Raw genomic sequence first — 257,663 nt, 5'->3', positions numbered from 1 at the left:
TTCTTCGAGACCGCTTTGCATCTTGGGGGCACTTCCCACTGGCATCTCATCTCATCCAATGACACGCTGCTATCGGGAACAGATGGACTGAAGAGTGGATTCTCCGGGAGGGACAAGACATGATACGTACCGCTTCCCCATTCCCAGCACTTTGCGGCCTGCGGCCTGCGACTGACTGACTGACTGAATCTTTTCTCTCCAGACAGACCTGCAGTTCACCTCGACCTCACCTTATTCCGAGACCATCTTGGGACGCATCCTGTTCTACTCCGTACCTTAATCGGCTTACACCAAAGTAGGTACAGATACTCTGCACTAGATATGCTCAAGACAGCACACAGATGGTACACTCGGTCTCTGAGCCAGCAGTGCTGACAACGTCCCAAAACTTGCCATGTATTCGAACCTCCAGGCGCACCATCTACATGAGGTGGCTCCCTACCTCACCTCGGAAGCCCCTGGACCAAAAGAGAAAGAGTCCGGTGTGGATACAAGTCGAAGAAGCGGAAACACGGAAACAAGGAAATGGAAGAAGACGAAGAAGAAGAAGAAGAAGAGAGCCACGCCTCACACGGCAGAAGCGCTGTCAGGTGGATAAGCCCTGTCTGCCTCGACGGGCATGTTCCATCGCCACGGACCATTCGTACGCATACAGGCCATCAGCACACTACTGGCGGCCCCCCATGGACCTACGAATTCAATTCTACAGCTAGAGTTGCTCCACCACGAGACTGCGTCGTCCAAATCGTGACGCTTCCACTGCCAGGAACCGAGGGGCGCCGAGACGCGAGAGGGCCTCTCAGAGGGGCGGAAACACTCAAAAACTTCCATCGCTAAAAGAGAAACACATTAGCCCTCTTCTCGCCATGCTGGCCCTGGCACACCCTCTTCAACCCCTGCTATGCCCCTGCAGCAGCCCCGGTCCAGCTGCGAGCTCTGGTCTTTTCCTCCGTCCACTACCCACATCTCCCCTGTCTGTCATTCCCGTCAACCATCTCAACTTCTCTAGGGACACTTACTTGTACGCAACCAATGCCGCAATCCTAGGGAGGAATATCCCTGTCGCCTACTGACTATTATTGTGCAGACCGCAAGAGCCTCGACTGCTTTCAGATGACGCTGGCGCCGTTTTGACTCTATCGCCGTTTGCAGACATCCTCACTGGCCTGAATTCCATCCGCCCGAAGCCGTGTCTCTGACTATCCTCTAGCGCATCTTCCGCCCTCCGCTCCTTTGATGTCCTCGTCGGCTTTCGTTGTCAACTCATACGCTATCCATACTTTCCCATCAGATCGAATCGACTTGAGATGGCATCGCATTTCGTCCTATCAGCCACCGCTTCTCCACTTCAACTGCTTAGCCGACTTTGCGGCGTCACCGGTCGAGCCGTTTCTTTCCCCCAAAGTCCAACCCCGAGACCAAAAGGAACCGGCAATCGTCCCGGCTCCGGTTGCTGGCGGTAGTCAGTGTTGTACAGTTTCAGGCCGGCTCCCCAAAAGGCAGAGCATAGACAGTGAGACATCAATGGAGAACGCCATCTCGGGAGCCGGATCGTAGCCCGTGTCATACATGGCTGTGTGTGGCATGTCATTGCAACTTCACATTACCCACCTCCATCTTGGTCTTGGACGCCTAACCCAGAGTTCATCAATCACCGCCGCACTGGTACCGAGCGAGTTCCTGCACAACTCCGGAAACACCTCGTACACGGTGCCACGGGCTGGTTTTCTTCCCAACGACACGCCAGCCACTATTATACCCTTTACATGCGTGCCATTCCACATAACGTCCTATGTTGGTTCGCAAATCGCATCACATCAGCTAGACAACGGCCACCGTCGTTCCTGACTCTTGCGACTCTGCACTAGTCCTGCTCATGTGCCGTTCCGAGCCTCCAATGCGACACAACACCGCTTGCTGGCCTTGCTCTGCGGCTGCTCCTGCTGACAACGACAGGGGAGACGAGAGAGGCAAACAAAATTGGCCGCCGGAGACTTTTCGTCACTTGACGCAGACGTTCGGAAACAGATGCCTGTAACTGCAGTCTCCAGCTTTGAGCCGTTGTCAGAGAGACTGTTTTCAAGCATATCGTTCGACGAGAATCTCCATACCGCTTCCCCCACCGCTACTTCAAAAGACATCAGCATCAGACCATGTCTGCCAGACCAAGCATTGTCTCCTCTCTTGTCACCTTTCGAACCGCCGCAGCATCCGTGGTGCTTAGGTACTTGTACGTTGCGCACTTTGTCTCCCACCTGAGAAGCCATCAAGCGAGCGGATCTCAGGGACCGAATCGTCCTCCTCACTCCCCACTCGCTCTTATCCGCACAGGTGTCCAAGCTCTTTCATCACCGCCTCAGTGTACTCCGTATGCAGCGTCCAAGTCTGGTCCGGTCTAATTAGTCCAGCGACATATCAGATCTAATTGTCTTGAACCTGCAGTTGGGCGGGCGGGCGCACTCAAATATGCAGCACATGCAGGCCTCGCTCGCATGGCATGGCATCGCGTTGCATCGCATCAACCATCAACGCTAATAAAGGGACCCAAGCTAAAGTCCATGTGGCCTCTCCAACTCGAGGCCCATCGAGGCCGCACCATCTCGCATCGCACGCCCGACTGGCTAGTCGCCGTCATAGATTAGTCCTGGGCCACTCCAAGCCCTCCAAGCCCTCCTGTCTCCGCCAACTCGCCAACTCGCCAACCTCTCCGCCATGATGCTGCACCGTTGCGGAGATCTTAATGCATGCAGCACACCACGGCCTCCGAGGGATCCATCAACCCATTTACTGTGCCTTGCCTTTCAATGCGCGCCTCCTGGACTAGACGGTTTAGTCTACACAGTAGACCGGCCTGCGCCGCTCGTCCCTGGCAAAAACTGGCCTGTCGGGCAAATACTAGCTGGTCATGTGCGGGAAATGGGCCAGGGCTCTCGATACTCAGCCGTCCAAGATGGTGTCGACTTGCTTGCTTTGCTGCAGAAGTTCCGGCAATCAGCTGCGGGCGATGTCCTACTTTGGACAGATTAGTGTAGCCGACATCCTCCTTCAGCTTATTGCTCCAGAATTACGCAGTCCTATCTACCTTTTTGAGCATCAGCACGCCGTTGCCCTCTTCCACTTTCACAACGCCCCTGGCCGTCGGCAGTAGAACCGATTCCGATTAAGGTGTCTCCGTGCGAGCCCGGTATCTTGGACATTTGGAATGCACCGACCATCTGGTTAATCTGCCGCTTGGTTTTTTCGGCTTACATCTTTGCCAGAGAAGGTCGTGCCTGCCGCCGCACCTAACGACATCCAAGTTTGTACGGATACGCTTCATTCCCTACGGATATACGTCCCCCGCGTTCAGAAATGAAGGCAATGGCAGCCTACCTCTCGGAGACGTAACGCTTATGACAGATCAAACGTACGCAATATCTCTGAACCACGTAACGTATGCGCCCCTGGCACAACGTCGCCAATCTTGCAGGGCACGCAGGAGCGATAGCGGCTAGGATCAGGGTTGACCACACAGTAACGGATTTAAGGAGCGGACAAAGCACCCCAATCCGGGGCCGAACAATGGGTCTGTTATCGATGGCCTCTCATCTGTCATCTCGCTGACGCTCAAACATCAGAGCATTCAGTCCAGCCTCCATCAGAGCCTGCATCGTCACCAGCGATCGTCCCATTACGCCGCAAGCGCTGCTATCAGCTCCCAAACCCAGATTGAACCACTTGCCCGAGGTGTGTGCCCGCCACTGGGACTCCGCCCGGCCGATCAAGTCAACCGCTTTTTGTCTCGGGTGGGGTCTTTGCGCAGCTTGTTCAGCTTACCAAATACGGCCGGCCCGGGATAACGTCCGTCGCCGAACCCCGGCGACATCGCCGTAGTATTCCGCCCCGAGTGCCCAATTCAAAATCATCATTTCTCACACTCTGCACGGATACTCCGTAGGGATTCAGATATCCGTACGGATTCAGGACTCATGCCTTCCATTGTCAGGCTGGGTATCAGCCACAGATCACCTGTCGACCGACTTTACCTGGATCTCGTGCGAGTGCCGAGGCTCTAGCTGATGGACGCCCCGAAACAGTCTAGTTGGTTGACATCACGCAGGTGGCTTGCGTTTGAAGGGCGGTTGGCGCAGAGCAAAGACGGTGCCCCTGGTCCACCTTTGAGGAGCCTCTCCACATACTTTAACCCTCTTCGCTTGCTTTTTCCTCTTAGACCTAAGCAGACTCGATCATCTTGGCCAGTTGTCAATCGCGTGGCACTGATGCGGGTTTAACGCCAGAAATGCCATCTTGGACATGACGGTCACGGTCAGTCTTACTGTCTAATGTACCAGAAGGTCCCAGACATATCCACTCATACCCCGCCAAGGTCCAGACCAACATTGAGATTCTCGTGTGGCTTGCGATATGCGCCAATAGCTTCGGTCAGTTGGGTACGCGAGTGCCTTGGACTCCCAGTGTGCCAGTCCATCAGATGTATTCCTACAGCTGCCATCACAACATACGTGCGCAGTGAGATTTGTGGACAACGAGCCAGCGCTGGCACATTCTCACACTCTCTCCTCGGCGGCAGATACAAGTCGTGTCTTGCATCAGAGAGATGACTTCGTCTTCATATTTCGGATACAGCACCCGTCAGACCGTAGACGGGATCGCTGAGTATTGTCCCACGGCCACAGTGTCTCACAAACCCTACGAAAGCAATCTGTAATACACTGCGGACTGCACCCTTGCCAATGAGCACAAGCCGCCTCAGCACTAGCCACTTTACAGTAGCATTGGGGGCATCGTATTCTTTCGAATCGTGGAGAGACGGGGATATTGACTCGTACCTTGCGCTGAGGATCATGAAGAACCCCGGGGACTTTCGCCTTTTGCTCATCACTTGAGCGGTCCGTTCCTGTGTGCACGCCCATGACGCCCTCCGAGGCAGGTCGACTGGCTTCCAGATCGCGGAAACCCCCATTATGGGATTCTCGCCCTGGGTGATCCCACAGCAGCTCGTCGCACTAGATGACATGTCTGAGACATGAGCTAGGTTCGTTACACATCATCAAGCGGTGATGAGAAGCTATCCCAACCATCTGGTTTGTGTCCCTCAAAAGACACAGGAAACAAGTCGTTGACCAGAGTTCTAACTGAAGAATGTATCAGTCCGTAGGCCACGGCGATAAGTAGGATCGACAGGGTTGCGTCTCGAAAAAGCCCGCCCCTCGTTCCGACGTGTTAATTGATGATCCTCGTGCGGAGGGGCAACGTGGTGTTGCGGGTCGACAAGCTATATCCACCTCGAAGCGAGGACGATCGCGAGGTCTTGAGGTTGCAGTCTCCTCCGACCAGTTAATTACGCACCCTCTCCACAGACCATAGCGACCACTGAGCTTCAGGCGCACCCTGCACGTAAGCTTACTCTCGTCACTACTCAGAACCCAGAAACCCGGAGTTGGCACTTTGTTGGGGGGGGTTTGGCAAAAACCTGCTGCCTGAGTCGCAGTGTAAATGAGCGCCATGCAACACCGGCCCGATGGCGAGTCAGGATGGAGTTGGGATTTCGGGGAACGTTGCACGCGGAATGTCTCGCTCGAGCGCTGGCGCTGGGCAGTCGGCCGACCCGTACCAAGATCGAGAAAAAAAAAGCCTTTACGGATACGGCGCCTTTTTCGAGGTTTTAGGAAATCGACGTTGCACGAGGCTTGGCCCGACCGGTAGCATCTTTGCGAGGCGGCGGCTCCTGGAGTGCCGGATGCTAACAACGACGAGAGGGGCCTGACGGGAGCCCTGGGTTCGGACATTACTTCTTTGTTTGATGTCTTGCCTATGTAGTGGCTGGAAGCCTACGACAACGTTTTCAAGGAGTCGGCAAGGTGAAGGAATGCTTCCAGAAACATGTGAAGCCTTTCGATGCGAATGGCTGAAAGGGTGCAAGAAGTAGGAAAGACGCGCAAGCGTGCGGCAGAACGTCTGGTGACATTCGTCTCATGTAAGTGGTTCTCGATCCGGCATATACGGCTGCCTTCCTCCACGATGACACTAGAGTCCTGTAACTGGTAACAGTCTTGTTGTGAGAAATGTCGTATTGCCTGCCAAGATGTGACGATGAAGAGCTGACGCTATCGTTCTTTGTGTGCAAGGAGCTGACGGTTTTGAATCCATCTCTCGGAGCTGAGGCGTCGCTTCCTGGTTGCATTTGAGCGGATACATCGACGTACTCACGAGGATGATCGCTCTTCGTCGATTCCGATAACACAGCTTAGTAGAGCTTTACTAGCAGCGGTTGAGAGAGGGGGGCATGCTATTGAGAAGCCATGCTGCCAGAGGCTGGTCTCAGCAGCGGGCCTCCATGAATCCATGGGTTTATCTATAAGATATGGGAGAAGGCGAAAGCTGAGTGCTGTACCACGTAGGCTATCAACAGAACCATAGGTATAATGTGCCTCAGTCTTGTAGTCCCGGCGGCTTAGCGAAGGAATCGACGACATTTCTATCTTGTACCGTAGTGGATTGTCTGTCAGCATAGCCGACTTATTCCACGTAGGCAGACACACGATCCTATCATTCAATCTCGGCGAAGTTTGAATGGGAAGTAATACTTTGCATAAAGTTGGCGTGCTTGTCGCTTATCCGTATTGATAGGCATCTACTCTGGGCGAATCACAGACTCGATTGTAAACCGCAGAGCCATGAGGGTTGTTGCTCTGAGAATCGGACGTATCAATCTCGAGGAACTCGCTCGAAGTTGACAGCTCGGTTGGTGTAATTGTGTCCTCCATCCAAAGCCGAGCGTTTCTCTAGGGGGAGGAGCTTATCTCGGCTCAAATCACTCTTTCAGTATCCCGTCCTTCCCGGTTGGTTATTCTTGATGGGATACGCCGATGCTAGCAGAGGTTGATAAACAAGGGGAAGCGGCTGATGTTGAGCAATCTTGTTTTCTGATGAAGCCTGAGAATTTCCTCTTCGGCCTGGCAACTTGGCTCGAAGACTTGGCGTCACTTCTCACTGCGCTTATTGTACAAGGAGGACAAGACGTGAAGGAGTGGGCGGATTTCATGGCTACCGTTAAGTAAAGGAGAGAATGGCCACGTACTCCGGCCTTATATACCAATTACTAGTTGAGTTTGGTGGGCAGAGGTAGCCGGCTGCTCTACAAACAGCCCAGTATTCCTAAAGTATGGTGATGGAGAGTGGCATCAAATCAAGACATCCCCTGCGCTTTGCTCTTGTACATCATGAACATCTCACGGGGATCGGAATGAGGACTCCGGCATTTGGCAAAGTATCTGAATGGCCCACGCTTCGAATGTGACGAGTTGGTCTTGTAGGTGCCGGGTTATGATGAGAAAGCAATATTATGTTGACTTTGCGGTCCGGATTCGCGGTTCTGGGAACGGGAAGAGCGGTTGAGCAGAGTGGATGATGAGACCTTCCATCTTTTAGCGCGGGAATTGACTTTGATACTACGAGTCTAATTTTTGACTTTTCTAAGCAGAAAGCTATACTTTGCGTAGTAGCCCATGTCTTGGGAATTCGACGACACGACATCGCTGCCATAATCGATTTGCTCAACTTTCCTCATAGGAGGTCAGAACCGACTTGATGTACACCATCCGCCGGTGTCAGGTCTACGTGCTCACCTCTAGAGTCTAAGCTGGGAATCCGGGGGTCTAGAAATTTGATGGCTTAAACGGTGTTCTTTCTCATGCCATTCTCAAGCTTGAACTCGACCTTTGGGGACAGTATCAACGCCAGACTCGAAGTTCGCCGAGACCATCTCCTGCGCTCATGGAGTCGGCATAGGCTTGCTCTACCTGTACGATGTTACCTCCCCGTCGATAACTCAGTCTTTGCCAAAGTGAGTTGCGCTGAATTGCAATTCTGTCACCAGGCCCCTACGGTTCAACGATGGATCCTCTTTACCATCCGCGCCAAATAGCTAGCGTCGTTGGTCTTGTCCGTGTCTGCTCGCCGGTCAAGTCTCTGTTTTCGAACCGCGGAGATGGTAGTTTCCTGTATGTTAAACGTGTACCAAATCTCACTTTTGAACTCGATGCCAGACTTCTTCAAGCTACGCTTAGTGGATGTATTTAGCGGCAAGAAAACACGTTTGCCCAACTCAGGGTCCAACCTTGCTTTGGTCAACGCACGTTTCCCCTCCCAGCACAGCACGATTCCTTTCCTGCTCTATGCTCCCTCTTTTTTTCTCCTAGCGGCTTCTTTCCTCCCCTCATTCGCTGGGGGTGGGGGGATTCCCTTACTGAATTTCCTCTCAATTGGACAGGTTTACGCATAGGTATCATTGCATTATTCATGGGCATGCATCAGCGTCGTCGCGATTAGCGGTGGTCCGATGCACGGGACGCACCGGATCGGCGTGCTTCCGGGGCGCGGTTTCGAGTCGGTGGGCTTTACCTGTTTGGCGGGTATGGCGGCGAAGAGAGAAGGGAATAGGTAAGGTCAATCATGACATTGAAGGCACCGAGGAGAGATTTGTGGCGGGATTCTGATGTTGGGAGTTTCTTCAGTTTTCAATGTTTGATGGGACTTTTTTTGTTTTGTTTGATGGTAAGGCACATGTGTGTACTTTGGTTATTGCGGCATCCCACTCGCGGCTTTCAGGTTGCATTACAGCCTTTTTGAGACGTTTTGATTTGAGGTTGGGTTGTTGTTGCTCACTCAGCTCATACTCGGCTGTTCTGTCTAGTGTTGAAAAGGTCGGGAGACGCTTTCAAACGCGTGTACAGTACATACACACACTCTGTCCGGCAACCAATACGACTCCCTGAGGAACGCTCGCTCGCGAGATAGGGAGACATAGATACGCATCCCAATGGCAGCTCTCCTGTCAACGTCGGCTTTGAGGCGCAGGCTGAGGACGGCCATCGACAGCGACCCCCCTGGAAGGCGGCTGTGGAGTTGGAGCGGGCCGAGTCACGAGGCGGAAGAGAAGTTTGAAAGAGCGGCTGCTCTTCTTTCATGGGAGGAGTTACGTGAGTATCACACACGAATGTTCTTATTAGATATTGAATCGGAAGTTGACGCTTATTCTGCAGCTGAGTGGCAGCAGTGAGTTGTTCCTTGTGATGTGAGGACCACCTCAATGGGCACAACTAATTCGAATAAGATGCGGAAGTGATCACATCAAGACTGGGTATCGGTTAGTATTCCTGAGTAATGATATTGCATGTTACGTCTTGTTCTGATGGGTTCTGAGATAGACGAGCTTGTAACTCAGTACCGGGATGCCTCGCCAGTTGGACCTATATGCATAATGAGTCGGGTGAGTTGAAAGTATAGGCCCAGTCTGGCAAGATGTCACAATCTGATACCAAGAACAGTCAACATCTACTCCCACGTAATAGGCGCCGTAATCTTCATTCTGCTACCATTCTACGTCTTCAGCGATGGAATTTCAGCCAGATGGAGCATTGCCTCAACCGCAGACGTGGTCGTCTGCACCGCCTATGCCATTGGTGTAACCATCTGCTTCGTCCTTTCCACGGCGTAAGTTCACCTTGAACACAAAATCCCCTGGCTCGATCTTCGTATTTCCCCCCTTGATGACCAGAAATGGTGCAATGCTAATACGAACGCTGTCAAGCTTCCACACCCTCATGTCCCACAGCGAATCCATCTACCTCTCCGGCATCAAAGCCGACTTCCACGGCGTTCTCGCCCTAATGTGTTCCTCCGTCTTCCCTCTAGCACACTACGTGTTCCCTTGCTCCCCGGCAACGCGGGATGCCTACATCGCGCTGACGGGCGTACTGGCCGCTCTCTGCGCCGCGGCGACGGCGAGGCCCGATCTGGGGGCCGTGGACTTGGGACATCACCGCGCCGCGTTGTTTGCTATGTTTGGGCTCGCAGCCTTTGTGGTGCCCATCGGGCACGGGGTGGTGGTGACGGATGGTGGACGGGAGGTGTGGGATCGGGTTGGCGGGTGGTGGGTTTTGTGGACGGCTGCGTGGAATTGTGTTGCTGTTTTTGTGTACTGGGCCAAGGTGAGTTTCTCTCTCGCTTGAAATTTGTGACTTTTGCTTTGTTTCCCATGTCTTCAGCGGAGCGTGGTCAGCGAGATTGATGCTTTGGGCTTGAGAGACTTTGCTAACTGTTCTCGGGGGTCAGTTCCCGGAAAGATGGTTCCCAAGAACGTTTGACTTGCTTGGGGCCAGTCATCAGTTGATGCATATATTTGTAAGTTGGGGTCTTCTCTTGCGAGGCTGCCTTGGAGAAGACGGTAGGGAGACGTACTGATAGTCTCAGGTTCTGGCTGCTGCTCTTTCGTATGCGAAAGCTGTTATTGTGGCTTTTGACTATAGACATGCGCGGGAGCTTGTGTGCTGAGTTTCCGACCTCCGACAAAAAGATATGCGACAGGTAGGCTGGGGAGACATGTATTCGAGGGTGAGCTGTCATCAAAGGGAGTTGGTCTTGACAGAGGGGAATAGTGGGAAAGACGTTTTAAACCGTAGGCCGGCATGATATCTTGACGGTCTATTCGGTCTCTAGGAAGGGTTTGACAGAGAACGAACTCTAATTAAGGATCTATATACACAAGTAACCGATAGACCCAATACTTCAAACAACTGTACATCTATCTTTGCTGTTGAAACACGGCTGCACTCTCCATGAGCAGAGTTACTGTCCACCGACGTTGACAACAACCTTCCCCCGTGCCCTACCACTACCAACAACCTCATACCCATCCACAGCCTCCTCAAATCGAAGCTCTCTCTCCACGACCGCCTTCACTCTCCCATCCGCCAGCATAGCAATAACCTCCTCCATCAACGCCTTCCCAGGATCCATCATCGCCGTCGCAGCCCACCGCCTCCCCGTGCCGCCTAACCAAGTCGAACGAGGCCACAGCGCATTCATCTGCATCTGCCAGCCCGCCTTCACAAGAGCCCCAACGGACTGATCAGCCGGCTTAATACCCACAGCCGAATATACCCCCTCAGGCTTGAGATACTCTGCGCAGTGCACATAAACATCCTGCACACCAACACAATCAACAACAGCATCGAACCGCTTCCCCTCGCCCCCGAACTTCTGTCCCAGCACCCTCGACACAGGCAACGGACGACCCGCAGTATAATCCACCACCTCGTCGGCTCCCAGACCCAGCACCATCTCCGCGTTCCGTCCCGAGCAAACGCCGACGACGTACCCTTCCCGTCCGACGATCGCGCGCGCCATTTGCACGGCCAGAGACCCGATACCGCCGCTGGCGCCGTTGACGAGAACCCTGTCGCCCGGTTTTAGGCTCGTTGCGCGGATGGTCACAGCGGCGGTGCAGCCTGCTGTCATTACGCAGCTTGCGTCGCGGAGGGAGACGTGGGATGGGACGGGGACGGCGTAGCGTGCGGGCAGGACGATGTGTTCTGCTAGGGCGCCGGTACCGGTTGGCCAGGCGTAGGATATGGGGAGGAAAGCTGCGACGCGGTCGCCTTTGGAGAAGCGGACGGTGCTTTTGACTGTTGCTGCGGCTGTTGTGCTGGGTCCGGCGTTGGTGGGCGTCGAAGAACCCACATGAGAACCGGACCCGGACCCGGACCCGGACCCGGATTCGGGGCCCCACTCGTCCGTTACGGTTCCGCTTAGGTCCCAATCCGGCACCGCCGTCTTTGCGCGCACGGCGCCCGGTAGCTTAGTGATGTAGAGGTGTCCGCCCGGATTCAGCGCCGCGTGTGCGACTTTAACGAGGAGCCATTGGTTGCCGTCGGCGGCGCCGGGGACGGATTTGGCTTTTGCGAGGAGAGGGGGCGCTGGTGGGAGGGATGGGGTCGGTCTCGAGACGAGGGAGAGGACGGAGCGGGGGCTGCCGCGGTTTGTGAATGTCCAGGCGCGGGATGAGGCCATTTTACCGCAAGTTAAAGAAAGGTGAGGTTGAGGAACTGGCTGTTTGGATGAGGGCTTGGTGAATGCAAGGTGTAGGATTTGGGGGAATGGGGGTTTAAGAGAAGCCACAGGGGGAATGTTTAGAGAGAATGGAGCGCAAGGAAGATGATGCTCTGTTATGAATGCCACAGGTTTTTCAGGCATTCCCACTGTCGCATTTCAATCAGTTCTTATACAGATGCCATAACTGGTCTTGATCAAGAAGCGTCGTCAGGATCGGCAGAAGTCGGCGCTGCCTAACGGTTAAACATAACGGTAGCTTTGTACGGATATGTGTTCCGCGGTGATCTGGCCGGCCCTGATTGGCCTGGTGGCTACTAGGTATCGATAGGCCCAAGGGGATCCTTTGGAAGATGAAAGAAATTACCTTAGGATCAAGTCATTACCGCATCCCCAGCCTTGAAGAACATGCCGCAGCGATGCCCTATAGCGAGAGCTTTCTCACTGCAGCCAAAGTTTGCATCTTGAGGGTCACAGGTTCTGCCGGGCTAGGATCGTTGTTTCGGGAAATTTCAAAGGCTAGTTGGGAACGTCAAAAGTGGTCGTCCGAAGAAAGTTCCTCAGGTAGCATCGGTATCAGGACACTGCATCAACGTAACCACAGCCCCAGCTGAGATTCAGGTTCGGGGAGATGTACGAGATGCAATGTCGCAAATCCAATAGGAAGTGCTAGGTGTGGCAAATGAAGGCCAAAACATTGGACAATTTCATCGGCACATATACGGCAAGTCTGCCCAGGCCATTGGAACATAGCTCCATACGTAGGTAGGTTCAAGAAAAGGAAAAGAAGAAAGATTTATCCGAACATGCGACCAGAAGAAAGAACCGAACGTGCAGCTGACTGACACTTTTCCTTGAGCTGAATGAGTCGCCAGTTGCCAGGTTCATCGCATTGAATTGGGTGGCACGGGCGACGTCTCACTGGCAAGTCAGCAAAAGTCTCCAGGTGGAGTGGGACGATTCGACACGACACGTCCCCGCGACGGCCTGAAGTCTGGTGGTTGTGGGGCGCTGGACTTTTGAAGGAGTGGACATGTACTCCGTACACAGGACTGGACTCGCTGGGCGGGCTGTACGGAGTACCTGTAGGCTGTAGCTTGTGGCACAGCGGCACCGGCACGAAAGGGAAGGTGGAGATTGAAGACACTTGTGACTTTTGGGGCGTTGAAAGCGAATTCCCTACCCAATGACAGTCTTTCGGCAGCTTAGTGGTCCCTGGGGGAAAGAAGACCGGCGACCAGAGCTGACAGTCCAGTCAAGTCCATCTCTGTCAAGTCCCAGCCATGGACTGAGGGGATTGGGGGGTCTCCCTTGGTGGCCAAAAGGGCCAAGACTTTGGGATGCAGAATCCGGGGCCTGGAACCTTGTCGTGCCTGTCACGCTTGCCCACCGGAAAGCCAAAATAACCACACCCAACTGGCAAAGCCAAGGGCAATTCATCCCTGGTGCGTCTGCTGCCTACCCTTTTTTTGTTTTTGGCCGTCTGCCTACCCAGGTACGCATACGCATACGGCAACACACCATTCCTTTCTGTCCTTCCCATTCCCCTCACGATTGTCTCTCGTTTTTTTTTTTCTTTCTGCATCCTGCTGGCCCGTTGTTGTTTTCGTCTTTGCTGCTGTTGGAGGATTTGTTCACGCCTTGGATCTCCCACATCTCCATCTCCATCGTCGACCCGACTGTCAAGATCATCCACCAGGCATCTCCCATCCAAGGCTGCCGACATACTTCTTCCCCTCCCACGACCAAAGCATCGTTCCTTCGAAATGTCGATGCCGGGCGCCTTCTCCCCCGATCTGCTACCCTTCGAACCAGACTCCAAGAAGGACGATTCTTCCTCTGCCGCCGTCAACCCGCCGCCTCTCCGTCTCAACCAACCCTCCGACGCCTTCTCCCTCCACACAAACGACCCCTACTACGATGACATTGCCACAGCCTCGTCTTCAAATGCTGGCGACCTGCCCCCGTCCTACACTGACGAACCCTCGTCGCTCGACCCAAAACACAACATAACCACCACCGTGACCCCGCTCCTGGCAGACGAGTCCGGCCACTCCCCGCTCCTCTTCCGCAGGGACCCCGACACCGGTGCCGAAATCCACTGTTCACGCCGCCTTGATACCGACCCGGCCTTTCTCGAATCCCACATCACCTCTCTTGCCCAGTCGCCACCAAGACCCTACCTGCGTGTCCGCGGCACCCACACCGAGAGCATCCGCAAGCGGGACGATAAGACGGAGAGCAAGACCGTCGTCGACTTTGACGTCCGCGTCGAACTCACCCCTTACCTCTATCGCGACATCGCCACCCGACGCTCGTGGCGCGAGCTCCGCACCGCCGACAACTTCCAAAAGGTTCGCCGCGGTACCGTCTTTCCTACCCGTGCCCCGGGCTTCGGCGGCAGGTCGTCGGGTGCTCGAGGTGGTGCTGCGGGTGAGGAGGTGAGCAAGGAGCCGCCCACTCTGCGGGAGTGGTGCCATCGCTACTGCGCCTCGCACGCAGGGCTCAAGACCTTTTCGCTCCTACGCACCGTGCCGGGATTCGACGATGACGAGCGCCTCAAAACCCGTCTCGAGGACCTGGTCCGCGCCACCAACTACCGCGGCCGTATTGACGTCTCCTTCCCCGTCCATGATGCCAGAGTCGACATCTACAATACGTGCCGCGTCAACCGCTGGCGCTACACCACCTGGGTTTGCTGGCTCTTCTACCTGACCTTCCTCTGGGTCTTTGCGTGGCCCTACCTCTTCTTCCGTACCAAGCGCTTCGAGGTCGTCGAGGCCGAGTGGGCCTTTTCCCGACGCCGGAGAGATCCCCAGACCGGGAGAGCAGCGGGCGGCAGAGAGTATGTCAGCCTGTCAGAGACCGACCTGTACAACATGTGGGGACGGGCCATCTCCAAGGCCGTGCTGGAAAGAAGGCAGGGCGAGCTGGACCAGCGTGATCTGCGAGATGCCGAAGGGCGACAGGATACGAGCTTCGAAGACGTCCTCGCGGGGATCGACCAGGAGACGACGAGAGGGCTCGTGAGGGCTGGCGTGAGTGCGATGAATGTTGTCAATCGGCATTTTGGGTGGGGAGAGGATCGTTGATGTTGGGTGTCTCATTTCGTTTCTTCGTCCTTGATTTCGCGTTGTTGGTTTCGTTTCCTCGGCCGGGTCGCTTTGCTCATTTTCCACTGCTGTTTTTCTTCTTTCCCAAAGGCTGGAAGTGCCGGTGTTTTGTCTTTGGGTCTTTTTTTCCTGCATCGCCTCATAATGATTCCCAGACTGTGACGCATCATGATTCTCTTTCTTTTACCCTTTGGTTCGGGAATACCACTGTTTTGGCATAGGTAGCGAGGGTTAAGAGTTACTTACGACAAGCACAGCACGATATATATATATATATATACATATACATACACATACGTAAACCCCAATCGAGATGAATTGCTAGTAAATCTGATGAGCAGTTTTTGTGCTAGGGTGATGTGCTGGCTGTTTCTGTAGAGAAAAAGACTCGGGAAAAAGGTTTGCAGAAGCTAAAGAGAAATCGATCCATTTGTACTCTTTCCCAGAGGAGGGAATTATCATGTTGCACCCGAAGCTTCCGTCCCATGTCTCACAAGCGACCCCTTCGTGTAAGCAACGCTCGAGCATCGTTAGGGTCTAGCTCCGGCACGGGCGACCGAAGAATCACCAATTGGATTCTGCACCTACGGAGTACGGATAGTTAGTTAGGTAATCTGGACCCTGCGACGGAACCCCGCCGTTTTGTTCCATTGTGCCCCACCATCCCACCTCAACTCACCCACCTCAGTCAAGCTCATTGCGCTTAAACACTCAAAGAGTTCGCCGAGTTGTTCAACGATATCGAGTCTATCCGATATCACACACACTTCTTTCACCTTTACCCCAGGGAAAAGACTCGCTGCTTCGGTGTTCATACCCAACCCAAAGAAACCGGGCAAGGTACATACGGAATTATGGAAGTCAAGAACCCGCGCCGGGTACTGGCGGTCTCGCTCGCCGACTCGTCACAGCATTTGAGTAGAGTCATCAAAGGTTTGTGAAGCTATACTCACTTCTTTACCATGCTTGTTTACTTGGCCTTGACATGTGCAACTCGTTCTCGGCCCATCTCATTGTCGCTCATATATCTCACTCTCATCATGAGATGGAATGGGAAATCAAGCCCGCATCACATGAGAACCTTTGCAACGACACACCCCCAACATCTCACCGCAACCCATCAACATCAACATCACATCCTTCTCTACAGCCCTCTATTGAAACACCCTCTCACCCCGAAATGATACAAAAAGATACAATCATCACTAACGCAAGAGAGACGGCCAGACCTAACAGGCACCCACCCAGAGCCAGCATCCACAACCCTCGCAGGCACAACGCACATCCTCCCCATCAAGACGAGCTACTACACCGCCGACGTGCCCATCTGGCTAGACCTCGTCGCCTCCCCGGCCGAATGGTCCGCGTCTTTCCTCTCGCCCGAGGCCAAGGAGGTACTTACCGTGCTGGGCGGGTTGGCTGTTGTTTTTGCCCTGCCTTCTTCTTCTTCTTCTTCTTCGTCTTCTCCGGCCTCCGCGGCCCCGGCTTCAACATCGGCACCATCACCAGCGTCAGCAGATGCCACCACCGCCACGACAGCACCGAATCCGCCTTCGGTAGAAGACACCCGCGCGCTCATCGCCGAGGTCGGCAAGGTCGTTCGCGAGGGGCTTGGCGGGTGGGGATGGGACGGCGTCGGGTTGGGCATCGGGGTCGGGGAGGGGGTGGCGGACGAGTGGGAGGATCTTTGCGCGGAATGGGGGCTTGAGTTTGTGCAGGTTCGTGGGGGGAAGAAGGATGATGGTCGAAACGAGTTTGGAGGTGAGTTTTTCCCGCATCCACATTTTTCTTCTCTCCTCTTTTGTTTCTTGTCCGTCTCTTTTCTTTCTTTCTCCTATTTTGCGTTCCACTGCCTCGGCTTTCCAGGCTGCATTTCATATTCGGACCTTGCTTCCACGCTTCAAACTCGATTTGAGAAAGCAAGACGAGGCAGTAAGGGCGCTTATCTCAACTGACGCCTTTACTGCTCCCTCGCGCATACAATACACAATAAGGGTCCGTCCTGTGCTGACCTTTTTCTGCCAGAGAAAATGGGCGTAGCAAGAGCCCTCGAGGCACTCGAATCCAACGACTGGGATGCCGCAGACGACATGGACGGCCCCTCAGATCTCGACTCGGACGATGACACCGCCAGCACTCTACCCAGGAAACCCAGACCCCTAGCAGACGGCAACGGCGACGACGACGAGTTTGACCTCGACGACCCAGAGAACCTAGATTTCGGCTTCGACAGAGCGGATTTCGAAGGCTTGAAAAAGGCGATTTGGAACCTTGAGCAGGAGCCGGAAGATGAGGAAGCTGGAGCGGAACCGGGGAAAGCAGCGAGCGGAAGCAATGGCGCTGCTGCTACCGCCGAGGACCCGAACGCGAAGAAGAAGAATAATACAAAGGGCGACGAAGAAAAGGAGGATCTGGACGCCGAGGACGTGGAGAAGATTGAGCAGATGATGCGCAAGCTGCAGGCTGTCAGGGATCTTAGTGCGGGTCTGCCTGAAGACCAGAGGCGGAGGATGGCGAAGAAGGCTGTCGGGGAGGTGATGAAGGAGCTTTGAGGGGGTGATGCGCAGGTGTTCCGCTGGTCTTCTTTGCGTTTTGGTCTAAAGCAGGGGACATCAGCAGCTGAGGAAGACAACTGTGTAGGGAGACATTTGTGTGTTTTTCTAGACGACGCGCATGAGAACCTCACAGAAAGCGGATGAAGTGCTGAGGAGACTTCGACAAACGCTCGGCTTAAGCTGAAGTGCCTTTCGGACGTAGAGGCCCCGGAGTTGATGAAAGTGACTAGAATATATCTCCCTCCAACCACAGTCAAATGTGCCCGCTGTTCATTCGAGTGGAGGAAGTTGGACGTGATAAGCCTACTGTACCCAGAGAGACGTCAAGCCTGAAATAGCCAAGAGAAACACAGCAGATTCGTCTCCATTTGAGAGCACAAAACATCCATCTTTGGCGAAAACCCCTCCCCCTAGTAATGCTATCTATACCCCAACAAGTTTATGTGAGCCTAGTTTATTTCGCCCAAACTACGTTGGGTTCGTAGGACTTTGACAGTCTCTTCGTACGATGGTCACGACAACCCCCATATGATCTAGCGGGAATACACACCTTTATGGGGAAACCCACGAAAGAATGTAAGCTCCGTAGCTGGACACTTCAAGCAAATATGCAGCTGGAGTAGAGTCGATCTCGCACCGCTTCGAAAACGAGAGCTGAGCAACCAAAGGTCAAGAAAATCGTTCGACATTCTTAGTCTGACGAGAGTTGTTTGCATACAAACATACATGAACCAGGTGGTATGCATACGATATTTGACTGCTCAGAGTCCTAAACAGGCTTTGAGAGTGAGTCCAAAGGCCAGAAGAACCCCTCTCAGCATGAATTCAGCCAAGGGTTGCACATAGCCTGAGATGGCTGGGTCTGAAGCCGACTTTTCATGTCCTTCCCGCGCTTCCCTACTGTGTCCAACTATACCTAACCTTCTCAACGTCACTCAGGGCTGCAACATCCACCCTTGGCCAACTAGCAAGAACTCTAGAAGCATTTCGTCGCCGCCTTGAGCTGTAGCCCATCAAGTTGCTATTAGCCCTGCTGGACACAAAATGGAGCAACAACCGTTGTTGACCATTGTCCCCCTAAAGTGGCACCGCATAGGAGTAAATTCTCCAAAAACGTGGCTTCCTGCTGATCTCCCGTCGACAGGAAGGTGTAGCCTATTCAAAGGCTGTAGATCCCGGATATTCTACATACCAGCAAAATACTGCCCCGGGTGTATTTGCCCAAGTCGGGAGATATCGAGAGCCAGGAACCTCCCTTTTCCCTTCTACTCTTCGACATGCCGCGTGGCATGCATAGAGTGTTGCCTCTTGGTGAAGAAACAGGGTCCAGCCCCATCTCTATATCTCCCGCAAGCTCACCCATTTCGGGCCAGGAAAAACCGAGGGCATGGTTAGCCAGACATGTAGGGATGCGTTAGACGGCTTGGGAATATAAAGTGAGCACACTCGAATCGAGGAGTTCGGACGGCGGGCGAACGAAGCAGGGGATCCGATAGCATCATGCAGCAAGACTAGGTAGTAAGTCCATATTGCTCAAGAACGTTCGTCCCTAGAGTTATGCTTCGGGGAGGCTCCGCGCTTGATCATGCCGAGTCATGTCATGAAGAGATGCCCTCTGTAGGTCAGGTCAATCGCCCAGAAGTTGGGTCAACCCGGGAGAATAGATTGATCCGAACAATTCGGCGGTCAAGTCCCGTCTCGGGTCAAGCAGCTGTCAGCGGGAGGCCGGCCAGGAGACCCGTCTCGGTGAGGGCCGGCAAGAACATCAGACGAACGCTAGCGCCGATCCTCTTGCAAGCCCTTGTGCGATCTCGTACAGATGCACGACGTCGACGTCGCAGACAGACAACGAGCAGGGACAAATCCGGCACAGCCTCTCCATATGGCCCACAGCTTGGTTCATGCCGACGTGGTTCCCCTCCTGTCCCCTTTAGAGGCCCGAGCACGGAGGTCTTTGCAGCAATAGAATGTTCTGCCGCGCATCGCAAAACAATGCGGCGGAGCACCGCGTTGTAGACCGGCGTCGCATGACTGGTGGTCTTTTTCCTTTACCTCACGAATCCTCCCTCCGTTGCCGGCGGGGAAGCTAGGCTCAATCGGAAATTTCTCAGCGATGCCTGTAATGCTTGTCGAGGAAGCGATAACCTGCTAAGTTTCAGCAAACTCGATTGGGAATGCTTGGCCCGGTATCACGGTAGTTTTGGGTACCCTGCTGCGCTGTTCGGGGCTCGCTAGACGCTGCTTTCGTGATCGTTGGCGATCGGTTGTCGTTGATCTCCCAGCATTCAGGGCATTTCATACGGGTAGGCTGTAGCCAAGCCGATTGAGGAGAATAAGTAATCGTCCGAGCTCATTGGCGCCATCCTGTGAGATGTCAAGTTTTGCCTCACTGTCGTTAGTGTCGATCAGTCTCGCTGCCTGGTATCTTTCATGTAAGGGGAAGTAAACAATCGTAACATGCACGATGAGGATCTAGGATATGACGAGCATGCGCCATCTTGCCATCGAAGCTTCAAAACAAATGTACTCGGAGTAAGCAATGGCAACGCGTCAAGGCGCGTTTCTCAATGTGTTGTCCCAGTGTCGCGATGATCATTCATGCTTCGGCGGAGCCCTAGCTTTAGCACCCTGCCTATTGGTCAGTGATCTCGGAGTGATTATGCTCTGTCAGTGGTGAACCCGGAGCTGAAAGCATTTGCAGGCGGCGTAAAAGCTCTGGACCTCCAGACCTGACTACGAAAGCAGGACCAGACCTTTGGGTCCGTATCGATGGCAACTGACAGTCTGACAGCCATGAGCCTTTCGCAGCGTGGAGACAAAGGAAACGACAAAGTCTGTGAAGCACGCCATTGTCAAGCCAAGCCAATTTAGCCAGCTATCGACGACACGGACTTGATGGAGACTGTAGCCTCTTCGGTAGCTGCGGATGGTCAGCTGACAGGACTCCAGGAGCGCAGCAGATCTGGTAGATGGTCCCAGTACTCCGTACTCCGTACCCGTAAAGCACTACACGCTCTCGTGTTGCCTGGCTGTCAGTAGCCGACTTCCATGCCACCGTTTGATTCTGTGGGTTGGTGCCACAGACGCCGCGGCGGAAAGGTCAGCGATACATCTCGCCTATTCCTCGCCTTGTCTACCTCTTGCGGCAATCTTGCGTGTTATCCATAAAGGGTCCAGTGACAACAGCCGGTCTCTCAAGGGCTCTCAGCAAGCGAGAATTAACTCTACAGGGCTCGAGATAGGGGGAGGGGCAAGCCAAGGGAGTCGGCCAGGGTTTTCGGGGCGCGCAATGTTCGACGGTTCTTCTGGAACAAAATCACCAGGCTGTGAGATTGGGGTCCCCGTCCGGCGTCCGGTGATGCTAGCAGCGATGAACCCCAGAAGGGCAGATTCTTTGAAGCAATGGGCAGCCCATACCGGCGACCGCGAAATCCGGCCACTGGCGGCGGGTTCACCAGTCAAGAAGGCGGTGGATGCAACAACGAAAAGTTGGCCCGCCGTAATTGCTGATGACCGTCGTCGGCTTCGGTGGCTGAGTCAGTAACAGAAGTGTTTAGATTGTTTGAATCCGAGGCCAACGGCGAGTGGGCTCTCAAAACGACGATCTCCCACCAACAACGCACGGAATTATGCGATGGTCGGTCGTCAATGGTCACGACTAGACTTCCTGCTCCGTTCTCCTTTATGCGGCGAAAGAAGATAACCATCTGTGATCCGTACGGATACTCCCCCAGGGTTCTTGGTTGATGTTTTGCGGAGGAGGCACGCTGCAAAACGGCCGCGGTCTGACAGGGCTCTTGTCTGACAGTTGTTGTTGAACGGGGCCGGAGGCGGACCAGGGGACTGAGACTGGAGACGCGAGCCAGAAGCGGGAAGAGAAAAGATCAGACGAAAGAAGCACGACGTATCCGCAAAGTGAGGGCCATGGGGCCAGAGAGGCGTGGAAGGCAGGGGGAACCTCAACGAAGGCTCTCTCAGACTCTCACCCCTCCCTTTCCCTTCCTCCAGGCTCCATGTCTGATGATTCTGCCCTGGTTCCACGAGAGAGCCTTAAGCCCTGAGCCATGAGATGCTGCGGTAGTGGCTCTCTTCCTAACCCGACAAGGAAATCCATCGACGATCTTTCGCCAGACCGAATTCGGCCAAGTTCCAAGCATAATGTCCAATGAGAGCGATTTGACTTTGACAGATCCCTGCTCTTCTTCTCGAGGCTGGTTGGCCGAGCCGCAGCGTCCCTGAGAAGTTGCAAGGTATTAACACCAACACTCAGGGGTAAAAGCGGATCCTGCTGAAGACAACCTGGAGCCCTGACACCGACTAGTTCCCAGGGACAGTCCGCATTCCTCAATAGGTACTGTGCTGACTTTCTCGCACTTCCTGCACCCCTTCAACAAGTCCAATTCGGGAAAACGGAGCCGAACCGTCATGCATCACCGACTCAATGCCGTCTCTCCCCTTTGCTCCACGACTTTGCTTCAATGTCCCTACTGCATTACGGTTTCGCTGAAGTGGCGCTGACGGCGGATTCATCTCGTTCGAGCAAAGAAACTTGTGGACTTGGAGAGCTGTTTCTCTCGTTTTCATGCAGGATAACGTCAAACTTATGCCTTGTCGTTCGGAACACTGGTCGCGTCCTTGAAACGGAGTCACTTGGTTGGTTAGAGAACAGCAGCATATCCAATGAGACCCTCGTCAACCTTCGGGGGGCTTTGTCTTTTGTGAACCACCTAGCCGGGATGAGGCCCGCCAATGCCATGAAAGCAAGTGCAAGTGCAAAGGTAAACGCAGACAAAAGGTGTTATTTAACCTTGAACTTTGGATGGACGAAGGATCCCATTGCTATTTCGGGCACCCTGGTGGTGTATGGCAGATTTGTAGCCGCCTTCGCGGAGTCCGCCTGTCTTAGTGATACGCCGACGCGTGCGCGAGCATGGGACATTCCGGTCGCTTGAGCACCATTCGACGGCGCCACGCCTTCGAGGAACGATGCCGGCGGCAGCAAGCGCCAACGAGCGCTTGGGCGGAACATTTCGTCTGAACTTTTTGTCATCTGACATTGGCAGCGCATGTTCATTGTCATCGGCCGTGATCAGACCGGAACGTCTGAGCATATTAAGAGTCAAAGCTCCGGCAGTCGCGCAACCGCAGCCCATTAACCAGCTATTCTGCTGCCGAACTTCGCGGATGCGCTTTTCGCGAGTGCAAAATATTTGTCCCCCGTCCCTCGCCGATGGAGCGTCTCCACCTATCTCGAATGGGTCGCCGTGGGACGGCCGGACGGCTTGGATGTAGCTGACCGACCGATCAAAGGTAGTTAGCGCTGCGTCACAGTGTCTTCGGCGCATCTGGCACTTGGGCCATGGGATGGGTGTTCTGGCTGCATAACGCTTCTGCAGGTACGAGGTAATACAACTTGCGTCTCCCAGAAACAAGGCCGAAGAGAAAGGCTCCCGGGGAGTCGATGATGGTAAGTTGGAGCCCTTGGTCGAGCAACGGAGGGAGGATGGATGCGAATTCCAAAGACCGTCTCGAGCTCGAAGGTAAGAACGGCGAAACACGACCAGTCGTGGGCGCTGTGCTGGATGGTATTGGTTCGCAAGATGCATACCGGAACGCTGCAAAGTGTGTAAAAAGACCCTCCGTCGTACGAAGCGATCTTTGTGATACCCTGGTGTCTTGTCTGAGACATCCCTTTGGTTCCCGGCACTCCCACAGGAATGGCCAGGCGATCGCCCCGACGCGTTGTTTTTTTAAAGGTACGACATTCGATGTCTGTTGCAGACGCGAGACAGGGCGTTGCGAGTTTGCCAAAGGGAGATGCCGAGCATGGAGCAAACTGATTGACCCCATACTTTTGCGCAGAGATGCGTGACGGCACCATCCCTCCGTATGACGGCCGAGGCTGGTGGTATGTAGTCGGGCGGGTTGAAGCCTCAGCTCAGCATGGGGAGGGCCCCTTTCTCGACATGTCATTCGTGGAAGTTGACGCCTGCTTATTCAGTGGTTCCAGAAGGCACCGACGTACCTTGGGTTATGGGCGGAAGCTCTCTGGAGCTGGTTTGGTCTTGATGGTCTGAGGAAGGGGACGACCTTCAGAGGCGTAAACCCCGTGCCATTGGCGTCCCCGGCGGGATGGTTTCGAAATGACAAGAATTTCCCCAAGAGCATCGACCATGTCACGAAGCCATCACTCAGTCGCTCAAATGAAGAACCGAGCGGGCGCAAAGACGACGTGGAGATGGGCGTCGAGATCTGGCCCGCGAACAAGTCGGCGAAGCAGTTTGGTGGCAAAGAGAATTGCGTAGTTCTAAGAGCCATGAACCGTCTGCCTGGGTGTGGATAGTGGGCACGCCGCTCGGAAAGCCGCTGCTGTGACCAGGGCAATGAGTAGATATCCAGCTGGCCCGAGCCTATTTTGTTCAAGCAGTCTGTTGAACGTTCGTCCCGGCCCAAGCCGTCAGCCAGACATTTCGTGATTAGGAGGTGCTAAGCCCAGCGAAGGAGGCTTCGCACTTGACTGAGTCGTCGGTTTTCTTGTGCTGAATCAGTCGAACTCAGTATGGCGGCCTTGACTAGGAAGACCTTGTCAGCCCTCGGCGATAGGCGCTAGCGCAAGGCGTATGGGTTTGAGTGAGGTTCAAAGTAGTCCAGTCTCCAGCTCGAATACGTGATGGATCCATTCCGAGCTGGAGGCTCACGAAGCCGGGACGGCGGCGCCTGAGCGGACGCTTGACCGCCAGTCGCACATTACCGGTTACAGCAGTCTGTGGATCAGCTATCGTCTGGCAGGTGTCTCTGTGCTGCGTGACTATTGCGTACAGCGGCAGGCGTCACCATACCAAGCGAGACCGACAATTTTTCGCCACGGATCGTCCTTGTTAAGAAGATGGAGAACGGAGCCTTGCAGATCCAAGCCTGAGGACGGATGATGAAGACGAACGGTGTGTGTGGGCAGAAGGACAGCCAGGCACCGCATGCTCCTGCTGCTGCATACGTGAGGTCAGGCGGCGCAACGATGCACGACAGGAGCTGCCTGAATCGATGACTGCATGTCCTGGACAATGATTGACAGCCTCGGTTCGATTCGACGAAAGCTTGTGTGCTATTTCGAGAGGTGCCTGGTTGTCATGGCGGCTTTGTATGGTTTCGTTTGGAGTCGTTTGTGTCATGGCTTGTCAGGATGCAGTCGACAAGATCTGGCGGATCATTGTGTACCTGACACAACTTGTGTGAGGAGGACGCGTCTTGGGGGCGAGGGAAGGCGTGAAAGTCGGGCGAGGAGGGCGAGGAGGGGGAGCATGGATCGCCAGGGACAGGGACAGGACCGGACGAAAGAGACGTCAGGTACGACACAGTGTGGAAGCGAAGACTCGAAGACGAGCCAGTAGCCAGCGTCAAGCGATACGACGCTGGATATGCGGTGGTGGTGGTAGTAGGCTGTCGCGGTGCATATGCGGCTTGTCCCAGTCGCGAGTGGTGCATTGTGAATGCAGTGCAGTGCAGTGCTATGATGCCACCGCGATCGACTGGCGCCAGCAAAAGACGCCCTCGACCTGCAGTATGATGCAGGTTGACAAGACGTTGTTGAAAGTTCACGCCGCAACCGCATGGGGACTTAAAGACTTGGAGAGAGAAAGAGAGAGAGAGAGAGAGAAAGCGTGTGATTGAGTGCGAATCAGACCTGAGGTTCCAATTGGGAAAAGACTGGACGAACGACGTGAGCAGGGGTCAGGGAGCGACGTTTCTAAAGTGGGACCCCTTCAACGTACCTTCCTCCGTACGGGTACCTTGCAGCTAGCCGGTGTCTTTTACTTTTGGTGCAAGTGCGACTGGCAAGTGCAACGGAAGGTGGAGCTGACGCGTACTGTGCACAAACCGTTGCGGGTCTTTCTTAGTTGAGAATTCGAGGCATCTTTGCTGGACAGTACGTATCCCTGCTACCGTCTCGCGGACGTGAGACTGACGGGATAGTTTGAGCCGACTAGGCCGGCCGTTTAGGCCGCACATGACGAGTCTGGCTCCAGGATATCTTGGCTCCAAGGCAAGGTTACCTAAGCACAAAAAGCGTGCAAGGTGTTGCAAGCCCAGAAGGGCAAACGGATGGAAAGTGCGGGAAGGGATGGAGTAGGAGGGACGCGATACATTGGCGGGATAAGGTGTCATGATAACGCATAACAAAACACATTATAGCACCCTCCCCTACCTTTATGTCGGGACGAGGTAACGGTTGGGATTCGGGGCCTTATAGACTTTGGACGATCTTGACGTCGGAGGATTGAAGGATGCCCCGTGGAAGGAAGTCTGAGTGGACTGGCTGGTCTTGATTCTCGAACGTGAGCAAATCCGTATCGCTACCTGTCAGGTCTCTGTACGGAGTAAAGTGCGGATGTCTGTGAGAGCTACGTACGGATACGCAGGTACGGAAACAAGCCCCTGTTCAAACAGCACCGATAAGACGGTCGTGGCTTTGCGGCTGCGAGTCTTTTGGCGTTGTTTTGTACCTTGAGGCTACATCTTTTGCATGACAACAGCCCCGAAGCGAGTGATTGAAAAACGAGTGACCTGCCAACTAACTTGCTTTGTAGTTGCCCGTGTTGCGTACAATGGCAAGAGTTCAAAATCCAGAGTCCACTGCTCGTTGTCCTCTGGACCCAAACGTGTTTCCATGCCTTCCATCCATCCCCTTTCTTGAGCTGCCGTCTGAGGAGTCTGCTGGTGTGCCGAGTACGTACCTTGTCGGCTACCCCTGTGCCTGAGGACCCCCGCCCACGCATCTGTGCTACCTTAGGTAGGTAGGTTCATGCTTGCTCCGTTCCAGGCCCACACAGTCTCATCAGCCACAACCACAGCCAGATGTGTACGTACCTGGGTAGACGTGGACTTTCCTATCCAAGTCATGCTTGAACCTCCCACGACCTTGGACCTTCCGTTCATCGTCCCACCGTCCGGCTCTTATGCCTCCCTTTCCCGGCAGAATGCCAGAATCGACAGGACCAAGCCTCGAGGCCGAGCCTTCCAGGGCGATCAACAACGGAGCGAGGATGCGGATGGTGGAGGAGCGACCACTGACAGCCATACTCCGTGAGGAAGATCCGCACTCGCCTCCACAGATGTTGATGCAGTGCGCATCAGACACCGCGCCGCGATTTTCTCTTACGGCCCCCAAAAAGGGTGGAGACTTTGTTGGATGTCTCCCCTCACTCGCAAGTTACCGCGCAAGGTACGGCCATTTTGGCGGAAAGCGCGACACATTCTTTGAGTATCTTGTTCTTGCTTCAGTCCCCGGCCGTGGCTAATGGCTTGCGACCCACGGCGTCTGGTTTTGGACCAGAGTCACAAGACGGTGAGGACCAAAAGGATAGGCGACACTATTTGTACCGAGTATCCATACCAAGCAGCGATCCAGAGACTACCAGTTACCTCATGCTTATATATCATCTCTCGAGCCGCAAAACACGTGGTAGTGTCTGTCTACACAGCAGACGGATACTCTATAGTTGATACTAGCCACTAGCTAGGCATCGGGCACGAGGCCGGAAAGGATGGACATCCTTTGCTGAGAGCCTGAGGATTCGTACTGCGTAAGTACGAGTATCTAGGCATAATGCTGATTGTTTATCGGCGTCCACGTCCTCGACGGATGCCGCGTGAATCGATTCAATGCGTGCATCGGGCGCGACGCCGTGAACCCAACAAGACTACAAGAGAGAGGGGGGCCCTCAGGCACTTGCCGGTCTCCCTTTTGGCCTCTCACTTGCTGGGATAGGCCTCCCTTTTGTCGTGTGTGGTCTCTCTTCGGCCGCTGCATGTTTCTGCTCCCCCACCTTTCTCTCGATGACCACTGGGCACAAGAGGAGTAGTCCAGCATCAACAGGGCAAGGAACTGCAGCAACGAGCAGGGCCATGATCCATGGCGGGATGCGATGGTGTACCTCCTATCAGCAGCCCCGATGAACCAACGGCGGCGCGCGGCGTTGCGGCGGTGTGTGGTCACTTTGGTGTGGGATAGCGGAGAGAGAACGAGACTGGTCTGGCTGGTGGTGGTTTGGCTGGTCTGGTCTGGACTTGGATTGGGGGATACGGATGCTTGAGGTGAGGCGCAGGACGCAGGAACAGGTCGACAACGCACACTCGCATGCAAAGACTCCGTTCACACGGTGCATCAGAGCCAGCCACAGACAGTCTAGTACCTTACCTTGCGTTACGCCCAGGAACAAGATGGGAGAGGATGGGACGGATGGAGGAGCAAATCAAGTGCAGCATGCAGCTACGCAGCTGAGGTATACGAGAGAGGAAGAGACCAAGTGGAAGCGAGAGAGAAGGTCAGAAAAGGCTAAACGGGGGGCACAAGCCGCTAAAGCCAGTTGGGGCAAGGTTTACCAGCTTGGGACACGTTCCGTTCATCGGCGGCAGGTACGAACGGTAAAGTGGCTTTTATCAACCAATGAAAGAAGGCACGTACCTGGCACTACCCCTGTCTATCCAGTCATTGTGGCCACTGGTCGCTGGTGGTGTCGCCCATACGTCCAGCCCCGGTCCTCGTCTTTGAAGTTCGTCCCCCGTCAACGTCCGTCGTCCACCAGTCTGGCACCTCTGGGTGTGTGTGTCAATGGCGGCTTTTCTTGCTTGCACACAATTTTTCTCGTGCCTGCCCCATCCACAGTCCACACCCATTCGCGCTGTGGACACTGAACACTGCACTTGCCGTCGAGAGGAGAGAAAGAGAGAGAGGGACGGGAAAGAGAAAGAACTGACCTAAACCCTGCTTGCCAAAAAGGGGCGGGGGAAAGAGAGAGGCTACGAGAGTACCTTCCTTACCTTACCTACGGAAGGTACGTTCATAAGGTGCGTATCCTTTGCTTGAAGCATATGTTTTTGATGTACCAGACACAACCTGGGACCTGAACATCTGTCTCCTTGCTCTGTATGGAGTTTTTGGACCGTTTCTAACTGGTGCCTTTAACATCAATCAACGGTCCCATTCATCCCCATCATGCCCATGACCATGACCATCCCGCAGACCGCACACACCACTGGCTGCTGAGCCGCCGCTGCACACCTCAAGTCCCACGTCCCACGTCCCACGTCCGGTCTTTCCTCCCCCCTGTCATCACAAGGATCCACTTTTCCACACCTCACCTCACACCCTCGTCCCTCGCCCGCCCGCAACCCACACGCCTCACTCCTCCCGGGCCCTGGGGCAGTCCATCCAGACTCCAGTTCCCAGCGAGGAGCCCTAGGGTAAGGTAGACAGCACCTCATGTATTCGTAGTGGGAGAGAAAGTACCCAAGGCGTGTCTAGAGGCGTAACAAAGTAGGTGAGCAGCAAAAAAGGAACTCCTTGAGCTAAGGCAAGTCCACGGGAAAAGGTACCTTTCCCTCCATACTCCGTACAGGCAGAGGGAAGGAGGAGACCAGGCACAGGAACAGGGTGGACTGGCGCCGGTTCGTTCGTTCGTTCGTTCGTCTGTTCCTCTCTGTTCCCTTTTTTTTTTTACTGGGGCCCGCCGCCTCGCGCCCATCCATTCCTTTTCCTTTTTCTCCTCTCTTGCCCCCATCCCTCCTTGTGTTCTTCCTCATCCCATCTCCTCATCGTCATCCTCGTCGTTCACGACAATCCCTTCCCTCCTATTCCTCTTCCCCCACTCCTTTTTTTTCCTTTTCACAGTCACTCTCTTGAAATAATTCAACCATCTCAGCTTCCGAATCCCGTCACTCCTTTCCGGGTATTCTCATTACGTTCCTTCCCGTCTTGGTTGAATTACACACATTCGTTCTTCCCGAACCAAACGACACTATTCACACAAATCTCACCTCCTGTTCCCCCTGTTGGATCAGAGACCACGCTCCTTAGCACTTTTGCCTCACAGCTCATTCTATACCTTCCCTTGGCCTCACAGCACTATACTTGTTATCACCAAAAACACCTTACACCTAGTACCGCATTCACCTGCGCGTTTCCGTGAACCAAACGATACTCTCGACATCCCGATCACCTCCTGGAAGCGACTAATACCGAGACTCCCTCACCTCGCGAACACCCGCCCTCCTGATTTGATCAACCATCGCACCACATCACCAGCGATCAACCTCATCGACTTCATTCTAACCGAACGAAGGATTTTCGAGAAGGACAGAAAAAGAAGACATGGCTACCGAGGTCGACCAACCCCTGGGTCTCGTCCAGCAAGTCTCGACACCCGGCTCATCAACCCCTCAGGATGTCTCTCCCACATCCGCCCACAAGATGGACCAAACTCCCTCCCCCTCCACCTCCACCCACAATGGCCAGCCTCCCTCTTCGCAATCAAGGCGTCCGCCGCGCAAGAGCACCCTGACCCAACAGCAAAAGAACCAGAAGAGACAGCGCGCAACTCAGGACCAGTTGACGACTTTGGAGGTGGAGTTCAACAAGAACCCAACCCCCACTGCCACCGTTCGTGAGCGGATAGCAGAAGAGATCAACATGACCGAAAGGTCTGTTCAGATCTGGTTCCAGAACAGGTACGCTCTTGCCGCCCTCTCGTCTTCCGCCTTTGCAGCTTGATGCCCCTGAACCACCACTAACACGCCACAGACGCGCCAAGATCAAGCTCTTGGCCAAGAAGAGCCTCGAGACTGGCGAAGACATCGATTCGATCCCCGAGTCTATGCGAGCCTACCTTGCTATGCAAGCGATGGAGTCAGGCAAAGGTCTCGGCGGTCCCTTCCTCGGCCGGACCGGCCTTCTTCCCTACGGCCACAACAACATGCTTCTTGGCGGTGATCAAAACGGCCAGGGCAAAGTTTGTAAGTCTAAGAAGCCCTCATCAACTCGTTAGTGAACACAGGACTAACGCTCTTAGTGATCCATCATCTCACCTGCCGCTCTCTGAGCATCGGCAAGTGGACTCGCGTGGGACAGAACACGATGGATCTCATCATCTTCTACTCCCCCGACAAGTGCACAATGACCTACTACATCAACAACGAACAGGCGGGCTACAAGATCGAGTACCCCTTCGCTTACATCAAGAACATCTTCCTTGAGAACCAGGAGGGTGACCCCAATAAGCCTGGCGGCATTGTCATCGAGCTGAACCGGGCCCCCAACTTCTTCATGGACTCTTCTCCTCAGGCCAGCGGGTTCTTCCAGTGTGGCGACTTCACCGAGGACCAGCAGGCCTCACACTGCTTGGTTCACCACCTCGGTGGCAACCCCAAGGTTCTCAGCGGCCAGTTGGCCAAGCTTGTCTCCTTGGAGGCCTTCATGAACCGCAACAACCCGCACCCCTTCATCGACCAGCAGCACGCCCTGTCCATGTCCGCTCCTGTGTCGCCCAGCCGCCCTTCATCTCAGCCCAACTTCGCACAGCCGCACGTTGGCATGTTCCAGGAGTCTTGGGGCATCAACCACATGCACCCTGGTATGCGCGGACCTGGCCACAAGAGACAGCGCAGTCGCTCCGTGCCCATGGCTGTGGACTTCTCCATGCTTCAAACGCCCATGCCCTCCTTCTACATCCAGCAGCCGGGGGAGATGGCCGCTCCTCAGACGCCTGGCCCCAACATCTACGCACCGATTCCTCAGCAGCCCGGTGGACTCGGCCCGAACTTGAGAATCGACACTCAAGCCGGATTCGGCCTGGATATGCGACAGTATCCCATGTCTGCCACCACTGCCTCTCCTTCCGAATTCCCGACGAGCCCCAACTTCTTCTCTCAGGGTCCTGAGCCGAGCCCTCTCCCGGCCGCTTCCAGCTACAACACGCCGTACGGCAGTGCCTTCCTCTCCCCGATGGCGCACCCGTCACCGAGCATGATCCCGCCCTCCGTGTCTCCCCTCTCATTCGGTAGCCACCACGGAGAGCCGTCCATCGTCGAGCAGTCGCCTCCCCTCTCCATGCTCGGTAGATCTGCTTCCGCCGATATCTACCAGCAGGGCGATAACGGATCGTGTGCTGTGTCTGATGACGGCACCGGCCTGAACGAGATGTACTCTAAGCACACTATCAACTTGCCGATGCACCCTCACTCACCTGCATATGGTGAGCATGGCCACAACGACCTCGACATGAACCAACTGGTCCAGTTTGATCACGTTGACCCCAACTCGATGTCTCCCGAGTCCATGCACCAAACACCCCACTGATTCCTGCTGTCGGCCTGCCGTGCCTAGACATGTCAGGATGAATCTTGGGTTCCATTCACTAGGACATGGCGTATATATAAACTTGGGAGGCGTGCTCTCTCAAATGGTTTATTCGGGAGAGAGGAGTTGCTTGCCTTGGTCATTCACAGCTGGCGTTTTAGGCGCTCAACATATACCAGATGGGGGTTGCGCTTGGTCTACTTTCAACACCGATGACTACGATGTGTGATTCATTTCTCGCTACAACATCATCCATCGGCCACGACGACTCTGCATGACGATACCTCTATTCGGAATCTCGATCATGCATGTCCGGCACAGGCGATCGTACCTTTGCACTTTTTTTTTTTGGATTTACTTCACCCTTCGAGTCACTTATTGTCGCGAACAAAAAAACCCGGCTTGTGGTACGAGGGTGTGGGCATCTCATCATGCACCAATCCATTACCAAACCTAGTCCTTTGGCCACGCCTACCTCGCGGAGACGACGGCGTGGCCCCTAATATCCTTCCCTTCTCTCTTGGTTGGCTTGCGTTGCACATCGCTGTCTCGTTGCTTGTTTCTTATTTCATCTGTCATTGTTCATGAATCTCAGATGTCCTGGCTGCGGGTTTTGGAGGATGAAAATGGGGAAAAGCCCAGGTGGCTTGGGATTTTCCTGGTTCGTAATCAGTCACACAACACACATTTTATTTGAGGATATACAACTCTCTCAAGACACACATTACTTGTTTACCTATATTGCTGGGTATTTTCTTGGTTTGCTGGGTCGTGGGAGCAGGGGCTTTGTGGCTTTTGTTGTTGTATGCCGGCACCGAAGGGGGGTGGTAATGGGAAGCCGCCTTTCCGGTGGCCGAGCAGCGAAGGGGCTTGGCCGGCCGCCACTCGAGAGAGAAGCGGCTGGCTTGTAAGCACTGACGATAGAGTCGAGATACAGATGGGCATTGAATCCCTGTTTTCCCACTTTCAATACTTGCTTCCATGATTGTGATGTGACTTGAATGATTTGTGACTACACGTAAGTAATCCTCTTGCAGCAATAAGTCTTGGCCAACGAGTGTGCCCTGTGAAACGGCAACGAGGGATACCTTCGTGGTAATTTTCCAATAGCGATTCTTGAGCAAGGCTGACTGATGGCCCACACATGCAATGAATTGGAGTACCATCTTCGCCTAGACAAACCTTTTGTTACGACCGATCGGTCGTGTGAATGTGGTACTTCATAGATGCTATGTCCATCCTAGACGTCTCTCTCGTCAAGTGGTGCGGGTAAGGCTGAGCTGAGGAGGATCTGATCTGCCTATGAGAGCCCGGGGGTGGGGGGGCTTTTTTCGCAGCCGCGTGCTCTGTTACGCAGCAGGGCAGGGCAGGCTGGTATCAGTATACGGAGTACTACGTGTGGTCGTCTGTCGCAGAGTCTAATGCAATACCTATGCTCTGCCTCAAGAGTAGAGGTACAGCGTATTACTGTATGCGGTGTCTATGAGAGTGTCAGTGGAAGAGGATCAACGTGTAAGACCAAAGGTAGTGCGAGGTCTCGACTGGTCGGCTGATGTTTGGTTGCCCAACTGCCTAGCTTGTATGCTTGTCCATCATTTTTACCCTTAGATAATGCCCAGCTTGCCAGAGGACGTTGGCGTGCGAGCCCGGCTGGTCTTGGAGAAGTGGGGATGGATGGGTGGGTTGATGCTTGGGGTGCATGTGGCGAGTGAGGCGGCGGCCCGCTAACACGAGGTCTAAGGGGGTCACTGAGGGATGCTTCTGTATTCCCTAACGTAAGGTAAGCCGGGCGAGAGTTGTCTTTCCATTGACTATCCTGTTTTGTTCAATCGTAGCAATAGAGACGCAGTGCCTCTCTTCTTCTTCCCCTCGAAGTCTTGAGATGTGTGGCTCCGAGAGCGCGGATCCGACGGGAACGATTCAAAGGCATTGTGGACTCGAATGCTTGCGCTTTGGGGCTGGTGTGAAGGGGGTTGACGGAAATTTCCGGCGGTATGGGATATTGCCCGACCTTTTTTTTTCTTTTCTTTCCCTCCTAAGAAGGCTCGGGAGCCAGGTTCCATGCTGCACTGCTGCAGGCATCAACGGATGGAAATGAGATGAGACGGCGTTACTTTCCTGGATGCCGGAGCGGAGGGGGGTCTGTGGCACCTTGCGGGTGGGAAATGTAGCCGGATACGGGGAACTCTAATGTTTTTGGTGTATCCGTATGTATCGTAGAGATCGAGTCGGGTGTCTCTTCTTCCCTGCAATAGACGCCCATAGTACCTGCGGATAGTGGTACGCAGTAGGTCTTTTCAGGATCCAGGGAGTTCCCTGTAGAGTTTGTAGGCTACGGTGGCTACCAGCCCTCGGCCACGTTCGTCTGAAGGACGACGATGGTCTTGCACTTGTGTTCGGTATGCTAATTGAACTCACGTGAGATGATGTGAGTTGAGGCAGTGTCAGTACACAGTAGTGTAGTGTATTTATGAAGTAGGTGTGTGTGGATGCTGTCAGCGACTTTGCTGCTTTCTGTCAATCGCGTGGTTGTTGAATAATCTACAAAGTAATTACCTAGTTGGACTTGGATCTGCCACTTGGAGGATGGTCTTCTTTCGTCCACACACACACACACACACACACACACACACACACACACACACACAGGACCTTGGTGCCAAGTCATGGAGGACGGGCATTGTTGGTGTTGCTTTCGCACTCGCAATGTTTCGAAGCGTACGGAAACACTACCCAGAAAAGAGTGTGATGGAAGCTGCGACGGTCGCCAAGATGGCCAATGACTTGTTGAGGTTGTGGTTGATGGATGGATGAGCGAGCCCAGGGATCGGAACCTTTTCCTGAGATCACCCGCAGCTTCCGACGTCCGTTCGGATAGCAGGCAGGTTGTAGGCGGAGCGGGTCCTTCTATTTGTTGGAGATGGGCGGACAGCTCGGTACGTACTGATGTATCCGTATTCCCGTGAGGAAGGCACTACCTACTTACTTTTGTTGGCTCCTGCTTCGCTCGCACTTTGGCGATTCCAGCCTGGGAAGTATGCTTCCATCCCATCTCTTGCCCAATGACGTCCTCAATGCGGGGAGGGGGCACGGCGGAATATCGAATGAGCAGCTGCCAGTCGGAAGTCGGGACTTTCCCATATTCTCCATGCTCGCCTGTCGGCTGCCCCCCTGCTCCAGCCCGGCCTCTGCTCTTTGGCGGCTGGCCGCTGGCCACCTGAACTTTTCACTCCCGCTCCCCGGTCCTTGACGAAGAAGTCTCTATTTCGTCCTTCTTCATTCGCTTGTGTGCTGTATCCGTACGAAACCAGTTGTTCCTCGCGCCCGACCTGCCGACCGCAATGGCCCCAAGAATTCATGGATCCAGCCAACGTACCTGACCTGGCCTCCGCGAACCGCGGATGGGCGCGTGGTGCATGAGGAGCTGTCGCGCAGGCTTTTTTATTGATTCGTACGGGTACTTGGTAAGGAACATCGGGCAAGAACATGACCGTGGCAGTGCAGAAGAGGCGCCAAGCCCGCACTAGATACCTACTGTGTAGATAGGTTCTCCCACCTTGAGGCTCGCTTTGTAAAGTGCAGCCTTTCTCCGTTGATTGGGGGCTCCAGTACATATTCGTCCCTGGATATTCCCACCAAGACCCTCCGAGGTCCATAGCCAACCTGCCAACCCACCTACCTAGTCACCGATACACCAGTGTGAGCCGCGGCCTGATAATCTTGACTTTTTGCCAAGCGCCTCGTCGTCGTCCATCTTGCGTATTGAAGGCGGCGCAGCTCTGTACGCTGCAACCTTTTCGGCTCTTCTCCAGCCAGCTCACTGCGTGCTCGGGCTGTCTATCTTACGAAGTACCTACCAAGAGGAAGGCAAGAGACTGCCAAGACGCTCTTTCTACTTACCTACTTGCCCAGGTGCCCAGGTGCCCAGGTATCTAGGTAATCTGCGGCCTGCCAACGATTGACGAGTACAATTGATGGGGGAGGATCGATCTAGTTCCATTTACGGGGACCTTCCGCCGGCGCTTCCTTCGGCGTCCGCCTCTTACGGGAATACAGCACCGCCCAGCCTGCCAATTTTTTGAAGACGTCTTCTAAATTCGAGGCTCACCTTGTTTACTACTCAACACCAATGTTCATCATCAACACCATCAGCATTTTTTCGATTTGTTAATCTTCAAGACGACTGCTCTCTCTCACTGCGCATGATACCCGCCCGTGAAGTCGTCGCAATCGCAGATCCTATCAATACCTTCAGACGCTTTCAGTTCTTCCTGCAAAAGCAATAATATACGTTTCTGTACAGCTTTTAGCCACCTGCGCTGACCCGGCACTTGGAGATCCCACGATCCCAAAGGACCACGCCAGATTCAGAAAGGAACGCGCCGCCACCACCAAGACGAGCCCAATGAAGAGCTTGACGGCCGAGCCACTCTGGTGAATCCGGGCCGCTTTCTAAGGGATCCGTCTGGAACAAGTCCATTTTTGCCATCCTTCTAGTCTCGAGCTAGCCTTGATCAGCTAACCACTACCGTGGTCCTCGATCCGCGCTTCTGGGGGCTGGACTGAGACTGCCACAGTACGGAGTACACTGGTACAGTCTACAACCTAGACAGAAAGCGATCAAGCCTCGCGCGCCCCTCAAGAATGAATGGCCGAGATCTGGGCGACGCCCCTTCAGAGCAACATGAAGACGCTGACCCCGCCCCAAGTACGCTGTCGAGCTCAACCTCCTCCGATCATAATGACTCCCATCTTCATGACATATCCTCGCCATCAGTGAACCCCGCGCCGCGCGCAGCGCAACGAATACACCCGAGACGAGCCATCACCGAACCCATGGGGAGCAAAGGCGCCCTCGACGGCGGCCATGTCCGTTTCTCGGATGAGTTTCAACGCGATTCGAGGCGTAGCTTCGACCCGGCCTCATCGCATCCCAATTCAAACAGGCCAGGGCTCTATACGATTCCCTCGAGGGGTGATCTCGAGGGCCATATCCAGGACGAGCCCTCGTCCTCACGACCTCGACGGGGCAGCGACCACAGCTCCGCCCAGCCTTCAGACTCTGATCTCAAGTACCCAGTCTACCGACCAGAGCCAACGAAACGGACGAAATGGCGCGTTGCGCAGGAGTCGGTGAGCGACCAGCTGAGGAAAGCGTACAATGTGTACATTGTGCAGGGATTATTGCGACAGAAGCCGCTTCCGCCGAGCGTAGATGGAAGGCATATCGCACTCGACATGTCAAGGCCACGAAGTGATCATCTCATCGACGAGCGCACCAAGAAGTCATACGCCAGTAATTTTATCCGATCCAGTCGATACACCATATGGAGCTTCCTGCCCAAGCAGCTCCTTTTCCAGTTCAGTAAGATGGGTAACTTCTACTTCCTTGTCGTCGGTATCATTCAGGCTATCCCGGGACTCAGCACCACGGGCCAGTGGACTACCATTGCACCCCTCGCCGTGTTTGTGTCATTGTCAATGGCCAAGGAAGGATACGACGACTACCGCCGGTATCTGCTGGCAAAGACCGAAAACTTGAGTCGCGCATGGGTTTTGGGCGACCGATCCAAGAAGGCAACAGCGAGGATGAAGAGACACAAGGGCGGCGAAGTTGCTGAACACTCGACAGATGGATGGACCGAGATTGAATGGCAGGATCTCAAGGTTGGCGATGTCGTCAGACTTCAGCGAGACGACGACATTCCGGCGGATATCGTCCTTCTATATGCGTCCGGACCCAATGGCACCGCTTACATCGAGACTATGGCTTTGGACGGCGAGACGAATTTGAAGGCGAAGAGAGCCTCGTCCACCCTCGCTGAAAGGTGTCAAACTCTGGAAGGCATCGAGTCTTGCCGGGCGACCATCGTTTCCGAGGATCCAAATCTGGACCTTTACCGGTACGACGGGCGTGTTACTATCGACGGAGAGACATTGCCGCTGTCACTCGACAATGTCATTTACCGCGGTTCTACAGTGCGAAACACTACAGAGGCTATTGGCATCGTCGTGAACACGGGTGAAGAGTGCAAGATCCGAATGAACGCTCACAAGCACGTACGCACCAAAGCACCCGCCATGCAGCGCGTTCTCAACAGAATCGTCGTTTGGCTCATAGTAGTGCTACTCGGACTAAGCAGCGGTCTTACCTTGGGCCATTATCTGTGGCGAGACCACGAGTCCTCTTGGTACTTCATGGGTGAACGCATTAGTATGAGAAAGATCTTCATTGCCTTCATCCTCATGTTTAACACCCTTATTCCGCTGTCGTTGTACATCAGTTTGGAAATCATTAAGATCATACAGTTTTACATGATGGGAGATGTCGAGATGTACGACCCGGTCACTAATACGCCAATGGTTGCCAACACGACGACCATTCTCGAAGACTTGGGCCAAGTCAACTACGTCTTTTCGGACAAGACAGGCACCTTGACGGAGAACGTGATGCGCTTCAGAAAGATGAGCGTCGCCGGCACCGCGTGGCTTCACGACATGGATATTGAACGAGACGAACACGCCAAGCAAAAGCTGATTGAAATGGCCCGGAAAAAGCGCAAAGGAAAAGGCAAGGATAAGAACCGCGAAAAGACGGCCAGCGATCACGACAACTACTCTTCGTTGACACCAGCACAAGGAAGGCCATCCATCAGCACATATGGACGAGGACGCTCCACAAGCCGGGCCCCTCAAGCCGAGCCCGAACTCAAGACTGAAGATCTCCTCGACTACCTGCGGCGCAAACCGGACACTGTGTTTTCCAAGAAAGCCAAACAGTTTCTACTCTGCATCGCTCTCTGTCACACATGTCTACCCGAGACCAGGGAAGACGGCGAGATCGATTACCAAGCCGCCTCTCCCGATGAACTTGCTTTGGTTGAAGCTGCGCGAGACCTTGGCTACCTCCTCATTGACCGACCTGCGCAGTCGGTCATACTTCAAATGCCCGAAGCTGACGGAACGATCAAAAGAGAGACGTACCAGGTGCTAGACGTGATTGAGTTCAGCAGTCAGAGGAAGAGGATGTCCATCATCATGCGCATGCCAGACGGCAGAGTGTGTGTTTTCTGCAAAGGCGCTGATAACGTCATCCTGCCTCGTCTCAAGCTTAGCGGTCTTGCCACGCAAAAGGCAAACGACGTCAATCGGAGAGCCTCGATTCGTAGGAGTGTCGAGAGGGAAAAGGCACAACAACGGCTCAGCACGAGTGGAACGCCTCGCAGCAGCTTCGTGATTGGGAGGACGTCAATGTCTGATCGACGTAGTATGATGAATCAGAGGATCTCTGGTGACATGCTCAGACGATCTAGCGCCGTTACTGAAGACGCTGACGCCTGGAATTCTCGCCGAGGCTCGGCAGACATTCTCTCACCCATGAGCCCCCACGAAATCTGGTCATCGCCACGTCACAGTATGGCCATGTCCGCGAACGAGGATGAAGTGGACGACTTCATTGACGAGTCAGTGGCCCTCAATGAGGGCACTGTCCTCGAACGATGCTTCACGCACATCAATGAGTTTGCCTCAGAGGGACTGCGGACTTTACTTTACGGTTACCGATACATCAGCGAGGATGATTACAGCACGTGGAAAAAGATCTACCACGATGCCACCACCAGTTTGGATAATCGCCAAGAGAAAATTGAGGCTGCTGGCGAGCTTATTGAGGATAAGTTCGACCTTGCCGGTGCCACCGCCATCGAAGACAGACTGCAAGAGGGTGTACCGGAAACTATCGAAAAGCTTCGTCGCGCCGAGATCAAGGTTTGGATGTTGACTGGAGACAAGCGCGAGACGGCCATCAACATCGGTCACTCTGCCGGCCTGTGTAAGCCAGTTTCCGAGGTCTTCATCTTGGATGCTACAATGGGCAATCTGCAAGAGTCAATCCTGTCGACCTTGGGTGAAGTCGCCCGAGGCATGGCACCCCACGCAGTAGTAGTGGTCGATGGTCAGACCTTGGGCATCATTGAAGGGGATGAAGATCTCAGCTTCCTCTTCTTCGACCTTGTAGTGAGAGTCGACTCGGTCATTTGTTGTCGTGCCTCTCCCTCGCAGAAGGCTACTCTCGTCAAGCGTATTCGCCGACAAGTACCTCACTCCCTGACTCTGGCCATTGGTGACGGCGCCAACGACATCGGCATGATTCAAGCTTCGCACGTTGGTATCGGTATCTCGGGCCGCGAAGGTCTCCAAGCCGCCCGCATCTCCGACTACGCCATTGCGCAATTCCGCTTCTTGCAGCGTCTTCTCTTCGTCCACGGCCGCTGGAACTACCTTCGGACTGGCAGATATATTCTCGCCACCTTTTGGAAGGAAATCGTCTTTTTTCTACCACAGGCTTATTTCCAGCGCTACACGGGATATACCGGAACGTCTCTGTATGAGAATTGGAGTTTAACGGTGTTCAACACGTTCTTCACGTCACTTGCGGTTATCCTGTTGGGCGGTTTGGAAAAGGATTTGCAAGCAAAGACGCTCCTCGAATTCCCCGAGCTCTACACCTATGGCCACAAGAACAGAGCCTTCAACATCAAGCTTTATATCGGCTGGACATTCCTCGGGCTGATTGAGTCGCTCATCATCTTTTGGGTGACCTGGGCGGTCTACAACTCGCTGCCTTTCGATCAGGACACATCACTCTATGCAATGGGATCCGTCCCCTTTACGGTTGCTGTGGTGTTTATCAACATCAAGTTGCTGTGAGTTACTTCATGGGGAACTATGCATGATACTTTGCTAATGAAATTAGGGTCCTTGAAATGGAAAACAAGAATGTCATCATTCTGGCCGGATTTCTAATTTCGGTCGGCGGTTGGTTCTTGTGGAACATCATTCTGTCAGCAGCTTTCCGGCCCATTTTGCGCATCTATCAGCTCCGCCACGCCTTCCTTAAGAACTTTGGCAGAACCTTGAGTTTCTGGACTACAATTCTCCTGGCGCTTGCGACAGTCGTCTGCTTGGAGCTGATAGTCGACGCAATACGCCGGGTGTACTGGCCACGTGATGTTGATATTATGCAACGCCTTGAGAGGAAGGGCTTCAATGCGGATGACGCGGCCGAGGGAATGGAAGGTGGCCATGGTGACACATCTGGAACAATGTTGGAAGTTATCGGTAGCAAGACGAAGTCGGTCTTTGGCCATACCGAGGAGAGGCCCTCCAATGTCGATGGTGCGCCCAGACCCAGTCACTCTACTACTCGGCCCTCATTCCACCAGGCACGGCAGTCTCGAAGGTCGAGAGACGAGTCGGCCGCCAGGTCTTTCACGCCCCCGGTTGAGGAAACCAACATTGCAGACCCAGAGCTGAGTGTATCGGAGCCGACAAAGAAGCCACGCCTTTCTGTGGCAACAAGGTGGTTGGGGAGCGCAAAGAATACTCACGCGAATGGCCCCATTGAGTTGCGGCCAACCGGTCAATCGTCTATACCATAGGAAGGAGGAGGCGAAGAGAGGTTCATTGATTGTGTACATAATTGGCTGCCATGGGTTATCATCATGGTTATTTTCGCTGTCCTTTTCGGGTTCGACGTCTCTGGTTCTTGTTCTTGATACCACAAAGCAGGATGGGATTTTTGCGTTTGGCGTTTTCAGAGGTCAAACAACAGTCGGTAGTAGACAACGGGGGATTGCATACACTAGGCGTAGTCTGTGTACATACGGGTGATAAGACTACGCCAAGGAATCCAAGGACCCTCTCAATTACCTTACTTTGGTGATTTCAGTTCTGCTTTACCCGTGATTGTTGAGAATACCGAGTTGGCCATGCTTTATTATGTATTAGAATAAAATGACCTGACTAGAGTTTTATACATGGACCATGGGTGCGGTGATTAGTGGGAGCTTTTTGAGCATCAAGGTCGTTTGGGCGTTGGTGATGAGGGTTGGGGGAGGGTTTAGTTATCCTCCTTCTTGTCCTCCTTCTTCTCATCCTTGGAGTCTTCCTTCTTGTCTTCGGACTTTTCTCCCTCTTTGTCCTCGGACTTCTCCTTCTTATCCTCAGGCTTGCCTTCCTTCTTATCTTCAGATTTGTTGTCCTTCTTGTCTTCAGATTCTTCCTTCTTGTCTTCAGACTTTTCTTCCTTATCCTCGCCCTTCTTCTCGTCCTTGGACTCTTCCTTGGGCTTATCCCCGGACTTATCCTCCTTAGACTCCTCCTTGGGCTTCTCCTCGGAGTCGTCAGACTTCTTTTCCTCCTTGGGCTCCTTCTTATCCTCAGACTTGCCGTCCTCCTTCTCCTCGGGCTTTGACTCTTCCTTGTCCTCAGAATTGGAGTCCTCCTCCTCCTTCTCCTCGGGCTCATCGTGCTTCTCCTCCTCGTCATGCTTGGCATGAGCGCCGCCGTGGCCCTTGGCCGGCGCGGGAGCGCTCCACGGCTGGATTACGGCCAGGCCCGCAGCGAAGAAGACTACTGAGCCAATGGCGCTGTATTATGGAACAGTGGTCAGATGAATGTTCCTTGGCAAAGCAACTGGTGTAGTATATATCCCAAAGTCCACAGAAGAGACTCAATTGAAAGAGGCCAGTTGGTCTCAGATTGGGGATACACAAAGGCAATTGACTTACAGTGGGAGCTCGCTCTGGGGCTTCGCGCCATGTTGGCTGGCGTAGGTCCTCTGGCCAACCTGAGAACGGAACTGGGGACGGATGGTCCGGCGCGCCGAGGATCGGAGGGCGGAACGCAGGGGAGCTGCTCTGGCAAAGGACATTTTGGAATTTGTGTAGGGAGTGGTGTCCGTGAAATGCAAGGGAAATGCTCAATTCGCTGAGGTACAATGAAGGAGGAAAGCTCAATGGCACGACCAATTGGAACAGTTGCGAGTGTCCTTTGGAAAAGAAGATTACGGATAACGGGAGAGAAAGAGAGAGAGATGAAAAGGACTAAGAGAGCAGCAACACGATAAAAACCCGCTTGGGAAGCACGGGAAGGAAGCCAAAAGAAGGAAAAAAGCTGGGGTTAGCTTGGTGTGGCTTGGCCTTGATTTCTGGCCTGTTCAATGTTGGCGCTGACTTGAGTGACCTGTCTGGCCTGCCGTCCGAAGTCTAGGAGCTCGGAGCTGCGAGCTTGCGCACAGCAACCAGCAACGAGCTTCCAAGAGCAATTCGGCCAATGGTTGGGAAGAGGCTGGATAGTTCCAGATGCCGGGTGTGGCTGGTTCCCCACAGCTTTGTGGTGACGACATTTGCCGGGGGGGCCGCACGACATAATCCCAAGTCGGGGGGAGCTCGAATACTATGGAGGTTCCACTTGAATGCTTATCTAATCTTTTACCGGAATAACTCCTCGGAGGATGGGTGCTCCGTCCCGTCTCCACTGCCATAGACCGGGAGCCGATGGTTCTCCCTCCCAGGGGACTTGACGCTCCAGCGTGGTGGTCACTGCGCGGGCAGGCAGAGCCCAGTGGTGGGGGGTCCACTATCGCGGGGCAAGAACGTCCCGGAACTGGTAGCATTGAGGGGACCTCTCTCCGTCCTTTCCTTAGGTACTCCGTAGTGTATTGTCTAAGGTAATCCCACCCAACGACACTGACCGGGCCCTTTCCTGCCTGGAGCTCTGGGACCTGTAACCCCACCACCAACAACGCCTCTTTCACGAGGGTCTCTGTTGTTGTGATCCAAAGCCAACATCAAAGACACCCAACCCAATTTACCGCCGCGATACACGCCGTATCTTCCGCCATCTTTCCACTTCTCGCGGGACGGTCGATCTTCTTTCCTCTTTTTCTCTGCATGGTCAGAGCAACCGATTCCCCGCTGACACGCCACCTGCCGCGATAACCTCCTCCTCACCTCGATCTTCCTTCCACCTACCAGACCACGCCAAACGAGACGATCCGAGATGGCTTCGTCAAGCGTCCCCACGAACCCGACACCCCAGACGGTGATCCAGCTGGTGCAGAAGCTGGGAGACGCAGACCCGGATTTCCGGTTCATGTCGCTCAACGATCTGCTCCAGGTCCTGGCGAACGGCAAGCCTGACTTTCTGCACCACGACTACAATGTTGCCGCGCGTACTGTTGATAGCATCATCAAGGTGCTCGACGATCAGAATGGAGAGGTGCAGAACCTGGCGATCAAATGGTGCGAGAATTTACAACCCCTCCCGTCCAAATCCGTTCTCGATTGCCCAACGAGCAATTATGGCAAGAGCTGACCAGTTCCCCTCTGCAGTCTCGGACCGCTGGTCATGAAAGTCCCGACCCCGATTATCGCACCAATGATTGAGAAACTCTCTACAATCAAGCTGAAGAACTCGGTTGACAATGCTGTCCCCTCGCTCGCTCTCCGCGCCGTCATCATGGCCCTCCCGAAACCCACACCTGGCCTGCCGCCCACCAAGGACGTTACAGAAGCATACCAAGCCGTCAGTCGAGTTCTGATTCCAAGGCTGCTGGGACCCGGCGGCAAGACGCAGCCGCAGAACCCTTCCAACAACATTCAGTTGCCGCCCGTCCCGCAGGGTCTCCTTAAGGTGGACAAAGACCTGAGCGCGGAGTCGGTGGACATTCTGATCGAGGTTGTCAGATGCTTTGGCGTCATGCTGTCGCCCCTCGAGGTCGAGGCGATGCAGGATGCGGTTATCACCCTGCTCGAGAACGAAAAGACGTCGTCGGTCGTGAAGAAGAGGGCTGTGGTGGCTATTTCGATACTTGCTGTTCACCTATCAGACGACCTGCTTAGCCACATGGTCCAGCGCATGGGCAACGACCTGAACAAGGCCGATATCTCTGCCGTCACACGCCGCCTCTACATTTCCATCACCGGCTCTTTAGCAAGATCGATCCCCACCCGTTTCGGCTCATACTTGAAGTCTCTGGTGCCCTTTATTCTCCAAGCTTTGAGCGAGGGTGAGCTTGAGAAACACCTGGAGGAGATCAGCGACGGAGATGACATCGGCCAGGAGTTCAACGAAGTGCGAGAGTCCGCCCTTGTGGCTTTGGAGTCGTTCCTCGCCGCCTGCCCAACACAGATGCGCCCCTTTACCGACCAAGCCATCCAGGCAACTCTCAGATATCTCAAGTACGACCCCAACTACGCAATGGGCGACGACGACGAAGATATGGACGTTGATGACGAGGATGAGGATGAGGATGATGATGAGTTCGAAGACGATGCTGGCTTTGACGATGATGACGACGCAAGCTGGAAGGTCCGGCGTTGTGCCGCCAAGGCTCTCTACACTCTCATCTCTACTCGTGGAAGCGGTGATTTGTTAGAGAACGGCGTTCTGTACAGCCAGGCAGGACCCACTTTAGTGAAGAGATTCGATGAGAGAGAGGAGAACGTCCGTCTCGAGGTCATTGCATGCTTGTCTCTCCTTGTGCGCAAGACAGGCGAGGGCATGTACCCCACAGATCTCTCTCTCGACGACCAGGAGCCCGAGGCGCCTAGCTCGATTCCTATCAGCAGAAAACGCAGACGACAGAGCAGCGGCGGCGGTTCTATGAACACCCCTCATGCTGCCACGGGCCTGACGTCCCCAACTCTCGAGAGAATCCCTTCAACTGGGCCCCGCGCAGATCTGGCTCGCTTCACCCCGACAATTGTGAAGGCTTCCACCAAGCTTCTCAAGGGCAAGGTTATTCCTACCAAGCAAGCAATCATCAACCTCCTCGATGATATTATCACAGTTCAGCGAGGCGGTCTTTCCGACTACTTCAACGACGCCATTGGCCCCATCATTGAGTCTATTAAACCCACTGGAGCGTCGTCACTCTCCTCGTCTCTGGCTGCCTCTGGCGGAAATGCGTCCGCAACGCCCAGTACTCTGCGTGTTGCCGCCCTTAAACTCACCAGCGATATTGCCAAGACCCACTCGTCGAGCCTCTTGCAGCCATACCTGACCAAGATTGTGGCTGGCGTGATATCGGCAGCAAATGATCGATTCTACAAGATCTCAAGTGAAGCCATCGGGACGATCGAGGAGTTGGTGAAGGCAATCACTCCCCCTCGGTCCAAGATGACGGCACAAAAGTTCAAAGGCGAGCTCCAGAAGCTCTTCGACACAATCATGAACAGAATCACTGCCACCGATGCCGACGCCGAAGTCAAGCAACGTGGCATTCACGCATTGGGAGTATTGCTGTCTAGAACGTCCGGTGCCGATGGAAATGGTCTGATCCCTACGGAAAAGAGACTGGCTGCCTTGGCTGCACTTCTCGACCGCCTCAAGAACGAGACCACTCGTCTGGCTGCCGTCAGAGCCGTCGATAACGTTGCGGCTTTCAGTACTAGCAGTGGCCAGCTCGAGACGTCGTGGATTCGGGAGGTCGCTTTGGAGCTGGCGGGACAACTCCGCAAGGCTAACCGAGCTCTTCGCGGTTCTAGCGTGCTCGCACTCAAGCACTTGGTTGTGTCGCCGACCGCCAGAGGCCAACTGGATGCGGACACTATCCAGGGCCTGGTTTCGTCGCTGGTACCCGTTATCAGCAACAACGACACTCATCTGCTGGCACCAGCCCTGCTTATTCTCGCGACCCTCGTCGAGGAGAACGCAGACCTCGTGGTCACACAGTCAATGACCGCTACTATCTGCAGTCTGCTAAAGTCGAGCTACGCCAGCATCGTCCTGGACCAAATCCTTATTCTTGTCACGAAAGTTGGCGAGAGCGGCGCTGGCCAGCCTCTCATGCAAGGGCTTCTCAATGACGTTAGTATCGAAGGAGATCCCGTTGTCGTGGGCAAGGTTATTGGTGCACTTCTTGTGGCCAGTGGAAGCTCGGCTGGCGTCACAGTTGAGAGCTTCATTTCCGAGTTGCAAACCAGTTCCAGGAACAAGGATGACGCTCGCTTGAGCTTGGCACTAGCGGTGCTCGGTGAGGCTGGTCTCCGTCTTGGAGCCAACTCGCCATTGAAGGCGGAACTATTCCTGCAACAGTTCCACGACGAGCCCGACAAGGTCTCTATTTCGGCTGCAGTAGCCCTTGGCCGAGCTGGCTCAGGCAATGTTTCCGAGTACCTCCCAGTCATCCTGGAGACCATGCAAAAGGGTGGCAACACGCAATACCTGCTTATTCAGTCGATAAAGGAGATCTTGCAGCAAGTCAACGTTCTTTCTGCCGAGGTCTCCAAGTTTGCGGCCGACATCTGGCAGCATCTCCTTTCTGCCTCTACTATACCCGACAACCGAGTGGTGTGCGCGGAATGTGTGGGACGACTGACCATCATCGACTCTCAGACCTTTATGCCTCAGTTGCAGGTAAGTTTTGATAATTTCGTGACGGAGAGAATATAGCTAACAGCGACAAAGTCCCTTCTTAGAAATGAGAACCCCGACATCAGAGGCATGGCTGTTCAGGCAGTCCGATACACGCTTCCTGATAGCGACGAGGCTTTTGACGCCATGCTAAAGAATGTCCTTGTCGACATGCTGCTTGTTATGCTGCAGGATTCGGAGATGGACAATCGTCGCTTGGCGATGTCGACGCTCAACTCGGCTGCGCACAACAAGCCCGATCTGATTTTGCCTCACCTTGGCGAGCTGATGCCCTTTGTGTTGACCGAGTCGGTGATCAAGCCACAATTGATCAGAGAGGTCATGATGGGCCCTTTCAAACATATGGTGGATGATGGCCTTGAAGTTCGAAAGGTATGTCATGTTCAACTTTAGAAGATTTAGTCCGGCCCCTGCTAACTACAAACACAGAGCGCATACGAGACTCTGTACGCTCTCATGGAGACGGCCTTCTCGCGGATCAATAACATTGACTTTTACGACCGCGTGGTCGCTGGTCTGAAAGACGACAACGACATTCGCAGTCTCTGCAACCTGATGGTGTCCAAGCTTATTGCACTTGACCCTGATGAGACTACCCGTCGCCTTGACTCCATCGCAGAGGCATACCGCGCCATCTTGTCAACCAAGCTTAAGGACGGAGCCGTCAAGCAGGATGTGGAGAAGCAGGAGGAGGCGAACAAGAGCGTTCTCAGGGTAACGCTCTTGCTCGGAGACAAACTCAAGGGTGCCAAGGATGGTTCCGGCAAGGGGACCGCCAACGCGAGTGCTGGGGGTGCCAGCCAGGCTTGGAATGCGTACTGGGAGTGGGTTAACAAGGAGTTCCAGGCACAGCTTAGAAGCCTGCGTGAGGAGACCAAGACCCTCAACATTCTGTAGTAAAGATGCTACATAAAATGAGATGAGGGATAGTTAGAATTCTAAGAACAACAGAGGATGAACAAGATTTCAGCATTTGATTTTACGTGTAAAGGTTCCCCAGAAGAACACGAAGGCCTCACAGCCGAGGCGGACTGTGAATCCAAGTGCCTTTCTTGTTCCGTGAGGTATGCTCCAACGCTATACTGGAAAGATGGAGGCGATCTCGCTCTGAAGTCGAAAAATGAGATGCCCTCGCCATGGCCATGTGTCATGAGAAGATGGACCAGTCTTCGCGTCGCGAAAGCCTTTGGATATGTCGATGATTAGAAGAATGCGACTTCTTGAATCGGGCCCTTTGCTCTCTCGATGTGTTTACGCGTAGATCTCCGGCCACGCACTAGGTATATAAGTCAGAGAGGATGATATGCAACGGGGATTATCCCATCAGTAAAGGGTTCTGTATTCCTTCATTAGTGCTCGATAGTCGACGCGTTGAGAAAAAGGGCAGCGATTCGTAGGGTCTTTGGCTATTCGACATCCTTTATCTCTTACAGTGGCTCCTGGCTCTCATCTAGATAGCAAACGTAAGAGACAGCCATAAATGCCAGCGTAGGCCGTATGATAGAGTCTCTTTTGGGCCAGCCAGATGTACTCGAAAGTATATCCATCACTGACTGCCACACAACTACTTGGTGCTATCAGTTGCTGTGCACATTCCTCGACGTCGGAACTATCTCTAACCGAATGTACTCCTAGTAGAAATGTACTAAAGTCTTTGAGTGGACTATCATTCTTTTCTATTATATACCTCTACGAATATAAGGTGAGAAACTACTGGGTACGCGGGACGTTGTAATTGAAGGCGTGACCTGGGGAGTAGTATTGCCACACTGTGGCGTGCGACGCCACACAACTGTGGCTGCACATATAGATGGGGGCTTTCTGCCCACACCATTCATAACAATGCAAGCCTGACCTTACACACACATGAGAACCCACCTTATACGGTGACAGGTATCCGCCTTGGGCCGGGTCTTCCCCCTATCCCGCATTAACGTTCTCAAATAGAGAAGGTGGTTTGGAAAGCCGGGCCTTTCTGGCGATTTCTACAGCCCGCCCGGCCTATGGTCATTAACATTATTTCAATAGAAAGAGATGGAGAGTATTGCCTAAGATATTTATATTAATGTGGGTTAGCCTCGCATTCGCTTTTTTACTACTGCCTACCTAAGGTGGACTTTGGGAATCCTCCTTTGTAAGTACTTAAAGAGGATCACTACGGCAACTCCACGTCTGGCTCATTAATGTGGCAAGTCAATCTTATGTTGGCATTCAACCGGCTGTCTCGATGTCATTTCTATGCTTTTGATTTCCGGGCAATACTCATAGAAACACTAGAAACAGGGGTTTATTGTCAAGTAGTCTTACATAGTAGCATAAAGTTCCTGTTGATTCTCTCCTTCTGGAAGCAGGTGCGTATACTTTCAAGTATAAGTCAAAAACGCGGATAAGCCTGGGAATCTTCTTTTGAAAATCCTAGAAGAATGAGCACGGTGTGTTTAGCACACTCTGCATATAAAAAATTCTTCCGGGTCATTCACGAGAAGTACTCCTCGAAAACGATGAGATTGGCCACTGAATTAGTTATTTGAACTGAGCTAGATTAGTGCGGCTTTATAGGAAATCCAGGCATATTGCTCCAGACTAACACGGGGCTCGGGTTCTCAACACGCCATTCTGTAGACGCAGGTGCGAACTACGTCGCGCGGGCAATGTTAGCCTGATTCACTACATGCCATCAATAGACGAAATGAGGCCACAATACCAAATCTCTCTACGCACTCAACGCACAACCACACCCACTCTCTTCTTACATAGCTGAAGTCTTGGTGCTCTCTTTTCTCTCCTTCTCTGCTTCCTACGAACTCCACCTGGCGAACCTCGCAGCCCCCACCAACTCAACACTCGCAACCCTCGTCACCAACCCAACTTCCCAACTCCGCAACACCAGCATCCACTCTTGCCAACTCCACCCACTCACGTCACAACCCCCATTTCCCACAAGCCCACACCGCACGACCCAGCAAACACTTCATATTCGTCTCAGTCTCCCATTCAGTCATCAACCAAGACAACAAGCCTTGTTGGCTAAGTGGTATAGCGTCTCACTAGTACCTAGTGACATGAGAAGATCGGCGGTTCGATTCCGCCACGAGGCATACAAAGCGTAGTTCCCTCTAAGGGAGCGATGATCTCTTTTTGCGGTTTTTGTCTACTGGTAGGTAATACAGTCATAGTTTATGAATGTGTTAATGAGTAGATGGTGAAAGTTACTCGATTATATTCTGTCCTGGTTGACTGAGATGATACCATGCATATTGTCTACATCTATAATCAAACTTCAATTTTGCCAAACGTTTCCTGTCAAACGGTGATAGATAGACACATGATGCTCGTCATCAGGCATACTCAAGTAAAACGCCTTGCGACTAGGTACGTCGACGGTTGCTAGCTCGCAGTCGATGGAAACAAAGCTGGTTCGTTTCTTCATCAACTTCAAAGGCACACGGCCGAACTACATAATCGATCAACCTCTCTTCACAACACGGCAGCACGACCAGAGACCATCATATGAATGGACAAAGAAAATTTGAGTATCTACGGAATCTGACACTACCCAACCCTAATTAAAACACAGCAGACAACGCTGGCGCAAGTTGGAAGATCCAAGCCTACCCACGCTGATTGCTTAAAGCAATAGTACACGAATAAGTAGCTTTTGTGCAGTAGCCAGAGTCACTTCTCTATCTTTCGCTTTCTCTCTCCCCCCATTTATCCACCGCCTGCCTTCTTGGCTTCCTCGTCGGCCTTGGCCTTATCGTCTGCCTGCTTCTTCGCTTCCTCGTCGGCCTGCTTTTTCGTCTCTTCATCGGCGGCCTTCTTCTTAGCATCTTCCTCTGCATTCTTTTTTGACTCTTCCTCGGCCTTCTTGGCCTCCTCTTCAGCCTCTCTGGCCTTTTTCGCATCCTCCTCTGCTCTCTTTCTTGCTTCGGTCTCAGCCTCGGCCTTCTTCTTATCTTGTTCTTCGTCGTTCTTCTTCGCCTCCTCGGTGGCCTTCTGAGCCTCGCCCTCGACGAGCGTTGACTGGGTACCTTGTTCCTCGTCGTCTACATCGACCAGTCTTCCGGAATCCCACTTCTTCTTGGCGGCCTTGAGCAACGACGGCAGTTCTCCGCTCATGTCGCACATGCCACGGAAGCTGCCGTTCTCCTTGCGAATCAGCTCGTACGGGTGACCGTACTCGACGACAGCACCCTTGTCCAGAACAAGGACCTTGTCGTAGTCCACAATAGTCTGCAGGCGATGGGCAATGGTGATGATGGTGCTTGTCAGTTCGCGGATGGTCTCCTGAATCTTGGTATCGGTAGCGTAGTCGATGGAGGCTGTCGCTTCGTCCATGACCAGTACATTGGGTCGCTTCAAAAGGGCACGGGCGAGACAGAGAAGCTGGCGCTGACCCTGAGACAGGTTGGAACCGGACTCCGAGACAGTCGACGAGAGGTTGAGGAATATATTCTTGTTTGTAGGCGCAATGGAGGAGCCAGGGCTGGAGTTCGAATCTCCGCGAATGAGACCCAAGTTGGGCGTGGCGGGCAAGATCGATCCGGCAGATGGCGTAGTCGGTCTAGTCGCCGGTCTAGAAGTTGACTCGTTGGGGCCGATAAGCTGCACCTTGCGGAGCGCCTCAAAGATTTGTTCATCCGTGTACGCATCGAAGGGGTCCAAGTTGCTGCGAATAGTGCCCATGAAAAGGGTGGGATCCTGAGGGACGATAGTGATGGCCTCACGCAAATCGCGGAGCCCGATCAGGCCAACATCGATATCGTCAATGAGAATCTTGCCTTCGTCCGCCTCAAGGGCACGGAAAATAGCCAGAGCTAGCGAACTCTTGCCAGCACCTGTCCTGCCAACGATACCAACCTTTTCCTTGGGGTTAATCTTGAAACTGAGACCGCGCAAAACGGGGTCCAAGTCTGCGCGGTAGCGAGTGGAGTAGTTGATGAATTCAACGGATCCTTGGCTGGGCCAGTTCATGGGAGGACGGTTCTTCTCGTCAATCGGTTCGGCCTCCTGCTCAACGTCTAGGTATTCCTTGATACGCTCCACAGAGTTCATGTTTTGCTCGTTGATAGCGTAGAGACGGATGAGCCACAAAACATTCTCTGTGAAGCCAATGGCGTAACTGAGGGAAATACCGGCAGAACCAGCATCGACGGTACCGGTACCAAGACTGATGATGATGAAGACACCGGCGAAGAAGGAAACAGTATCACCAAGCACATCAGTTCTAAATGCGAGCCAACGGTTGGCAGCCCACAGGTAAATGAAGGGGCGAGCCTGGACGTTGATCTTGGACAAGTTCTCCCGGATGAAACGACGCTCGTCACCGTAAGCTCGGATCGTCGTCATGCCGGACAGCGTCTCTCCAAACTGCTGGAACAGCGGGCTTCTCTGGACGGACTCGAGACGCTTGAGATCTCTGGAGGCCCGGAGGTAAAACGCACCAACGAAGTAGTAGGCGGCAGTAATGAAAACACCCGCGATGAGGAAGCCGGGGGTAATGATCGTGATCAAAACGACGGTAACGAGGATTCCAAGAGCACAACCGAAAACGCCAATAGCGATCGGTGCGACTTCCTGATCCACGGCCTCGAGGTCCTTGCTGAAGCGGTTCATCAGCTGGCCGAGAGGAGTGACGTCGAAGAATTTGAACTTTGCCCGAGAGACGCGAGTAATCAAGTCGTCGTGGATCTTCTTGGACGCGGTCAGAGAACCGTAGAAGACCCAAATGTCCCTGATGAAAGCAGCAACAGAGCCAGCCAGACCAATAATGGCGAGAACGGTGAGATAGTAGGTGACGTTCACGTCCGCAACGGTGGAAGTACTAAAGTTGGAGCTAATGCGGTTACCGTAATTGGCGATCGAGGCGAAGTAGGTCGGACTCAATGACTGCTGGCTGTAGCTGTGGGATGCGGTCGAGAAACCGATGTGCGCAACCTCCTCGTCAACGTATTGATTAGCCCACTCTCGCACCCAGAAGTTGGTAGCAACACCGGACATCTGCTGGAGGCCGAAGACAGTAAGAGCAACAGCCCAGAACCACCAAGCGCCCATGGAGGAAAGGTAGAGTTGAATGACGGGCCACTTGACAGAGCCGACGGCCTTCTTCTCCTCCATGGCGTCCTTTTGCTCCTTCTTCTTGTCATTCTTCTTCGATCGGGCATCGCTGGCGCTTTCGTCACCTGGGTTGACCACAGTCTCGGAGCCATCCTCGCCAACGCTAGAGGGAACACGGGACGGAATTCGGGACACTGAGGCAGAGTTGATAGCAGCCTTTTGGACATCTTCACCCAGCTTGCCGGCAGCGATAAGCTCGGCAGACGGACCCTGGGCAGTAACTCTGCCATTTTCGAGACACACAACAAAGTGCGATGACGGAGCACAGAGTTGGAGGTTGTGGGTGACAAGAATGCAGGTTCGGCCCGCCATCAAAGGACCCTTGATGGCGTTGTTGAAGATCCATTGTGCTGTGTGGGAATCAACGGCACTCAGACAGTCGTCCAAGAAGATATGTTGAGAGTTGGAGTAGATGGCACGGGCAAGCGAAATGCGTTGCTTCTGGCCACCGGACATGGTGATACCCTTCTCGCCAACCAGAGTCTCATCGCCGTTGTCAAGGATTTCAAGATCACGCTCCAGAGCGCAGGCAACAATCACATCTCTGTATCTCTTCTCGTCGTAAGGCGCAGCAAACAAAATGTTGTCCTTGATGTTGGCGTTTACGAGCCAAGCAGCCTGAGCAACATAGGCAACCGTGTCGGCCAGACCCGTCTCAGGATCAGGTCGGACATCCTCACGGCTACGGCCACCAGGGCAGTAGACCTTACCCTCGACCAGAGTCATCTCGCCCAGCAAGGCCATGAGCATGGAAGTCTTGCCTGAGCCGGTGGGTCCAGAAATGATGTTGAGCTTGCCAATGAGGAAATCGATGTCCATGTCCATGAGGCGGAAAGCCATCGATCCGTCATCTGCAACAACGTCCTTGCCGCCCCAGATGAAGTTGGCCTTGCGGAGACCAATGACCTTGTTTCCCTCTTCATCAACATTGTCCTCACCGAGCTGTTCATACTTCTCAGTCTCCTCCTCGGTAAGGAACTCTTCGACACGATCCAGTGAGACCTTGGTCTCCTGAACATGGGCAAACATGTCTCCCATCTGATCAAGAGGCACGCGAAGGAGCATGAAGAGAGAGATGGCAGTGAAAGCAACCGATGGGTAGAGCGGCTTGTGCTCAACGAGGGTGTACATCAAGAAGGAGAAGAAGGTGATGAGAACGGGCACCGAGTTCCACACAGCAACGGCGAAGGACCAGATGACGTAACGGGATCGAAGAGCCTTCAACTCAGCGGCACGCTTCTCGTCCACGATACGACCAAACTTGGCCTCCCACGCGAAGTACTTGATGATGCGAATGTTCTGAAGAACCTCGTTGGTCACGTTGATGCGCTTATCGGTGGCACCCAGAATCTTCTTGGATGTGTTGGCGAAACCTCGCGCGAAGCTGTAGTTGATAGGCAGGAGCAGAGCCATCACAATCAATCCAGGAATGGCGCTAAGCCCCATGACATCCCAGAGCAGGATGATGGCCACAACAAGCTGGGTCGGGGCAGACGCGCAAATGAAGTGCAGGTAGGCCGTGACTTCGGCAATCTTGAAGCTGTCGACCGACATGAGGTTGATGATAGTGCCCAAGTTCGCTTGCTCGTCGTCCTTGGCCGGATCTTTCGCGGCGCCGTTAGCAGCAGCCTCAGCATCGGCCTTGTCTTTCTTGAAACCAAGTTTCGCCTTGATCTTTCCAATCAAGCTCTGCTTTCCAGCAGCGGGCGCCTTCTTGCCGAGTTCCTTGTCCTTGCCGGCCGAGGCCTTGCGTCGGAGAGCCTTGGCATAAATTTCACCGACCATGATGGCGCGAATACGGATGCAAATCTTGCGGCCAATCCACAGGGCGTAATTGTCTGCGAAAGATCTGATGATGTCGAGGACTGGCAAGAGAATCACATACAACCACAAGACGTTGATGGGAGCGCCCTCGGGTTTCTCCACGTATTCCAAGATGGCCTTGAGCAGTAACGTCGGGGCAAAAGTGAAGATGCCTGCGAAAGCAGCCAGAGCGAACTGGAGCAGGAGCTCGCCCTTGAAGTACTTGAGCAGATGCCAAGCCAGGGTTGTGGTTCTCTTCATTGCCCGGTAGTCGGCCAGGACTGCGGCTGCCTTCTCCTTGGGGACCAAGTTCCAAACGCTCTTCATCTCCAGGGTTTCCTTGTAGCCACGGGTGATGATAGGGTCGACCCAGGAAAACGTGGCCAGGGAAAAGAGAGAGGCGAGGGGCTCGCGCGAGGGCTCAATGTCGCCTTCCCATTCCAACAGCACTGTCTTGTTGCCCTTGCGAGTCGTGATTGCCAGGCCGAAGAGAAGCGAAGTCAAGACGAACTCGACAATGACGAGCGTCTGCGCAAGGCGGCTGCTTGGGTGGATAAGGACGGAGCGGAAGATGCCCACGGTGAACAGCCACTGGAACAGGTAGATGGTGGCGGTGTGGTTCCAGATGCGAGGGACGCGCCATTTCGTGTTTCCGAGGAAGAGTCGCAGAGTGGCGAGAATAGCGACGTAAACCCAGGTCACCAAACCTACAATGGTGACCAAGAAGCCATGCTGACCCGGGACAGTTCCAGTGACCAATGCAATGATGTGTATGGCGATCAGACCGGCGATTCCAAGCTCTTCGACGACAATGGTCAAATTCTGGGCGGGGGGGCTGTCGGCCTGAACAATGGATCCTTTGGTGGTAGTCTTGACCAGAGCAAGGCGACCGCCGCCGTTCATAGTCAGCGCCTCGTCATCGTCATCCTCGGTCTCCTCGGGAGGAATGTCGGTGTGGCCGTGGTGGTGCTCTTCCGGGACTTGCTCGTAGCCATGCTTGCGGTTCTTCGCGGCGCTTCGGAACGCCTGTAGGCTCAGGTGAAGGAATGAGAAGCCTATGACAATCAGAGGAAACAGGATTTTGAGATAGCTGTGGTGAGAGATGAGTGGTTAGTCAACGGGACAAGCATCATGGGCAACCGGTTCGGCTGCACCGTCAGATCGTAGTTGAGGATGGCATTGGTGGGTTGAAGGCATCACGATTTGTTGCGCCGTGATGCGACCTGGTGAGGAAGCGGGCTTGGGGACAAAAAGACTCACTCTTGCTGGAAGCACGGTGTGAGATCGTCAATGTCCCATATCGGCCAGCTGCACTGAGCAAAGCTGCCCATGTTTGCTAGTACCCCACTCCCGGGTGGCGGGGAGAAACGCCAAAAAGAAAGCGATCAATGGCTGAGCTCTGACGACGATTGGAGTTGGAGTTTGGAGTTGTTTGGGGTAGTACGGGATGGGATTTGACAACGGCGTTTCGGTTCGGTTCGCAGCGGTCGAAAGAGAACGCGGGTGTGGGAGCCGACCTCGGACCTGGGCGAGGCGAGGAGAAAGAATACAGCAGCAGCAGCAGCCAAACTGACGTTGACCGGGGCGTGGTTATCGATCGCACTGCTAGATGTTGTTGTTGTTTTTTCTTTCCTGGCTGATAGAGAGAGAGAGGGAGGGAGGGAGTCGGCAGAGCGTATGTGTCCCGAGATCGCACACGGAATCTTTAGATGCCAAAGTTGTGACGCGGGAGGGGGGGGGGGGGGAGGGGGAGGGGAGGGAAAAACAAAAAAGGAAGAGAGGAAAAGGAAAGAGATGTAGGGAGAAAGTCACAAGTTGTTGCAGAATCGAGAGTTTTTGGGTGGTGGGGAGGTCAAGGGAAAGAAAAAGCTAAGGTAAGTTCCTGAACTGGCTGGCGGCTGTAGCTCTGGCTCTTTCTCTGGCTTCGGCCCCGGGCTCAGTCTGGCCGTCAGTCAGTCCTTGGTGCGTCTTCCTCCGTGTCAGACAGTCAAGTCAGTCTGCTGTTTGTCTGGTTTGCCTGGATCTTCCGTCGCTGTGCCGGTGAATGGTTAGCACAGGGCAACGACGATTGTAATGACTGACGACGGCGAGCGACAATGGGAAAGAATGGAAGCCCTGTCCAGGCTGTCCTGGATCATGGAAGCATGTCGAGGTTCCTGGCCGGTGGACAGAACAAGTTGGGATATCCACAGTGACACTCACATTGGTCGGAGTTTGGATCCGTTTGGCCAGGAAGGTACAGGTATCCGCAAAGCGCAAGGAAGGCGAGGCCGGAGCAGCAGTGAGGCAGTCCGCGGCGAGCAATAACGGGTTAGTAGCTGGAGCGGGACCCAGCAAAGGTACCTTGAGTCTGGATCCGAGAAAGCGAGGGAAGGGGAAGCCTGAACTTCTGATGGGGGAGGAGAAAAAAGGTGTGGAGGGGGCGAGCGTCAGTGTCACTGTTTGGTAACAAAACAATCGAGTCTGGATGATGTATTTGGTCACTCCGAGTGTGTGGTTGTAAGGTAATGTAAGGTAGGTATTCCGTGTTGCGTACGAAGTACTGTGTCGGGGCTGGGACTGAGAGTCTGTGTGTAAAGACGAAGGTTCTCAACGATGCAGGGCCCGTCCTCGTCCCTCTCATCCCTCGTCCTTGGTCGTCCCGCCTTGTTGTCGTGACTCGTCTGTCGTTATCACGGTGTGGCCAGTCCTGGCGTATGGAGTACCTGGCATGCCTCGCCTTGCCCACTAGAGAGTAATAAGGCACGAATAGGGCGTCTGTTCAGCATGACGCCGCAGCCCGTAGACAGATGGCTCGTCCGGAGGAATGAAGCCAACGAGACAAGCAACAAGACGCAATGAATGCAGAGTATCCGTACAACAAAATGAAGGCATGCAGATGGCACTCCGTACTCCCACTCCGTACCCCGAGGTGCAGTGCAGTGCAGGTCGAGCCAGGGTGCGCAGGGTCATGCCTCCCCGCCCATATGCACGACGATAGCAGCGTTGAGCCCTCGACCAGTGGGAAGCTTCAATTCCTGGCAAGCATGTGCTGCTCTGCTCCTTTGTACGGGATGCCTATCCATAACCCAGAATGGCTGCAGTCCCATGTCTCGCCTTGCATCGCTCGATTGTTTGAACTCTGGATTTCCGTCCCCCCACCGCCCACCGCAGCATGTGCAGTCAGGCAGTCAGACCCGGCAGGGGACAACCAATGTTATCTGTTCACTGTCAGTCTTCGGTACGGATACGTCGTAAGGAAGAGGAAGAGTTCACTAGGTATGCCGATAACGTGCGCGCTTGTCGACAAGCTTCATATTTGGGTGAAATGAGTTCTCGAAAGACTGGGTAGACTGACTCTGTTTTCGATTCCGTGAGAATGATGTAACTTGTAAGCCATGTTCCTCCATAGACATAGGCACCACAGGTGTCCGTAAGTAATGGAGGTAGTGTACCTGCTCTTGTTCTTTCTTTTTCTTTTCTTCTACGGATACTTCTTTCCCTGTTGTCCCCTTCCATTCTCCCACCGGTCCAGAGTGCACCTTCCTGGTCCCAGGTCCCAGTTTGCGTGGTTGGTTCAGGTCTGCGGAGTACGGAGTACGTACTTCGTAGTGCCCGGTCCACTGATGACATAGAAAGCTCGGGCCCCACCATGACTCGGTACGTACCGGAGCTCGAGCTCTGGAATTCAACCCGAAGATTAAGAAATTTCATCGACAAGCCATACAATGGTACGTACCTGCTTAATGTCTTCTGAAGCTTGTCAGAAACGGCAAGGGCGAATAAACAATAGGAAAGACCGTTGCATGTAACAGAGGACAGAGCCCAGGGAAGGAAGGTAGGGAAGGAAGGAAGCTATCGTGAGTCTTGCCTTACACTACCCAGCTGCACCGTCCTTTCTCACTTGTCGATATCTTCCTCCCTTTCAAGTACACCTGCGGCTTCTCTGTCTTTATCGTCATTCTCTCATTCATCTACCAAACATTCGTCCTGCAATCACCAGCCATGCATCCCTCCCTGGGCCATAGACGTTGCTCCCGGCAGCCTGACGCCCTTGCAGGCAGATGCTTGCTTCCCACCTGTCGGCCTGGCAGCCTTTCCACGCTTCTCTGCTCCACACGCCGTGTTTATTGTTGCAGGAAACAGCGGCATAGGCAACGCCGTATCAGCAGCAGCGACACTCCCTGATACTGCTGCACATCCGGCCAACAAAGCAGAAGACGAAGAAACGCCGTTGCGGCTTTGCGACTTTGCGACTTGCCTGTGACAATCGGGCACCTACAACCTGCAACCACCGATGAGATCAGCATCATGTCTCAAGCCAAGCCAGAGCTCCAGACTTTCTACCAAGTGGTGGGCACCGATGGGGTGTCTTACATCACCTTGACCTACCTAACGCGAATGCCACGCTGGGATACCAGTATCCGCCAACAATACCTACGTCCTGACTTTGGCATGGCCATTTGCGCTCACGCCCCTCGTCCGTACTTTGCAAGAGTATGTCATGCTCAACCGTCTGTCCACCAATGTCATACCGCCAAAACTTGAGAAAAAGGTGCTTGCAAGCCAGGTTGACACTTCTACACAATGCCTTTGAACAGGAACACCCCACATCTATCCAGTCGCTTCGACGAGGACAGACTGTGAAGACTGAGTACGGTATAGCCGCCACGAGGCTCAAGGTTTCCAACCTCTCCCGGCCCAGGAACGTGCGGTGCGCCGTCTCCGCTGCCGCTCCCGCCGCCAACGTCAGAAGCCAATTTCGCCTGCACCCACTACAAATGCATTGCGTAGCTCTTTGCCCGACACTCAGTGCCCCCGATACTGCTGACTGCATCCAAAGAATGCTTCCGGGATGCAAGCTGCGAGGGCATCTGACATTGAAAGCATCCTGTCATGCTTCGCGAATTTGCAAGCTGGAGGTGGTTCGAACGGCTCGGGAGGACTCGCTTCTTTCGTGCTGACTTAATTGCACATCCCAGTCTTTGACAGAATCAACTCGGTCCGCAGCAAACAATGATCAGCCCTCAGTATCCGTAACCCCAGCACCAGTTTCCGGGATCCAGGCCAGACTCCAAAGAAACGATAGGCGAGCATTCCCTATGGCGAAACCAAAGCCTCATGACCTGCTAGCAGACTCCAATCATGTCAATTGAATTGCTTATACATTCATCACGCGGCTGCTCTCTACAATGCACTCCAAACCCCTCATTTATTTGTCTTTCAAAGCAGAGGTAGCCCGGGCGAATCACGCAACATCGCTTGGAGTCAGCATATCTGGACTCGACCCTCTAGAAATTAGAATCGAGCCCCATGAACCCGCACCTCCAGGCACCATCACTGCCAGATGGTCGACCTTCCCATTGAGGCAAGATAATGCTAGGGAACCCGATCCTTTGCTACAACCCCCATCCCAGATTCGTCTCTATCGTGGCCCCCAGGCCCGTAATCCATCTCAAAAGAGCGGCAGTCGGTCGGCCGTCATAAAGCAATTGCATATCAACGGCTTCTGACTCACCTTCACCGCCATTCGGGACCGCAGACTACAAACGCAAGTTATGTCAACTGGACCCTGTCACCATCCACCGCCATCTTTACACGGCTACAACTTGGACAAGACGCTACCACCCGATGGATGCAGCCCTCTGGAGGAAATCGCCCAATACTATTTCCTAGTCTCATCCTGTGCGTACATGCAGCTGGCTGAAGCACACAATGGCATGGTTGCGGGGGTTGGAGGCGCTACAGATCAACCATCACCGTGCCAGTAGCTCATGATTGGCCCGGCCATTGTTCGATAAGAAGCGGACCTCGCGTGTTCAACGGCTTGCAGCACGCAAGCGTGCAATGGTGGCTTCGGCGTTGCGGCGGCTCCGAGCAGTGCACGTACTCCGTACCAACTCAACTCCGACCTGTCTGTCCTACCTTCACTCCTCCTGTCCTGGCCCGGGGAACTGTTCTCTCTCTCCAAGCGCAGGCAGGGTCGTCGATGAAGCAAGCCCTGTCACTTCTCTCCTCTTTTGACGTTACAGCGCAGATGCGGTCAGGAAGACGAACTACTGTCCGGGGAACTCTAAAGTACATCATATCATCCTGGACGTCAACTACCAGCTAGCTACGGTCTACCTACCAACTCTACGCTGATCCTGAGCGAATGACACACCCATTTTTGGGCTTCATCCACTCGGATCACTTGCTCCTGCAGCCTTCTTCTCACTTTCACAGGCAAAGAGCGGTTTCTCTTTGCTCGACTGTGATGTCCCCTCGTTGACCGACAGAAAATCAGTCGTCTTGTATCTGTACATCGCACATCTTGGCAGTAATTGTCCGTGCCCACCTGGGCGATCGGCCTCTTCTTACTCGACCAGATCCTGGCCACAGGATCACATTATCAATCAGATAATCTTTCTCTCAGGGGACTGTTCCTCCAATATATGTCCCCATCGTCGCCTGATGCCAAGAGGCGTTGTGTGTGTAAGGCAACACGTGTGCTTTCAAGCCCGAACCTCTTCCCTCCGCTTGCTCGGGACTGGTCTTCAATCTCGATCAGCGTCTGAGTCAAGGAATGAGACCTAGCATTTCCTGTTTGCTGTAGAATTGAGCTAGGCATGTGTTTCTCAGGAGACGTCTGTATCCCTTGATCAAGAGACTGCTCCAGAGCAGTATCAAAATAAGGAACCCAGCGGAGCAATGGAATCTGAGACAAAAAATCTCATTTCTTGCAAGTCGCGATTCCCTTGGCCGGCACGTCAACGGTCCCCAAGACAGATGACCGCGCGTCGGTACTCGGCAAGCCCCTTGCGATTCCATAACTGCCGTTTTCTTGTGTTTTTATTTCGAGTCAGCTACGGAATTATCACCTGGCTGCCTCGAGGTTCAATTTGCGGCATCTGCCGCAGAGCATTTTGCCGGAGCTGAGGCTGGGTCTTCCAGGGCGACATACGTATATCAAAACATCGGAAAGCAGGTCTTCCAGTTCCCCCTTTGCATCTTATGTGCACATATCAGGTGAGAGAGGCGAAGCCTCGACGATGACGGCGGCTTCACTCACTTGAGAAGATATTGCAGTGATTCCTAGATACAGATCACCCAACCCTCTACAGTTTTGACCAACGACCCTTGATCAAGGTAGCACAGGACCGCCGCCGCCCCGTCAGATTCCAAACTTAGCAGAGGTCATCACAACAGACATATAGCAAGGCGTAGAGCTAAGGTAGCCCCAACATGTCACCGGTCGACGCCCCAGGAACCCATCCCAAGCGTAGACGCGCTACCTATCCCGAGGCCGGCCAAGAACAGTTTGGCCTGGCCCCCACGCCGAGACACGCCCAACTACCCTAACCCATGATTTAGTATCGATCATTGGGCAATGCCTTCTGATCCAGTCGTGCAGAGAGGCAAAGCCATTGTTAGCCCCCAGTGACCGCAAACGACTAGACCTCTATCCACCATGTTGTCTAGCTTCGGGGAGGCGGAGGGGCAAGTATGCAGGTGCGAGGCGGGAAGTCACCACGGCCCAGACTCCGTTATTTTTGTCATTATACGAGGCCGAGGAACTTTTGTGGCTTTTGCAGTCGTTGTGCTCCCCTTGTCATGTCGTTGCCCGCCGCCGTTGTATTCACGAGCCTTCCGGGGCGACAAGAGACGATAGCCGCCTTGCCAATGGCGGGTTTCGTGAATATGCTGACGTGAGTTTTGATATGTACTCTGCAGGGGAAACTTTTTTGGCTCAACCAACAACGGTTCGCCGGGGCCCCGGGGGTGGGTTGAGATATCGACCTTCTTGCTATAGAGTCCCTGCTCCCCCCATGTGGATCGTTCGTACATGAATCCCGAGGGCGGCGGCGAGGCTAGTCAGCATGGCACCGCATCGTATTGGGGGCCAAGGAAGGAGTAAATATCCTTGGAGAGAGTACGAGCCGCTTCGTCATTCTCGTATTCTCGTGGTTCCGTACGCCAAAGTTTCCGCGCTGTTGTACCCCGACGACAAACCCCCCTCCCCCCAAAGTCCCTCACCTTTCGCCCGAATCAGCTATCTTAGGATGGCGAGTAGACCTTCATGCAGCAATGGCTATATAGAGTGAGTGCTCCTTTTCACCCAAGGTAGCAGGCTCTCAGATATCTGAGAGTAAAGGGTCTGTCTGGCCACGTCTCGCACCAAATTCAACACTCCAGAGCAAAGTTTGCAAGCCAGATTTTACACAAGATAACATGAAGCTGTCAAGCGCAGTTAATGGGTTTTGGTCGCATGTCTCATCACTTCAATCGTTTCGAGTATGAGTTGAAGTACAGCATGACGAATTTACTTGGAGACGGAGATGACAGTTGTCACCAGACAACTCAAGAGAGGCTGGTTCGAACATGGTTATGAAGATATTGGCTGAACCGAAACACTTTGGCAGTAGTCTGTGAGTGATCTTCAGTAATCCTAAATAGTGAATTAGCCTAGGTATACATCTTTTCCCAACGGAAATATCTTGTGTACACTTAGCACAGGCTAGGCGACCAAGGCAGGTGGAAGCCAACTATAGAGTATGACCTGCAAGCATGTAGGTACGGAGACATACTCCCCGCGGGATTACTTTGTTATTGAAGCAAGAGTATAGCCGTTCTGGGAAGCAATATCCAGGGCAGGAGTCTACAGCGTTTGCGGATTCAGTGAAGAAACGGTTCTCTATTGAACCTACATTTTCGCTTACTCAAATATGCCGTGATGGACTTCAGATAGGGATTTTGGCCGTGACTGCCGCTTTGAAATCAGCAGATAACCTCGGGCCAGCCAAACTCTGCCTTTGGTGAGCTATTAAAGCATAACAGTACTCAGCAGTGGTCCCGGTTCTATGCAGGACCGCGCCGAGGCAGGTTGCAACGAAAGAAGCAGCAGATGGAGGAGGGGGGCAAACTCTTTGATGAGTCTACTGTTCGAGACAAGTCCCAGTACCCCGACGTTAGATAGAAGCTATGGGAAAGTCGTTCACTGCTTCGTTCGTCGTCGTGTACGTGTTCGTTTCTGTCGAATTACGGGAGGATAGCTGGGGTAGTATAGAGGAAAGTAGCTTAGAAGGCGGAGTAACGGTTAGAGCGGTAGACGGAGCGGTAGACGGAGCGGTAGACGGAGCGGTGAACGGAACAGCGGGAACCCGATAGGTAGCTTAGAGAGCGAAACGCAGATCGTTGATAAACTCTCCTTACTGTTTAAGGCAAGCCCCAGTACTCTGTTACATAACAGCTACGGGATGTATTTTATTGCCTCGTGAATCATCATACGCGTATTCGTCACATAGAACTATAGGAGAATGGCGAGGAACGGTAGGCATTAGGTAGCTTATGTATGGGAAAAGGCTCACGGGCTTTGCCTCGATGAGTAATGGCGAAGATAGTCCGACTCGACTATGAGAAAGAGGATGACGATGCATTATATATGGTGCTCTCCATGCGATGCTCTTGCTGGCTCTTATCGGAAAGCAGTCCTCTTTTATGCTTTTTTAAGACGTCCCGGATTCTCAGTACCTTAGTGATGACTGTTACAGGACACTGGATAAGGATCTGCTGAAGCTGAACTCATTATTAAGAACGACGAGGAAAGCTGCTCTTGCACTAGAGTAAAACAGTCAATGGAAACCTACAATCGAGTAATCATGTGCCCTGAGTCTTCGGACGATAACGGACTAGAGTCCGTCAGGCTAAGGCCCCCAGTCGAGCCACCAAGAGTCAAAAGTCATGATCTGTTGCACGTCCTCAAGTCATAATTCTTAGGGTGCATACATGACATTAGACATCACCAGTCACCGCTTTCGGATGCAGACATGAAAGTAGATCGTTGGGGTGTGTGGAACGGATTTGTTCGCATACATGGTCTTAGATACAATACTCTACAGTACGTAGTCTCGATAGATGGGCGCGGACGGGATGCTTCGACTCACAACATGTTCTGTCGTAGTCTGCAGTAACCTCATCGTCCTGCCATTCTTCATCGAGATGCTCCGCAAGAGCAGCGCGCCCGTTCGCCAATGCAACCTTAGCCTATCGCCGTGTGAACCCATTGCTTTTGTTCTCCAATAATTGAAGACCTCATCATGACTTTTTTTTAATAATGTATGCCGTGGTATTACACAGGAAGCCACCATTGGTATAATGGCCGCTAGAAGCCTCGCATAAACAAAGGAAGAAGCTTCGATATATCTGAAAGGGGATATGTCGGTCGCGTTGCCTGGCAACATTTAACCCATAATCATGCCCTTCATGCCGGACAGGTCACCCTCCTTGGCAGCAATCTCGAAGTAGCCGTAGATGATGCTAAAAGCATGTTAGAACGTGTTCTTGAAAAACTTGGACAAAGACATAAACTTACGTGACAGCCAGGAGAGTACCAGTGCCGGAGCCGAGGGCGCCCATGAGGTCACTGGCAACGGAGAGAGCACCGATGCAAGCACCGCCAAAGGCAGCGGCAGTAGGGATGATGCGCTTGAGCTCCTTGTACATGCTCTGGTCACGGTGACCGGCCATGACAAGACCCTGGTCCTTGAGCTGCTTGGCGACATCGCGGGGGCTGGAGCCGGAAACCTCAATCCAGGTCTTGGAGAAGATGGCGCAGGCACCCAGCATGTAGACAATGTAGACAGCGGTGTGGATGGGGTCGAGAAGGGCGTCCTTGAAGTTCAAGGGAGGGGACATGTAGTAAGCCAGACCGGAGATAGCAGAGAGCTGAGCAGAGCCGTCCTTGGCCTCCCAGACACCGAAAAGACGGACGAGGAGGTTGTCAGAGAAGCGAGAGTACAGCATCTGGCTGATGAGGAAGATGTTGGAGGACAGAGCGGACTGCAGCATGATGGGCATGTTGGAGGTGTAGAAGAGGCGGACAGGGTAAGAACCGCGGGCACCACGCTGGCGGGAGGACTTGACGGGGATCTCGACGCGGAAGCCCTGGAGGTAGATAACGGCAGCGAAGACGAGGATGGTGGCCAGAAGGTTCATGATGTTGGGGAGGTTCTGGCGGTAGAAGGCCTCCTGGAGAGCGCGCTGCTTGTTGGGCCAGGTGAGGAGAAGGTGGAAAAGGGCGATGACGGCACCCTCGAACTCGGGGCCACGACCGGTGTTAATGGTGGTGGGGGAGAAGGCCTTCCACATGATGGACTCGCAAATGTTGGTGGCGATGAAGAGAGAGATACCAGAGCCGAGGCCGTATCCCTTCTGGAGGAGCTCATCGAGGAGAATGACGATCATGCCGGCAACGAAGAGCTGGAGAACGAGGAGGAAGACGATACCCGCGCCAAGGTCGGAAGGTCGGCCGTAGAGACCGGTGAAGACGTAGACAGTGGCGGTACCGGCGGAGAGAATGAAGGCAAAGAGCTTCTGGGCGGTCTGGTACAGCTCGCGGTCGCTCTTGAGGTCGAGGTTGACGTCGATCATGTGGGTACCAGCAAGGAGTTGGAAGACCATGCCGGAGGAGATGATGGGGGTGATACCCAGCTCCATCAGGGTTCCGCGGTTACTCGCCATAACCATACGCAGCCAGTATAGGGGATCCGAGTTGTCGGAAGAGACAATGCCGTAAAGAGGCATTTGGCTCATGACCAAGAAGATGAGGAGGGTGAGGGCCGTCCACATCAGCTTCTGGTTGAAGGGAACCTTGGTCTCCGGCTGCTGAACCTCAGGGAGGAACGGCACGAACGGCTTGACCAGGTCGAGGAACCGTACTGTGATGCGGAAGCGCGTTGGTTAGCCATTGAGTTGTCCTAGTATGATGTGGTTGCTCGTTGGGCAGTGCGGCGGCATTCACTGGCGACAAATATCGCGCGCGTGTCCTTTTTGAAGCTATGCGCCCCCCAAGCACGCGATTCGCGGAGGTTGGCTGGGCTGGGTGGATGAACTTACGGGAACTCATGATGGGCTGTTACAGTGGGCAGAAATCAATAAACAAAAGGATTAATTCATCCAGGTGAAGAAGGGGAGAAGAAGAGAGAGGTAGAGAGCGACAATGGCTCCAGAGGTTGTGGCGAAGGGGGTGAGGAGAAGTGGTGATGGGGAGATGGAGAGAGGAGGTTATTAAGGAGAGGAAGGAGCAACAGGAGCGGGAGGGAAGCCCAAAAAAGAGGGTCGGCTGCGATCTGGCTTCAAAAACGCCAAATTGTCGATGTGTCCAAAATTTTGGTGGAGCTTTGTCAGAACACGTGATGCGTCCAATCACTACCTTTACAGCATTAGCAGGCACTATTACCACATTACCTAGGCGTGCTAGGGAATTGGGGGAAGCAAATTGGGGGATTCAGGGGACACAGCTTTAAGCTGTCTCCTCCACATTTTCGGCTCGAGCTTCCAGCCAGGGGTCTTTAGGGATCCTAGCGCCCACCCAATCCAGTGCCTGCCCGCCAAACTTTTTTTCTTCTGGCGTGTTCCGATGCATTCTGATGCCACCTGCCCAAACTCTCCCAGTTAGGAACAACTGTCACCATACAGAGTCATATAGCAGTCACCAAAGAGTCAAAGACTCACCAACACAGGACACGAAGCAACAGCTACAGTCGCGATGCTGTAAACCTCCCCTGTGTCCTTTCTCGGTGGTTCTCTGGGTATGATCTTTCGGTCTATAATAGGCCGAAGGTTCATACACAATGTTGTTGGCAACATGACAGCCCGAAATGCGCCCGCGGAACCCTTGGTGGTTATCTTGGGATCGACCGGAACTGGAAAATCAGAGGTGAGTCGAGGAAGCTGTAGCACTAGCATCTTTGTGCGCCTTGGCTGATAGTGATCTGTCCACAGCTCGCAGTCGAACTTGCGACTCGCTACAATGGCGAAATCATCAACGCAGACGCTATGCAGATGTACAAAGGCCTGCCCATCATCACGAACAAGATCACCACCGAAGAGCGCCGCGGTGTTCCCCACCACTTACTCGACCACATCGGCCTCGACCAGCCCACTTGGATAGTCGAAGACTTCAAGCGCGAAGCGAACAAGGTCATCCGCGAGATACGTAGCCGGGGCAACCTGCCTATCGTCGTCGGCGGCACGCACTACTACACGAACGCGTTACTCTTCGAAGATACCCTCGTCGGCGCGGAGAATGAGAGAGCGCAAGATGGCGCTGCAGACGTCAAAGACGAAGACGCATCCTCGTTTCCGATTCTAAACGAACCGACCGAGGTCATACTCGCCAAGCTGCGGGAGGTTGATCCCGTCATGGCGGACCGGTGGCATCCCAACGATCGGCGCAAAATCTCGCGCTCGCTGCACATATACCTCCAATACGGCCGTCCAGCATCGGAGATTTACGCAGAGCAGCGCCAGCGCAAGACGGCCGAGAACATGCCCGAAGGTGGTAGCAGTGCAAGCCCTTGGCAGACACTGCTCTTCTGGGTGTATTCCGAACCCGAAGTGCTCAAAGAGCGCCTCGACAAGCGCGTAGATAAGATGCTCACCGTCGGCCTCAATCACGAGACACAAACGATGTATGAATACGTCCAGGCCAAGGAGGCTGCTGGCCAGGAGGTGGACTACACCCGTGGTATCTGGCAGTCGATCGGTTTCAAGGAGTTTTCACCTTACCTCAAGGCCCTCAACACCAGCGATCCTGCCACCGATTCTGAGACTTTGGATACTCTCAGAGCCGCGGGGCTCGAAGAGATGAAGACGTCGACCCGACAGTATGCAAAGTATCAAACTCGCTGGATCCGTACCAAGATAGTACCACTCCTCCAAGAACAGCATGGTGCGCTAGATCACCTCTTTGTCATGAACAGCACCGATGTGTCGCAATGGTCGTCTAACGTCGCCGAACCGGCCGTCGATGTCGCAAAGCGCTTCCTCGAGGGCGACGCCATGCCCGCGCCCGCGGATTTATCGGTGACGGCGCGGGAGGTGCTCAGGGAGGCGACGGCGCAGACGGAGCGCATGCTGTGTCGGCGGACGTGTGAGGTCTGCAAGACGACGTGCGTTACAGAGCAGGATTGGACGAAGCACGTCAAGAGCCGGCGGCACAATGTGCTGATGAAGAAGACGAAGAGGAGGGCGCTGGTCGCTACCAAGAGGCCCTTGGCTATCGTGCCCGCCGAGGCTGACAAGGAGGAGGATGGCTCTGTGGGCGATCGAGGGTCGAGTCCCGAGGTCGATGGGCTGGGCATGTTTGATGTGCCGTCGTGAGATAGCCAAACTCGTCAGATCAACGAGACCAGAAAAAGATTCATTCGTGAGAGAACTCTGCTCATCTTCTCTTCATCCCTTGCCCGTTCGTCTGACCATGTTCGTCGTCTGCTCTTCTCGAAGTCATGCATCTTGTGAGGCTCGGCTCGTCCTGGCTCCGAATGCGACATGCCTAGATCGTTTCCCCCCCCCCTTCCACCCCTTCCATCCCTCCCACCCTCAGGTGATCACCACCCACCCTGTAGGTAGCAACGAGTAAGCAAGATCCAATGTCGTAAAGCTTGTTTTTTGGTACTCTAATAACCCCAAGACCCCTCCCGCGTATTTGTTGCACCTATATAAACATGCTGCGGCAGACTGTACGAAGTACGGAGGATACGCGGGATGGTATGTAATGGAAATCGTATTCGCTTTTACCCCACGCATCTTTAGTTTCTTTAACTTTGTATGGATAAGCATAAAATCTATCTGAATTTCTGACCAAGCTTTCCTCTCTCTTTCGCTCGTTGGATGACATGATTACCCCCTCGCTTTGTCACGGTCCGGTCGTATTCCTCGCTTTCGCTTTCTAGAGGGACCTTCAGAAAGCGAGCTAAACGAAAAGGCAAAACGGTAAAACTCCACCTTTCTTACTTGCTCCAGGGACGCTGGGGAACCTGGACCTAAATTGCTGCTGCCCAAACATCAGATCAGCGGACTCGGATCAGCAGGAGAATGTTAATTTCCTTGATTATACACAATAGTTGGAGTGTTGGCATTTTCGGAATCCGAACCCCGCTGGACAGGATGGAAATGGTATTTTCACAGGCTAGGGTTTCTGATTTTCTTGTTCTGGGTTTCCTCTGACGTCGTGGTTATACGACCGGTGCTTTCTCAACTGGTTTATGCAGCCAGCCCTATTTGGTATCCTAGAGGCTTCTCTACGGCCGAGTTCCGGCTTGGATTCCAGGCCGGCGACGCGATCGATCAGAGAGCAAGCTGTTGCGGCGCCGTGGAGTGTGAACCCGGCGCTGCACACCTTGGCCGGTCGCCGGGCACTCCAATTTTAAACTCTCTATAGAGGTCCAGGTGATTGGAGGCGCTACAGACCTTCTAATTTCAATGCGTATCTCACCGTCAACACTGCGTTTTTAACCCCAACCGAGAGGCTCTTGATCCTCACATTATGCCAGGCGAATGAGGAAGAGAGGAAACTCACTGCATTTTAAGCTGCTCCCAAGGGAATCATGGGTTTGTTAAGCGTGCGACGCTCCTGAGAGGATGCCACTTGCTGTCATTTAGTCGAGGCATCTGTAGAATACTTTAATCTCCCGAATGTATTGCTTACTTTTTTCTTGAACCCAAATCTACAAACAAGCCTCATCCGTTGTAATCCCAATAGCAGTACTCAAAACAGTGTTGTAAGTGTAGATCATCTCGATCTTCTTCTCTCCATTCTCCCCCCATCTCACCCTCAGTCAATCACCCCCTTTACTTCTGAATCTCAGCCTTAACCCAGGCCTCCAACCCACCCTTGGCAATAACCTCCTGCACATTAGGCGGCAATTCACCAACCTTGACACTCCAGCTCTCTCCACTGCCCTCGGTGACAATAACCTTGGACCGCCTCAAATCCCAGCAGAGCCTCCAGCCCGTACGGCGCGTAAGCACCTTGTCCTCGCCCTCGTTCTTGAACGTCTCGCGGAGACGCTGCACGAGCTTGGGCACCTCGACGCCCATGAGCGCGTTGTTGATGCTGTTTCTGCTGAAAATGTTGCCGAAACTGCCAGACACGACAAGCGGGATCTTCTTGGCCAGGATCGCCGTCGCGGCCTGCTCACGCGAGCTGCCCGTGCCAAAGTTGAAGCCTGAGACGAGGATGTCGCCGGCCTTGGCGATGTCGCGGAAGGAGGTGTCGTAGTTCTCCATGCACACTTCGGCCATCTTCTCGACGGAGACGTTGTCTTGGTAAGTGTACTTGCCTGTTTTTTGTTTGTTTGTTAGAAGATCGCTTTGTTGGGAATTGGGGGTTCTCTCCGTTTTCACGTACCAGGGTAGATTCCATCCGTGTTCATGTTATCCTGATCGCAGAAGATGATCTCGCCTTCCACCTTTTCAGGAAATCCGGGGAGGACCTCCGTCAAGCTGTCCTCCTCGCTCTCCGCGGCGGCGACTGGTTCTTCAGCAGCAACGGGCGCAGAGGCACCCGCAACTCCTTTCTCAGACTCGGCAATCATGCTGTCGGCTTGCGCGATGAGCTGGTCGAGGGCGTCGTCGATGCTCATGGCGATGTCGGCGGTGATGTCACCGACGCCCTCGCCGATGATGACCTTGTCCACGCCCTGAGGCTGCTGGTACCAGCCGGGGCCGGCAATCTTGCCGTTCAAAGCACTTGCGGCGACGACCTCGGGGCTGGCCAGGTAGGCCTTGGCTTCGGTGGAGCCCATACGGCCCTTAAAGTTGCGGTTACTCGCGGAGATTCCATTTTCGCCCCTGAATGTATGTTAGCCGACGTCACCAACAAAATTTCTGGAGAGATACTACGAACGGTTCAAGGAGACCGGTTCCCTATAATGAATGGATTAGTATATGGATCATGAATTGTTGATAAGGCAATCAACTTACGAGACCAATGCACGGGCCACAACCTGACGGTAATACGGAGCAGCCTGCGTCGATGAGTGTCTGCCAGTCGCCAGCCTCCTCAGCAGCCGCCTGCTCAACGGTTGATGCCGCAGCAAGGTAGAAAGAAACACCCGGCGCGATCTTGGCGGTTTCTCCGTCCTTGGCAGCCTCACGGAAAACGCGCGCCGCAGCGGCGATATCTGATGCACGCGAGTTCGTGCACGAGACGAGGTAAGCCTTGTCGATCTTGAGGTTTTGCGCCTCCAGATCCTTCAGGGGTGTCGCAACCTTGACAGAGTTGGGGCCGGCGACGAAGGGGGACAGGGTCTCGAGGTTCAGATAGAGGGACTTGGCATATGTCGCGCCAGGGTCGGCGGTGAGAGGGTTCTCGAGAAGCTCGTCGACACGCTCGTGGGTCCAGCGTCCCTTGACAGCGGCGTCTGTGTTGAGCATCGCCGCGGTAGTGGCCTTGGCGCGGAGCCATCTTTCCAGTGTCTGATCGATGGGGAACAGCGCGGACAGGGCACCCCATTCCGTGCTCATGTTCGCGACTGTTATCCGCTCGTCAACGGGGATGCTTCGCATGGTTTCCTCGGAGCCGGTGAACTCGAGGGCGTGGTTCAGGACGTCGTCCTTGTTGAACAGGCCGCAAAGTGCGACAATGATGTCCTTTCCAGTGACACCGGGGGGCTTAACTCCGGTCAAAGTGATCTGGGTAATATTAGTGACGAACCCCTGAGCGATGGCTGACAGTCGACTGTACCTTGGCAATAGGGGGGACTTGGTACCATGTGCGGCCGGTGGCCCAGATGGCGGCGGCGTCTGTTCGGACAACCGCGGTACCAAGGCATCCGATTCCACCGTAGTGGTTGGAGTGACTGTCTGAGGCGACAGCCAAAGTACCAGGCCATGCGTAACCCTCTTCCACCATAATTTGGTGACCGATTCCACGCCCGGCTGGGTAGAAAACCACACCGTGCTGCTTTCCGAGCTCTTCAATCTTTTTGTATTTCTTGAGGTTGGCCTCGCTCTTGTTTTGGACATCGTGATCGAGGGTCCAGACGAGTTGTGAGGGGTCGTGGATCTTGGTCGCTCCGATGGAAACGAACTTGTTGCTGATGGGCGCCGTGTTGTCGTGAGACATGCACTTCCCTTCCCAATTGTAAGCCATTGTGCGCTTATGGTCCTCTTAGGCGTATACATAGGAGAAGGGGGGAATTATTCACCAGGAGACAAGGTGACGTAGTCGCCTGCGCGGACCTTCTTGCCGGGCGCGAGACCCAGCGAGTGCCGCTGGACAATCTTCTCCGTCAACGTCTGGGGGTTTTCGACCTTGGGGGCGGATGTGTAGAGGAAGTCGGTCGCCGTCGCGGCGTTTTCGAGTTGTGTGTGGAAGGCATACTGGCGGGGACGGGTTGTCGTCGTGTAGAAGCTGGGGCGGATCGATCGCGAGGGAAGTTGGCGCTGCAGGAGACTGCGACGGCAGCTCCTCGCAGCGTAAAGCACCACTGTTCTTCTCTATTGGAGATAATGAGATTAGTAGAGCTTCGTTACGATGGGAGATTCATATGTGAGCGCACGTACAATGGGCAACATTGCGACTTCAATTGGTTAGGCCAATGGCCAAAAGTTCAACAATTTGGTCTCCGGCAATTCGCGTCGTCGTCAAGTCGTGACTGTTCGGTAACCGGATCCAAAAATTTGGAGCATGTGGGGAAGTGACCGATGCCGGGGTGGGTCACCCGCTGCCGTTCTCTGAAATCACCTTTGGGTGCTGTCTGATTGGTTAGCTTCGGCACCTTTTCGGCATTCTTATCGACTTTTTGACTCTGCATAATCTTATCTTATCGATACAGCGATAACAGCTTATATAAGATGAGCAAGTTGTCGAGGTTGTCCCGAAAAGCGAGAAATACGACGACGCCGCATCCGCAGGCGCAGGCGTTACCGCCGGCTGTACCCGGATCACGGAGATAAAGGCCGGCTCATTACATATAATTCCGCCGTGAGCTGCGGGGCATTTACAATAGTCGTTTAAAACTCCGCAGATCTCTCCAGTGTCTATTCCGTACTGCGTCTCCAGACGCTGTCTGCGGATGAAATTACTGGTTTAGACACTACCGGTGAGCTTTCGATGAGCAAGCAGACCCGAATAATACGAATGCCGATCTCACTCAAACTTCTGGAGGATGAAGAATAGAGTAAGGCAGGCAGAGCAGAGTTTTAACTGGGAAATTTGGTCTCCTGTTAAGGCCACTGATAATGCTGATACGGACGCTCCTGGTAAGGAATTCTCGACATGTCGATCACCAGCATGCCACCGACAGTTGATGACTGAGCTTGTTGGTAGGGATCTGGCTTGCTTGTCTCTATTGTGCAAGACAGCACATGCCAGAGTATAGGAGTCACTTGGTCAAGTTTTCGGAGTGATTAGATGCCACAAGGTTTGTGCAACTTGCATATCTCTCTTCGGTAGCTGCTACCCGTGCACAAGTCTATAAGCCGCATGCAATGGAACGACGGGATTGCCTTGTGCACAATCTGCAGCCGCCGTAAAACTCACGGATTCGGCGAGCAAAAAGCCCCTCGCACTTCGGGCATCTGGAATCCTGGATCTCGGCTTGCGTTCGATTTGTTCATGGTCGGCCCTGTATCCCTCCGATAGCTGCCCACTATGATCTCTCAAGTAAGGCACCCTGTGTCTATTACACGTGTCAATTGACAGCTGCGTAAGATGGATGGATTCTTACCTATTTATTGTTCTTTGGTCCTTGGATGCCACCCTGCTTACGGCAGTGCGCCCATGCAAACTTGTCTGGCTCCGTGCCTTGACGCAACGCTGCCCAGGGCATCATCGCCCGCTGCTCATCATGAGGCCATGAACGTAGGAGCCAACCGTTGCTTGGCTTCTCAGAGTTACTCCAAGTTACGCCAGTCTAAATGCTGGGCTCCTGCGAGTACTTACCTCATATGCGCGCGGGGAAAAGATAACCAATAGCTGATGGATGTGATGTGTTGTCCACTATTTTAGACACATGTTCAGAAGGAGGGACTTGTTCCTCACGCTACTGCGTACAGATGCCGGTATCTCTCACTTGTATCAGTAGTTTGGCACTTTGGCTACCGTCAGGTATGGCTCATAGTGGCTCATGCTCCTTCATGGCATGGATCCCGGACCTCTTGTTTCCATCTGGGCTCACCTTCCATTACCCCCTCCATCCAATGCTCGTCCGTCGTTTCTCCTCCGCAACCCACCCAGAACCTCCGCAGAAAGAGCTCCTTGATGTGGGTTGGATCTGTCAGGAACCCTCTCTCCTCAGCTGTCACCCCCGCCCCCCTGTCTTCTCATGGCTATTCGTGTCTGTCCGTCCGGATAGGTAGTAAATGTCTCTTACCATGTAATGACCACTTCCTTGGACCATGGACCTCCCACCTTAACTTGATCTCTTCCAACTGTTCCCGAACTCCTCTCGGCATCGACCATTCCCGTCCCACGTCACTTTGTTCCCCAGCACAATCTACTCAGTATCAGCTTCCATCCAGTCCTTCCCTTCCTTGCTGCCTTGCATCGGCATCCGCACACGTTGCCTCTATCCGTACCTACGGAGTACAATTCACGCACTACCCAACCTGACCTTGCAGTTGGTCGCCGTTGAGAACCCTGGAGCTGATCTTCCTTGATCCTCGAACCCCCGATCGTTCCCCCATCGGCACACCCGCTCATTTATAACCAAAAACCCAGAGCTTCCGGGCCTCGGTGGACCTGTTCACACAGCATTCACACAGGTTACCCTGGCTGTCTCAGGGTTCTCTTACCTTCCATCGGCCGCTTTGGACCTGCTGCCGCTACTACCTTACTATAGACGCATAGGTAGTATGAGTATCCGTAGACGGAGCGCACATGCACAAAGTCCACCTGGGTATCTGGCCTACATCTGTAGTGGGAGGGTATTGGCGTCATTCCTCCGCCGTTTCGTCCGTTCCCTCCGACGACCTGAACATCCATCACCCCTCCTGTCCTGTTTGACTTGCCCTTGTCTTTTCTCTTCCCCTCCGTTCTACCTACCTAAGCTTTTGCTGTCTGCCAAGTGCCTTTCCAAAAGGTGTTTGTTCTCCAATTGTCCGCAACTGCAACAAAGTCGTCCCTGTCAGAATTACGACCGAACTTGTTTCCCAACTAGACAACATTGATCACGCACGGAAAGCTCAACTTCTTCCTGAGCAACTATTATAGTCGAGTCCCAAGAACCAGCCAGACGGATTAAGAAGCAACCCCTGGTGAGACGCTGCCGACACGTACGAGTGGTCACTTTCTCCATCTTGGCTGGGTTGCGCTGCATCGGGTTTCCTGGAATCCCGACGAGTCAGGCCGAGTGACTGTGAGACCCGCGCCCGTTTCCGCTGCTGGACCACCCTACCTTTCTACCTCACCATACGGATTCATACCATACTACAGAAGTCCTTGACATCCAATTTCATACTTCTTTCTCTTGGACCGCTGTCGCCGACGCCGTCCTGCGACTACGCCTCATTGCCTTACATTACATTACCAGACTACATACCGGCAGGGTTGCCAGCACACACATCTCTGTCACACACACTCTCTCTCTCTCACACACATACTCCGTACTCTACCACCTCACACACCTCTCAACAGTCTCTTAAGCCCTTGTCGTTCCTCTCTCGCATTCCGCCGCCGCGTCCCGCACCGCCGCCCTCACCCCCAAACTCCACGCCCACTTCACTTCCTACACTCACATCTGACGCCTAGCCCTGCCACATCCATCCCACCAAACCTCGCAACTCATATCCCACCAGGAACGGGTAGGGTGAGTTAAAAGCGAACCCAGGGGTTAAAGGAACCAATATCCATATCTACCGCCAGGCATCCTCTTTTCCCGCATCACCGCTGCACACGCGTCTTTTCAAACAAGGCGCCCTGGTTTCCAACCCAACCTACCTTGTCTTGTCCCGACCCTGGGCCAGGCCTCCCGTCCGCTCGTCCCGGACCAGCCCACGATCAACCCTCCTACGTACGGCTTTGGCTTGAAAGACTCACAGACACCCTCCCCTCCTCTCCCACCTTTCTTTCGCCGCACCGCCCACCCGGGGAAGCATAACGATTCAAAGTCGTTGTCTCTAGCGCCCATCTCCGCCCTGGTTGGTCATCGACAACGCCTGGAACCACCCAAGCGACTCAGGGAAACCCGGGATTCCACTTTCTGCCAATTTCTAAGCCAAAAACTTTACCTTTGGTACTGCGGCAGATCACAGCACGCGCCCGCCTTGTGTGAACCTCTTGCCAAAGAGGGGGGCTTCCTTCATCCCACTTTAGGGTCGCGTCTAGATCCGTTTGCATTTATTACCCCTCGGGTCTCAGCTCGTCGCCACATCTCTATTTTCTCATCTCTCTACTACGGCTACACTAGAACGGATCCCCCTTGCAAGTATCTTACCGACGGACTCCGCCCTCCAGGGAATCATCCATAAGGGCCTCGCGCCCACGCGTGTCAAAAGATTTGGTTGGGTCTCGTTGCCCCCCATTCATGGACGACGCCGTCCTGTTTCAAACTCCTCCCGTGGCAACTACTGCATAACCACGAGGCTATTCAGCCTCAGCCCTACCAATGAGTACCAACTCCAGTCAACACAAGAGCCAAAGGGTTCTGGCTTGTGTTCTCTGCCAACATCGCAAGATCAAATGCGACCGGAACACCCCCTGCTCTAACTGTATAAAGGTGCGCCGCCTGCATTGTACAGATACAAAATCCCGAATACGTTCTGACTCGTATTAGGCCAACGTCACATGTACACCTTCAACGCCGGCTCCCGCACGCAAGCGCAGGAGGCCAAACCAGGACTTACAAGAAAGACTCGCCAGATGCGAGGCTTTACTAAAACAGTATGCCACGACAGGTAGCGATACGACGCCTCCTGGGACGGCGGCGACTCTTTCGCCCACGACTTTTGCCACACCTTCTTCGGCTGGGCCGTCGCCGAGTATGCCACAGCTGCCACTGCCCTCGGGGTCCGCTTCAGTATCCGAGGACACTTCTCCACCCGCGACATCCTGGAAGCCGGCCGGCAAAGTCGTAGTTGAAGATGGCAGCGTCCGCTTCATGGACAGTTATGTGTGGGCAACAGTGCATGATCAGGTGCGTAATCACGAAGCTTGTAGTCCGATGCGCTTGCTTTCGACGCATCGCGCGATCCCTGCCTGCGCCGGCTAGGTCTGACCTCCTCGTAGTTGACCGCAATGCGACAAATCATCGAAGCCGAGGAAGAGGAACAGAGTGTACTAGGGTCCGACGCCGTGACCCCCGACGACAACGTAGATCTTCTTCTGAACGATATTGCCGCGATCGACCTGGAAGATGTCACTCCATCTCCCGTTCAAATATTCAGACTTTGGCAGGTGTTTTTGGAGCGGGTTAACCCAATCACCAAACTCATTCACGTGCCCAGTCTGCAACCCCTCGTTGTGGAAGCGGCTGCGAACCACTCAAATGTCGCGAACAACGCACAGGCTCTGCTATTTGCCATTTACCTCGTCGCATCTCTCACCATGACCGAGGCAGAAGCCAGACAGATGCTGGATACGTCAAAAGAGGAGGCTCTCAAGAAGTTCACTGCTGGTGTCAAGGCGGCTTTGACCAAGGTCAACTTCCTCAAGAACCACGACTTGATGACGCTGCAAGCTTTGATATTGTATCTGGTCCGTAGTGATTTTTCCCGCCTTGGAAGTTAACTTGTATTAACCGGGAACAGGTTTCTCTTCAGGGGCGATATAACCGCCACGCGGCTTGGGTGCTCAGTGGTGTGCTGATCCGTATCGCGCAGAAGATGGGACTTCACAGGGATGGAGAATTACTCAACCTCACTCCATACGAGACGGAAATGCGACGACGACTGTGGTGGCAGATTATCATGTTGGACACGAAATATGCCATGGTCTCGGGATTCTGCGACACGCTACTGCCATGGAACTGGGACACGAATACGCCGCAGAACGTAAACGATGCCGATCTCTTCCCCGGATCGACCGAACCCGTCCAGCCTCGTGAAGGCCCGACAGAAATGGCATTCTGCCTGCTCTTGTACGAAGTCGGTCGTTTTATCGTCGAAAACCGCATCCCCGATTTCGAAGCCGTTGTTCTCGGCGCTATGGAGAATGACAGCCAAGATTCCCAACTGGCGACTCAGACTTCGCTTGCCAAGTACCGGGCATTGGTCGACAACCTCGATGCGAAACTCGTAGCCCTCGAGAAGCGATACTGCGACCCCCTTGCCGGCAATATTCACATCGTAGCGACCAAAATCCGATCCATGGTTACTGACAAGATGCGGGCTATGATGATCCCCATGCGCGAACTGCCCGAGTTCGGCACCGAGATCTTCAACGTGCAGGATAACATGTTCCGCATATCGCTTATGCACCACGAGCACAACGTCGAGTTGTACGACTTTATGGAGAACACCGGCTTTGTGTGGTTCTTTAAGCTTCACTTCCAAATCGATGTCTTCATCGTCATGGCTGGACAGCTATACAAGAGACCGACAGGCAAGCTGGCCGACCGCGCTTGGAAGGTGGTTGACAGGATATATCAGTACCACGAGGAGCTATGGGACATGTCGAAGAAGGAGAACACGCAGCTGGGCGTTTACATGCTCAAGGCCTGGAGGGCACGAGAGCGCGCTCTGGTTCAACTCGGCCTACCCTACGATACACCGGTTGCTATCCCCCGACTACAGGATACCGTGCCTCAGACGAGCTCGGAAGCGTCGTCTTGCGGACCCTCGCCAGCGCAGACAATGAAGATGGAGATTCCTCCGAGGCACGACCAACCCATGGACCAATTCCTCGGTAATTTCCTTGACACTACAAACTTTTACGATTTGGACATGTGGGCGGACCTGGGTGTCCCCAACGGCAACATGAACCAGCAGTCTTCATCAAACATGTTTGGGCAATTTGGGAATTTCGGCGTGCCACCAACGAATAGAGGATGGTGAACGTGCGGCATCATTGGGATTTCACGTCATGTTAGCTCGGTGCCTGGGTAGAAAATGGGAAAGTCAAGGGAGTGAATTGGTCAGGGGGGGTGTATAGACCCGGGCATCTACAATCAATCTCTCGTTGAATTAGAAAGAGACGGGGAATCATTACTTGGGGCATTCTTTGGATTTGGATTTGTCTTTTGGTGTTAGGATTTTACAAAGAGACAACTCTCCCACCTCTGTAACGATAGTACCATGAAATGACGAAGCTACCTAATGGTAAATAGACGGGAGTCTATGGAACGACCAAGCGCATACGCCCCCTTCTCCTGGCAGTCCGGAAGCCGTTGGCATGATGATTGACTACCTGCCCCTGTCGAGCTGAATGAACTTGTTACCTTTGGGCGTTTGGCTCCCTCCTCACGGAAAAGGGGTAAGATTGGCAGAGGAGTTGTCTTCATCGGCGACTTGCGGAGACTTATTCCGAGAAGACACGGTTTTCAGGGTTTACGGCTCTATCTGTTCAATCATACAACGTCCTTTAGTCTTATTGGTGCCTGTCTGCCTACCTGTCTGCCTACCGCTCAGGATACGAGACATGCATATGCGATCCTATGGGCTTACGACGCGGACAGGCAGATGGAACGACTCGTCAGTTTATTCCCTGGTCGCAACCCCCCCAACGAATGGCAATCAAAGTTCCCGGCTATTTGCGATTTGCGAAACAACTCTACTATTGGCCAGGGTACTCCAGAGTACAGGATCATCACTCATGGCCCATGGGAGAGAGAGAGAGAGAGGCATTGATCCCTCTGCTGCGCATATCATATCCGCCGAATGCCCGTCTTACTAGATACTTTCCTTCCAAGGAACAAGACTGCAATGTTGCCCGATGGGCAAAGGGGAGCTACCCGTAAATGGAGACATGTCCATCGGAAAGCCCTGTCCGTAGGACCTCGAACTGTACTTCCGATTCCCGAGATTTCACGAATTCCAGGCGAACATTACAGCATGCAAACGAAAAACCCCCGAGGCGGCGGGCTCCGATTCGTTCGGGTCCGGGAAAGGAGCCCGTGCGAGGGAGGAGGAAGAAGAAGCATAAGAGTCATAATTGTCTTTTTTTTTAGGTGGGTAACATCCGAAAAGTCAATAGCAACATCATCAAAAATCAAGGAACCGGAGGACGGAAAGGAGATGTGCAGGCTCAGGGCTGAGGGCTGTGTTATTTTGGACGGAGCGGAGCGGGATACTTACCCCGACCCGCCGTCCCGTTTGATGGGAAACATGAACTTGTATCCGTGGAGTTGTATGAACATCACCCCCACGAAGGTCAAATTTGACCGCTGGTCTGACGGGGCTGAGAGAACCTGACGACCGGCCAAGTTTCTCTGGTGCCACGCATAACACCAAGAACCGGAGGCTCGGGCTCGTCGGGGAACGATGGACCCGTGAGCCGACCCTTGCCTTCGGGACCGAGGTTGGTTGGGTCTTTACCACTTTTGGTGTAGAAATCCCCGAGGTTTGTGGCTCGGGTTTCTCGAATGGTTTAGTTTAAGCCAGTTTAATGCCCGCCTGGTTTTCTATTGTCTGATGAGCCACGCAAGAGTCACAACACAAGGCGGGCTAACAGACTCTCACCTGGAGCTTACCAAAGACCGCTCGGCCCCGTCTGGCCTGATGGCAGCATGGACGATGAGTCGACGACTCTTTTCATGCGTGTGTCGTCTTTTTTCCTACCTTTTCCTCTTTTCCACTTGCAGCTGCGCGTGGCGTCGACTAAGGGGACAGTTTGCTGAGTTCAAACTTGCCAACGAGGCTTCACCGCACCAGTTCAGGAATGGCAATTTGGGGAGTCGGCATTTTCAATGCCGATTGCTTACCTCCCTATGCGTCTGCCTTATATCCGTACATGGGCGGGTATGATTTTCCTCACGATCCCAATAAACTAAGACCCGAGAATGGCCGGCCTTTTGTTGCGTTGGATTGTTTTCCCTGACCTGTGGATAAGTCAGCGTGGGTACGTAAGCATGCGCCGCGAAGGAGTCCCTCATAACCAGGCCCCGTTCCAGGAGACAACTGGGAATGGAAGCATGGCTCAGAGTCGCACCGGCTTAGACTCATTCAAGTTTGGATCTTTGGGGTCTAAGGTCGCGTGGCTAGACAGAAGCGGGCGGGCGGGAGCCAAGATTGGAGGCTCTTTTAGGGCAAGACTGGTCTGGGGGGCTCTCTTTCATTGGGTGGTTGGATGCGAGGATGAAAGAAAGGAGAATAGAAATCCCCGAACGGGTGTTGGATGTGAGTCGTCCTCGTCATGCGGACATGTGTTAGGTCGTTTCCTGCGTCGTGGCCGGACGTTTCTTACGTCCTTTTTCGGGTCGTAATTCGTTTTGCTCGTTTCGAATAGGCGTGTTTTGTCTTGTTTAGGGGAAATGCGATATAATTATCTGTGATGACGGTTTCTTCTTGAATGTGATGTTTACCTCCTGGTCTCTTCATCATCGTCGACTTGTTACAGCTCCCCCACCAACCCTTCTAGTTCACATCAAAAGGGCTTTCGAGATTTGTGATATTATTAGTGAGCCACTCTGGGTAGATACTATATTGGGAGTGTCAATCACGCACGGGGAACAGACGAACAACAACTTTGGGAAACAGCAATAGAAGGACAAAAAGCTAAGAGGGTTTGGATATCCTGGACTGGACGACTACGAACGAAAGGACGAAGTAGAAATATCGCCATGTTCTTCAAAAAGCGCGACAAGGGCGCCGTCGCCTCAACGACGCCAGCGAGCGAACCGCCTGCCTCATCACGGACGAGCAAGATTCACGATGAAGAGGAACAGCAACCCGCCCAGCATGCTCTCACGCACACTTCGACAACGCGCTCGATCCAGTATCCCAAGGGCGTGAAGCTCTTTCTCATCATGCTCTCGATCTTGGTGTCCATGTTCCTCGTCGCATTGGTATTCCCCTCCCTTCGAACTCTCAACCCCCCTTTCATACCAGACTAACACCACCAACAGGATCGCCTCATCATCGCGACAGCAATCCCACAAATCACAGATGACTTCCACTCCGTCACCGACATAGGCTGGTACGGCAGCGCCTACCTCCTAACAACCTGCGCCTTCCAGCTCCTCTTCGGCAAGCTCTACGCCAATTTCCCCATCAAGCGCGTCTTCCTCTGCTCCGTCGTCCTCTTCGAAGTCGGCTCTGCCGTCTGCGGTGCGGCCCCCGACAGCGCCGCCTTCATCGTCGGCCGCGCCATCGCGGGCGTTGGCGGCGCGGGTATCTTTGCGGGCACCATCGTCGTCATGGTCCACTCCGTCCCGTTGCACCGCCGGCCCAAGTACCAGGGTGCCTTCGGAGCCGTGTTTGGGATCGCTTCCGTTATCGGCCCGCTGCTGGGCGGCGCGTTCACGACTAAGGTCACCTGGCGGTGGTGCTTTTATATTAACCTGCCGCTTGGGGGCGTCGCGCTGTTGGTGATTGCGTTTGTGATGAGGCCGCCGGAGCAGAATCTTGCTGAGTCTTCGTTATGGGATAAGTTGAAGCAGCTGGATTTCGCGGGGACGTCGGTGTTTATTCCTGGTGTTGTTTGCTTGCTTCTTGCGTTGCAATGGGGTGGTGTTGAGTATGCTGTAAGTATTACGATTTTCCCTTCCTCTCACTCTTATCTTGACCCCCTATTATCTCTCTACCTATTTCTCTCTATATGGAAACATAGGCTGATGAATCACAGTGGAGTAACGGGCGAATCATTGCCCTGCTGGTCCTCGCCATCGTCCTCCTTCTATCCTTCATCGCCATCCAGATCCTCCTCCCCAACACGGCAACCGTCCCACCGCGCATCATCCGCCAACGATCCATCGCCTTCGCAGCCTGGGCAGCATTTTCCCTCGGCGGACAGATGATGCTAATCGCGTACTACCTCCCCATCTGGCTCCAGGCGATCAAGGGCTTCACGGCTGTCGAGTCCGGAGTCCGCACACTCCCTATGGTTCTCTCCATGACAGTCTTCGCAGGTGTATCTGGCGGCATCATTACCAAGATTGGATACTATACGCCCGTGATGCTGGTCGGTATCTGCATCATGTCCGTCGGCGCAGGCATGATGACGACCCTCGAGGTGGACACGAGCACAGCCAAGTGGGCGGCGTACCAGGTTATTTACGGTATCGGACAGGGTATGACGTTCCAGGCGCCGAATCTCGCTGCGCAGACGGTGCTCAAGCTGAAGGATGTGCCCGTGGGCGCAAGTATCATGTTCTTCTCGCAGACTCTCGGCGGCGCTATATTCATCTCGGTTGGGCAGACGGTGTTGAACAACGAGCTTGTGAAGAGGATCAGGGGGCTGCCCGGGCTCGAGGGGATCAACCTGCAGACCACCGGCGCGACATCGCTGACGGATCTGCCTGATAACATTAGGGGACCAGTGCTGGAGGCGTACAACGGAGCGCTGCGGGTCGTGTTTGTGGTTGCGCTGGTGATGGTTTGCTCCGTGTTCATCGGCGCTGCCGGCATGGAGTGGAAGAGCGTGAAGAAAGAGCAGCAGGCGAAGCAGAAGGCCAAGGCGGATGCCGAGGCGGCTGAGGCTGCAGCTGCTGTTGGAGGGGTGTCTGGAGCTGTGGCAGCTACCGTTGCTGCTGAGGCACAGAGGGAGAAGGAGAAGGAACTTGACGAGGGCAGCGAACGGGATGTTGAGGATGTCGAGAAGCCGAGGGGGCGGAGTCTGAGTCGTGGTGATGATGGTGCGGTCTTAAAGCAGGAGGATGAGGTTACGGCGGTTGGATCCGAGACAGAGGGAACGAAACACATTTAGATGGATGGATGGGATACTGGATGGGTTATTGGATCTTAAAGAATGGACTTATGTATGATAGAACATATGATACCCCTCTCGATGTAAGGAAACGTAATGTAATGTAGATTCATCTGAACCCAAGAAAGGGGATCAACTCGGAAAAGTCCTTGTTCAGAAGATGCATCAGGAGCAAAGCGAATGTTTGTCAGGCTCCTCTCCATGAGCAGCTTGTTTTGCTGTCTATGTGTCCTCAGCTCAGAAGACCAGCTGTCATTTTTGTCATTTTCCTGAATAAAGAGGAAGGACACATCATGCAAGGGAAATGAGAGGTAGTCGTCAACACCACGCACCGCTTTGGCCTCAGCAGCTTCTTCGGACGGGGACAAGCGGGAACAAACGAACTCGCATTGCCGTTTTTTGTGCTGTCTTATACGGAAACACCTCGTTGCTAACTGATCGCATATTACCAAAGCCACGTTTCTCGGAGCATTGAAGCTATCGAGCTTGCCACGAGTCGCTTTCAAGGCCTGCGAATGCTGTGGTGTGTTTCCCAAGGCAAACGCCGATGTATGTCACTGCTGAATCACTACTAGGCGAATGATGGCCGGACATGCACCATCACAAATTAGAAGGAAACTTCCTGGGATCGTGGGCAGACAGGAGTGTGGAGTTGGCCTGAGCCACTACGTAAGTAGGAACTCAAGTTGCCATCTTGCGGACAAACACCTCCTGCCTCTAACGTTGTGCATCATTACTGCTTCAAACAAACCAAAGGCCTTTCCGTCATATGTCTCATGATTAAACCCCCAGGAAGCCCTTTCCTCCCAGATTATGGCAGCTGAGAAAAGCTCTGATGTTGTATATAAGCCGCACTGCATCCACCTTAACTTCCTCTATCGAACGAACCTCATTCTTCCCTAGCTACTTTCTCTTGGATCACATTGACAACTCATTGCCTAACATTAACAGGATGTCTGCACTCAGCTCTAGTACCACTCCTCCCACCAACAAGCCCATCATCGTTGGCCTCTATGGCCTTCCTGGTAGTGGCAAATCTTACCTCCTACGCCATCTCAAGACATACTTCGGTGTTGGAAATCGGTTCCAGTACTATGAGGGATCCGAGGTCATTGGGAATCTCGTCGGCGGCGGTCTGGAAGCCTTCAAGCGACTCGACAAGGACACTCAAAACCTGCAACGAAAGCGAGCCATTCAACTCATTGCCGATGAATGTATCACTATCACTACTGGACGTATTGGCATCGTCACTGGTCATTATTCATTCTGGAACGACAAGAATTCTCCCCGCGAGATCGTGTGGACTATGAGCGACATGCGCGTTTACACTCACATCCTCTACTTGGACATGTCCGCTAACAGGCTATGGTGTCAATGAAAGGACGACGAAAGTCGAAGACGCCCTGATCTACAGCCCGGTCACCTTTCCAAGTGGCGGAATGCCGAGATGGCCGGTCTATCCCGTCTCTCACGTCTAAATGGCATTCAACACATGTTGCGCAATCTTGTGACACAAGACGAAGAAAATCTCGGTCGTGTAATAAAGGAGACTGACCTATTGCTGTTTTCGAACCGAGACGGAGATCTGTTGGATACGGGGTTGGTGTTGGACGCGGATCGAACGCTGTGCGCTGTGGACACGGGCACGATGTTCTGGGAGAGACTTAAAGCAACTTCGAAGAGGCATGACCAGGATCGGATCTGGGACGTTCCAGAGATCTTTGAAGATCATTGGCTCTGTGATGACCCCGTATGTCCCCTGAAGAGGCTATTCAGCGAGAAGAACTACTCCTTTGCTTCCTTTAACCAGGCAATGTCGTTACACGAGTACGTCGACGGCGCTTTCGACGAAGTATGCAAGGAAGTCGCCTCTGCTGTCTCGCTATATCCAGAGTTCATGGCTCTTATTCACGCCCTGGAGCGTCATCGAGGCGTGGGTGCCGTCATCGTCAGTGTGGCCTTCGTCAAATCTGGAAACTGATATTGGAGAGAGAGGGCCTCGATGACAGCGTGGAGATTATTGGCGGGGGCCGTTTCGCTGATTGCTACGTCATTATCCCTGAGGCTAAGGCCGTTGTTGTCTCCCAATTCCAAGCCCAAGGTGTGTCTGTCTGGGCTTTCGGAGACAGTCCGATGGACCTTCCCATGCTCAAGATGGCCGACCAAGCTATCGTCGTCGTCGGCGAGAAGCGTCTCAGGAGCAAGACCATGGACGCTGAGTTGGTAAGGGCCATCACTGACGACAAAGACTTTCTTCCAAGACAGGCTTTGATCCAGAATCACTCCACACCCCGCCTCACTCCAGACCAGTTGCCGATTGTCGAGATTTCTGGCCAAGCTTTCATGGAATCTTTCTTCTATCGCTACGCCAACCTCCGAGTTCTACACGCCACTAAGAAGAGTGCAAGCAAACTCCTCATGACTCCGACACGCGACGCGTCTGTGGCTGGTCCCAGTCTCAGAGCGGCCCATGGACATGTTGGACGATACCTCGCCACCGAGTTTCTGACGGAGCTGCTCGGGCTAGAATACTTCCCGATACCTCATGTTCAGGGCTACAAGACCGATGGCCATCGCCTCGTCGACGAGAGTCGAACAGCCATCGTTACTCTTATGCGCGGTGACGAACCCATGGCTTTTGGCGTCAGCGAAGCATTTCCGAGTGCCATCTTCATCCACGCCAAAAATGCTACCGAGATCACGAAGAAGACCCTTGGAGGCATGAAAACGCTCCTTTTGGTTGACAGTGGTCAACAGCGGCAAATCGATCAAGGAGTTCGTTGACCACATTCGGGGGCTGGAGCTGGGTATTCGCATCGTCGTTGTTGCCTGTGTGGTTCAAGCTAAGGCTATCTCGCATGTCTTGGAGCCACTTGCCTGTGAGGGAGACCTCAGTCTCGTCGCACTTCGATTGTCGGACAATAAGTTCACTGGAAGCGGTGGGACGGACACTGGTAATCGGCTTTTCAACACTGTACATCTGGATTGATAGGATTTGAAGTGGGATTTCCCGATTGGAGCTACGAGGCTGTACGAGTGTGAGATAGATCTATGGTCTGGGGGCTCATTGAAAATATGAAGTTATTTCTTGTTGCTGCAGCTTTAGATGAATATCAAGACTGAGATGAAATTGAATCTATGGCGTTTGTGTGGCCTTCTAAATCGTGTCATCAAAGAGAACTTGATCAATGAAAAGATTCATGACTGTGCATAAGGCTCAGGAGGGAAAGCCCTGGCTACAGTGGCCTGGGTCTCTTGGGGTTTACGACACGATTTGAGTCCTCAAGACCCTCTCTAGGATAGCGACTTTATCTAACCTTGAAGATGTATTAAGGCATGAGGAGACTGCAACAGTACTTTTCTTATATTCTACCAATCGCGCCAAGGACCTACTTCTGGTGAAAATCATCACGTTGATGTTCCAACCCGGTTTTGTGCTTTGCGTGGTGTCAACCCAAAACAAGGGACTCTTAAGTAGTCAACCAACCATCCAAGTAGTATGGCATCGATGTGTAGCTTTGACGGCTTCGTCGCAGTCACTCCCCTGAAGGAAGAAGCGCGCAGAGAAGTTCTCGTTGATGCTCAAAAAGCAGACTCGGAACAAATATATGCATCTGGAATGCCTTTCAGTAGGCCATTGAAAGTAAACCCCCAGAAGAGCATTGAACTCCAGCTTCTCAAGACTCGCCGATATTTGACTTAGTGAATAAATTGCAGCCGATAAATCCGGTCAGCTCAGCCTCGCGTGGCCTGCTTGGCAGATTGTTGTGCGACAGGCTAGCGTCGTTGGGCTCTATGTACAGTAAGACATCTAGAACTGCTTTGCTCTGGTGGCATCCAATCTTTTACTTTTATTCTCCCAGTACGGGCGGAGAGTGTCTCACCAACCTTCTCGTGGTACGTATGTACTATGCCGCTCAGCAGACGGGGGAGCGTAAGTCTCAGATCTGCCTCGGGCTTCGCCGCCACAGCGAAAGATCTTTTCTCAGCTGTCATAACTCATTCATTGGTTAGCAGCCTGCTCGTTTGCTTGGAGAGTGATGATGGTGCGCTTCGAAGAGCCTGTGTCACCGGGAGCGTGGACACCTATAAGTCGAGGGCCGGTACGCCGACTTAGGTACATAGCATGACCCAACGTTTCCGCAGAAGACGAGGCTCTCGGGATCCTAACACCACACTATGTCGAATGAGTTATCAAGACTGGCTCCTTTGCTTCGGAGCAATTACCAAGAAGAAGCATATGAGCCGATTTGCAGCTCGACTACATCGCCAAGTTTACCAGACCGAGATTCGCCTCAAAATCAAGGCGGGCCAGCAGTTGATCCACAAAGTGTTTCCAGGACTGTCACGCCTGAGCTTGACGACCTGCCCTCCGAGCCTGTATAACAAATTGATGCTGTAGACGAAGCATCTGGTACGGCCGTTCATCGCAGGAACAACAAGACAGAAATATCTACAATGCTGTAATTTCGCCTTCAATAATATGTGCAATCGTCACATATATTTGGCACTTGGACGAATTCGAGATCGGAGATAGTCGTGAGGCATGGCGAAATGTCATCAACGTAGTAAGTTCCGTCTGATCATAGTTTTAGTAACAGAGCTACTCGATCCTGACTTGATGTACAGCTCGCGACTTTATTCCCGATTCTCTATGCCTCCATCGTTGGCCGTTTAATGGTGGAGTCCGCACGATGGAAGCTCGAGAAGGGCAGCAATATCGGCTTCCTTGAACAGCTAATGGGCAGTAGAACCGTGGGTTCGACTATTCATACGATTCTACAACTTCGAGCAACCAACTTCCTTACGGTCGCGCTTTTACTCACCTGGTCCTTCTCACCAGGGCCCAGGCTTTCCTACGCAAGCTGAGCACACGCTTTCGTACATCATTCCAGCCCTCTAGCATAGCGTGGTTCAACAATCTTTCTACATCGGTATTATCAAGCATGATGACATCTGGAGGCGTGAGTTATGGCAACAACAAGGTGATTCTTGCACGTACGGGCACATTTTACAAAATATTGTTTCAGCACCAAGGACAGCCAAGCTTGATCCTATGGACCTCTGGGGCAACGTCAAAATCCCTAATCTGGGTCAAAACGTAACATCAGATTGGAAAGATGTCCCGAACGACTCTGCCGCAGTGCAATACTCGTCACTGGCTGTAATACCTTTCAGTTACACCTGCGAGCGAAACACGACTTTTACACTCGAGTCTGCATACATGTACTTGAATTGTCCGAATGCCTCTCGATTCCTCGCCCCTGAGAATGGATCCTTGCCGATGAAGGCGGGACAGGTTCATGTCACCGATAAGTTCATCTGCCCTTCGTCGCTTCAAAGGCCCTTTGGCGAATTGGGCCTCGGATATCCAAACGCAACATGGCATGGATATGACTATGTCAGGAAATACTCCACCTGTGCTCGGAGCAGCTCAGCACAATGGGGCATGGCAATTGATCGCTTCGTGGACCCGTGATGGTTCAACGACTCAATTCAGGACGTGCGATTCGACTCCTCGATTGCAAACGGTCCGCTGATATTTGCAAACGCAACAAGGCTTGAGGTGGGCTCCACCAAACCTCTTCTCCGCATACTCTTGGACTCAGCCAAATACTCTCAAGAAAAGGTTGATGAGATTGAGATCACCTGCAATATATCCCAGAAATACGTGGAGTCACGCGTCTACTGCTCACATATCAATGGTCAACGCACTTGCAAAGTCGTCGCACAACGTCCTTCCCAAAAAGCCACATCCCTCGGAAGAGATTACCCAACTCTCGTTTCCTCGAGCCTTCAACTATGTCTCTAGAGAATTACCGATTGCAACAGGCAGGGTCAAGGGAGGCCGGAACGATACCAACATCCTTGACCAATTCTTATACTACCTCAGTGACCCGATGTTCGAGCACATGGAATTGGGTCCCATTATGTCTATTAATACTATAGATCTACAAAGGATTGGGCCTCGTTTCGGCCAGCTTCTCAACACATACCTAGGTATAAGCCAGCTACCGCTCAGAAATTCCGAGGCTTTCACACCCAATATCACAACCAGAGGAGTAGCAGCTACATACTCTGAAGTTTTCGTAGTCTCAAAGTTCTGGGCAGGGCTTTGTGTGATGTCTACACTGGTTCTCTTAGCATGTGGTTGTTTCAGCGTTCTATTCGTTCATCTGGCATCAGGGCCCGAGATTCTGGAGTATGTATCAACCATGGCTCGGAACTCGAAGTACATTACGCTGTCGCCGAAGACTACATGGATGGATGGGCCTGAACTTGCCAAGGAGATCAAGTCGCTGCGTATAAGACACGGGTTGGTCTACGGAGAAGTCGCAGATGAGGCCGTACTGGCCATTTACGTGGAAGAAGAAACCGAAGGTATTGGAAAGAAAGCCCCTCACTACTAGATAGCTTTCCAACAGTAGCATTGTACTGCACTCGTCATCAAATTTATTGATACAGTTTGCGTGGATACCTTACTTACGAAGAAACGCAACCCGGTCGGTTATTGTGTGCCTCCTCATTTTCATGAAGCTCGTCTCAAGTCGAAAGTCGGAAAGAAAGTCAGCATTCTAAGTGCGTGAGATGTCACATTGAATCAAACCATGAGACTATCCTGCAGGAGAAGCTCGCCGGATGCGGAAAGCCCAAGTTTCTGACTCCAAGATCATTCCTTCCTCCGTGCTCCCACTCGCCGGAAGACTATACGCTACTGATTGACAACATCAATATATGCGCTGTTGGATGAGATGTGGCCGTCGCTTTCAGAGGTCTGAAGACGAAGCTGCAGCATCACCCGTGGTTAAAGATTCTGGCACTTTACCAGTCATACCCCCCGATAATTCTAGACAGAGGAAAGAAGAAAATGCTCTCAGCCCATCTGACCGAGCCTCAGAATACTCTCCGTCCTCAAGAAGCAAACATCAAAACACAACGGCGCCTCCGTCTGCTACTCTGCTCGGACCCGGAAGCGATCCCGTCCGAAACCAAAGGTCAAGAAAAAGATACCGTCTTACCCGCCCGGCCCTCGGCAGATACCATCCCTCCGCCCTTAATCTCCCCGGCCGAATAACAGCCCCAAAAAAAAAAAAGTCAAAATATTTTCCTCCCCGGTCGGTATTTCCGCCGGCGTCGAAGTTTAGCTGGTGTACACCAAAGCCAACAAGGGCTCCTGCCGCCTACCGTCTTCCTTAGCATACATGAACTCTGGAGTCTTTAGTATGTTAGGCTCAAGCAGCCTAGTGACCGCTATACACCCTCCAAAGATTGGATACATCAAATTGTGACGTGGTTAATGTTATCCCGGAGAGACGATCCAACATCCAACGACTTGCTAGTCTGTGTGCGGATATTGTCAGCCCGCAAGAGTGAAGACGTTGTCTGACTCGCCATGATCTTCAACCTGTTCCATTACCCCATGTCCTACCATCTTCCCGTATCGCAAGGCCCAACAAAGCCCACGATAAAAACGCACAATCGTCTATCAGTAACACGAAAACAGCCCTGATAAAGAAGCAGAGTTAGAAAGAAGAACAAGAAAAGAGAGACTGAATCGTATCTGGGACGAGTTTCTGTCCAAGTCGGAGGATACCCGCGATATCGCGACATGCAGGCCGTCGCAGGGTTCACCTATCTCTGTCAAACTGACTAGGGTGTGAGGGCAGTCCTTACAGATCTGAGATAGGATACCGGTACCTATTCGCCTTCCAGGGCTAGAGACGCAGACGCAAAGACGCAAAAAAAAGACGCCATCTGAAGTTCGTCCTTCGTGATCCATGGCCCATGGGTGTAAGAGAGACAGGGACGACGGGGGGACCATATGATATCTCCCACACAAGCTCTGTTCCAGAATGCGACGCTGCAGCCGTTGCACCGCACAAGCACACGCGCGCGGCGCGAACGCGAGCGAGAGCATCCAGAACACATGTTTTGGGAGTGCGCAAGTAAAGTGAGTTGGTGAGTATCAGCCTGTTCAGCGTCTACCCCTCCAAGTTTTTCTTGACGGCAGTTGCGATATCAGACATCTACTCCGTAGCCTGGTACTCTGCGAGACACAGAGGTAATGCTCTTCAGACTTGACCAGCGTTCAAGTCAGATCTTCAAACGGGGAGAGACGACTTCGAACGGACGGCACGTGGGGGTGGGGTCATGCTTTTTCGTCATCTACCCCATCTGCCATTCCCATTCTGACTCTGGCTACTGCAGTCTGCAGCAAGTAACAAGGACAGACCTGAGCCAACCAGTCGAGCTACAACCAAAGGCTTGGAATTCCTCTCTTATCGTTGGTCGCCGTGAGAAGATCCCCCCTCCTCAAACCCCAAACAGATGTACGTGAGCGAGACAGGAATGGTCAAGAGACCAGCAGCAGAAGCAGCACAAACGCCTCTGCCGGTGAATGTCCCGCCTCTCTGATCCCAAACCGTCTGGCGGAATTTCCGACCCGGGCTAGAGCAAACCCTCACGAAGCTTGTCAAGAGGACTTGATTCCGAACCACTTCACACCCTTGACCGCCTAGGCCTCGGGACCATCCTCGATTCCTCCACGAACTCTCACCGGATCTCCCCAAACTGAACTGAACTGAACCATTGCCAGTGCCATTCGCAAATGGGACAGTGAGGGGTAAACTCCCATTCGTCCACCCCGGCCGCGCCTACAATAGTACACAAACTACTTGCTGCGCCGTTAGCTCACCCGCCTCCGGAGCTAGGCCCAGAGACGACATTGGCATACAGTGGTGTCAAGGCCGGCGCTAGACTCAGTGGGCAGTGGTATTATTTGGATTTCCCCCCGTTGGGCTTCTTCTCTAGTCTCCTTGCCCGCCCTCCCAGCACCCATGGCCAATGGATGATAGGGCCTTTCAAGCTCATCCAGAGCTGCGACCCGGGGGCTTGTCACGCTCGCACATTGATCCATCGTCTAGCACGAGGAGCTTGCATCGGTTCATTCTTGGTCTCACTTGCCTAGGAAACCAAGCATTCCCCCCTCATGATGTCAGACCGTTCACCAGCCCGCGCACGCTGCTACTTCCTGGAATTTCGCGCAGAAACAACATGCGCCCCTACGATACTTAGTCATTTTCCTTGAATCAGATGGATCATGGAAGAGCCAGGGCGGTTACTGCGATGGGGATGACACGATGGCACCCCGACATTGTGTGCATGAGTCGCCGACGTACGCTAAGCGGCACAAGGTCCCCGTTTGTGTTGAGGCCTGCTCACTTTGCCCCTCTGCTCGGTTGGACCTTGTGAAGCCAACGATGAACGATGAAATGGGTAGGAAAGAGGGAGGAACCGCTCGTGCGACGATTGTCACAGGTGGAATGTAGCCCCAGTCGTCTTACCCTGCGCTCGGCAAAATGCCATCTTGTGGCGAGTGCGGGATATATGACCGCTGCTATGTTGAGGCACAGCAGAGACTCACGATAGAACCGCAGCGTGTCTGTCAGTGTCAGTCAATATTCGCCCACTTCCCTTTACTACTCGACCGAGTCGACTCGCCTGCTGTGCATACGAGCCAGTTCGGACGAGCGAGTGAAGGAGGTGTGTAGTGGTTCGGGCAAAATAGGATTGTGGTGTGCTGGCCACGAAAGCCAAGAAGCGGAAAAGAACCCAAGAGACGCAAGCCTATCTCTTGGTCTTCCGTCCGGCATCACGACTTGGCACACCAAAAAAGGAAGGGGAGGGTGGGCAGGCGGATGAGGCGACAAGAGAGCAAATCCGCAGAGCTGCAAGAATGCCACAAGGCCGCAGGTGACAGCAGGCCGGACCATGCTCTCGGTTGGGTGTTCTCTTGTGTTGGAACTTGGGAGTCGTCGTTCTGGAAATATCAAAAGGTGTGAGCTCACTGGACTCTGGTTGGATGTGCCTTGCATTAGCGGCGAGCCTGTGGTTCTGGATTGTCGGCGACGACGAGATGTGTTCCCAGGTAGGGTGCCGAATGTCGTCGAAGTATGCTGCAAAGTGCAAACTCCCGGGGCCAGCTCTTGGGCGTCCAGACCAAGGCCCGCCTGCTGCTGGTCAGTGGCCAAGCGGGCAGATGGCGCCGCCCCCCCAGGCGACTATCAGAGGAAACTACATCCCAATTATTAGTTGCTTCTCAGGGACGAGGTTGCATCGATAGTCGCATTTAACACACTAGACCGACAGACAGCCGACACGACACCACGCGCAAAGTGGACGCGGTACGGGAAGAACCACCTCATCAATGGATCAGGTCAGTCGGAGATGGGGCCAACCGTTGGCAAGCCGCAAGACTGTGTCCGTAGACAAGCTTTACGACTTGATTGTGCCTTGGCACGGAAAGGTCCCTAGCTGCTTCTTGGCATCTTGTTGCGTTGTGCAGCGCAGAGGAAGAGGAGGAGTATTCGTAGGAAAGAACAAAACGAGATATTACAGTGGATAAGGATATTAGGCTATGATGCGAACATTTCGTACTGCTCGTCAAGTGAAAACGCGGTTCGGTCCGCCATGACGATAACGACAACGAAGGCTGAAAATGATGACTGATGTTGACGTTGATGATCCAGACAGTAGAGACCTGCGGAGAGGCTGTTCCAGCACCGCCCAGCGTCTGTAACAAGGATGAATACGCGGGTGTGTGCCGATTGTGTAGGAACGAAATGGCCTGTGGAGGTTGCGAGAGCGAGAACGAAAAGCGATATGGATCCAAGCCAGGTAATTTCAGCAAAAAAGACGATAGATGCGACATTGACAGCAGCAATGCAACGGTCGTCGGTCAACATCCAACGGCTCAGATCAGAGCCGTACTGTCTCACTCTCTCGCTCATCATCATAGCGCAATGGGTGGATGGGGAGCGATGGATGGTGTCCGTTCTGATGCAAAACTTAGAACAACAACGAACTAGATCCATACTGACGCAGGGAGAAGGAGACTCTCCGTAGCTTCTCAGCAAGCGAGACAAGCGGCCAGGATAGACTGGGGGCGGCAAAGTCAAGAATGGACCCTGTCACGCCTGTCTACCTCATGAAGAGACTCGATTGCCAGGGTCGTTTCGCCAAACATAATGAACGTCTTCAATGCGACGGAGCCTGTCAAGGTAGTTACGGGAGACAGCAACGCGTTCAACGAAAGGGGGAAAATGATAAAATGGGCGGAAAATGTGGATATGGATCCTGTAACAGGCGACAGGGGACCGTTCCCCGACGAACTCTCTCAAGACACGGCGACAGCGCAAGATGGAAACTGGGGAACGCATTGGCTGCTGTGTCGCTCAAAATTTCAATCTGGGCCGATACCTGTGCCTGTGCCGCGGGGAGAGCGATAGCAAACTCCAAAGGCCTTGGAGCTTGCATGGCAGGCGGCAGAGGCAATACAAGGTGCCTAGCATGTTTTGTTGCTGGTGCCAGCTGGTACTCTGCACGGCATGGACCCTTTCATGGGCCACGCTGGGAGGTTGCATATGTCTGCATAAAGGCGAGGGCCGGTGGCATAACACGGCCGTGGAAGATCGAAGGCCGGGTGTTTGGGTTGAGGGCCGGTAGGTCGAGAGATAAAAATGCCGCCATGGAGGGACCGATGAAGAGACGGGGGACGGCCACTCGGCCGGATGGCCCAAAAGACCCGATTGGGAACCGAGCGTGCGTCTCAACGAATGAGCAAAAGAGGTCCGGCGGCAGCAAGATGAATCAGGATGGAACTCCCAATGCGCCGGGACGGAATGTGCATTCTGAACTGACTTGCTTGCTGCGTAACTGTGGGCTGTTATAGCCTGTCACCGGTGGTCGCAGGTGTCGATGTCGTCTTTATCCAAGGAAGAGGCGAGAGGGAGCCAGGATGGTCCTCTTTTCCTGCCCAGAGGTACCCAGAGGAGAGAACTGCTGCAGTGGTGCCGCTTGATACGGCCGGGGGTGAGGGGTGTGTGTGTACGCTGTACGGCACGCGATAGGTGAGCCCATTTGACTAGCAGGGCAGGCCAGAAGCGGGAGAAGGCAGTGAAAGAGGGGTCCTCGAGCCTTGAGGATGCCTCCCTTGTTCCCTCGGGTTCAGCGTCGGAGGAGAGAGATGATGGACGATGAATACGCGGCTGTTAGTGATGGGGCCAACCTCTTTGCGGATTGAAGATTGCGGTCTGTTGCTGGGCACTCGGGAGCAACAAGGCGAAGACGAGAAAGGTGAGGTTTGCGGCCTCGTCACAGGTGGTGGCTTGGAGGCGGCTGGAGGTTTCTCCTTGTAGTGCAACGACAAAGTGAAAGTCGTTGAAATGGGAGCCAGAGCGTATCCGGCCAGCAGCTAAGACTTGCGTACGCAGTCCGTCGTGGCGTTTGTTGAAAGCCTCTTGACGGGTGCCCTTGGCAGCTGGTCTGGGTAGTTTCCGGGACAAGACGGCGTCGGCAGTGGCTGGGGATCACACCGTAGACTTCTTGAGTAGACTTTCTAGAGAAAGACGAGATGGACGGTAGATTTGTGATGGCACGACTCAACGAGTGCTGCTGAGTGGACGAGTGAACTTGAACGTCTGTGTCAGCGCCTATGATCAGCAATGCCTCTTTGGTCAACCTGAAGTTGGCTTGTGGTTACTGACTGGCTGCTAACTAGCTTGAACCGGGACGCCTGAAGTATGTAAGATGAGGGGAAACACACCGCAAACACGCGCAAAGAATGACGAGGATTCATGTGAAGAAGAGGGGCGGCAGCAGGTAGATGATGGGAGCAGGCAAAGTATGGCGAGGAAATCTGGGGCGCAAGGCCTGGTGAGAAACACGGCGAAAGATTGAAGGACAGGCAGACAGCTGCGAGATGCATGGATGGCATGAGGAAGACTGGAGAATCAGCAGCAACGGCAGCGGCAGCCAGTGGGGGAGCGACTTCCAGGTTGGCGGACCTGAGAGATGAGCACGACAAGGTGCTGAGGCATTGGAGGATGAATTGAGTGAGGGGTACGTACTTTATGCAGATATGCACTAAACCATGGACAGCACAAGTGGATACTGCCTCCCGCTTCAAGCGTCTTTGACACCAGGAGCACGGAGCCTAGATAAGCCAATCATATACACGTAAAAATCGCATGGAGATTCCCGCTAGTGGAGTGTCTTGTGTGAAAAAAAGAAGCCAGTCCCAAAAACGGCAGCGCAGATGGAACCTGAACCCCATTTTTGCCAATCAAGGGAAGCCAGGACCGGGGGCGCTTTCCATAGCGCGAACCAACCCACCGCCATCCCGCTACTGCAACCTTCTTCCCCAACTGCGAAGCAAGAGGCACTGAGGCACTGAGGCACTGAGGCACTGAGGCACACCGGGCAGGTGCCACTGGCAGGTGCAAGCCGTCTCTGGCTCCTGGTCTTCTCAACATTACCTCAGCCACTACTCCGTAGTCCGTACCAAATGGAAGCAATGTCTTTCGCGAGCAGCAAACAACTTCCAGGAAAAAGTCGATCATTGCAAAATTGACTCATCACGGGCCATCTATAAGTCAATGGCTGACCGCCATGGTCGCGTGGCTGGTCTCCTGCCATCGCTGTACGAAGTACCTACTCTGATCGTTGTCGGTTTGTCCTCTCCCGGCTGGCTGCCGCTACGATGGGCAGATGCAATTGGGTTTACCCTTCTGACAATTACTCTGGGTGGTTCAGTCACCGCCAATCAACCTTTGAAACCCAACATCTGCCGCGGACGAAGACGTCGATTGACCGTTTGTTTGCTTCCACCAATAAATTACATCTTTTTTTCGCCCCTCTGACAAGCCAACAGACTTATTGATGACAGACACAGACACAATACAACACAGGCACAGGCACAGGCCGTCGCAATAATAATAATGGAGAAGAAGACGAAGAACCTTGGAAGTAGTTCCCCCGCAAGCACACGGTTCAGAGTAACCTGTTTCGGCCCTAGCTACGGCGCATGGCGGGGGGGAAATGGCCCAGGTCGTCCAAGTTGGTTTCTTGTTCACTGGCACGACTGGTCGGCTGTCATCGTCCACCGCTCACGTTCACGCCCGCGCCCACGCCTACGATGCCACAGAGCGGCGAAGAGAGACACACACGGACGTCCCACATGTGCAATGGTCAGACCTGTCAGCCGCTGGCTCCCTTCTTTCATCCCGTCTACGGCGCATATGTTTGTGTGTGTCTCTGCTGTGCGGCTGGTCTCGTGAGCCATCTTGCAGGTCGGCAGCTCCAGTAGCCCTACCGGCCATGCCAGCTTAGGACTGAAAGAGGGCAAGACTTGATCTGGTTGCAGACCTGATGCGTGGTCTGGACTGGCCCGAGGTAACGCGATAGAGGTTGCAACAATGAAGCCAGTCTCTGAATCTACTACACTAGTTAGAGTCTGCAGACTCTACTTTGTACGCAGCAAAGGGCCAGGCACGGGGGCTGCGAATCTGTGTGTGTGACCCCGGTTCAGCTGGCTCGAAATTCCTTCCTCTTCCCCTCGTGGAGACTGGAGCCGTGGAAGTACGTATCTTGTCCGATTTACGGGCTTTGCAGCCGGTGTATTAGGTAAGAAACATCTGAGGTACCTAAATGTGTACCTGGCCTCATACGCAGTGGAACCATAGGTAAGTTCAAAGGTAAGGGAAGGCCATGGCAAGCCTCGTATAGATAGAATGAAGAATAAAAGCAGACCAAAGGCCAAAAAAAATAAAAAATGTTAAAAATTTAGAGGGCAAGAGTACACGAATGGATACTTTCCATCGCATCGCATCGCCTCACCTCGCATCGCTTCGACATTCGACGGCATCAATGCGCGATTCCGATTCTTCTCGACGAGTTCGTCGCCGCCTGTCGCCGTCCAGTGTCAGTGTCAAGGTCAGTGTGGTGTGTCTGTCCCCTAAACCCCAAGTGTCCCAAGCTCCAGCCTTGGGCCCTGCACAAGAAACAAAACCGAGTAAGAAAGGTAGAGGGAAGAATATCCCGGTATCCCAGATCCAAGGCATTTTTTTTTTCTCTCTAGAGCAAACCAGTCTGTGATCCCCGATGATGGTGCTGGTGCTGGCGTCAGAGCTAGACTGACAGTGACAGCCCTCGTTTGGCTGGTGGACCTGTCTGGCCCGGTCAATTTAGCCCCAGTAGAATGCGGCAAGGCATGATATCGTACAGTTATTCGTACAGATATTGATAGTGCAGAAGCATATCCGTACTACGTACTCCGTAGTGTACGGAGTATGTATGCGCAGGGTAGGAAAAAGGCAGAAAGAGAATAAAGGCGAGAGAAAATACGTTGCTGCAAGAGAAAATAGCAGCCGGGCCTGGGTCCCCATGGTGCCCCTGCCCGGCGCAATCTTGGCTCCATTCGACTCTTTCCACTCCCATTGACACCCCAAATGGCATACCCCGGCTTGTTCCATTGCTCTAGCCTCTTGCTCCATTTGCTCCATTTGCTCCAGGGCTCCAGTGCCTCCATTTGCCTCCTCCTTCCCCCCCCAGAGTGCAGGCAGGTCCAAGAGGGTCCTCAAAAGATAGGTACGTATCCCTCTCTCTGCAGTAGCGCGGGGTACGTACCGGCACGTATTCTGGTGTTCCCTGCGCGATGCACATCCACAATCTCGTCTAGCTCGTCCATCCCATGTCTGTCACTCACCAATTTGCCCTTTCTCACTCTCGTCCCTCGCTCTCGTGGCTCTGTGGCTCTTTCACAGTCTATCTGCTCTTTCTCTGTGTGTCTTGGGGTTGTCTCGCACACACCCGTCGGCCACTAACCATGTACTTTGTATCTGTATCTGTAGATGGCAAGGATGGAGACCTTGCACCTGCTCTTCTGTACGGAGTATTCGTACACACACCCCACTACTCCTCTTCCTTCTTCTCAAAATACACTCCCCCCAGTCTGCCTCTCTCTCTATCCCCTACTCACTGCGTCTCTGGCTGAACCAGGTCCAGAATCCACACCCAAGCACCAAACGACAAGACTCAAGAATACACACAATGCCATGCCATCCCTAATAAAACCATCGTGACACCTCCCTCCCCGTGCACGTTCGCTCTCATTCTCAGGCCTTTCTCTTCTTCTGCCGTGTGTCGTCTCTTTTGAGGGTTCAACTTTGCAACATCTGCCAAGTCAAAGGTCGTCCCAAATGCGCTGTTAAACGGGTCTTCGGTTTCTGGTTTCAACGTCCCTCTCGCGATTCGCCATCCTCGTCTCGTCTCGTCTCTTCTTGGGAGAGAATCTCTTGCCGTCTACCGTTTACCATCTGTCGTCCTCAAAATCCAAATCCAAATCCAAAACCTCCCACCCCCCGTTGGATCGAGCTTTCTCTACTTCTGCCACCTGCTCCTCCAACCTACTTCTCGGATCCCTCATCTACGCCTTATTCCCCTTCCTCCTCCCTTAACTCGCCTCCGTCGACCTCACTTCCACCCTCAATTTCAACGCCCAATCCACACTATCCCTTTCCGCACCCCGTGTCTCGCTACCTCTTCAATCTGCCAACCACCCTTCGGTTGACATCACCAGACCCTTCCACAGGGTTCGACTTCGAAACCGCCTGTTAGTGGAAAGACATTTGGCTTGGGACTTGCCCCCGACCGCCTACCCGCTCCGTTTCCTCACCTGCTGGCTGGAACCATTCGAGTGGGTTGATATCAGGCCATTGCTGCTCGTCTACAAGGCTTTCGGCTTCGCCTATCATTCTTCGTTCCTTTTACGCTAGGTCACTTCTTGAGCTGCCTCCTGATGTACGTCACCCCAGTTCTTCTAACCTACCTGGTTCCCATCGATCTCAACTCCAACCCTACTTCATCAACTTCTCCTCCAGTCTCTGCCCTGATTCACCCTTGTACCTCGTCAATGGCCGTTGACTAACCCACCTCTTGCAGCAGTCTTGGCAATTGTATCTGCTCCCCTTCGGACAGACAAGTAAGCAATTGGATACACACGAGTTCTTCGATACGACAATCCCATCACACACATCGTTAGCAAGCCAGTCTTGCCAAACCCCCTACCGTAACAATGGCCGTTCCTCAAGAAAAGGTGGCCGTCCACACCACGGTCGCCAGCATCGCTCTCCCCGAGAAGGCGGCGTACTCGAAGCTGTCCGACACCATTACCCCGACCCCGGGCACACTTACCCCCGTGGCTTCAACCCCCGAGAAGAGCTTGGAGATGCCCCGCGACAGCAATCTTTCTACCCCGCGGTCGTACCGCAACGAGAACCCCTTCGATACCGATATTGAGGCTATGATCACCACGACATCCTCCTCCGACCCATACGCCATGAAGAGCATCACAACCACGAAAGACTGTCCAACGATATGGCCGGGCAAGCAGGATTGGAAGGCCAAGGCAAAGGCCGCAAAGCGTGATAGAGGCTCCTGCGCCTGCATGGCCCGCATGAGCAAGAAGAACCGCATCATCATGAAGGTCGCCATTGGCCTCCTCGTTATTGGCGTCGGCGTCGGCGTTGGCTTTGGCGTAAGCAAGCCTTTGGGCGCACCCATCTGGGGCACTCCCGATGGAAACAAGTGAGGGCGGCAAGTCTTTTTGGCGACAAATACATTTCGACAATGGACCCCAAAACACCGCAAAACACCTATCTGGCCAGCTGGCCAACTATCATACCGAACATAGCCGCATAGACGCTCCTCTGTCACCAAGCTCGAGCCACTTGCCCTTCAGTTTGTATTATATACAACGACCCATTATTACTGTCGCCCGATGGCCACCTCGGGCAATCATTTCTCTACTGTCTCCTTTTCATATCGAGCTTTGTCATCAACAAAGGGAAGGGACCACCATAATTACGATCAGGCGTTTTTTGGAGTTCAATGCATGGGCAATCCATCAGCGAGCGAGCAGCGGCACTTTGCGATTCAGTATCCTACAGAAGGGGTTCCCGATAAACCCCACGGGCTGTGAGAAGTCCGAGGGTATCGGCACTACGAGACACGAAGCAATCCACTTTGGTGTCTACGTTTACGGAGAGACCAGGGCTTTTCCTACTTTTCGATTCTTCACATGGGGAGAACAGCACCAGCACTTTTTGTACAAGGGTATTGGAGGCACGCTTACTGCGTCAAGGAGAGACGCGTGCGGTTTCGCCATAGCTGCGGATTGTGGTATAAAAGGATTATTGGGGTGGGATTATTTTTGTCAGGCTTCTGTTAGACGGCCTCTATACGCATTAGGGTACCAGGCGAGAGCAATCAAAGAGTTCATCAGGGACCCCGCAGTCGAGAAGCGCTCTGGCTGTCGGGTATCCCGTATTTTTCTGGTTACACACATTGCCCATTCTCCCTCTCTGTGTCTCTTGTCGTTCCGAGTCTCTTTCCAACTGCTGGACATGGATCATCCCTTCTTTTTACGTGTTTTGGCCAAAGTGATTGCCATGAAACGACGCACGTTGGTTGGAGTAGACCCTTCTTTTCTTACGAAAAGACGAGCTGACAAGGACACAGGCCGACCGCCTCGGCAATCACGTTCATGCTTGGAGGACAAACCGACGGCTACAGAGTGTAAGTGTGCCGGATCCCGACACGGTTCAGCAAAGTTCAAGAGATACTCCTCGTTTATCCTGGTACCTAGGCATACAATAATCCTTACACACGCAAAATTCTCTCGCACCACACGCAGATTCAGAAAAGAAAAAGGAAAGAAAAAGTTCCGCGGTCTTTTACTCCATCTCAACTCCAGGATGTCGGCTAGGATGGGAAGGTGTAATAAGCGAAGGAGGAGGGAACTATAGCAGAGGCTCAAACGCGTTAGAAAATTTGCTATTTGTGAGAGAAAAGAGAGAGAAGGAAGGTGATGGAGGGGGGGAGGGACGGGGATATCACCTTGTCCTGGATTGTGGCTGAAGAGAGCGAAAGGCAGAAGAAGAAAGGTTCAAGAGAGTTTGAACCATCCAGTCATCATCTACTGTCGACATACCCATGGCGAACTGAAAAGGATGGACTTCCATCTTTGGCATGGTGATCGGGTCCCGGGCCAAGCGAGTACGGCGTACCAACGATAAAGGTGGGATTCTTTTCGATGAGATGGGAATGGTGGTGGGATGAATAAGATTTTGGATGCGGGAGGAAGTGTGTTCGTCGTGATGGCATCGCCTTCATCGTCGGTTGGTTCCTTGTCCATTGCGAACACCTCGGCCGCCCACTCACCCTCTCCTTCCGTTCTCTTTCTTGCTTTCCTTCCTTCTCCCCTGCCCCCCTACGCACGTCTTCCGAAAAGTCTCAGTTGTTACTGAACCCTTTCGCCTCGTTCACTTGACAGTAGACGGAATGGACAGTGTGAATTGGATCGGGGGACTTTTTAACTCACCTGGCCGCAGCCGGAGCAGACACGGGGCCACTCTGTAATCGATCTGCGATGGGCCTTGTTCTTGGTCGCCGGGCCTCGGACGTCCGGTGCCGTAGAGGTGGATTGGGTGGACTGGGATGCCTCGACGGCGGCAGAGCTGTGGGTGAGGCTCAGGTGCCGAGGGCAGGATGACGAGGACGCGGACGCGGAGGTGGATGATTCAGCGACGACGGCTGCACCGCCACTGGCGTTGGAGGGTATGGCTTTGCCTTTGCCTTTGCTTTTGCTGCAGGTGCATTTGGCTTTGGTCTTGGCGATGATGTTGTCGGTCTTGGCTCCGACGACAGTGTCGGATTTAGATCTGCACTGGCTCTTGGCCTTGCCTTTGCCTTTGCCTTTGTCCTTGTCCTTGGCTACAGCCTTGCCTTTGCCCTTGGACGTGGACTTGCTCGCGGTCATGTTCTCGTCAATTCCAGCGAGAAGAAGAGTGGTACCGGCATCAGCAGGAGAGGTCTCACTGTTCTAGGGCTTGACATTCTTGCTGTGCTTTCCCATCTTGTTGTCAGAACCACCCTCGCGGACGGATTTGCTGCCCTCGCCCTGCTCTTCCTCGTCAGAATCGAACACGAGGTGGCCACGCCATTGAGCGCTGCCCATGCGCGTTGGAGAGCCCGGCTCGGATCCGATGCTGGAGACGGTGTTTGCTGTTCGGCGGCGGGCGTCGCCGGCTGTGACGGTGACGGTGGAGGAGCGCGCGCTGGAGAGCGGGGAGACGCCGTCTGAGTTTGCGGCGGGGGATCGCGATGTTGAGGCGTGGGCTCGGCGGGAGAGGGCTGCCGCGCCGGCGGCGGCTGCTGCTGCGGTTTGGGTTGGAGTTGCCGAGATAGACGCGTTCGCGGATGGAGGAGGTTGTCCGCGTGGCTGCTGGATGTGTGTTTCCGCCGGGGAGGGAGAGGCGCCGTAGTAGGAGGGGATGTGACCTGCCCCCCAGGTACCTGTGCCTGTGCCTGTGCCGCTGCTGCTTGCGGTGGCAGTGGTGCTGCTCTTCTGAGCAGTGGCGGTAGAGGAAGAGACGTCTTTGAAGCGGCCGAAGGAGGGCATATCGGTGGGCGGGCGGATGGGCTTCTGTGTTGTGATGGAGTCTGCGTCCGAGTTGTTGCCTTCTTCGTTCTCGTCTGCTTCGTCTGATGTGTCTGTCTGGTTTTCGCGGGAACTATGGCCTGAGCTGGAGCTGGAGCTCTGGTTCTCGCGGGGGTGGTCGTCTTCGTGGCCCCAGTGGCGACGGCGGCCTGTTCTTCCGTAGATCTGGGTGCGTTGGTTAGTTTCTCGTTCTGGGCCGTGTTCGAGTTCGGGTTCGGGTTGATGGGATTCGATGATTTGAGTTGTGGCCTCTGCAAATCGGGAGCGTTTCGGGGCGGAGGTGATTTCGCCTTCACCGGATTCCGTGATAATGGGTAGACCGCCGGGGGTTCGAGGGGGAGCGGTTCTCGGGGAGGTACACAGTCTCGGGGGAGAGGCGTTCGGGCTCGGAGGGGAGGAGTAGGAGGATGAGGAGGAGGTATCGTCGGCGGGATCGGGTTTGGGGGGCTTTGTTCGACGTCGGATGAGGCCAGGCGTCAGGAGAGATGGGTACGCCATGACTTCGGACCAGAGGTGTCGTCGGCCCCAGGAGGGGGGGTTATCGTAGAGGGTTATGGGGGGGATCTGGGTTCCGTCACTTGGGTGCCACGGTGCCCATCGGCGGTTTTTGCGACGGGAGTGGTCTTCGAGGGTAATGATGCCTGGGGGTATGCTGCTGGCTGTAGCTGAAGCAGCAGCATCTCCAGGGCCAACAGGGCCATCTCGGGCACCAACGGGAAGGGATGTGATTTGGGAGGAGGACAGGTTCTTGGTGGTTTCACTTACCTCATTAGGGACCTCGTTCTTATCGAGCTCGCGCCAGGGGAACCAGTACTTGTGGAAGGTCTGCATCTCAATATCGGGATTTCTCTGCATGTTCTTGATGGTGCGGCGGCGTTCCTGGTAGCATGTGAAGATGAAGAAGACGAGGACGATAACGGGAACGCAGGGGACGGCGATGAAAGTCCAAGTGAGGTTACCGTAGACTGGATCTTTGAGCTTCGGTGCGTCGGTCGGTGCTGGGGAAGCCGAGGGGTTCTGGGTGATGTAAACGGACACGTTCATGGCAGTTCGGGGTATGAGCTTTGCGACTGCCGTGAGCAACGTTGTTGGGGTTGCTGTTGGCGGCTGTGTGAATGCTGCTAGGATAGGCTTGAAGGTTATGGTTGGCGAGGGGAGGGAGTGAAGGGCTGAGGGAGCCATCTTGGTTAGTAGAATAGGGGCTCTAGGTATGTCTGGAAGGGGTAGTGTGAGCCTTGGAGGTGCGTATGATGCTGCCCTGTTCGTTTTGGTATAGGGGTATACGATCGGTAGAAGGTATCGTGAGCTATGAGCTGTGAATATCGCAGTGTCGCGTCGAGTCAAGTCCAGTAAATGTGCCGGTATTGTATGTGTAGCTGTAGGCTGCAAAATGCTGGACAAACAACAGCAACCTAGCAGAAGTGCCAAAACGGTAGCAAAATGAGCTCCGTCTAGAAGATGGTGAGTTGTTACTATTTTTGAGATGGAGGGGAAGTGTGAGTGGGTGAGAAGGAGAAATCACCTACTGGCACGATCGCACGTGATATTTTGTAATGTTTTTGTTTGGGGGAAGAGCGATGGTAGAAAAGAATTATGAATTGGATCTCTTTCTACTGCTGACAATGAGGGCGATTTCTATTGTTGTGGTCGTCAGGTGAGAGATCGATAGGGGAATTTGAGGTGAGAAATACTTATTTGGGATGAGGTGGTTGAGGTGAAAGACGGGGTGAAGGATCGCAGTCTCCTTCTTGAGCGATGTACTTCTCCCCCGACCCTGCCTTTTTATTTTTGCGTCGTCTTGGTTTTTGTTTTGGGCGGAAAATTCGGGTGATGGAATTGACAATGTAAAGTTCACCTCTGCTCAAGGAAAAGTGTGGATGGATGTGGGAGGTCAAAGTAAACAATGGCTGTGTGTGGGAGGTGAGTGTTTGTGAAGAGGGGAGGTGCGGCAGAGCAGCCCTACGTGGTCGAGGCCAAGGTCGAGGATGAGGATGAGGCAGACAGTCTGCTGTTCACCGAAAGGGGTGTGATCAAAAGTCGCGTGGGATGTATTTTTGGTCCATCGCGAAGTGAGTGAGGGCCTTGTGATGGTGAACAGGGCCCACACCTCATTGACCGAAACACATCTGCTTGTGTCGTGCTTGCCCGAGAGAGAAAGTCTGGAAGGATCCGTTGAAGAAGCGTAAAGAATAGGAACAGTCTGGGTGAGTGGAGAATGTTGGGGGTAAACAAGAAGTCAAAGGATGAATGCGCAGGTGATTACGCTTCCTTTGTGGGTGGTGGTGTTTTCCTTGGTCTGGGGGCGACGCTGTTCTGTGGACAGGAGATGCTTTGTTGTGATGAGACAGTATATTTACAAAATATGACTTCGACTCGATGGAATACTCGGACGAGGAAATACATCAAAAGTCAGTCAGTCAGCCGAATGAATACATCACCAGAAAACACATACAAACGAACTCAGGAAGTTCGAGAGAAACCGCACCGGCGCCGGGAGTTTGACGCCAGGTAATATTGCACCTCAGACTTGCCATCTTCTACCGTATTTAATATCGTGCGCACCTCTCACTGAGTGGTAGCATTGACCATGGATCTAACTCGTCTCAGCTTGAAAAATACATTTTCAACGAATATACAACCAGACTTCACACAACTACGAGAATCTCAAGAAAGGCTGCGCTGGCGCCGGCGAGACTTTGACGCAAAGTGAGGATTATATCCCAGGCTTGTCATTACCCGCAGTAGTTACTATCACTCGCACCTCTCACCAAGTAATGTCGTTGATTGCTAGATCTAATTCGTTTTAGCTTGGAAGGATGTATCTTCTACCTCGAGACGACCCAGTTGCGATAGACCCAGGCCGGTGCGATTTCGGGATACTCAATATCATAGCGTTGGTAGGCATTAGCGCCGGGGGTGCTTTCGTTCTCGCTGTAGCTTTTATTTGTGCTTGGTACCTGGCTAAGAGGCTCAGAATGAAGTTAGATGAGCGAAGGCAGGAGGGTTAGTAATTACTTGGCTTTTCAATGTCATCCTCTCTGTATATGGCTATCCTATAGTGTGTTTGGAGAAGACTTTTACTATAGCTCTTCCTAGATAGCATTTCCACATACGTTCTCGGCGCGAGCAAAGCGATGGATTATCAAATTCCTTCCGTGGCAACTATCGAACTAGTGGTTCCCTTGTGACTCCCCTCCTTACTTAGAAGTCTTACCTGTTGTCGCATAAACCATTAATCCGCTTGGATTTTGTGTACAGAAACTAGAGATCAAGGAGACCTTGATTGAGAAAGCAGACAGCGTCTAGAATTTCATCCGGTCGCCACACTTGTAGATGTCTCCAAGCATAGACGTAGATTCCAAGCAGGGGCATATCTCTCACGAAGGATGAAACAATCTGTACGCCGCTTTTTGGACTAGGTAGACTTGAATGTGTGTTCAAATGGCCACAAAGTAATCGAAAGTTCAGGGCAAGCAGATCATCGTCTTTTAAATACTGTTAGCTCTGGACTCTTTTCGACGCACAATTGTGGCTATTGGCAAGCTGCTGGCACAGGATTCATTGCAATAGAGTTTCACCACGACTAGTCTACAAATTACGCTGACCAGCTGTACGTACTCATGCGTAGAGCGAGCGCTTCGTTCTTCGTGGGGAACGTACGTCTCGACTCTCCAGATCCTCGCCGAATTCAACAGGTCGCCCATTTCGTACGTGAGACCAACTCTCTTCAGTTGTTCAACTGCATGGAAAGCATCTATTAACATCACTATAAAAGCACAGTGTCGCTTGAAACCGGTCAAGATATTCAGGTATGAAGAGAAGTAGAGGCATCTTGCCTTCCTGTTCTAGGTCTGGGATGCTCCGAGGTGCTCCTGGAGATATGGGTGCTCTCATCAAGTGGAGGAAGAGACAACCTGGCGTTAGAAACCTGGATCAAAGATGACCAAACTTAGAAGTTCAAATTTAAGAGGAAGAATACCCCATTCAAGGTGGTGTTCGACGAGGTCATCCTCATGTGTTCAGCCCCTGACCGAATAGTCGGTGTGAGAGCTCGAGGACCTTGAACCTGGGAATGCGCATCACAGGGCTTCCAATTTGCTGGCAACCGAGACATCACGTTGCAACGGTGCACATGGTTCAGCAACACGAGACGTCAACGTGGTGTCTTTCAAGCTTCTTCAGCTGGGTTTTGAGGAAGGCGGTGACGACATACCGGTCAAATTTGGGTGGCCATGATCGCGTGGCAAGCCCTCTTCATCTTGCACAGGGAGGAGGATCATAGACTCGATCTTTCTAACGAGTAGCACCATCAGATAATGTGGAATGGTCTAGTGTAACGTAGCGAAGACGTAAAATCGGTCCGGAGAGAAAGAACCGAGACCTCGTGTACCTACCGCATATGCATCGTGAAAGATGCTTCTCAGACCCCGTGTTGCGGATTAGCATCAAGACGTCGCTGCCCAGAAGCCTGAGCCGTTCCTCCCATTTTCCTTCTTTGGAAAAGATGCTCCTGCCTCTAATGTCGTGGAGAGCAAACGGTTGCCTGACTGAGGTATGTGTGACCTGATGGATGACTTCCGCATGGGTTGGGAAGGTTCCAAGGGCAGGGGGTAAGGAGGCCGATGAATACGATGCAATTTCCGCAGATGACCTCGATGGAATCAACCTGATTTCCTACAAAAAGCTGAACAGCCGCCCTCCCATCTCTACACCACGACTGGTTCACATGCCATACCCATCACAGCCATCTCCCCAGACGCTGACCTCTCTTTCTGGTAGCATTCCTTTCAACTCATTTTTTCCACTCGGACTCACACCACTCGGTAGCATCAGTAATCCGACCACCAAGATGTTCTTTCTGTCTATCGTCACTCTGATAATGGCTGCCCTTGGCATCGCCAGCCCCATTGGCATCAAACCCCGCCACCACGAGGAAGTCAACCCTCGGCAACATGAGGACATCACGCCTCGACACCACGAAGAGATCCGACCGAGGTCTCACAATGTTCCAAGCTTCGAGACATTGAAGCACGAAACAGCCATTGACGCAAGTTCTGCCATCTCCAAGATGATTCCTGGTGTTGGCAATAACTGGGGATGCAATCATGTGAGCTTCTATTTCTTCCCGTCTGCCTGTACCACTTTCTCTAGATCATGCTTCCTGCTATCCCTCAATGCATGGATCTTGTTCTACTGCTGTATCATTGGCATTGAAAAGATAGGAAACTCGCCGTAGATACTACAGAGCTGACGGAGAGATAGATACCTGGACCAAGCCCTCTTGACTGCCCAGCCCTTTTCGCAAAGATACAATCTGGGCAAAAGGATGGAGCTGATGTATCGGCCGACAGAACTTGCTTCAGCCAAACCCACGGCTCATGCAAGGCCATCGTCTGCGCATCTGGCGGAATCCACAATATCGACTTCTCGTTGACAACTGCACGGATGATGAACCCCATTCAAACAACATGCATTGTGAATGGGAAGAGCGGGTACTGGTGGAACGAGAAACGCTCAGTCTACGTCTTGGTCACGCGTGGCAACTAGAGGAAGGGTCGAGGCGACCTTCTCCAGAGATAGTTTACAGAGGCTCCATAGAACAAGGTTCCCGAGGAGGATGAGCTACAGAACAAACAGCAGCAAGTAGACAGAGTACTCTTATTAGAATTGAAATTCAGAAAAGTTCTTACTCCATTGAAGTTGTTTTGTCATATGTTCTGATAACGAGATTCTCTAAAGTCTCTTCCATCTCCGTGATCAATCCCAATGTTGAAACAATACCCATGATGGTAGACATTGGGGCGTCTGACAGCCAACCTAGCTTGATGTTGGTGAAGTTGTCGATGGGTGTGCAGTGGTGCAGGGTCAAGTGGATCCTTTTCGTAGAAGGCTGCCGTAGCGCAAGGTGATCCCTGCCCGGGATCTGCCGAATGGTGGGGGAGCTTGAGATCCCATCCATGAACATCAACATTGCATCCAACTCCACGAACACGACCTACCATTCTACATTATAGAAACTGAAAGCCGCCAACTCCACACAAACCTCCAATCACTTGCTCAACGAAAATCGAAGCCGAGAATACTAAACGAAACCCACAGTCATGGGCCTGGTACGTCCCCATATTCCACCCTCTCCATCCATCCTAAATCCATACACCCCAAAAGTAACTGACAAATCTGCGCCACCGTGACAGAACAAGGACGCCAGCCACACGTACGTGCACATGCACCGCGCGCGCGACGCCGATCTCTTTGAGGATTTCTGCAAGGAGAAGCTGCCGGACGACGAGGTCTACGTGCCCCCGCAGCACCAGCCGATCAACCCGGAGGACGAGGACGACGTGGTGCCGGATCAGCACGCGGCGTTTGGGATTACCAAGGCGACGCAACGGCAGCGGGAGGCGGCGTGGAAGGATTTGGGGCTGTCGGGGTTGATGAATCGGGGGCCGCCGGCGGCTGGGGGGCAGGCTGGGGCTGGAGGGAGTTCTGGGGGTGCTGGTGGTGGTGGTGTGAAGAGGTTGCCGCGGTAGAGGATGTGCGATCGCGGTTGACGACGAAGAGGGAGGGGGCTGGCTCTATATGGGTGGAAGATATTCTTTGGCGTTATGGGATACCCAGGCATTGATTTTGAGGACGAGGTAGGGGAAGTCTTGGGGAGTGGTGGCATCGTGAGATTGCTTTGGAGGGGGAACGACTTGACCCTTGGACCGGAGACGCGTTATTGACGCAGAGGGCTTTATGAGTTTCGTAGCTCCTGTGAACACATCGCTGGTGCAAGAATACTATTGAGGTCTTTTAAGGGTTCTTGATCTTGTTTGCTATGAAGTCTTCCTAGAAATTCACTTCAAATGATATGTAAGGTACTTGATGCACCAGAGAAATCTCCCATCGCCCAAACGCCGTCCATGCCCTTCCAGTAAACGCCGTGAATCAACATACCCCGTCATCTCCTCACCCAATGACCACCATCAAACCAGCCACCTCTCTCAAGGGCTCGACCAGCTCAGCTCTTCCCAAGATACCCCTCCCTCTCCAATACCTCAGGTCTAAACTTTACCAAAAACACCGTCTTGCCAGGCCACATCTCGTGTTCATCCTTGGCCGCAATATTATGCGCGCTCACCCTCGCAGGGAACCCGGCCCCGTCGCAGATACCCTCGACGATACCCGCAACATAAGCGGCGCAGTTGAGCTGGGACATTTCGCGCGGCACGGAGATGTAGGCGTTGACGAGGGGCTCGTTGTCGATAATCATGTACTCGTCGGGCTTGGCCGGGTCGGCTGATTTCTCGAGGCGGTCGGCTTGTCGGCCAAAGAGGTGCTGCCAGCAGGACTGCTTGATGAAGTGGAGGAGGGTGATGATTGTGAGGGGTCGGGTCTGGGTGCGCGGGGGTTCGCGGAAGAGGAGGAGGTCGAGGAGTTTGAGGCCTATTGAGTGGCCTTGGACGTTTAGTCTGGAAGAGTTTAAGGGCAAGAGTTAGTGGATGTTTGGATCTTGGACGGTAGAGGGGAAGACAAAAGCCCGGGGGGGCTTACCGTTGTTCGAGCTCGGAAATATCCTTTACGTTGCGCTGGGCGTACGAGACCATTTCGCTAAAGAGGTAGGCGAAGCTGGACTGGCTCAGCTCGGCCGTCTTTGTGCGGTTCAGGGGCCGGTGGTAGATTGTCTTGCCGTTGGAGGGGTATCGCAGACCGGGCGTTTCCTTGCCCGGGATGCTCTTCGTCGTCGGCAGGTTCGCCATTGTCGCGTGGGTGTATGTGTGTGTCTGGTGCCTAGAGTGCTGTTTGGTGGTTGTGTTGAGATACAGGGTGATGCACCTGGTTTGAGACTGACTGGAACTGTCCTCCACGCGCTGAGAATCGGTGTGCGGCAGCAGCTTTGGTGTTGCGCTTGCGCCGAGAAGGGGTGACGTTTATGGAAAGGCTGCAGGGTTGGCGGGAGCTGTGGGTTTCAATGTCCAAGTTGCGATTGGGGAGGCGATTGGGTCAGCCTTATCGGCGATAACGATAAGAGCTCATGAACCTCACCTCCCGTACCTTGCCTAACCTCATGGAAACTTCGTCTATCACATTGCAAACGTCATCACGAGCAAATCGAATTGGAAAATATGTATGATAGAAGATCTATGTAACGGGGAACACCAAGAAAGGTTCCAACCGTCTCAATGTCCCCGCGGAGCACCCAAAAATCTACCTTTCTGTACCTCTATCTTGCCATTAGTTTGAGCGCCTGTTTGCTCTGTCTATGAATGTTGTAATGATTCAAGCCAACCTCTAAACTCTCCGTTCAACACTTGCTACCTATTCAGCCTCATCTACACGGCAAGCTTGACCTCGGCAGGTGTCTCAGCCGTAGCTGGAGCAGCCTCAGCAACAGCAGCAACAGCCGGGGCAACAGCCTCCGCGCCGACGCCCTTCTCAACGGCACCGCCCAGGTAGTCTTCCGACTCGCCAATCTGCTTGCCGCCAGCAACCCAGCGGGCCGTCCGGGCGTCGTGCTTCTCCTTGCACATGCCGTTGAGGGCGGGCCAGTAGACGGAGTGGTCGTACTCGAACTCGAGCTTGCCGTCGCTGAACTCGGTCCACAGCTGCTCCTCGGGCACGTACTGGCGCATATCCTCGTTGAACTTGAGCTTGTCCCGGGTCATGGGGTCAATGAAGGGGGTGATGAGCTTGAAGAAGCCGTTGACCATCCAGGGGACTGTCAATTGTTAGTATTGTCGTGAACTGATCTAGAGGAGATGGGGATGGAACGGGATTCCAGTAAAACGCACCATTGATGATGAGGGCCTTGCCGAGACGCTCGGGGTAATGCGTCTGGAGAATATGCAGCACCTCGCGAGCCAGCCCAAGGCCGGGCGCCGTGTTGCCGCGGCTCTTTGACGTCTTGAAGTTGATGAGGAGGGCAATCTTCTCCTGGCCGGCGGGCATGAGCTCGATGACGCGCTCGAGCATGAAGACGAGGTGCTGGACCTGGCGCGGGCTGGGGTCGGTGTTCTGGCGGCCCGGGTTGAGGTAGTGACAGGGCCGGCGCTCCTTATCGAAGCCGAGAATGATTTGCTTGCCCGTCTCGTTCTCGGGCGAGATGTGGTCGGCGGTGAGGTCTTCGACGCCGTACTCGCGGCGCCAGGCCAGGGTCTCGAGGAGACGCTTCTCGGCGTCCTTGAGGGACCATTTGGTGGCGCGGAGGTAGCGGAGGAGGCACTCGCGCGTGAGCCACTGGCGCTCCGAGTCGGTGAGGGGCCCGGATTTAGCGGCGTGGGCGGCGGTGGTGCACTTCACTTCCGTCCAGGCGCGGGCTTGGGCGAGGAGGCCGTCGTATTTGGTCTGTTGGTCTGCGGTGAGGGCCGGGACAGCCGGGGTGGAGGAGGCCGGGACGGGGAGGGCGATTGGCGTCTTGAGCGGGCCGGATGCGGTGGCCTTTTCTTGCAGACCGGCGGCGGTGGTGGAGGCCGGTGTTTGATCGGCGACGGAGGCCATGGCGGGCGTGACTGGTGGTTGGTGGACCGTGGACGTTTTCTTCCTTCGGAGAGGAGCAGATCCGGTGGAAGGTTGGTTGGATTCTTTTTTGACTTTTGCGGCTTGCCCTTGCAATACGGATGGGATCGTGGCCGTAAGGGGTATGGTGAGGTGGGATGAGATGTGCGCGCGGGGGTTGAGGGGGGTGTGCGTTGCGTCTGCGTCTGTTTTTGGTACAGGAAGAGCAAAAAGGCACCAGTGTCACGCCGTGATCAGCTTTTCGAACTTGTTGTTCCAGAGGTCACGGAAGAGGTTGGGTGAATCGTGATGAGGTTCCTTCGCTCACAAGTCTCACCGCTAGAATTGCAGTTGCGGCCACGATGAGCTTACGCGGTAAGGATTGACAGTTGAGATCGGAGTCTGGAGAGGAAAGGAGATGAGCCCATGCCGGGAAGCTCAGTTCCGGCCGTTAGTGTCCGCCCCAAGAGACCCAAAAGGGGACCCCAAAGGCGCGTTTTACTGTGTAGGCCCGCCATTGATCGGCCAGGCTGCGGGCATAAGGTAGTAGGTTGAGTTTATTCTGTTTATCTGAGGGATATTGAGGATTTGTCTTAGTCTACTCCATATGCGACCCAAGGTATCACGAACCTCCTCCTAACGTTTGCGCAATTAAAACACATGAAAGGCATTAGTCTGCAGAGGCTGTTGGCAAGTTACATTAAACGCCGTTGAGATGGATGGTCAATATGTTGCGCTTTTTCCGAGGTGGCAGGGCGGTGGCAGGCCTTGTCACGCGCTGCACCTCAGTCTGCAGCGCGGTGCTGGTCGGCAAAACGGTAAAACTCGCGCTAGACCGGACCAAGTGGGTCCCGGTTCCAGCGTTTTGAGAGGACCCTGAGGACCCCCAGTGCCTCCGTAAAATACCCGGAGTTCACCTTACCTAATAAAGATACGTACCGAATCTTCAGCTGGGATGGGAGCAGCTCTCTCCTAGGTTGACTCCTTCCATCTGCTGCTTTCTGCTTTCTGCTACTGCTGGCAGCTGCAATGACGCTGGCGGCGATGTGAAACCTCGGATCTTCACTCAACCTTCAAGACAACTCGCACACGCCGCTGTCGCAGTCGTCCCCTTCTAACAACGGACCAGAGCCCTTCCTGTCTCCGTCGAGTCATGGGTGCCACTTTTGCGCTGCCGACGAACTCTTTGCAGAGTTGCAAACCAAGGAATGCCAGCATACCGGCGTGTCAGTGGCCACCACCAAGTGTCAACTTTTTGATCTCTCGTACGGATCCTCCCATCTCATCTGATCCCATGGATTGGAAAATCCCCGTGGCATTTGGAGAACGACGAACCTACCAAAGCACCACTACAGTGTACAGAGACCACATTCCACACAATATCGCCGATGATGGCTGGAAGATGAGGCTTTACCCAAAAGAACGCCGCTGGCCGACTGCGTGGAACGAATCGAACGATCAATACTTCTATCGTTTCCAGGCTAACGATCATCCGCTACAAATGTCGCGTGGTCAACATTAGGCCGCCCCAAAGTCGAGACGGTGCTCCAATCAACTTGATTCCTCCCTCGGCCGGTCCCTCGGCCTTCCGTGTCCGTGGCTGGTCACGCTGGTCTTCTTGGGGACGTTGGAGCCATTCCCAGCTGCCCGGATCTCCAACCATCCGAGCTGTGGCTGCAGCCGAGCGCCTGGCTTCTCTCCCTCCCGAACTCCCAAGGCCCGGCACTGGCCCTGTCACCGTGTCACACTCTCTCAGAAAGACTCACTTTGTGTGTGCTCTCTCCACCCCATCCGTCCACTTTCCATCACTCGGTTCTTCGTTTCCGAGCCATGGTCCATCCCTCGAGAATCCCTCTCGTCCAATCCAAACACACACACACCCAAAACCACGGATACGTCGCTTGCTTGTTGGACCAAACCATGAACACATCCCATCCGTGCGGGGATGCGCCGTCGTCCCAGATGCCTCTTAGGTTGAAGTGAATGCAGCTGCCTCCCGCCCACACCGTCTGCTATTATCCAATATCACACTTTTCTGCAACCCGCTGCCGCTCTTATCCCGGCTGCTGGCCCCATTCCAGACAACCTAGACATCTCGGGGGAGCCCTGCCTGTTCAAACTTCTCACTCCGGCTTCTGGACGGATCGTCGTCACATCAGCACGCCCCCCACGAACTCCGCCCAATGCCGCCGGGAACTCGAATGTCCATCACTGATCGTCGCGGCTCCCGGTCTTGAAAAGGCTGCGTGGTATCCGTACCGGTAAACCTTCAAAAGAACAAAACCTCCGGATCGACCGCCAGGATTAGAGCTCAAAAGCCACTGATGTTTCACTGGCATTCCTCCATCCTTTTTGCAGCTCTACGTCCCCAGAGCTCTTAAAGATGGTCACCATCCTCCCTTCCCTCTGGCCTTGCCCAGATCTGAGGAAGATCTCTCTTCCCTCACGCGATAATCTATCCTCCTGGTTCAACATGCCACTCTCCAACTACCTCGTCCAGGCGTCCATCGCGGTCTTGTTGGTCATCTTTGGGATCCAGATGCAGACAACAGCTGCCCAAGCTACACCTCTCGCTTGCACGAATGTCGACCAGCCGAACCCCATCTTCAGCCAGTACCCGAACAACGCCACTGGCCTCTTGAACGTCACCATGGTCATCATTCCGATCCCCATGACGACTGCGCGCCAAATCATCCCGCAGCAGTATGGCATTCTCGAGGGCGCATATCGGGCTCTCATGCCAAACTTCCCCGCCGACATGTACCCCGTTGTCGTCCAGGCCGGCCACGATCACGACATTCGGTTTCAGAACTTTGGAATTCCAGACTTTAGTGTACGTCCTGTGTACAAGACGTTTCCTCCCAGAGATACTTTACTGACACTCGGAACAGAAAGCTGGCTTTGAGTTTCCCTTCCTGGATCTCCTTGGCGACGGCAAATCGTCCTTCCGATGGGCACCCGAGCAACTGATTTCGGCCACCAACCCCGCTGCCGTCACCGGCTCCCAGGCGTACGGCACCGAAGTCCACGCCGCCACCTTTGCCCCTGACTGCAACGCATACTCGGCCACCCCCGGAGGTGGCACTTCATTCAATGGTACCGCGGGCGCCAAGTACATGTCCCTCGAGATGAAGAAGTCGTCGTGCGGCGGCAAGGCCCCCTACACGCTGGCCATGTTCGACACCATCATCAACCAGCCCATCTTCGCCAACGGCTCAACCTGCGATCAGCAGATCCGTCTCTTCAACACCTCCGTCACCACCGGAGCCTTCGAGCCTGTTCCCGTACGCGGGACGCTCAAATCGAACCTCGGGCCGTTCCAGACCGACGTTTCGTTCTCCGACGTGGCTGGCTTCCAGGCCGCCACGCCCTTTATCGAAAACAACTATCTTCCTTGCGAAATGTTTAGAGGATACAACCCTGTTAAGACTACTTGATACCCCTCTTTCTCCATTGCGGAGACAGACATTTTCTTATTACTTAATTTCTATTTACACCCTTTTTTAGCGGTGGTTTGGCCTTTGGCCTCGGCTGGAGCCGACGGGGGGATATTCTCACGACCTTTATGACGGCATGACGTACATATTTACATGGATGCGGGGAGAAGACTAGAATCTCTTCCCCTTGGAATGGGTCAATATACATGGCGTGCACCGCTTGGTGCCGCGATATCTGAACATTACTATTTGCTTGAAATCTGTGACGTGGATGGGTGCTAGATGTGATTGATTTAGAATGTGCCTTCTCAACATTGCAAAACCGAAACCGAGGTGGTTGGCCTCCAGGAAAGTGCATGAGGTAAAGTAAGGTAGGTGGCACTAGCAGGTGCTGGAAGCTACTGTACTAATCAGTGCTACCTCGAGCGTCGCATTCCTATCACCGCACTCGGAATAACAGCCTTAGAAGAGCATTTCCGACTTGCGGCTGTAGTAGCCGGTTTCGCCGACTTCGGGGGAACTTTGACTGTTTTCGGCTTATAGCTACTGACTTTGCGTTCGGCAGATTTTTCTCTGACTGCTGGACACGGGCTCTTCCGCATATATCCACTTTTATCCCGTCTCCGGCCCGGAGCGGAGCGTCTCCACATTCCGGAGAGCGACGGCAGGACCAAGGTCAGGTGGCCCGGGTCAGCGACGTGGCTATTATCAATCGTAACCGAATCTGGTAGCCTGGAGGTAGGATTGGTAAAAAAAAAAACCCCCCCCCCCCCATATTTAGAGACATGTTTCTGGTCTAGATCGAAGGGAAATGACAAGATGGCAGCAACGTTTTGCTGAAGTGCGGGAGGTCTGATGGGTGGGATCTTGAGATTGTTGTAAACCTGCTCTTGAGCACAAAACCGCAAAGTTGAAGACCTGATGGCTCGCTCTGAATGAGCAGGATTTTATGACACGCCAGCTTTGAAGCACAAGTATTCTTCACAAGGCCAGACTCGCCGGTGGGCTAAGACTGAGAACCCGTGACTTTTGGTCTGGCTTTGGTTCTCTTGCGTTGAGTTAAGAATGCAGTGCATCTGACCAGGCTATTCAACGGTCAGCCTCGCGATTCGGGATTACTTAATGGGCGAAGCGACGTTCTTGGGTTGCCTCGGTTCTCTCTGGATGGGTTGAAAACGCAGTGAAGAATGCTCCTACAGGCTGTACGGAGTAGCAGGCTGCAATTATCTACCTTCAAACCCCGCAGTAATGCCTTTTTTCCTGACTTTGACTCTCGCGATGTGCTAAGAATGCAGTGCTGACGAAGGATCCAGGCCTATTGTTGCAGCCAGTAGCTGAGTGAAGATTCTCGCTGCTGATGTCTGACTGTTGATTGGAGGGGTGTGCATTGCGCACAATGTCTTTAGCTTGCACTGGCCCTCTTGGGATGGGTTAAAATCGCAGTGAAGGCAAAGAATAAGGAATTAAAAGTCTCAGCCGCCGAATTTTGACCCCTCATTGAATGACGAGGTTATGTCACTTCCCTTGGGTTGGATTGAAATCGCAGTGAAGTTACTTAAGTATGCTGCCTACATTTGACTTTTGTCGTCTAGGCCCTTGGCAGGGGTGCGAGATGCGGCGAGGGACTTTTGGGGAAAGCCAACTTTGAGGACAACTCATTCACGTCTTGTCGTATCTCTTCAAAGGAGTATTTCTCCTTTTCTGTTGTGTGAGATTTCATGAGTGCTGGTTTTTGAATTCGAAGAGGAACGGCTTAGTTAACTATCGCTTCGACTTGCGTATCGAAGTGATGTGCGGCTTGGCGACGAGCTTGATCAAGGTCGACGCAGATCATCTCAGGCGGGCTTGTATCTGTACGGCATGTTCTAGAGTCTAGATCAAGATCTCACTCAAACCTCTGTCATTTAACCCAACAGATTCTTAAACATGAGGTAGGTTCATGCAACAATGAGCTAACGGGGCGGGAAGACGGAAAGTAGATGCACGAATAGAGGTTATTTCGAGCGGCTGAAGAGACTCATAAGTTGATCAGGTTTTCGTTGCATCACCCACATCAAAAAAAAAAAAAAGTTGTCCCTCAGCAGCAGATGAGAAGCATCTTTCGTCCTACTTAAGTGCGAAAAAAGGCCAAAGGACCAAGGGGAGGGATAAGACGGCAACTAGAGACGAAGGATCGACGAATGGCGCGCCTCAGAATGTGACTTTGGACGGAATTCAAAACGCGACTGGAAACACTGCAGGGCCTCCGTCCGGGGAGGATGTGTGAACTGCGGGGGCCGCTTGGCGGCTTTAGGATCGCTGAAACGGGCGTTGTACTGCTTAGTCACAGGCTCTTCTCACTGTTGACTCTGCTGAAGAGCGAGAAGTTGCACTAACAATTAAGAATTTAGAGGCTAAGAAGAGAGTCTGGGGCTTGTTGGGGGCAACATCGACAACCCCTGTCCTGAAACTTCAGCCTCAGACTCTGGTGGTATCTGGACATGAGACGACGGGGAACCGTAAACAGGACGGCGTAACGAACCGAGGGCGGTTATTGGAGGCGAGGATGAAGGAGAGAAACAGGGGCAACATTGAACAAAAGAACGAGATGGCCCGCGTGAAAGCCCTTCGCACCTGTTTTGGCTTTGCCTCTTCCTCCTTGTCTTCTTCTCTCCTTGGCGCTGGCGCATTGCTATTGCAGATTATCTCCAGTCTTTCTAATTCGATTCGATAATTCTCTCTTTCATTGACTTGTCTGCCGCCGGTTGATCCGCTTTGTACCTTGCTGCACACACAAATAGAAACAGAACATTCATTCGAGAACTCACAAAAGACAACCGCCAAGATGGATATGTCGGACGCAAAGTACGCCAACATCAAGTTCGAGGACCACGATGACCGGAGCAGCACCGAGGTCGAGGAGTCACTCCTTGGCACCGACGACAAGGCATGCCGGCGCTGCATGGCTAAAGACTACCATCGCGACCAGCCGGCGAGGAGGAAGAACCGGTGCCTGGCGATGCTCAACTCGTCGCGGTGGTTTGTCGATACGATATTGCTGGTTGTGATCTTGGGTCTGTTGGTGAGAGAGCAGATGCAGAAGCCGCCGGTGAATACGTGGGATTTTGGTGGGGATTTGACTGGTGTCAGCGGACATTGTGAGTTTTGATTCCTTTCGTGATGGGAGGGGAGTGAGGGGTACGTGAGAATGAGGGATCTGAGATTGCTGACTTGATGAATGTATAGTCTCGCAGCAGATCAAGACGTTCACGCCAGACTATGAGGGCAAGTATGCGCCCAACGACACATCAAAGTTTTTCACCGATGAAACTTTGAACAACTGGAACGAGTTGATGCCTTGTGAGTACTTAGTCTTCAGAATGATGAGAGGGATACGATCGCTAACATGGAACCACAGACGGCATGGGTTTCCAATGGGTCAATGACACGCACAAGTACCACGACCTGCCGACTCCTATCGTCTGGCCCGAGAAGACCGTCTTCACCACCTCCATCACCCACCAGCTGCACTGCTTGGTACGTTCGAGACACCTCGACTCACCCTTGAATTTGTTGGTGGTTACTAACATCCCGCCCAGTTCGCCGTCGTCCAGACCTACTCTGGTATCAAGTCCGGCCACGAAATCCCCGATGACCATCACTGGCACATGATTCACTGCTTCTCCTACCTGAGACAAACCATCATGTGCAGCGCCGATATGGCTCTCGAGGGTCTTGAGACAACCTTCCCGGATCACAACGGCGGTTCTGACGGCTGGGATTCGAAGCATGGTAAGTCACTCTCATATGAATCAAGATCTAGAAGAGCAGATGAAGGCTAACAAGATGCTCAGTGTGCAAGGATTACAGTCAGGTCAAGAACTACTTGGAGAGTGTCAGGGCGTACGACGACAGAGAAATCTTCTAAAAAGCAAAACTATTAGCACAGCATCATAGGCATTTCATTTCAAAACATACAAATATTTCATACACACCACATTCTATGAAGCATGCCAAACAACGAATGAAGCCTTTCGTATTCCTATGTACTAACCCTTGTAATAGACTAGGTAGCCTCGTCATATTCAACACGAAAAACGCGTTTCCCAACATACTCCTTCACGGCTTCTTCCAAATCGGGGAGCTTGCTCAAAGCCTCCCGCATAAACCCCAGGACATGAGATTCCTCTAGAACCTCATCCGGCGTCATCAGCTCCCACTCCGGCAACTCAACCTCGGGCAGCGGCACACAGATTCCGCACCCACTGCTACCCCAACGACAATAACACGCGTTCCCATCCACGCGGCCGGGGTCCCCGTACCCTTCCCACACCTCTCGGTCCATCATCCGCCCCGTCCAGACCTGCCGTTCAAATTCACAATCCGAACGCCAGACCTGCGCCCACTTGATGTCGTCCATACGGAAGACCTTGTTGATCTTGGTCGTAAAGGACGACAGGTCGCAGTGTAGGTCGTCCAAGACTTTGGCCGGGAGGCATGCGTCGTCCCACTTCCACTTCCACCAGCCCCCTTCTGATCCCGGGTGCGGGACCAGCCGCCAGCCGACGACTTCGTTTTCGACAAACTCGTACACCTTGGCTACGCAGCCGATGGAGGCGGCGCGGACGGACATCTCGGGAAGCAGGCGGGGACGCGTCCCCAGGTCTGGCTTGCCGCGCTTGTTGTACACGACGGTAGGCCAGCTGCACCAGGCGCTCATCTCGCCTGATAGAAATGACGGGCACCTCGAGGCCTTGACACGGGCGACGGCCCAGTAAGCTGACTTGACGAAGCGGGCCTTCCTGTACGGCGGCATAGCAAGGAACTCCCCCATGAACGACAGCGGTAGGCTACACATGACGGTCAGGAACCGCATCATGGCCCGCAAGGGACACGCCTCGGTCGCCAGCTTCCTCAGCGAAGGATCCTCCCTTTCGCGCTTTCTCTGCGGCGCGAAGCGAATGCGTTCGGACCGGTATATCGTGGCATGCCACGCGTCGAATTCGGCGTGCGCGAGGGGCGCGGGGAGGCACTCGTCCATCTGCTTGCCTAGATCGGCGCGGTCGTCGAGAAGCTGCGAGCGGAGGGTGAAGAAGTCGTCCGAGTGCGGGACATCCCACACGGGGAGGAATGCTTGGCGAAGGTCGTAGGGGTCCCATTCCCACTGCAGGCTGACGGCTTCACCATTCCAATTGGTCTCTTGGTACCGCGTTTCGTAGGCTTCTCGGAAGCGGTGGACTTGGTCCATATCGATGTACTACGGGATGCTCTCGGCAAAGGTTTTCAGGAGATGGCGCACGGGGTTGACGAATTCGCTCAGGGTGGCCTTGAAGGCGCAAATGACCTCGATAAAGCCGTCCTTGTCCCAGTGCTTGAACATTTCTTCGGCGCGCTCCACGCGAGTTTCGTAGGTTTCGCCCGCGGGGCCGCGGATCTCGCCTTCCATCATCGTCGCGTTGCGGCTCTGCCATTTTGCGCCGCGTGGGTAGAAGGGTTGTTGGTAGTACGCTCGCCGGATGAACTCGAGGCGGAAGAAGGCGCGCTGGAGCTTTGCGCGATTCGTCTTGGTCATCAGGACGCCCTCCGATATGTGTACTCTGTCTGGTTCATAGGCCGTGTGCCGGTCCCAGGCGTAGGTCATGTTGTCGGGGTCTTCGGTGCCGTTGTCGTTGCACCTTGCGAGGAATTTGGGTTTGAGTATTTCGATATGCTCGCCCCATATCGCGTCGGGGAGGTCGTTTGGGCGGCGGTTTTGCCAGCTGTCTTCCCATTCTTCAAAGGTGGCGTATATCTTGTGAGCCTGCGAGACCCTGTCTAGTAGCTTATCGATGACCTTGACGAGCTGGCAGAGGCCTGTTAGGTCCCATTGTCCGCGTTCCATACATGGCTGCGTATTCGTTTGGACGCCAGCGCCTGCGAATGCCGAGAGGTAATAGGAGATGGTCCGTCTGGCACTACCAGCGATAGATCCCATGATACCTTCCGTGGGTGGAGGCCAGTCTGCCACGGTGCCGTTGGCATAGTCTTCGTTAAAGGTCCTTCTGGCCGTCTTGCCCAGGTGTTTCAGGCGACGGTCGACGCAGCAGATGGAGTCGGCCCAGGCTTCTGGGGCGATGTGTTTCCGGAGGATCTGGACCATGTTGTCTTTGAAGACCTTGCGGAGGGTAGGGCTCTCTTCGCAGAGGTCCTCGACATCTCCTATAGACTCTTGCACTAGCAGCTCTTCAAGTAGGACCTCGACGTTTGTCGTTGGATTTGGTTCGGCCTCGGTGGGAAGTGGAGGGAGCGGCCGAGAGACGATGTTCTTGAATGGTCCGAATAATATGTCTGCTGGACTTTTGAAGAAGGAGTGACTTTGAACTTGAGGGTCACCGGGTGGTGTTTCTTCGGCGGGGTGGTTCTCTTCAGCCGAATGATATTCGCTGGAGGAGTGGTTCTCACCGACGGAGTAGTTGTCATCGACGGACTGGTATTCATTTAGGGAGTAATTCTCGTTGACGGATTGACGCTCGTCAACGGACTGATCTTCGCTCGAGCTCTCCATGATGTTGCTTTTGACAGTTCAATAGTATTCGATTCTGATGGGATTTAATATAGACTTAGTTACGTTGGGATCGATGTTGGCCAAAGATATAGTCAGTATCTGAACTGGACGCCAACACAAGGCATTGTTAACACCTAAGCTTGTTCTCGGGTTGTCTTGTATGTCTTTGTCTTGATGTTCTTCAATCTTGGTCAACGACGGATGAGCCTGTTGCATAACCATGCCTCTGAAAGGACAATAATGTCCAAGTGTGAGTGCGGGCCATGTCCTTTATTGACATGAGACCTATAACGTATCGCTCTTTCTATATCCTGTACAATGCCTTGTTCGATACGATAGGCGTGGACTTTTCAACCAGCGCGGTCGAAACTAAGGGAGTCAGGCATGGTAAAGCACAGCCTTTGTCGAGACGACTATCTGAAGGTTACTGAGTAAAGACTCGTCTCGCATTGCTTCGCAAATAAATTCGATAATGAATGTATGGAAAGAAGCCAATCTGGCCGAATAGCGGACGTCCTTCGTTTGGAGGTTCTTGACCTCAATGACTATTTAATACATGTGACACGCCGCGACTAGAAGCAATCAAAATCTTGTAACTTAGGGATCTCTATTATGTATTAATTGTAAGTAGGGTTTCTATGATCTCTCCATTTCTCCTTGATGAAGAACAACGCTCCTTTGATTCAATGTCGGAGCTAGGGACGGAGGAGCGGAATTTTCCACTCCTTACTCCCAAGTAATGTCATCCAACGACTCATCAAAAACATCATCATAGTTGACATCGTCCTGGTAAGCGAAAAGCTCATCAGCAGGCAACAATAAGTCTCCATTAGTGTCAAAGAGCGTGTCCTCGAACTCGACGTCGAGCGGGTCGCTCTCATAGGCGTCCGAAACATCGTCGCCGTAGTTAGCCCACTCGCCAAGCTCGCGGTTGGTGATGCCAAGGAAAAGGAGGTAGCAATCATCGACCTCGCCGTTGGTGACGGTGTAAGTGAGATCCGGACTCTTGAGCATCTCGAGGCCGGCGTCGACGTCTTCACCGACGAGGTAGATCTTGGCCGTCTGGTCGCCCTTGTAAGTGCAGACGGCGGGGAAGAAGATATTGTCTTCAGGGTCGATGGCGGCGAGGATGCTGGCGGTGCTGTCGTTGTCGTCGTAATAGAAGGGGGTGAGTGCGCTGATTTCCGCGTTAGCAAGGCTGAAGCTTGTGGATTGAAACTGCTGGCTCGAGAACTTACACATAGACCGAGGTTCCGGGGAGGTTGGCCTCGTCTCCGGCGCGGAGACGGCTGACGCCAACCTTGTCCATGGTGTTGTTGTAGTAGTGAAGGACCTCGCCGGTGGGCGTGGAGAGAGCGGCCTCTCCGTAGCCGGCCCAGAGAGTGTTACAGGTAACGTAGTAGGGCAGGTCGTTCTGGGTGGTGTTCTTCTGGAGGTAGACGTTGCCGTCGCTGCAGGCGGCAAGCACGTAGCTGTTGTCGCTGTCGAGGGCGAGGGTACTGAACCAGTATCCGTCAAAGGCCGCCTCGTCGAGATCGTAGGGGATGGCGGCGAGGTCGGTGCCGTTGTAGTCAAGGTACTCAATTTCCTCGACGACGTACTTGGTCAGGTCGGCGAGCTGGGTCGAGTTGGTTGTGTTGTTGGTGGGGACGGAGACGTTGTTCGCGTCGCGGCGGTACTCGTACTTGTTGTAGGGAGTAGAGGGGAGGGAGCGCTTGTCGTCGTGGAGGCCTAGCTTGCCCTTGCTTGTGCCGTCCGTCTTGTTGCTATTCAGATATTAGCATGATTACTTGACAAGGTCATCAAAGTCGAAATCGTCACTTACCCAATGCAGTACGAGGCAATGATATAGTCCTTGGTCTCATGGATAGGCCAGTCCTTGTCGACGAGTCCGAAACCCTTGAACTTGGCTGTGACATCGTTGCGAACGCTGAGGGTGGTGCTAATGCCGGTGCAGTTGTTAAGAGGCTTCAATCCAGCCTCAATACCGTCGGTGCTGTTATCCCACTTGGCCTGAACAGCGATGGCAGCGGCGGCCTTAATGGATGGCATGGTCTCAATACCGATGGCGCCCTTGCACTTGGAGCATCCGTTGAAGGTGGTGACGCCAAAGTCGAGGCCGACGGGAATGCCGAACTGGGCGGCGATCTCGACCTGACCCTCGGCCTCGAAGCTGGGCTTGAACTGGGGCTTGAAGCCAATGGACTTGGAGCTGCCCTTCTTCCAGTCGTAGACAAACTTTGCGCGGGCGATGCTGACGTCGGCGCGAGCGACGGCGGTGCCAGTCATGTTGAGACTAAACTTGATCTCGGTGCCGATGGAGAGCATGGGACCGACGGTAACGAAGCCGAGGGTGAAGGGCGAGAGGGGGATGTCGTACAAGTTGTTGCGGAACTTATGCTCTTGGTAGTACTGAGCGTAGATACCGATACCGAGACCAACGGAGAGGTCAATGTCGCTCTCGATGTAGCCATCGGTGATGCCCTTGATGTTCTCAATGGTGATGTTGCCCTTGGTCTTGAGAGATCCGGAGAGACCACACTTGACGCAGTAGAGGTTGATGAAGTTACCCTTGGTTACGGTAGTCTGCTTCTTGGATCCCTTGGGACGCAGATCCTTGGGCGAGGGAATGGTGCCAAACGACTTGAGCAGGAGCGCGTCGTCACCCCAAGGAGTCTTGACAGCCTTGGCCTCGCTGTCCTTGTCCTTGTCCTGCTTCTTGGGCTTGCAGGCGTTCTTGAGCTTCTCCTTCTTATCCTTGTCGTTCTCGGCCTCCTTGCACTCCTTGGCGGGCCAGGGAAGGAGGAGCTTGTCAAAGTCCTTTTCGAAGCGGTTGGGCTTGCCCGTGAGGATGTTGCCGCCGACTTCGACGACTGCCTTGCCGACCTCGACGACCTTGGCGCCAATCTTGACAACCTTTTCGCCCGTCTTGACGACGTTGTTCTTGGCGGCCTTGGCCCCTGTCTCAATCTTATTGCCGAGGGTGACGATACCGCTCTTGGTCGCCTGGCCGATCTTCTTGAAGCCGTTACCGATGGACTCGAAGACAGTACGTCTGGCAAGAGTTGAGTTGGACAGCTCGCCGTCAATGTCGACCTCGTACAAGGTCTCGTTGAAGCTGAAGACTTCGGACTCGAAGTAGCCGAGCTCCGTATCGAGATCATCGTCGAAGTAAGGTCCCAAGCACGCCGTGGGGAGACCGTACTTGTAATCTACGGGAGCTACGCAGGCGGTAGTCATGGTAGGAGCAACGGAGTAGGCCGGAGTCACGTCGGTCTCAGTCGCGGTGGGCTCAGCGGTGGCTGCGGGGTTGCCGTAGTTGACGTTCTGGCTACCGTAGTTTCCCCACACGACATTGATGTCCTTGGTGACATCGCCAATATCCTTGGCCTGTCCTGCCGCGGTTGCAGAGAGGGAGTTGCGGTCAAAGGTGACGGAGTTGGCCTGGAAGTAGCATCTCTGGCCCAAGTCGTAGTCACCGCACTCTGGCGTGTAAGTGACGAAGATAATGTTGTCGGCCTTCCAGTTGGACGCACTGTGGTCAAAGGCATTTTGATCACCAAAAGTCATGACAAGGCTGCCTTGACCCAAGAGCTTGACATTGCTGACGAGCCCCGAGTGGTCGAGAACGATGGACGGAGCAGTCCACTTGGGGGTAGCAATAGCATAGATGCCACCTCCGTTCGAGCCAGCATCTTGCGCGTAGTGGATCGGAGCACCAGCGCCGCTAGGCTGAGGAGTGAGGTTGTTGACATCGTTGAGATCGTGGTTGTCTGGGATAGCAGGCTTCAGGGTCGCAATGGGCCCAAGTTTGGAGGTTGGGAATTCGTACTCCGTGCTTGAGGAAGCAGCCGTTGCGGCAACAACATCGCCAGAGGCAGACGCTGTGCTGGTGGCCAACGTGAGTGTGCGGGATGAGTTGGCCGGAGAGTGGAAGGTCACGCCGGTGCTGAGGGGTACAGACACAGACGCGGTCTGGGTGAAAGAGTTGCCAGATTGACCTGAGACAAGAGTCTCGTTCCTCTGGCTGAGGTACTTGCGCTGGCCTGGGTGTGCAACGGCGCCGGAAAGCCCAAGTAGAGGAAGGGCGAAAGACCACTTCATGATGAAACGAATGTGAGTGATGATTGTGATGAAAAGACTGTAATTATGGAACTAATCCTGGAAGAGGAACGAGTGTGGTCAGCCCAGTATGGCCGATGATAATCGAAAGAGTGACAGAGACAGACACAGAAATAACTCAGGCCATGAAAGAGTGAATGGCAGAGAGGACTTGGTTGAAGCACAGGAGTCAAATTCGGAAACTGAGGACGATGATCCCTGGATTATATGGTAATTCAACCCTGCACGAAGAAATCCCATCTTTCAACCTGCCGAAATGTCGAGTCAGACTATCCTTGGCGAGAGGCCATCGTCTAACACCGCGACAAGTCGATGTTGACGGCCGCATCGGGGGACCATCTCGTTCAGGACTTAGCGAGGCTTCCAGGCGAGACTCAATCGAACGACAAGAAACACCATCTCCTGTGGTAGTCAGGGGGAAGTTCTTCAGAGATTCAGAAAAGGGCATAGTCTTCGTCGTTGCCGCGAGCACTAGTCTTCTTACTTCATTAGCGGCGGGATCCTGACCAAATAGTCGGGAGTGTGGCTAAACACCGCGTGGGATGTCAAAGGCGCCGGCCGACTAGATCGATGTTTGGTTGGTCGCTCAACGATATGTGGCGGCCAAGCCTCTCAGCCGCAGAACCCCTGAGTAACGAGTTTGCGCACGCCACGAACGGTGGCCGCAGCAAATAGTTGCAAAGATGGTGTTTCCCTCTGTTAAGCCTGTCAGTCAAAGTCTAAGGGGGATCAGTGCGGTACAGCAACCGGGGACATTGAACTGTCCTAGCTTGTGCTGCCGAGTGTCAACCCAATCTATCGGGTTGGTAATCGAGTGGGACAAGGAGTCTAAGCTTCAATGGATTAAGGCAAGAAGCCACGTGGGGTTACCGAACGTCTGGTGTCGAATTCTTCAGCATTGGGACGAAACCTACCTTGCCAAGTCACCGGTTTTTGGCACATCAGGCCTTGTTCTCGATTCCTATAGCAGTAGCAAGATAGGAGAGCTATACGCGGCAAGTGCATGTCGGTTGAATAATTCAGGCGCCATTCGTCCAAGAACTCGGCGATGTTATTTTGACGCTCCTGGGCACTCTTTCTAAAGGCTTGGACCCTGACGATAGACTTGGCCATGTTGCCTAAGCCGGTGAAGAGACAAGTCGGGAAATATGAATCTTTCAAAGACAGATAGCTAGGCTTCTCAGAATGTTCAGACAGCCACCTGCTTATGCGAACCTCCCTGGACACATGCTTTTTCTTTTTCAGTCGTCAAAATCTGTTAATGGGACCCTGGCCGTGCGCTGAAGGTTGACTGGTGAGGCACAGGCTCTGGGAAAGGTCATTTCCAAGGGAATTCAAGGGGAACAAAAATTGTAGCTTTGATAGTTGAATTTCTCTTGATTCCTGTGTCTTTACCATTCGATCTCCGCAATGCTGATGCTATTTGCAGCTTTCTCTTCTGAAATCGAGTTGCTGCCTGCGTAAATGTGACCAGGGTAAGAATCCTACTGGTGCTAGCATGGCGATCGCTTAGGAATCGCGCCATGAAAGCATACCCCAACTGTTGGTTAGTTATCCCAGTGCGTCCGGAAATAAGCTTCTCTTCCGACCAGGCCCGGGAAGCAACTGACTCCAGCGATTCAACGTCCGCTTATGCCTGACCTTCCTCTGGTACCCTCCTGTCCTGTGTACGGATACGTTTGGATCTACAGCTATCACGTTCGATTCATTGAACCCATTACAAGACCATGAATTAATTCTTTCGGGGAATATAGAGGGTATCAAACTGTCTCACACATAAAGACAGTGCCGTCATAGTCCGACGTCCACTCCCGTCCCGAGACTGGTGGGTGGTGGCGCTGTGCCGCATACCAAAGTCCCAAAACACACGCCATCAGCTGGATGATACTGGGACTGCCAAGCTGGCAGCAAATCTCGGACTTTGGGGCAAGGTGGAGTAGGTTATCTAGGACAACAGCGCAGTGGCTGAGTAACCGGATCTCCAAGATCGACAACTTCTCCAGAGCCTGCTTCAACTTTCCTGGCGTGCCTGGGCCCTGGGTGCTCAAGGATCCAATCACTGTGTCACTCAACAAAAGAAAACGTCGTTGGCGCAGCACGCCTAGTCGCATGTTCCCTGGCATTGAGACTCCGCGCTTGCCCATAAATGTCTCTACTGCAGTCAGCTCCTGCGACGTTTGTTCAAGCAGCCGAAATGACATCAATCCTGCTGACAGCGCTGCGGGCTGGCGGCCGACTTCTACCCCTGTCACGCTCCGTTGGGCTGCACGACTTGATGCAGGCTGACCGAATGTAAGATCTCTGATAAATACCCCATCACGCCGTAATTGCTGATTTCCAAGTGTCGAGCCAAGCTACTCGGTGTTTCTCGACTATCAGTACGCGATGGCTTGAGCATTGCACCAAGCCACGACCACGAATGTTGCTCCAGACCGGAGTGCACCATCACCGACCATGGCCTCTCCCAAAGAGCACGGAGAAGACGCTCCATCAGAATCAACGAGACCATTTGCCCCACTACTCGTTGAGGACAGAAAGCCGCTCAAGGAGACCACGCAGTTCAAGTTGACAAAGTTCCGGTACCGGCTGTGGGATAGGAGACAATGGAAGAAAGAATCGCTTAGCGTGTGGGTAGATTTCCGACAGCATCTCTGGAACCGCAGGCAGTGGAGGGAGGCATTCGTCGTCGCGTTTAGAGACATTCGAGCTGTCCACTGCTACGCAGTTCTCGCTTGGCTATTGGCTTTATCGTGGATCGGAGGACTTTGCACCGTACTTGCATTTATCAGCAACACAGAGTTGTACGGAGACTCGGCCTGCAAACCGGACGGCAGTTTCGATGTGGAGAAGAACCAGTACAACCTCTGGTCTTCCTCTGGATTCTTCCAGATTACCTTGGCATGGGGCAAATTTTCATTTGCGGATGCCAAAGTCATTGACGTTGCCTGGGATGTGGTAAGCTACTCACTGGATAGCACGAAATGCATCATTCTGTTATTCATCAACTGACCGGTCGCTCGCAGATCTTCGGTCGAGGAGGTCAGGCTCTGCTGACTTGGATCACATGGCGAGTATTTGTCGACTACACTACCACCTCGATTCAAACCAAGCCTGTGACGTATGACTTCTTTCGCACAATCTTCCTCCAGGACCAGCCGAACTTCTGGTCAACGTGGCACATGGTACGAGATTTTGCTCGTTCACGAGGGTTAAGATCGAAGGTCATGATGATCATAATGGTCTTGGTCACTATCTTCATCTTATGCTTCCCTACCCTGGGTAGTGCAATGACAGGATATGTGGCGAACAACGACGCATATGTACAGGGCTCCGACGGCATGTTGATACCCTTTGGTGGGTTCGAGGTTGTTGGATATGTAATCCACGACGGCTGGAGGATCGGCATGGAGGGCAACACTACGCTCACCTTCCCTGGCTGTAAGTTAAACCTTTGGTGACGGTGATCTTCACATGAATCCTAGGCCTGCGCTGACTTTGGAGAAGACAATGAGGCCGGCAGTTACAGCAGTACAAGCTTATGGGCACATTATCTCGGTTGCGTAGAAGATGACCAGAGCTACTCTGAATACTCTCCGAGTTGGTGGAACTTTGATGAGTCTACGCCGGAAACTCAAAGATGTTCATTACATCGAAATGTTTCAAACTGTAAGTCAAGCTATTCACAGTAACAGTGTGAAGTGTCAACGATTCACAAGATGTTGCAGTACTAATGTGTTCCTTTTGGCAGATGTCCAAGAGTATGGGTTCTATGGGTTAGAGAACAAGAACACCACTTGGATGAACAAGACGATGCCGGCTCCGGCCCTCAACATATCGGCTTCTGGGCTTCCTTCTTACAGAAACTTGCTATACGGCTGGAACTGGACCGATCCTCGCACGAGCTTGAAGCCCTTCGAAAACGGAAAAAACTTAACTTACACCGCCGGAAACGAGACCTACTCCAAGGAGTACATGAAGGCGTACGGGAGTTGTCAACCAATGAGTGATCACGGAATGGGCGCTGATGCCGGGCGAGAGACTTATCAATGGGGCTTCTCTTATCTGCAACTCTATATCCTTGTGATCTTGCTCGTGCTGTGGACATTGAGTCTTGCCTACATGTGGCTCAAGGCCCGCCTGACGATGAGGATGCGGCGGAGGTATGATGTACCGAGGGGTTACAAGGGCGTGTTGGAGCTGTCGCATGCCATTCACAAGGAGCTACAGGAGACCGAGCCTGACGAGCTCTCTCACGACCAACTCTCGGAAGAAATCAAGAAGAGTCTAAAGGGCGGAAGGATTCAGTTGGAGTTGGCAGATTCACCCGCGACATATGGCTTCTGGCGGGCGAATTGGGTGTGGCTCAAGGAGGAAAGGTGGTGGATAGGCCCTGTCTTGTTGATGATGGTGACATCGGCGCCACTCATCGTCATCAACAATTCGTTTGGATGGTGGCTCTTAGTTCCGATTATTGCTCTCCTGCTTGCGCTGATGGTAGGTCGGTCAAAGAAGAGCAGAATTATCATCGCCTTTGTCAGCTTCACTGTTGGAACGATCACATTCTTGGGAGTTTGGTACGGAACTGGGCAGCAAAAATACGCAAGCAGGTACAGCTATTATTATTGACGTGGCAGAGATACCCTATAGAGATGAAAGGAATCCGATTAAATGTTGTTGACTCAAGGCTTCCAGGACCTCGTGGATCATCGCAGCCCTCGTGTCGTGGGCCGTGTTAGACTCCTTTATTACATGTATATTCAGACCCATCAAGCAGGAAGGGTAATCGATCATCAGTGCCCACCAATGTCACAGACTGAGGACGATCCACCCACCAAATCCAATCAGAAACTTACTTCGTATCTTTGCATAGGTAACCAGGGCTATGTGTTTCATGTCTCAAGAAGTGAATTATCATTACTCATCTATCCTCAAATACGCTAAACAGGAGAAATATGTGGATTAACCCTCGTGCTGTTCGCACGTGTACTCGTCGGTGACACGGCTTCGCCGAATCCCGAAAATTGCTTCTTTAACGTCGCCGGACTCGGCACCCAATCGCTTAAGCCGGTATCCTTTCGTTTAATAGGAGGTGGATTCGTCGGTGGGATAACGATCTGGGGGTGTGGAGGTTGCGGAAGTTCTTGGGGTTGTGTATGTTGAGAGTGCGGCGACGTGTCCGCGAGCTCATAACTCTCGCCTGGCTCTTCGAATTGCTGGTAATACGCGGCGCTCTCGCCTTGAATAGAGTTCTGCCGGGGCCACTCCGACTTATATGCCGGCGCGGGCTCCGCTAGTTCGGCCCGTTGTTGTTGGAGTCCTACAGCGTGGCCAGGGTCGCCTTCGAGTTCCATATGGCCATCCGGATTTGCGTGGTTGACGTTGTGATAGCCGGCGAAGTTGGTGGTAGAAGACTTGGAGTCTGGCGCGTCGCGCTTCTCGGATCGTGGGATGGACCGAGACGCGCCTGCAAACTGTCCGTTCTGCTTGGGCTTACGGTTCTTCAGCCAAAACCAGAGACCAAGGAAGGCAATAAGAGCGGCGCCGATGGCTACGGGCACGCCTACTTTAATGCCCAGAGCAGTTTGGGTACCGCCGCTTGAGGACGAGGTCCCGTTGCAGGATGATGTGATGTGGTCGGGTAAAGTGCCGTTGGCGACTTGCGGACTCAGCCAGAATTTGCCCGCGTCATAGTCGACGTGAAGATAGTTCTGCGACAGGAATACGCCGCCGAGGATGGGAATATTGTCACCAAGGTCGCTCATGCCCGAGGCGACTGTGGTGCTGATTCGGCTGTTATTCAGCACAGCATATCTGCCGCGGGCGTCGGTGCCGCGAACGTGACTGACAAGCTCGTAGTGAGGGATGACGCTCGTGTAGCCGTTGGACAGCTTGATCGTCAAGGAGCCGAGGAGAGACTCGCGGTCCTTGGGAAAGTCGGATTCACCAAATGTCTGTCCGTCAGTCGCGGTGTGGTTGCCGAGGCTCTGGAATTTGGCAAACATGTTCTGGGTGAGGGTGAAGCTGTTCTGCACAGTGTCTATACAAGCGGCCACCTTGACGCCGGGGTCGAAGAGGGAGTGATCGCCGTCCGTGTTGGTGAGAACGATGTCGGCCACGAGAACCTGGAGAGGGCACGGGACTGGGGCGTTGGCTCCCCACATGCCGAACTCGGCGACCTGGGACTCGTTGAACCGCGCTTCGTTGTAGCCGCCGATAACTAGCTGGCCGTCGCGAGGATGGAGCTCTGATGTTGAGCCATAGTCTAGGCTGAAACTTGTCGTGGGCGCCAGGTCGTTCCTTACGAAGCTGTCGAGGGTGGACGAGTTTGGACCAAATGCAATGGCGCTCTTGTTCATGGAATCATAGTCGGCCCATACCTCGAAAGGGTATCCATAGGCCACGGCTGGAGCATCAGTGAAGTTTGCGACATCGTATCCATGGAGTACCGTCGTTTCGCCATCTTCAGGCTGAGCGTCGATTGTTCTGTCGAGGGAGTCAGTTGTGTGATGGAAAATGGCGAGGTCAGGCAGATACCATACGTTACGTTCCAGTCTTTGATGTTGACAACTTGGCTGAATGTGCCTCCTGTGGTGTCGTATACACTGCCCGAGGCTCCTTGGCAGCCGACGAAAGCGTATGTTGAGTTGTCTGGGCAGTCCAGACTATTCCTCACTCGCGTGTTGTTTAAGATGGTGGACATGCGCATGCCTTGAACCTGGCCACCAAGCGTGAGCTTGAGGCCACGATTGGCACCGATGCCATTGGGAAAGGTGACGTTCTGGAGAGAGAGTGTGTAAGTCAACAAGAGCTACAGTCGCACAAGGCAACACACACAGACACTCAAAACACACATAGACACACACCCAAAGAAAACAATACGCGATGAAAAGTGACTGAATGACTCGTGAAGTTTTTCCTTACTTTTATGGGTAATACTAATGGGTCAATAGAACTCGAACAAGAATCGTCCGCGAGCGCGGATTGAGAAAGGACGCTGGCCAGCAGGAGCGCCGCCCAGGGCGACGAGGTCAACATCACGAAAGTTCGCGATATAGGATGCTGCTGAATGGAAGCATGACGGGCAGATGGGTGAGCTCGGTTCAGGAAGGGGGTTCAACGATGGACCGCAGTGTGGTTTTGACGGGCAGGACGAGCCCCCTTTTGAAAGCTCTTGTCTGCCCACCTGCCATCACCCCGGGCACGTTGCAATATCGAGATAGTTGACACCCTGGAGGCGTGCTAGGTTACCTAGCCGGAAGCGGAAGACGAAACCCACCCGTGAAGTCCCTGGTTATTAGAAGGGGCTCATGATAGTCCACTTTTGCCAACTCTATCCCCGCTTCAGCCCGCGTTGGGGCGGTTGCGAGGTGCTTCGGAATGCACTCCGTAGACACTATTTTGATGTCGTGACTATGACCAAACTTGCACTTTACTGCTTCATGGGCGTGTTTGCAACAGCAAGTCTAAACAACCAAAAGCCATGACCACTTACCACAAATAAAGATCTTATCTCGACCAAAGATGTTCAGACGACTGAAACGCAGTTGCGTGGCCGATTCTCGCTGTTGAAGGGGTACACTAGTCATGAACCATGTTCGAAGCCTCCACGACACCTGCACTCTGGATTTCTTGGCGCACGGGCTCCATGGTAAGATTAGGGTCGTATTTTCAAGCGTTGGAACAAGCCATGAAGCGTGCCTGACGTGCCTGGCAAGGCGTGGGAGCCGTCGTAGTGGTCTCCCAGCGATAGCTCATTCCCGCGATCCGGCGCCTCCAGCGAATCGCTCTCCCCGAACCGCAGACCTGGACAACCCTGACAGGATCTGCGCCAGCTGCCCTCGCAAATGCCGCGCGATCAGCGTGGCTGCCAGCAGGAAAGATATATGAATAGCGTCTCACTTATGTTGAGTCAAGCTGGTTCAGCCCCGGGATATGAATGTTCATAGGGCTATAACTCTCCGGGACGAGATTCTGTTGTTTATGGGTTTATATTCGGCAGGAAAACTCCAAGAGACCGCGTATCGTAAGCGAAACCTGCGCAGATGCAGAAAGAGAAGGAGACATGGCCCGTCAACTGAGAGTGATACAGGGATACGCTTTGCTTCGCATTCGGGATCCCCTTGCTTCATGGCATGTGGGAGGTTGTTGTTCCGCATTCCGTGCTCCGGAACAGACCTCGTCCTGATCCTCGCGCCCGTCAGCGTCAACTGTCGAGAAGAGATACCCACCGGGCCAAAAGACTGGAAGAGGGAAGTCGAACAATTTGGACTTTATTAGGCGCGAGTTGCCAATTTGCCACTGCCAACTTTGGACGGCAAGCGCCTGGACCGTTGTGCTAGCAAGGATTCAGGGTGCTTCTCCTCCTCGGGCCCCGGATCGTTCCATGGAAGCGCAGACGATACTAACAGCGAATAACCATGACGAGATTACGTTTGCAATGGGAAGAAATCATCAATCGCATTGTCCGAGCGTTGGCAGTTGAGCACGTGGTCATGGCTTGAGGAGTTGTGCTGCGGCCTGCCAAACATATCGCTGAATTCATCGGGCAAAACGGATCAAGGACAGCGTTCAAGGGACAAGATCGAAGCATATCCGTACCAGCCCACCTTTCTATAATGTTCAGATGCTTCGTGCAAAACAGTCTCTTCAGACTGGGAGTTTGACTGACCTCAACACAACAACGCGCATAAGTAAGCGTCAATGAAGTGTTTCGTACATAACAATACCAGACTGTTAAACTTTGGTCTTTTTACGACAGACCCATACGCCCATCCAGTAATTTGGTACGTAACAAGCTTGGTCCATAGTCTATCTCGTCTATGTGGAAACGCTGGGGAAGGACATGGAGCAAAGATGCGCGTGGTCGGTCTGAAGGCCCATTGTTTGCCAGTTTGGTAGCGAAATCATTTCGGGTTTCCAACTTTTCGGCTTCAAGTTGCAGGCGATCGGAGGAATATGTCTCGTAATGGATAGCTTGGGTGTGACTTTGCCCTGCCAGGTTCGTTCTTGGCCAGTGCTGAGTCCTAACAACCCCTTTCGAAGCATGCAAAGTGCAACCAGCTTGTCGACGGAGCTCCGCACGAGACTGAGTTCGACCCCGCGCTCCGGGTTGCATAAGTCTTTCTAAGCATTAATCAAGTTTGGGAACAACCAACTTTAACTCGGTCTTCACAATCATATCACAGTCTAAGGGTGCTGCGAAATTGAGAAAGCAGGGCGTTTGACTAGACATCATAGGCTACCAAATTTCCGGATTTTCCAATCATTGGCCTCCGATTAACGGAGGTCGCTTCGGCTCAATGGTCTAGTGGTATGATTCGCCCTTCGGGTTCTTTACCAACCCTTGCGCAAAGCGTGAATGGGCGAGGTCTCGGGTTCGAATCCCGATTGAGCCCTCGATGTTCTTTTGGCATTTTTGCTCCGTCGTCGAACGAGTTGATCGTCACTTGTTTGGAAGCATTCTAGTTGACGGTTGGAATGGAGGAAGTAGGTCATTCGGTGGGTGTCGTCACGCTCATTTCTCCGCGTGCAATTGGATCGATGTCATCCAATCAACTATTGGGATGAAGGCAGTTTTCAAGCCCCTCATCCACCACCGGAAGTCATCTTGGTTTCCCGAAACTCTGCTCAGTGTTCAGTTTCCGATACTAGCATGGCATCAAGCGGTATATTACTGTCGTCAAAATCCACGACACTGTGTATCAAGTGCTCGGGTATCGTCTTTGATGATGCCCAGGGGGATGCCCGCGATGCTGGTCACTGGGAGCGGAAAGACAAGTATCCAGATCTACCAATATTCCGCCAGTCGGCTGCAGCGGGTTGTACCTTCTGCGAGTATCTCTGTTTCGTGCTCGAAGAGAAGCTCCCAAAGCCCCTTCGCATCGCGTTGCAAACTTCTGCAGCGAAAGATGTTGTAGCGAAGCTCTCCTCGCCTGCTTATGTGATGCGATCCGACATCATCGACGTCACGCGCGATTGGATGCCCGACGATTATGGCATTGAACAAGACGGGATCTACTGGCTCGACTTCAGGTTCGAGTCTGATGCATGGCGTGATGGGCCATGGTCTGATGGGTGGAAAGTGCGGGCTATCGCGTATCAAGGAGATGATGGTAGGTGTCTCTTTGCCGCCTCAGCGACCTCTTGCAACGCGGAAAGACATTTTGCTAACATTATAAAATTTGACAAAAGATATTGCAAATAATCTCGGTATTGAGCTCAAACTCCCTATTTTGGATGCTCTTGATTCGTCCTGTATCAAACGACTCAAAGACTGGGTTTGGGGCTGTGCAAGCAATCACTCAGGATGTTATTACTCTTCAGAGCCAAGGAGTCTTCCCAGTCGACTTATCAAGGTGGGAAAGATAGACAATGATATGGCACGCTTAGTCGTTAGTGATGGTCTTCCTTCGACAACATCGTACATTGCTTTGAGCTATTGCTGGGGCCTGCCATCCGTCAGCAAGCCACAGCTCATCACGACTGCTGCCACTCTTGCAGACCGCCAGACAAAGATCCCACTCCGAGAAATGCCAGATACAATCAGAGATTCAGTAGTGTTTGCGCGTCATATGGGAATCGAGTACATTTGGATCGATGCACTTTGCATCATCCAAGACGATGCTGAAGACTGGGCCAAAGAGGCCGCACTCATGTTTGCCGTATATCGGCATGCTACGCTCACCGTAGTAGCAGCCGCAGGTGATACTTCTCACTCGGGATTTCTCCAGAGGAGTAGAGCTGGACCGTCGGTTCTGGTCCCATTCCAGTCTAACAAGAAAGAGGCTAGGGCGTCGGGTTCGTACGTCCTATCAGGCCTCAATGAACACCGGACCTGGGATGCCGATTATCCAAGCCATATGCACAATCGTGCATGGGCCACGCGGGCTTGGACTTATCAAGAAGATCTAATGTCTACTCGAGTGTTATATTTTGACAATCATACATCTTACTTTCGTTGTCAGTCGGAAAGACGTCTCGAACATAGCACCAAAGTTTACGACAACGTTCAAAGCTGGCATCATCTGCTCTCTCCAGCATCGAAAGACATCACCTCTCCTGAGGCAAAAGAGCGAAGGGAAAGTCTTTATGAGAGATGGAAAGATCTGATTATCGAGTACACTAGACGCAAGCTTACCGTTTCTAACGACAAGTTTTCGGCTTTGTCTGGTTTAGCTCGCACTTTCAGCTTGGCGCTCGGAGACGAATACGTGGCCGGACTTTGGAAGAGTGATTTGGTACGAGGAATGCTGTGGCAGACCGTTATGCAGCCGTCGACAACGAAAGGGTGGAGAGCGCCATCCTGGAGCTGGGCATCCAGTGACGCAGAAATCGGATGGGACCTGAGGTTCTCACTGCCTCTCATTCATCAGTGCAGCATCGAGGATATCCAGATTGAAGCCACGGGCTCAGATTCTTTTGGAAGACTTCAGAGCGCCTGGATAGTCCTCTGCGCTGTCTGCGTCCCGGTGATTCTGAGGCCGGTGCAACAGGCCGAAAGTGACCAGGACACGCATCTTGCGGAGGTTCTTTTCCATGAAAGAGGGAAGGTCATGGCACATGGATCTTTGGATGCTGTCGCACCCTCGGGGTTGAGGAAAGACGACACCTTCAGGCTAGCTGACTTTAGCCAAGCTGCTGACATCTCCGACATATCCGCGGTAGTCCTCGCCCTACGCTGCATCACCCTTAGTCTTGATGAGAAGTCGGGCGAGAGGAACTTTTCATCACCATCATTCCCAACTGGGCTTTTGGTGACAAGCAGTCCAGAACAAAGGGAGAGTGCTGACTCACTTCCGATTTACCAGCGACTTGGAACATTCAGAACGGAGACAAAGGAACAAGCCGATGAGTGGTTGACGCTATCCCAGTCTCGCCTGAAGTTGAAATGATTTCTCGAATATCCAGAAGGGATGGATGCTACAAGTAATTTCTAGTCAATCATGCTTGCTCACCTCAGAAATGATCTCACAGAAGATAAGAGGCAGGCATCAACTATTGAAGTTAGTCTCCAAAGTTGTGACACATGAATTGATCTACGTCAGATGCATTCTTGCCGAGTATCTCAGTGGGAGTTGACTCGAACTACCTGATATCCTTTTCTCATCTTGAAAGACTCCTGAGCAGGATGGCAAGCTCAGAACTGGTAAGTATCTTAGCCCTCTTTGATGACCTTTAACAGGGGCTCATACCAACTGTTGGCCAGCTTTTCGTCACCCTTGCCATTAGGATGTACACCATCTCGCGTCATCCCCTTGACATCAAAGTCCTTGTGGCAGTCAACTACAGTAATACGACTCTTCTCATTTGATTTCTTGGTCGTCCACTCTGGTATGGCTTTGTTGAAATCCTCAACGCCTCGCATGCAAGTCGGACAGCCGGCTGGGTCCAGAGGTATTACTTGAGCAACCTATACAAGATTTTGAGACATTAGAGTCACGTACTTTACTTATGCTGCCTGAAGAGGCTCATGAGGGCACACGTACCAGTATCTTCATACTTTCTTTGCTAGCCCGCATTTGGTCAACCAACTTGTCAAGCGCGCCAAGAATCTCTTCTGGCTTCTTCGTACTCCATACGTCGTTTGAGCCGAGGTGCAGCATGACAATATCAGGCTTCGTGTCCATCAGCCAACGCTCGAGTCTACCGTCTTGAGCAGGATCTGTCGCAAGAAGGCCACCGTGGCCCTCATTATCTCCATCGTAGTCGAAACCACATCCCTGCGGTGGCAAAGTTCCGACAAAATCGGTATTCTTGATGTTATTGTCCCGAAGCTTCTTCCACAATTGAGCCCGCCAGCAACCCTAGCTCAAGAGAATTCGTCAACATTTTACTTTTCAAGGAAACACGCAAGTGGGGCTAGGGTCATATAGAATCAAAGGGTAAAGTTCTTACTTACGGGGCTGCCGGTGATCGAGTCTCCAAGAGGCATGATCTTAACCTTGTCTTCAGCTGAGGCCGTCCATATTGAGAAGAAACAGACTAGCATCAAGACGGATCGGCTGAGAAACATCATGAGTCGGTAAAAGGCAGACAATGAGGCTACCCATCGGTCGAGAAATGGTATCAAGGTCACCTTTCCCCTGGTGTAGATGATGAGTTTGGAGCGCACGCAGCTCTCTACTTATTCTTGATTCCAATATAGTTGACTGCGTCTTCGCTTGAATCCTACAGGATTCACATCCTCCCGCAATGAGTTGGCACAACAAAATTATTACAATTATCTACTCTTTCGTCAGCGGCAGGACCAAAATGAGAATTCTTCATGCTTCCAGCATTGAAACCCTTCTATGGTGTACACATGGGTGTTGGTGCCAAGCTGTAACCACGGCTATCCCTCTTTAGGACATAACGTCGTCGGAAGAATGGCTCCCGGTCCTCGTTGAATGAGGTATTTGAGCCTCATTTTTAATATTTCGGATGATTTGAGCGATCATCGCTGATATTGGGAATGATGCAAGATTCATGAGGACCAGGTCATGTGTGATTGGCTGCAATGGTCTGGCCTTCCATGCAACCACAAACTCAAGCTAGCTAGGGCGCGTCACATCTTCACCCATTTATTGCCTTCACATGGTCGATGACCAGACACTGATAATCGCTGCTGCCCTTGTAAATCGTGAACCCATCGTCGTGAGTCTGCCCTGAACTCAACTGATCTCCCCACTGCCAGAACAGATCGGCGCCAAGTCCTGGCGCGGTCCGCGAGACCTGCTGCCAGGGCCCCTCGATACCGCATTGATCACTTAGAGAGCCGTCTGCTTGGGTGTGAGCTTATTGAGTTTAAACATCAGACACGAGGAAACAAACTCACATTCTTCAAAGAGGCAGGGCTTGCCGGCCTTGGCGCAAGCATCGCCGTGTGATTTGATCCAGCCCGGAGACCAGGCTTTCAGATCGACGCTCCCTGTCTCTCGTGTTAATTGATTTTCTCCAATCACCGTCCAGGGAACGGAGCTCGGATGAGAAAGTTTATCTTTTGCAGGTGGCTTACAGTGATCGGGGTACATGTGGAAAGTGCCAAAGTCGAGCGTCTTGATGCCGAGGTTCTTGACGAAATCTGTGCCCTCGCCGTACTGGTAGGGGTAGCTTCCGTCGCCGGAAAGTCCCATACCCTCATCGCCGAGGGTTACCATGTGGCTCGCATCTAACGACTTCACAAACTGGGAAGTCGCTTGCGCCCATTGGAAGATCACATCAGTGCTGCAGCCCTTGCAGCGGGGTTCGTTGGCCAGCTCCCAGGCAAAGATGGCGGGAGAGTTCTTGTAACGGCTCACCACGGCCCGAACATACGCCTGATATTGGGTTTGGGCTTGGCTGTTGTTGTACCAAGTTTCCTTGGAGCCACCAAAGGCTTTCACGTAGGCGTTCATGCCGCCGTAGTCATCCCAGTGGTTCACGAAGGGGATAATTAGCTTCACTCCCTTCTTCTCCGCGGCAGCGACGACTGCATCGAGTCGCTGAAGCCCGTTGGCGCCAGTGTTGACTTGTGATCCTGAGGCCGAGAGATATTGGTACCAGACTTGGTTGCCGCTGGGGACAGCGTTCACATCATTGAAGCCCCATACGCGAAAAATTTTGAGTCCGGCTTTCGCGACGTTGTCCATGACGAGATCGACGTCGTCATTATTCGTCAGAAATGAGATCCAGTATGAGTTACTACCGGCAAAGTACTTTGTCTGGCCGTCAATGGTGAACTTTGTTCCACTTGCCGAAGGGAAGGTCGAAGCCTGCCTAGGCTCTGGAACGGCCAGAGCTTGAATGTTGGCCAAACTGGCCAAGATCGACACAAGGGAAAGCTTCATGATGGGCCGTCGTTCTCTTGATACGGTTGGATGAGAAGATGAGACGGAGGAATGAACAGACAACCGATCCCCCCCACGAGTCTTTATACTTATTTTGGAAATGACTTGATCATGTCATCGATAGAGTGTCGGCTTTCCAGGTAAGAAAGCAACACAGACCACAACCAATGAGAACCCAACGGCACTTCAATTGGATTGTTACGGAATTGTAGAGTTAACGAACGGTACGAACACTTCGTACCCATTCCGGAGGCGATCGGCTGGTCGCCTGAGCAATTCCCCGTGTTCCAATGGCGCCGAGGCGGTGTAATACCGATTGGGGTGCGGAGGGAGGACTGCCTCTGCACCTTTTCGGAAATGATGTGGGGCGTTGGGCGGGACATCCCCGGCCGTTTCGTCTCGAAGAAAGTGCCGAGAGACTAGCGGCAACTCCGGGGCTTTTATATGGGCCCTCGGCCGATCGGAACCGGGCCCTAGGTGACATTGCAGGCCACAAATGACCGGGCAGTAATACCTGAGGACAGATGAAGGACACCGCCAAGTCCATGGGCAAATCATCCTCAGACACTTGCAATTCACAGTCTCACTTGACAGGGCTGCAGTCTATAAGTAAGATGCACTTCGCAGGACACCATGGGTACCTTGTGTATGTGGGGCACGTATGAGGCAAACACTTAGGTTATGTTGAAGCCATGTCTAGCATCTAAAGGCCGTTGGAGTTTTGATTTGCCAAAGCAGAGGCAAGCCAGAAAGGTTTCTGACTCATCCTCCTAATCCGAGTCTCCAAAGTGACAGTCTGCTATGTTCATTAAACAATGGGTCCACGGACGGACTGCGAAGACTTTGGATGCGCAGACCAAGGCTATCATTCTCGATGTTGGTGGGGCCCTTTGACTTCCTGACCGATCCTCCCCGTTCGACTCCTTGATACTGTAATACGAGAAGCTTCACGCAAGTCTCATTGGCTAAACAGGCTCTAGGGCACAGTTCGAAACAAAAGTTCGTGGGAATTCCTAAAATGAAGAGTACTTCCCTACCTAGGTAAGCAATAGATCATGCCCCCAAAGTCACAGGTTGACATTCTTACTCTTCTTAGATGCCCGTTAAACCTTGTACGCAGAGCCACACAGCACGCACCTTTCATCGAAATGCGTAGGTGATCAACCAGATTAAGCCCAAGCCCCTGAGATGCTCATGTCTGATTCAAAATCAGTCATACAGAACGTTGAGAATCACATCAGTTTCGAACCGGTTCCATCGGAAACTCCGCGGCGAAAAACGGAAAGCTCCACGAGCCTTCGGCCCCTATGCAGTCCCGTTAGTTACCCACACCTTATCCCACATAAAGGTGCATCAAGCAACCTTACTTATGATAGCCTTCGAAGTCAAACCTTGAGCTTTGAAGGCAAGCAGTACACTCTGAAGGGAAACCTGGGGAGCACTAATGCATACAGGAAGCTAGAAGACAGGTCTGTTGCGAGAGTATACCGTTGCCAATAGTGCAATGACCGATGATGAGCAGATGGACTTTGATACCTTGACCGTCGACTCAATTACTGAACTAGGTAATCCTCTACCTGACTGAGCGGAACAATAGATTGAGTCTATGCTTAAGCAACGCAGACCTATAGGACATGCCAGAAGTTGTTTGATATGTCTACGTAAACGTCAGCCCGATAAGTTGAGCTCTCTATAAACATCCGTATGGTGTTGGAAGAGTCATTATATGGAGAGGACTTGGTGTCACTGAGTTTACTAAGGAAGTTTGGAAATAGTGTTCGTCCAAGTATGCCCGGGATCCAGAAGCCAGGCTTTACAAAACGATCGAATATATTGCAGACTACTCTAGCGGCGGGCAGAGAAAGCGCAAAAGCGAAACGAAACAATTTACTTACATATTTCTGTGAGGGGGACCTAGACAAGCCGTTAGCCGGTGAGTCGAGTCTGAAGAACTCCTGGGTGTAGCCTGGCAAGCTGGATTTCCGGAGATGTAGTCCAGGCTCTTATTGAGTTTTGGTGCCTTGCAGATGATTTGAAATGTTCCAAGAGTCAGACAGCGCAAGATCATACCAAGCTCCACAAGAAAGCCCAGTGCTACGCGATACACTTTACGCCAATGAAGCTTACATCGCCGGCCGCTCGCTGCAGTTAGCCGCCTCTCCGCTCCATCGAGTCGGCTCCGGCCTTGCGGGACGAAAATCCAGACGATGCGACATTGGGGCCAACGTTGCCGAGAATTTGACCGGTGTAGTACGCGGCTAAAGCTTCGCAGATTGCCGAAGGTCATGCGTTGCGCGTCCCAGGGGACTGGGTACAGGAGACGAGGTGCTTGACTTTCTTGGACATCGGCAAATGAGGGGATTCACAGACGTTCGTAGACCCTTTTCCACGTGAACGAGAGTTCATGAGCGCGCGATCGTCAACTGGAAGCGAGCTCTCGCTTCCGATCTCTCTTTGATAAACCTTGAAACAAGTGAAAGGAGACTCAAGCTTCGAGGGGTAACGGTCCAGAGGCTCTTGGCATCCCAGAATTTTGTAGCCGTTACGACGACTTGCTCGGCTTCGTGAACCGATTGGCCTCTTCCCAATACCCCGCAGCGGGAGATGTACGTGGCCCGCGAAGATCAGGCCCGCGCTCAGCTACCATATTAAGCTAGTCGCGCTCAACCTTGAGTCAAAAGTTGCCCTACCCCGCGGTGGTCGACTCAAATCCAGACACGGTCGACAGGGTCCCTGAATCATGGGCGATTCCGCCCTGCCTCCTGGAGCTCCGTGGAAAGAATAAACGCTGTCAATGTTGAACGACGTGCGGACGGACTTTGTCGGTCTCGGGTCCGCGTGCGGGCATACAGCGCGTCGCCCTACTTTTTTGCGCATGAAGACCAAGCTTTTCCATCCCATGTTTTCCGGAACACACGTTGAAGGCATCCTACTCACCCTCACAGTCTCTACCTGACGGACCAAAGCTAAGCCTGAATACCGCGAGCGCCGCGCCCGCAACGACGAGTTGGGCTTCCGCAACAGTGAGGGACAGCCTCGTTTTCATCACACCCTTGAAGTCGTTATCAGGTCATTACCGACAGCGGGTCAAGATCAAGGCTAAGATATCGGTTGTCTCAGACCACCAACTTAACCTTAACGGAGAATTTTAGACTTATTCACTAGTACGGCAAACAAAACATGGAGTCTCAAGGATCAAACAGAAAATCTGGCAGTGTTGAGAAACGTATTAAAGATGATAAGGCTCCCGGTTTTCCAACTTGAGCACTTTTGTAAGACAGGTTGCAGACTTCGCAGTTTACAAACCCAGCTTCCTTTAGCAACTTAGTCTCCTGTGTCCATTGCTAGTTTTCGTCACCTACCTGCCTCACAACATGCCTTCCGTCAAAGCATTGCTTGTTTCCGCGCTCGTTTCGAGCACTCTTGCGGCTCCTCTCATCACCCGTTTCGATAATAAAGAATCCGCCGCAAGTGTCTTCGATGAGAACCCTCGGACTTCTCTAGAGACTCGCGAGATAGAAGTCAGTGAGGACTACGCAGATCTCGAGACACGCGATGAGGAGGAGTATGAGTATGTGGAGGCCACCTCCGCCGCTGGCATCTCCGCTCGAGGTCTAGAGGACGCTGAGAAGTCCGGTGATCTTGAGGCACGGGACTTGAAGGAAGTCAGTGAGGTCTACTCGACCTTCCAGTCTCGTGACTTGGACGCGGAGGATGACCAGTATGGCCACCTCGAGGCTCGGGATAAGAAAAAGTCTTCTTCGAGTCGTACTTCCCCCTCTCGGACTTCGTCATCCCGGACTAGCAACAACAACAATAACGGGAAGGTCGACAAGACCAGAGTTCAGACAGAGAAGAATGAAATCAAGGACATTCAAGCTGACCAGAAGAAGCAACATGCCAGCGCTAGGTTGAAGGAAGACAAGGAGCGACAAGAGATTGCCGAGGCCCGCGCGAAGCAGAAGGGCGCCACAAACTCCCGAGACAAGGAAGCTGCTAGGCGAAAGAAGCTTGAAGAGCAAGCGTCACTCGACAGAGTCAAGGGCCAGAACTCCCGAGACAAGGCCCGCCTCCAAGCCCAGAAGGAGAAGGAGAAGAAGGAATTGCAGGACGCCAAAAACGGCCGAAATGGCCGATTCGTCGAGACGCCTGACTCGTCGAGGAACTTCAACCCCAGTTCCTATGGTGGCAAGTCAGGAACTTACAACGATTACAAGAACCCCAATTACCAAACCAAGGACAGCAACTATTACTCGAACCAGCGCAACAAGGATAACTCGAACCAGCGTAAGAATGACAATGAGAGAATCCGTCAACTGGAGAGAGACCGTGCTCGTGAGGATTCTCGGATCAATAAGGCCGAGTACAAGAAGGACAAGAGCGGCGACAAGATCAAGAACGGAGAATACAACAAGGACAAGGAGGATGAGCGTATTCGCAAGGCTCAGTATGAGAAGCAACGCAGCGGCGAGCGCATCCAGGATGCCGAGCGAGCCAAGGACAGGTACGGAAATAACAACAATAAGAACCATTACGACCAGGAGATCCGTGCCGAGGAAGCTAGACGTCAGCGGGAGGACCAGAAGATTCGCGAGTCTCAGTACGACAAGAACAAGCAGGATCAACTGATTAGGGCTGAGGAGGATCGCCGCGCCAGGTATGATGAGCAGATCCGGAACTCTCAGAACAACAAGGACAGGTACGGCGACCAAATTAAGGATTATGAGCAGCAACGTAGAGAGGATGAGAGGCGTCGTAACGGCGGGTACTGAGTAGGCTTGTTTGCTGATGTTGGCCTTTGGGCTTCGGACTCAATGAGAATATGATGGATGACGGCCGGAGGGGTGGTGTATGGCGTTGGAGATTACTCTACTTGTCCTTAATTAAAAATTTACTGTCCTTACGACTCCAAGGCAATAAACGGGGTTAATGAATACTACCGTTCTACCAGACATAACTACCTAGATAAAAAGGCCGCGCCGTTCTACACAAAAGTATCGTGTCTCCGGGTCTCCTCGACGGCACACTTTCAGGTGCCGGCGTAACTTTGAAAACCACAAGGCAGAAAGAAGTATCACAGCACAGCAGATTAAACGTCTTTAGTACAAGGCTAACCTGAGGTCAAGATGCCTCATGTCGACAGTCCAAACTCCTCCGAACAGAGGGCTAGAACGTAGACAGGTAAAGGTCAACCGGTAAAGTCCTGTATGTAGTAGTACATACTTTAGCCATTAGCATCTAGTACATGTACTTATTCTTATGATTGACCATCTGAAATTCTCTTCTTCTCTTTCTCGAGCAAGTCGAGCAGCGCACCCTCCGGCGCATCATCAGGGTCCATGAAAACCTCCACCATTCTCAGGCCCTTCCCATTCTTCAACTCATCATTATCCAACACTTTCTCGAGCTCACCCCAGGTCTTTGCAGAGCCTGTATACGTCTCTGGGTTGCCCCCGAAGAAACCGGGCGCTTGTAAGTAGCGCCAACGGGCAACGTCATTATAGGACTGATCTAGTCCATGTATGCATCGTTCGATGGTGTAACCGTCATTGTTGAGGAGAACTATGATAACGTTGAGGTTGTGGCGTATGATGGTAGAAATTTCCTGAACAGTCATCTGAAAACTGCCGTCGCCGATGAAGAGAATCGTACGTGCTTCCTTGATGTCATGATAACTGGATGACTGGATGAGTTCTCGCTGCGCCAAGGCTGCGCCCTGCGCAGCGGGAAGCATGTATCCGATGGAAAGCCAGGTTGTCGGGAGGAACATTCTGGTATGGGATGGTAGCGCAAAGACTCGAGATCCATGGCCGGCGGTTCCCGTCTCTCCAAAGATGATGTCACCTGGGCGTACAAAACTGGACGTGAGGTGCCAAAACTTGGACTGAGTTATCTTCTCTTCGCTTGACACCTCCGAGAACTCTATGCCGTGGTCTTTAGGGAGTTCTGGGTAAGGAGCATATTGATGAATCTCTGACTTTTCGAGTCTTTCGAGAAGTGACCTGACCACCGTTCTGATGGTGATATCGCGGAATGTTTGGTCCGCCACCTTGATGTTGTCGCTAAAGAGAATTGTCACAGCTGGCTTGGGTATGCTTGAGAATGCATATGTGTTCGTCGAGCTGAAGTGAGGGCCGAAGCACAAGATCAAGTCGGCTTTCTCGACAAAGGTCTTGACGGCGGGACCGGCAAACCTACCCGAGTAGATACCGTGGTAGTTTGGCAGACTCTCGTTGACCAGTGACTTACTGAAAGCAGTAGTCCAGGTGGGCCAGCCCGTGGCTTTCACCAGTTCCTCGGTCTGCTCGACAATACCTAATGCCCTCGTCTCACCATCAACGAGAATCATCGGGTGTTTTGCAGCCTTGATCTTGTCCACGATTGCTGCCAGAGCAGCCTCGTCGGCTGTTGTTGGGACTGATCCAGGAAGCTGGATGGGTGTTCTTAGCCCATCGGCCGACACAAAAACAGTGACCAAGTCCTGAGGAATCTCAATGTAGACCGGGCGGCTCTGGGCTAGACACTGCCTCAAAACTTCGTCAATTTGACGCGGTGCCGACTCTGCGTGTCTGAGATTCGCCTGCGCGACGGTGACGTGAGAATGCATCTCCGCGAAACGTCTGTAGTTCCCATCATTGAAGCCGTGATGCATCATCGTTCGGCTATCCTGTAGGACCCTAGAAGGCGTGCCGACGATGTGAACCACGGCTGCCCGTTCAGCGTACGCCCCTGCAATAGCATTGATGGCCGAGAGCTCGCCAACACCGGACGTCGTGATGAGAGCTCCTACGCCCTTGATACGAGCATATCCGTCGGCAGCGTATCCTGCGTTGAGCTCATTTGCGTTGCCGACCCAGAGCAGCCCTGCGGGCTCGACATAGTCGAGTAGTGAGAGGTTGAAGTCTCCCGGAACACCGTGAATGGCACCTATGCCGAGCTGTTGTAAACGAGTAAAGAGATACTCCGCAAGCTTGACGGTTGAAGCTTTCTGATCTGGGGCTTGAGTCATGTTGAGGGCGCTTTGGGGGCCAGTGGTAAGGGTTACGGAGGTGAGGGAAGGATGAATTATACGGGTAGGCTTGACCCCTCATATCCACATGCACTGAGACTTGATCAAGCTTCTCTCCTCAACACTCCTTGGTTTCCCCTCATCTAGGTCGAAAGCTATGTCATAGCGAGATTTGTGGGTCCTGCACTGTAGGTAATTGTGCATGTACAGATGACTTGCCTGTCTCGGCAAACTATTCCCAGCTTTACTACTACTTTGCCGGGTCAGACACTTGTGTCTAGAGAGACACAGAAAATATGATGAGATCTATGAGAGGTACAACGGTCAAAGAACGACAGCCGATCAAACATCAAGATAGTTGAGAAATCGACACGACGAATCCACGTCGCTCCCGACGCTGGTTTGGGCCGGCCCCCTTGAGACGTCAGGGTTCTCCAAAAGCTTAGCTCCTCAAGCACCACCAAACCCCACCAAGCCGCACAGTTCCCCGCAAGGCAAACCGAGGCCTAGGTCGCGGAGCTATTGGCTCAATGCTTGCCGGCTTACCCAGCACGCCCGGGTTTCCTGCCAGTATTAGCCTCGGCATCGTCCAGCTGACTACGTCAATCTCTCTGTATTAGGAGTTGAAATAACATTGACTCCATAAGCCGAAACCTCCCAACGTTGACCGAAAAGCTATCTCAAACTACTAGCTGTGTTGTGTGTTGGAGCCAGTATTACCGATCTGAATCCTGTAGAAGATTGGATATCTGGGCTCGGCTCATCTAATAATTTTCAAGTGAGAAACTTGACGTCGTTGAATCTCGAGGAAGCGAAAATACCTTGTTCAACTGGCGTGAAAGGCTCGTTGCTATTTTGGCCCGTCACCCACGTGTCCAGCTGTTGCGTAAGTACATGTAATTGGCGGGGAAAGTCTCCTGATCTGCGGGTACGATGATTGAACTCGCAAAGTGATGATGATGGAACGTTGATCAGAGCTATAAATACACCTGTGAGCCAAGTTGTGTATGTGGTGTTTTGCCTCGAGAACGAAAATGAGATAGAGATCGTGCTACGGTGCTTGCTGTAATTTGTCGAATATTTTCCTCTTGTAACGAGGCAAAGGGGTCCTCTGGTCTCATGAAAAGTCTGTAATACGAACTTGAGCTCAGGCAACTGCGTGAACACGACGGGTAAGTTTTAGTCATATATATGAATTTGGTTGAAGAGAGGTAGCATGTCAGAGTGAGCTATTGCATGTTCAAAGCAGGGAGAGTCAGAATGAAGGAAGTTAACTTACCGACGCCGTAATTGATGTCGCCAGGCTGGGAGTCTTGACTCTTGACTAGGGAATGAATTAAGTCGGGGACAAAGACCGGGTCATAGCAATATATCACTCGAATAAACGATAAAGAAATATCTTTCCATGGCAAATATCCCAATACGAACCATCGGACCATTCCCCAAACGAATTGGGAACTCTCAGGTTGACTGAGTAAATGTAAGCAGCATGAGTGAGAGTCCGTCATAACTCCCACAACGTCTGAGCTGCTATCTGCCTTCTTATAGCGCGATGTTATTTTCGAAGAGGGATGCAATTGAAGACATCGACAATGCCTACTAAATTGATAAGGAAAGTGGGACCATTGTAGCATGGCTAATCGTTAAACAATCTTTCAACCATTCCTTCCAAGTGAGGTGGCTCGGAGAGGGAGTCTGACAGCACGAAATCAGTAATTGTAAAGACATGGTTTCGTAGGAGATAATAACGGAACTAAGCTAAAAGCGAAGGGCCGTTGTATCCGCACGTGTAGTCCAGACGATCGGGGGACGATCGGGCTTCGAGCCTTCATCGACGTGTTCTCCCGAACACGAAAGAATGACTGTGTTTCTGCCACGGATCAGTGCCGCCATCGTGTCTGTGGTCAAGTTATCTGGTTCCTCTCGCGTTTCCTGGAGGAAATCCGGCGCATATCTCGCGGGACCTTGAAGCTGACAGGTCACAGGTCAGATGAGATTCAGACAACAAACCCGCTGCGAGCACTGAGAACTTGTAAGCGACTAGGATATCGGTGGCCCCGACTCTCTTCACAAGGGCTATTTGTAGCGCAATATGGGGGTGGGTTAGTTTCATCAAGCGAAGGAGAGCTGCATTGGATGCTCCGGGGCTTCGGGCGCTTTTTCCGATGCCGGTATGCGGCACTGCGGGTAGGGATCTGAGAGAGGGTACGGCGCCCATCATGTTTACGAGGATAACGTCCGTTTTCTGGCGGAAGGCATGAAGAAATAAATCACATTGCATGGGTCTCAAGTCCAATGCCTTTGAATTTCTTTTTTTGACTTCACTTCCCACAATTCGGCAAGCAAACACCAGAGAGAAACTCTTCCGGAACCAAGCATATTTCAAAACAGAATCACATCGTTTCTGACATTTCCAGAGGAACCTGTGTTTTCCCAATCATGTTCTCATTTTCATTTCGGTAGACTGTATATCACAATCTCTATAAAAGTCAGATTGCAACATTGAATGAAGAACACCCACGCCCATGCCCGTGGTCAAAAGACCTTTAGGTGAACTTCACCACGAAATCAGATAACACAATCATGATAGACGAGACGGGATGATCGCAACATTAATAAACGATTCAAAATCGATTGTGCCCGATGATTGAGTCAAGTTATGCCCTCCACATTGGGAAACTGTTGGCTTTATTTGCCATCACCGGGAGTCAGGGTGCACTAACCAATAACCAATCTTGTCTTCTACCTGGGCCGTGTCTATCCCTATCTTATAAATGGACAGCTGCCCTCTGAAACTTCTTTCGGCGGAGCATTACCTTCGTGAGAAATGATCGCCATGGCCATGCGCGAATTTAAACAAACTGTTGGACTCTCCGAGCTGGTAAATTGGTTGGTGATCAACACACTGTGCTGTTAAGCTTGGTTATTTTTGGAGACGGTGTTGGTGCTGCCGTGAATCATCTAGTACACCGACCATGACCGTGTTCTTGAGGGAATTGTCGATCAGATCACCAGCTGGCAGCGTGGAGAAAAGCAACCATCGGACGAATGCAACGCCGTCGAGATTCGATGAACACAGGCTTTGGTCATGCTATGCTGTTCTAGAATATTCACAACTTGGCTCGCTTGTAAGTTTCCGGGGTCACCATGGCAGCTCAGGGGGTGCAAAAGAAATAAAAATACGCATCAAGGTTGTAGTACTGGGTAAATGCGGGATAAAGGTGGGAACAACGTCTCCACGTCTCGTCCCAACTTGAAAGCTTCTGGGGCAGCAGATCGTCCGAACACGGCCCTTGAGCCATTTCGATGGATTTCCCATCAGGCCATTGCAGTCACGCAGTGTCCCACAAATCGGACTGGAGGGCGGCCTCTCGTGCTTCTCTGTGTCTCTTGCCTCTCCATCCGCAGTCAGGGTTGAGTTGCGCCGAGAATGTCTTACTTACAGACAAGCTCGCCATTGTTTCTGTCAATGTCTCGCCCAACGCTCTGCAGAGAATCCCAATGACGATGGCGCGTGTTTTCCTCTAGCAAGCGCACGAGTCACTGTTAATTCGCCCCCGAGCTCAGCGTCAGCCGAGCGCTTGACGCAGCTACTTCGTACTAACCAACAACAGCAGGACGGCTATGGAATATTCTCCGGAAAAGCGCTCCTAGCACCAAAGAAATTTTAGCGGATCTCCCTGCTTGCTTGACTCGGCTATTAATAGGTTAAGGTTCATCGGCGTTATCGAGAGCGACGCTGGCAGGCTGGGCTGGCGTCAGTTTCACTTTAATGGACCCTTGACTGGGAGCAGTGAACGACTTTTTAGCGTCCTTGACTCTTGACTTTTTGTCGCCTCTCTCTTCTTTGGTTAGTCGTCTTGTTGCCTGTTTCGTTTATGTAAAATGTTCACCGGTCGGGGAACGGGTTACCTCTCGCTTCCCTAGCTCCGGAGGCTCTGCCTTGAGCAAGAGTGACATGCTACGTTACGGCCCTTGGCCCATACCGTATAGCCGTTTGCCTCCCGGTGAGTTAGAGTCTTTGCAACTCTTCGGTTATGTCACCTTGAGGATAGCCAAGACACTTCCCAAGGAGGCGACTCCTGTCTAAAATGCCTAAAAGGCCTAAAATGTCTGAAAATAGGGGACGTGGGGCAGCCGGTCGTTTGTTTGTGACATCACTGCCCACTTCTGCCCTACGTTAAGGCACCGGGTGGCATGTGCTGGTCACCGCATAACACGACAGATATTGGTTGGGTGGCTGGGGGCGCAGCTTTTGTGGTAGAGCTGTGTTCGATTCAGCAGGACAAGCTTGCCAGCCACCGCCAGCCTCTCTCTCTCTCTCTGCCTCTTTTCTTCTCTCTTCTTTTCCCCCATTTTTGTGTCGCTGTGCTGAATAGGGACCACCGGTTCATCCATCATCCATGACAATGGCTGTGCTAAATAGAGAACCGAACCAATCGGCAACCTCACCTTGTCCTTGGCCGGCTCCGTCCTCCCGAGGCCGCCGGCTGTGGCGCTTTCAAGTTCCCCATTCACACACTCTAGTCTCTGAGTCAAGGTGCAGAGACCGAGTTGCGAGGTCAACCAGAGTCTCGGGGCAAAAGCAACGGGTTTCGCGGACGGCGCAGACGGCAACGCTAGGAGGCGGGATGCCGCATCGCCAAGTCTCTCCGGAGGGGTGCCATGCCATGTCACTCACCCTTTCGCGGCTCGCCTTCGCCTCCCCTTGCGAGGCGGCTCCTCTCGTATTTGTCCGTGACTCCACTGCAAACCACAGGAGGCAGGGCTCATGATGTCAATCGGGCTCCGCAGGTATCCCTGGCCGGCATTACGAGAAGATCTTCGCGCCGGCAGTGCACACACTCAACTTTGGGCACTGGTTGGACTGGGACCAGCAGGCGCAACCAACGCGAACTCGCTTTCTGCACCCCGTGATTACGAGATGATCATCGAAACGGGGTCCCCTGGACTCCTAGAGCCTTCTAGTGGCACCGCAGCAACCAGCATTTGAGATTGTCAATCTGATATATAAGACGACCGACAGATCCCCTCCATCACCTCTCAGAAACCACTACCTCATCACACTCAACAACCAACAGTCTTAATCTCAAAGTAATCATCCGACCACATCAGTCTTTACACCCACAGTCACTTCAAACAACCATCAAAATGCAGTTCACCAACACCCTCGCCGTTGCTACTTCCCTCATCGCTGCGGTCTCCGGCGCCGCGGTCCCCCAGCTCATCACCCGCCAGAACAACGGCACAACCAACGGCACCGCCCCCGGCCTCCCCGCCGACGCCAAGTTCCAGCTCATGGCCCTCCGCTCCGCCAGCGAGGTGCACTTCTCTACCTTCCAGGCCGCCAAGAGCTCAATCTTCCTCCAGCTCCCCAACCAGAACGCCACCTGCGACAGCACCGAGGATGACGACTCTGCCACCTTCTACCTGAACCAGGACGACGGCGGCCTCTACCTCTACGCCGCCTCCGCCACTCCTCAGCAGCTCTACGCCGACCGCTCCGGCATGGGCCAGGGCAAGCTCGGCTACACCACTGGCGCCCAGCCCGCGCCCCGCAACGGCGAGCGCTCCGGCTGGAAGGTTGACCAGTACGGCGACCTCACCCTCGACGGCGCCAGCTTCTTGGCTTGCCCCAACAGCATCGAGGACAGCTGGTCCGTCTGGGTTTCTTCCGGTGTCGCCAACCCTGCCGGTAACTCTGACTGCCTCGGCATTGCCGTCCGCGCCGTTCAGATCACCGACCCCAACAGCTGCAGCTACACCTCTTAAGCGGTTGCTTGGCTTGTTTGATCTCTTCCTCTTTTACACATTTCTCTCATCAAATTGGCATCGGTATAAAGGCATTGGGACTACCCGGGTATATCCATAGAATGGCGAAGATTTGCATTTGTGGCATAGCATTGCCATCGCGGTCACTCCGCTGATAGCACCTGTACAGATATTGTGCTGTAGAAGGATTTGCCTTCTTTGAACATGAATTAATATGTCATTTTCCAACTTCACAACTTTACCTTGCCTGTACCATCTCGTGACTTTGTAGCACAATCCTTGAAGTCAAAAAAAATTCTCACCGTCCACTAGAGGGGTATGACCACGATGATTGGGGAGTTGTTACTCTTGTATCCGCATCCACAAGCAGCCCGCACTTGATTACGGATATGCCAGTGAGATTTGCCAAGTTGGATTGCTCATCCTACTTGGGAGGATTCTCACAAGTGGACCTTATCCCAACCGCCAATCCAATCAATCCAATCGGAGTAATCGTTTCATTTCTCTTCTCTCTTTTCTCCTCTCACATTGCAACGACGTTGAAAATGTCCGTGGTAGAAAATTATCAGTTATTAGGATTATCGTATGTTTCTACATTGCTCCACGCCCCTCTCCTAACCCTCCACGGCAGCGATGCCCTCCTTATCGCCTTCCAATGCGGCCTTGTTGAACTCGGGATCGTTCGTCGGCAGCTCAACGTGCCATTTTGAAATCTGCGCCGCACCAATCTCGACCTCGCCGTCCGTACCAAACGACAGAATATGACCACCCTGAGTCCGGTCCTCGGTGATGAAGTGCAGGTGATCGCCGGCAACGCTGATACCCATGGTATACTCTGGCGACCTGAAGCCGACAACGGTGCCGCGCACTGGCTCCTCAAAGGTATGCGACGCCTGGTGCTTGCCGACCTCGACCAAGCCCTCACCAGGCTTACTCTGACCCCCGGCCGTCCGCACCGTGATACCCTTGAACACGCCCTCGATCCTGATGGCTAGAAAAAAGTTTTTCGAGTCGGGGAAGTCTTGTGAGAGGTGCTCAAAAAGCTCCTTTTTGTTACTAAATGCGGCCTTAATGGTTGCCGTGGGCTGGAAGCGGGTGATCATGGCGAACGGAGCGACAGCGTCGGAGGCGGGGCTTGTGTCGATTGGGGTCACGGTGTTGTCTGACTTCATTTGGTAGAGCTTTCCGTCGAGGATGATCATCTCGCCGACCATGTACCGGAAAGTTCCCAGGCCTTGGTTTCCGTGGGAGATGAGGTCTGAGACGGGCAGGCCCTTGGAGGCGACGCCGTCCATGAGGGCTGAGATGATGGAGTACTGGAATATTTCATTGACCGCCATGATGTCTGATGATACCCCGGTCAGGTCGTTCGTTTTCTTCGTGGTTAAAGTGAGATTTAAGTTTCAGTATATCGATACTAGGATAGAATAGAAGACGAAGCCACAGTAGTAAGGTGAGATGAGAGAAGATGTTCACGGAGAGTGAGGTGGTGAGTGAGGGTTTGGGGTTCCACTGAATTTGGCCATGAAAGCGGCCCGCAATTGCTGACTGCTGACTGCAGAAGGCGCGCCTGCCTGCGTGCCCGCGCACCTTCCCCCCCGTCCGCCGGATCGGAGGCATCGGAAGGCCACGGAAGGCGCCTCCGGGCTCAGCGAGCTTTTCAGCGTCGCACGGGAAGCTGCTATCTTGTGGCTCTTTCCTGGTGTTAAAGGTTGAGTCATCAAGGTGATCACACTGAGATACAAATGGAAGGCGCCGCTTTGGGTCCCCACTGCCCGGGGAGGGCGCTGACGTCAGTCGCACGGCATCACCGGCCACATCGCCGCCTCGCTCCTTCGGTCTTTGAACTTTGGTGGTTTTGGCTCCTCATCTCACCGATTGAGGGCCAAGCGCTAGGAAACTTTGCGGCATTTCAATCTCCACCCTTGACTTCTCTGTCTCCGTCTCTCGCCGGTATCGTGATCGCGAGGTGTAAAGCTGAATTTCTTACTTCTGCTCATGACCACTTGATCTTTTTCGCATTCTCGAAGGGCCTCTGAAATTGACGCTAACATTGTTCCATATACCTTCAGCATTCCTGACCCAACCAGGCCAGACCGGATCGAAGGCATCTAATGCTTCACATCTTTTCATCCTATTGAATTAAACAGAACCTGAATATCTCTATTGGTTTGACATCATACACAAATACACCACAGAATGTCTGCAGAAACGGTAGATGTCGTGATCGACTCTCTTGTCGCTGCTGGCGTAAAGCACATCTTTGGTGTTCCGGGCGCCAAGATCGACAGCGTCTTCAATGCCCTGATCGACCGCCCCGAGATCCAGCTGGTCGTCTGCCGTCACGAGCAAAATGCCGCCTTCATTGCCGGAGCGATCGGTAGGATCACAGGCCGACCCGGCGTATGTATAGCCACCTCCGGGCCGGGAACCAGCAACCTTGTCACCGGCCTTGTCACCGCCAACGACGAGGGTTCACCCGTCGTTGCCATTGTCGGCGATGTCAAGCGAGTGCAAGCTGCCAAGAAGACACATCAGAGCCTGAGGGGTGTCCAGCTGCTCGAGCCCGTCACCAAAAAGACAACCGGTGCCGTGCATCCGGATCAAATCTCAGAGATCATGCTCGATGCCTTCAGAACCGCTACGGCGTACCCGCAGGGTGCAACTGCTATCAGCCTACCAATCGATATCATGACGGTCGGAACCAAGACGTCCATCCCCGCGCTGCCCCCAAGCGCTTTCACACCACCGCAGTATGGCACATCACCGTCGGCATCACTGAGCAGGGCGGCCGCCATGATCCAAAACGCAAAATTCCCAGTCCTGTTCCTCGGATCAAGGGCAGCGACACCAGACGCCGTCGAAGCCGTCCACGGATTCCTCCGCAAGCACCCCATTCCCGTCGTCGAAACCTTCCAGGCCGCCGGATCAATCAGCCAGGAGCTCGCCCATCTCTTCTACGGCCGCATCGGCCTTTTCCGCAACCAACCTGGTGATAAGCTCCTCTCCCAGGCTGATCTCGTCATCGTCGCGGGGTACGATCAGTCCGAGTATGATGCTGACGCTTGGCACAAGAGCCAGAGCCTCGAGATCTTGCATCTGGATTGGATCCCCGCTGACTATGGCGCCTTCTACAACCCGAAGCTCGAACTCGTAGGCGCCATCGCCGCCAATGTCAAGGCGCTGAGCGATATCTTGGCCAATGTCTCTCGTCCGCAGGAATCCGAGGTAGCTAAAACCATCTTCACAGAGTTCCACGCCTGGGAGCAGAGTCCCCAGGCTCTCGGCCAGACTGGTGATGGCCCCGTGCATCCTCTCTACTTCATCAAGCTCATGCAGGGCCTGCTCCCCCCGTCGACAACTCTGGCATCAGACGTCGGCAGCATGTACATCTGGCTCTCACGCTTCTACTTCGCATACAGCCCCAAGTCCTTCCTCGTCTCCAATGTCCAGCAGACTCTTGGAGTGGCTCTCCCATGGGCCATTGGAGCCTCGCTAGCCCAGGAGCCGCCGTGCTCCAAGAAGGTCGTAAGCATCAGCGGCGACGGCGGGTTCCTCTACAGCGGGCAAGAGCTAGTAACGGCCGTCAAGCAAGGGTGCAACATCGCGCATTTCATCTGGAACGATGGAAAGTATAACATGGTGGAGTTTCAGGAGGTCGACAAGTACGGTCGCAGTTCGGGTGTCGATCTGGGCGGGGTTGACTTCGTCAAGTATGCCGAGGCGTTTGGCGCCAAGGGATTGCGCGTCAGTCGTTCATCGGAACTGGGGGCCGTCATGAAGGAGGCGTTGAGCTACCAGGGAGTCTGCATCGTCGACGTTGAGATTGACTACTCCCACAACCACGAGCTTATGAAGAATGTCATCCAGGACAGTATCAGTTAGAGTTTTGCAATCGGTTTAATAGTGGTAGAAATGTCAGACGGCCGTTGTTGCCAAGTCTGCGGGTTACTGTCTCGCAGAAGGAACCAACAAAAGTTTACTTTTCCCAGTTATTGCTCAATTGGAGGGATCATGGTGCGTCTAACAAACTCATGTTGGCTGCACGAAATGCAAATGATATATCTTGGCGACGATCGAGTGTCACAGGGACGCCTCGTTCACAATCCGTTCCCTGTCGTCTTTTCCCGGCTGCTCCGGAACACACTCCCGGGACCACGATCCAGGTTCCCGTCACTGGACGATCCAGCAGGGCAAGGAAGAGGTACTGAACAAAACGGCAGGCATCAGCTTTTTGGAAAGATTGCCGAGCTCTTCAGACCGCATCTCGACCACTAGAACCTTCTCCCCTGGCGCCATTGCAGACTGCGATTGATCGCTCTTTCTTGCCAAGGAACTCAATGCCTCGGGCTTTGCAATGTCATGCTGGATTGTATAGATCCAAGTCGTATCTCGATTCCTAAGGGAGCTACAATCTCATGTTTAACCAGCCCTATTGATTCCTCAGGGTCCTCAGATCAACATCCGCCCGCACGGATGCCTCCAAATGGGCCTAAATAGGGAACGCTGGCGAAGGGAAGACGAGGTTGGCCTGCATTGCATCGGGACTCGTGGAGTTTCAATGCTGCGGCACGGCAAATGATATCATGATCTAAGATAGAGCCAGCATCTGCAACAGGATCACTCTTATCAGTATCCGACAGTCGGATACTGTTCTAATCTACATGTACACTAAGCACGGCATGAATGCAAGAGAGAGGCTCCCAGTGGGGAAGCGGGGAGAATACATCTACGGATGTGAAATCCGTGCCGAGCACCGACCCTTGATTTCTAAGCTGGGTGAACCATGTTTGGCTGCTTTCCCCGTAAACTCCGCAGGGTGTTCAGAAAGACACACAGTGATGAGCCAAGCATACGAGTGAGCGGGGTTATTCCCCCCTCTCTCAAGGCTGGGGGGAACAAGTTGCATCACGACATCGGTCTTTCAATGGTGCAACTCTCCGACCTCACTATGTATCATTGTTGCATTGGTAATCAATTATCAACACTCGATTCCTTCAAATACGCACCAACCTCACCATCGCCGGCTAATACGTCCCCATATCTCCAAGCAGAAAGCCAAGAAGCCAAGTCTTAACTCCCCGACAACCACATTTAGCAGCTTTCCATTCCATCAACACAGACCTGTATCAGAAACCGAATCCTGACAATGTCCTCCGCCGCCCCCAAGATCAAGTTGTACACCAACCACGGCTGCCCATGTACGTGACATTCATCTCCAGCCTAGTCCTCGCTTCCTTTTCGTCTTTTCGCTTTCAACCCCTCACTCTCTCTCCGCGTAACCACCTACCCCAGAGAGCCACGTGCAGGATTAAGCATGAAGAACACCCCTCATGAAGTACACCCCTCATGAAGTACACCCCTCATGAAGTCTCACGACTCAAACCAGCGCAGCACTCTCGGATTAATAAGATTCAATGAGAGCAAATAACGGGGAGAAGGATTCATAGCTAACCCCGAATCTCAGGGGCTCACCGTGCACACATCGCCCTCGCCGAACTCAACCTCCCCTTTGAGGAAGAAATCATCGACCTCTCGGTGCCCCGCACAAAAGAGTACCTGGCCATCAACCCGCGCGGTCTCGTCCCCTCCATCTCCTACGACGGCGAAATCATCACCGAGTCCGCCATCGTAAGCCAGTTCCTCGCCGACGCGCACCCTTCCCACCTCGTCCCCGCCCCGGGCACCAAGGACGCCGCGCTCACCCGCGCGCGCATCAACTTCTTCGTCGACACGTACTTTAGCAAGGCCAATTCGTCACTGTACAAGCTGCAGCTGGCCAAGTCGGAAGCCGAGGTGAATGAGATCGCGGCTGGGTTCATTGACGTTATCGCCAAGGAGGTTGAGCCGCTGTTGAAGGATGCGAAGCCGTACTTTGGTGGGAGTGACAAGGTTACTTTAGCCGAGGTCCTCACCGGGTCATTCACGCTGAGGCTCTTCTCGTTTGCAAACTACGAGCTCATCCCGAAGAGCATTCTGACTTCGCTGGAGGAGAAGGCCCCTAGCTTCTACAAGTGGGCTCAGGTTGTCAACAGCACGCCCAGTGTCAACGGTATCTACGATGAGAAGAACGTGGTGGAGCGGACCAAGCACCGTATCGCTGCTATGAAGGCTGCGCAAGCTTGACCGGAGGCTAGTCGGCTTTGATGGTAGCTGCGTGAACAGCTGTTAGTCATCAAGCTTCTTCGGGAAGTTTAACCAATCCCATGATATTAGCGTTACAAGTTACTTTTGAATATCACCTCACTTTGAGTTGTCAATGCAACCCATGCCCCTAGAACGGATAGACATTGGGGGGAAAAGGTTAAAGTTTACGAGATGAGGCTGTACAACCCCTGAAGTCTGTTCGTACACTGGCGATTAACCCACATGAGTGGCAGTATTTGACCCCCAAGAAGCAGTGGAGACTGACAGTATCTTCTCATGGGTATGGAGGATTCACATTCTGATTGGATGGCGCCCAAATTCTCCCTCTTTGCTCCAAAAGTCCGAGGAATAAGAGCAAACGGGATATCCTTGTTGGCCACTGTACTTTGAACCTGCCCGCACAGATCTCCGTCATCGAGATGGTTGCCTGCAATCGAGGGAACAACCCGGGCGGGATGAAGTTCGATCTCTCTTGCAAGTCTGGACCGACGGCTGGGCTCCCCAGCTGCCCTTTGCTTTGATGAGTTCCATTGCAGGACAACAACTTACCTTCCGGCAGGCAAAAGAGTGGACAGGGTGCTCATGTGATGATGGCTCTTCTCCGGCTTTACTACTAAGGTAGCTTTGGAATGATCATACACCTTCAGGTTTGCTGTACACTGCCCAAGCAAGTTGCGTGAAGGATGCAGTGATTCCAAGGGCCGAGGAACGCAGCAGGGCAGAAAATTACGTGCATTTAAGTCAAAGATATCGCTACAGATTGCATCTCACGTCAAACAACTGTCAATGCTACATTCGATCGTGGTTTCGACACAGAAAATCACACCATGCTTTTTGACAACCGCTGAGATTTCAGGTGTGAGATTTCACCTCATCCACGCTCGAAATTCGTCGCATAACCCGCAGCGGAACCCATCTCGCCCGAACGGAGATATAAACTGTTTGGGAGTCCCTCCGAGCTGAAGATTCAAATCTTCGGCTCAACAGAGTGCTTGGATACAGATTGTCTCCCACTTACCGGCGGGAGACTCGAGAGGGCGGCATGTATCTGTTGAGAGGATCAGATCAGATTGACCAGAAACGGCTCTATAGATGGTGTGTAAGATTTCGATTCTAGAAGAAACAAAGAATACGAGATGGAGGGCCGAGTACGCTGAGAAGCTTTTGCTGGTGGTATGTTCTGTTCACTCGATTGCCACAATTGAGTCGACTGAGCCACCCTTCCAGATGAAATCTGACTAGATTCTTAGTAGGCAGGATCCAATGGAAGAGATACGAATGATTCAGTCTGGCACCTGACCAGTATCTGCCGTGGTGGGGGAGAGTGCGGAGGCTGCTCGGCTGTTGTCAATCAAATTTCGAGTAGGGCAGGCAGACAGAACAGTATGCCAACTTTGAAGCACCGTTGGGATCACCTTAGGCCCAACATGCTCGTCAGAAACGGAACTTGAGAGGGTGGAAAGATCAGTAGAGTTCGAGAACAGACGTGAGGAGCACACTGCAGAGAAGGGCGTTGGTGAGAGAGAAAGAGAATGGGCGGAGTCTAAATAGAGTTTGGCTGCTTAGACTCAGAAGAGACAACCACAGACCAAACACTTTGCTTCCCCCCTCACACAGCAGCTTTCCTGCAACAAATGTGGCTGAACTAGGCGAATGAGAGGGCGCTGTCTATGTTTGCCAGCCCTTCTCGAAGGCGGCTTCGAAACACTCGAGCTGTGTGAAACATCACAGCGTACATCCCGGAGGACCAGCCGGTTAGGGACAAGGGTCGCGAGGGGCGGGGAACCATGGGCCGAGCCACGGAGTGCTTCGCACTAGCTGCACAGCATGGACTAGAACCTGAACGGTCCTTTTTGTTTCCCGCCCAAACACGGACTCTGTGGCCCTGCAGAACGCAGGCTGTCAAGGGCATATGACGGAGCGAGAAGGGAGAACAAGAGAGAAAGGTGGACGACAGGGTGAACGCGAAGACAGAAAGGGGAAAGCCGCACTGATCGCTTTGATGGACTTTCTCCTGATCGGCTCAATAGTTGGGAGATGGCGCGATGGACCTGGTCCCGTGAAACATGACAACCGACACCATGGTTGCTTGAATCTGCCGCTAGAACTCTAAGATTTTCCACTGGTGATGCAGCGGCGCGGGTTCAAAGGCCGAGAGCTGTTGGGGTGGGGGGACGTTTGCCAAGTTAAGTCCGTACATATTCTTATGCCGGTAATTAAGTGACAGGGGAGCTTCCCATGCCCGTGCTATCTACTGTCTGGATAGATCTCTGCTCACTGAGCTTGGTGTCCGTACACACCCGTATAGCCTAAGGCGCTAAGGGAGAGGAAGCTCGGAAGTGAGGGAGGGAGGGCATCGACAGACACACGGCCAATCAGCTCGCAAGCGCACAGAACATGGCGCGCACACTTGCACACCACTTCCTCGACCTTTCCGTCCCATCCACAAAACCTCGCAACACTTGGACGGGAGGTGCTCTTGCAGCATTGCAGCAGCAAGAAGTGAGGGGAGAGAGACGAGGGAGGGAGCTTTGTCCGCCCCGGAGCCCCCCTTTGACGTATTTTTTCCGGGATGTGGTCATTCTTTGCATCTGAAGCAAAGACCAGTTATCCTTGATGTGTCAAGATCCATGGGGCAAACGCAACGAACGGGTCCCCTTGGGAGGAAGGGGGAAGGTTGATAACGGTATTTCCTCCCACCTCGTCAACCTGGGCTTGTGATGCATCTCCAACGTCGTCCCCACTGCCACCGAACTCGAACCTCCAACTAGACAAGGGGTTGGCTATTTCGACACTCGTTCTCGGAAGATCTTGAGTTACATGCGCGCCCGGTGCGGCGACTTGGCGACCTTGGCCCTTGCCAGTACCGAGCAAATACGTCGATCCGGACACATACAACTCGCGTTATACGGCTAGAGCTATATGGAGCCGTGAGAAGCCGAGGGCAGAAAAAAGAAGGCGGCTGATACTTCGTCTCGGATTTTCGATATGCGGTTATCAACATCGTCAGCGGCCTCTCTCGGCCTGCTATGGCTCATATTTGCTGTGTCAATCGTCTCCGCTGTAGGAACAACTGGGGAGGAGTACTTTGCGGGAGAACACGTTCATTTGATTGCAAGGCAGCAACTACCTGATCTTAGCAACATATCGACATGCGGCGTAAGTTCTTTATAGATGTTGGAGGCTCTTTTTGCGCGGTTGCACTTCCGAAATGAACCCACTTTGGCTAACACTCTGCACGTAGTTGAACTGCCTTGTCCAGGGTATCGCAGGGGTCGGATGCGACCTCACGAACACGACGTGCTCGTGTGCGAGCACTGGCCTGGGTCAGCTCGTCGGCCCATGCTTGATTGCGAACTGCACCATGCAAGACTCTTTAGGTGAGTAAAGTCATGAGAGTCGTGATGATACCCTAGTGTGCTGGGCCTGAGGAAAGGGAGTAGAATACTGACCAGTCGTTCCAGATGTCGCGAAGCTACAACAGACGCAGTGCAACCTACCTCACGAGTCTGACACTGGGAAAGTCCTCGCCATTCTCATCACTGTCTATGTCACGGCTGTCATTGCGATTGTCTTGCGACTTATTGCGAAGAATATTGCAAAGACTTGGAGTCTAGATGACGCGTTGATCATCGCGGCCATTGTCATTGCGATTGCCCCCGTGTCTGCAATCTTTTTGAGTGAGTTTGACGGAGCCAAATGCTCAGATAAGCGACTAACTGTCAATAGTGTCAACTTTAGGGTTTGGCAAGCATCTCTACGATCTCAAGTCGGGTGGTTTGCTTCAGATCCTGCGTCTTTGTGAGTCAATGCCACTCACGTCGAAGTAATCCCAGCTGACGTCTTGTAGTATACGCCGCCGAGATTGTCTACGTCTTCGTACTCTTATTCGCGAAATTATCACTCGTCGTCTTCTACTTGCGAATTTTCACGGTACCGAAGTTCCGCATCGCTGCCTACACCTTGATCGGATTTCTCGTCGTTGGCCAGGTAGTCATCGGCTTTCTGACCATCTTCTCCTGCCACCCGATCGAACTATTCTGGAACAAAGATATCCACACCGGTGCCTGCCTCGACGTCAACCAACTGGCCTACGCGAACTCTGCCTTGGCTATCATCCAGGACTTGCTCATCCTCGCCCTTCCGATAGCGATGCTTCCAGGCTTGCAAATGAACCGCAACAAGAAAATCTCGGTCGCCATGGTCTTCCTCCTGGGATCCGTCGGCTTCATTTCAACCATTATTCGTCTTCAGGTTCTGGCAGTGTTTGGGAACTCCATCGACCCGACGTGGGACTACGCGCCCGTTGTGTGGTGGACGACTATCGAACTAGGCGTCGTTGTCGTGTGTGCTTGCGCGCCCATGATTCGTAATCTGGTCGAGAAGAAATTCCCTGGCTTCGCGCTGTTTGCCAGATGGACCACCCCGAAGCCATCAAAAGGCAGCAGCCCCTCCTCAGACGGCAGCGTGGACAAGCCAACAAAGGCTGCTGGGAGATATCAAAGGTTTGGGCGGAGTAACAGCCCACCTCAATTTAGCGATAACTACGTCCGCGACTACATCACGAGCCCCAAGGGCCCTCCTGTCCCGCCCAAAGATGACCAGACGCCGTCGCGTAAATACCGAGACATGTACGCCTATGGTGGATCTAAGCCCAAGGTGCTCGAGCCCTCTTCGCCGCCGCCTCAGCCGTACGACCTCTCATGGAGGTCGATGAACCCTTATGGGATCCCCAAAGATGATCTTGAATCAGGCATTGGAAAGACGAATTATAACCTCGATATTGAGATGCTGGAAAGGAAAGGCAGGGACGTGGTAGTGGAACAGAAGGAGCTTTGCTCTCTCTGCGGAAGGGAAAGCTGTAGTCACATGTAACAAAACTCTTTGCTGTTCGTTAATAGATATCCATTTGTTTAGACATGATAATCGCTGCTTTATTACTTCAAGACGTTACTCGCCGTCTTATTCGGAGATGGTTCCGGAAAGACCCACATTTCAACCGGACGTGCTTCCGGAGCGGCCCGGAACGGACCGGGTTTGTCAGTGTCATTTTCAGCTGACCAGCCACATTATTTGCGTGCAGCACGAGAAAGCCACAAGACTCAGAGATACGGACCGCATCCATCGTAATCTTCTTATCACGTAAATATTGACGATTGCAACCTCAGTAGATAGGGCCCATGGCTTACCGCCACAGTTCCTATCTGCTTGCCGAAGACCTCACTACCCCGGTTCCCTTTCTCTTAAAGCCCAACTAATGCCGCAGACAACGCACGATCCGAGTACCACATGAGTCTACTACAGACATCTCGTGGGAAAGTCGACAACGTTCATCTGCTTTGACGTCGACACACAAACAATGCACACGCATTGACCGAGTTTCGCCACCTTCCGCAATAGTGTGCACCTCTAGCTCACTAATCCAAATCAGGAGCTCTCCGAAGCTTCAACTATCCCAATCTGGACAGAAGCCCGCGTCGCAGCTTCGCCTCACAGCTCTTTGCGCAAAACGAGAAACGATGCACGCATTCTCACTCTCTTTGAGCCTGCTCAAGGCACCGCTCGGTCTTGTAGCCCTGTTACTGGTCGCCTCAGCAGTGGGACATGGCGATGGTGATCTTCAACGGTACATGACCTTGGAAACATGTCCGCCGCTGAAGATTGTCAATGGTATCAACTTCACAACTCGAGCGTACTGTATGCGTCAGGCCAACCTGGCTCTGCCCAACCCGTGCCCGTTCGCGGCCTTTGGCTCAGTGATTGTGAACCACACTACCGGCGGCTTGGGGGAGCTGGTTTGCACCGGCGCCAACAATAATGCTGGCACAGGGAACCCGACTCTGCATGGTACGAGAATCTCACACAACCCAACAAAGCTTTCCCCCCCCCATTGTTCAAGGTGTTTTGCTGATCATGAAGCAGGGGAGATGGCGGCCATTGACAACTGCTCGGCAATCTTTGTAGATCCCCAGGGTCCATACCGGATGACGCCGGCCCAGGCCCTGGCCGCCTTTGCCAACCTGACCATCTACACCAACGCCGAGAGCTGCCCCATGTGCGCATCGGCGGTGCGCTGGGCTGGCTTCAGGGAATACATTTTTGGCACAAGCATCGAGACCCTCACGGAGGAGGGATGGGGCCAGATCCAAATCACGTCCAGGGACGTCTTCCGGCAGTCCTCGGGCTTACCCCGCCGAACAAGGTTGCTTGGTCCGGTCTTAACGAACGAGACGGACCCCTTCTTCAGTTGGCAGTTTAATGCGGGTGCGCCCTGTCCGCAGGGCTGCTCTCGGGGCGGAAGCGCGGGCGGTTGTCTTCCTGCATGATGGGGTCGAGGTGCGCTCGGCTTGGGTGGAATTAGGTTGTAGTTGTATTCTCAGGAGCCCCTCCAACTGAAGCAGCGTCAACGGACTTGTTGTAAGAGGATCTTGTGGTCTATTGGTTTCACGTTGTTCGCAATCTTCAGCAATTGCGTGTCGCTTGCTCTAATTGGCTTTCTCCTTTATTCTTGACATTTGATGTCTGAGCCGAGCTTCATTACCGAAATTGTGAGGATGGATAGATCGACAATATGCTTGATGCAAGAGTATCATTGTGAGAAGTATGCACTCAGGAGCGGAAGTCAATTTTTAGTAAAACGCAGCGAAACGTAAGCCGTGAAATATCCGCACATGCAGAGACAAAAATCAAAAGATGAGTATTCCATTTAGGGAACCTCCAGAGACAGAGACCTAAGCGGTGACATGACAACATAACTGACCCCCACCTGATTTGAACAGATAACCTTTCGATGGCAACTCGAGAACCTGAGGGATCTCGATCTGGAGTCGAACGCGCTACCGTTGCGCCAGAGGGCCGATGAAGTTATAAGCTATTATCGTGAGCTCAAGTGGGTAGTTGCCGTGGGCCTCGTCTATTCGGGCGAGGGCTAGACCCGCTCCTTCTATCCTTGCTGGGCAGAGTCTTCAACAGCGGTGGAGTATCCGGAGCTCCCCTCTGCTCACTTCTGGGACCCTCTACAGACCAAGTTAGTCTTTGTCACAAGGTACTAGAATCCTGTGCAACGTGGCCGGAATTGTTGTAAGTGTGATTTAGCCCAAGATAGTTGCCCTGCTCTTCCGTGTAAGTTCCATGTAAGCAGCATATCTCCAGGCTTATTATCCTTGCAAAGACTGCCAGACCGGATGTATTGTTGAAAATGAAGCCTAGAAGCCGCGAGTCAGATATTTCGCTTGAAAGCGAAAGGCCAAAGCCGAATAACAAGTCGAAAAACGTCTTCTCAAATATGAGTCCTAGCACTGCAGGCAAAGAGAAAACTGATATGGAAAGATGAAGGCATTGTACTCTCTTGTAAAGGCCTAATAGGACTGGATTCCTTCATCCCTGGGCTTATCACCGACATCTAGTTCATGGCTTGTGAGATTGATGTTCAATTTTACTTGCCTTACATTACCGAGCATAAATCACCCCAATCGGTTCTTTGATCCACAAAGATGGAAAACACAGGCTGTCCCTCCAACATCCTCGTCTCCATTCCAAGGCTCAACACCACCGGCCTATCCTCAACCCGCCTATCCATACCAAACGCGATTCTCGTCTTCATCACACCGCGCTCACTACCAAGCTGGCGCAACTTCACAAAGTTACCGCTCATTGCAGTATTGAAGATGTCCCTCGTCTCGTCACTAGCAGCCGCAAGACACACCCACGGACTGGCACCACCGCCGGTAAAGCCACATGCGACGATAAAGTTCTGGTCAGCCGTACCCGAGGTCCGGTACTGAACGTATCCGTCAAATGTGTCAAGCCCCTGCGTGATAAACATACGCCGGGACGAGCTCCACATGCCGTCGGGCCGGGCTTTGACGAACTCCACCTTTGGCGGCGTGGGCGGGAAGCAGAAAGCGTTGCGGTAGATGGAGTTCATGTTCCCAGCGAGCGTCTCCGCTACGTCTGGCTCGAGGAATTTGCTGATGAACATCACGTGCTCGATGCCCGGCGCGCTGTGCTCTAAACTCCAGAGGCGACCGGTTTTCCAGCGGAGGAAGACATTGCCGCCCTGGTCTCTGAGAAGAATCCCGAGGTGACGACGGCCTGGGTCATTGGATCTATGGCAGCGGAGGCTTAAGAAGTGCGCGCCGTCGGGCATCAGACTCGTCTCAGCTGTGATTTTCAAGCCTTTGTTCGTGATTGCGTACTTTTGAAGTTGGTGTCAGTTTTTGGACCATGATACAGCTCACTTGATTCAGATAAAAGTTGGAGGCATGGTCTCAAACATACCTCGGGGTTATACTTGATCTCGCTACTTAGTACGATATCAGTTGCGGTTTCAAAAGCCGATGGCGACATGGCCAAAATCCCGGAATAGCCCAATGGAGAGTCAGTCGGAGCAGACCAAGCAAAGATTGACAAGTCATTGGTCTCCTTAATAATCTCTTCCTGAAGTCGGATGAACGCTCTGTTACCCTCGCCGTAAAGAAGTGGCATCTTAACCCCAAAAACACCCAAGAGACAGTACGCCAAATCCTCTTCTCTCTTGGTCGCGCGCCCAGATGCCCAAGACATTCTTCTCGCAACCGGTATTGTCGTCAAAAGGCCTTCGACTCTCCCGCTTCCTGCCACGAGTATGCTTTTGTCGATATTCGTGCGTTCATGAATGATATCGCAGAGATCGGCTCGACTTCCAATGTAGTTCCAGTCCTTGTCAAAGAAATCAACGCGTGAGGGGGCGATCAGCTCCTGTAAAGTCCACCCGCGAGTGAACCACTGAGACTGTTGAAGTGACACCCCGTCGACGCCCACATCCGACAGGTACGCATAGCAGGCTGAAGATCGCGCGTACCATTTGAACATGGAATTGATAGCTTCCGTCAGCTCTGTGAAGTCCTGTTTGTTGATGCAACAAGTATCCACCCAGGCATATTTATAACCCCGCTGCAGCGCAAGGCGACAGAAATACTGAATCTTTCTCCATCCTTTCTTTCGCGCTATCACATCAGTTTTACCAAAATCTTGGTAAGTAGCCTCCTCATGATCGGCCTCCCATCGGTGGGAAAGGATGGCATAAGATTCCGGTATGAACGGTCCGTAGAACTCCTCAATCTGTAGGCTGGAGCAGTTCAGAAGCTTCATGGCGATGGGAGCACCAGACTGGGGCAATGAATCTGGAGCAATGTGAAATTTTGAGGAGACCAAGAATCGTGAAGGAAGACAAAATTTCAGTCCCAAATCTTACTCACGTACGAACTAGTCTTTTCTAGGAAGATCATCGTTACATCTCAGGAGTCAGCAACTACCTAGGGAAATGGTAGCAAGTAATTAGGCAGCTGCCCAATGGTAAGATGCCTCGTAATCCATTGATGACCGCAGGTGGGGCTCAAGGCTGACGAGGTCGCTGGCGAGACTGGTCTTTTCCTTTGTCTAGCGGGAGCTTTTTGGTGGAAGAAAAAGAAACGACACCCATGTGTGAGTTTGGTATCCAAAGTATGCACGCCAAGACACTAAGATATTCTTGCCCATCTTGTCTTCATGGTCAGCCTCGGTTGAGTAAGACATAAAGGCTAGTTTAAAATCCGGTGATGGACGAAAATTGAAGTCTTTTCCATGTTATTGTGAGATTGCTGTCTGTTTAAGAGAGCCTTTGCGTTTCTCCATCCACCAAACCCATTTTCTTATCCATCGTATGGATCGCCCTTCCAAAGCCTATGTTTCTCCTTTGTCTCATCGTAAGGGTCTTTGGAAGTACTTGAGCTCGCACTTTTGTGATTCGCGCTTGTCTTCTCATCCGGCATGCCCTGATCCTGGTGTTTATGAGGCTTTGCAACGTGAAGCTCGTCTGAGTGAAGCGCGACACCAGCCTCGGCGGCAATGTGATCGAGAGGGTCCCTCATCAAAAACATGGTCATGCAATGATTGATGTGCATGAGAGTATCGTATCGCTTCTCAATGACGAGGACGCCGTCCTTGCCGCAAGATGCGCCGGAGACTCCCCGGGAACAGCGCGCTGCCTCCCACATCTTGCGCCAGTAGAACACGCAATGTACAAGATGCCATTGATGCGTGGTAAAGAAGCGAGCATGCTGGCCATGCCGGGCCGCCTCTGGTAGTTGACTCACTTCTTCCAGAGTCATGGGGTGTGTTTGGTTCTTGTCGTGCCAGTAGCCCCAGGTGCTGCCAGTGGTGTCGGGCTCATTGGGGCCCAGAGACTCAAACTCTGCGGTCAATTCAGGAGACCGGCAGTGTGGTGGAAGCCAGGCGGCAGCAAGTGAATCGTACACGCAGCCGTTTGCGCGTGCTTCTGCAATTGTTTCACCACAATTGCAGGACCTGTCCTGTGGTCGCAAGGTGGATGGAGAGTTTGATGTAAGAAGGGAGTAAAGACCATAAGCCGCCAATAACACGATCAAGAGATGGCCCGCGAATGACAAAACTTGCACGAAGGCAAGAGTCTTGCTTCTTGACGAGACTTGGGTACCATGTTCAAGAGTAGACTTGTTATTTTCGTCTCTCGGAAGCCGAGCATACTCTCTCTTGTCCTTATGTGCCCATGGGACGGTGAGTACTTCAAGCCTAGAGGTTGAATACTGTCAGCAAGGTGCTGTAGCTTCCAATATTATGATGCACTTACAATTTAGACATTCTTGGAATGGCTCTGTTTCTCAGTCTAAGTGGCTTTTCAACACGGCTAAATGTAGGCATATATCGTGTCCTTGAAACTCATGTGTGTTACTCGCAAATCGCGAAAACCAAAAAAAGGCGGGAAGCTCGCGAGTACTGGCATGGACGATGCCTGCAGTTCCTCGTAGTCATAGGTAGACAGCAAAGACTGCAGTATCGCGCCTAGATCAGATATCCGCACGTCATGCACATATTTAGAAGCTGTTGCAGGTCTGGCGCAATTCACAGTTGACGCTAGGGAAGGTGACTCGACGCACGGAGAGGAAGTCCGAAGGATTTGAAGGAGTGGAAGAGCTTATCAACCCCACGAAATCGCCGTTTGATGTGCCTGACCTGTCTTAAACCCCGCCCGCAACCTAAGCCAAAGAAAGAAGCTCAATTGATCCGATCTACTATGTTACGGCCCGGTGGCGGGCCGTTTGTGGGCAAGATGCAGGCTGACGCTGCACTAAATATGCGGCACTTTTGTTGTCCGCGTATGGCCTACGCAATCGCCAGGAACATTGCGACTCAGATGTCACATAGCCTATGCCTCGCCTACAATTGAACATGTTGCCAAGCTTCCTTCAGGACTCATCCGATCGAACTATAGAACTGGATCGGAAGTCTCGTATTCCGGATGTAGATGACTGGATGTTTAATTATAGGACCTGGGCCAAGACTGTTGTTCGAAAGCCATAGCATTCAAGCTTTGCTTGGCCGCGAATGACCACCGTAAGTACCTTACGAAGATAAACCAGCCGTCAGCATGGCATCGTAGCAGTAGAATCAACTCGACTAGTGCCACGTACATTCATTCTCTGAAGTATCAATCGAAAATGGCAAGAAGGAAAATAGTTAAGATACATCACCTCGGGGAACGCGGTTGTTAATTGAGTGTTTCAATTGCGGCATGTAATAAGGTAATGAGCGTATCCTAGTAATCCTAATCCTCCCAGCTCTAGGATTCTACTCTACAGGTCCATCACGCCTCTTCAGGTCCAAGCTATGATAAACGAAAGCACCTGAGCCAAGACCTCCAACGCGCGTTCCGTGTCTCAGCTCGGCACTTCGTGCATTGCACTGAGAGTACGCCACATGGACCTCCTACTTAAGGGTAGAAGGGGATTGCTTCAGCCTCTGCATCGGCAGAGCGCTTGGGATAGAACGGAATAGCCTCGGCCTCGGCATCCGCGCCTCTCTTAGGATAGAAGGGGATTGCTTCAGCCTCTGCATCGGCAGAGCGCTTGGGATAGAACGGAATAGCCTCGGCCTCGGCATCCGCGCCTCTCTTAGGATAGAAAGGAATGGCTTCAGCTTCAGCATCAGCACCACGTTTGGGATAGAAAGGAATGGCCTCGGCTTCCGCATCAGCGCCTCTCTTGGGATAAAAGGGGATGGCTCCAGCCTCCGCCTCTGCTCCTCGCTTAGGGTAAAAAGGGATGGCCTCAGCTTCGGCGTTGGCTCCGCGCTTAGGGTAGAAGGGAATTGCCTCCTCCTCAACATCAGCTCCCCTCTTTGGGTAGAAGGGGATAGCTTCAGCTTCTGCATCTGCTCCTCTGACGTCTGGAAGGGGTATCTCAAATCAGTCATCTTCTTCTTGTTGATGCACTTAGTGCCGTCTACTCAGGATCACATACCGAGAGGGGCGGCAGCTACGAGGCCAATGGCGGCAAGAATAAGGTACTGAGCACGCATTGTTGCTAAATTTGAGTTGGATGTGGTCTACGATAGAAGTAATAATAAGACTTTGAGATGGTTGATTCAAGAGAAATCCTGGGAGGCCGTTACTTGTATTTGATATTTGAAGAGAAGCCGTCTTCGGTCCAACAGGCTCTCAAATAACTGTCAAATCATCTGTAATGAGCCAAAGTCATGCCCTCCTTGTAAAAGGCTTAGCCGCCGGTGACGAAAACTTGCCTGGAAGCACGTAGGAGTTGGACGAGACGGGATCGCGTCAGTCCGGTGACTTGATCACCACTTACACACACGGAACAATGCTATCTTACGGCTGCAGCCAAAAGATCACACAGATATCAAGAACCGGATTAAGACTGTTACAAACGAGGAAGGTTGCATCAGATGCTTCAAGATGGGCAATGAATTTGACGACATTCTGAACATCTAGGGGCTTCACCGACGTGCCAAGGCAGACGACGGATTCGAAGGAATCCACCTGCGTCATGCGGTGGAGCTGTAGGAATTGAGTGTCGCAATTCTGCCCGCCTCCTTTTATCTTTCAGGCAGGTAGATATTTAGGCTTTCAAGCGAGATAGCGGGGGTTTGCTTCGTGTGAACTCATAAATGATTGGGCAGGCTGAATTTGCTCAGGCACTTGCCTGTGCTGACTAGAACGAAGCCCTACTCTCATAGCGATGAAATCTCTTGCTCGTTCAACAGCAGACTTCAATTTCACGGCCTGCATGCTAGACTTTCTATATTCTCGAGCTTGAGCTGTTGGAGCACATAATCATGATGAATAGATTACAACGACAATCGACTGACTCATCAGAAGCTTCACACGATGAAGACACTTTCTCGGAAACTGTGGAAGAGAATGGGGATATCGAAAAAGCTCTATTGCCTCATAAAGACACGGAGCCGGGGCTTCGAAATGTCGAAGAGAAGACTCCATGGCTGAAGTTATACAGCCAAAAGTCATATCTTGTGACCTTTCTCAATCTTGGACTTTTCATTGCCTCATGTACCATGTGGCTTTGGCAGGGACCAGTAAGGCATTCTTCAAGTGTCCAAGACTATTGGAAGCACACGTCCTTCTACTGTGAGTGTTCCAAAGGTTTAGAATTTTGTTACGAATTCGCTAAGAAAGCGTTTAAGCCCCTATTCTTGAGCGTTTCGATGTACCAAGAATCAGCAGAGTGACGAACGGCACTTTATATGACACGAATCCGCCGTCAGTTCTTCGCCAGCGAGTTGGTAAAGAGGCTGATAAGGAGTGGCATCGCATTGGCGACCATGTCTGGCCTTTGGTTATTGGAGAAGCCGATGTAAGGCAGCTTGGAAAAGATCCCCGTATTGCTGTCAAGATTCCAGAAGATCATGGCTACGGTTCAGATGCATATATCGCGCAAACAGAAGTTTTCCATCACCTCCACTGCTTGGACATGCTGCGCAGGGAAGTGTCATATGAGCATTGTAAGTTTCAAGGCACGAGGTCAGTTTGTATTCTGATACCTGAGCCCAGATTACGAGTCAAAGGAGGGACCAAGGCCAGGAGGAGCCCAACATCAAGCCCACATCGGCCATTGCTTCGACATTCTTGCCCAGGCAATCAAGTGCACCGGGTCAGTGGACATGATTACTTTCAACTGGGTTGAGAACTGGGAGCAGCCATTTCCGGATTTCATGAACCATAAAGTATGCCGTGACTTTGACGCGTTATTGAGTTGGGTCAATAGCAACTCAATGGATCCGAATGTCTTTCAAGAGATGAAGTCGCCTCCGCCTGGATGGCCTGTCATGCCTAAGCCAGGCCCAGCATCGTGATGATTCTGGGCGGCGAAATAAAATTGGAAAATCTCGCACAAGGTCTTTTGATACGGAGTAAATACGAAAACACCAAGAAATGTTTTGATGATAACCTGCTTGCAGCAGAATTTGCTGTGGTCTACCCGGGCTTTGTTTACATCCGATTCTAACCGCTTTCTCTCACTGTGTTGGCGCACGTGAGAATCAATTTGATTGCGTGATTAAGCGGCCATTGCTCCGCACTCTGACCACGAGCTATCCCGTCGGCCAGACTTGAATCATGAACTTGTCAAACTTCTAAAATACAACATTAGCCATCAGCAGGATATCATCTCGCAGCATCTTACCATGACCATGGTAACCCATTCCACGCCTCCGACCCCGCAGACCGATCTGAAGACGGTTGTCGAAGCTCGGACTCGGGAATGGCATTTCCACATCTACTTCCTGCTACAATCACCGACTGAGACTGCTGCCGCCCTTGCCCTTCGTGATGCTGTATTGAGACTGCGACGTGATGGTAGGTTTGGAAGCAATGTCTCTCAGGAATGGGATTGGCTGAATTCTTTGCTGATTCCCACGTCTAGGGGCGTTCGTTGCCGTTCCACTGTTCAGGGTCAACGAGTTCCCTATCGGACCACACCCAGCAGGATCTTATGAGAGTGAGTAATGCCAAAGCTGCCAGCAAATTCACATATTTAAGGTAATGGGTTTGACTAAGCAATGATTTGTGTGCAGTTTGGGTCCCCGACTCCTCATTTTCGGATGTATTCTTCTACTTGGCGGCCAACCGAGGCAACTTGAGGTAGGACCAGACCTAGTATTGCTTGTCTTGATGCTTACTCAAACCTTAGTGTCCTTGTTCATCCATTGACATCGAGCCAACGTCGAGATCATGAAACGAGAAACGCTTGGATGGGTTCAGCGTGGCCAATCTATCTTGATAGCCTGCCGTCCGATGGCGATGTCCCTCTCCAATATCCGGAGCTGGGCCTTGGTTGGTCCACATCGCCGGAGCAGGAGATCTCATTAGAGGAGCGGTTGAGGAGGGGTGCAGAGGTTGAGGCCCTGTTAGCTGATGATCCAGAGGCTGCGCCTGCACCTAAAGATTAGTAGTTTTCCAGCTTAGACAATGCTCAACAGCTGCAATACCAAGGTAATTTGATAGCGACGGGATCTCGTCTTGCGAGGAAATGAGGAGCTTCCTAAGAAGTGAAGCTTCGTGACATAGGTTTGGATCGAAAGAATCTGATCTTGAAGCACCTGAGCTCAGGTTATCTACGTGCGCCTTCAAAAAGTACAAGTCTTCTAAAGGACTGTAGCAGCCCCGGTCCGTCATACATGTCACTCGGCCACGCCGGCGAGAGCAAGCTTGAGTGGATGGCAGAAACGATGACTTGCCCCCTACTTTTGGATGAATGAATAGATACCTCTCAGTCTGCTGCTCTTATTGTGCGACTATCGACATCCAAGGTCGGATAGTAGTTTGACCAAACAAAAACGTACAGGCGAGTCGCAGAGTTTGTCTGATTACAACAATGTTTGCTCAAGCCTGCCGTTCTCGTGAGACGTTGCTTGGGACAGGATGGCATATTCCACACACTCCATGTATAAATGACTCCATTTCCCGAAATGATGCCCAGGATAGTCTTCGACGAGTCTGGCCTCGGATAAATCTCCTCGGAATCTGCCATACTTGTGAGAAGCACATACGTGAGAAACCAAGTAAGCCTCGATCTTTGAAGTTTCTTATAACAGGAAGACACATATATCGAGTTGACTGTCTCTAATATTCAGATAGATATCTAACAACGATCGCGAATCTAAAAATGAAAAGCGCCGCCATCATCGTCGCCGTGGTACTCACTCAAGCGTCCCTGGCCACATTCTGCGCCGCATCCGCATATCTTGGAGCAGGGCGACCTGGTAGCTGCACCGGACAAAATCTGAGTTATGGGAACTCGACTCGACCTGGGGTTAGCGAGTGTTTTGAAGCAATCAACGGTGCCTGTGGCTTAGTTACGGATCGAACTGTTGGAGGAGGCTGCAATTGCACCGTCAATTTCTTCTCTGGTAGTGACTGTAATCGCACTTCTGTGGGGTCTCTGCAATGTAATAGGGTTGGTGCATCACTGCAAGTCAACTGTGATCACTTCAATATTCGCTGCCCTGAAGATTGAACTGTAGAGCTACTCAACAGTGTAGGCAGGGAATAGTTGGCGTTGGAATGTTGCAATCGTTCTGTTAGAATCAGTGCCTATTGACACAAACGTCATGTCAAATTCTAAGTCGTTCTGGATCAACAATCGTTAAGCAAGGTCGTCAGTGGGCCGGCTTCAGCGGCTCCAGGGCCGAGTGTCCAGCTCCAGCGCTCGCACAGTCCTAGCTCCAGGCCTCTATGTGCCTAGACATAGCACTTCTATTGACGCCCTCACTGTTTCCCCATCCAAGACGAGTCGAGGTCCCTGAAAAGAGCGACTAAAACTAGGCAAGCAAAATACAGGCATTCAGCATGATGATGAAGGTTTATATGTTCACGCACGATACGTTCACTGTGTATGTATGTATTTATTCTGGAAGATAAGGCATAGAGCGAAAAAAGACATAGAATTTTCCGCCCAAGGCGATTATCACGATGTATTCATGGTGAGACGGCTCTCAACCCACGGCAAGTAGACATAGTGGCAGTTGCTTACCAGGGATACTTCCGAACTTCATCTTCTTCGCTCAAGTCCAAACCTCGATCTAGCTGCTTTTGATGCTCATTGTCAAGGTACTCTAGTAATACCTTCTCATACATCTCCCGCCCCTTGTAGTTTGCCACAGTCTCATCCCAGCTTCGAACAGCACTGGCAAGTCTTCCAGGCACGTAGTCTTCCGCAGCCAGTTCGGTAACCGGATGAAAGTACGTCCTAATTGTGAACACAATGGCCTTGGTCTTGGGAAGACGGCGCAGCGACTGCCTCTCCGAACGGAAATAGTGATGCTCAACCGCTCTATCTTTCTCAGCCGTACTCCAGCTGGCGACGGGACTGTCTTCTTCACCAATACTCCAGCTCCAGGGCAGAGAGTCATCGACCTGGATGAAGTAGTTATTGCGGGAGTAGATCTGGTCGCAGCGCAGACGCTTGAAGAAGCTGGCCATGCCGTTGTGGAGCTTCTCCTTGTAGTGGGGGACCTCGCCGGACGTGTGGATCTCCTCGAGAGACATGCCAAACTTGTCGCTCAATTTCCAAAAGCCGGCTAGCAGAATGGAACCGCTGAGCAAGTAGTACTTGCCGTCGGGCCGTTCGATCATGATGGCGAGGTCGTCTTGCACTAGCTTGGCGGCGATGGCAGCAGGATCTTCTTTGAGAGGTGTTTCGACTATGTTGAATGATTCTCCTGACCAGAGATTGTCGATGCCGACGGGGGTTCGCTTGAACATCGTAGGGTAGCGAGCGGGGAGGTATTGGCACAGTTCTTCAAGAAGCTCCATCGCTGCAGGGTAGGCCTCCGGGTTTGTTCCGAAGCACTTCTCACCTCGTTCAGCGATTCGAGCAGTCTTATCGGCATGATATCGAGGGTAGTGATTGTCAAGCTCAATCCAGTCTTCGGGCTGGACTGAACGAAGTCCCATTGTGACATTGTATTTCGGGCCATAGCGAAATGCACGATAGGGAAGTGGCTTCGTCGTTTCTATCGACCAGTCCGGGTAAGGACTGGGAACCGGCATTTGCCATGTCTTGGAGGCTTCCTTGGACTTTTCATTTCGGGGTGTGGATGATGTTTTGCTGAAGAGGGCTCCTTTTCGCGGTCGCAGTGCGCCGAGCGATCGTGAGAGTATGGCTGCGAAGAAGAGTGCGAAGAGTCCGAGGAGGAGTTTCCAACTATCCGAGGTGAGCGCCGATAACGCTAACAGCGCCATATCAGGATAATGTTCTATGTGACTTGGAAGTGGATGATCTAACACGTCGGGGGAAACGAGAGGCGCTCGAGGTTTGGGTAAGGCCTATCTGTGCTGAAGATAACCAGGGTCTAAACGTGTGCATTTGTGAAGGAAGTGTTATAGAGGCTGAGATGTTCACTAGCGAACTCAAGGAAACTCCAGAGCATTATCACTTCAGCCAAGTTTTCGAGTCAGCTACGCATTAGGAAATCCCTTCCAGTAAAGACTTTGGTCCCGCTATCCGGTCGGAGCCCCGTCCCACGCCCGTATCTCTTCACCAGACTCGTCCCCGCAAGATCGACTCCCTCAACGAACCGATTCTCCACTTGACCGTTCCGAGATGGACGGGGGTGCGCTTTACCGGAACGGGAAATTATACCCTATCGTCCTATCTTTCACGTCGATGCTTGGGGGCCCTTCTTTAACAAACTCGCGGGAGTGAAACCGAACCTTGTTCCCGGATGTCTCCAATGCCCAGAATGAAGAGGCTCACTTGGAAACTTGGGGTATTGCCTAAAGAAGCATTCTTACACTGATGGATTGAGCTGTATATATATCGGGTGATTCGGCTATGTTGGAGATGTAGTAGCATCACACAGTCAACAAGACCTTGACATCATCATACCTACTCGCCACATTTTTACCACCAAATAACATCATTTCTATCATCACAATGGCCGCCTTCCAACACTACGCCAAGGCCCAATCAACCTTCCAAATCCCCCTTCTCGCGGGTGACAACGCTTACCTCGGAGATGTCTTCTCAAGTGACGAGTCGAACCCTGAGAAGCCCATCTCATCCGGTCTCTTCCGTCTGAAGAAGGGTGAGCCCCTCACGTACACCTACAAGTATGACGAGATGAAGATCATCCTTGAGGGCGACTACACTATCTCCGATGAGACGGGTCAGAAGGTCGAGGCAAAGCCCGGCGATGTCTTCCACTTCCCCAAGGGCTCAACAATTACCTTCACCACCAGCGACTACGGCCTGGCGTTCTATGTTGGTCAGCGCAAGAAGAGCGACTTCTGAGGAGAAGTTGGTGTATCACCTGGGCAGGAAAGAAAGGGCAACAACAGCGAGTTGACCTGGATTGTGGCAAGATGACATAGGATATGACCATTTATGAATTTGCAATTTCATTGCGAATCTACATGATTTCCAAACGGCCGTTCATCCCGGAGCCTACAATGTGTTCAGTCGTGTCGTGAGCGCCCCAACGCCAAAAGACCGGACCTGTGCCCTACCCATTTCTAATCATTCCAGAAAGATGAAGCAGACCAAAAAAGTGATGCCTTCGAGACGAAGTTCGAACCAATTTCCATCACATGAATCTTATCACCCAAACATTGAACGTAAGTCATTATCTTCCATAACATCAATCCAGTGAACCGTAGGTGAGCCGATATCGTTGTCGTACGCCCTCCAGATGGTCTGAACGAGATCCTTTGCTACTACGACCGGGGTCGGAGGCAAACTACTCTCCAGGATACTCAGACGCCTCATGACGAAGTGGCGAGCACTTCCAACGTCAAGCGTCATGTTGGACATTGAGCCCTCTCGTGTCGGAGCCTCTGCCATCTGGCTGATGTACTGAGACAAGTTGTGGGAATCGAACAGCGGTGGAGGGCTGAACATGTTTGACCCCGTGCCTCCCATCAGGTCTTGCTGCAGGGACCCGAATGCACCCATCATATCTGACGTGGCTGGCGCGTCGTGGCGAAGTCCCGTACTCGCCGAGATGTACAGGAGCGGTTGAATGACGCGGGTACCCGAGGTTGCTGGGATGTGTTCGAGGACTTTGACGAGTCTAAGGGCCAGGGGAATGATCCACTCGTCCCACGGCACGGAGCCACTCTCGGTCATTGGTGATTCGGCCGGGAGTCGTAGGGAGACCAGATCAGGGAAAGTCTGGTACAAGTGTAGAAGCGAAGAGAGTCGATAAGCTTCAGCAACCCTGGCTAAGTGAGAAACCGGCGTCGAGCTGTCACCAGTGTCGACATCCGGGGTCTCCGATGGGAACTCAAGCTCCAACAGTTGCTCTTCCAGACGCTGAGCTCCTATCAAGTCTTGAAGAGCGTTTGAGAAGTACTTTTGCGGATCCATGCCTTGCCTCAGTCGATGTCGTGCACTGCGACACAGCCGGATCGACTCAGCGAAAAGGCGTGTGGTGAGGGTAGATACGCCGGTCCACGGGTGTGGTGAACGCTCCTCGATAATCTGAAGCACCAAGTCTGCATCTCCTTGATCGAGCGGCTCATCATCGCGCACCACGGAGAGAAGCATTTCACAGTACGCCAAGCTCTTGTTGAAGAATGAGAGCATGTCCTGGTTCGCGCTCGAGAAGGAAGCCGACTGCGCATTCAGTCGGTGGATGAGGGATCTCACTTCTCTCAAAAAGGGCAGCCCGTACAAGCGTGAATCGACCCAGCAGACCGTCGTTCCTAGGCAAAAGAGAGAGAATATGAGACCCGTCGGAACAGTGCGGAACTCGCCTTGCGCCTTTACGACTTGAAGCTCAGCTTGGATGAAATCTGTCGCTCGTTGCATGAGTCGGAGTGCGGATTGCCTCATGCTCGGGAGACGAGACGCTAGGAACGCGGCGGACATGCTCTCGAGAGAGCTGCACACCGTGGCGGACGTTCTCCACAAGTCTATGGCGATCTTTCGATTGAGATTCGCGTTCGAGTCAAAGCCGGACCACGCTGGGCATACCTGCTCGAACCAGTTGATGATGAACGCCGATGAGGTGTCGGCGAGACTGGGCGACAGTGAGTACGGAGCCAGCTGTGTCTGCTCTGCGGATTTGGAGGAGCCCGGTTGTTGAATGATCACGCCCAGCGATGGTTGACGAGGTGACACGGGTTCCTCCGCGAAAAGTTGGGATATTTCATCCATCCCTCCATCGCTCATCTGATAAGCCCTGGTGGCATCCTCATCCCCTTCTCCGTGCCCATCTCGCTGAGCAGAGCTCTTGGAAGAAGATGATGAGATTGAGCGCCGACTTCTGGGTGAACTACCGCTGCTCACTGAAACGGAGTTTGCTTTTTTGGCGCGCGTCTGGCCCTCGGGCGCGTCGGCGGCTGGTCGTTTCGGTGATGTTTGAGTCGGGGGATTGAAGTCGTCGAGTGTCAAAACTTGAAGGGCGGGCTGGTGTTTGAACGACCATCTCAAGCCCTGCGCGAATCCTCCACACTTGATACCCTTCCGTGTGCACTGTTGACAGGCCGGTCGCGTCTCGTCACATTTTAACTGTCGCAGTGATTTTGTCAGCGACCGTGTGTGGGGTCGTTGCCGTGAGATCCTCATCCATCATGGAATCAGGCACACGGCGGATGAGCGGCGACGTACATGCTTGGCTTTGCAAGTGACACAGCCCGATCTCGACCGAGGGTTGAGACCAGTTCTAGTTTTGGATACCGACTTTGAACTCTTGGGGGGTACCATTGAACTTTATTCCAATAAGTGAGGGGGTTCTAAGAACGGGTGAATGTTGCTGAAGGCTGTAGTTGATAGGATACCAGCTCAAAATCGGTCTGAGGCGAGTTCGACTTCGACTTCGAGAGCAAGGGAAAGCTGGGAGCAGGCCACAAGGACTTTTTTGTTCCGAAAGTCACCGGTCGTCGGTCCTCATCGTGATCGGATGAGTGTTCATCTTGGTAGTCCAGGTCCATTCGCGGCAGTGCCATAAACGCGGGGGATGCCATCTTATGACGCTATTTGTAGTTTAAGGTATCTTGGCTGGCGCATGATAAGCCAGCGGCGTTCATGATTGGTGGTAGGGGCATGTTTGATGGATGAGACTGGCTGGAGCAGCCCGCTGGTCATCCTTGCAGCGGGAGAGCGGCACAGGTGCGAGAGCGATGCCGCTCGACGCTCGTGGATGTTCGTTTCGCTTTAACATCGTGGTTGCTTGTCACTGGCCATAGAGCTTCGCCGTATTTGTTTCCGACAGGTCACGCCCGGAGAATATTGTGCCCAGCCATTGTAGTGATGAAAAGGTTCTGTGGAGTTCGTGACTTTGAACTGGATACCTAGTCTAGTGCTCATCAAACTTATGAAGAGTTCGCCTGAGATGTACACTGCCTGTCCACGCTCCGAGGGTCCCGGTGACATGGACCAAGTCTCAGGCAGTCCGCTGAGGGCTCAGCTCAAGACACGAGAGCCGTGAGTCAGGCAACTCGCATAAGTCAAGATATATCGCAAGGTATATGGCCACTGGCTCTCCAGCCTGAAGACTAAGACTGCCCCAAAGAAGAAGGAAAAAAGAGACCATGGTGATCCCGAATTCCCGCAGACTCCCTCCTTTTCGGCGTTGCGGCGATAAGAAAGGCCAAGGGTGGCAGAAGAATTCCAGGGATTCAAGGGGTTCCAGACCAAGATGCCCAAGATACGCGGCGATCGTCCCCGGTATACCCCGCATTATGCGAGCCCACAGCCCAATCATGAAGACTCTATTGTCCTTTATCTATCCCGGTACCGGGATAGACGCCGCGGAAGGACCACCTGGCCCAAGATAAGCCTACCTAGCCAGCGCCTCTTCATGTTTCCCATGTTGCCCTCGCACTTTCGGAGACTCCTACCATTGTTCTCTTCGAGATTCATATTCAACGTTCTATCAGTGTGGCTTGAACTTTAGTGATAGGGTGGCTGCATAAGCGGCTTTCAGATCCTCCGACCTCGGCCGGCATGGCTGTTCCCTGACCGAAACTCACGATACCAGTTAGACTGGCCAGCTCTCATTAACGTGCGAGAAGAATGCGTATTGTCTTCATCTCTCAAGTGCATGTCTTCGAGGAGAGATGGGTATGGGAGTTTCAACCTCACTTCGGCGCTCATGTACCCCGCATTCTGCTATTCCTGATCCGTCGAGCGCGCTTCGCTCCCGCTGATCTGCTGTCGTTTCCATTAGTAACTGATTCCACTCTCCTCAATGTACCTCCACGTCACCTCGCGCTCATGGGTTAGAGACCGATGGCTCTTGGTTCGTAAGGCGTGGCAATAGTGCTATTCTCGTTCACGTGGAGGATCTGGAAGCCGAAACTGGCTTAAATATCACGACGGAGTTTGACAGCAGCTCCAAGCTGCGTGAAAGCTGGACTGCTCCCCGTCTCCTTTTGTGATCGGACCAATGAGTCACGTTATGAAAGCATTGTGGGCGCATGATCCGGGGACCCCTCAACTTTCATTATTTCTCATGAAGGCATCGCCAACCTATGCATTATGGTGAAACTACAACCTATCATCCAACAGTCCACTTCTTCTCCCATCCCTTGAAGAAAGGGGCTTCAGCCAAAGTGTGCGGCTCCCAATCCTTTCCAATCAAACCATTCTCAATCTGATACTTCTCATACTCCTTCAACGTCGGCTTTACCACGTGCTCTACATGCCATGTCCCCTTGTATTTCAGAAGGCTCTCCTTGCCCTCATTTAGAACTTTGAGAACTAGAGAAGGGATGTACGGCTCATCCTTGAACTCTGTCAACGGTGTGAACAGTGCCTTGAAGTTGAAAACAACGCCACCAGATAGTGGTAGGCGGCGCAGGGTCTGCCAATCGACACGTAAGTGAACATCTCCGGGTTCCAAGCTAGGGTTCTGATGTTCGCGGTGAGAGAAATCGGGGTGCTCTGAGGGAAGATAGAGTGGTTGGCCCTTTTCTAGACCCCATGAACCACGTTGAATAGGTTTGTTGGTTGGCATTTTGGTGAAAAATCTAGAAACATGTTAATGATGGAAGTAACTACCTGGAACCAAGTAGTGAGCTCACCGATCCATGCTAAACTCCATCTTCTCTTTGTAGTCTGGAACCACCTTGTGAATTCCTGGCAGCCCCAAGCCTGCCTTTTCACTGAGCTTCCAGCCAACGGAGGAGCAGATAATTCCGCCTCGTAGAACGTACTTGCCCGTCTCGTGATCCCGAAGCATGATGCCAAAATCTTCAGGGACATTGTCCAAGAGCACGATCAGTGGCTCGGTGACAGATAGATCCGTTGTCGTGCCTAGAATGTTGTTGACCAAGATGGTGCCATCAAGCTTGAACTGCTTAGGATACCTTGCGCAGATGAATTGGATGACCATTTCCATGAGTTCTTTGCACGCAAGTTCGCATCCGGGCAAACTATCAAGAACATCACGGCCGTTCTTTGCGTACAGATCTTTACGCTCGGCAATGCGCTGCTTGTATGTGTTTTCGAGCTCAATCCAGAAATCCGTATCCATCTTGGTCAAGGCTGGGAGTCTTTGAGTGAGTTTGAGTGCACGAATCCTAGAATAATGACGGAACTTACACATAGTCTGGTGGTAAGCCCATCTGAACGGCCGGTAGGGCCGCGGGACGGCCTTGTCGATGTCGAAATTTTCCACCGGCGACGGCAACGGAACACCTGAAATAGTTGCATAATTGGGAAAGTTGCCAAGCTTTTGAATATCATCGATGCTAAAGCCACTGAAGTTAAAGAGGGAGGGGTCGGCGGACCGGTAGTCGGCATCCACCCGCAACAGAGGCTTCGGCGTCACGGCGAGGTCGACCTCCTTGATACCCGCGAATTGTGGCCCAAGCTCCGCAATTGTGGCCCTCTGGGACGGAGGGAACGCGTTAACGTAGCTCGGCTTCTCGGCCGTAGTCACGGAGGGCTTCTCGGTCGGCAGACTGAAGGACGGGGCGCGGTTAAAACTCGAAAAAACCTTCCGGCTGTCGATGAGAGTGCTTATGAGATAGAGTAGGGCACCGGTGAATGCGGCGATGCCAAGCACTGTGGTGATGGTGTGATGGTCAGCGATTTCGACAGCGAAGGACATGGCGAAAGGTCAGAGCTTCTAGTCTGTAATACGAAATGACTAGGCACCGATACGTTTATTCTCATCGCTGAAAGCTAGGAGATAAGTATCCAAGACTCTCCAGCACAACTATGGTCTATCAAGATGTTCAAAACCACAAGTCACAGGGTGGAATAGATGCATCTGGTAGAATTAGCCAGCAGTCGCTCGTATGCTACAGCTTGATCATCCGCATGATGCGGCGCGTTACAGTCTGGAGGGTAGGACGTCGTCCTTCACACCCTCACTGGAACCGGAAAGATTATACGGACGGGAGCTTGATCCATTTCGCGTCACAGAGTCTAGCCCAATTTGTTCAATCTACCCGGCACGCTCTCTCACCCACTGACGATGCAGCGATAAGGTCAGGAACATGGGATGCGGGATGACCCCGCTTGGTGACGACCCTGTCTTGCCTGTCTTGGATGTCTCTCATGTCTCCCACTCTGCCCTGGCTGTGGCCGTCCCTCACGCGGCTGGAGGCTGCGGAGCCCGCAGTGCCCGTGCATCTCTAATGCTGCCAGGGCTTCCTTGCATGTAAGCTCCTATCAAATAACACTCACCTATTTCGGTGCTGCCAGAAACCAATGGTTAGCTTCACGGCAGGATTAGTATACATGGCGTATGACGCCGTGCGTCCTCCCCTACTTCACGTGTTGAATCCGAACGGCTGACCTTCAAACCGTCTCCCTCCTGCTCAACTTTACTCTAATTGGATAGGCTCCCGCATCCGTTTCCAGCAGTTTAGACCGGTCGTTATTCACAACCTACAGGGCAAGACAGTTGAACCCACTGATCCTCATCCCTTTCCAGTCACCCCTAGCAATGCCCAGACTTTTGGTGCCCAGAAACCACCTGGAGAATTTCCTGGATTGAGTAGAAAGATAGGTCTTTTCGTGTTCCCGGTGAAGCTCGTCTATCAGGGATAGGCCAATCAGGGAGGTTGGTGTTATCTGGCATCGGGTGCCCAAGACAATTGTGAACATGCTTAATTTTGTTACAGAGCCAACCTTATCTGGGGTTCGGACTGGTGCCAAGTGATAGCAATACCGACAGCATGACAGCTTGGCCAACATCTGAAGATTGACGAAAGCTTTAAGTGGCTCCCTAATGTCCCCTCAAACTCGTAGGAGGAAGCTCCGAGGTTTTGGTTCTTTAACGAGGAAAAAGAAACACTGAGCTCTCCTGTTCGCCTTCTCAATCATCGCACCGTAATATCGTCACTCTTGGACGTATTATCGTGATACAACATGGCGGAAGTCATCCCTGTGACCGAGTTCCCAGACTATGCCACCGACCCAACGGGCGGCAACCCAATCACTCATGACCTCAACGCACCCTATGATAAGGTAAGGTGACAACTTGACACAATACCTTCTCATGTGTTTGAATAGATTTCCATTGGGATCCAAAGCCCGCTAACCCATGTCAATAATCCGTAGGGTGACCTCTGCTGGGTGCTAGTATGCACGATTCTATGCTGGCAGATTACCCCGGCCATCGGCTTCCTCTACGCCGGAATGCACCGTAGGAAATCGGCCATGACAATGGTATTGCAGTCACTCTTCTGTGCATGCGCTTGTGGCCTACAATACTGGATCTACGGTGCCTCGCTGTACCAGTCACGCACAACAAATCCCATCCTCGGAGACCTATCCCATGCGGCATTCCACAACCTCTTGGCTTCTCCGTCATTTGCGAACAGTGATATCCCGGATATCTTGTGTATGGAAAATCCACTCCTGGAAATATTGAGGATGACGGGGAGAGGGATGCTGACATTATTCCATGGGACAGATGCTGCATTTGGCTTCACTTTCGTGACTGCTACGGCAATGATTTTGGCTGGTGCTATGCTCGAGCGCGGTCGCCTCTGGCCTAGCATGCTTTTCCTTCTCTGCTGGAACACATTCGTATACTATGTGTAAGTCCTAGCCTGTCTCTCCCACGAAATCACCTTTGCTGGTAGTCTGACCTGCCCTTCAGCTTGGCATATTGGGAGTGGAACCCCAGCGGCTGGCTCTACAATCTCGGCCTCTACGACTTTGCAGGTTCCGGTCCTGTCCACATCGCCAGTGGTTTTGGAGCCCTCGCCTGGTCAATGATGCTGGGCCCCCGTATTGACGACAGCACATCCACGAAGAAAAGACACATTCCCCAGTTCAGGGGCCACAACCCCTTATTGATGACTCTTGGTACCGTCCTCATCTGGTTCGGATGGTTTGCCTTCAACGGAGCTAGTACGGCCAACCTCAGCTTACGGTCCATCTATGTGGTTGTGAACACCAACTTTGCTGCATGTGGCGGTGGTGTTACGTGGGCTCTCTTGGACTACATGTACATGAAGAAGTTCAGCTTGGTCGGCTTCTGCTCGGGTATCATCTCTGGTCTCGTCGGTATCACCCCGGCAGCTGGTTTTGGTAAGAAAACTGGTCTGGTGGCAGTTCCGCGTTTGCGCTAACGACAATTTCAAATAGTTCTCGTATACGTCTCGCCTCTTGTCGGAATCATCACAGCGATTTGCTGCTTCTACACTGTTCGATACCAGCACCTTCTCCGCGTCGATGACGGCCTCGACATCTTTGCTATCCACGGTGTCGGTGGCTACGTCGGCGACATTCTGACCGGTCTCTTTGCCCACAAAATGGTACCAGCTCTCGACGGAGTTAGCGGCGACACCTACGAGGGTGGTTGGTGGAATGGAAACTTTAGGCAACTCGGACTCCAGTTGGCTGGTGCGACGACTTGTGCTGCATGGTCGTTCTTCGTTTCCTGCATCCTATTGTTCCTCATCAACAAGATTCCGGGCATGCACCTACGTGCTACCGAAGAGGACGAGCTGCGAGGTCTCGACTATGCTTACATTGAAGACATCGTCTCGGATTATGATGACGGTAATATGCTCATTCACAACGGGCAGGTGGTGGAGAATACAACTCCGGCGAGCTTTTCGAAAAGCTCTTAGACGCATAGCCGCTTTCACTTAGAGTCCCGAAGAAATAGAAGCTCCATATAGACATTTCAAACATACTCTTCACTTGAGCTATGATGAAATGTTTGTCCGCTTGAGCCTATTGTGGGGTCTAATGGATACCTCCATGCCTGCCTGCAGGCCGTATCAACACGAGTTATTGCTCTGATAACTCCAGGACGCAAATAGTCTCATGCCAAGCGAAGACTAGCTGATTTGCAGCGCGCTTAAGGTCAAAAGACACCGCAAGTCTTTCTCTCATGCCACTGCGGGCCCCAGCCTTCCGGGAATTCCCCGTGTTGGGTGCCGGCCCCAAATCCCGGCGCAAATCCGGCATTTCAGCAGAGGCCGAGAAAGAGTGGATCTAAGCACCGTGTATGCGGCTGGTCCCGGAACGAGAACTACACTTCATATTTGGAAAAGTGATCCATCACAGGTATTCGAACTCAATACATTCAAGAAACTCATCGTTGTGATTACGTGCAGACGCTTCTGAATTGTAGCCTGCTTCGAAGCCAGGCAACTTCAAAGTTTGGGGCCTCGTCCTCGGGAGTCGGGCCAGCAGCAGACGGCGTTTGACCCACTCGGCTATGACTAACGGTCTTCCTCTTCTTCAAAGAGTTACCATGGCTCAATCACCTAGTAGCTTCTTCGAACGATGACGGAGGCGGTCAGAAAGGTCGGGTGATCACGTTCTACTCACATCTACATCGTACTCAGGTAGGACGCGACTATCGCTGTCAAAAGAGTTTGGCACTTATTCATATGATATCATTACTAGAGCAGACTTTGATAGCACCTGGGACTTAAATTTGCAGCTCATCTACGGTACCGATGATTTTTCTTCTTTTGAAAGAATCGCGACATATCGCCCAACGGCACAGAAAACGGCAACACTTCACCACAGAACTCACCGGCCATGACGTAGAAACCGGCCAATGCAGCAACAAACCCAAAGCCACCGGCGACCTTGGTCAGAAGCCCACCAGCCGAGGTGTGTCCACTCGCAAACAAAAAGTTCGCTGAACAGTTCAAGATGTAGGAAATCTCAAGTCCTCCGTAGACGATGACGTTGGCGACGTTCCTGACGTTGAATGTTGTGAGCTGGATGCACAAGAACAGATGGGTATAACACTTACGTCGCAAAAGCAGCAATGAAGAAAAAAAGGTTGAAAAGCGACCAGACTAGATAGTTACAGCATTTAAAGTCAGTCGCAAGGTGTAAAGATCGAGATCCAAGAGCATAGAGAAAACGCTAAACACACCAGCAAGATAGAACCCAAATGCATTGTAGTACTGCTCTGTCTTCCCGCCATAGCTGTCGACAATGCCGACTGAAGGTATCAAGAGGAAGCCATAACCCCCATAGTAGAATGCTGAGATTATTAGTACTCCGCAGCATGATCCGGGATAAAGAAGTGCCAAACTAACCAAAAGCAATGAGTGTCGTATAGGCAAACGTATTACCCCTGACCATCTCCCACTGAGCTGAGATCAGCAAGCCTAGACCAGCGAGGAAGCAGAGGTTGGCAATGAATACGGCCTGGTTCTCGACGTTTCGGATGCCTAGATTGGACAGTGATAAGGTCATCAATGTAGTTGCAAAAGCGCCATAGCCAAAGGGGCTCTGTGAAATAACGTTGTCAGCCGGGGGGTCGAGAAATTTTGAAGGGTGCAGCTCGGAGTGGACAGAAGGAAACAGCATGAGGAACCTACCGAGTTAGCAAGACGCTCTTTGGGGCTTGCAGGTGGTCTGATCGACTCGATATCGACTTTAGTCTCGGCAGACATATCAAGTAACTGCTGACAATATCGAGTGCACTTAGGGATTCGGATTAAGTGTGTACCATTAATTGTGTGTGAAGACAATTTTCAAGCTTGAGGCTCTAGTCAAGATGCAAGCATGGTAATGCAATTCCAACATTGCGATGAATAACAGTGAGTGGACATAATGCTTCCATTCAAATAGAAGGTGAAAAAGTTTCAATCGGTCATGAGCCATGTTGACCGGGCTTTGAAATGCTGGCGAGATTCCACTTCGGCGACTCCATCCAAGTCTCATCACATGTTCCACTTGAGAAATTTTGGCGAGCTCTATTCTTGCCACACCATGATTTTTTGATACAAGACAGTTATTGACGTGCTCCTCGTAAGATGTACGTGTAGTCTTGTGCATGAACGTGCATCTAGCATCGATTGCCACATAAATTGGTGTCATGTTGATCAACGTACTGATATCTTATTCTAATGGATAGGACCTTTATCGTCGGACTCACAGTAGAAATCGTTTGCCGATAACAGAGAAATACGAGAGGACATGTGTATCATAGACGTCCAGAATTCCAGTCCACTTGTTACTATGTCGACTCAGGAGCACTAGCAGGTCAGTATCTACGCTTTTCTCGTCAGAGAATACTTTGTGGTATCCCGAAAGGAGTGTGCTGAAACTTTGAATCCATTGTGCCACGGAATAGACTTTATGCAAGTTCTTTTCCGAACTTCCGATGACAAGATGCGGGGTGATCGGCACTTGCTTCTGTGATGCACTTAGACCGTGAAGCCGGCCCATGTGGGAGTGATCCTCGGAACCGGAAGTAATGGGATTGGGGGCATTGTATTCTTAGCTAATGCGGAGAGACCGGGTAAACAGTATTTGGCTACAAGGAAATCGAAATATTACTTGATTCCCGTTTATCGTCCGTGTCCATCGTCCTCCGCCATCAAAATACTTTAGTCGTGCATCCATCGAACCAGATCTCAGGGCTTTCGCGACGTCTGACGACTATAGCATATCCTCGCAGCGAAAATGGCCATTATTTCGGAAGTCCTAGCACTTGTTTCGGCTAATCTCCCAATTCTGATTATTGCTGTCTTGGCAATTCACCTGGTCCGGAACTTCACAACCAAAGGTGTTTCCAACATACCAGGCCCATTCTTAGCCAAAATCTCCAATATCTGGAGGTTCGTTGACGTAGCGCGCGGACGGGCTCATGAGACACACATCAAGCTCCATGCACAGTACGGGCAGTACGTACGGCTTGGACCAAATCTAGTCAGCGTCCAAAATCTCGAAGCCTTGAAAACGATTTATGGTGTGAACAAGGGATATCGTAAGGTGAGTTAGACCCGTCTCGTGACATTCGTGGCGGGTAATAATGAGGATGGTTCATCTAGACAGAGTTTTATGCGGTGCAGCAGCAGCTCGCGAATGGCAAACCGACACAGACACTTTTTACCACGCTCGACGAGGACTTCCATGCCAAGATTAAGAGACCCATCTCGAACTTGTATTCCATGAGTACCCTGACCGAGTTTGAGTGCTTCGTCGATAGCACGATAGAAAAGTTGCTTGAGAAGTTGGATGAGTTCGCCGAAGCTGGACGAGAGTGCGATCTGGCGACTTGGCTCCAGTATTGTAAAGTGACTGCCTGGGAAGCTCGACGGACGTGGCTAATATCGGCGTTTTCCCATTCAGATGCTTTCGATGTGATTGGAGAATTGACCTTTGGCAAACCGCTCGGTTTTCTCGACCAGGGCAAAGATGTCGGAAATGTGATGGTGTCACTGGAAAAGATGGTTGACTATGCAGGAATGGTGAGTTTTGATGGAAAGCAAAATGACCAGCCAGTCGCTGACAGTCTATGCCCTCAGATTGGTCAAATCCCTTGGTTGGATCATCTTTTCATCAAGAATCCGATCAAACGCAAGTTCGGCGGCGGTTCGACAGGAGCTGTGGCTCGATTTGCGCGCCGATGCCTCGAAGAGCGTCTTCATCGTCCCGAGGGAAAGATAGAAAACCCTTCACATCGCGACTTTCTCACTCGCTTCCTGGAAACCAAGAAGACGCATCCTCAAGTTGTCGATGATGGTCAGGTCTTCTCTTGGACACTCAGCAATGTCAATGCTGGGTCTGACACGACAGCAATCTCATTACGCGCAGTACTCTACTACCTTCTCAAGAATCCCTCAACTTTGGACAAGGTCATGAAAGAAATCGTCAGTGCCAGAGAAAGCGGCAAGATGTCGATACCGGTGACATGGAAAGAGAGCCAAGAGCTGCCGTACCTGGACGCGACCATCAAAGAAGCGCTCAGGCTTCATCCTGCAGTCGGACTGCTTCTGGAAAGAATTGTTCCCAAAGCTGGCATTCAACTGCCTGATGGCCCATTCCTGCCAGAAGGCACCGTGGTAGGCATCAACCCCTGGGTAATGCATCGTCATCCTGCATTCGGCACTGACCTAGACGCCTACGTACCGGAGCGATGGCTTCAAGGCGAACACGAGTCCCAAGGGCATTATGAAATTCGAAAGGCGGAGATGCAGGGAGCAACCTTTACGTTTGGCGCCGGTCCACGTACCTGTATCGGCAAGAACATCAGCTTGCTTGAGATTTACAAAGCGATTCCGACTCTTCTCTATACCTACGATGTAAGAAATACTACCTATACTAGAAGAATTCGAACTAACAATACCACACCTTTAGATCAACTTGAGCTATCCAGACAAAGAATGGGACACTGTGAACGCGTGGTTTGTGAGACAAAAGAACATCCATGTCAAGCTGACCAAATCCGGCAGAATCTGAGGTTTGTAGATGCCAAATAAAATCACGCTTAGACTGACGTGTTGATCCCCAAGTAGTATTGGACGTAGAATGAAGTGTTTTGTAGTCTCCAGGTGGCGGATTGTTTTGGAAAAAAAGGAATGCAGCCAAGAGTCGGGATCTCCTGATCGAACCACTGCAGTGCCTCGTAACGATGATCATGATGTATAAGCAATAAAAGGCAGGAAAGGAAACAACGTCCCGCCTGACCAGGTCGAATTAAAAAACAAAAGTTATGACCGCCATACCTTCGAAGCCTGGCGGGGTTAGCTCAAGAACCGCCAAGTCCGTTATGCCCACGCTCTCGTGAACAGCGTGCGGCACGCGACCACGCTTCCAAAGGGAAGCGGATCAACATGAAGAGAAAAAAAGGTAATTCAGGATGTCGGGAGAATTGGAAGACATTTATAGCCTTCTGGGACGGGGGCGGAGGGATGACAACCGGTCAGTACGGATAGTAGAGAATAGGAACCTCCTTCTGCAATGAGGAAAAACGAGGCGAGATTGATGTCACTTTAGGTACCGCGATAGAGTCACAGCTAACCTCGGGGAAGGCCCAGAACAAGACACAATTCCATGGGCGGAAGCAGCGGGCAGGAGCGCAGCAAATGGGCACGCAGGACGGTCGCAGATTCAAGCGTCGGTGCTTCAGGTGCAAGCCTTCGTTCTTGCACTCCTCGCATACGGAGAGAATAACCCTGGGACCTCAAGTTGTTGACTGGCAACAAGTCATTAGGAAGAAAGTCAGGGTGCGTTGACACTGCCGCAGCTAATTGAGGCCGAAAACAACCCACCCGCCTTCACACGATGCCTGCTCAACAAGGTACTCAACTGCAAAAGTTCCGCGGCATGCTATGCGGCTTGCTATACCCTCGCAGGCATCCCGGGCATCTCAAAGGGAGTGCGAATTGACCTCCCCGGCGGTCATGACGATGAAGCGGTTAACTCTCGAAGGTCTTCCAATCGGGACTCTGAAGTCAACGAAGGAAAAACAAGCAAGCCAGGCCGAGGCTGCGCCGATCTCAGCGATTTTGATTGCCGCAAGAGGGCGTTCGAGGAGAATCGGCCGCCGCCGACGACGGAGACACCGCTGCTCATGCTCGAGGCGCTCGTCTTACTCACGGCTGCTGCAGACTACGATTTCAAAGTCGTCCGGCCCAACAAGCACAGATATACCAATCATTTGGGCGACCGCCTCTGTACTAGTACTACTTTAGACCCCAGTCTTGTCTCCAATATCAACAAGTCTGACTGCTGCTCCTCGGACGCAGCAGTCCTCAAATCTTATACGCTGCTGATACCAACCGATCTCGTCCAGCACGATCCCGCTTTTACGCCCACACTGCGTAGGCTTCGTAGTGGCTCAAACCCGATGAGTCTGAGTTTAGTCAGGAGTCGTCGGAACCGGCTCTCAATCACCCGAAAGCTCACAGTGGGACTCTTTCTTGCAGGCTATGGCATACCGTTAGCGGCCGCGGCTTTGAGGGTCGCTCGAATCCTGCGCATCGCTTCAGGAATCGCGTCCGCCATTTCAGGTGTCGCCGCGATCCCAATTCGCACCACGGAGAGTTTTCCAGTCTGGTCATGGATCCTGTGAGTCTCTGCTCTCTGCTCTGGTCAAAATTTAATTTGCTGACAAGTCTTTCCAGGACGTACGGCGTCTGGGCCATGGCCTCTTTGGCGTACCTTTGGTTACAGATACGGCGCATCCCACGCGGGGTCAACCATCGGAGACAGCTCTAAGTGCCGCCGCCTTGATAGTATTCTATGGCAATTAACTCGATCACAGATACGTGGTCTGCGTCATCATGCTGGCCTTGCAATATATCGGCGTATCTCAGGCTTCAGGGTCGCCCCCCTTACACAACGCCCTCACCCTGTATGGTCCGATCGTCCTGACAGCCAGCGCCTTCCTCATGTCGCTGCTTTTCAAGGCCATCTTTCATCAAGGCCCCAACGGCGCTGGGGGTGGTGGTACAGGAGCTTCTATAGCTCAGGGCGTGACTAGTGTAGCTACCAATGACTCCGATACACCGCCTGACGAGACGAACCTCGCCATTAGCCTTGCCTCCACGGGTGGCGCTCTCGCAGAGGTGTGAATGCCCTGAAACCGGCAGGGAACCCAAACCTAGAACAGGTTTCTGCATCTCATTGCACCATTGCATGTGATGTAGATTTGGTATATTGTTGACTTATTTGCCTCTACTGAGCTGGCGTCAATTATCTTGTAGCTGAGATAGATGGCTGGTCGCGTTTCGAGGCGGAGCCTGCAAATAGCAAGCCAGAAACGCCCTACACACGGGGATGGCACGTGCAATGTCCATTCATTGCAAATTTTGCTGATATCATAAATTAAGCGATCTTTAACTCATATGCTGACAACAATAATAAAAAGGATTCAGACTTGCATTTCAAAGTCGTCGTTTATGTAGTTCCTCCTCATGCTCATGGAAAGTCTTGGAGGTGATTGATGAGGCATGAAGACGTTGAGTTAGATGATTCGAGATGCACAAAATCGGGACCAAGCTAACCGATGTGAGGCTGAGCCCCGCCTGAACCGAGCGCTAACCGAGCAAGTTAGGTATGATGAGGGGTGGTATAACCATGAACTCTCACGGGTTCACACTTGAAATTATTCTCTGACTCTCATCATAGTCGTATCATCACACGCATCACCTCATCTAAGACCTCAGCGCCGCAGCTTTTACACTTTATTTTAACACATTCGAAAATCATAAGGTATGGCTGCGCAAGCGAAAGAGCCACAAAGTCATCAAGGTTATCTGCCTTTGATTAACAAGGTCGACAAGTTGAGTGACTCGATCAATTAAGTTTGATCTCACTCCTTGAGCGCAATGAACTGCTGACCACCAACCAGTGTCCCTCTGGACTTTGATTTCAACACTCTCTACAAGCTCTTTCTCCCGAATGATGTCAGACCGCATGGATTCATGATTGCAAGCACGGTAGAGTGTCTTCCGTGGACCCCAGACTTCCACATCGACCGTGAGAAGCGCACAGTACAGCTGCTCAGCTCCGCAATCAAAGATGACGAGAATCCCGGCAAGGCGTACACAGCTGCCTTCCAGCGCGTCGTCGACGCCGCTATCGCGTCTGATTCTTTCCCCTCACTGAACAAACTCCACAGCGAGCACTTCAGGATCATCGGCGCGAACCACTTTGTCTCAATTGAGCGATTTCCGGCACCTCTGTTCGGAATCTCGTCGCGCGGGGCACACATGACGGCCTACGTCCAAACGAGCGAAGGGATGAAGATCTGGGTGCCCAGGCGGAGCGCGCACCTCTTCACCCTCCCGAACCTGCTCGACACCACTGTTGCGGGCGGTGTCAAGGCCGAGGATTCACCCTTTGACTGCATCATCGCCGAGGCGACGGAGGAGGCGTCGCTGCCGGCAGCCTTTGTCAAGGAGAATGCGCGGGCTGTTGGAGCAGTGACGTACTGCAGCTTGAACAAGCAAAAAGGAACGTTCTTCCCGACTGTTCTCTACGTCTACGATCTTGAGCTGCCAGAGTCGATTGTCCCTAAACCGGGCGATGATGAGGTTTCTGGGTTCGAATTGATGACGAGTGACCAGGTCAAGGATGCCATGCTGGGAGAGCAGTTCAAGCCCAACTGCGTTCTGGTCATGCTCGACTTCTTCATTCGCCACAACATCATGACGTCCGAGAATAATGACGAGTATCTGGAGATTGTCACTAGGATGCGGCGGCATCTTCCGGTACCGACTAGTCCGGAACGAAGAAGCTAGATGATGGATCATACTCATGACGAACCGTTGGCAAGCTGGGCCGAGAGGAGGTCGGATTCACATGAATGCTAGACTGATATCATAGAGATCGTATATCGAAATAGAAGTCAAATTTGCCGACCGAGAAAGGCAAGGCCCTCAAGATTGGAGCTCTCACACCACAACGCCCGAGCTGTCGGGGGAACTCCAGTAAGCAGAAACGACTAGAAATATGTACTTTGATCTAAAGTCTCTTGCACAGTCTCGTGTTATACTCGATCTCTTCCCAGTCTTCCGTACCAGGAGTCGCAACGGCGTAGAAGATGCCGTTAGGGTCCCACTTCTTCCGCAACTCAAGCAGCGTCGGGTAGACCGGGCCCCAGAAAGCATCTTGCCAGTTGGATTGGAATGGATCCGCCTGGTGAGATAGTTAGTCAAGCCTCGCCTCAGTGTGATCATGGCTCTTCCAAAGGAACTAACCTCGTTGACGTAGGTGCACCCATCAGGGCCAGCCTGTCTCAAAGCCTCATCCTGAATATTGGTCAAAACGTTCTGCAGGTCCGCTTTCTCTTCCAAGCTGGCGCCATAAGGAACCGGTATGACACTGATGATGAAGTCGGTCGCGTTTCTGAAGGCTGGGTGAGTCGCACTGTTTGCCACCGGCCATCCATGGCCAGCATTCCATCTGCTTGATGTCAGACTTATTCCAGAGACGAAAGACGAAGTTACTCACAGATGCCCCACCATGAAACCAGCCAGTCCTTCTCGGGGGGTGGCAACGGTCTTGAAAGCATCAACGATCTGGTCGTTCCGCTTCTCCACATCAGTGTGGCTAAACATCCACCCGCCGGTCAAGGCCTGGGTACCAGCCTGCTCGTCTTGGAAAAGGTCGGTGTAGAGGGCGAAGAACGTGCCGAAGCCTTTGGTGGACGACTCAAAGGGAATACTGTTGGCCTTAAGTTCATCAAGCATTGGCTTGATAATCGCGTCGAGTTCCCCCTGCGTCTTGCCAATCGCCACAAACGGTTGCACGGTGAGCATCATCGAACCGAGCTCAAAGTAAACGTACAACCCGCTGTCGACGAAATGATTAGACCACTTGTGGAATACACGTACTCCCTCCCAGAACGTCGTCTCGTTGGCTCCGCTGGTTCCATTGATGTACAAGACACCGCCGGCTGCCTTCTCTTCGGGATACGTCCGGAAAGTCACTGATGTCACGATGGCGTACGAAGACGGTCCGCCGCCCTTAAGACCGAAAAATAGATCTGGATTCTCGTCCGCGTTCGCCTTGACGTACTCGCCCTCAGCGGTGATGGCCTCGAACTCGAGTGCATTGTCGGCGGTCATGCCGTGCAGCGTGGTCAGTGGGCCATGACCTCCGCCAGCGACGAGACCTCCAGCAACGCCCACGGTGGGACATTCACCAGTGACCACAACGACGGGAGGGTTTTGGGCGTTTGCTGCCCTCAGCAGGGCGCGACCCTGGACTCCAGCACCAAGGGTGACGGCGCCGCCGGAGTAATCACCAGGGCCAGTCCATTGCTGCGCAAACGTGATATCCTGGAAGCTGTGAGTGTTGATTATGAGAGCACCCCAACCCGTGCTGCGTCCGATGAAGTCGTGGCCGGTGTTGCGGATGATCAGGCGCAGGTTGTTGTCTCTCGCGTAGTCAATACCAGCCTTGATATGTTGCTTCGTGGTCGCCTGAATTACATAGACGCCATAGTTGCCCAGGGTGCAAGACTCTCCAGGGTTCTCGGTAGGCTGACATGTGGAGTTGGTGAAATACTTCCACAGATTAAGACCCAATTGATCAGTTCTTCGGCGAGAATCAGCTTTGTTGAGCTCTGCTTTCTGCAGGATAGGAAAGGCAATCAAGAGGGTTGACTTACGACCATTGCTCATCCGTGTAGATAGCGCTGAGTTCAGCGCACTTCGCCGCATCGTATGTTGGGATTGTGCCGAGGGTACCGTTGAAGGTGTTGTGGCAAACAGCTTCCGGAGGGATGTGAACATGAAGGTTGCCTTCAACAGTTGTGTTCAGCTTCTCCCAGTCATTAGACTTTGGCCAGCATTCGTCGCCGAAGTAGCACTTGCAGCCATACTGCTTGCCTTGCCATGTCCGGGGTACAAGGTCAGCAGCAAAGACGCTATGGGCGACCCCCGCTACGCTCAGAAGGGCAGTCAACAGTTGAACCATGGTGACAACTAGAGCCTAGAGAGTTCGAGAGGCCTTGAGTAGCGGCCCGTTGATAAGAAACTGAACGGTTGAAAGAGCTCATATATAAACTGTCAGAAATCATGGAGGATCCAGTGTCAGCTCTTGGAACCCCGCCTTACTTCCCTTCTGATACGGTACTCATCGCCCGCTTCGTCTCTTGCCCAGTCTTGGAGTCCAGGCCCAGTTCCCATACCTTAGGATCCTGTCGGCCAAGATGCAGACTACCTTGGAGAATACGACTCAATCTATCATTTTAGGTTGCATCGCTCAGCTCGCCCCCGCTAGGAACTAAATGAGACTTACGCCGTTTCTATTATACCCTACTGCCAAAGTCGTGCCCAGTTCGTCTGATGGTGAAGGGCGATACGCATGCCGGCCCCAGAGATCCAAACCTACCAACAAGGCATCCTCGTTTCCATTCATGGGCCACAAAGCTGATTGAATACGCATTTACTGTCAAAATGTAGATGAAGTAAAGCCTCCAGATACCTCTCGAGCATTACCGGCCGGACGCGGCATAGAGTAAGCAAAAGGCCAAGGAAGCGGACCAAATATTCTGAGTCTCCTGATGGATCTGTCCCATATTATCACTTTACAGTAGACAACGAGGGGCCGTCGGATTTGAATGACGGGAAGGGCAAAGAAGGTTATCTTCACCCGCCCAGCCCACAGCGGGTAAGGAGCGGTTCCCGGGGTGGCGTGGGAAGGCCCTGGGACCTGACAGGCTCACATAAGAAATGGCCCTCCATTTGACGAATGACAGAGTGGATCTATATTAGCGCTGACAGGTAAACCTGCATAACAAGGCGGGGGATTTTACCGGCAGATGGAACCGAGTGGGATCCCCGAAGGCTAATGGAGCTATCCCCGAAGGGAGTTCAGGTCCGATGCGGCCGGTGAGCTCAGAGTTCCAGAGTCAGCTGCTACTTTGATTGAGTTCCTAAGCGGACAAAAGGAATTGAGTTGGAAGTTGAGTGGAGTTTGACTGGAGGCTGATATCGTGCGTGATCCTTCCGGCTTGGTCTGTGGGTTGAGGTCGTATTAGAGCGGAGGAAGAGTTCTGTCAGCCATCTCTTGTCTGTCGGCTTAGCTATGAGACCTTTTCAGACCAAGCTGTTGGGGTTGCATTGTCATCTTCTGACCTAAGAAAGCCAAGACCTTGGTAGCAGGGTCTCGGAGTCGACAACGATCTTTTATCGAGAGAGAGAGAGCAATTCTCGAAAGATTCCAGTGACCCATGCAGAATTGTGATAAGCAAAGGCACTGTGCCGACTTGGCACATGAAGCACTTCCACGAGCTGGGCCTAGGGGCTGCAAGGAGTTGTCTCTCGTGGATTCCGATGGCATGGCATGCAAATGGTTTGATGAAAAGAGTGTCGTCTTATCTCCTAGCCACAGTGATTCATGGGTAGACAGAACTGAGCGCGTTCGTGAACAAGACCCTACCAAACGGCTCAAGAGTAAACGCTGCCCAATGAGTTGATCGCACCAAAGCATACGACAGGAAATGACAAAAGCTACCCGTATTTGTCCATTCAACCCCTTCTTTTTTTCGGAGGCAGAATGCTTGTTAAAACTAAGATAAGATTTAATTCGTCATTGGTTCGAAGAGGGACGATGCCTCGTCTATCCAGTCACGCCAGTGCAGTTGTCGGAACAGAGACATCGTTGCCGAGCGTCAGCACTAGCGATGTTTCTTCCCAATAGGGAAATTTCCAAAGAACTTCTCTGCCGCCAAAGCTTAATCTCACGTCTTGGATACTTTATCATATGGTATGAAGACTTTCTAATAAATGGATTGTGTCTTGAATTGACTGTGAGTACATGTAAGTTACGCTTAGTACTAAACGCAGCCCTTTCCCTACAGATAGAGACAGACATACTTATGAAAGCATTGAAAGATTAGCATCGTCCACTCCTCCTAGCTGTTCCCAAACAGAACCAAGAACCATATTACCTTCTTACAATCTTAGCTGGCATTCCCTCTTTGGGATGAGCAGTGATCTGTGTCCCTGTCATCCACTGGAAACCTTTCTCCCCGAAGACCTCTGGCGCGTCCTCGGCAAATTGTGGCACAACTTCGAGCTCTCTCACCGTCAAAGCCAGTATGAGTCGCATCTCGACGAAGGCTAACTCTTGACCAATGCAGTTTCTCGGACCCAGTTCGAAAGGTCGAAATGCGCTCTTCACCGGGTGAAGAGGGTCGCCCTCTTTGACTAGCCATCTCTCAGGAATGACTTTATCGGGTTCTGGCCAAAGCGCTTCCCATCGGTGCATCGCCTGCGAAGCAACGAACATCATGAACCCGTCAGTAGGGAAACGCTCGCCTGTTTCCGGTGCGGTAATAAAAACATCAGGAGCCCCTTGTCGTACGGTTCCAACGGGCGGATAGAGGCGGAGGGTTTTTTTCAGCACGGCGTTTGTGTAAGGGAGTTGATTAAGCAAAGAAGGATTCTCGATGATGCGGGATGCCGCAGCGCTTGCATCGATTCCAAAGATTTCATCATGCTCGGATCTTACCTTCTCAAGGATAGCGGGGTACTTGCTCATGAGATACCAAGCGAAACACAGAGCGCTAGCCGTGGTATCATGGCCTGCGAGCAGAAAGATCTTGAGCTGAGAAACGGCGATGTCGATGAACTGTGAGTCGAGCTTCGCTTCGGGTTTCGAGCCAGACGCGGAGATCTCTTTGATGTATGAAGTTATTGCCAGACTGTTGACGGTTTTTGGGCCGTTACTATTACTTTTTTCAGAGATGTTTTCATTGAGCTGTCGCTCGATGTGCGGCACAATCTCGCGCTTCATAATGTAGTTGTAGTAAAGCATCTGAAACGGCCTCAATGGATTGATAGACTTGAGAAAATTGGGGGGCGAATTGTCAGGTATCAACAGGCCAATCTGCTTCTGCAGAGCCGTGAATACAGGTGAGTCTGTTGTTTGTGCATTTAGTCGCGTACCCCTTAGTTATTTCGGTCAGCTGAGGTCCGACTCAGTCGTTCAAGCTTGCAATACTAGCGAATTTCCTGTATCGAGCCTCGAAAATGGTATTGAAAGCGAAAGGGGTGACTCACAGAACCGCTCTGCCGATAACGTCCACCGTAGCCTTCATCACACCATCTTCCAGAGCAACAGTGGTTCCGGAGTCAGCTAGAGTCTCGAAAGACTTCTTGAGGACTAGCGCTTCCTCGACCATTGCAGGCACCAGGGAGAGAATATTGCGAGCTGAGAATCCAGGGTTAAACACAGCTCGCCAAGTCTTCCATGTCTGGCCTTCCATATTGACAAGATCATCGCATGCCGTTAGGGGGTGAAACTCCTCCTTCATCATTGAATGTTTCGGCAGCGATCGCTCCTGGGTGAACTGATCTGCTATCTTTGGGTGGAAGACGGCGACCATGGGCGGGCCTATTGGCCATGTGTCTACATAGACTAATCCTTTCGTGCAGAGTTCCGGGTACTTCCTCAATAGTAGCAGAGGCAGAACTTGGCCATTCAGTCCCGGAGGCTGCTTTGCCATCAATTTACCCACCAGCAAAAGATGGCCAAAGATGAACGAGTGCGGAAGAATGTCCTGTGGCGTATCATCAGTGACTAGGTTCATCAATGCAAATCCTCGAAGCGCACGAGTCTTGGGCGGGGCTCAACTTTCTAACATGATTACCTACCACTCCATGGTCTTTCGAGACGGCGCGCACTCTCGATCTTACTTGAACCAGTCGCAAGATAAATTTGGCAACGTAGAACGCTGCAAGAGCGCCTAGTGCTTGGAAAAGCAACCCCACATTCAGACCCATCCTGAATGCTTTGGGCTGCGGGTGCCAGCTACCGATGAGGCGATCGTGAAGGAAGATTGCACTCGGGGCTTGAGGTTGGTATATGGGTCGTTTACGCACGAGAAACGAAGTCGATTGCTAATGACAAGGTTTCTAGTCGTTGACGCGGGGTTGTTTGTTGGACAGGTTGGATGGATGACATAATGACTAAAGGGTCACAAAGAACGAGGAGGGACGGTGTTTAAGGTCCAACCCATTTTGAGGTTAACTCGAATTTGTGGAGATTAGTTGCTACAGCACCGGCAGAGAGGGACTCTAGCCGGAGTCAAGTATCAGACCAGCTCAGTTTTACTTGGTAAAGGCAGGCCGGATAACAACGGGCAATCTATGCATCCCTTGTCGGATCTTGGGCATCTCGCGAGACGCGGATCCTCTCCCTTCCTACGCGATACTTATCAAACTTCGGGTCTGGGATGGGGAAAGTCTGTGTGATTGACATTGAGATGAAGTAAGCCTCAATAAGTGAAGGAAAAATCCATTCGGATGTGCTTCGTGTGTCGAAGTGAATAAGTCGATATGACGGGTGTGAGATGGCCATCAAATGGGTGTAAGAAGTTTGGTAGTGGTTCGGGTGAGGAAATTTCAACCGTCTCGAATAAGCCTGGAATATGTAATTGGAGGGGCCAGGCAGAATGAGACCCCTTACTCATTGTCAGATTACCATTAAAAAAAGGCTTTTCATTCACCTAAATAAGCGCCGGCGATGAATGCCTCTCAAGACAAGATCCATGCTGTCACACTGCCAGCAACAGCTAACAGGTACGGAACGACACTGGGGCTCATCCGCACACCCAGCGATTCTTGACTTTGCACTTCCTCTGTAAATTGGCCCACGACGTTGCCCCTCGGCCAGTACTCGCACACGAGATACCACTGCCCGTCACCACACAGCTTGCGACCACACCCGACATCCGTCGTGTCTTTCCACACCAGTTGCGTGAAGTGTCCAGTGTCCTCGTCGAATTCGCCCTTTTTGAAGTTGTAGTCGTCGCGTTCCTCGCCCCATGCCTCAACGCTCGCGGTCGTGTTAGGGTATCCCTTAGCCAAGTTCTCGCCATAGGGACCGCCCGAGTGCTCAAAGTCGCAGCTGTCGCCTGACATGTCGTCGAGGTAGTCTGCCGCGAAGTCGGCAAGCGTTTCGTTCCATGTCACGGATGACGCATTGTGCTCACCGCGGTAAAAGTTTGTGCTATTGAGGACGGCCGAGGTGAAGGTGTTGTCTGATGTCCACTGTGGCTCTGCCGTTGGACTCGGGGGCGCTTCAGTGATTGTTACCACCGTCTGAGCGGAGACTAAGGTGTGGAGTAGGGCGAGAGTGAGTGCTTTTGTGAGATACATCGCTTCGAATGAGTGAGACTCGGTGTGCTGTTTTGAGTGCTGATGATTCCACTTCAGGGTGCACAACAGCCTTGTAAGATGCGATGAAGCCTATGTGAGCTAGGATAAATACTACTGGATTCCTCGAATATTCCCACATGGGCATCTGTTGATAATTATAAGGGCCCATCTTGATGTCTACTCTTGGAGAGAGCATCATGCCTCCGCTGGCTAATTGGACGCGGAAGCTGCAAAACCAGGTTTGCGCCCATGGCCCTGGGTTCCTAGCCAGTCATTGGGGCCATCGGCGCGTGGGATGACGCAGTATGGCCAACTTTGGGGGCATACCAAGGCCACCCTGGACCTCTGGGCAAGCCAATGATGAAAGGCTTTGAAGGCCCTTGGCAGCTTTAGAACTTTCGAGCACATGTTCATCCGTGGTTTGGCGACGCTGTGGTTGTGGCACAGCTCATCGTGCTGATCTTCACGACCGAACCAGCCGGCCGGTCCTCACCCCCGGATTCTCAGCTCTCTTCCCCGCGCTTGCACTCCAAATAAGAAGCTTTAAGGGGAACGTAATGCTCTACACCAAGATCGTTTGTGACTTGATTTGGACATTGAAACACACTGTCTTTCGCAAGTCACTTGAAGCGATGGGACAAGAAGCTTCGGATAAAACAGTAACGGTCACATACGATCTTACGCGATTCCAGTGTCAGGGGCTTGCGATTAACTTGTGTAAGTGGGAACTACGAGCGATGTCCGCCTGGGAATACGCCCGACATAGTGATGGCGCTGCTGATTGCATCGCAAGCCTCAAGGTGCATGATTCGAGAGTTGCTGTACTGCGCTTCAAGCCCATCCGGTCAGCGCTCGTGAGGTCCATCATACGATCTGACGAAAATCATAAATGAATCTAGGCAGAAGCAATTATGGACTCTACGATGAAATGACTCCATATTCGGAGCTTAGGTATATGTACTGCAGGTGGCCATGATTACATCAATAAGATGCCTGTTCAAAATACCCCGCCTACATCGAGTAGTTTGAGTTGACAGCAGAAACTTCGGTACACGCCCCAGAAACAGGAATTAGAACGCCTGGGGGTTCTAAACAGTGCCTAGCTGAGCAAGGTCATGAAGAGGGGAACTGACTGAAATGCTACACGAATCTATAGACCGTCGGCCAACACGCTATGCTGAAGCAAAATGAAAGTATTGTTGCTTTTCCTACACGGACCCTCCATTCTTGATTCCTTTCAACGGGTGCAGCCATTTGTAGGTGCCCTCGAACGGTTCCGATGCCGAGATGAAGTCCAAGATTCCCGCCTTCTGCGCATTGGGCGAGACGATATAGGCGATGAAGAGGTGCTGAACAAAAGCCCACGACAGGACATACCTCTGCATGATCCAATCCCACGTCGAAGCCCATGCGTGCATCCTCGTCACGCGTGCAGACTGTTCAAGATCCTGCTCTACCCGCTCTTGCCTCTCCTGTCTATACGCCTCGAACTGAATCTCCAGCGCCGAGAAGTCGGGAGTCTTGCTGTTGGCTTCGTTTGCAGACGCAGAGACAAACTTTTGCAGCCTGTTGCAGAGCGCCACCACATCCTGCACGCCGTTGTTGAAGCCCAAGCCGGCATTAGGCGTGAACTTGTGGGCTGCGTCACCTACAAGCACGACCCTCCCGTTCCAACTCCAGTGTTTACATAGGCCCTCTTCCAGGCCTGCGCCACCAGCGTTGAAGCGCTCCATGTAAACATCTTTCACCTTGAGAGTGTCGGTTATAGGCCACTCTGCGAATCTTCCAGCAAACGCATCCAATTCCTCGTCGGTAAAAGAGATGCGCTCCGTCGTCGTCTCGGGAAGCTTCTCGTACAAGAAAATCCAGCCTCTGTCCTTGCCGGTAATGTACATAACGGAGCTGTCGGTCCCTGACGTCTCATAGCTCTGGCCGGTCTCTGTCGGGCGCGGGAACGAGGCCCACATGCACTGGTAGAGCGTCTTGAAAGGCTTCACAGCGTCCCACGTCTCTTCGCGCGAGGGGTCCTCGGCAACGGCGAGTTTGCGCATCTGTCGGCGTGTCGCTGAGTGTACGCCATCGGCGCCAATGACAACGGAGCCATTGTAGGATGAGCCATCTTCGCAAGTGACGGTCACTCCCGTGTCTGTGGAGACGATACCGGCGAGCTTCTTGCCGGTCAAATATTTCGCCTTTGCGGCTTCTGGGAGACCTTCGTAGAGGGCCTCAATCAGGTGAGCTCTGTGAAATGCAATGGGTTCTGCGCCGTGGCTGGAGGACGAGGAAGATTTTGTTAGCGGGCACGCGATTTGGCTTACATGGGAAGTGGGGAGGAATAGGGGTTCGCGAAGACGGCACGAAAGAACAAACGGAAGAAACCTACTGCGCTTTCAATATGGCCAGTGTCTCTGCATGTTTGAATTTATATCCATCAACTGTAAAGCCCTTATTCTCGTGCAGCTTTCCGCCAATTTCCAGAAGGTTTTCGAGGATGCCAAACTGGTGGAAGACGCGCAGGCTCTGTGCGCCCAGAACGAGACTTGCGCCGAGATCCTCGACGATATTCGTCCTGCGTTCGAGGACGACGAAGTCGATTCCGGCGTGGTGAAGCGCGTGTGCGGCGGTGATACCGCTAGGGCCACCGCCAATGATGATGACTTTGAATGGACCGCTTGACATTCTGAATGAGGTGTTCTTGGATGTTGCGAAATTGACTAACGAAACGGCCCTGGGATCGTGGCCGGTGATATATACCGCAAGAGGCCCGTCTCCACCGAGACAGTGCCTACTAGGTCTCTTGGGGCCAAACTCTGATCCCGTTCCCGTCCCATGTCAACAAGGACTGAACTGGTTCGCAGCGTGGAACAAGTGAAAGAACGGAATGGCATTTCCGTCCCCGTTCCATCCCGGACATCGAAATAACGCAGAATGAATCTAGCTACCGGACTACTCCGTCAGCAAGTCGTCAACTTGCTGTATTCAGTCCGCCGATGCGTCAGCTGTAGAGGCGGACTCGGCGAATGTCCACCTCGGAGACTCCAGTAAGTACTTGCGCGGAAAACATGTCTTGCAGAGCAAAATCGAGGGATAGTGGTAGGCTACCATGCACGATGATCAAAGCCAGGGCCCTTCGATGCGCCGGGCAAAACCCATTTGACCCCCCAGAGATCCCACTTAGAGACCCGTTCAAGTTCCGAAACACAGCAAATGCTGCGTCATGATAAAGGGTTATCGAAGACAGCAGTGGTCAAAGTCCGATTGGCAATCTCAGTTTGAGCACCCCATATCATCCATGAATCTTGGGTCGTAATGTTAGACATGGCGGAGTTCGCAGCAACGCCGGCAACTTTTTGCGAAAGCTGCGGAGAGGACACCCACAGATTTCGGGCCTTACGATCCCCGACGGTCCGATCGTAAGCGTATTTTACGGGGGAGCTAAGCACCGTGCTGCCGTATCATCCCGCTGATGTCGGGGTCCTTAGCTCCAACCTACCGGGTGCAAGAGCAAACTATGAAGGGTCTGATAGGCTGGGTAAAGTAGATTGAGTTGGCGATATCTGTCATGGTACGAATACGAAGCTGACCTTTGTTTGAGGGCACCCGGACCAAGCTTGAACTCTTCCTTGCGCGTGCAACAGGGGCCTCTCACGGGGACGACTTCACAATGATTCAAGAGTCGGCGGCATCACATCAACTGACTAGATACGTCATGTCAGTAGTAAAGGCGGTTTCACGCCGGTCAAAACCGCATTTCGCTCCGAAATGCATTTTACTTACACATCGATACCTAGTGATGTAGCTATTGTCTTCTGCATCCTAGGATTAGCATACCGGAGGCAACATGAAGCGGATAGGTATTCGACGAATACTCACCTGCATGCCCAGTAGGCATGTCATTGAGCTCAAAAGAATCCTAGGTACTCGATCCGAAAATCTCGGTTGTTCAATTCTCTCTTGCTTGCCCTGAAATTGAGGAAAATCTTGCCTTCCTTCCTACTGTTGATGTGCCACGCACTCTTGCGCTTGGAGTGTGATTTACCTTAGGTACTGGCCCTAATCGCCCAAAGCAAGCAACTGAGAAAAAAATGGGAACTTTAAGATGGAAGCGCGACTCCAACCCCCAGAAATACCATCTACGAGTACCAGTTACCATACGCAAGAATATGGTGTACAGAATCCTTACGGAAAGACGGCAAGCAAGATCACGCCTCGTCAGCCAACATGTCAGACTGAAGTGGATTACACAACTCAGTCAGGTTAGTGCTGTAGGTATTGATCCTAGGCTGGCGGGGCCTGCCGAATAAGGGTGCACATCCTACTACATCGAGCCATATCCTTCAAACGATTTTTGTCAGCCTGCTGCCTAGAGTCCGAGATCACACAACCGGGGTCTTCCGACTTTGGATCGTCATCATGTCAAGATCCCACCCGTTTCTTTGCACTTTTGTGTAGTGCAATGACATTGAGAAATCGAAAACAGAGACATTTTGACCTTTGTTTCTCGTCCAGACCGGTCTGGCATTCTTGTGACAGGTTCGCCATCGCGTATGCCAAGTCGAAAGTCTTAGACAACTAGGCGAGGGATGAAGAGACTGGGGCAGCTCACCGATGCACGAGTCTGGTTCGCCTTGTCCCTTGCCGACTTGGCAACATCGACCTTGAGTATAAGAAGAGTCGGCTAGAATTCGCCGTTCACCAGAACTAGTTGACCTTGACTATCAACTCCAGCCATTACATCTTAACAACTAGAATTATCAACACGATGAAGTTTCTTCCATCAATCGCAAGCCTTTTGGGTACAGCAACGGCCGCGGTCGAAATTCTGTTGCCGCTTTATATCTACCCAATCAACGATGTACAGAAGCCTTACGATGGCACCATGGACTGGCAAGCGGCTATCGCGGCCATCGACGCCCATCCAGACTTGACCTTTAACGTCATCATCAACCCCAATAGCGGCCCTCCCTTCGCTTCAGAGGCAGGTATCAAGATTGATTGGGCTCAGTGGATCGGCCAGATCAATGACCGTCCCAACACTGTGACCCTGGGCTACATCTCTACCCTCGGTACAGTGCAAGCCCAGCCTCATGACATCGCCCTCGTCAAGCAGGGGGTCGACACCTACGCCGGCTGGGACACGACCAACGGTTGGGACGGTAACTCTTACGATATTCACATGGACGGTATCTTTTTTGATGAGGTCAACACGGCTCCCGCTCAGCTTCAGTACTACACCGATGTCACCAACTATGCCAAGTCCGCTACGGGCGTGGTGGTTCTGAACCCGGGTGTTACCGTCAACCCCGCCAGCTCCTCGCTCTACACCGTGGCTGATGCTATCTTGTCGTTGGAAACGTGCTACACGGCTGATTCCAATGCGCCGCAGGACCGGTGCCCGAGAAACACGTACACGCCGTTCACGCCTGCGTCGTTGAGCTCTCTGCCGACGGATGCGGCGCAGAGGGCCAAGTCTGCTGTCATCGTTCACGACTTCTATGATGACTGGGAGCCCTACCAGCCTGCTTCTGTGGCGACTCTCCAGACGGACATCAACGCCATTGTTGCGCAGGGTGTGCATAGCTTGTATATCACGCAGTGGGGGTATAACGAGAGCTTCACGCGGGAGCCGGCCAGTGTCGGAACTGTCTCGAATCTGCTGGCGCTGGCTGAAGGTCTGGCATCTGGTGTGCCTCTGTGAACTAGGTATATTATAACGTCGAAAATCACCCCTGATCTGGTTCTCCAGATATGCTAGCAGACTCACGCAAATAGGACTTCAATCGAATAATATGAGGTTTCCAGAAGCTTACTTGCGAATCCATTGTGCTTTAGCCCTTTGATACGAAGAGGAATATCAGCTCGATGCTAGTTTCAGTCTTTCGGAGTCTAGCCTGAGCCTACCTCTAATGATGTCCGCTGGCCGTTTACCCAAATGCTTGATTTGTGTCGATATGTGATAGCTAGACTCATTAAGTCCATTCGCTGAGCCAAGCCGTCATGATGACGCGTTGAAGTTCTTCAACAACAACTCATAGTCTTCCGTTGCCTTGCCTTTTCGAAGCATGAAGTCTTGTGTCACTTCGCCAGAGCTGGGTGTTGTAAACTCTAGGCGGCATAATGATTGAAACCCATACTTTTCGTAAATACCTTTCGCCAGAGGCATAGACTCCAAGAAAGCCATCCTTCCTTCCTTATCGGCCTTCTCGACGCCCCATCTGAGGAGCGGGCTGGCTGCGCCCTTCCCCTGATGTTCTGTCCGACAAATGAGAAGCTCCAGGTACCAGTGTCTGACCTCGCCCATGATCTCAGCGTGCTTCCGACCAATGGAGCCAAAGAAGTGACTCGCGAATTCTGGATTACCCTCCTTTGGCCAGACATCCACAGGAGGCGGCGGCTCAATGTTTGTGTCGTTGGGTCCTGCTGGGCGAACCCACTTTGCGCAGGCGATGGGTAGGTCGGGATCCTCATAGTCTGGGTCAGTGATGATGAGCCATTGGAATCGGTGTTCGCTCATCTCTTCCGCAAAAGATTTGGCAAGGAATTCGCGGACTTCAGACGTTGCTGGGAAGCTCGTTAAGGCCACCGGGTTGTCGTGGAAGGCGGAGAGGTAGATAGACGCGAGGGCCGGGCCGTCTGCGGGAGTAGCGGGGCGTAGTTTGACGGGCATTCTGAGGAAGGTGCGGATGGCAATTGCTGGTCGAAGAGTCCTCCTCTAGTTGGTAAGCTTTGCGAATTACTGTATAGATATATTCCTTTCTATCCTCAATGACTTCCAGTTGTAAAAGGAGAATGGGGACTTTGTGTCTCCTGCTCTTTGAGTTTGCGCACAGTTGTTGTAACTGAAGGGCGCGGCGCAATTACTTGCCTCTTTGAGGATCGCGTTGGCGGCTTGGATGACCGCTTCAGTGACTGGACTTTAGATTCATGAGGGGAACAAACACTAATGCATAACTTTGTTTATGTCTTTCATAATCGCCCGGCCGATGGATCCACTGCTCAGAGCTCACTGAGAAAAAGTGGCAAGTGCGGGGCTGTGTCCTGCCCTCAACTTCAATGCTCAACCACCACAAAAGCAAAAGGAATATCCTCACGACAGAGATGAGATTTGAACTCATGCGGCCGAAGCCATATGATTGCGAGTTTAATTCGAGTCATACCCATTAACCACTCTGGCACTCTGCCCTTGTTGGATGCAAGGATCGTTCAGAGAGCAAACTATATCTCGGACGTCGGTGGGTGTGGTGGAGGTTGCGGAGAAGTCGGCAATCCTCGGGGTGGGGTGACAACTAGCGGGTGCCCAGATATGAAACGCCATCAAGAGGAAGGAACTCTAGCTACTCATGTGTTTAATCGGACTGAATCTGAAGGTTCTAGGTCTTGGGTTGTGACTAACAGCTTGTGAGGCAAGATTACAAATTTTAAAGGTGTAAGAAGCTCCCGCTATGGGGCCATCATTCTTTCTCCCGTCTGGTCCTTTCAGCCATGTGTGGCCCCGCTCTTGGCTTGTTGTAATGTGCTTTGGACAGCGACAACTTCGACATAGGCACAAATGTGAGTGAGGGGTTATGCTTTGATGGACGTCCACCCCGACCTCTCGACTTCGGAAGGGACAGTCGGACCCCGATTACGAGCACTTCGCCCTTGCTACAGGAACATCTCATTGTTCCATATATGTGGGCTTTGCCACGTTGCCTTCAGCCCCAAAAGAATGAAGAAAACCCTCTTCCATCAACCATCAATAAGTGCATGCACGGTCTCCCAAGCTACCTTAAGGCATACACAACCTGGTAGTTCCACGCCTGCCTCAAGTGGTATGGGCTAGTAGATCACTAGTTGCGGAAAGTTCGGAACACTAAATCCAAGCTTAAAAGTGACGGGCTGATCGGCTTGATCGGCCCAAAAAATCCTAGGCACGACATCGGTACGAACCGCACTCCTGATGTGTGCATCCCACCGGGATTATATAACTCAGAGCTGACCCAATCCACTTGACCGCTGTATAGTCACTTTGAACTTGACTCGGCTTTTTCTCTACGTTGGCGCCTTCAATGCTCGAACGCTCAAGTACGATCTCCAGATAGGCGAATTGTGCTGTAACCGCAGATGGGACGGAAAACACCATCCTGGCAGACTTCAAAGACGGTTACATAGCTCTCTGGATGGTGTCATTGCCACCTGCAGTACTCCGTCTTGGCGAGCCTATCCAGCCTATGGGGTATCAGGCAATGCGGAGTTCCAGAGATGGCTCGTCGGATAGCAGAGGCATAGGCGAAACGGAATGAAAGAACTTTAGCATTGCAGCGATGGGAGACTTTGGTGACGTTGACAAATAGTGCCAAGGATTTGCGACATCTTTCCGACCTGCCTATTCCATACCAAAAGACTAGGCTCATCAATTATCCGTCTGACAACATCCAACACCGGAGAGGGGTCCATGTCCGGTACCTGAGGCCTTGACTGCTAAGCGATGGCCTTATTCGAACGGCATTTTCGCCATGGCTTGGCTTCTGCAGATCGTGCAGAAAGTTGGCCGCTGACAGAATGGGCGAAATGCAGATGTCCTGCAACCACGCAGCGGTGAAATTCATTTCCTGGGACTTTTGTGACATCCGGGTAACATGGCGTCGCTTGGCTTGAAAGGCCAAAGGCTGGATCATGTTGTAAGTATCATAAAATGCTGACGACAGTCCTTCCACGTGCGGAGGAAAGTTCTCGCCCCGACTACATCTGATACTCATATCTCTGCGGCAGGACATTTATCTCCAGTCGTGTTGATAGTGAATAGGCCACCAAGATGAAGTCCAACGCGTTACTTCTGGCCATTGGCACCTTGTCTGGCATTTCTGTTGCCAGAGAGCTGGAGCCCAGTGCCGAGTTGTCAGCCTGGTATGACACCGGTGCAGCTCATCAAGAGAGCATGGAGCACAAGATCGTAGGTCAGGCCCCTTGACTTCAAGAATGGTGAAGTCTGACAAACTCAGGCTCAATGGGAGCAAGCCGAGGCAGAAGGAAAGTTCGATTCGACTCAATGGACGGGTCGCGTCAAAGACTACCTCGCATGCAAGGATGGCAAGGTAGAGCTCGTCAAGGGCGACCCCCTTCAGACATTCCGATGCAAGGATGTAAGTTAGTTGAGAATGAGATCGGTCTACATTTCGCAGTCTCTGATTCTTGGCTTACCAATAACAGCTCGACCTCTATGACTTCCAACCTCACGCAGCCTTTGGCAACTCAACCGGTAGAGGTTCTGGTTCGTGGGGATGGACGGCACCCAATGGCCGAGAGTTCTCCGCGATCGGACAGCTCGACGGTACCGCTTTTGCCGAAATCTCAAAGCAGGGCAAACTCATCTACCTCGGCAAATTGCCCTACTTCTCAGAGCCTAGCAGATGGCGTGAGATCAAAGCTTACAAGAACTACCTTGTGGTTGGTAGCGAGGCACCGGGTCATGGAATTCAGTTCTTCGACTTGCGCAAGGTGTGTGACACCCGCCGGCCATCTCATCCAAAGCAATTGAGTGAGTCACAGACTAACACCACTTCAGCTCCTCGACATCGACCCCAAGAATCCCGTCGTCTTCTCCAACGAGAAGGATCTGACGGCACACTGGACCGAAGCCCTACCACTTGGACGCAGCCACAACGTCGTTGTCAACGAAGAGAAGGGATATGCTGTTGCTGTCGGTGCCCAGCCGCGTCGCAACCTGCCCTGTGACTCTGGCCTGCAGTTCCTTGATCTCTCCGACATCAACAGCCCCCTTTACCTGGGATGTGCGGCTGGTGACGGTTATGTCCACGACGCGCAGTGCATCGTGTACCGCGGACCTGATGTCAAGTACTGGGGTCGCGACATCTGCTACGGCTACAACGAAGATACCTTGACCATGTGAGTGCTCGAATTTCAACTTTGATGTAATCTGTTCTCTGACCAGCTTTCAAGCTACGACGTGACCCAGAAGAACAGCACCAACATCATTTCTCGCACCACATACGAAGGCGCCACCTATACCCACCAGGGCTGGGTCATTGATCCCAACTGGCAAGACTTTTTGGTGCTGGACGACGAGATTGACGAGCGAAACAAGACTGGCCCAGCGGCTGACGGCTTCCCCGTGACCTACTTTTGGGATATCAGATCCCTTGAGAAGCCCAAAAACTCGGGTATCTTCAAGGGCACCGTCCGCAGTGTCGATCACAACCAATTCATCCACCGCGGTCTAGCGTACCAGAGCAATTACGGTGCTGGGCTTCGCATCCTGGACATCTCATCCATCCGATGGGATCCCACTGCCAAGAACGTCAAGGAGATTGCCTACTTTGATATTTTCCCGGAAGATGACAACGAGCCTGGTGGTGGAGCTAACAACTACACCGGTACTTGGAGCCATTACCCCTACTTTAAAAGTGGCTACATCGTCATCAACACTATTGAGCGTGGTGTTTGGGTTGTGAAGCGGTCCAACCCTTGGTGGTGGCCGTGGTAATTAAGAGGCAAACGATTACACCCCTTTCGAGACATGGCTTGTTTCGATGCCACGAGCATCTCACCAAAGCAGCACATAATCTTCCTGAAGATAGTACACTTCATAGTTTTAAAACTTGAGAAAAGCTTTACTCAGAGCCAGTATCGCGTCAATCTCGGAATGCGCTGATCCGGTTGTTATATTTCCAGGTGTCTAGCACGAGTAGTGCGATTTCCACTTATGAGCGTACGGGGACCTTACATTTGCATTCCTATATTTGCAGTGATGTGTAGTATTATTAGTTGGTGAAAGTTAACATTTCCTGGAACATGTGATTTTCTTTAATCGAGACTACTCACTTAGCACGAAGGTAGTGATTTAAGCTTTCACGCAGAATGTCTCTCGGCTGCGATAAACTCACAACTCGGTCTCATTGATTCGATAATAGGATTCGGAGGAGCGCCGCTCAGGCATGTAATGGTGGATGCTCAATCGGGCCAAAAACTCCACTGGCCATTACGTCGCTTCACAGAGGCCAATGCCATGCATGCAGGCCAAGACTGCTGAGGCAGAATATCCGGAAACGACGTGCCGTTTACTTGGCGAGACATGGCAGTGCCTTGACTCCCGACATCATCGCCCCGAGTCTTTTGAAGGGGTAGATAGCACTACCAAGAGCAAACGCCGAGGACGCGTGGACATCGATTTGAATTGAGTTACTACCTGCATTGCCGAGTCCCGGATCAAGCTTCTTTCATCTTACGTTCATCCACTTTCCCTTTTTGCCTTTCGTCTCTAGCTCTGCTCCTAGTGTTCAAATATCGGGCACGAATGCCTCATTCCCAGCCTCGAAGACACGACGGCGCCCAGCAGATCAAAACCCATGACAATCTTAACAGGCATGAAGAGGGCGAGCTTATCCAAAAGGATGGCTGGCATCATGGCTTGTGTGGATGCTGTGCGTCCTGCGAGCTTTGCATTCTGAGCACTTTCGCGCCATGTCTTCGTATGCCAACCTTCCACCGTGACGGGTAGTCTCATGCTGACAGATTTCGGAAGTACTCGGCCAGACTTCCCATCGTATAAAAGAGCCTTCGATGGAAAGCTACAGGCATATCAATCGCGATTGCATAGTGATGATGGGAGTGACCTATGGAACTGGGTTTGGTTGGATGTACGTCACTAGGAACAAGCGTAATGACTCTCCATCCTCAAGCAACTAACAATGTCTTGCAGGTATGTCATGAAGAAGCGATTCGAGATCCGAAAACGCTACGGTATCAAAGGCACAGACGCGAGAGACTGCTGCGCATCCTACTGGTGTCTTTCGTCTGCTTTGGTTCAGCATGAGAGGGAAGTGCTTGCCCGGCAGGCTGCGGGGGCTGATCCCGTCACTGAGGGTTATCAAGCTCAACCTGCTATGGAATTGCCCTTCAGACAAAACCAGCCCACTACATAGAGTTTGAATGGGATTACACTTTTCCGGGGCTAATATGATGGTTGCGATTCCGAGGTTCACAGAGGCTTGGCCTCAACTGACAGTCTGACATCGGGACGTGCTGCGAGCGTACATGTGGACATCGAGGGCTGAAAGCAGTTCCGACAGGGATAATTGGTAAGCTGGCCAAGCTAAGTCAATGTAAATTCTATCACAAGTCAACTGACAAGTAGATTGTCTCGTGTTCTTCCTCGTATGCTGTCTTTGATCCGCCAGGATCGGCTGATAGAGATATATCTGATGAGCCACTCAGCGTCACATAAGGTATTCAAGCTTGGTATGTATATCAGGTCAGGTATTTGACCGGCATAGAGCTTACCGTATCCATACAGGCTTCTCTATTATATGTGACAAATATTGAATGTAAGCCAGTAAATGACACGGAGCGAGAACAAACAGCTTCTTCTTGGCCACATGCCGAAAACTTATGTCCACATCCACGATAGCATTGAATCACATTATAGAATTCACTTAGCTTTATCAAAGAGGACAACAGCCGATCGGGCATTCTACCCAGAACATAAACCAGTTGACGTCGTTCTCGGTGGTGCCGGAATGATGGCGGTGATACTTTGAGTCAATGACCTAGTTCAGCCCCATACTTGTATCGGGGTGTGGGTGGTCAAGGCACTCTAAATAAAGTTAATTCTGCTCCTTCATATAAAAAACGCGCTGAAAGTGCCGATCGGTCTTCGACTACACGCTGAGTAAGGAGATCTACCGCATTTTTGATAATGGTCCTGAGTCAACATCAGCAAAGTCCGATCTCTCTGCAGATACGGTAATGGACTCACCTAATGCGATTTAGTGTCTTGATTGCACAATGCGATTGAGTACATAGTTCAGGGAGTTCCCGGCTATGTTCCAGAAACTTTCGGTGATTCAAGACATCGAGCTCGACTCAGCTACACACTCTTTTGTCCTTTTCCAACTTCAAGTAGTTGCTATCAACAATGGCGATTCGGCTGATCCTTTCCGTCGGGCTTTTGAGCATCGCTGTGCGTGCCTCATCTCCGGAAACCGCCATCGCCATTCGCGCCATTGACTGCTCTCCCGGGTCAGAGACAGGACTCAAGCCCGAGTGCTGGGCTCAGTTGAACGTGTCAGACTATATCACAAAATGGCTGGCTGAGAACGGCACCAAGGCTGACTGCGACAACCTCGGATTCGCCCAGTGTTTCCTGGCTTTTAATGGTTACGGTGGCCGAACTTGCAACGCCCTCACCCGTGATACGTGTGCAGCTTTTGAGACTGCTGGTGTCGATGCCGCTTACTCCTCGCCGCAACAATTCTACACTCTTTGGAATATCTACGCCATCTCCCAGTTCTTCAACCAGTTCTCAGAGGCTCTTTGGAATGGCCACACACTCGCTGCTGATACGATCGGAGACATCGTTGCTACTGTCTTCCCGTCTACCGATCCTCAAGTTCCGAGCAACTTGTTGTGGACTTCAATCTCTGGTGGTTTTTGGATGGCCGCCGTTGGCGCTTTTGCCAACCCCCTCCTGGCAGGAGTCGCCACGGGCATGGCAGTTGTCACAGGAATGAGCTCCTTCTTCATGTCCTCAGTAGCAGGCTCTTCCAACTCACGCTTCATCACGCTGGGTGAGATCGGCAGCAGCCTCGCTCAGCTTATCATCGACTACCAGGGTAGCCTCGAAGGCGCCTTGAAGGAGCTTCAGGGCAACAGTACCCTGTTCCTGGCCGCGACTGAGCCTGGTGGCTTCAGCCAGCGTGCCGTGACCAGCTTGAACCTCCAGTCCACCGAGCTCTATCACGATCTGCAACTCTACATTCTCTCTCTGTCTCTCAAGGCCAACGGCATCGTGTCCACTCGCTCAACTGGTGTCAATGCCCTCGACTACGCACCCGACACCAACGGTGCCGTCTCATGTCCCGGCCTCGGACCCGCAGGGAACTGCTACCAATTCTGGATCGACCCGGATACGGGTGACTCGTACGCGCTGCACAATCCGAAGGATTGGAAGAATGACCATGTCGATGTCCTCAATAAGATTCACGATAAGAGTTGGGCCAACCTGAGCGAGATCTTCAAGGTCGAGGATTGCCAGGGTAAGGACCCGAGCTTCGACGGAAAGACCAAGGTGACTTGCCTGGCATCGCACGGCTTTTGCGAGTGGAACTACGTCGATCAAGACACCGTCACTAAGTCTAGGACTGCTAACAAGCAGTTCACCAACTGTGACAACGATAAGTCGTGGGGCACTCTTTGTGACTGGATGAACGGTGGCCTTGTGATGCCCGAGGCCTACCTTGGGCCTCTCTTCAAGTTCCAGGAGCCCGCGTGGTGTAGAGAGCACTAGAACCAAGATCAACTTCATATAATTCTCACAATACCTATTACACTTTAGGTACTGGCCGTTGAATGCAACGGCGTCCGATCGCTACGAAGGCAAGTTGCGTATATAGATCTAAGTCGACTCTCAAATACCATCACTATCTGTAATCTCTCGTACCGTACGCCTCGATCACTACGATGTGGTGTAATCTGTAGTATCACTATCTCGGGACTTCGATGCTTGCTGTTTTACCAAAGTCAACGACTTTCAAGTCGGATGAAGCACGTGCTGAACGCACGGAATGATCGCCACGAGCCGGTGGGGGTTCTTGGGGAGCCGTACATGGACAGGGCCAGCGGAATTGCCGAAATCCAGATTAGAACTCGCTTCCGGGTTGGAGGTTCTCGCACTTTGGCATTGGCCCAAATGTCAGCATAGCGCGAATATAATATCAGACGGATGCGATTTCTACCGCTATTGATGAATCACAGTTATAGGCACTAGGAAGTCCTGAATCCCACAGGTTGACTTGCGAGGGAGAAGATAGGCTGGAACGGGGTACAGCTTATCCACACTGCTTGGTTGATTGAAGTAACTGATGAACCCGAATATTTCTTCTTTGTGCCGGATCAAATGATATCCATGAATGGATAAGAGCAAGATTAAAGAACTGGCAAGTCAGGACATTTGAAGGGTTCTCACTAGCATGTCGAGTCATTGGGACACAGTGAGACGTGTGCCACGAAGGCAGGGTATATCGAAAGCCACATGCAACTTGGGACTGATGTAATGAAAACAGTGATGTATCCAGTCTCAGCTGATAGAGAGGACCCAAGACTGAAGCAAATTGGTTTACCAAAATAGATTTTTCGAGGAGATTCTAGAAATTAAGGTAAGTCACTTCTGAATCTATTTTAGCTTTTGGTTGGGTTTCCATGGTAGCAGTACTCACTAAACGACATGGATGTGTAAACTTTGACTGAGCGCTGTGCTCCAGATCATTCTTTGAGGTGAGCTTTGTTGATACGGAATGAATTCTTTTACTCGATCAGCATACCAGGCATCAATAGGTGTGCCAGAAGCTACACCAGTAGCGATCTTTCTTGGGTTACTATTATTAAACTACCGGTAGAGTTGATCAGACACAGATATTTGCAATGGTAGATGATCGCCCAAAAGGAACTCGATTTCTATTCACAACGTTAGAGGACAGATGATAACGATATTATCGAGTAGTTATCCTTGACAAAGGCGACCAGCCGGTTAATGACTTCGTTCCTCTGCATTTCATGCCTACTATCGAGGCGTAGACTCAGCGCTCAGGCATTTCCGGCGGTCTCGATTCCTAGCAAAACAAGACGACCTACTCGTATAATTAATATTTAATTAGAAAATATTTAGAGCTTATGTAAAAAGTAATAATAACTTATATTTTATAAATTTAAGAGTATAAATGGAGTCTTTGGTTAGTAGAAGAGTCGGAGACGTCTTTGAGTGTCGATTCAAGCGGTCCTATGTTCTTGAGCAAACAGAGATGGAGGAACGGTTGCTCATGTTGGAAATTCAATAGCAATGGGACGCAATACGACAGCACGCTGAGTCTAGGAAGTCACACGATTCTGAACTAGATACATGTTCTTTGCTTTCAAATACTGTTGCAAGCAAGGCAGCATGAGTCTATTGGATTTTTAGATCTGTTCCTCACCGACCATAGCTGTGTGTGTCGAAGGCCACTACCTTTCCGGGCTCTGTGATCGTTCCATTGACCGGCCTCGCAAGAGATCCCCCAGTGCCAACATATAAGATCCCCTTGTCCTTGACGTTTCGACCGAAGGCAGCTGCAGTATCTCCAGCAACAGTCAGTTCCGTCTCTGAGCCGGCCGCGACGGTGCTCTTTCCCTGCGGAGTGACGTAGAGAAGCTTGCCGTCAATGTTGGTCACGGCCCAGATACCGCCCTTCTTGTCAAAAGTGAAGTCGTCGAGGAAAATAGCCGTAGTGTTGACGTTGGCGATCTGGTCGATGGTGGCCTTGGCCGCAACCCTACCCGCGCGATCGAGTTTGACCCGGAAGACCTTTCTCAGGGAGCTATGACTCCAGTACAAGAAATCTCCGCGAATTTGCACACCGTTGACTCCAATTGGCGGCACTGCTTCGGCTGTAGGCTCGAGATATTGACCGCCTAAGATGACATCGTATTTCTTGGCTTTGACATCGAGTCTGTATACTTTGCCAAGCGCTGATTCAGCAATGAGAACGATGTTGCGGTCCCAAGGTAGGACGACTACGCCATTCAAGAATGCCGCCTCTGGGACGTTGACAATCTTGTTCACCGTGGTCTTCTTATCGGCGATGTTGACCTCCCACGCCGAGAAGCTACCGGGAACGCTCACACCGATGCCAGAAAAGTTGCCGCCCACCACCACGAAGGTGTCGGGGCAGGTCTCGGTGATGCCGAGAAGGCCATCAAAGCCCGAGAACCGATGGACGAGCTCTGTTGATGGCGACTTTTCCCAAGGCTTGGCGACTTGGAATATTTCGGGAGAAGTAAGCATAGTCAGGACGAGGTTGCCATTTTTGCGGACGGCGATGTTTTCGATCCAGTTGGGTTGTTGAGGAAATTGGTACACAATGCGAGAGGGTAGACTCTGGCCTATAGCGAGAGCAGTATAGAGAATTGATGTTGCAATGAAAGCCCGCATAATTGCTTCAATAGTTAATCTCTTCGGGCGAAGTATAGCGAAGTCTGAGTGTGATGAAGGGAACGAAATCTTGGTGTCGTGAAGGGTACGGGGTTTATTGCAGTTAAATAACAAAGCTCTTCTGGCTGTAGTTTGGTTGCCGGAGATGGTATGATTGATGCCAGCAGGGCTGCTTGCATGCTCAGACCTGATGTTTGGATTGATGAGCTGGCTTACAAACTTCCTTCCTCTTGCATAAGATTTCCATTAGCTCCGGAGTTATCGCCTTACTGAGACCGTGCATGGAGCCGCGGAATACCGCTGTGCATGGTGGTTAGGTTCACTGTGGCTCATCAAAATGATCTGCCAATGGCTGAATCAATACGTGCAGTAGTATGCACAAGCGATTAGTGATGGTCTATATCTAGCGGAGACCAGCAGAGTAGCGTAGATATTTAAGAACTTGACGTTGGAGTAAGGATTCAGATGAGATTCTAGGTCCAAGTTCGAACCAGCACCAATGCGTCAGCACAGCACTAGGGTCAGGCTTAGATAAATCCGCGGGAATATTACCAATCGGTTACATTAATGATAAGGTCTGATTATATTGAAGTTTCTGCGTTGAAATTCTGGATCAAACCTACATGTCTCTTAGTTTTATAGCTGGGCCAGTGCCACGGACAGGCTGTGTATTTCTCCTCGACGATCTCTCTAACCCATGTTTCCTACAAGTGCCTGCAAAAGAGCACTGAAGGTCCTGCAGGATGGTCCACCCCAAAACTCCATGTGTCCTGCGGTAATACCTAGGTCTGCTAACCTAGTCCTTTACAATTGACCAATTACGTTCTCGCAAGTTCGCACATACGTTGAAGTAAACAGATGACAAGACGTGGAGATCGATGTTGATTCTGGATCAAGGTCTGATCGAAGAAGCTGAATAGCGTTCGGGCTATCAACTGGAGTGGGTGCTAAATCGACAACGTGGGCTTGCTTGCCAACCCATGAACCCTTAGTCCCAGCGCTCTTACCCCCACTAAATTTCGGAACAAGGATTTACTCCCACAGAGAAGATGGCGAGGGCGTAAAGTAAATATACAGAAGAATCAGCATCGTCAAAGCCATTGTGATTTCCGCAGTAAGATCTTGCTGCGACATCGGATCCAGTCGCGGCTTGTATCGGGCGAGGGTCGAAGTAAGTCGGCACGACGCCCTTCGTTTGTCACTAGCGCGTTGGGGCCATCTGAATGAACCCCTCTGGGAGTCATTCCTAAGTTCAGAATGAACGTCACATCAAAACTTTACATTTACTAAGTACTTATTACTCTCATTATCCATACGTAGACGCGATCACCGACGAAGACATCAAACGGCCAACATGAGCAACGAACTCGCCCAAGAGCTGAAGCAGCTGCACGTCCCCGCATCGCCTGTCATCTTCACCAATGTTTGGGACCTTGCCTCGCTCAACGCGATCATCTCCTTAAACACCGCCGATTCCAAGCCTGTAAAAGCTATCGCAACCGCGTCATGGGCGATCGCAGCAGCAGTGGGCGTCAAAGATGAGGACCTCGAGCTAGAGCAGAACATGGCTGCGATTGGCCAACTCGCGCCCGCCGCCAAAGCCGCCGGTCTCCCACTCTCCGTCGACCTTCAAGACGGCTACGGAGACCTGATCGACGAAGTCGTGACGGAAGTGGTGACACTAGGCGCCAGCGGGGCCAATATTGAAGACAGCATTCCTTCGGCCGGGTTCGAGAAGGGCATTGGCGGATCCCTCTACAGCATAGAAACGCAAGTCGCTCGTCTCAAAAGCGCCTTAGACGCAGCTCGCGAGGCGGGATGTTCTGACTTTGTTCTCAATGCACGGTGCGATGTGTTCCGCCTAGAGCCTTACTACGCGGACGATGACGAGAGTGCGCTGGCTGAGGCCGTGAAGCGGGGCCGGGCGTACCTGGACGCCGGTGCGACGACTGTGTTCTTCTGGGGTGGTTCGGGACGGGGGCTTCGGGCTTCGGAGGTCAGAGTGCTTGTTAAGGAACTCGGTGGACGGGTAGCTGTTAAGCTTGGGGAGCGGCCGGGCTCGTTGTCGACGAAGGAGCTGGGCGAAATTGGCGTCGCCAGGATCAGTGTTGGACCGAGTTTGTATCTTGTGGCGATGAACGCGGTGAAGGCGTCAGCAAGAAGGATCTTGGACGGAGGTAAATTGGCTGCTTGAGCCCTCGTTCTGTCTGGGAAAACTTGAAGCATATCACAGGATGCGAATAGCGCGGAGAACGACTTTAAACTGGATGTTTCAGTGAACCAGTTCTGCTACATAGCGCACCGTTTTTTTTTTTTTCCTTTCAAGAATCAAAAGTTTTGTAACCCGCTCAAAGTATGTTATCGGGCAGGACTCGAAACAGTCCCGCTCTAGTCAATATGTACAAATCTCTCATTGGCCTCCAGAGGCCTCTTTCACATTGTCCATGCGATCCCATCTAGTTGATGGCGGCAGGGGGCTGCTGACCAGGGAGAGGGATACTCTGCGGGTGAGCAGTGAACATGCCCTCGGGGTCGTACACGGCCTTGATCTCCTGTAACTTAGCATAGTTCTTGCCGTACAGGCGCTCACTCCACTGATCAACGGTGAGAGCCGTGTCGCGGTAGTTCACGAAGCCACGCAGGGGTACGCCCTCGGCGGCGAGCTGGTCCTTGAAAGGCTGGAAGCCGTTCTGCATGTAGCTCAAGCCGTCGGCAGGGAACTGAGTCAGGCCGGTGGCGAGACGGCCCTCCCAGCGGATGAGCCACAAGCTGTTGGCATGAGCGAAGGAGGTGTCGTCGTCCTTGAGCGCCTTCGTGGGCTTGCCGCCCCAGAGGTCGATGAAGCCGAACTTTGTGAGGTCGGTGCGGTTGAAGGCTACGGTGGTGAAGTTGTAGAGAGCAGTGGCGGAGGCCTTTGTGAAGGGCTGGTCCTCGCGAAGGACGAGGGCCTGGAGGTAGAAGTTGCGAGGGGGGAATGTGTCGACGGGGATGTCGATGGAAGGGGTTGCGACGTTCTCGACGGCCCAGAAGTCCTGGACGGTGCGGGTGAGCTGGGTGCCGTTGGGCAGCTTGGCCATGAGGGGTTCGAGGAGCTTGTCAAAGTCCTCGGGTTTGCCCCAATAGAAGCCGGAGCCGGTGTAGGGAGGGGCGGTCAGTGACCAGCGCATGGTGAGTTCGTCGGGCCACTGGCCGGAGAGGTAGTGCTCCTGGATGGCGAGAAGGGAGTCGACACCGGCGGAGAGGGAGCTGTCGGTGAGGGTGATGGTGTAGTTGATGGCCTGCTGGTACGTGGGCTTCCAGGTCTTGGTGGTGAGGCTCAAGATGATACCATAGGAGCTTCCAGCACCTTGTAGGGCCCAAAACAGCTCGGGGTTCTTGGTACGGGAGGTCTCGACGATGGTGCCGTTGTAGAGCATGTAGGTGGCGCCCTCGAGGAAGTCCATGGGGGTTCCGAGCATGCGGGATAGGGAGCCAAAGCCGCCTCCGATGGAAGAGCCAATGAGGCCGACTATGTTGGCACGAACGTGAGGAAAGCGGGCGCCGTGCTCTTTCCAGAGTTGGCTGACGACGGGACTCACGAGGGAGCCGCCGCCGTAGGTGAGCAGACCGGTAGCTTCATCGTACTTGGTCTCTTGGAAATGAGTCATGTTGATAGTGAGCCCGGCATTGGGCAGACTGTAGGAGCCGTAGCAGTGGCCGCCGTCACGGGCCGCAACGAGTACCTTTGCCTCCCGGGCGCAGGCTAGAGCGGCGGCGACCTCATCAGTAGTGCGCGGCCAGGCGACGCCGGCCGGGGTGGGGGCGATGCGGCGCTGCCACGGGAGGATGTCGGTTGGGAACGAGGCGTTGGTTTCGGGGAACGAAGTGAGGAGACCGGCCGTTTCAAGGCAGGTTTCTAGGCCTTGGGCCTGTGTGCACGAAGCGAGGGTTGCCGTCGCAAAAGCGGCGAGACTGAAAACACGAACCATGGTGAATGAGTGCAGTAGAAAAGGAGAGACTGAAGTTGGACTGGCAAAGCTTGGAAGCTTCAAGAGAGCATTTTGTCTCGAGTACCACGCATCCGGGGCTTTGCTTTATAACTCATCTTTCGTCGCGTTCCCCCTAATTCCCAACGTTCTATCATGATTTCTTGGCATCGTCTAGTTGCACCACGCCGCCGGGCAATTCTACCGCAAGTTGTAACGGAGGCATCCGCACGCGTAGAGCTCGGCAGTACCGGACACCGGATGAACTGCTGTGGTGGTATTGGTAAAGGGGTTGAGTAGCGACATGCTCGCCCGCAGAGTGGCCCATTATGCCAACTGCAATAAAGTTGCAGAAACCTTTTTAGATTGTTTCCCAGCTTTTCTGCAGATAGAGTTCGGCTTAGAATCAAGGATGATCCGCGTCGCTGGGCTTGCGGAGAAGACGTTGTCAGGCGCTCGAGTCATTGACTTTCGACAGGAACTGGGCAGCATTGAGAATTTCTGCTCGCTATGGGGGCCTCACAGTCAGCACAGAGCCCAAGACATATGTCTTCAGAGAGAGGTTTCCACTAAGTTATTACCTCATTAGCGCACGCAGAACTGCAGCGAACACGTCTTGTGCTGCGTGTCACTCTTGAGTGTATCCGTAGACCAAGTAAGTTGTGCCGTACTCAGAACTGGAGGCCAGGGTGGTTCCCAGGCGGCTCAAACATCGGCGCACTGCCACCGAGCATCGCGACGCCAAGACAGACTATCCCCTGGGACATATTGCAAGATGGAACTGTAAAGTTTCTGGGGACGAAGGAGATGATTTCGCACCATACACAATACCGCGATCCGCCGAGTTCTCTTCCTAAGCGTGTTCCACCTGTCTGGTCTGATGGCGAAGCACGTCCTGGAAATTTGACCGTTTGGATGAAGGTGAGTGCCAAGGCAACTCAATGAGATGAGGCTGGACAACTCGATACGCGTAATAAACCCGACAAGACGAGCTTCGTTTGTGAACTTGAGTCCTGGTAAACGAGGCTTACTCGCGACTGTACGGATATTACAATGCGTCATTGACTTCCTTGCCATGACTGTAGGTACGTGCGAGATCTTAACCCCACTCTCCATGGTTTAGCCTTTATATTTTGTCAAAATCATCGCACCAATCACAGAACAAAAACTCTGGACAAGGTTGTATAGTGTAGCGGTTATCACTCCAGATTTTGATCGTATCAGAATTTCTGGTAACCCCGGTTCGAACCCGGGTACGACCTATACTTTTGCCAATTTTCAGTTGATCTTCCGATGTCCTTGCTAGCGAGCTGTAATGCTCGAAATGGGATTCCAATTACCCAAGAGTAGAGTTTCGCAGCACCTGGGGTTAGCATCTTTGTGGGTGTTTGTCAGTCAACGCGCTCGTCTGTTCTTTGTCATACTTGTATGTCAGTATGCAAAGCTTGACGGTGTCATCGGATAACTCTATCGAAAATTTTACTGAGGAACTTGCGCTTTTATGCCCACACGTAACTCTAATCATTCAAGATGGCTACTACTGAAGCATCTGTTAGGTTGCATTCACTCACGCTAACTGCCTCGTTCATATTCCCCTCAACTGCCAATCGTCGCCTTCTCGTGCGCAAGACAACTCGAGACCTAGCGTGTGCGATCGGAGTAGGCATGTTGAGCTTCTTTCGGTCTTTGCGACACTACTTGCCGGAGCATCCCTGCATTCACCTCGCGTGCAACGGTGCAAGTCATCCAACAACCAACATTCCCGCGGGATGGCACATCGTTCCCATCTGATATTCATGCATCGCAATCTTGACTCGGGAGAGTGATAGAGTTTGGGGTGATGTGCGGGCGTTCAACCTAAATGCACCGACGTCGATACCGACAGCTCGGAGCCGATGTATGACAGCTTGTTAAGTCCAGCAAGGCAGATTTGTCAATGGTCCTTATAGTTGCATCGTTGAACGCGGGGCATAGTGTTTGGAAATATGCATGTTTCCCACTACCCCTGTGATCATCGAACGGAATGACCAAGTGTTCTGGAGATCAAGTTAGTGACTGACGGTAAGCTTAAAGGCAACTTTATGCGCATCATAGTCTGGTCTCCGAGCATCTTTCAGCTGTCTTGACAGGCTCAAGCTCTTCCACCTTCTATTTACCTCGCGGGCACCTTCATTTTCAGTTGGAGCAAGTCCTGGCAGTTTCTTCACATCCAGTATGACGCGCTTCAAGTCCTCAAAACTGAAGTTTAAGCCAGAATACGACAGATCAGAAAGCAAGCACCCACCCACTTACTCTCAGCGTCTTCAACAAGGCCTAGGCCCTCTCGGTCTCGCAACCGTAGGCGGCGGAACTGCTTTAGTCCTCGCAATCCTAGGTTTCCTCCTCTTCCTATGGACCGGCGAAGGCTCGCAAGACGGCAGGAAAGCCGCGGCGCTTTGGCGATGGATCATGCTTAACCAACACATCACGCAGGCCATCACCCTATCAACAGTCTTATTACGTATAACAGTCACAGCACAGGCGTCCATCTACACAAGCCTCCTTGCCGGCGTTGTTCTAGAGAAGCACGGCGTACCTTTGTTTCGAGTCGCTGAGATGTGTATCATCCGGTGCACCAACGACGGGCCGTTCCAATTGACTTGGTTACTGCTGCCTTCGGCACGGAAGGCATATATGCAGACCGGGTTGGCCATCTTACTATTGCTCACAACGTTGGTTGTTCAATTCTCGTCGACTATTTTGGTGTCCGACTTGGGTACCGATAACCTCGTCGGTAATGCTAAGGCGAGAAAGCTCAACGTGCACATGAGTGGCGAGGTAATCTCCCTCAACAGGCAGATGAATAACTGGATCAGTCGTCCGACAGCATATGTGCCATTTGGCGAGTTGCCCTCAGAGGCAAATACGATGACAGACAGTCAGTCCAGCTACAGCGATACGGGCATCGTAAGAAGAACGTTCCTCCCCCTCTCAACATCACAAATGTCCACACTACGCCAGTACAACGGCGGTGCCTACGGTCTCGAATCACGCTTTGTCTGTCTCCGTCCCTCGGTGTCTGCCTTCCTCTCGGTGACGACTCCTGCACCGGGCACAGATACTGTCCCTTTCTATCTAAAAGTGGCGGGCAGTTTATCATATGAGTCCATGTTTCGCGAAGCGGGTCTTTCGCCGACAGAAAGTTGCGAAAATGGAAATTGTTTCCCGTCAAGTTTTAACTGTTCACTCCCTCAGTTTCAGTACACCGAAACGCAAGCACGGCAGGGCTTTACGAACAGCCTGTGTATCCCCAATGGCACAGCCGCACGCCCGAGTGCTCGAAATTACACCATCTCAGAGAACCTAATCACGCCGTACTCCCAGGTCTTCCTTTTCTTCAGGAATAATGGTACCCATGATCTTTGGAAAGGGCCAGGCAATCGCGTCCTGGCGGGGACATTCGGGCTAAATAATGTTACCTCTACTGATGGAGACTGGCTTACGTATAATCGTCCCATCGGAGGAAGACTTCCCACAGGGGAAAAGATCGAGACGGGCGTATTGAGGCTGGACATGTCGCTATGTTTCCAACAGTTGGCCTTCAACTTTGCGGAAGTCAAGCTTTCCAGCAAGAAGGACTTGAAAGAATCGCAGATAACCTGGTCTTCGGAGGCCAAGGCCTGGAATACGAAGAATGTTCAAAAACTCATGGGCATCGGAACCTACGGGACGAGCAGCCGCGGGATCTTCTCGGTGGACTCACTGCAGAACCCGCGCCACCTAAACGCTACGCAATTCCTGACAAACAAGCTCATAAACGACTTATACAACTCGCCCCGAACTTTCAACTTTTCCCTCTTCATGGACCCTCAAGGCAGCGGGAACTCTCCCATTAAGCCGCACGTTGAGTACCAGGCCATCTTTGCAGATATTCTCAACGTCACCAACCGTCCTGGCGTAGCGATGCAGTCCACTTTGACAGCCCTCTCGGGCTCTATCATCAATGAGGCTCTTCCGCAATTCGATGTCCAGTCCAATGCCATCCTGACCTCGTCAGTGCGCGTCTTGACGCCAAAGAGCCTTCGGGGAATGCTCATCATCTTTGGCGTCATGGCATTGAACATGGCGTGCGGCCTGGCCGTGGTGCTCGTTTTCATGGTGCAGAGTCGATATTCCAGCCAAGGGAATTATTGGCAGGGCGTGGCGCAGATTGTGTCTGACGAGACGGCATGGATTCTGGAAGGGGCTACGGACGCGAGTGATGGTCATGTTGAGGATGAGGTAAAACGTTCGAACCATTTCGTCCGTATTAGTCGTTCAGATAGGAGTGGGCGGGTGCGTGTGGCCCCCGTTAAACCTGTGTAGAGCATTTCGATGGTATCATTAACATCGTTGTTTGACTCTGCCAGCTACATCGAGTACACCCGTAACACTACCTTGTGATAAATATGATTATTGGTTGGTTTGGAGGCGATAAAGGGTTGAGAAACATCGACGGATTTGCTGCATTGAATATTGTGATAATAATTATGAATAAAGACATTATGCATTTCAGCTTACAGGAAGCCTTTTCCGTCTTGTACATGTATGTATGCGTGAATAATTCAATAACACATACATACATGTATGTCGCATAGACTTAGTTGGCCAGGTGTTTGAACAGGCTCTAAGCAGTGTGAAATATCAATAGGGTAGTTAAGTAGACGGATCAGCCAGTACAATTATTTGGGGAAGCTGAACGATCAGTCATCCTCACGGCTCATCATGCGTCGAATTCTGACCCGATTTTTGGTCACGTCTATAGCGTACGTAGTGACCTGAACCGTATTCCCTTAGATGTCTTGGTCTTGACCAAATACTAGTAGAAAAGGATGGTTTCACTCTGTTCGCAAGAAGCGACATTTCGGAAGGCATGTCACGGGGAAACTCAGTAGCGCGTATAGATTAGGCACGGTTGGAGATAGGGTCACGTTACTGATATTAACCAGATATCTGCCCGTATTCTCATATACTCTTCAAATCATGTCCCATTCACCTCTCCCCCTTTTCGTACCCTCTTCGCCATGGCACATCCTTATTAGAGCCATCTCGCATTGACTACATTACTTCTCAATAAGCAAAAGAACTTCAGGCCGAGAACCTGGTCCCGATATTGAAGCTGTAATGAGTGTGCATCTACTCGTCATCGTTGATGTCGATGACGGTCTTCTTCCACTGGCGGGCGGGGATCTTGCGCTTGAACATAATGTCGATCTCGCGGAAGGAACGGCCCTTCATCTCAGGCAGGTAGAAGAAAGCGACGACGAAGCAGACGAAACCAGTGGCACCCCAGACGTAACCACACTTGCCGCCCAAGTTGACACCCTATTGCGTGTGTCAGTAAATGTAGTTCTCCATACAGGATGAGAAAAGAAGCTTACAGTAGAGTTAAGCATGTACGTGGCGAGGAAAATGCAGGGAATGTTGACAACGTAGTAGGCGGCACGGCCAATACCAGTGGTCAAGGGACGAAGACGAATGGATGATGTCTCGGCAATGACGACCCACGAAGCGGGGGCGGGTCCGAGGGTGAAGCCGACAGATACGATGAGACCCAAAGAGGCCATCGCCAGGGAGGCGGCGGTGGATTTGCCGACGGAGCCGGCGATGCCAAGAGCAATGAGGAAGGCGACATTGATGAGCGAACCCCAGACGTAGATGGTGCGGCGGCCGAGATACGTCGTGAGAATCCAGGAAAGCATGACGAAGACGGTCTGGAGGGCGGAGGTGATGAGACCAAGAGCGAAGGCAAGCTGGGAGCCAATGCCGGCCTCTGTTCATGTGTTAGCCACCGCAAAACTTTATAAAGGATGGAGAGAATGGAAAGATGAAAACTTACGTCTGAAGAAGTAAACGGCCTGGTTGGCGATAAGGTTACCAGTAAGATTCTGGGCGGCGTATACACCACAGACGATGAGGGTGCGGTATCTGTCGGTGCCCTTGAAAAGCTCAGCGTAGCTGGGGTCCTTGACGTCCTTCTCAAGCTCAATGGTACGACGCATCATGGCAACAGACTCCTCGACGTTGACATTGGCCGACGAACGTCCAAGACGACGAACCGAAACTGCGGCCTCTTCGAGACGTCCCTTGCGAACCAACCACCAAGGAGACTCGGGAGCGAGGAAGAGAAGAATGGCGAGAGGAGTGGGGAACATCCACTGGAGGGCGATTGGGACTCTGTATGCGCTGGAGTCTCTCTTGCTCTCGTAGACGTAGCAGATACCACCGACGATAATGGCACCGATGGCCCAGAACATCTGAAGCATCTGGGTGGCTGGGGCTCTCAGGCGCATGGGCACGATCTCAGAGCAGTAGGCGGGCGCGTTGGCGATGAAGATACCCCAGGGAATGCCCTCGAGAAGCTGGCTGACGAACATGACGGCGAGCGAGTTGGCAAAGTAGAAGACGAAGATGAAGGCATTGAGGAACATGAGGCCGGAGATGGTCGCCCAGCGGTATCCGATGCGACTGGTGATGGGACCGGCGATACAGACACCGATGATGGCGCCAAGAGGACCACCCATCTGAAGAGCGGATTGCCACGATGCCTCAATCTGCTTGCCGTCCTCCGCTTCGACACCGAATTTGTCCTTGAACTCGTCCATGGCGACGAAAGCACCCATGAGGAAGACGCAGTAGGATTCCATGATCTGGAAAACCAATGTTGTTAGCTGCCAGTAGTCTAATTTGTGGGACAGGCCAGTCAGAGTCACTTACAATCGTGGTAGACATGATGAAAGCCCAGAGGGAGGCCATGGGGTAGGCCTTGACGGCCTCAATGACTCCCATGTTGTGCTCAGCCTGCTCAGCCTCGATGGCATCGGCCTTGTAGGAGGCGGGCGATGCCTTCTCGTCGAGGTCGGCGACATGGTCAATGTCGCCGTAGGCCTCGACCTTTGCCGGGTCGCTGTGCGACTTGGAGTCGATGGTGGTGCTCATGTTTGTTGACTCTCTTTGGAACCTCGCCGAGAAATTGGAGTTGGAGGTTGTTTGTGGCCGGGTCTTGTTGGTGAGGAGGAGAAGGGGGACGAGGGAGCGCGAGCAAGCAAGAACAGAGAAGGGACGAAAGCCAAGAGAGAGAGGGTGGTAACGGGCAAGCTGTTTAATAAAGGTCTTGTCTTACTCCCCAGTTCCCGTTTTCCTACATGCCCAATGGAACATTATCTTAAGACTTAACCCCAGTCGGGTGTCATTACGCTAGTGCAACTTGAACCAACGCGAACGTATGAAAAAGGGTGGACGGGGATCTGAATCCCACAAGGAATCCTCACAAGCGCAATCTGGGCACTTTGGGGTTCCCCAAACGTCCTCAACCCCGCCCCCCGCATTGGTCCATAGACCCGTTCCCACATGAGCCTGGGGAATGGGGAAGAAGGGCGGGTGACACTCTGGGGGATCGAATATCGGCTGATGATGAACCGAGCCGGGTCAGATATCCTCCTATGCGCCGACGCGCTCCAATGGGGGTGGGAGGTTGCTCAAGGTTTTGGAGAAACGGCGCAGTTGGACCAGTTAGGACCACTAGTCAGGGTCCGGCAAACTTATCCCATCGGCCCTTTCAACAACGGGGGCCTTGTCATAAACTCGGGGCTCTTTTCGCTCTTGGGGTTAGTTTCCCAACTTCCCCAGTACGCCGCGTTGCTTAACTTGCTTGGCTGCTTGGATGGACGCGGCTCCTTAGCTTCCCATGTGACCGCGGCGGCCACTTACTGAAACGGCGATGTTCGAAACTAAGTACTTTCTCGATGTCTTCCACCCTCCATCGTCGGCTCTCATTAGGGCGCGTCGTAGCACACACGTTGGGCCGTCGAGATGGGAAAGGCGCAGAGGCGTAGCCGCCTGTAGGCACGACGCCGCACCGCGTCGCGAAATACGGGTTCAGCCGCCCCCAACGTGGTCTCAGGCCATGGTCCATGTCAGCAACCAAGCGCTAGTTCTCCGCGAAATTAGCGTCCAATGCAGTCAAAATGCACACCCGTTCCACCCATCTGCGAGATCCGTCTCCACGGGTCCGGGGCGAAGACAAAGACCCAATAGCTTAATCAGGTCTCCTCAAAAGACACGAGACGGACGTACCAGTCTGATATTTGGAAGCCGCCAGGCCTTCGAGCTGAAGCGCCTTGCGCGCTCGAGGTTCCCGGGAAACCGGCAAGGGTTTCTTCACGTTGGTGCCATCCGAGCCAATGATGGCCAAGATGTCACCCAACTTGGCGATATTACCAATTTTGCGAAAACCAGGGGACCAATGAACTCCAGGAAGAGAGGCTGGAACGCGTTTGCGGACATCGCCTTGCGGACAATCGTGCCCTTTTGGGTGATACCAGCAACGTGGCACCGGGGATGATCACGATGTCGATGAAAGTCGTGCCATGGTCGCGCTAAATCACGGTGATTTCAGCTTCATGTTGATGAGATTCTTGTTGGGAACTCCACAAAGGTCTGGAATTGGCTCGGTTGCAGGACGCACCCGTTCACAGACAGCCGCAGCGATTTGGCTGGATGGCTTCTAGGAAATGGGCCAAGTATGGCTTGAACCAACACTTCAGTTCGCGCTGGTCATCAAATTGATTCATGTTGGAGTTTCTTCCATTTGTATCGACTTAGCTGCTATAATTGATCTGCCTATGTTAGGAAAGATGTTCTGTGTGTCCGTACCTTATGGGCTGGAGAACGAGCAGCATTAAGTCTGGACAGTATGATCCTGAGAAGAGTATCTTGGCAAGCACCAAATGCAACCGCCTACTATCCGCCATGCGAGGGAAAATCTTCGACAATTTGACGCGCAATGTCAGCCGATCACGATGGAGCTGAAGGATTCGAATTGAAGCACGGCGAAATCACGTGCAGTTGTTACGCTTATGTTTGATGTTGCATTTGGCCGAAAAGACTTTGATTATTCACCTGAAGCTGAATGGTCCCGTGACGAGGTTTATCCTGCAATCTGTGTAACAGCGCTCTACCCCTCATTCAGTCCACAACATCCTATGTAAGATAGATATAACATGCCCGCTTGATTGGCATGTTTCTCTCCGTGAGGTGTCATGTGAGATGCCGAGATCCGCATTGTTGGTCACGGTGTACCGATTGTCCTGCAGGACGGTCACTTTGGTGCAAAGACCACGTTGTCAGTCTCCCACCGGGGTATTTCACAGAGTCAATGTATCTGTACTCCGTGCTTTAGCTCACATCAACTTTAGGTTTGAGCATCGCGTAAAGTAAACGATGCTGTGACTGGTGGGGTTGGATCGTGGGGATACACGCTAGGTTAGACATATTCCACATACGGGGTTGACCCGATGAAATGGAATTGTTGACATCTCGGTTGCCTCCACGATACCGAAAAGACATTGGTGCCCCGGGTCTGGGACCGTCTGGCCAACTTGGTTTTCCCCAGTCTTCACGCTAACGTAATATCTTTGAGTGCTTGGGCCCGCAAGAAAATTATCGCTACCAGGGTTCTTAGCGTCGAATCTCGATATATCCACAACCCACAACCCACAACTCAAAACATCGTGAAGTTGTGAAGCGAGTTCGGCTCATGATCATGTCCACACTCGCCCACGCACTCTTTCCACCTGCAGTCTTAGGAATAGTGGCGCCAAAATACCAGCATCCACTTCCAGCTCCTCGGGTCTCTGAGGATCTACATTACGGAAGGGTGGCCGAGTTGGTTATGGCGCCAGGTTAAGGTCAGCTTAACATCTGTTTCCTGGTGGGGCAACCCGCGCGAGTTCGAGTCTAGTCCCTTTCATTTTGCTGTCTATGTGTATGTACAGTCTTTTTGGTGACCTACTCACTGGTAAGTAAAGTCCCTCTAAGGAGGTCTAGAACTTTTCTTGATGGCCGTAAATATATGAACCGGTCACGATATCGAGGATATCGACGGTGGCGGCACATGAAGTTTCTTTCTAACGCTAGGCGAATTAGCTTCATTCTCCATACATGACTGAATAAAGGATCACGCGCAGCTAAAGGGCGGGTTTCCAGATCAAGTATCCCCATCACTCATGACCTGAACCCACTGGCTTCTGTCCCACCAAGGAATAATATGTTCCATACGCATGCACCTCCGGATCCTTGATTGCGTTCCGAACCGATGCGAGAAATACCTCGATCTCAGTCCGATCCATCCCCAGAGCTGCCAACGGCTTACTTGCGGCCATACCCAAGAAATCCTCTGTCACTGAGCGCATATAATGTCCAACCAGGCGCTTCGTCTTGTCGAGAGGCCATCGTCCGACCGGCACTTTGTATGATTTCGCCTCAACGTTGACGAAGCCGGCGTCTCTCATGAGCGCGCCGATGCGCGGGGCGACTTGGATGTCAATCTTCATCTTGTGCATGGCGTCGCGTATCTTGGACCAGAATTCGAGTAGAGGCCAGTCTTCGGGCATAGTCCCGTCATCGCATTGCACGTTGGCACTGAAGTCCTGAGTCTCGATAAACGCTCCAGGTTTGAGGTTGCTGCAAGGTGCGATCAGTGAGTTCGAGGTTGCACACAAGTAGAGTTACCAGCAAGGAGGTTTGCAGAGGTTAAACTCACTCAAAGACTCGTTCTAAAAGCTTTGGGAGGTCGTGCAAAGGAGATGCCAACTTCCGCATGTGTATGAGATTGAAATTGTTCCCTGACTAGGATTGTTTATTCTCAGCGAGTGTATTTCACAATTGAAAGCGTGTGGTTCAAGAGTTTGTTACACCATAAAGCACTTGCCAGCCAGTCATCTTCAACATCATCGACGAAGAGCCGGACGTTAGAAGGCACCCTAAGCGTCAAGTCAGGACATCATGGTAACAAGACAGTTGAGCTGAGTGGACGTACCAGCTGGGCTGGATTGGAGATAAGTCCCCGCCGGTGACATCGGCAGAAGGGAAACGGTCTCCAACTGCGAACTTTTAATCATCATGTTCAACTCTAAATCGCGGCCACTCAGAATGAGTGTCACACACCTTCCATCGCCCGTATGCCTGCAAAGATACTCAGCAATCCAATCCAGCGTTGACAAATGACACACTTGGGCACAGTGTCTGGAAGGCAACTTGCCAGTGCCCGTCCCAAGATCAATAATCTTGCTGGGCGAGTCGCCAATCGGGGCATGGAACAGCTTGCCATCAGTGAGTTCCATGACCATCGCATGCTTCATGTCTTTACGATTTTGTTCGATGTCATCGTTGGGAATGGGATATCTTCCATCCCGAAAGGAGTGGTAGCTTTGGATTGTGTAACTTGATAAGCCTCTGAACAAAAGTCTGCGTGTGTCTGTACATTCACTGTTTTGCTCGCGCAACCTACCGTCTGCCGTTCTCATAGAATGTTTCAAGACCGACGAGGTGATTGAGGTTGAGCCCGATGATGAAGCATCCCACTCGCTGGGCTGGAAGGTATCATCGCTCAAGTCATCGCCGCCAGCTTCAATAATGTCCTGCACCGGAGGTCCGTCATGCCGCGCTCGTTCAGGACTTGCACTCATTGGATTTGCGTGACGGGGTCTATTGACTCAAGTGGTTATGTCGTGTAACTCGTGTTCGCATGTAGTTGTAGTCGGCTGAGACTAAACAATGCGATCTTTGCCGCGAACGTATGGCTACTGATAGCCAAGCGGGGAAAGCGTGAGATCTCGGTCCTCCGGCAAGAAGTGGCGCAACTAGAGCCGAATCATGGCTTGCGGAGCGGGCGTTGCAATAGCTCCTTACTTAGGAACATACCGCTCAATGATTGGTACGCCTGTCTCTTAGTTGAGGGGCGTATGTCTTCGCCGGAATGGCCCTCATTGGTCCAGTCTGCCATCTTTTCAGTTGAATGGTTACTTGAGGCTCGCCCACAGCATCATTGTCTGCGATGCTCTGACATTCGCCAGCCTCTAGCAACCGATGCTTCAGTAGGTAGTAAGAGGGAGGTTTGTGCTGTTTCTCATTCCAAAAATCCACATGAGTATTGCCATCCCCCCTTTTGGCAATCCGTGCCCGGCTCGCTTCGTCAGGTATTTCAACCTATTCTAAGATTTTCATTTGACTCGCACTGTCTTATTCCACGTCCGACTCTAAATTTGGTCTCTCAATTCTCTCCGCGCCGCCGTAATGGACCCCACCCCGGCCCCGGCCCGGTAGTCGCTGCGCTCGGCTCACTGGAAAAGTCCGCGCGTTCGTCATCGCCGTCATGCCCTCTTCAGAAAAAGGACTCAACTGCATTTCATGATGAATTATGCCGTGCACTCATGTTCTTGAGCTTATGGATGACTGGTCAGCTTGATAGAGTGCATCGATAACGAGCATCTTGCTTTCAAGGGACTTCCGTCAACTCGATCTGCCGCGGCTTGGCTGCATTAGTAAGGACCCTTCTGCGCAGAATTGCATGCTGGACGGGTGCTCCCGATATGCCCTTGTGTCAGAACTTGGCGAAGATGATCCGAGTCATTCAACACGAATGGGGCAGCTCGCAAGAAGGCGAGCAATACCGCCAAGACAGACATGTGGTCAGTACTAACGGGCCATGTACGGAGTATCGGTCTCATGGTTTGTAACACGATCCCCATTGTTATTGGTGGTCACGACTCACGATGGGATCAAGAAGATCAAAGCTAAGTTATGGGGTCGACTTCAGCCGGAACGACGGCCGTGGGAAGGAGGATTCGGTATAGTCCAACTCTCTAAATGGGACTAAGATACCTCATTTCACGTGCACATGTGGTGATGTAGCGAGGCTCTGCTAACGTGTGCACGATTATCCGTACTATGAGAATAAATCCACGGCCAACACACCTTTGCATTTTTCATATGACTGAATGATATTCGGAGAATGAGCACTCGGCCGAAGCGAAGGTCGGTACCGCGAAATTAGTAGTAGGTAGTGTTATTGATGGATTAATTATCGTGGTCACTTTCCATCCACATGCGGCCTGTGACCCAGCCACGAAGAACATTTTTTCAAGTCACTTGGTCTTCATATGCTGCCTCCCCTGCCTAAATTATAGCGCACGTCTCCCAGCGACTCAGTGAGGGCGATATTGACATGGTTGACACTAAAGCGAATACGGCCAGCGAATGTTCTCCTCATGTTGACCGCAACATCCAAACACGCCCAGGGATTTTCAAGATTCAAACAATAATGAGACACGTATGCCAATCCGGAAATGGGTCCCAAAAATACGTCTGTCGCCCGTCCCCGCAGCGCTTAAACTTGAGTGGGTGACATTGGGAGACTGGGGACGATGAAGCGGTTTCAGGCCCCGGGGACCTAGGAGCGCTGACTGCAGGTCAGTCTCTAGCGTATTTACTTTGTTTTCGTAGCGGGCTGTCTCTTGGGGGATCTGTTGTTAAGGTTAGCCTGCAGCGAACCCTCGCACAGAGACACATGCTATCTCAGCACCCAACGTTAAGATTCCAGGTGGAACCAATCAAGCAGATAACTTATTTCTTGAATTATTGAGTGTGTAAGAAAACCTTCGGTAGAGTTCGTTTCCGTCCAAACAATGGAATGAAAGTTCATGCCATGGCCACATGCCGCTTGACATGTGAGCTGAGAGTCATGCCAGTGACACTTGTCATACCACGATACCCGACGTCAAAAGAATTTTTGCGACACGGGCGAAGAGATGGGATGAGTTAGATATCCGATAGGAAGAGCCTCGGAAGAAGACGAGTCAAGCAGGGCAGATCGAACTCCAAGACTCTTTTTTTTTTTGGTTGTGGTGTTTGGGATCACCAGGGGATCGTCGAGCAGAATCTCTGCCTGGTTGACAAGCATCATCAGGACCCATCTTCAACTTTGCTCAAACCCCATGAATTGCGCCCGTCCTCGAACGATCCTCCTCTCTTGACAACATGGTGTCAAAGGAGGAGCACGGCAGAGGTGGGCACGGCCAAAGCTGCTGCCGTTCGAAAATTGGTCTTCAACGTCTGGAAAATAAGCTTGGCAGTAAGATACAGGGGGTCGTGAAACTCTCCTTAGGGATGGATGGTGGTGGGGTCGATTTCCTCGGAGCTTTGCCGCCGTCATGGGCACAATCTTTGATTCTCAGTGAGCTACCGCAGAGTCCGACGAAGAGACGACATGGAGAGATCCGAGACCCTGGCTCACACACGCAGATACTTACCATATGCTGTCGAGGTTCGGTGGGCAATTCCGGCTTGGTTGGGCTCACGAGCAGCTGGATCACTCCGGCCCCATCTTTCAAGCCCCCCTGCTCTTGTGTTGATGATACTCCGCCTCGCCTCCTTCAACAGCCCCAACCCGCCCCCCTCCACCGCCAATGTCCACAAAGAGCCTCACGAGGCTCGAAGTTGTAACGACAGGCGCCTATTCAGGGGTTTCCCTGTCGCTTCTCACCAGATCCGGTCGTAATGTGGCTTCCCGATCAGGCCTAGGAGATGCAGCCGCAACAGCTTGGCAGCTTCATCGCACCCATGCGTCACGAACTTCAGACCTCCTTCGACGCGGAGTCGCCATCGCTTCCAAACCCCATCTTATCCATCGCTGCGAAAAGTCATCAAGAATGTTCGCGACGTTGACGTCTCAACCCGCCCCGTCTCAACCCGCCCCGTCTCGAACGCCCCATGTCATCCCATGTTGGCCGCCGCATGTAACCTACTTTTGGCCCTGGCCTGAAGTTCTTTGCAACTGCGACAGCTGGGCACTCAGGCCCAGGGGCGATGTTGAGGGCGTCATATCACGAGAACGATGACAAGGGGGAATGAGGGATGGCGTAACATGGAGACGCAAACATGGCAATGCATCGATGCAATAACATCCATCACCTAATGTGAACGGACTGGCAGATCGTCCGAAATATTCTATAAAGATCAGCTCGATCTTCCTCTTAGCACCGCTTCTTCTTTCCTCTCCTCATCACGCTCACAATCATTACAACCTTGTTTGTTCTTTCTTCTCTTCTACAACAGCTGTGCTGTCTTCTATCTCTTCCAACGCATCTTGATCACTCATTCAACTTTATCCGGGTCCGTGTCCCTCTTTTCGTCTTTCACAACATCGACTACTTCTCAAAGAACAATATTTCGACTTTCAATATGAAGTTCTCTTCCGTCATCACTCTCGGCTTCGCCGCCCTCGCCACCGCCGCTCCTCTCGGCGCTCGCCAGGCCACCGTCTTCTCCACCCAGACCTTCAACGACCTCTCCATCAGCGGTGGTACCGCTGGTACCGCCAAGCAGGAGGCTCTCGACAAGCTCTCCGGCCTCCCCACCGACCTTAGCACCGTCGCCAAGGCCGACCTCGACTTCCTCAACAGCGTCAACTCCATCGCCAACGATGCCGAGAAGGAGGCCTTCAACCCTGCCATCGAGGGAGCCACCGGCGAGGAGGCCGACGCCCTCCAGCGCGGCAAGATCAAGAACAAGGTCCTCAAGCTCACCGCCACCATGCTGAAGCTGCAGGCTCAGGCGGCTCAGGGCGAGGATGTCGCCGACAAGATGGCAACCGAGCAGAAGAAGCTCGACAACAACATCTCTCAGGACGAGGCCGAGGCTGGCAATGCCTCCACCGCCCTTGACTTCGACGCCTCCACCGCATAATCGCCTTTAATCAGCGACAGAGGCTGTGAGGGTAGAGACCTTACGAGACTTTGAGGAGAAGGAAGGGAAAAGAGTCGATGATCATGACAGTTTCACGAGACGAAAAGGCGCTGTGTGCCGGTTCGGATGATCTGATCAAGTGCTGGCCATTTTTAATTATTGGGGATGTATCGGTACAACTTAGTACGCTCTAATAAGTAAAAGAGATTAAAACACTTAAAAACATGTTCCTTTCGCTGTAAAATCCATCTCAATGTCTAATTTCCACAGCTTTTTTGCTACAGACCACGGCCTACAGGCAGTCACTGCGCCCTGAAGGACAATTGTATGTAATTTCTAGATATTTCCAGAACTGCCAAGCCGTGATCAGCATTCTGTGACGGATGTTGCACGGATGCATGTCCTGCCGATGTGCAGCCCTGGTGTTGGCGAACCACCATCACGGCCAAAAGGGGAACCCAGAGACATTCCTCAGAGCTTAGATGGCTTGGCGAAAGGCTCCAGTTCTACATTCAAGACAGTTGTCAGGCGTGAGAAAGTGTAGTAGAAACCCTGACTTAGTTAGCATCCGCATCCAGCAACTTTGATCGGAAAACCAACCTGCAGAGTCATCATCTCCACAACCTCCCGATCAGAGAACTCCGTCTTGGCCTTCGCCCACAACTCGTCCGCAACCTCAGGTCCGTCGATGACAGCCTCAATGAAATGCAGAAGGACTTTCTCTTTCGGGGTGAATAGTTCTGCCAAGGAGTCCAGCTTCCCCTGACCAGAGAAGTATCCCTTCTGCCTTGCAGCTTGGGCAATCACCTCGCGCTGGGCGTCAGTGACACCCTCTTTAGCCGAGACCGCGCTGTGGTGCGTCCACTCGTACGTGGACCGGAACTTTGCTGTGCTCAGAAGAATCACCAACTCTCGGTTTTTGGAGGAAAGCTCAAGATCTTTGAAGTGAGCGCCTGCGATTTTCGACCAGTGGTTGACCGTAGCGGGGCTATGGGCGAGAAGCTTTGAGATGTTGAGGGGAGTCCCCTTGATATCGGGATAAGGAAGACGTGCCATGGCTACTACTGTGTAGTTTCACGAATATGATACAGCCAAAAGAACGAAATGGTTAAAAAGAAGCGGCCACTCTTCTGATATTGATTCCGTTCCAACTACTTTCGTAGTTCTGAGCCTAGGATGAGATGCGGGGTGCCTCGGCAGCCCCTATTACTGGTTAGTCACCCCGGCCGCAAGTTTGTACCTCGGCTCCGTGTGGGGCTGACGGAGGCTGCGCCGAAGCGGACTTCGAACGGACCAGCTAGCATGATTGTTACTCGTACACTCGTACACTCTTTCGGTTACTATTATAAGATGGGAAATGCTTCCAAGTCTATTGATACTTCCATGAACTTATTCATACATCCCTCGCCTGCATAGCCGTCCACCTAGCCTTCAAAACCTGCACAGAGCCCTTTGGCTTTCTGTCCCGCGTGAAGACACCCTTCTTGTTTCCGTCCACGCGGGTGATACTCGAAGTCGTCTGGAAATCCGCAAAGTTCCAAACGTGCTCTCCAACTACACTATCGATCCGATCAAATACTCGGTGAAACATTTCCAAGAACTTCCCTTGGTACTCCTCGCTCCATGGAACGTCACATACGGCGTGTAGCCCCGCCACAGCTTCCGCGCCGTACTCTGTCATGATCATGGGCTTGCCGTACTTGGCCTGCCATCCAAGCAAGTCCTTCTCCAGAACCTTCTCAGCCTCTTCTAGATCGCCTGTCTGGGAGTACCATCCATAATAGCGGTTCAAGCAGATGACGTCGAACAAGTCTGTCACGAGGTCCTTCTCGAACGTAGCAAAACCCATGTTTGCGAAACACACTGGTCTAGTCGGGTCCAGCTCGCGGGTCAACGAGACCAGCGGCTCTAGGTACTCCCTCGCACCGGGCTCCGCAGACGCAGGCTCGTTGGTGACCGTCCACATCACCACCGACGGATGGTTCTTATCCCGCGCCACGAGCTCTCTGATAGCTTGATCATGCGCCACCTGCGTCTTCTCATTACATGCGTCGGGAGCAAACGTTGAAGGCGCCTTGAGCCCGAAGACACCAGCGATGATGCCGAGGTTGATTCCCACCGCCGGGGTCTCGTTGATGACGACGATGCCATGTCGATCGGCGTAGTCGAGAACTTCTTCAGCGTACGGGTAGTGAGCTGTACGGAAGGAGTTGGCTCCCATCCAGCGCATGAGGTGGAAGTCGTGAATCATATACGCCGGATCGAAACCCTTGCCGCGGATTGGCGAGTCTTCGTGCTTGCCAAAGCCCGTAAAGTAGAAGGGCTTGCCATTGACGAGAAACTGGTTGCCTTTGACTGAGATTGTGCGGATGCCGAAGGGGAGTTCGTAGGTGTCGAGAACATCGTCTTTGTCAGATTCTGATAGTATCTCTACACGCAGTTGATACAGATAAGCCGCGCCAGGTTGCCATAGATGCGCCGAGTTGATTGTCAGTTCATCTTGCGTCCCATTCGCCTGAGCCACAGTCAACCCCCCCTCGTCAAGGACAGAGATCTTGACCTTGTCGTCTCCCACTGGCTGCGAAGTCTGAACTTGATACTGAACTTTGCCTGCTCCCGACTCAGAGACGTCCGTTACGACAGTGATATCGCTGATGGACACGGCAGGCTTCGAACACAAGTACACGGATCGTGCAAGCCCAGAATAGTTGAAGAAGTCATGCTGATAGTTCTGTTTTCGCTTGCCGTTGGCGAGGGCCTCAATCTTGCCGGGAGGAATCGTCTCCCAGCTTAGCTCGTTGCTCACGGCCACAGTAAGGCGGAATCTCTCGCCGGGCTTGATGAAGCCGGTGATGTCTGCCTCGAAGGGGGTGTATCCGCCAGCATGATCAGCGACCAGCTTGTCATTGGCGTAGACACGTCCGCGGTGTGTTGCTGCATCAAATCGCAAGAAATATCTCTGATCCGTGGGCGACCACCCGTGAGGTATCGTGACTTGGCGCTGATAGTAGACCCAACCAACGTGACTGCGTATCTTCTCATCGGCAAAAACATCGTTGTAGCTGGCAGGTACAGGTACTTGGAGCTTTGGTGGCAAGAGATTATCCCATGGTGCATCTGCGTCAATGTCGGGCGATGATGCAATGGCAAAGTTCCAGATGCCGTCTAAAGAGACGACGTCTCGAGTCGAGTTGGCTTGTGGTTTGAGCATGTTCCTTTGCTGAAAGTGATGCTTGCTTATGAATCTTGGAAACTATGCTTGGCGATCTAGGTGATAAGTCAAAGGTTGAGCGAACACTGTTACAAGGACGACAAGAGCATGCGTAATGTGGTAGGTCTTGTTTTTCGGCTTTTCCGAACTGTCGGTGGTTGAGATTGCCGGGAGCCGACCGGTGCCTTCAGCAACCAAAGGTCCGCACGTTCGATACTCCGCAGATTCCACACATTGCGTATGTTGTTCCGGAGATCCATGTCCTCTGAAAGAAGAGAGACAAGTCAGCTATATTCGTCCTGCGATTTGCCAGCCTCAGGTTAATTCCAGTCTATCTACCTTCACTCCGGTCGAGAGTGGCTTTGAGCAACCGACCATTGTCCCAATCTTATAACATTCGCAAAACAACATGTCAGCTAGAATCTGAAATCAGTCAACCAGGCACAGGTTGCTACTAAAGTAGCTCCTGTCCAGTGTCTGGCATTGCTGACGGGCGTTGTTGAAATGCCATCGTCTTGACTTGCGGGGTCCTGGGGAGTGTGGGGGACGACACTTGGCGGGCGAAAGCTGGTACTCCAGGGAAATGCGGGGGGAACCATTGCGGCATTGAGATGCAATCGAAGATTCCGTGTTCCTTGCCCATGCCCAATCTGTATGAACTCTCTTCAACGAAAACTTGGTAAGCAAATAAGGCCGCGATTTTCGCACGGGAGACGAGAACGGTGTTCAGAAAGCACTCAAGGTATCTCAACCTTGACTCTCGATTCGAAGCGAGGACTTCATCTCGGATGTTTGCTAACGTGTCAATCTGGGATGCGCAGGTCGAGAGGAAAGATTTCATGAGTGCCAGCGGGGAGAGCTCTTAAACTGTTGAAGCGAGTGTGGTGCAATCTGCCAATCGACTACGGTTTCTTGGCTCGTGCAGGCAGGACATAGCAGTTTCTGTCATTGGGTCTTCCACAACAATGACCGCAGAGTCAGGAAGCCACCGGCAACTTATCGCGCGTTGATTGTCGTTGGTTATGGTCAAAAGGTTATCAGGACTCTGCAAAGTTATCGCCGAGGAAACCATACTCACTCCAAGAAGAGCAAACATGACAACTGATACTGTAATCTGATATCTTACAGTCTAGTGTGCTGATGAACGGTTTTACCATCCCGGTCCATTCTCAACCTACCTGTACTCACAGCACTGTTAATTACTCTAGGCATGGCCGAATGAACTAAAGCTCTAAACCGGCAATTGCAACACTTCTCATTGTCCCCAACAATCAAACACCTCTCCACTCCAGCTTTCTTGAAACGCTAGTGCTCGTGGCCCTCGTCGTCAGACACCAAATTGTCCCACTTCAACGGTGGAAACCCACCAAACCCCCCACCCAACTAGAACTGCACTTTGATAGTATTGCTCACTGGCTGCTGACGTCAACAACATCCTTCTAGTTCACTTTGAGCTTATCCCCGATAGCACAATTGGCTAGCGCGTCAGACTGTTAATCTGGAGGTTGGTGGTTCGAGCCCACCTCGGGGAGTTACAGTGGTTAAAATCCACCAAGGATTTCTCTTTTGACGTTTTGATGTGGTTGAAGATGTTTCCTTGACTGTTTGTCACTGGAGGGAGTTGTGCCGCATCTCGAATATCTGTGCGCACAAAGTTGAGACGACTCCCGGAGTCCCGGTTGTACCTGAGGTCAATCATCCATCATTTCTCATCCCATTCCTCGCTGACCGCCACTTTGCTTTTTCTGGTTCGTCAATCCATCGATACAAAGACAATCTAAGACATCCATGTGGTGGAGCAGCTGGTATCGCTAAAGCTATCGCGGGGCTCAGGCGAGTTCAGCCCCCGGTTGCTAGGTATTCGAATGTGAATCGCTTGTGGTTACCCAGGCGTGCCAGGCTATTATCCGAATCCATCCACGGTCGTCCAACCAAACAGTGCCAAAGATTGCCTCGAGCCGCTTTTCCCTTGGCATTTCAGCCTCATATCTGTAAATTAGCCATGAGCGCGACGCCTCTTGGAGCAATCTCTGACCAGACAAAGGCCTGTCAATTGCTGCTAATCCATTATCCAGGCAACCCAAATCGTCAAAGGAACGTGGCACGCCATAGCACGCTAAGACCACGCCAAAGTTCCCGAGGCTCGCGTGCCTCAGCATGCTTTGGCGCCCCGTCAACTGGACGATAGAGCTTGTGCCAGTGTAAACCCTGCGGGGAACCGCGATGGTTCTTACGGGGGTCATCCTTACCCGGCATTGAATCTCTCGACCCGTCACCCAACCCGCCCGCGAGTCGGTTGCCGTGTCGGGAAAGACGTTCGCCAGGGGCCCAATTTGATGATACTCTATCCGTTATATTTGCCCTTCTGCCCTGGTGGAGTAATCTGCCGCAATCGGTGATGGCCATCTACCGTGTTCCAGGCACCTGGTTCATCGTTGGGGGGCTTCAGAACTGTGAACGTAGTTCGGGGAACACCTACACTACCAGAGGGTCACGGCCGAGGATCCATCCCGAACCCGCTATTACTATCTTCCTTGCACGGAAGCTTTGATTCTATAAAGGTAGTGTAGCCAGCTGGATCATTTGCATTCACTCAGGTGTGAAGTGAGAGTGCCTACGTCATTGCACCTGTGTCCCTGGGCTTGCGTTACGACAACCTCCCACATCCGCCCACGATGTTGGGCACCGCACTACCTGGGCGGACTCTGGGCGACGAACATGCTACTACAATATCATTCTCCCCCTCCGCATTGCATGTTGCCGTCCTTGCTGTAGCAGGAGTTCTCCTCTATCTGTTGTACAACTGGGCTCTGCCTAAGCCGATCGCCGGAATCCCCTACAATGCGGAAGCGACGAAGCGCATACTGGGAGATATCCCCTCCGTTCTCGATGGAATCAAGCGCACCGGCGAGTTCAATGCCTGGGTCAACGAGCAGGCGGACAAGTTCAAATCGCCACTCTTCCAGGTCTTCGTCCGTCCCCTCGGCAAGCCGTTGTTGATCCTCTCCGACTTCCGGGAAGCCCAGGACATCCTCATGCGGCGAAAGGACTTTGACCGATCGTCTCTCGATGCCGACCTCCTCGAGGGTGCAGGACGCAACCACCACATTCACCTCAAGACCGGCGACGAGTGGAAGAGGCACCGCAGGCTTCTCCAGGACCTCATGTCGCCGCAGTTCCTCAACGAAGTAGCGGCACCGACGGTTTATGCAGGGGTCTCGAGACTCATTCAGCTGTGGGACGATAAGGCGCGGATCGCAGAGGGTCGACCATTTTCCGCGGAGTTGGATATCTACTACGGTTCTCTGGACGCCGTCATGACGTTTACGTTTGGCGGCAGCTTCCCTAGCAGCGCGCTACGCCCGACGACGGACCTCGTCAAGGGGTTAGGTGCGGAGGATATCAAGTGCCTACGGGGTTCGAGTCCCAACAGCGATGAGGCCTTGGTATTTCCAACGGGAGATTGCGACGAAAAGATCCAGGCGACGCTCGGCGTAGCGAACTCGATCGAATACCTTCAAGGCTCACCGATTCCGAGAATAAAGTGGTGGTTTGTCGAGAGACTCCCGTCGCTACGTCGCGTCTTCCATGTCAAGAGAACATACGTGCGAGAGGAGATTTATAAGGCGTTGAAGAGGTTACAGGAAGTTGGCGACGAGGAGTCCAAGGTCCTCTCTGCCGTTGAGCTTGTCGTCCTTCGAGAAAAGAAGCTTGCAGAGAGCGAGGGCAGGGCTCCGGACTTTTTTTCCGAGTTTATGATTGACGAGGTAGGTGCCGGACTACCTGCAGGCAAGCTCCAATCCGTCAACTAACACATGTGCCAGATCTTTGGAGTAGTCGTTGCAGGCCACGATACAACCAGCACCACCATGTGTTGGGGCATCAAACTCCTCGCGGATAACCCCCAGAAGCAGACCGACTTGCGCGAAGCTCTACGAGCTACCTTTGCTGATGCCGTCGTCGAGAAACGCAGTCCGACGGTCAAGGAGATTGCAGGGAACACAAAAGTCCCATACCTTGATGCTGCAGTGGAAGAAATCCTGCGATGCGGCGGCGCAACGCCACTAGTTGACCGTGAAGCAACTTGTGACACTGAGCTGCTAGGGCACCACATCCCCAAGGGAACGGTGGTCATGTGCTTGAATAAGGGCCACAGCATGATGAAGCCGGCATTCGACGTCGAAGAATCAAATCGCAGTCAGAGCAGCCAAGGTGCGAAGGCCCGGGCGTGGGATGACGATGATATTGGGCAGTTCAAGCCGGAGAGATGGCTCGTCAAGTCATCTAGCGTCCCCGGTGATTTGGAGTTTGACCAACAGGCAGGGCCCCAACTGGCCTTTGGGCTGGGAACTCGCGGCTGCTTCGGGAGAAGGCTGGCGTACTTGGAGTTGAGAATCATTCTGGCGCAGATTGTGTGGAACTTTCAGCTTCTTCCGTGCCCGAGAGAGTTGTCTGGCTATGGTGCCAGGGAAGGTTTGACGTATAAGCCGAAAGATTGTTACGTGCGTCTACTAGCACTTGGACACAAATAGAAGGAGCATTGCTGGTTATGGAAAATGAAAACCTGAAAGGCTTATTCACCCAGGCTCTCTCTTCCTTACCGAGGAGGGCGAACCAAAGCTTCCACTTTCTAGTGTGCCCTTCTCGATTTGTGCTTCACTAACTCAAGAGACATGACCGACATTGAACCCACATTAACACAAGAACCACCTCCAATCATATACCCTCCGTAGCATCAGACAGAGACAATAGGCATAGACGACTTCGAGATTGAGGCGGTCGTAAAGACGGTATCACCCTGTCGATGTCCAAGCGATCCAGGTAGTCAACACCCCAGCCAAGGCGACGAAAGAGGCACCTGCCGTATAAGCGACTCCCCAGTCACGATATATGGCTTGGGAAAGGATGGCAAATAGCCCGAAAACCACTGTGCTTCCTACCGTAACAGTCATAGATAGTGTGCTTAAGCTGATGTAGGGCCATTCCACGATGCGGAAGCCGATGAACTCAATTTCTGCCACTGCCCAGAACAGGGCAGATTTCATAGGTGGTATGACGTCTCTGGAGAAGTTGTCAGCAAGTAAGGTCTATCATCACATGACAGCAAAGACAACAAAAACCTGCTCACTTGGAGGAATAGATCCATTTATCGTAAAGCAAATCATTTCCCGCGGCTAGCTCTGGATAGGCCAGGATCATGTGCCAGGCTGAGGCCATCTTGAGCTTTGAAAGCTCTGTCAACCTGTCCACATGCGTTTGAATATCGCAACAGCTGTGTTTGGGTCCTGTGTAGTCATCTCCGCATTCCCCTTCGCAGATCTTGGGGCCATGCATGACACTGTCTAATTCTAGGTCATGGTAGCAACAGTACTCGCTCGCGTCGGGATTCGATGGCTCAGTCATGTAATAATCATACTTGCTGATTATCTGTTCGAGCTCCTCGATTCTCTTGGCAATGTTGACGATCTGGAACTGTCCCCGGAATGCACCTGGTCTACGAGCGTGCCGGTCGACGATTCTCAGCTTCGGATTTCAAAGTCAGCAACAATCTGGATCGCAACTTGGATTTGGTGGTTCCATATCCAAAACTATAAGACATCCACTTACATTGACTAGCTCAAGTCTCTCGGGGCCTAGCAGTCGTTTCCATCCCCAAGCACGCTGCCGCGCAACTCCAGACAGAGTAGCCCACAAGCTGACTAAATCCAATTCATTTGGTAATCTGACCGGAGAGATCAAGGCATCCTGTTCATTTCCCTCGCAGATCAGAATGAACGGGGCGCTGGAGAAAAGTGGCTTAAGAACTTCATTTATTTCGTTCCTACGTTGCACGACTGGACGTGGCGGACCGGGTACCTTTCTCGTAGTTTTCGATCGACCGCCTCTTTTCTTGAGACCGGCAAGTCCTTCAGTGACTGAAGAAGGCACTGCTATATGGGAAGTCTCTGGCGACTCTTTTGTCCTGGCTGGGTGGTCAGAGGTTCCAGTGGGGGACTGTCGCTGCTCGGCAACTCCTGGTACGGACTCTGCGGGGTGTAGGCGATGTTCAATTAATGGAAGCTCATGACTAACTCGGTCCCTTGCGTTAATGAAGCCTTGAACCACGGCAGTTGGATGGTGGTTTTGTGTCCTGACACGTCTACTGTAACAACTTGTTGGTTGAGAAAAATTGAGACACGGGATTGCAAAGACATGGGATAGCTCGTGTTTGTTTTGAGTTGATGAGTAGACGATGAGGGTTGGTTATAATCTTGAAGGCGTACGGAGTCGCTCCCAGCTTCTTCATCATGGGCTCTACCGGTGTTGTTGCTTGGTATGTAAGCCGCTCGTGGAGGTGGAATTGGCGAACATGGTGAACTCATACTGGGCATCGATGGCCGGTACTTGTGATACACCACAATTAAGTGTTGATTGATCGCCAATCCTATGGGGGACATGCAAAGTCTTGAAACGTTTGAAAAATGTTCCTCTGGAGGTCGACTGTCCACCAGTCAGTCAGCCTGATGAGAAGCCTGGGACTTGTTGGTTTGCATTTTGGAGGCCATTGGCGCTTGTAGTGAGGCTATGCATTGCAGATGCATCCAGCCTGCCGCAATCTGGAGCATGTAAAAGTCTGGAGATCCAAGTGAAGTGATATTGAGATAGTTGAAGTCGAAGTTAGAAATTTATACTTAGTTAAGGCACCTCGGATGAAATTTAGGACTAACAGTGCCCTGCTCGGGCACAGGTTTCGTAGGAAAGTCTCTAACATTAAGGGTAAAAGTTGTTCCTTCTCAACCCTGAGCTTAGACTTGATCAATTTCTAAGGGGTTTATTTTAGAACCTGCATACGTGTACCGTGTCGTAAATCAATCTTGTCGGCAAGATCATGGCCAGACAATATTGCTTTGCTTCAGCTAAGGCTCTCAAGCAGTCACTTGGATGAGTTGCAGAATGTCCTTCAACGATCGCTACTAACTTTTACATGAGCGAAATCTCATGGGCTGAGGCGCGCATACACGAGCTGATATGCACCGCATCCGACCTGCAGGTTCTCGCAGGGACGGGGTGAGAATGCTATGCAGCCACACTGGGGAAACGACAGGAACCCCCAGACCAGGTGTGCGTATTCGCCCAGTCGGCTGCGACCACCGAAGGAGAATCATAAATTGAGGCAATCCAGCTACTCACAGGATTAAAATCCCAGGTCGGAAGGAAGACTCGGCGCAGGTTGTATGAGAAAATGAGGGCATGATCAGATTTGCCAAGACTCTGGCGTGATGTAGAGCCTCCTTGGAGAGTTCATAAGTAAACAAGTTCCCCCGAATGACTTGATCCATGAAGACATCCAACGCGAGTAATAAGAATCGATAACTCGCCAAAATGCATCTCGTAATAGCTCTCCTAGCTCAGGCAACCCTCGCCCTCAGCGCCCCCCTCGACGACCTTGCAGGCTGCCTCCGCACCGCTTCCGTACCCATCGCATCCTTAGCTCCGACGCCATACAACCTCCGAGTCCCCGTCAAGCCCCTTCTCGTCGCCGTCCCGACCACAAACGCCCAGATCGCTTCCGCTGTAACATGCGGCTCCAAGAATAGCATCAGCGTCAGTGCAAAGAGCGGCGGACACAGCTACATCTCGGCCGGGTACGGCGGCGAAGATGGACATCTTGTGATTAATCTGGATCGCATGTACAGCGTGACAGTTGCGAGCGATGGAACAGCCAAGGTCCAGGCTGGTGCGCGGTTAGGGCATGTTGCGACGGAGCTGTATAAGCAGGGCAAGAGAGCGATATCTCATGGAACATGCCCAGCGTGAGTGTTTATTCAGTTGATTGTTGAGTCTTGGACTCGTTCATTCATGCAGCTTCATCGTGGCTTTACTTACGCGTATCCCAGTGTCGGCGTCGGCGGCCACGCCTTGCACGGCGGCCACGGCATGGTCTCCCATACCTACGGCCTCGCCACAGACTGGATCAAAGCTGCAACAGTCATCCTCGCCAATGGGACAATCACGCGCTGTTCGGCGACCGAACGACCTAACCTCTTCTGGTCCATCCGCGGCGCGGGTTCCTCCATGGTCATCGTGGCAGAACTCGAGTTCGATACCTTTGCCGCGCCCGAGAAGGTGACGTATTTTGACATCGATCTTGTCTGGGACACGGCGAAGCTGCCACAGGTTCTGGTCGATACGCAGGAATTCGCAAAGACTATGCCGGCCGAGCTGACGATGTCGACGACGTTTAACAATGACGGGAGCTATATAAATGGCGCGTATCTTGGTGATGATGCTGGCTTTCGCGCGGCAGTGCAACCTTTGCTTGCGAAAATTGGCGCCAAGGTGTCTAGTTCCAAGACTGTGGGATGGATTGACTTCATCAAGCACTATGCGGGTGTGACGGACATTGACGTGACGACGGCAACGTACAACGAGGTAACGAAAGCCTTCCTCCCATACTACCCTAACGAAGCTGGAAAAGGGAGGAAATTCACTGACACGATGAAACAGCACGACAACTCGTACGCATCAAGCCTCACAACCCCCGCCCTCACAAAAACAGCCTTCCAATCTCTCGTCGACACCATTGCAAAGAGTGGTCTCACCGCGTCCCGGACCTGGTACATGCACATGAATTTCCATGGGGGTTCAAACTCGGCCGTGGCGCGGCCCAAGACCAACGATACCGCCTACGTCCACCGCGACAAGATGCTCCTTTTCCAGCTCAAGGACGGCGTCTCGACGAGCCAGACGTACCCTTCAGATGGATTCGCGCTACTCCAGGGGTTAAGGCAGAGTATCACCAATGGGCTGGGTAGCGATCAGTGGGGGATGTATGCAAATTATCCTGATTCACAGATTAGTGCGAGCGATGCTGTGCGTTTGTATTGGGGGAGTAATTTGAGGCGGTTGGAGTGGATTAAAGCTGATTATGATCCAACGGATTTATTTCGATTTGTGCAGTCTATCGAGCCTGCCGAATAGGACGGACTCGTGTTGCCAAGTATTGGTGAAATGTCTGGGGAGAGCCCGTGTCTTGAAGTTCCTAGGGATGATATCCTCGAGACTGAGTAAATAAGAAACTTGACTGAACGACATGATGCTATCTCGATGTGTAAAGAAATCTAATATATTCGCATCATCTGAAAAGTGGATGCTGAAGCAGACTGACAGACTAGTAAGCAGTAGCGAATGTAGATCGAGCAAGCTGGGAGTAGAAGTCATGGACTGGACGAGAACAGAAAGGGGAATGCTAGGCATATGCACACACAGATATGTAGTTGTGAGGAATCGCAAGTACGCAACTCAGCTTAGGCAGTGGTGAGGGCATGGCTTCGTGGCCTTTTACATTATAACATTACATGTATGTGACAGCTAGGTAACAATTGCTCGAATGGTATCGCTCTTGAATGGATCTTTCACCATTGAAATTATTCAAGCTTCGTGCACTCGCCCAAGTCGAACCAGGCGTATTCGTGCAGTGACCCAGCGATAGTCCACGGACTCCTTCAGCGCGGAGTCTCTGATGACTCGAGCAGGGACATCACCGAAATGCAACGGTTGAAAATCGACGGCCACTTCCTGAGCGCTCCCGGAGCGATCACAGGATGACGCACACCGCAAGCTTCCTCAAATTCGATCACTCTCCACAGTAAACGATACAGCTGATCGATATTCGACTGGTATACGGCTTGGACAGCATGCGGACGCTTAGAGGCAGAGAAAACTGAGGGTCGCAATCTGAGCCAAGCATGTCTGCCGGAGAGTGGCGGAGGTGGTCGACCTCAAACACGATCCGTCAATCTGCCGTATGGCTAGTGAGACTGCCCTCAGCTTGGGCGGCCTATCCTCGATCTCTGTGGTTGGCAATACCTCCGCACCAGAAGCGAGCGCACGCATCAGGTCGACCTGACAAGCTTGTCGATGATAACACTTATTAAGGAACAGGTTTTCACTAGTCGCACTCAACCGTTGCCATCAGCTTCCGAAGTGATGAACTGGCGGTTTTGGGGTGCAAAAAGAACCCTTGGTGCGTCTTCAGATAGCCACACGCGTTGTTGTTGCGTGGGATATCCATACCAGCGACGAAAATAACTGAGTAGAGTTGTACAGGTAGCACCCAGGATATCATGGGTCATCGACGCAGGAGCCATGGCCTGTCACGAGCTGGTAGACCGTTTGGAGCTGGTCTCATCATCGATGATCGAGCATTCGGAAGACAGACGTGTTTCTAACAAAACATTCTTCATCCTGAGCGCCGCAGCCCAAAGCCAATCGAGTGGCCCGATCGTCACTTTGTCCTTGCATATCGGCAATGATACGTGCCGCAGCATTGCAAGACATTTCTAGCGGCGAGGCAGCCGGTGGGAGCTGCTTATGGGATTCCAAGGGACGGGGAGGTGTCTCACTCCGACGATGATAGGGATGAGGGCTCCTAGATGGTTCCGAGACAGTGTTGGATGCCGAGCCAGTTTGGGAAGAGCGATTAAGACTAGCGTCGGCGAGCACGGCGAGCCTGTCTAGCGGGGAGGATTGTTGGACATCGGGAGTTGGAGTAAGGGTAAGCACCGGCGGGAGCAGCGAGTCTCCAAATTTCCTCTTCGATGCCAGATGCTCGTTTTCCGTCTCGGACGAAAAGCTCGCCTTGCCAAAGTGTTCCTGGAGCGGAGGCAATTGGGTCGGTGATGGTTCGAGGAGAATGGGTGTGTTGAGAATGGGAGCGAGTGTCGTCGTGTTTGACGCGGTGGGCGAGCCTTTGCTGCCTTCGTCATCGAACGATCGCAAGTGTGCGTCCACCTCTCCATTCGATACGCCCTTGCTAACAAGCAGAGCGCGCAAACGAGTGTTTTCGGTCGCCAATCGTGAGTTCTCAAAGGCGACGTCTCGAGCAGCCTTTTGCATCTGCAACGAGGCCTGGGTCCCCCGCTTCTCGTAGTCCTGGACCTTGCGCTGCAACTCGTCGACAAACTCCTTGTGGCGGGCGCGTGAACGTCGTTGATTATCGCGTATTCGAATGGCATTTGCGGACTTGTCGGTTTGCAGCTGTTGCTCGAGGAACAGGTCAGTTTTCGTCGAGAGAGAAGAGATAAAATTTTAGCTGAAGTCCAAAGAAGTTTTTTTTTTTTTTCCTGGCATGTCACCCAGACCCCGGTACAGGGAACGGGAATCACACAGAAAAAAGGTTCGACCCCATCGACTTACTCGACCACGTTTGGCCCTCTTGGCTTGAGGACCGAAAAGATCTTGATAATCTTGCTCCGAAGACATTGTGTTGACTGTTGGCCTGTTCCATCCGAAGATCCCGGGAGGATATGAACGCGGGGACAAACATTCGATGGGCGGTGAGGCAGGTTTGGAAAAACAACCTGCTGTGATTTTTTTTCCCTGGTGGTTGGACGGTCGGGGGGGTGGGAGGTGGTGACAAACAGCTGCACCGAGAAAAAAAAACGAACAAGAAAAAAAAAGGGCCAGCCCGCGTCGGCCAGCAAACCCGCTTATTCTGGACCAGCCGATGACTAATCTCCTCGGCCAGCCAATCCGCGGTGGCCTGTCTGAGTTTTCCAAAGGCGCTAAAGATGATTGACGAATGGAACGAGCTGCACGTGTCTCCGTAGCGGGTCTAGTGGGAGCCCAAGCTCCATGGTACTTTGGAACATGGCATTTCTCACCTTCAGTCTCACTCTCAATTTCTCAGTGAGTCTCACCTCTCACTTTCATTCTCACTCTGTCTGCCCTCCCGTGGCTGGGCCTTGTCTCTCGGTGCAACCTCCACCCACTCATGATCAAGGGAAACAGCCACTATATTGTCTCATGGGAGTAGCCCATGACGGAGTGGTCCAAAAGACCCTCAAGAAAGACCCGAAGACTCTGAGACTGAAAACCGCTGTGTCACGTTACTACCGCGCACTCTGGATTCACGAATAATTCGAAAAGGCTTGGCCCATGCCTGCTAGTGCGGGAAGCTATTTCACTTTTTGACCCTCCCTTTTGCCCTAGCAATTCTTGAATGTCACTGGGAATATGCTAGTCACGCTCCTCTTACGACATCCCATCGGCCCACCTATCTCGTCTCCATACGCACGCCAAGTTGCAAGGATTCATCGTGTGGAGTTCAGGGTCTTGCTCTGGAGCTGGCTACCTTACTCCGTACTTACCCTGAGCGAGTGGAACCATCATCCATCCGGATCATTCACGAGAATAGGTGACTGGCGACTACCCGAAGACGCAAACAACGACATAAGTTCGTCAATCAAGGAAATCGGGTTTCGAATCATTGTTTATGGACTCAATAACAAATTTACGTTAAAGCTAGATCTTTTCTTTCAGTCGGCCCCCCTGCTCACAGCTTTCTATGACTATGCTACTTCCCCAGCCGCTCGGCTACAGTATCCCTT

General features: G+C 52.6%; 86 protein-coding genes and 7 non-coding genes across 93 annotated transcripts; 51 read left to right on the top strand and 42 right to left on the bottom strand.

Moving 5' to 3' along the window:
- Positions 1–121: 121 nt before the first annotated feature.
- On the top strand, positions 122–615 carry BDP55DRAFT_670369 (uncharacterized protein). The gene has a single exon (XM_060575375.1). The coding sequence runs from the start codon at positions 395–397 to the stop codon at positions 596–598; it is 204 nt and encodes a 67-aa protein (XP_060427480.1). The 5' UTR covers positions 122–394; the 3' UTR covers positions 599–615.
- Positions 616–866: 251 nt separating this feature from the next.
- On the top strand, positions 867–1,199 carry BDP55DRAFT_730601 (uncharacterized protein; the record flags this gene model as incomplete). Its single annotated transcript, XM_060579711.1, has 2 exons — positions 867–1,021; positions 1,088–1,199. The coding sequence occupies 2 exons, from the start codon at positions 867–869 to the stop codon at positions 1,197–1,199; spliced, it is 267 nt and encodes an 88-aa protein (XP_060427479.1).
- Positions 1,200–1,906: 707 nt separating this feature from the next.
- On the top strand, positions 1,907–2,774 carry BDP55DRAFT_225695 (uncharacterized protein). The gene is made up of 2 exons (XM_060566106.1): positions 1,907–2,230; positions 2,443–2,774. The coding sequence occupies exons 1-2, from the start codon at positions 2,029–2,031 to the stop codon at positions 2,640–2,642; spliced, it is 402 nt and encodes a 133-aa protein (XP_060427478.1). The 5' UTR covers positions 1,907–2,028; the 3' UTR covers positions 2,643–2,774.
- Positions 2,775–4,899: 2,125 nt separating this feature from the next.
- On the bottom strand, positions 4,900–5,913 carry BDP55DRAFT_225717 (uncharacterized protein). The gene is made up of 2 exons (XM_060566107.1): positions 5,079–5,913; positions 4,900–5,019 (listed from the first exon to the last, which is right to left on the bottom strand). The coding sequence occupies exon 1, from the start codon at positions 5,787–5,789 to the stop codon at positions 5,148–5,150; it is 642 nt and encodes a 213-aa protein (XP_060427477.1). The 5' UTR covers positions 5,790–5,913; the 3' UTR covers positions 4,900–5,019; positions 5,079–5,147.
- Positions 5,914–8,980: 3,067 nt separating this feature from the next.
- On the top strand, positions 8,981–10,482 carry BDP55DRAFT_670327 (hemolysin-III related-domain-containing protein). The gene is made up of 5 exons (XM_060575374.1): positions 8,981–9,148; positions 9,210–9,271; positions 9,330–9,495; positions 9,593–9,992; positions 10,117–10,482. The coding sequence occupies exons 2-5, from the start codon at positions 9,256–9,258 to the stop codon at positions 10,243–10,245; spliced, it is 711 nt and encodes a 236-aa protein (XP_060427476.1). The 5' UTR covers positions 8,981–9,148; positions 9,210–9,255; the 3' UTR covers positions 10,246–10,482.
- Positions 10,483–10,629: 147 nt separating this feature from the next.
- BDP55DRAFT_695459 (uncharacterized protein) lies at positions 10,630–11,853 on the bottom strand (the record flags this gene model as incomplete). The annotated part of the gene is made up of 1 exon (XM_060577468.1): positions 10,630–11,853. The coding sequence occupies one exon, from the start codon at positions 11,851–11,853 to the stop codon at positions 10,630–10,632; it is 1,224 nt and encodes a 407-aa protein (XP_060427475.1).
- Positions 11,854–13,658: 1,805 nt separating this feature from the next.
- BDP55DRAFT_730598 (alpha and gamma adaptin binding protein p34-domain-containing protein) lies at positions 13,659–17,557 on the top strand (the record flags this gene model as incomplete). The annotated part of the gene is made up of 3 exons (XM_060579710.1): positions 13,659–14,934; positions 16,254–16,766; positions 17,031–17,557. 3 exons carry the CDS (start codon positions 13,659–13,661, stop codon positions 17,555–17,557), a joined length of 2,316 nt encoding a protein of 771 aa, XP_060427474.1.
- Positions 17,558–22,381: 4,824 nt separating this feature from the next.
- Positions 22,382–23,483, bottom strand: BDP55DRAFT_670315 (uncharacterized protein). Its single transcript, XM_060575373.1, has one exon. The coding sequence runs from the start codon at positions 23,439–23,441 to the stop codon at positions 22,875–22,877; it is 567 nt and encodes a 188-aa protein (XP_060427473.1). The 5' UTR covers positions 23,442–23,483; the 3' UTR covers positions 22,382–22,874.
- A 6,225-nt stretch (positions 23,484–29,708) lies between these two features.
- BDP55DRAFT_556370 (homeobox domain-containing protein) lies at positions 29,709–31,691 on the top strand (the record flags this gene model as incomplete). The annotated part of the gene is made up of 3 exons (XM_060569583.1): positions 29,709–30,064; positions 30,138–30,349; positions 30,406–31,691. The coding sequence occupies 3 exons, from the start codon at positions 29,709–29,711 to the stop codon at positions 31,689–31,691; spliced, it is 1,854 nt and encodes a 617-aa protein (XP_060427472.1).
- A 4,644-nt stretch (positions 31,692–36,335) lies between these two features.
- BDP55DRAFT_730595 (phospholipid-translocating P-type ATPase) lies at positions 36,336–41,131 on the top strand (the record flags this gene model as incomplete). Its single annotated transcript, XM_060579709.1, has 2 exons — positions 36,336–40,396; positions 40,447–41,131. 2 exons carry the CDS (start codon positions 36,336–36,338, stop codon positions 41,129–41,131), a joined length of 4,746 nt encoding a protein of 1,581 aa, XP_060427471.1.
- Positions 41,132–41,592: 461 nt separating this feature from the next.
- On the bottom strand, positions 41,593–42,405 carry BDP55DRAFT_634084 (uncharacterized protein; the record flags this gene model as incomplete). The annotated part of the gene is made up of 2 exons (XM_060572632.1): positions 41,593–42,121; positions 42,263–42,405. 2 exons carry the CDS (start codon positions 42,403–42,405, stop codon positions 41,593–41,595), a joined length of 672 nt encoding a protein of 223 aa, XP_060427470.1.
- Positions 42,406–43,342: 937 nt separating this feature from the next.
- BDP55DRAFT_225136 (TATA-binding protein interacting) lies at positions 43,343–47,929 on the top strand. Its single transcript, XM_060566105.1, has 4 exons — positions 43,343–43,777; positions 43,868–46,895; positions 46,947–47,285; positions 47,343–47,929. The coding sequence occupies exons 1-4, from the start codon at positions 43,536–43,538 to the stop codon at positions 47,808–47,810; spliced, it is 4,077 nt and encodes a 1,358-aa protein (XP_060427469.1). The 5' UTR covers positions 43,343–43,535; the 3' UTR covers positions 47,811–47,929.
- Positions 47,930–49,930: 2,001 nt separating this feature from the next.
- BDP55DRAFT_t224 lies at positions 49,931–50,011 on the top strand. Its single transcript has one exon. It is a non-coding gene; the product is annotated as a tRNA-Thr (tRNA).
- Positions 50,012–50,624: 613 nt separating this feature from the next.
- Positions 50,625–56,164, bottom strand: BDP55DRAFT_556340 (ABC transporter; the record flags this gene model as incomplete). Its single annotated transcript, XM_060569578.1, has 2 exons — positions 50,625–55,923; positions 56,094–56,164. The coding sequence occupies 2 exons, from the start codon at positions 56,162–56,164 to the stop codon at positions 50,625–50,627; spliced, it is 5,370 nt and encodes a 1,789-aa protein (XP_060427468.1).
- Positions 56,165–64,734: 8,570 nt separating this feature from the next.
- On the bottom strand, positions 64,735–67,162 carry BDP55DRAFT_224821 (pre protein translocase). Its single transcript, XM_060566103.1, has 3 exons — positions 66,687–67,162; positions 65,164–66,508; positions 64,735–65,108 (listed from the first exon to the last, which is right to left on the bottom strand). The coding sequence occupies exons 1-3, from the start codon at positions 66,694–66,696 to the stop codon at positions 65,033–65,035; spliced, it is 1,431 nt and encodes a 476-aa protein (XP_060427467.1). The 5' UTR covers positions 66,697–67,162; the 3' UTR covers positions 64,735–65,032.
- A 275-nt stretch (positions 67,163–67,437) lies between these two features.
- On the top strand, positions 67,438–68,954 carry BDP55DRAFT_556397 (IPP transferase-domain-containing protein; the record flags this gene model as incomplete). The annotated part of the gene is made up of 2 exons (XM_060569589.1): positions 67,438–67,509; positions 67,575–68,954. 2 exons carry the CDS (start codon positions 67,438–67,440, stop codon positions 68,952–68,954), a joined length of 1,452 nt encoding a protein of 483 aa, XP_060427466.1.
- A 1,470-nt stretch (positions 68,955–70,424) lies between these two features.
- Positions 70,425–73,154, bottom strand: BDP55DRAFT_730589 (homoaconitase; the record flags this gene model as incomplete). Its single annotated transcript, XM_060579708.1, has 7 exons — positions 70,425–70,915; positions 70,984–71,426; positions 71,482–71,501; positions 71,559–72,269; positions 72,322–72,710; positions 72,785–73,076; positions 73,143–73,154. The coding sequence occupies 7 exons, from the start codon at positions 73,152–73,154 to the stop codon at positions 70,425–70,427; spliced, it is 2,358 nt and encodes a 785-aa protein (XP_060427465.1).
- A 3,793-nt stretch (positions 73,155–76,947) lies between these two features.
- On the top strand, positions 76,948–79,982 carry BDP55DRAFT_225011 (fungal-specific transcription factor domain-containing protein). Its single transcript, XM_060566104.1, has 4 exons — positions 76,948–77,296; positions 77,354–77,713; positions 77,806–78,273; positions 78,327–79,982. Exons 1-4 carry the CDS (start codon positions 77,186–77,188, stop codon positions 79,569–79,571), a joined length of 2,184 nt encoding a protein of 727 aa, XP_060427464.1. The 5' UTR covers positions 76,948–77,185; the 3' UTR covers positions 79,572–79,982.
- A 2,312-nt stretch (positions 79,983–82,294) lies between these two features.
- On the top strand, positions 82,295–84,378 carry BDP55DRAFT_634076 (major facilitator superfamily transporter; the record flags this gene model as incomplete). Its single annotated transcript, XM_060572631.1, has 3 exons — positions 82,295–82,519; positions 82,580–83,197; positions 83,284–84,378. 3 exons carry the CDS (start codon positions 82,295–82,297, stop codon positions 84,376–84,378), a joined length of 1,938 nt encoding a protein of 645 aa, XP_060427463.1.
- Positions 84,379–84,708: 330 nt separating this feature from the next.
- BDP55DRAFT_705568 (uracil phosphoribosyltransferase-domain-containing protein) lies at positions 84,709–87,526 on the top strand. Its single transcript, XM_060578038.1, has 5 exons — positions 84,709–85,215; positions 85,373–85,746; positions 85,771–86,311; positions 86,332–87,117; positions 87,152–87,526. The coding sequence occupies exons 1-5, from the start codon at positions 85,192–85,194 to the stop codon at positions 87,365–87,367; spliced, it is 1,941 nt and encodes a 646-aa protein (XP_060427462.1). The 5' UTR covers positions 84,709–85,191; the 3' UTR covers positions 87,368–87,526.
- Positions 87,527–88,557: 1,031 nt separating this feature from the next.
- On the top strand, positions 88,558–89,857 carry BDP55DRAFT_634074 (uncharacterized protein; the record flags this gene model as incomplete). The annotated part of the gene is made up of 4 exons (XM_060572630.1): positions 88,558–88,758; positions 88,812–88,946; positions 89,008–89,133; positions 89,282–89,857. The coding sequence occupies 4 exons, from the start codon at positions 88,558–88,560 to the stop codon at positions 89,855–89,857; spliced, it is 1,038 nt and encodes a 345-aa protein (XP_060427461.1).
- A 223-nt stretch (positions 89,858–90,080) lies between these two features.
- Positions 90,081–90,788, top strand: BDP55DRAFT_634073 (uncharacterized protein; the record flags this gene model as incomplete). The annotated part of the gene is made up of 1 exon (XM_060572629.1): positions 90,081–90,788. One exon carries the CDS (start codon positions 90,081–90,083, stop codon positions 90,786–90,788), a length of 708 nt encoding a protein of 235 aa, XP_060427460.1.
- Positions 90,789–94,956: 4,168 nt separating this feature from the next.
- On the top strand, positions 94,957–96,196 carry BDP55DRAFT_224697 (uncharacterized protein). Its single transcript, XM_060566102.1, has one exon. It carries the CDS (start codon positions 95,339–95,341, stop codon positions 96,107–96,109), a length of 771 nt encoding a protein of 256 aa, XP_060427459.1. The 5' UTR covers positions 94,957–95,338; the 3' UTR covers positions 96,110–96,196.
- Positions 96,197–99,600: 3,404 nt separating this feature from the next.
- On the top strand, positions 99,601–100,229 carry BDP55DRAFT_670255 (uncharacterized protein). Its single transcript, XM_060575372.1, has one exon. It carries the CDS (start codon positions 99,908–99,910, stop codon positions 100,208–100,210), a length of 303 nt encoding a protein of 100 aa, XP_060427458.1. The 5' UTR covers positions 99,601–99,907; the 3' UTR covers positions 100,211–100,229.
- Positions 100,230–101,290: 1,061 nt separating this feature from the next.
- On the top strand, positions 101,291–101,806 carry BDP55DRAFT_634072 (uncharacterized protein; the record flags this gene model as incomplete). The annotated part of the gene is made up of 1 exon (XM_060572628.1): positions 101,291–101,806. One exon carries the CDS (start codon positions 101,291–101,293, stop codon positions 101,804–101,806), a length of 516 nt encoding a protein of 171 aa, XP_060427457.1.
- Positions 101,807–104,098: 2,292 nt separating this feature from the next.
- On the bottom strand, positions 104,099–105,898 carry BDP55DRAFT_730581 (uncharacterized protein; the record flags this gene model as incomplete). Its single annotated transcript, XM_060579707.1, has 1 exon — positions 104,099–105,898. One exon carries the CDS (start codon positions 105,896–105,898, stop codon positions 104,099–104,101), a length of 1,800 nt encoding a protein of 599 aa, XP_060427456.1.
- A 3,697-nt stretch (positions 105,899–109,595) lies between these two features.
- Positions 109,596–110,263, top strand: BDP55DRAFT_730580 (uncharacterized protein; the record flags this gene model as incomplete). Its single annotated transcript, XM_060579706.1, has 2 exons — positions 109,596–109,823; positions 109,979–110,263. The coding sequence occupies 2 exons, from the start codon at positions 109,596–109,598 to the stop codon at positions 110,261–110,263; spliced, it is 513 nt and encodes a 170-aa protein (XP_060427455.1).
- A 554-nt stretch (positions 110,264–110,817) lies between these two features.
- BDP55DRAFT_730579 (Apc13p protein-domain-containing protein) lies at positions 110,818–111,246 on the top strand (the record flags this gene model as incomplete). Its single annotated transcript, XM_060579705.1, has 2 exons — positions 110,818–110,826; positions 110,911–111,246. 2 exons carry the CDS (start codon positions 110,818–110,820, stop codon positions 111,244–111,246), a joined length of 345 nt encoding a protein of 114 aa, XP_060427454.1.
- A 473-nt stretch (positions 111,247–111,719) lies between these two features.
- Positions 111,720–112,458, bottom strand: BDP55DRAFT_556378 (transporter particle component; the record flags this gene model as incomplete). The annotated part of the gene is made up of 2 exons (XM_060569585.1): positions 111,720–112,170; positions 112,253–112,458. The coding sequence occupies 2 exons, from the start codon at positions 112,456–112,458 to the stop codon at positions 111,720–111,722; spliced, it is 657 nt and encodes a 218-aa protein (XP_060427453.1).
- Positions 112,459–113,031: 573 nt separating this feature from the next.
- Positions 113,032–114,196, bottom strand: BDP55DRAFT_556288 (PDR16 protein; the record flags this gene model as incomplete). Its single annotated transcript, XM_060569572.1, has 2 exons — positions 113,032–113,417; positions 113,491–114,196. 2 exons carry the CDS (start codon positions 114,194–114,196, stop codon positions 113,032–113,034), a joined length of 1,092 nt encoding a protein of 363 aa, XP_060427452.1.
- A 2,470-nt stretch (positions 114,197–116,666) lies between these two features.
- Positions 116,667–117,630, top strand: BDP55DRAFT_730576 (uncharacterized protein; the record flags this gene model as incomplete). Its single annotated transcript, XM_060579704.1, has 2 exons — positions 116,667–117,026; positions 117,085–117,630. The coding sequence occupies 2 exons, from the start codon at positions 116,667–116,669 to the stop codon at positions 117,628–117,630; spliced, it is 906 nt and encodes a 301-aa protein (XP_060427451.1).
- Positions 117,631–120,014: 2,384 nt separating this feature from the next.
- BDP55DRAFT_224423 (uncharacterized protein) lies at positions 120,015–121,596 on the top strand. The gene is made up of 5 exons (XM_060566101.1): positions 120,015–120,767; positions 120,856–120,969; positions 121,028–121,146; positions 121,209–121,401; positions 121,464–121,596. The coding sequence occupies exons 1-5, from the start codon at positions 120,455–120,457 to the stop codon at positions 121,535–121,537; spliced, it is 813 nt and encodes a 270-aa protein (XP_060427450.1). The 5' UTR covers positions 120,015–120,454; the 3' UTR covers positions 121,538–121,596.
- Positions 121,597–121,675: 79 nt separating this feature from the next.
- BDP55DRAFT_748849 (uncharacterized protein) lies at positions 121,676–124,153 on the bottom strand (the record flags this gene model as incomplete). Its single annotated transcript, XM_060580599.1, has 2 exons — positions 121,676–122,866; positions 122,909–124,153. The coding sequence occupies 2 exons, from the start codon at positions 124,151–124,153 to the stop codon at positions 121,676–121,678; spliced, it is 2,436 nt and encodes an 811-aa protein (XP_060427449.1).
- Positions 124,154–124,753: 600 nt separating this feature from the next.
- Positions 124,754–128,416, bottom strand: BDP55DRAFT_770181 (uncharacterized protein). Its single transcript, XM_060581079.1, has 3 exons — positions 125,979–128,416; positions 125,392–125,919; positions 124,754–125,330 (listed from the first exon to the last, which is right to left on the bottom strand). The coding sequence occupies exons 1-3, from the start codon at positions 128,255–128,257 to the stop codon at positions 124,880–124,882; spliced, it is 3,258 nt and encodes a 1,085-aa protein (XP_060427448.1). The 5' UTR covers positions 128,258–128,416; the 3' UTR covers positions 124,754–124,879.
- A 5-nt stretch (positions 128,417–128,421) lies between these two features.
- BDP55DRAFT_670235 (uncharacterized protein) lies at positions 128,422–128,895 on the top strand. Its single transcript, XM_060575371.1, has one exon. It carries the CDS (start codon positions 128,467–128,469, stop codon positions 128,779–128,781), a length of 315 nt encoding a protein of 104 aa, XP_060427447.1. The 5' UTR covers positions 128,422–128,466; the 3' UTR covers positions 128,782–128,895.
- Positions 128,896–130,729: 1,834 nt separating this feature from the next.
- BDP55DRAFT_695443 (uncharacterized protein) lies at positions 130,730–132,901 on the top strand (the record flags this gene model as incomplete). Its single annotated transcript, XM_060577467.1, has 4 exons — positions 130,730–130,854; positions 130,939–131,230; positions 131,299–131,713; positions 132,024–132,901. 4 exons carry the CDS (start codon positions 130,730–130,732, stop codon positions 132,899–132,901), a joined length of 1,710 nt encoding a protein of 569 aa, XP_060427446.1.
- A 267-nt stretch (positions 132,902–133,168) lies between these two features.
- On the bottom strand, positions 133,169–135,922 carry BDP55DRAFT_770179 (uncharacterized protein; the record flags this gene model as incomplete). Its single annotated transcript, XM_060581078.1, has 3 exons — positions 133,169–134,758; positions 134,815–135,053; positions 135,866–135,922. 3 exons carry the CDS (start codon positions 135,920–135,922, stop codon positions 133,213–133,215), a joined length of 1,842 nt encoding a protein of 613 aa, XP_060427445.1. The 3' UTR covers positions 133,169–133,212.
- A 1,646-nt stretch (positions 135,923–137,568) lies between these two features.
- Positions 137,569–137,670, top strand: BDP55DRAFT_t225. The gene has a single exon. It is a non-coding gene; the product is annotated as a tRNA-Pro (tRNA).
- A 199-nt stretch (positions 137,671–137,869) lies between these two features.
- On the top strand, positions 137,870–140,289 carry BDP55DRAFT_224393 (heterokaryon incompatibility protein-domain-containing protein). The gene is made up of 2 exons (XM_060566100.1): positions 137,870–138,387; positions 138,467–140,289. The coding sequence occupies exons 1-2, from the start codon at positions 137,928–137,930 to the stop codon at positions 140,164–140,166; spliced, it is 2,160 nt and encodes a 719-aa protein (XP_060427444.1). The 5' UTR covers positions 137,870–137,927; the 3' UTR covers positions 140,167–140,289.
- Positions 140,290–140,429: 140 nt separating this feature from the next.
- On the bottom strand, positions 140,430–141,465 carry BDP55DRAFT_705562 (SGNH hydrolase-type esterase domain-containing protein; the record flags this gene model as incomplete). The annotated part of the gene is made up of 3 exons (XM_060578037.1): positions 141,174–141,465; positions 140,761–141,078; positions 140,430–140,684 (listed from the first exon to the last, which is right to left on the bottom strand). Exons 1-3 carry the CDS (start codon positions 141,288–141,290, stop codon positions 140,430–140,432), a joined length of 690 nt encoding a protein of 229 aa, XP_060427443.1. The 5' UTR covers positions 141,291–141,465.
- A 361-nt stretch (positions 141,466–141,826) lies between these two features.
- On the bottom strand, positions 141,827–143,140 carry BDP55DRAFT_614174 (mannanase; the record flags this gene model as incomplete). Its single annotated transcript, XM_060571237.1, has 3 exons — positions 142,269–143,140; positions 142,089–142,181; positions 141,827–142,032 (listed from the first exon to the last, which is right to left on the bottom strand). The coding sequence occupies exons 1-3, from the start codon at positions 143,077–143,079 to the stop codon at positions 141,827–141,829; spliced, it is 1,110 nt and encodes a 369-aa protein (XP_060427442.1). The 5' UTR covers positions 143,080–143,140.
- Positions 143,141–147,954: 4,814 nt separating this feature from the next.
- BDP55DRAFT_670226 (thiamine pyrophosphate enzyme) lies at positions 147,955–150,150 on the bottom strand. Its single transcript, XM_060575370.1, has one exon. It carries the CDS (start codon positions 150,086–150,088, stop codon positions 148,337–148,339), a length of 1,752 nt encoding a protein of 583 aa, XP_060427441.1. The 5' UTR covers positions 150,089–150,150; the 3' UTR covers positions 147,955–148,336.
- Positions 150,151–150,862: 712 nt separating this feature from the next.
- On the bottom strand, positions 150,863–152,302 carry BDP55DRAFT_717298 (uncharacterized protein; the record flags this gene model as incomplete). The annotated part of the gene is made up of 4 exons (XM_060578371.1): positions 151,876–152,302; positions 151,517–151,558; positions 151,368–151,463; positions 150,863–151,077 (listed from the first exon to the last, which is right to left on the bottom strand). The coding sequence occupies exons 1-4, from the start codon at positions 151,979–151,981 to the stop codon at positions 150,863–150,865; spliced, it is 459 nt and encodes a 152-aa protein (XP_060427440.1). The 5' UTR covers positions 151,982–152,302.
- On the bottom strand, positions 151,643–152,302 carry BDP55DRAFT_670223 (uncharacterized protein). Its single transcript, XM_060575369.1, has one exon. It carries the CDS (start codon positions 152,199–152,201, stop codon positions 151,998–152,000), a length of 204 nt encoding a protein of 67 aa, XP_060427439.1. The 5' UTR covers positions 152,202–152,302; the 3' UTR covers positions 151,643–151,997.
- A 2,937-nt stretch (positions 152,303–155,239) lies between these two features.
- Positions 155,240–155,860, top strand: BDP55DRAFT_634055 (cell wall protein PhiA; the record flags this gene model as incomplete). Its single annotated transcript, XM_060572627.1, has 1 exon — positions 155,240–155,860. One exon carries the CDS (start codon positions 155,240–155,242, stop codon positions 155,858–155,860), a length of 621 nt encoding a protein of 206 aa, XP_060427438.1.
- Positions 155,861–156,399: 539 nt separating this feature from the next.
- On the bottom strand, positions 156,400–157,577 carry BDP55DRAFT_670218 (alpha-acetolactate decarboxylase). The gene has a single exon (XM_060575368.1). The coding sequence runs from the start codon at positions 157,198–157,200 to the stop codon at positions 156,475–156,477; it is 726 nt and encodes a 241-aa protein (XP_060427437.1). The 5' UTR covers positions 157,201–157,577; the 3' UTR covers positions 156,400–156,474.
- Positions 157,578–158,059: 482 nt separating this feature from the next.
- On the top strand, positions 158,060–159,745 carry BDP55DRAFT_556354 (acetolactate synthase; the record flags this gene model as incomplete). Its single annotated transcript, XM_060569580.1, has 1 exon — positions 158,060–159,745. The coding sequence occupies one exon, from the start codon at positions 158,060–158,062 to the stop codon at positions 159,743–159,745; it is 1,686 nt and encodes a 561-aa protein (XP_060427436.1).
- A 1,121-nt stretch (positions 159,746–160,866) lies between these two features.
- Positions 160,867–162,390, top strand: BDP55DRAFT_224195 (glutathione S-transferase domain-containing protein). The gene is made up of 2 exons (XM_060566099.1): positions 160,867–161,061; positions 161,328–162,390. Exons 1-2 carry the CDS (start codon positions 161,010–161,012, stop codon positions 161,984–161,986), a joined length of 711 nt encoding a protein of 236 aa, XP_060427435.1. The 5' UTR covers positions 160,867–161,009; the 3' UTR covers positions 161,987–162,390.
- Positions 162,391–164,995: 2,605 nt separating this feature from the next.
- Positions 164,996–166,882, top strand: BDP55DRAFT_556532 (CFEM domain-containing protein; the record flags this gene model as incomplete). Its single annotated transcript, XM_060569599.1, has 5 exons — positions 164,996–165,166; positions 165,252–165,387; positions 165,472–165,687; positions 165,737–165,808; positions 165,858–166,882. The coding sequence occupies 5 exons, from the start codon at positions 164,996–164,998 to the stop codon at positions 166,880–166,882; spliced, it is 1,620 nt and encodes a 539-aa protein (XP_060427434.1).
- Positions 166,883–167,126: 244 nt separating this feature from the next.
- On the top strand, positions 167,127–168,718 carry BDP55DRAFT_670205 (cytidine deaminase-like protein). Its single transcript, XM_060575367.1, has 2 exons — positions 167,127–167,854; positions 167,930–168,718. Exons 1-2 carry the CDS (start codon positions 167,527–167,529, stop codon positions 168,331–168,333), a joined length of 732 nt encoding a protein of 243 aa, XP_060427433.1. The 5' UTR covers positions 167,127–167,526; the 3' UTR covers positions 168,334–168,718.
- A 45-nt stretch (positions 168,719–168,763) lies between these two features.
- BDP55DRAFT_t221 lies at positions 168,764–168,864 on the bottom strand. The gene has a single exon. It is a non-coding gene; the product is annotated as a tRNA-Trp (tRNA).
- A 164-nt stretch (positions 168,865–169,028) lies between these two features.
- On the bottom strand, positions 169,029–171,416 carry BDP55DRAFT_614156 (heterokaryon incompatibility protein-domain-containing protein). The gene is made up of 2 exons (XM_060571236.1): positions 170,288–171,416; positions 169,029–170,204 (listed from the first exon to the last, which is right to left on the bottom strand). The coding sequence occupies exons 1-2, from the start codon at positions 171,137–171,139 to the stop codon at positions 169,452–169,454; spliced, it is 1,605 nt and encodes a 534-aa protein (XP_060427432.1). The 5' UTR covers positions 171,140–171,416; the 3' UTR covers positions 169,029–169,451.
- Positions 171,417–171,678: 262 nt separating this feature from the next.
- Positions 171,679–172,645, bottom strand: BDP55DRAFT_730559 (uncharacterized protein; the record flags this gene model as incomplete). Its single annotated transcript, XM_060579703.1, has 2 exons — positions 171,679–172,576; positions 172,635–172,645. The coding sequence occupies 2 exons, from the start codon at positions 172,643–172,645 to the stop codon at positions 171,679–171,681; spliced, it is 909 nt and encodes a 302-aa protein (XP_060427431.1).
- A 698-nt stretch (positions 172,646–173,343) lies between these two features.
- On the bottom strand, positions 173,344–174,563 carry BDP55DRAFT_670201 (uncharacterized protein). Its single transcript, XM_060575366.1, has 2 exons — positions 174,304–174,563; positions 173,344–174,229 (listed from the first exon to the last, which is right to left on the bottom strand). Exons 1-2 carry the CDS (start codon positions 174,359–174,361, stop codon positions 173,775–173,777), a joined length of 513 nt encoding a protein of 170 aa, XP_060427430.1. The 5' UTR covers positions 174,362–174,563; the 3' UTR covers positions 173,344–173,774.
- A 448-nt stretch (positions 174,564–175,011) lies between these two features.
- Positions 175,012–176,310, top strand: BDP55DRAFT_670199 (uncharacterized protein). Its single transcript, XM_060575365.1, has 3 exons — positions 175,012–175,445; positions 175,502–175,819; positions 175,869–176,310. The coding sequence occupies exons 1-3, from the start codon at positions 175,136–175,138 to the stop codon at positions 176,168–176,170; spliced, it is 930 nt and encodes a 309-aa protein (XP_060427429.1). The 5' UTR covers positions 175,012–175,135; the 3' UTR covers positions 176,171–176,310.
- A 57-nt stretch (positions 176,311–176,367) lies between these two features.
- Positions 176,368–177,596, top strand: BDP55DRAFT_670197 (dopa 4,5-dioxygenase). The gene is made up of 4 exons (XM_060575364.1): positions 176,368–176,672; positions 176,740–176,814; positions 176,891–176,957; positions 177,007–177,596. Exons 1-4 carry the CDS (start codon positions 176,501–176,503, stop codon positions 177,263–177,265), a joined length of 573 nt encoding a protein of 190 aa, XP_060427428.1. The 5' UTR covers positions 176,368–176,500; the 3' UTR covers positions 177,266–177,596.
- A 385-nt stretch (positions 177,597–177,981) lies between these two features.
- On the top strand, positions 177,982–178,332 carry BDP55DRAFT_748835 (uncharacterized protein; the record flags this gene model as incomplete). Its single annotated transcript, XM_060580598.1, has 1 exon — positions 177,982–178,332. The coding sequence occupies one exon, from the start codon at positions 177,982–177,984 to the stop codon at positions 178,330–178,332; it is 351 nt and encodes a 116-aa protein (XP_060427427.1).
- Positions 178,333–178,700: 368 nt separating this feature from the next.
- BDP55DRAFT_670195 (uncharacterized protein) lies at positions 178,701–180,237 on the bottom strand. Its single transcript, XM_060575363.1, has one exon. The coding sequence runs from the start codon at positions 180,057–180,059 to the stop codon at positions 178,845–178,847; it is 1,215 nt and encodes a 404-aa protein (XP_060427426.1). The 5' UTR covers positions 180,060–180,237; the 3' UTR covers positions 178,701–178,844.
- A 132-nt stretch (positions 180,238–180,369) lies between these two features.
- Positions 180,370–181,201, top strand: BDP55DRAFT_670193 (RmlC-like cupin domain-containing protein). The gene has a single exon (XM_060575362.1). It carries the CDS (start codon positions 180,754–180,756, stop codon positions 181,108–181,110), a length of 357 nt encoding a protein of 118 aa, XP_060427425.1. The 5' UTR covers positions 180,370–180,753; the 3' UTR covers positions 181,111–181,201.
- Positions 181,202–181,263: 62 nt separating this feature from the next.
- Positions 181,264–183,750, bottom strand: BDP55DRAFT_224118 (fungal-specific transcription factor domain-containing protein). The gene is made up of 2 exons (XM_060566098.1): positions 183,430–183,750; positions 181,264–183,330 (listed from the first exon to the last, which is right to left on the bottom strand). Exons 1-2 carry the CDS (start codon positions 183,523–183,525, stop codon positions 181,417–181,419), a joined length of 2,010 nt encoding a protein of 669 aa, XP_060427424.1. The 5' UTR covers positions 183,526–183,750; the 3' UTR covers positions 181,264–181,416.
- Positions 183,751–185,186: 1,436 nt separating this feature from the next.
- Positions 185,187–187,106, bottom strand: BDP55DRAFT_770162 (uncharacterized protein). Its single transcript, XM_060581077.1, has 3 exons — positions 186,367–187,106; positions 185,847–186,309; positions 185,187–185,792 (listed from the first exon to the last, which is right to left on the bottom strand). The coding sequence occupies exons 1-3, from the start codon at positions 186,875–186,877 to the stop codon at positions 185,321–185,323; spliced, it is 1,446 nt and encodes a 481-aa protein (XP_060427423.1). The 5' UTR covers positions 186,878–187,106; the 3' UTR covers positions 185,187–185,320.
- Positions 187,107–188,145: 1,039 nt separating this feature from the next.
- BDP55DRAFT_556331 (ammonium transporter) lies at positions 188,146–189,860 on the top strand (the record flags this gene model as incomplete). The annotated part of the gene is made up of 5 exons (XM_060569577.1): positions 188,146–188,244; positions 188,338–188,620; positions 188,693–188,819; positions 188,882–189,315; positions 189,373–189,860. The coding sequence occupies 5 exons, from the start codon at positions 188,146–188,148 to the stop codon at positions 189,858–189,860; spliced, it is 1,431 nt and encodes a 476-aa protein (XP_060427422.1).
- Positions 189,861–190,685: 825 nt separating this feature from the next.
- On the bottom strand, positions 190,686–191,657 carry BDP55DRAFT_634038 (GPR1/FUN34/yaaH family-domain-containing protein; the record flags this gene model as incomplete). The annotated part of the gene is made up of 5 exons (XM_060572626.1): positions 190,686–190,950; positions 191,006–191,051; positions 191,132–191,242; positions 191,298–191,493; positions 191,583–191,657. The coding sequence occupies 5 exons, from the start codon at positions 191,655–191,657 to the stop codon at positions 190,686–190,688; spliced, it is 693 nt and encodes a 230-aa protein (XP_060427421.1).
- Positions 191,658–192,672: 1,015 nt separating this feature from the next.
- Positions 192,673–194,451, top strand: BDP55DRAFT_556372 (cytochrome P450; the record flags this gene model as incomplete). Its single annotated transcript, XM_060569584.1, has 5 exons — positions 192,673–192,981; positions 193,041–193,281; positions 193,342–193,460; positions 193,518–194,294; positions 194,350–194,451. The coding sequence occupies 5 exons, from the start codon at positions 192,673–192,675 to the stop codon at positions 194,449–194,451; spliced, it is 1,548 nt and encodes a 515-aa protein (XP_060427420.1).
- Positions 194,452–197,210: 2,759 nt separating this feature from the next.
- Positions 197,211–198,239, top strand: BDP55DRAFT_556487 (NUDIX domain-containing protein; the record flags this gene model as incomplete). The annotated part of the gene is made up of 2 exons (XM_060569595.1): positions 197,211–197,278; positions 197,348–198,239. The coding sequence occupies 2 exons, from the start codon at positions 197,211–197,213 to the stop codon at positions 198,237–198,239; spliced, it is 960 nt and encodes a 319-aa protein (XP_060427419.1).
- Positions 198,240–198,462: 223 nt separating this feature from the next.
- Positions 198,463–200,421, bottom strand: BDP55DRAFT_556366 (uncharacterized protein; the record flags this gene model as incomplete). Its single annotated transcript, XM_060569581.1, has 4 exons — positions 198,463–198,636; positions 198,699–198,903; positions 198,952–200,040; positions 200,114–200,421. The coding sequence occupies 4 exons, from the start codon at positions 200,419–200,421 to the stop codon at positions 198,463–198,465; spliced, it is 1,776 nt and encodes a 591-aa protein (XP_060427418.1).
- A 1,817-nt stretch (positions 200,422–202,238) lies between these two features.
- Positions 202,239–204,373, bottom strand: BDP55DRAFT_670157 (cytochrome P450). The gene is made up of 3 exons (XM_060575361.1): positions 204,108–204,373; positions 203,514–204,013; positions 202,239–203,401 (listed from the first exon to the last, which is right to left on the bottom strand). Exons 1-3 carry the CDS (start codon positions 204,234–204,236, stop codon positions 202,396–202,398), a joined length of 1,635 nt encoding a protein of 544 aa, XP_060427417.1. The 5' UTR covers positions 204,237–204,373; the 3' UTR covers positions 202,239–202,395.
- A 119-nt stretch (positions 204,374–204,492) lies between these two features.
- On the bottom strand, positions 204,493–205,753 carry BDP55DRAFT_670154 (CAP domain-containing protein). Its single transcript, XM_060575360.1, has one exon. The coding sequence runs from the start codon at positions 205,611–205,613 to the stop codon at positions 204,990–204,992; it is 624 nt and encodes a 207-aa protein (XP_060427416.1). The 5' UTR covers positions 205,614–205,753; the 3' UTR covers positions 204,493–204,989.
- A 1,068-nt stretch (positions 205,754–206,821) lies between these two features.
- On the bottom strand, positions 206,822–208,292 carry BDP55DRAFT_556539 (FAD binding domain-containing protein; the record flags this gene model as incomplete). The annotated part of the gene is made up of 2 exons (XM_060569600.1): positions 206,822–207,884; positions 207,997–208,292. The coding sequence occupies 2 exons, from the start codon at positions 208,290–208,292 to the stop codon at positions 206,822–206,824; spliced, it is 1,359 nt and encodes a 452-aa protein (XP_060427415.1).
- A 1,728-nt stretch (positions 208,293–210,020) lies between these two features.
- Positions 210,021–211,429, top strand: BDP55DRAFT_670149 (Spherulation-specific family 4). Its single transcript, XM_060575359.1, has one exon. It carries the CDS (start codon positions 210,376–210,378, stop codon positions 211,309–211,311), a length of 936 nt encoding a protein of 311 aa, XP_060427414.1. The 5' UTR covers positions 210,021–210,375; the 3' UTR covers positions 211,312–211,429.
- On the bottom strand, positions 211,430–212,493 carry BDP55DRAFT_670147 (acetyltransferase). The gene is made up of 2 exons (XM_060575358.1): positions 211,515–212,493; positions 211,430–211,447 (listed from the first exon to the last, which is right to left on the bottom strand). The coding sequence occupies exon 1, from the start codon at positions 212,278–212,280 to the stop codon at positions 211,609–211,611; it is 672 nt and encodes a 223-aa protein (XP_060427413.1). The 5' UTR covers positions 212,281–212,493; the 3' UTR covers positions 211,430–211,447; positions 211,515–211,608.
- A 210-nt stretch (positions 212,494–212,703) lies between these two features.
- BDP55DRAFT_t220 lies at positions 212,704–212,795 on the bottom strand. The gene has a single exon. It is a non-coding gene; the product is annotated as a tRNA-Ser (tRNA).
- A 1,612-nt stretch (positions 212,796–214,407) lies between these two features.
- BDP55DRAFT_556531 (uncharacterized protein) lies at positions 214,408–216,096 on the top strand (the record flags this gene model as incomplete). Its single annotated transcript, XM_060569598.1, has 5 exons — positions 214,408–214,545; positions 214,595–214,735; positions 214,803–215,090; positions 215,158–215,498; positions 215,553–216,096. The coding sequence occupies 5 exons, from the start codon at positions 214,408–214,410 to the stop codon at positions 216,094–216,096; spliced, it is 1,452 nt and encodes a 483-aa protein (XP_060427412.1).
- An 810-nt stretch (positions 216,097–216,906) lies between these two features.
- BDP55DRAFT_695417 (PLAC8 family-domain-containing protein) lies at positions 216,907–217,534 on the top strand (the record flags this gene model as incomplete). Its single annotated transcript, XM_060577466.1, has 3 exons — positions 216,907–217,081; positions 217,135–217,249; positions 217,312–217,534. The coding sequence occupies 3 exons, from the start codon at positions 216,907–216,909 to the stop codon at positions 217,532–217,534; spliced, it is 513 nt and encodes a 170-aa protein (XP_060427411.1).
- A 992-nt stretch (positions 217,535–218,526) lies between these two features.
- BDP55DRAFT_556433 (uncharacterized protein) lies at positions 218,527–219,897 on the top strand (the record flags this gene model as incomplete). The annotated part of the gene is made up of 1 exon (XM_060569592.1): positions 218,527–219,897. One exon carries the CDS (start codon positions 218,527–218,529, stop codon positions 219,895–219,897), a length of 1,371 nt encoding a protein of 456 aa, XP_060427410.1.
- Positions 219,898–221,320: 1,423 nt separating this feature from the next.
- BDP55DRAFT_670137 (uncharacterized protein) lies at positions 221,321–222,723 on the bottom strand. The gene has a single exon (XM_060575357.1). The coding sequence runs from the start codon at positions 222,571–222,573 to the stop codon at positions 221,575–221,577; it is 999 nt and encodes a 332-aa protein (XP_060427409.1). The 5' UTR covers positions 222,574–222,723; the 3' UTR covers positions 221,321–221,574.
- Positions 222,724–223,790: 1,067 nt separating this feature from the next.
- Positions 223,791–224,879, top strand: BDP55DRAFT_670135 (phosphoenolpyruvate phosphomutase-domain-containing protein). The gene has a single exon (XM_060575356.1). The coding sequence runs from the start codon at positions 223,928–223,930 to the stop codon at positions 224,765–224,767; it is 840 nt and encodes a 279-aa protein (XP_060427408.1). The 5' UTR covers positions 223,791–223,927; the 3' UTR covers positions 224,768–224,879.
- Positions 224,880–225,029: 150 nt separating this feature from the next.
- Positions 225,030–226,541, bottom strand: BDP55DRAFT_556310 (uncharacterized protein; the record flags this gene model as incomplete). Its single annotated transcript, XM_060569575.1, has 3 exons — positions 225,030–225,263; positions 225,612–226,134; positions 226,198–226,541. The coding sequence occupies 3 exons, from the start codon at positions 226,539–226,541 to the stop codon at positions 225,030–225,032; spliced, it is 1,101 nt and encodes a 366-aa protein (XP_060427407.1).
- Positions 226,542–227,716: 1,175 nt separating this feature from the next.
- Positions 227,717–227,800, top strand: BDP55DRAFT_t226. The gene has a single exon. It is a non-coding gene; the product is annotated as a tRNA-Gln (tRNA).
- A 952-nt stretch (positions 227,801–228,752) lies between these two features.
- BDP55DRAFT_730537 (uncharacterized protein) lies at positions 228,753–230,882 on the top strand (the record flags this gene model as incomplete). The annotated part of the gene is made up of 1 exon (XM_060579702.1): positions 228,753–230,882. One exon carries the CDS (start codon positions 228,753–228,755, stop codon positions 230,880–230,882), a length of 2,130 nt encoding a protein of 709 aa, XP_060427406.1.
- An 810-nt stretch (positions 230,883–231,692) lies between these two features.
- On the bottom strand, positions 231,693–233,495 carry BDP55DRAFT_730536 (alpha glucoside transporter; the record flags this gene model as incomplete). Its single annotated transcript, XM_060579701.1, has 4 exons — positions 231,693–231,881; positions 231,938–232,329; positions 232,396–233,206; positions 233,274–233,495. 4 exons carry the CDS (start codon positions 233,493–233,495, stop codon positions 231,693–231,695), a joined length of 1,614 nt encoding a protein of 537 aa, XP_060427405.1.
- A 693-nt stretch (positions 233,496–234,188) lies between these two features.
- BDP55DRAFT_223702 (uncharacterized protein) lies at positions 234,189–234,985 on the top strand. Its single transcript, XM_060566097.1, has one exon. The coding sequence runs from the start codon at positions 234,277–234,279 to the stop codon at positions 234,898–234,900; it is 624 nt and encodes a 207-aa protein (XP_060427404.1). The 5' UTR covers positions 234,189–234,276; the 3' UTR covers positions 234,901–234,985.
- Positions 234,986–236,124: 1,139 nt separating this feature from the next.
- BDP55DRAFT_748804 (S-adenosyl-L-methionine-dependent methyltransferase) lies at positions 236,125–238,024 on the bottom strand (the record flags this gene model as incomplete). The annotated part of the gene is made up of 7 exons (XM_060580597.1): positions 236,125–237,020; positions 237,100–237,181; positions 237,264–237,319; positions 237,376–237,439; positions 237,577–237,764; positions 237,847–237,857; positions 237,878–238,024. The coding sequence occupies 7 exons, from the start codon at positions 238,022–238,024 to the stop codon at positions 236,558–236,560; spliced, it is 1,011 nt and encodes a 336-aa protein (XP_060427403.1). The 3' UTR covers positions 236,125–236,557.
- Positions 236,209–236,307, top strand: BDP55DRAFT_t227. The gene has a single exon. It is a non-coding gene; the product is annotated as a tRNA-Leu (tRNA).
- Positions 238,025–241,577: 3,553 nt separating the features above from the next.
- On the top strand, positions 241,578–242,081 carry BDP55DRAFT_634021 (uncharacterized protein; the record flags this gene model as incomplete). The annotated part of the gene is made up of 1 exon (XM_060572625.1): positions 241,578–242,081. One exon carries the CDS (start codon positions 241,578–241,580, stop codon positions 242,079–242,081), a length of 504 nt encoding a protein of 167 aa, XP_060427402.1.
- Positions 242,082–242,203: 122 nt separating this feature from the next.
- BDP55DRAFT_670113 (AhpD-like protein) lies at positions 242,204–243,238 on the bottom strand. The gene is made up of 2 exons (XM_060575355.1): positions 242,682–243,238; positions 242,204–242,633 (listed from the first exon to the last, which is right to left on the bottom strand). The coding sequence occupies exons 1-2, from the start codon at positions 243,135–243,137 to the stop codon at positions 242,553–242,555; spliced, it is 537 nt and encodes a 178-aa protein (XP_060427401.1). The 5' UTR covers positions 243,138–243,238; the 3' UTR covers positions 242,204–242,552.
- Positions 243,239–243,411: 173 nt separating this feature from the next.
- BDP55DRAFT_223593 (glycoside hydrolase superfamily) lies at positions 243,412–245,507 on the bottom strand. Its single transcript, XM_060566096.1, has one exon. The coding sequence runs from the start codon at positions 245,290–245,292 to the stop codon at positions 243,475–243,477; it is 1,818 nt and encodes a 605-aa protein (XP_060427400.1). The 5' UTR covers positions 245,293–245,507; the 3' UTR covers positions 243,412–243,474.
- A 1,243-nt stretch (positions 245,508–246,750) lies between these two features.
- On the top strand, positions 246,751–246,824 carry BDP55DRAFT_t228. The gene has a single exon. It is a non-coding gene; the product is annotated as a tRNA-Asn (tRNA).
- A 435-nt stretch (positions 246,825–247,259) lies between these two features.
- BDP55DRAFT_223576 (uncharacterized protein) lies at positions 247,260–247,833 on the bottom strand. The gene has a single exon (XM_060566095.1). It carries the CDS (start codon positions 247,696–247,698, stop codon positions 247,381–247,383), a length of 318 nt encoding a protein of 105 aa, XP_060427399.1. The 5' UTR covers positions 247,699–247,833; the 3' UTR covers positions 247,260–247,380.
- Positions 247,834–247,967: 134 nt separating this feature from the next.
- Positions 247,968–249,824, top strand: BDP55DRAFT_556551 (cytochrome P450; the record flags this gene model as incomplete). Its single annotated transcript, XM_060569605.1, has 2 exons — positions 247,968–249,059; positions 249,117–249,824. 2 exons carry the CDS (start codon positions 247,968–247,970, stop codon positions 249,822–249,824), a joined length of 1,800 nt encoding a protein of 599 aa, XP_060427398.1.
- Positions 249,825–250,085: 261 nt separating this feature from the next.
- BDP55DRAFT_717261 (uncharacterized protein) lies at positions 250,086–251,846 on the bottom strand (the record flags this gene model as incomplete). Its single annotated transcript, XM_060578370.1, has 4 exons — positions 251,591–251,846; positions 250,900–251,434; positions 250,421–250,815; positions 250,086–250,353 (listed from the first exon to the last, which is right to left on the bottom strand). Exons 1-4 carry the CDS (start codon positions 251,641–251,643, stop codon positions 250,086–250,088), a joined length of 1,251 nt encoding a protein of 416 aa, XP_060427397.1. The 5' UTR covers positions 251,644–251,846.
- An 808-nt stretch (positions 251,847–252,654) lies between these two features.
- BDP55DRAFT_556547 (uncharacterized protein) lies at positions 252,655–254,253 on the top strand (the record flags this gene model as incomplete). The annotated part of the gene is made up of 3 exons (XM_060569604.1): positions 252,655–253,085; positions 253,170–253,704; positions 253,780–254,253. 3 exons carry the CDS (start codon positions 252,655–252,657, stop codon positions 254,251–254,253), a joined length of 1,440 nt encoding a protein of 479 aa, XP_060427396.1.
- A 1,209-nt stretch (positions 254,254–255,462) lies between these two features.
- On the bottom strand, positions 255,463–256,536 carry BDP55DRAFT_556426 (uncharacterized protein; the record flags this gene model as incomplete). Its single annotated transcript, XM_060569591.1, has 2 exons — positions 255,463–256,317; positions 256,471–256,536. 2 exons carry the CDS (start codon positions 256,534–256,536, stop codon positions 255,463–255,465), a joined length of 921 nt encoding a protein of 306 aa, XP_060427395.1.
- Between the last annotated feature and the right edge of the window lie 1,127 nt (positions 256,537–257,663).

Source organism: Colletotrichum godetiae, assembly GCF_030913485.1.
Source record: "Colletotrichum godetiae strain CBS 193.32 chromosome Unknown BDP55scaffold_31, whole genome shotgun sequence".
Classification (NCBI taxonomy): domain Eukaryota; kingdom Fungi; phylum Ascomycota; class Sordariomycetes; order Glomerellales; family Glomerellaceae; genus Colletotrichum; species Colletotrichum godetiae.
This window is presented reverse-complemented; position numbering and strand designations above follow the sequence as displayed.

What these genes read in the sequence shown, in the direction of transcription:
- BDP55DRAFT_670369 (XM_060575375.1), top strand. Translation starts at nt 395, where the DNA reads ATGTATTCGAACCTCCAGGCGCACCATCTACATGAGGTGGCTCCCTAC.
- BDP55DRAFT_225695 (XM_060566106.1), top strand. Translation starts at nt 2,029, where the DNA reads ATGCCTGTAACTGCAGTCTCCAGCTTTGAGCCGTTGTCAGAGAGACTG. An exon ending in TCCGTGGTGCTTAGGTACTT is followed by an intron (nt 2,231 to 2,442) that starts GTACGTTGCGCA and finishes TTGAACCTGCAG; the next exon opens with TTGGGCGGGCGGGCGCACTC.
- BDP55DRAFT_225717 (XM_060566107.1), bottom strand. Translation starts at nt 5,789, where the DNA reads ATGTCCGAACCCAGGGCTCCCGTCAGGCCCCTCTCGTCGTTGTTAGCA.
- BDP55DRAFT_670327 (XM_060575374.1), top strand. An exon ending in TGCTTCGTCCTTTCCACGGC is followed by an intron (nt 9,496 to 9,592) that starts GTAAGTTCACCT and finishes AACGCTGTCAAG; the next exon opens with CTTCCACACCCTCATGTCCC. An exon ending in TTTTTGTGTACTGGGCCAAG is followed by an intron (nt 9,993 to 10,116) that starts GTGAGTTTCTCT and finishes CTCGGGGGTCAG; the next exon opens with TTCCCGGAAAGATGGTTCCC.
- BDP55DRAFT_670315 (XM_060575373.1), bottom strand. Translation starts at nt 23,441, where the DNA reads ATGGTGCCGTCACGCATCTCTGCGCAAAAGTATGGGGTCAATCAGTTT.
- BDP55DRAFT_225136 (XM_060566105.1), top strand. Translation starts at nt 43,536, where the DNA reads ATGGCTTCGTCAAGCGTCCCCACGAACCCGACACCCCAGACGGTGATC. An exon ending in CAGAACCTGGCGATCAAATG is followed by an intron (nt 43,778 to 43,867) that starts GTGCGAGAATTT and finishes TCCCCTCTGCAG; the next exon opens with TCTCGGACCGCTGGTCATGA. An exon ending in CCTTTATGCCTCAGTTGCAG is followed by an intron (nt 46,896 to 46,946) that starts GTAAGTTTTGAT and finishes ACAGCGACAAAG; the next exon opens with TCCCTTCTTAGAAATGAGAA.
- BDP55DRAFT_224821 (XM_060566103.1), bottom strand. An exon ending in GGTACTCTCCTGGCTGTCAC is followed by an intron (nt 65,109 to 65,163) that starts GTAAGTTTATGT and finishes ACATGCTTTTAG; the next exon opens with CATCATCTACGGCTACTTCG.
- BDP55DRAFT_225011 (XM_060566104.1), top strand. Translation starts at nt 77,186, where the DNA reads ATGAGTACCAACTCCAGTCAACACAAGAGCCAAAGGGTTCTGGCTTGT. An exon ending in CCTGCTCTAACTGTATAAAG is followed by an intron (nt 77,297 to 77,353) that starts GTGCGCCGCCTG and finishes GACTCGTATTAG; the next exon opens with GCCAACGTCACATGTACACC. An exon ending in AAGCTTTGATATTGTATCTG is followed by an intron (nt 78,274 to 78,326) that starts GTCCGTAGTGAT and finishes AACCGGGAACAG; the next exon opens with GTTTCTCTTCAGGGGCGATA.
- BDP55DRAFT_705568 (XM_060578038.1), top strand. Translation starts at nt 85,192, where the DNA reads ATGGCAGCTGAGAAAAGCTCTGAT. An exon ending in CAGCTGAGAAAAGCTCTGAT is followed by an intron (nt 85,216 to 85,372) that starts GTTGTATATAAG and finishes CCCACCAACAAG; the next exon opens with CCCATCATCGTTGGCCTCTA. An exon ending in ATGTCCGCTAACAGGCTATG is followed by an intron (nt 85,747 to 85,770) that starts GTGTCAATGAAA and finishes GGACGACGAAAG; the next exon opens with TCGAAGACGCCCTGATCTAC.
- BDP55DRAFT_224697 (XM_060566102.1), top strand. Translation starts at nt 95,339, where the DNA reads ATGGACCCTGTCACGCCTGTCTACCTCATGAAGAGACTCGATTGCCAG.
- BDP55DRAFT_670255 (XM_060575372.1), top strand. Translation starts at nt 99,908, where the DNA reads ATGTCTGTCACTCACCAATTTGCCCTTTCTCACTCTCGTCCCTCGCTC.
- BDP55DRAFT_224423 (XM_060566101.1), top strand. Translation starts at nt 120,455, where the DNA reads ATGGATATGTCGGACGCAAAGTACGCCAACATCAAGTTCGAGGACCAC. An exon ending in GACTGGTGTCAGCGGACATT is followed by an intron (nt 120,768 to 120,855) that starts GTGAGTTTTGAT and finishes ATGAATGTATAG; the next exon opens with TCTCGCAGCAGATCAAGACG. An exon ending in CTGGAACGAGTTGATGCCTT is followed by an intron (nt 120,970 to 121,027) that starts GTGAGTACTTAG and finishes ATGGAACCACAG; the next exon opens with ACGGCATGGGTTTCCAATGG.
- BDP55DRAFT_770181 (XM_060581079.1), bottom strand. Translation starts at nt 128,257, where the DNA reads ATGAAGTGGTCTTTCGCCCTTCCTCTACTTGGGCTTTCCGGCGCCGTT. An exon ending in ATTGCCTCGTACTGCATTGG is followed by an intron (nt 125,920 to 125,978) that starts GTAAGTGACGAT and finishes ATATCTGAATAG; the next exon opens with CAACAAGACGGACGGCACAA. An exon ending in CCCGGAACCTCGGTCTATGT is followed by an intron (nt 125,331 to 125,391) that starts GTAAGTTCTCGA and finishes CGCGGAAATCAG; the next exon opens with CGCACTCACCCCCTTCTATT.
- BDP55DRAFT_670235 (XM_060575371.1), top strand. Translation starts at nt 128,467, where the DNA reads ATGATCCCTGGATTATATGGTAATTCAACCCTGCACGAAGAAATCCCA.
- BDP55DRAFT_224393 (XM_060566100.1), top strand. Translation starts at nt 137,928, where the DNA reads ATGGCATCAAGCGGTATATTACTGTCGTCAAAATCCACGACACTGTGT. An exon ending in CGCGTATCAAGGAGATGATG is followed by an intron (nt 138,388 to 138,466) that starts GTAGGTGTCTCT and finishes ATTTGACAAAAG; the next exon opens with ATATTGCAAATAATCTCGGT.
- BDP55DRAFT_670226 (XM_060575370.1), bottom strand. Translation starts at nt 150,088, where the DNA reads ATGACTCAAGCCCCAGATCAGAAAGCTTCAACCGTCAAGCTTGCGGAG.
- BDP55DRAFT_670223 (XM_060575369.1), bottom strand. Translation starts at nt 152,201, where the DNA reads ATGAAACTAACCCACCCCCATATTGCGCTACAAATAGCCCTTGTGAAG.
- BDP55DRAFT_670218 (XM_060575368.1), bottom strand. Translation starts at nt 157,200, where the DNA reads ATGGCGGTCAATGAAATATTCCAGTACTCCATCATCTCAGCCCTCATG.
- BDP55DRAFT_224195 (XM_060566099.1), top strand. Translation starts at nt 161,010, where the DNA reads ATGTCCTCCGCCGCCCCCAAGATCAAGTTGTACACCAACCACGGCTGC. An exon ending in CACCAACCACGGCTGCCCAT is followed by an intron (nt 161,062 to 161,327) that starts GTACGTGACATT and finishes CCCGAATCTCAG; the next exon opens with GGGCTCACCGTGCACACATC.
- BDP55DRAFT_670205 (XM_060575367.1), top strand. Translation starts at nt 167,527, where the DNA reads ATGCACGCATTCTCACTCTCTTTGAGCCTGCTCAAGGCACCGCTCGGT. An exon ending in AGGGAACCCGACTCTGCATG is followed by an intron (nt 167,855 to 167,929) that starts GTACGAGAATCT and finishes ATCATGAAGCAG; the next exon opens with GGGAGATGGCGGCCATTGAC.
- BDP55DRAFT_614156 (XM_060571236.1), bottom strand. Translation starts at nt 171,139, where the DNA reads ATGAAGCTTCTGAACTGCTCCAGCCTACAGATTGAGGAGTTCTACGGA. An exon ending in AGATCAAGTATAACCCCGAG is followed by an intron (nt 170,205 to 170,287) that starts GTATGTTTGAGA and finishes CAACTTCAAAAG; the next exon opens with TACGCAATCACGAACAAAGG.
- BDP55DRAFT_670201 (XM_060575366.1), bottom strand. Translation starts at nt 174,361, where the DNA reads ATGCGTGCTCAGTACCTTATTCTTGCCGCCATTGGCCTCGTAGCTGCC. An exon ending in CGTAGCTGCCGCCCCTCTCG is followed by an intron (nt 174,230 to 174,303) that starts GTATGTGATCCT and finishes TACCCCTTCCAG; the next exon opens with ACGTCAGAGGAGCAGATGCA.
- BDP55DRAFT_670199 (XM_060575365.1), top strand. Translation starts at nt 175,136, where the DNA reads ATGATGAATAGATTACAACGACAATCGACTGACTCATCAGAAGCTTCA. An exon ending in GAAGCACACGTCCTTCTACT is followed by an intron (nt 175,446 to 175,501) that starts GTGAGTGTTCCA and finishes AAAGCGTTTAAG; the next exon opens with CCCCTATTCTTGAGCGTTTC. An exon ending in GGAAGTGTCATATGAGCATT is followed by an intron (nt 175,820 to 175,868) that starts GTAAGTTTCAAG and finishes ACCTGAGCCCAG; the next exon opens with ATTACGAGTCAAAGGAGGGA.
- BDP55DRAFT_670197 (XM_060575364.1), top strand. Translation starts at nt 176,501, where the DNA reads ATGACCATGGTAACCCATTCCACGCCTCCGACCCCGCAGACCGATCTG. An exon ending in CCCAGCAGGATCTTATGAGA is followed by an intron (nt 176,815 to 176,890) that starts GTGAGTAATGCC and finishes ATTTGTGTGCAG; the next exon opens with TTTGGGTCCCCGACTCCTCA. An exon ending in GCCAACCGAGGCAACTTGAG is followed by an intron (nt 176,958 to 177,006) that starts GTAGGACCAGAC and finishes CTCAAACCTTAG; the next exon opens with TGTCCTTGTTCATCCATTGA.
- BDP55DRAFT_670195 (XM_060575363.1), bottom strand. Translation starts at nt 180,059, where the DNA reads ATGGCGCTGTTAGCGTTATCGGCGCTCACCTCGGATAGTTGGAAACTC.
- BDP55DRAFT_670193 (XM_060575362.1), top strand. Translation starts at nt 180,754, where the DNA reads ATGGCCGCCTTCCAACACTACGCCAAGGCCCAATCAACCTTCCAAATC.
- BDP55DRAFT_224118 (XM_060566098.1), bottom strand. Translation starts at nt 183,525, where the DNA reads ATGGTACCCCCCAAGAGTTCAAAGTCGGTATCCAAAACTAGAACTGGT. An exon ending in TCACTTGCAAAGCCAAGCAT is followed by an intron (nt 183,331 to 183,429) that starts GTACGTCGCCGC and finishes TCACTGCGACAG; the next exon opens with TTAAAATGTGACGAGACGCG.
- BDP55DRAFT_770162 (XM_060581077.1), bottom strand. Translation starts at nt 186,877, where the DNA reads ATGTCCTTCGCTGTCGAAATCGCTGACCATCACACCATCACCACAGTG. An exon ending in GGCTTACCACCAGACTATGT is followed by an intron (nt 186,310 to 186,366) that starts GTAAGTTCCGTC and finishes AAAGACTCCCAG; the next exon opens with CCTTGACCAAGATGGATACG. An exon ending in ATGGAGTTTAGCATGGATCG is followed by an intron (nt 185,793 to 185,846) that starts GTGAGCTCACTA and finishes ACATGTTTCTAG; the next exon opens with ATTTTTCACCAAAATGCCAA.
- BDP55DRAFT_670157 (XM_060575361.1), bottom strand. Translation starts at nt 204,236, where the DNA reads ATGGGTCTGAATGTGGGGTTGCTTTTCCAAGCACTAGGCGCTCTTGCA. An exon ending in TCTCGAAAGACCATGGAGTG is followed by an intron (nt 204,014 to 204,107) that starts GTAGGTAATCAT and finishes GATACGCCACAG; the next exon opens with GACATTCTTCCGCACTCGTT. An exon ending in GTTATCGGCAGAGCGGTTCT is followed by an intron (nt 203,402 to 203,513) that starts GTGAGTCACCCC and finishes GAAATAACTAAG; the next exon opens with GGGTACGCGACTAAATGCAC.
- BDP55DRAFT_670154 (XM_060575360.1), bottom strand. Translation starts at nt 205,613, where the DNA reads ATGTATCTCACAAAAGCACTCACTCTCGCCCTACTCCACACCTTAGTC.
- BDP55DRAFT_670149 (XM_060575359.1), top strand. Translation starts at nt 210,376, where the DNA reads ATGAAGTTTCTTCCATCAATCGCAAGCCTTTTGGGTACAGCAACGGCC.
- BDP55DRAFT_670147 (XM_060575358.1), bottom strand. Translation starts at nt 212,280, where the DNA reads ATGCCCGTCAAACTACGCCCCGCTACTCCCGCAGACGGCCCGGCCCTC.
- BDP55DRAFT_670137 (XM_060575357.1), bottom strand. Translation starts at nt 222,573, where the DNA reads ATGCGGGCTTTCATTGCAACATCAATTCTCTATACTGCTCTCGCTATA.
- BDP55DRAFT_670135 (XM_060575356.1), top strand. Translation starts at nt 223,928, where the DNA reads ATGAGCAACGAACTCGCCCAAGAGCTGAAGCAGCTGCACGTCCCCGCA.
- BDP55DRAFT_223702 (XM_060566097.1), top strand. Translation starts at nt 234,277, where the DNA reads ATGTTCGAAACTAAGTACTTTCTCGATGTCTTCCACCCTCCATCGTCG.
- BDP55DRAFT_670113 (XM_060575355.1), bottom strand. Translation starts at nt 243,137, where the DNA reads ATGGCACGTCTTCCTTATCCCGATATCAAGGGGACTCCCCTCAACATC. An exon ending in TGGAGATGATGACTCTGCAG is followed by an intron (nt 242,634 to 242,681) that starts GTTGGTTTTCCG and finishes TAACTAAGTCAG; the next exon opens with GGTTTCTACTACACTTTCTC.
- BDP55DRAFT_223593 (XM_060566096.1), bottom strand. Translation starts at nt 245,292, where the DNA reads ATGCTCAAACCACAAGCCAACTCGACTCGAGACGTCGTCTCTTTAGAC.
- BDP55DRAFT_223576 (XM_060566095.1), bottom strand. Translation starts at nt 247,698, where the DNA reads ATGGCCATCACCGATTGCGGCAGATTACTCCACCAGGGCAGAAGGGCA.